The 288358-nt window shown below is 41.5% G+C and overlaps 5 protein-coding genes, 3 non-coding genes and 1 pseudogene across 25 annotated transcripts in view; 4 read left to right on the forward strand and 5 right to left on the reverse strand.

Moving 5' to 3' along the window:
- Positions 1 to 2853: 2853 nt before the first annotated feature.
- Positions 2854 to 68939, reverse strand: TRIP11 (thyroid hormone receptor interactor 11). Of its 6 annotated transcripts, none has more exons than XM_029237691.1 (22): positions 68210 to 68348; positions 64079 to 64140; positions 59083 to 59193; positions 55828 to 56106; positions 53850 to 53918; positions 51819 to 51984; positions 49826 to 50191; positions 47035 to 47075; positions 46370 to 46456; positions 46085 to 46114; positions 42820 to 43032; positions 38838 to 41861; positions 35633 to 35773; positions 34856 to 35049; positions 31229 to 31392; positions 29048 to 29151; positions 23451 to 23550; positions 11181 to 11262; positions 10260 to 10374; positions 9717 to 9833; positions 8404 to 8548; positions 2854 to 6300 (listed from the first exon to the last, which is right to left on the reverse strand). In XM_029237691.1, the coding sequence occupies exons 1-22, from the start codon at positions 68346 to 68348 to the stop codon at positions 6080 to 6082; spliced, it is 5970 nt and encodes a 1989-aa protein (XP_029093524.1). In that variant the 3' UTR covers positions 2854 to 6079. The 6 variants fall into 6 exon arrangements, with proteins under 6 accessions (XP_029093524.1, XP_029093528.1, XP_029093525.1 ...); XM_029237695.1 differs by lacking the exon at positions 68210 to 68348 and adding an exon at positions 68733 to 68939 and having other exon boundaries at positions 5919 to 6300; XM_029237692.1 differs by having other exon boundaries at positions 5919 to 6300; positions 64079 to 64137; positions 68210 to 68804.
- LOC114905413 lies at positions 15518 to 15633 on the reverse strand. Its single transcript, XR_003796239.1, has one exon. It is a non-coding gene; the product is annotated as a U5 spliceosomal RNA (small nuclear RNA).
- TRNAR-CCU lies at positions 50795 to 50867 on the forward strand. Its single transcript has one exon. It is a non-coding gene; the product is annotated as a tRNA-Arg (tRNA).
- Positions 68920 to 150272, forward strand: CPSF2 (cleavage and polyadenylation specific factor 2). 4 transcript variants are annotated; one of them, XM_029237698.1, is made up of 16 exons: positions 68920 to 68980; positions 124347 to 124407; positions 128677 to 128858; positions 129933 to 130092; positions 130172 to 130277; positions 131289 to 131418; positions 133356 to 133471; positions 134602 to 134789; positions 135471 to 135761; positions 142410 to 142510; positions 142842 to 143042; positions 144903 to 145055; positions 145821 to 146046; positions 147169 to 147468; positions 148683 to 148817; positions 149219 to 150272. In XM_029237698.1, the coding sequence occupies exons 3-16, from the start codon at positions 128710 to 128712 to the stop codon at positions 149309 to 149311; spliced, it is 2349 nt and encodes a 782-aa protein (XP_029093531.1). In that variant the 5' UTR covers positions 68920 to 68980; positions 124347 to 124407; positions 128677 to 128709; the 3' UTR covers positions 149312 to 150272. The 4 variants fall into 4 exon arrangements, with proteins under 4 accessions (XP_029093531.1, XP_029093530.1, XP_029093532.1 ...); XM_029237697.1 differs by lacking the exon at positions 68920 to 68980 and adding an exon at positions 118987 to 120761; XM_029237699.1 differs by lacking the exon at positions 68920 to 68980 and adding an exon at positions 120294 to 120363.
- ATXN3 (ataxin 3) lies at positions 80451 to 109847 on the reverse strand. Of its 7 annotated transcripts, XR_003795871.1 has the most exons (12): positions 109792 to 109843; positions 102699 to 102863; positions 102427 to 102471; positions 100816 to 100901; positions 100325 to 100391; positions 97392 to 97479; positions 91863 to 91995; positions 91361 to 91527; positions 89970 to 90066; positions 88682 to 88735; positions 85741 to 85826; positions 81233 to 81312 (listed from the first exon to the last, which is right to left on the reverse strand). XR_003795871.1 is itself a non-coding variant. In XM_029237702.1 (11 exons), the coding sequence occupies exons 1-11, from the start codon at positions 109813 to 109815 to the stop codon at positions 81218 to 81220; spliced, it is 1053 nt and encodes a 350-aa protein (XP_029093535.1). In that variant the 5' UTR covers positions 109816 to 109847; the 3' UTR covers positions 80451 to 81217. The 7 variants fall into 7 exon arrangements, 4 of the variants coding, with proteins under 4 accessions (XP_029093535.1, XP_029093537.1, XP_029093536.1 ...); XM_029237702.1 differs by lacking the exon at positions 88682 to 88735 and having other exon boundaries at positions 80451 to 81312; positions 109792 to 109847; XR_003795872.1 differs by lacking the exon at positions 88682 to 88735 and having other exon boundaries at positions 81231 to 81312; positions 89958 to 90066.
- Positions 92862 to 92933, reverse strand: TRNAG-UCC. The gene has a single exon. It is a non-coding gene; the product is annotated as a tRNA-Gly (tRNA).
- NDUFB1 (NADH:ubiquinone oxidoreductase subunit B1) lies at positions 115149 to 120391 on the reverse strand. Of its 2 annotated transcripts, none has more exons than XM_029237706.1 (3): positions 120280 to 120391; positions 116204 to 116348; positions 115149 to 115264 (listed from the first exon to the last, which is right to left on the reverse strand). In XM_029237706.1, exons 2-3 carry the CDS (start codon positions 116341 to 116343, stop codon positions 115228 to 115230), a joined length of 177 nt encoding a protein of 58 aa, XP_029093539.1. In that variant the 5' UTR covers positions 116344 to 116348; positions 120280 to 120391; the 3' UTR covers positions 115149 to 115227. The 2 variants fall into 2 exon arrangements, with proteins under 2 accessions (XP_029093539.1, XP_029093540.1); XM_029237707.1 differs by lacking the exon at positions 120280 to 120391 and adding an exon at positions 117717 to 117867 and having other exon boundaries at positions 115150 to 115264.
- A 129539-nt stretch (positions 150273 to 279811) lies between the features above and the next one.
- Positions 279812 to 280275, forward strand: LOC114905112 (annotated as a pseudogene). Its single transcript, XR_003796093.1, has one exon. The product of XR_003796093.1 is annotated as an NADH dehydrogenase [ubiquinone] 1 beta subcomplex subunit 4 pseudogene (transcript).
- Positions 280276 to 285540: 5265 nt separating this feature from the next.
- The window catches only part of SLC24A4 (solute carrier family 24 member 4), a 173427-nt gene continuing 170609 nt past the window's right edge, over positions 285541 to 288358 (forward strand). For both annotated transcript variants that reach the window (XM_029237446.1, XM_029237447.1), the window contains exons 1-2: positions 285541 to 285896; positions 287937 to 288047. In XM_029237446.1, coding sequence (XP_029093279.1) covers positions 285767 to 285896; positions 287937 to 288047 — 241 coding nt within the window. In that variant the 5' untranslated portion in view covers positions 285541 to 285766. The remainder of the gene's footprint in view (positions 285897 to 287936; positions 288048 to 288358) is intronic.

A 288358-nucleotide genomic window follows, 5' to 3' on the forward strand; every position in this document is an offset into this window, starting at 1 on the left:
GGACTCTCAACCACTGCGCCACCAGGGAAGCCCTGACCATTTTAGTTTTATACTTGTGTTTTGTAGGGAGGATTGACTGACCTCTTCACACTGCCCTGGCCGGAGGTCCCTCATAATATCCTTATTGTCTATTCTTAAATGTTTAGAACATTTCACATATACACACACACAAATTAAAGGATGGTGGCAGGGGTAAATACTTTTCACCCGCTAAAACTAATGTCTGAAGGGAAAAAAATAAAAGTGAAAAGACTTATAAAAATGGAAGTATTAATATCTCAAGTAGCAATTTTGTGGAGAATTGACGTTTACCATCATCAATATGTTTCAACACAGGAGCTACAGTTGGCAAGTGCAGTCGTAAAGGAAGCAACACAGTTTGAACGCCTATATTCAGGCTACTCTAGTAGTAAATCTGCATGAGGCCCTGCAAATGCCTTAGAGAGATGACTTTGAAATGATTCCAAAATTTTCCAAAGACTGTGCATTCCATATAAGTTTTCAAAAATAAAAAATTACCTCATTAGTCTACAACTTGTAACTTTATTACCATCATTCCCTTTTTATTTGAGGAGAGTGCCTGAAAATCCCTTTTATAAAGGGACTAATGTGTTAGCTCCCATATAACACCGTGGTTCTTTAAATACAGCTAAACGGAAGGAGCTGCTAGGAAACCTGAGCAAACTTATGTTGCTTTCTTTCCAACTCTTTTTTTTAAATGAAATCATGATTCCCTTCACCACCTGGGATTGCCCTTGCCCTCTGGGAAATCTATGCACTTTAAATACACACCCATTTACCCATGGGTCCATAAGGGCTTGAGACTGATTCACCATTGTTGGAGGAAACCTCCTCACAATATAATGTCTTTCAACATCTAAAATGTATTATATTTTACAAAGTAGAATAATGTATCTTACATTCTTAACAGTCCAAGTATATCTAGAAAACTTTACCCAGCTCCTAAGTTACATTAAGTTCACAAATATTTTCAATCACTGAGATTTAATTTTTGAGGGTCAGAAATAGTTCACTGAAGCCTAAGAATATTTGAGGTGAAAAGGAGAGTACGCTTGTAAAATAAAGTCACAGCTGAAAATGATCACGGTTATAACATCATTATAGGGCAAATTATTAATTTCTTAACCCGAGAAGGGCTAAAAGACGGATACACAGTAATAGCCAAGGCAGAAAACCAACTAAGGGTTCAAATATTTGCCTTAAGTGATCCATTTATTAACATTCTTAAATTTTTCTCTATCTCCAAAACAAATATTGTTATAATTATAATGGATTAATAATTTACTGGATGTATTAAATTATGATAATAACATGCTGTAAAACTTTCAGATATATCATATATTCACATGACCTAAATTCCAAGGACAGGAAAACAAGGTTCAGGTTACTAATAATTTGTATTCCACTAGAACTGGTTAGAGCAAGAACTGTTTTTTACCTGACATTTACTTTGCTAGCTTGCTCCCTTCTAGGGTGCGCCAGTGGTACTTCCTTTGAGATGTGCTTAACCACCACGCCCCCCATCTGTCTGTCAGGCCTAAGTCAGGGCCCTCAGGCACTTGGCACGTGCCCACGAGCACTGCTCTAGTACCTGGACAAGCATCTGTCTCTCCCATTTGACTGAATCCCTCAAGCCTCAGACCCTCCTCTCCCTCATCTGTAGGAGATAAAGCTCCTTGCCAACCTCACAGAAGAAAATTTGCAGTTTTCTTGCTACCCGCATGTCCCCTTTCTTCCATCACTCCCGTCCTGGTAGGAGTCCTCCCTGAGGCCAATCCCCCCATCTGTGTTCAGACTCTATCAGCTCCCCCCTCAGGAACTCTTCTCTCCACTCTTCAGCCTCCATCTAAATGTGTCCTTCGCACAAGCATTCACACCTGCTCAAGTCTCCCAGCGTGCAAGTGCCTCCACCCCACTCTCCTCTCCTACTATCCCCTTTCCCCTTCACAACCTGATTTCTCAGAAGAGATGCCTATAAACACCATCACCACTTGCTCAGCACCTACTCGACCTACTTAACATGTTTTTTACTCCCACCATTCCACTGACACTTCTCTAGGTCACAGCCAACAACTTCCTGAGCCAGTTCCTAAATCCAACTGATTCTTCTTAAAACTCAGCCCACCAGAGCGGCAAGAACTTCAGGCGTTTGACCTCTCCTTACCTTTTTGAAATAACACTTGGATTCAGTAACACCCCCATCCCTGACATTCTTATCTACTTTTTGGCAGTAATTACCACAACTTCTAGTATCTGTGTAGAACTATAGACTTTATAAAGCATTTCCACAAGTGGTACATTTATTCATTTAATAAATATTATGAATGAATGGGTCATTTCATCCCTATAACCCATAAGTTTAATAGATGTGTGTTATTTCAGAGACAAGAAAAATCAGTCCCATAGTCAAAGTAATTTTGTTAAAGGTCACACAGAAAGGTTCAAAATCTGTACTCCAATCCATCTCTCAAATTTAAAACCCATGTTCCTTCCAATCCTACCACATGAACAGTTAAAAATATACAAGTTCCACATCTAAGAAAAAATGAATACATAACTGATTATTTTGCAGAAAAACCAAGAGCCCAATGATGCATAGTATCACCTCTGGAGAAAAAAAAGAGCTGGCTAAAACCTCTCAGATCCTCTTTTCACACATAATCTTGAGCATCTATTAAATCGCTCATACTTAACATTTCCAAGGCTCAAACAGTATCCTAACAGACATCCGGTGAACACTTGAAGATATCAGCTTCAGTAGTTCATCAACTTCTGCTATAAACAACATGTGTAAGTCATTTCTCCCCCTTCTAAAGAAAAAGTCAGCAGCTGTTTGCTAAAAAGTTTTTTTTTTTATTGTGGATGAAGACATTGCCAACTTACATATATCATTTTTATTTGGAGTAGTTTTTTTGCCTTGCAGTGCTCCTGAGAAATTCAGAAATGCATTGACTTTAGCTCTATAAAACACAACCCAATATTAAGGCTGGGCTGTAAATATCCCACTAGATATTTCCCTAAAAGTCAAAAGACAAATTATAAGTTTTAAGTAGAGAAACCTTAATAAGTTAAAAAGTAAAGACTGGCAAATAATCACAAATGTCAGATCATTAAAAGTACCATTATTTTTTCCATAGGAATATATAAATGTTATACTTAACTTGATATTTAAAAAACGAAAGATAAATTTTTGTTAATGGAAGATGTTTTAAATAGTTTGATATATGAAAAACTTCATTAGCCTTAAAAATCAAATTTAAATGCCTTAAGTTTGACACATAATAGCTCTTTATCAATAATTCTTATTATCTCTTGTCCCTGAAGCATAGTTTTTCTTTTCCACCTACTGACTGGAAAAGTATTTTGACTTTTTCCCCCTTTCAATTACCCATTAAAAGGTTACAATAAACTAGAGGCTTTACTTGAGGGGGATATTTAGTATTTAGTTGGATGGTTTTAAGAAAGTCATTCCTTTTTCCCCCATGTTTTTGTCACTTAGTTTTGGTTTTGTTTTTTTCTTTCAACTCAATAATGGCAGGAACTAAAAACTCAACCATGAGATACAGTATTATACTAAAATCAAATCCAATGACTGGATGAATTTTCTACTACAATATAGCAGCTGAAAACCATTAGGAATGCTGTGAAAAACTGTGGCAGCTACGGAAAAATTCAACCACAAATTTTAGTAAGTTTATAGAGAAGTAAACAGCAAAATTACTGTAGTTAAAATACTGCAGTAAAATTAGTGTTAGCAATGTCCAACTGCTAACATTAGAAATACAAGCTTCTTCACTGTATGGTTCCTAAGAAGATTCTTTGAGCAGGTGTTTCATCTCTGACTCATCTTAGTGTCAGAAAAGCAGATGAGTTATGCCTGGTTTAGATCAACAAACACTTAGTATGCACATCAGTGACCTATAGTTTCGATGAAGATACAACTGAAACATTAGGTACTACAGCTTTAGGATGAGGTCACGTACTTTTTAAAATAGCAGCCATGTAAGGTCATGTTGGGATGTTTAGATATGCAATCCACCCATAACAGCTTTCCAACTTATGTTAAACCATGGGGTAATGGGGGGGATAGGCTGTTTGGAGCAGGGAAGGAAATACTGAAAATGTCATAAAAGGCATTTAAAATATGATGACATGCTACTTATACCCACCATGCATCTCCTTTTCAAATTAAAAGAGGGAATTTTTTTCTATATTTCTTCAAAATGAAGGATCATGTTGTCTTTTTTTTTTTTTTTAACTTAGAAACTTTTATTTCGGATGCTCCACACTGAAAGAAAAATTCAGTGGCAAGCAGCAAATAATTTAGGATGGTCAGTGAAAGTATCTTTGAAAGGACCTTATAAAACCTAAGAGTAATAATTTCGTAGAGAAACAATAATGGGCAAACCGGACAGGAGACAGTTGGATAGTTCTAATAAAGCACTTGTATGACAACTTCCTTTAAAGTATGCTAAATAAAGAATGGCAATATAAATAAATTAGCAAAGGAGACAGGGGATGTTCTGAAGCAGCGATGTCTAAGTTACTAGATTTTTCAGAAAAACAAGTTTTATCCATCAACACATAAAGACTTCCAATCCTCTAAATACAGTACAAAGTATACAGTTAATCACAGCAAAATTTACAAACAACCAAATTTAGCCCTGGTCAGAGCCAGGCCTATTTACATATTTGGATTAGTATCGTTTTCACCTTTCCTTATTATACAGATGTTTCTATTTTAAAGGCATATCGAAATTTACAAAATTTGCAAAGAAATGTCTTTAAATGTACAACTTCAACAACTAATACAAACGTGAATGTCCCGACGTAATTAAATTCCAAGTCAGGAATTTTATGAGGGGTTTATAAAAAAATTAAAGGAATACTCCCTTACCGCTAAGTTCCAAACACCTGGTGCTGGTGTCGTTGAAGTGATTTCACTACCCTCAGTGACTGTGAGGATGAGAATGGATGACTCCAAGGTGGCCGTACCTCTCATGTCAATACCTCAGATAGAGGCAGGAGGTGTCACGTCTAGTGATATTGCTAATTATAGTTATGTAAATGCAGCTGTAGAATTTAACACTTAGATGAAAGCTGTGAGTAGGTGTGTAGAAACAGTTTTAAGATGCTATCTTTAAAGAGACACCTTAGCTCTTAAAACTAAACCATATGTTCACAGTATGTACTCAACAGTAGAGAGGAACAAGTTTCCAATATATTCAGCGACTTAGAAGGATCTCAAGGGAATTATGCTGAGTGAAAAAAGCCAGTCTCAAAAGGTTACATACTGTAGGATTCCACCGAATGGCACTCTTGAAATGACAAAATTATAGAGAAGGAGCGTAGTGAGGGGTTTCCAGAGGTTAAGGAGACGGTAGGGAAGGAGGTGGCTATGATTGTGAAAGGGGAGCACAAGGGGTCCTTGACGAAACTGTTCTCTGTCTCTGCACTGTCATCACATGAATCTACACACGAGATGAAACTGCATAGTACCAAATACACACACCTTCCACCTGAGGACACCTGTGACCTCCCAGGGACAGCCTTGTTCTTAACCTGTCTACTCCACGTCCTCTTAAAGATGATTAATATATACTTTAGATCAATTTTTGCACTACGCAGATAAGCCACCACTATTTTCTTCTTCCCTCTTTTTGGTAAATCTGTTGATTATCTTTAAAAGATTAAACTACATGTCTCTAGCTTCAATGAGCTTGAAAAGGAAATAAAGAGCTGATATATAGCTACTAGTGTTTTTGTCTTTTAATTTTTCTTATTTTTGTAAATTAAAATTAAAAGAGTGAATGTTTCTAGCTTAAGTTAGGTCAAATCAGACAGGGAAAAAAAGTAGATAATATAGCAAACACTTCCTCCTTTAACACCTGCAATTTCTAGAAGCATTGAGAATACTGCTATTAAATTTAGATAAAGTATAACTGTGAACAAATACATGACTTCTTCCAAAAGGCCACTTTGTGATAAACTACATACACATAGTGTTCATGGGTTTTTTTTAAAGTGCTATATATGTCATCTCTGGCTTGAGAATCACCTACTGCTTTAAAAGGTCTTTCAACACAACTCCGGCGCTGTTGTCAGGTAACACTGGCAAAGGCGTAAATGTGGGCAGTACGTCTGAGATGGGTTTCAAAAGGAGATGCCCAGGCCCTCCAGGTCCAAGTCCAGCTGGGTTAATGAGAGGCACAGCCGCAGAGCGGGGAGCTAGGAACGGATTCACATCTGTTCTTCTACCAGACCTGGGTTCGGTTGTATCTAAATGACAAAATATGAATGATTTAATCTCCCATATGCTATTTGGTCACTGTTATACATGTGTTTTAGGTTCCTAGATTTGGCCCCCAAATAAATTTAGTTCATATGCTGCCGGGTTCTGGATCGGATAAACAGGTCTATGAAACACAGAAGGTGAAAGAGGATAAGGCAATAAATAGAGAAAGAAATGGAAGTGAGAAATATTTGTATGTAGAGCTAATACTTTATTAAACACATGAGTATTGTTGTCTTATACTTGATACCAGTTATATAACTGATTAACGTCATTTACTATAACAACAGTTTTTTAAAAGATGTTTTCTATGTAACCAGGCAAACTCTTATCTAACCACCTGAAAGATGGGAGGACTTGAGAACTTGTTTTGCCCAAATTATTATAATGGTCATGAAAAAAACTAGCATCCATATTGCAATGATAACAATCAGATTGAATATTAATTTACCAAAAGAAAAAACGACTTATGCATTACATTAAATGATCACCTTTTAGACGTTCAAAAGTCTGAAAATAATTCTCATTAGATTATTTCTCTGTAAAGTCAGGCTGAACAATTAAGTTTTTACTGGAACAGGCATTTGGTTTACGTACTAATTTCTTAGTGGGCAGAATTCTGCTTTATTACCCAAGATCATTAACAACTTCATGGTTGAGAGACAAGCAACCTGTTGAAGGCACCCGCTTCAGCAGTGGGAAACTCAAATAAAAGAGGCCTCCAAAACAAAGGGAGCATTGAGACAAATTCATCAAATCTTCTTATCATTGAGCACCCCTGGGTCCCCAAGTTGTACTTTCCTGTGAATGACAATTTTCCAAACTCTGAAAAAGCTTCTGGTGCTATGTGGTTAAGCTCTGGCTTTTGTCTCTGATCAATACAAATGAAGCTACGCATGTGACTTGATAACTGAAGGTGGGGAGGTGTATGAAAGAGGAGGAGTGGGAAGAAGGGGAAGGAGTGGAGACAGGGGAAAGGAGGGAGAGGGAGGGGAGACCCTGCCAAAAGAAATTTTGGAATCAAAATTTAAATAATGTATATTTAAATAAAATTTAAATAAAATAAATTTAAATAAAATAGAATAAATTTTAGCTTCAAGATGCTAAAATCTAGTATAACAAGTGTTTTAGTATAGTCTACACATGTTAAAGTTGAGACTTTTCTAAAGACTAAATTTAGTAGACAAATCTTTTATCTAAAATAATTTTACCACTTTCTCTTTCTATAAAAGTTCAGGAAAATAGAAATATTCATCTAAATAAGAACTAAGGAAGTTATTTAAATTTCAGAATATAAATTCAGTATTTTATCCAAATTTAAGTATCTGGCATGTGACAAACTTGACAGTATACAATATGTTCCTTTACAGTCCAACTAGCAAACATGTTAGTCTGTATTAAAATATGAAGATTTCAGATAAAAGACAGCCCTTCCTATAAAGAATTCATATATAGTCTAATGGATTATACTTTAATTTGAACTCAAGAAACTTTAGTACATGCCAATATGAGGGATATAAATAGCGTAAGATCCTTACAACCTAGTGGGGTAGAAAACTACGTCCACATATTGTTGAACCACCATACCATTTGCTTCCAGGCAGGCCTTTTAACATACAAGAACTCTTCATAATGTTCTTGGATGTGTAGGCCAGTTTACTAAACAGCTCTTGTACATATTATTAACACACCAACTTTGGTTTTTGAGTGTAACACTTAGATTATTATCACAGGGGAAAAATCTTTAACTATAAACTACAATTCAAAAGGAAAATGTGTGAACAAGCAAAGGTTTACCAGTTCAACCACCACTTCCACGAATAATTCAAGGTGTCTTATGCAGAGAGAGAAGAATTATTCCAATATATAAAGGGAAAATATTTCATACTGCTTAAATTAATCTAAGCTAATTAAATATCAGGCTGCTACAAGAATGTATGAAGCCAAAATCTAACGCCTTACTGAAATTTTGGAAGAAGTCATTATTGCACATTTTCAAAAACACTAAAAATTTAGTTAATATCACAGTAAAACATAATCAAAAATTATCAATTTTTTAAATTGTAGAAAAAATAAGTATCTGATTTTACCTTTAAAACTTCCGGGTACACTTGTATCTAGTTTTCTCCTTCCTGGTGAATCTAGAGGTTTCATATCATGAACAGAAAGCTTGGGTGGTGGAATAGATGGATGAGATTCTGTTTCTAGAAATTTAACAAAAAGTTCTGAAAAAGACTAAGAAAAAATATTTGGGATATATTAGGCAGATAATAAAATTATATTCACTACAGCTAAGAAACTGTACCAGCTATTCTAATTAAATATTAAAAACTAGTCATGCTACCTGAATCATTTCTTTATGAACAAGCCTTATGAACAATTAAAAGTGCTAGCACTCTGATACACAGGTATCAATCAAAAACTTTAACAATTTAATCAATAATCTTTGATGACAACACTTGTTACAAACCTCATAATGAGAATTAGCCACCAGATAACAGATTTCTCACCATCAATGGCACTTAAGACATCAAGTCTTCAATCATTTTAGTAACCGTTTACATAGACATAAAAAAATTATATCAACAGAAAACAAGCATTAAAGTCCTATTTTTCTAGAGTAACACCCAATGAATGAGTACAGCAAAAGCTCACCAGTAATATTATCAGATTAAAATAATGTCATGTAGAACTTTCCTTTAAATTAAATTTTATGCCATCCAATTTGAGTTCTATCTTTCACCAGCTTTGGGTAAGTCACCTATCCTCAGTTTCCTCTTTAGTAAAAAATATAAAATAAAGAAGTAAACTCCACATTCTAACTCACAGTGCTACTCAGTTCAATTAATACTCATCTTAAGCCTACTATACACCAGGCATCGTATTTTCGTGTTTATTAACTGCCTCCTCCTACCAGAATGTAAGTTTGTTGAGGGAAAGCACTTTACCTATTTGGTTTGCACCTGCATCCTCAATGCTCAGAACAGTCTGGTACACAGCAGGTGCTCAATAAATATTCACTGGCTCAATGACTAGGTAGATACATACAGGCATAAAACAGAGCCTCTGTCTTCAAGAATCTCATAACTTAGTAGTAAGAGATAAATGACTGTGGGCTGATAGCAGCACGATCAAATACAAAAGAAGGAACAGTTAATGCTTTGAAAAATCAAAGTACCATGTAAACAAAATGTTAAAATAAAACCTACTGATATGTGCAATAAAATTATTAAAACTGGCTTATTATCCTGAAGCGAATCACCTCTCTGGATCTCAGTTTCCACAACCCCAAAAGAAAAGGGCTGTATAAAATAACCTGAAAAAGAAGTCTAATTCTTTGCAAATGAATACGATGCACAATCATTTCACTGCTCACATCCAGCAGGAATAAATCAACTCTTACACTATTAAGCAGAGATTGCTGACTTGGTCTCAAAGGTGTGCTGGGAACACTTTTTGATCCTCCTCCAAGCCACCCAGTCATCCACTTGGTAACACCACCCTGATCTTCATTCAACAACTGAAAGATTATTTTAAAACAGAAAAATATTATCAACACAAGAAAAGAAAACAGAAGCACTTTTACATGATTTCAGATGGCAGTAAACCATGTTTCCAAGTCCAATTCCTAGTTTCCTACTGACAGAAGCTACATATAACACTGTCATCCTAAGCACTATCTCAAATGAGATGTGAGGACTGCCATGTCTCAAACTTGAAGCATTCTGATACGGACGGTTGCATGTAAGTTACAAAACATTTAAACTAATATTACACAAGCTGCGCAAATCTGCTTCTTCTCTGTAGTATAACATGATTCCATTTCCACATTATTGAGAAAATTGCATTCAGCAAGTTATATAATACACAGTAAAAAAAAAAATTTATATGATACCAAGCACTTTAGTTATAAATGTATTCAAAATGGCATTCAATATTCAGTTACCTGTTCCATTTCCTCCTTTTTGATACCTAGGATGCTTCCCATTAATCGTAACACTTCATGACGCTGATTTTTTGGTGTGTGGAAGTGTCCAGTGAAGAGGTTTCTCATTAGAACTCTATGAAAACGGAGGCAGAAACAGCTCAGGCTAACTCACCAGTTGTCTCAATATCTAGTGTATCCAAACAATCAACACTAAACATACAAATATTTAATCATATTTAAATAACAGTTATAAAAAACACTAAAATATTTTAACGTAGCTTTAAAAATTTTTTGACAAGTCTAATTAAGAATATTGCAAACAACCCAAAATGTGTACCTTTAAAAACATCACTTACTAGTCACCAACTTTCTTCAACCAAATAATCAACTGAGATGGTACCTCATTAGTAATTCTCAGTGCCTGTCTGGGTCGATGTCTTAAGGAGACACTTCAGATTTTTCCCTCCGTATCCTAAATGGTGATGATAGTTCTTGTGCTTAACGGTTATGCTTATATTTCCTCATTCATTAAAAATTTGCTCATAATATCTAAATCTTTAAAATGTTAAAGATATACTACATGTATACCTAGGTTTCACACCTAATGCATTTGGGCAAGATATATCCACTTAAGGGCAGTAAAGAGAACAAAAAAGAATGGTAAGAATAAACTTTATATTTTCTAAGTACTTTATATTGTGGTGATGTTTTAACTCTTGCCTATGGTTTTAAGAAAAAGAATTTGAGCTGGGAAAGTCTATTTAAAAACCAAGAGAAAACAAGTTACTGACCCCTCATTAAAACTAACTGCAGCTCATCATTATATAAGAAAAAGAAAAGGATTTTTAAAACCTTAATCACATATATTTACATGTAGAAATTGTTTTTACCATAAAAGTGAACCCCATAAAGTACATAAAAGTAAAAGGCAGAGCATACTTGTCCACTTTTCCTTCTGTGCTATTTACTAAATTCATCAATTTCTTTTGTACATCATCCAGCATTTCTTGTCGGAGCTCATCTGTTTTAAAATATGTGAATAAAGAGAGTCATTAACTGATTAAAATAGTCTGTATGAATATATAATGAGATTTATGACATCTTTAGTGAGAATTTTGAATATATGTACTTATTCTAATTAGGAATACTCAATTGCGTCCACCTCTTCTTTGGTTCAGGGAATTAGGTTCTCTGGTATAGAAATTACCTAGGAGCCAGAGTATGCATTAATTCACATTGTTTACCCCCAATAAAATAATCAATTCTTTAACAGAACATTTAAAAACCAAAGGTTTTCTCATTCTCTTCAGAAACTTAACATCAAAGAAGAGATTTTTCACCACTGCTCCTTTGCATGAAACATCTCCAGAGCCACTCTTTAATGGGAAAATACCGGAAAGGACAATTTTAGATTTTCCTTTTTCCATTTTCCCGGCTGGAATCTTTTTTGGTGAGCTAAGAAGAGGAAGAGCAGCTAACGCAACCAAGACCATGGCTCAGAAGGCAGCTGATAGGGCAAAGTATCCTGGGGTAAATAAGCTGCAAGAAACAATTCAGATCCCTGGTTCTCACACTAGGCAAGATACTATAGCTTATGACTGATTTAGAAAGATGTTTAGATTATTTTATTTTTAAATTCTTATTTATTTTAAAAGGAAGCAAAATCTGTAAAGTCTTGGCAGAATACTAGGAATGTGAACAGTACTAAAATCAAAGTCTAGAATTACAACAGGAGAGACCCTGTTCATAATCAACCATGCCATGGGACCATGGATTCCTAGACTAAGGAACTCTCAGCAAACCCATGGAGTTTACACCCGTTTCCTCAGAAATGGATAGTCTGAGCCGAAGGAGATGCTTATTAACATCAAGCTAGATTACAAATTTCATTCTGAAAGAAATTAGGAGAATGCTTTGCAGTACAGCTCAACTTTTCAAATCAAGAAACACTCACATCCCAACATGAGACAACTCTGACCTCTTTCCACAAACCTACTCTTTGAGTTATGCAGCATTTTCCTAGTGGTAGTGGGATACAAGTTTCCTTATCCAGTATACGACTTGCAAATATTTTCTCCCACTCTGTGAGTTGTCATTTCACTTTCTTGATGGTATCCTTTGAAGCACAGAAGTTTTTAATTTTAATGAAGTCCAATTTAGTTTTTCTTTTGTTGCTTGCCCCTTTAGTGTCATATCTAAGAAGCCACTGCTTAACTCAACATCACAAAGATTTACTCCTATGTTTTCTTCTAAGAGTTTCACAGTTTTAACTCTAAAATGTAGGTCTATGACCCACTTTGAGTTACTTTTTGTGCATGGTATGAGGTAAGGGTCCAACTTCGTTCGTGTACATGTGGATATCCAGTTGCTCTGGTACCATGTGTTGAAAAAACTACTCCTTTGGAATCCTTGTTGAAAATCAATTGACCAGAAATGTATGATTTATTTCTGAACTCTCAATTCCCACTGCAAGACCTCTGCAAACGTTTTTCCTTTTGCCTGGAAAGCTCTTTTCCTTCGGCACTGCCTATTAACTCCTCTTTACCATTCACATGTCAGTTCCCAAGTCCCTTCCTCAAAGAAGTTTTCTCTGAACCTTACAGATTAGGCCAGGTTCATCTGCTTTATGTTTTCATTCTGTCTGTACAGTACTAAAATTCTGATTTACAGTACTAAATGTATATACAAAAATGTTCAGTTTAACTGTTTGCAATGGTTTGTGGTTTTTCCACATTGCAAAAATCTAAACTGCAAAATGTAATAGGCTAACTTTTACCAAAACAGAGGTGGTTGTCATAACCGTATTATAAAAGCAAGGTTTGTGTTTGGAAAATCTACTACAAACATTTCCTTTCCTGTCTTTCCAGGGAGGAATTTAAGCTTGAACATTAAGAGAGAGACAGACAGACACAGAAAGACAGACAGAGACAGAGAGAACAAGACTATTACTAAAGTCTGAGTCAGTAAAAGACATTTTAGATTCTTAATGGGCACATATATACTACGAACCATGGTGCCACGTGGGCCTTTTCTAGTACTACCTTCTAAATTAAGTAGAACTCTTAATTATTCAGAGGAAGAACAGCAAGTAAGTTAATCTCTTGTTGATGTTCTGAATTAACCACCCCACTCATGAACTAAAGTAAGAGCTAGAGTAAAGATGGGCACAGTCTTCTCTTTCATCCTCCTCCACTTCTCTTCAAGGCTATACAAAGGTAGCAGAAGAAGAGGTCAAACTTAATCTATCCCCAACCTTCCGTTTCTCTGAGACTTCCCTTCTCCTAACTACTTTCTTCTAAAGTTAATGATTTTTATATTGATTACATGTCAAAATGATAATATTCTAGATACGCTGAGTTATATAAAATATATTATTAAAATTAATCTCCCTGTATCTTTTTACTTTTTAAACATGGCTACTAAATTTATTTTTAATTATAAATGTGGCTTCCATTGCATTTTTATAGGATAGCACTGCTTTGGAGTATAACCAGGATATAACCATTACACTGTACTGTCTCTTATTAAAAAAAGAAAAGGAAGATAAAACTGAATGATAGATATCTTCAGAGTAAAATTCACAGAGCTGATTCTGATAAAAATGATTTTAATAAAATTAATTGGAAAAATTTAACTTTGCTCCATGAAAAACTGATCAGGAAACCCATCTTAATAAAGTTCAAGTAGAAAATATTTTGATGAAAATTCTTTAATATGGGTATAACTTTTATTAAAATCTCTGTGTTCTGAAAGGTCTGATCAAAACATCCTTAAGGCCAAAATAATAGGGTAAAATTTCTTAAACTCATTATCAGAATACAAGTTAGTCCTGAGCTAATGAGAAAGAGAACTGACAATGTGCATATCCTTGCAGACATGTAGAGGGCTATTTCAAATATGAGTAATTTAAATGGGTTCTGATATTTGAGTCTAGAAAACAACCTCAGAATTTGGGGGAAGGGACTGGAAGGATGGGTTAACTAGGAAAGATTTAGAAAAGAAAAGAAAGGCAAATACTGACTTCAAAGGTCCCTACAGATTTCTCTTTTTCCCCAGGCACACCTATACTCCTCCCACAAAAGATTCTCAATATTTCTCCATAAAAACTGCACACTAATTCAAACCACAATTTGAAATCAGAATTATATTTACATGGGCAGGCAAAACATAGTTATTCAGAAATGGGGTTTTAGCCAAATACAATATCCCTGTGAAATAACCTAAAAACATGCCAAAATAATTGTCTGGAAGTTAGGCGGGAAAGAAAGGGCAGTGGGGGTACACTTTAAAGTTGAGCAATAAAGCAACTGAGGTTGGTCTAGTTTAGGGGAAGAGTTACTCTGAATATCTGACATCCTAAAACCATATCAGAGCCTCGTCTCTGTAATACCTAGAGATGGTACCATGATCTTCATCACTTGATTTAAAATCAAAATTTAACATAAAATGTAAGTGACTACAACAAATTAGTACATCATAATTTTACATTTTATTTGTAATTAGTAACACTGCACTATTAATACTGTCTTCAGAGAGCATCGTACAGTTAGGTCACACTCCTTACAAAGTCCTTGGCTATTTTATGACTAAGCTCCCTTGGACAAGATTCAAGTTTATTTAACAGTCACCTGACTGAGAAAAGAGAGATGGCTGGAGCAGGACTTGAGAGTCCGGAGATCTGCGTGTGAATTATGGTCTTGTCACAAGACCTGGATGTGAATCATGGTCTTGTCACCAGGGCTGGATTCTGATGCCTATTTTGTAAAATGAGCATGCTTATCTCAAAGGATTTTGAGAGAAATCTACTGAGTGATTAAATGTGACATTTTTAACCAGTAAAGTTCTATATTAGTATTCATTAGTATTCATTCATCTGATTTTTTAAAATATCAGCATTCAACCTAGCCCTAACCATTATCGATAATATGTATCACTTTGGTTAGCATTAACACTGATAACTTTTCCTCCATTTACCTTATTTGTCATCTTTACAAACTATGGCAAAGAAGTCAACACAAGGAAAAAAGAATGTTAGAAATATGATTTTATTATAGATATGTCAGTAAATAAACTGGGTCTTGTGTCTTACTTGGACTGGCTACCTAAAAAATAAATTTAAATCTGATATATTAAATCTAATATAAGGAAATTTAGCCTCTTCAGTCAATTAAATGTAATTAAAGCAAAGGCTAGAAATTTGACGGTCTTTTTATTACAGAATTTCAACTTATACAAGATCACTTTCATTATATAACACCAAACGATTTCTTTTTTCTAGCTCTGCCAAAGCAAGGCCTCAAAAAATTTACTGAACACTCAGATTTGTTTCTCTCCACGGAAATCTTTAGTAAAAGGCAAAAGATTTATTTGATCTTGAGAGAAACCAGAGCATCCAAATGATATTTTTTAAAGGCACCTTTTATTTTTTAAAGGCACCTTAAATTTATTTACATTGGAAGTTAAGACATATTAGTGGGCTTCCCTGGTGGCACAGTGGTTAAGAATCTTCCTGCCAATGCAGGGGACATGGGTTCGAGCCCTGGTCTGGGAAGATCCCACATGCCGCGGAGCAACTAAGACTGTGCATGATAACTACTGAGTCTGCGCTCTAGAGCCCCACAAGCCGCAACCACTGAGTCCATGCACCATAACTACTGAAGCCCACATGCCTAGAGCCTGTGCTTGCAACAAGAGAAGCCACTGCAATGAGAAGCCTGCGCACTGCAATAAAGAGTAGCCCCACCTCGCCGCAACTAGAGAAAGCCCGCACGCAGCAACGAAGACCCAACGCAGCCAAAATAAACAAAAATAAATTAAAAAAAAAAAGACATATTAGCAACTGCTTTGTCTTTTAACTCAATTCCTTTCAACCATTTCAACGGAATTTTAAGGTCTAGAGTATATGGTGAATGCTTTCTTGTTCCATAATTATAATTATTAATTGCAGAGTAAAAAGTAATTTTTGAAACTCCACTTCCTAGCAATGAACTCACAGAAAAGAATTTTATTAATACAGTATAACCTAATTAACTTGAATTTCAATAGATTAGAATCTGTGATTAAACTGAAATATCAATGTTGAAGTCTACTGGATTATTTGTACAGTTAAATTAGAGTTACTATGTGCATTTGAAAGAGATTTGTAAATATGTAAATATTTTTAATGTAACCAGATCAAATTTATTTTTCCTCTCCACCCTCCTCCCTCAATCCTTTAATACATTAGAATTCAGATAATTTGTACTGCATTTTTCCATATCAAAACAAATTTTCTTAAAGACTGAATATTATGAATCAAGTTTTTTTTTTTATTTTTAATTTTTTAACATCTTTATTGGAGTATAATTGCTTTACAATGGTGCGTTAGTTTCTGGTTTATAACAAAGTGAATCAGTTTTACATATATACATGTCCCCATATCTCCTCCCTCCTGTGTCTCCCTCCCTCCCACCCTCCCTATCCCACCCCTCTAGGTGGTCACAAAGCACCAAGCTGATCTCCTTGTGCTATGCAGCTGCTTCCCACTAGCTATCTATTTTACATTTGGTAGTGTATATATGTCCATGCCACTCTCTCACTCTGTCCAGCTTACCCTTCCCCCTCCCCGTATCCTCAAGTCCATTCTCTAGTAGGTCTGTGTCTTTATTCCTGTCTTATCCCTAGGTTCTTCATGACCTTTTTTTTTTTTTTTAGATTCCATATATATGTGCTAGCATACGGTATTTATTTTACTCTTTCTGACTGACTTCACTCTGTATGACAGACTCTAGGTCCATCCACCTCACTACAAATAACTCAATTTCGTTTCTTTTTATGGCTGAGTAATATTCCGTTGTATATATGTGCCACATCTTCTTTATCCATTCATCTGCGGATGGACATTTAGGTTGCTTCCATGTCCTGGCTGTTGTAAATAGAGCTGCAATGAACATTTTGGTACATGGCTCTTTTTGAATTATGGTTTTCTCAGGGTATATGCCCAGTAGTGGGATTGCTGGGTCGTATGGTAGTTCTATGTTTAGTTTTTTAAGGAACCTCCATACTGTTCTCCATAGTGGCTGTATCAATTTACATTCCCACCAACAGTGCAAGAGGGTTCCCTTTTCTCCACACCCTCTCCAGCATTTATTGTTTGTAGACTTTTTGATGATGGCCATTCTGACCGGTGTGAGGTGATACCTCATTGTAGTTCTGATTTGCATTTCTCTAATGATCAGTGATGTTGAGCATCCTTTCATGTGTTTGTTGGCAATCTGTATATCTTCTTTGGAGAAATGTCTATTTAGGTCTTCTGCCCATTTTTGGATTGGGTTGTTTGTTTTTTTGATATTGAGCTACATGAGCTGCTTGTAAATTTTGGAGATTAATCCTTTGTCAGTTGCTTATGAGTCAAGTTATATATTTAATTTTTAAAGGTTCACACAGACCTGCCATATCTCAAAAGAAAGGGCCACAATTGGGTCAATGAGCAGTAAAGTCATTATAATAATTTTGCCACTTACTGAATATCATCGTCACTATATACTTATACTGATATTTATTAATGACAAAGACTTCCTAGGCTACAGACTAAACCTCAACCCATTTCTGAAAGCTCACTGTTGCAAATTAGCACAAACTAAATCTGATACAAAGAAATGTTTTGTTCAGACCACACAGGGTTTTTTGAAAAACTTAAATTACACGTCACATTAAAAAACTGGAACATTTCACATAAGTCTACATTTTTGGTGTCTCTTGAAAGACCTGAAGATCTGGCAACCCTGGACCCACATTCCTACACAACAGTTCCGTGAAGCTGAGAATTTGTTGCCCCCTATAAGAAGCTCTCCAATTCACCACAGTCTCTACTTAGTCCTAATTGCTCCTTTATAATTTGGGCCCCAGTTTACAACTTCTGTTTGTGATCCATACTTATAGTTTCATTTCTTCACACAGCAGCTCACTCTCACCTCTGCCTTCTCGGCACTCCACACCAATACAGCACACACACACACATACATGTTATTAGTCCACCAGATCTTCAGCCAGTTTCCAAATTATGACACACAATTTCATACGAATTCCTCCCTCTATCCAGAATGTTCTTCCCGAACTCTTTGCCTACTTCACTGTACATATTCACCATTCAAGTGGGGGCAAGTATACCCTTCACTAGCCTTTCCTACCCTTCTACACCACCATCAAGAAGTAGAATGGATTGCTTCTTCCTTTTGAAATAGCTTGCTGCATGTATGTGACTACATGTAGTCTTCCCCTATTTCTGCTTGACTATAAACCTCCTGAAGGTAGAACTCTTGTCCCGTATCTTTAGTACTTATTTTACTGCTAGGTACACAGCACAGCACAAAACAATGAATCTGTGATAAATGAAAGAATGCCTGACTTTTCTCTGGGAAGGGAGACTGAGAATAGAACACAGGTCAAAAAAGAATAAATGATTTATGTTATGAATTACTCATATTATTCATATGAGGAAAAATACACAAAACATACAAAGTCAAAAAATTCTCATATCTACATAATTTGCTTTTCCCTTTATATCTAGAAGAATTAATAAAATATACATTTAAAAGTACAACCATTAAGTTGAAAAGGGCCTAATTATTTACCTAACTGACATAGCTTTTTTCTTAACTAAAATGTTGACATTTTCTAGTATACCCAGATGTTTATATCATCACAAATAATTTTTTAACTATTTATGGCAATTCAGAAAACTGCATCTGGTATTTCTTATATGTTTCCTCTAAAATCACCACTTCTGCCAAAAACATCTATAAAGAAATCCCTCAAAAGTTTTGGGTAACAAAGCGTCTGGGAATGTATCTGGCCTACGTTCAACAGGACATTATATGTTTTCTTGTATAAATCGTGTCCTGGAAAACGGAATGTCTTTATTTAAAATAAAAACTCTACCATCCAACACCATAAAGGCGGTTCCATGAAAAACATTTTAAACTTCTTTTATATGTGTAGTTTTAAAATACATTTTTATGCTTCATATTACAGTTGGTTTACTGGGGCTTATTTTATACATTCTTCTAGATTTTCTTTAAAAAAACACTGTAAAGAAATTTTCCATTCTGAACTCATAGAAGACTTTTTTTTTAAAAGCAGTCACCAAACCTTCTTAAAATAAGAAAAAATCAGTGATGGGGCCCTTTCAGATATGGCTATAAACTGGCACACAGACCAAAAGACTTCCCCAGTGCTAGAATCTAAACTTGTATTGCTTATGAAAATTTATTTTTCTTGGTGTACCATAAAATTTACCACCCTTTTGAATAATCATTATCAAAACAGTAACTCTTTTGTGCTTGCTATTCCAATTTTATCCAATCGTTTCCACTTAAGCAGGAATTTATCTCAAGGATGATGGTAGAGAATAATAAGCGAAAGAAGGAAAATGTTAAATTTGGCCATGAATATAGGAAGATAACATGTCTTTTCATGGTTCAGGTTTCCACAGGTAGTATATTTTCCCATGAACGACAATTCCATAGAAATTCTGAACTCTGATCAACTCAGAATAGTTAATGAAAGACACTGTCCTATCTGCTTCATAGAGGACTAATGTCTTAAGTTTGAACAAAATCAATAAAATATAGGATGGCATGTGAAATAAGTCTTTGGAACTACACTGAAAAAGAAGACTTTCAGGTAAAATGTTGAAAGAATAACTTCTAAAAGGAAGGGAAGGAGTAATTCTTCTACCAGCCAACATTATCTATTAAAATATAGCACCTATAGGATCTTTTTTTTTTTTAATTTTTGTTTTTGTTGGGTCTTTGTGGCTGCTCGCCGGCTTTCTCTAGTTGGCAGTGCGCAGGCTTATCACTGTAGTGGCTTCTCTTGTTGCAGAGCATGGGCTCTAGGCGTGTGGGCTTCACTAGTTGTGGCATGCAGGCTCAGCAGTTGTGGCACACGGGCTTAGTTGCTCCGCGGCATGTGGGATCTTCCTGGACCAGGGCTCGAACCCATGTCCCCTGTATTGGCAGGCAGATTCTTATCCACCACGCCACCAGGGAAGCTCGTAGCACCTATAGGATCTTAGGGTTTCTTTTCATTGTTACTTTCCCTTGGTGTGTGGGTCGGCGGGGTGAGGGGGAGAAGACAAAGAACTACTTACATTTGGGGAGTAAAATCCTATTACTAGTTTAGAGCTCTGTCTGCTCAAGTTTCTTTCCTCCATGGAATGTCCCTAACCCTTCATGGGATTCTTGGAGAACTAAATATGCACTGTCTGACCAGAGTTGAGCACCACTGTCTTAAACTATGAACCTATGGTGTATCTATGCCATGTGTTACTTCGTTAACTAAGCTCCTTGAAAAAAAAGGGATCCTATCTAGTATCTCACACAGCATCTAACATGAAGCCAAGTAGTTGGTTCTCATTAAGTATTTAATGCCTGATTAAGGCATCTTCATACTTTTCATACGAAGTCTGTAAATACTTGGAACTCAAAACCACAATTGCCCATACACGGCACTGACAGTTATGGACTCTAAGAATGATTGAAATCACTGACAATTTACTATTTTAATACTGGTGTTATAAGCAATAGCTCCCTTTTCCTATGTTTGACCAGACTGAATCATCTCATCTCTGGTGGCAATTACATAATCAAGCATTTCAAATAAAATACCACTTTTTAAAATGAGTTTCCTAATATTGTTTAAATGTTGAAACTGCATATCAACTAATCATCGACAGTCTACAGATGCTTAGAAATAAAACAATACTTTGCCTCTACGATTCAAGTCTCTATGTACTTTCTAGCAACAAAAGCCAATCTGTCTTTTTCAAAATTGTTTCTCCTGGCAAATATTTTTGCTGTCTGGCCAAGTTTTGCATTTAAAATAAAGTACAGTATTACAACATCAATCAACATTTAAAGTACTTAATGATCTATGAAAGAAAATATACAGTGATTCTTTTGAAACAACCAAGCCAATCAAAGTTTTATTTATATTATCAAATCAAGAGTGCAGCTTTGATAAAATAAAATCACATTTGTATTTAGAGATCTAAAAGCAATATTAAGCACTTAGGTAATAAAAGAAAACAGACTGTTAAGAAGAGCTTAAATGGCAAGAATGACTTAAAGACATAACAGAACTGTCTGTCCTTTTACCCCCACTTCCTGTCTGTGCAACACTGGCCTCTCGCCTGCCCTTTCAAATACCAGTTGTATAAGCATAATTAGAGCTTTTTCTGTGGCTAATATTAACTTTACAAAATGAGTCCAAAGTTCCTATGTATTTACAATGAATTATTACTGGTAACTTTTTACATGAATAGGGGCCTAGGCCACCTAAGCCTTGCTATTTACAATCAAAATCTAAAAATATTCTACTACTGAGGATTTAAATGGGTGCCTAAACAACTTACTAAGTAGTGCAGGGACTCTGATAACATTTAGCAACTACAGTAAGTCAAAGAATTTTTTATCTTACCATCATCTACTGGGAATGACACAGGTTGTTGTCTAAAAAGGTATGTGAACTTAAATATTACAGTAGCATGACATATATAGCAACCTTGTCACAGACCAAGGAGTTGCTTCAGAATACTGCCTTTTTACCTTCATTAGTCTAGCCCTTCCCTAGGATATCAATTCCTTGGCTAAAACCTTGGGTGCTCAGTACTTCTCCTCCAGGTTGCCCGTATGTCTTCCAGACAATGTTGTAGTTACATTGGCTTTCAACCTAACTAGACTGTTTTCCCAGCAAATACTGCCTGCAGGTAAGGGCAACCGTTTCAATATTTAGGGCACAGCACAGTGGATACTATCCTATCTTCAAAGGAGATATACAGAACAGAATACAAGTCAGATTATAAACAACTGTTTTCCTGACAAGAAGAAATACAGTAACATGGAAAGATTATGAACTTTGGTCAAGGATAAAAGATCAGTTTAAATCTCAGTTTCTTTAACTTATAAAATGGAACTAATACTACCTACTTTAGAGTTTCCTGTGAAGAGTAAATAAAATATGAGAAGACTAAATAATACAGTATATGTTATATAAAATGCCCATGATACTCAATATATAATTGTTTCCTTATTGTCCATTTCCAGCCCCTCTACTACATTTAGAGTTCTAAGGCTGGCCGAATCTTACAAAGCAAACAGAGGACTTTTAGTTGGGCACTAATTTGCCGCAGAATCAAGTTTTCTTGAGGACAATACCTCACATGATCTTATTATTATTATTTTTTTTATTATTATTTTTTATTCCTAACAATCTCTCATCTCCTGTCTCCTGCTGGTTTTAGGCCAACTTCCTCAGCTTGTCCTTTGGTATCCACACTTCAGTGATTTGTCTACTTGCCTCCGTAATGTCCAAGTCACTGTTTTATTGTCTGACGGTATTTGTGCTGTACCATCTCCTACTTTTTCCTATTCCTAACTCTATTTCATGTTAGGGGGTACTTCTTAATTACTTTATTACATGCCTTGGTACTATTGTGCCTAACCCAGACACCTAAAGTTGACACATTTCTAGGTTCCCATCACCTTTCCAATAACCTTTAATCATTATCTACTAAATGTAGCCCTAGAATAGCTTCAACTTCCTGGAGACTGTTACATCAGAGATTAAATGAGAGCATGCCATCTTTGTCAGCAGTTAAGACTTAACAGAGCACTATGAACCACCTGATATCTGAGGCCCAACTGATAATCCTAAACACAGGACTCACTCTCGGGAATTGACAGGGCCTATGAGATAATTTACAAGCATCAAAAAATACATGCCTGCATGTAAAACACCATCTATAATCATAAACAGCTAGTTATAGCCAGACATTCATTCCACAAAAAGTTACTCTTTTACTTGAGAACACTGCCTTCTCTAGCATATCAGACAGCTTTAGGCAGGATGACTACGGACTGAACAGGGAAAAGTTATACCATGACAAGTCGAGTCAGTCGAATCAATCCCTTTGATGGTCAACAGGGTGACAGCACAACTGGACTGCCTCAATATTCCGGAAAACTAACTGGACAGCCAGGGCCAACTTATGACTTTGGTTTCACTAGGACCAGATTGAAATCAAAGTAAACTGGTCATGGGAGATGGAAATGGAAGTCACAAACTAATGGCAGTTGGTCTCACTCGACTGTACCAATGCATGGGGGGAAACTACATCTGATTCAATACTAGAGTTGTAGGGGAAAAAGGAAAAGGAAAAGAACCTACTTTGTTTTTTAAGTTCTTCAATTTGTTCTTCCTTTAAATCTAACTGTTCTGTAAGTCTTGATGCTGAATCCAATGCAACATTTGCTTCATCCAAACGCTCCTGAGGAAGAAAAGTTCATTAAAAAGCAGCATGCAAAAACTATTTCACAAACTATAGGGCTGGAAGACATCTTAAAGTCAATCAACCCCTTTCAGCTCAAGAAGCTGTATTTCTGTGACCTTGGGCAAGTTCATTTGATACTAATAAGTATCAAAGATAGAACCCACACTTCACAACACAATAATGTCTCTTTCAGAGAAACTAAATAAAAAAGAGAATGCTATTTAAAGACAACATGGTGACAAAAGTTTAAAAAATGACAATAATAAGAATAAAATCTACAAAAAAAATACAAAAAGTCAAGAAATATAGCAACAAATTTTTTTGTTTTTTGCTGTGTTGGGTCTTCGTTGCTTCGCATGGGCTTTCTCAAGTTGAGGCAAGTGGGGACTACTCTTCGTTGAGGTGCGTGGGCTTCTCATGCGGTGGCTTCTCTTGTTGTGGAGCTTGGGCTCTAGGCGCACAGGCTTAAGTAGTTGTGGCACGCGGGCTCTGTAGTTTGCGGCTTGTGGGCTCTAGAGCACAGGTTCAGTAGTTGTGGTGCATGGGCTTAGTTGCTCCGTGGCATGTGGGATCTTCCCGGACCAGGACTCGAACCCATGTCCCCTGCACTGGCAGGCGGATTCTTAACCACTGCACCACCAGGGAAGTCCCAACAAATGTTCTTTTTTAATTTTGGCAAGTCTGATGGGTATAAAGTGATGTTTCATTATTATTTTATTACTTTAATTTTTATTTCTCTAACTATAATACATACTAGTGAATTTGAGTAATTTTTCATGTTAATAGGACAGCTGGATCTGCTCTTGTGCAAAAATCTTTGCATATCTTGCCCATTTTTCCATTGAGCTGTTTTTCTCCCATCAGTTTGTAAGAGCACCTTATATAGTAGATATGAACCCTTTGTCATCAGCGCTACAAATACAGTCAAACATGTCCTACTTTGATTCTTGAGTTTTAGTCTAGGTGAGGCTCCTCCCTGCCCTGAACTGCACACTTGGTTTTCTAGATTTTCTTGGAAGGTATTTTTCTTTTTTAACATTTATATCTATAAAGTAGTATTTCTCAGTAGGAGTTGTTTCAACATTCCTGGCCTCTGGCCACTAAATGCCAGAAGACCCACCCACAGTCACTGTAACAGCCAAAAATACCCCCCAGATTTCCAGCACCACTCCCAGTTGAGAATTCTTGCTTTAATACAGTTGGAATTTACTTTTGTATATAGTGTAAGATAGGGGTCCAATTTCATTTTCTTCCATATAGACAGCCGGTTGTATCTACTGTTTATTAGATAACCTACCCTTTTCCCCACTGAACTAGAAGTAGTTTAGGGTTTAGTTTTAAATATAATTCTCAAATATAACCTGGGCTCCATTTCTGGATTCTCCTTCTGTTCCACTAATCTAGTCAATATGGTATTGATTTATGGCTCTATTTTGACATTTAGTAGGCAAGTCCCTCCTCATCATTATTCTTTCACACAATTTTCTTGGCTATTCTAGAGGATTCACCCACGTAAATGTCAGGTCACGTTTCATCATCTTGAATCAGAGTATGACAGCTTTTTTGATGTATCATCTTGGATAGGCTAGTTCCCAGTTATCCAGTCAAAACTTAAGGTAGGTATTGCTGTGAAGGTATTTTGCAAATGTAATCAAAGCTCAAATCAGCTGAATTTAAGGAAGGCACATTATCCTGGATAATCAGGGCGGACCTAATTGAACCAGCTGAAATGCCTTGAAATCAGGACTGAGGTTTCTCCATAAAGAAGAAATTCCATCTGTGGACAGCAACTTCAGCCCATGCCCACAGAGTCCATCCTGCTTGTGATTTTTTTTCCTAACCACCTGTGGACAACAGCTTTGGCCCATGCCTATGAGTTCCAGCCTGTCTATGATGTGATCCTCCCATTTTGACTGCCAAACCTACCCAACTTGCTTACCCAGGCCCCACAGTGTTGCCAATTTCTTGTAACAAACCTCACAGGTATCCATGTATGGTATATACATCAATGTATATGTGTATGTATATGTATGTGTGTATGTGTTCATATGTGTACACACATACACATCCTACTGGTTCTGCTTCTCAGGTTGAACCTTAACTGATACAAAGAGAGACTGAAACAAAAAATTTTAAACAAAATCAACAAGATTAAATTTAGTGTAAAGGAAATTTAAATAAACTTTCAAATGACTTTGTTAACCTCATAGCATTTATATTTAAGAAATAATTAAAGCTTAAAAAAACTACACTAAGACGTTTTTGAAAATTAACATTTAGATTTCATTATTCTTTCTACCATTTTTTTGCTTTTTATTTCATTAATTTCAACTTTTACCTTTACTAATTCCCTCTTAGTTTCTTCTGATTTATTTTGTTGTTTTTCTAAATATATATTACATTAAAAATTATTTTAAATAGAGCTACTTTAAAAAGAAGATCTGGACTTCTAACAGTATGACCGGCTAGATATTTTGGCCCACTGAAAACAAAAGCGTCAAATAAAATATCTTTTTAATGTGTTAATGAGCTAATGAGAAAGTAACCATAAATGGTGAAAAAATATATTAAAAGATGCTTGACCTCATTACTAGAAATGCAAATTAAAACCATAAGATAGCCCTTCCCACCTACCACATTGGCAAACACTTTAAAAAATTCTGATAATGCTAGCATTGCCGAGGATGTAGAACAAGAACTCTTAGTACCACTGGTAGGAGAAAATTAGCACAAGTGCTTTAGAAAACAATTTGCCCCCAAATCTAATAAAATTGAAATTGCCCATATATATCCCATGACTCAGCAATTCCAATCGAGATACACACCTGAAACTCTTATACATGTGCACCAGGAGATATAAACAAGGAAATTCATAACCACATTGTTTGTATGGCAGATAAGGGAAATGTCCTTTACCAGGAAAATGGGTAAATAAATTACATATTCACGCAAGGAATACAGCAGTGAAAATAATGAACCTTCTAACACAGTAACTACACAGTTACGGCTGAAACTCATGAACATAATGCTAAGCAAAAAAAGCAAGCCTCAGAAGAATTCCATTTACATACAGTTCAGAATTCCATTCATACAGAGTTTAAAAATATGCAAAACCAAAAAATGTACTGTAAAAAGATGCAAATCTATGTGATAAAACCATAAAGAAAAACAAGGGGGTAAAACACATAAAAGGTGGTAAGGAGAGGAGATGTGGAGGGGTGCTTATGGAACTTCAAAGGGTAACAATCTTTTACTGGGTGGTGAGTACGTGGGTATTTGCTGTATTGCTATTCTTATATTTTATACGTATTATCTAAATATTGTTTTCCAGTCACTCAACATTTAGTAAAAATTTTAAAACATTATGGAAGTATGTCTTCAATTATTTAGAATATTAATATGCCTAAACAGCATATTCACCTCTAACGACAGATACATAAATTTTATTACTTTCCACCAGCTATCACCAGAGTCTACTTATGACTCAATAACGTTTATCCTACATCAAATAGCAAGTCACTGTGGTGTCTCTTCATGGGGTTCATTTTATTTATTTCTTATATATAATATTTATAGGCATGAAATACAGCATAATAACAAAGAGAAAAATATTTTAAAGAATTAAGGTGCAATATGGTCACCTTGTCTTTGATAAAGGAGGCAAGAGTATACAATTGAGAAAAGACAGCCTCTTCAGTAAGTGGTGCTGGGAAAACTGGACAGCTACATGTAAAAGAATGAAATTAGAACACTTCCTAACACCATACATAAAAATAAACTCAAAATGGATTAAGGACCTAAGTGTAAGGCCAGACACTATAAAACTCTTAGAGGAAAACACAGGAAGAACACTCTGTGACATAAATCACAGCAAGATCCTTTTTGACCCACCTCCTAGAGAAATGGAAATAAAAACAAAAATAAACAAATGGGACCTAATGAAACTTCAAAGCTTTTGCACAGCAAAGGAAACCATAAACAAGGCGAAAAGACAACCCCGAGAATCCGAGAAAATATTTGCAAATGAAGCAACTGACAAAGGATTAAGCTCCAAAATACACAAGCAGCTCATGCAGCTCAATATCAAACAAACAAAACAATCCAATCAAAAAATGGGCAGAAGACCTAAATCGACATTTCTCCAAAGAAGGTATACAAATTGCCAACAAACACATGAAAGGATGCTCAACATCACTAATCATTAGAGATATGCAAATCAAAACTACAATGAGGTATCACCTCACACGGTCAGAATGGCCATCATCAAAAAATCTACAAACAATAAATGCTGGAGAGGGTGTGGAGAAAAGGGAACCCTCTTGCACTGTTGGTGGGAATATAAATTGATACAGCCACTATAGAGAACAGTATGGAGGTTCTTTAAAAAACTAAACATAGAACTACCATATGACCCAGCAATCCCACTACTGGGCATATACCCTGAGAATACCGTAATTCAAAAAGAGTCACATGCCACAATGTTCACTGCAGCTCTATTCACAATAGCCAGGACATGGAAGCAACCTAAATGTCCATCGACAGATGAATGGATAAGGAAGATGTGACACATATATACAATGGAGTATCACTCAGCCATATAAAGAAACAAAACTGAGTTATTTGTAGTGAGGTGGATGGACCTAGAGTCTGTCATACGGAGTGAAGTAAGTCAGAAAGAGAAAAACAAATACCGTATGCTAACACATATATATAGAATCTAAAAAAAAGAAATGGTTTTGATGAACCTAGGGGCAGGACAGGAATAAAGACAGAGATGTAGAGAATGGGCTTGAGGACACGGGGAGGGGGAAGGGTAAGCTGGGACCAAGTGAGAGAGTAGCACTGACATATATATACTACCAAATGTAAAACAGATAGCTAGTGGGAAGCAGCCGCATAGCACAGGGAGATCAGCTAGGTGTTTTGTGACCACCTAGAGGGGTGGGATAAGGAGGGTGGGAGGGAGACACAAGAGGGAGGGGATATGGGGATATACATATGCATATAGCTGATTCACTTTGTTATACAGCAGAAACTAACAACACTGTAAAGCAATTATACTCTGATAAAGATGTTAAAAAAAAAAAAGATACAGCAAAAAAAAAAAAGAATTAAGGTGCAAAAGAAAAAGATCTAATGGGATAATACACATTATTTTAATCTGTGTGAAATAAAGTACCCAATATATTTTGTTGAAAACAGAAAATTATACAGTTAAAATTTTACACTAATTTTTTTTAGTGATCTCTAAAATGCCCACCTGTGCTAAAAATTTAAATCTCATATTTGCTGTGTCTATTCTAAACTATAAGTAACATGAGGGAAATCCTGAATATCTTATTCACTGTTATGCCTCAGTGACAACATTTACTAAATTAACTGTTTAGAAAAAAAAAAAAATTAACTGTTTAGGAGATTATTTCCAAGACAAAAATTCTACAAGTAATTGTTTTGTGCATAATAAAATTTACAAGAGTAAATTATTTCAACCAACCTGTAACGATACAAGTTTTCCTTCCAGATTTTCTGCCTTTTTCTTCCATTCAGCAACAAGTTGCTTGTGTTTTTCTAGTTCAGCAGAATACATAGCTTTTTCTTCTAAAGAGGAAAAAAAAGTTACATTAGTATTTTGTAATTGTGTGATAAAATTAGAATTTTAAACCACTTGAAATTTTAATAATTCAACAAAAATAGTTCAAATGTCTTAACAAGAAAATTATACATGCCTTAGTGATGACGTTAACTGGAATTAAAGTAATGAGATCACTTTCCTCTGCTTAACTCCTTCTCCACCTTGTCCATCTTGCAAACTTTCCCTCCCTTCAGAACTCTACTCAAATATTTCCTCTTTAGCAAAGCTTTCTCTATGGCCTCAGTACCATACTATTTTTTACACGTCTACTCTAGTATTATACAGAGCAGACCTAGAGAATTCTTACGTGTAAAATTCAAAATTTCAACCATAGGAGTAACCCTGACATGTACGTATGTACAAATGTAGAGTTTTGCTCAGGCACAAAACTATAACTTCTTTAACTTCATTAGCCTTACATCCTCTAACCGCCTGCCCCCTCACTAGCAGTTCATGCATTGCCAGTAATTACAGAATGTACGAGTTGACAAATGGATGGGTGAATGATCTAAAGGGGGTAAATCTGATGATGGGAGGTAGATGTGAAAAAGCATATTTGGTTATCGGGGTACGTGTGCTCTGGTCACTATTACTATGTGCCTAGAAAAGTACTTTCCACCTGAACTAGAAAAATGCAGTTACCTTAAAGTATAGATGAACAGCTAAGAACAGATTAATCAATACTTCAAAAGAGAGTAATTACTGATGATTAACTCTCTGAAGTGGATTCAACCTCCAACCAACATCTCAACACCTATCTTTTTTTCCCTACGTGGGCCTCTCTCTTCCTTTGTATTCCCCTTTATCATGTGATCCTTACTATGTTACCCTCATACTTCCCTCACCTCTCGTCTTAACTAAAGTATCATAATATGACACTAAAATAATTTTTTAAATAATTAGTATATACAGTTTATGTTCTCTACTCTTAACTGTAAAAAAAAGTCTAATTTGTTGATGGCTACTTATCTTCTCCCCCTACAAGTGGGTAACCTTTCAAAGATTTCCCTATGCCTAATCTAAAATAGCACTGAAGCCAAAATTCCCAAAACTACAGCTGATCTGTGAACAACACAGGTTTGAACTGCATGGGTCCACCATATGTAGATTCTTTTCAGTAAATATACTGGAAACATTTTTTGGAGATTTGAGACAATTTGAAAAAGCAGATGAACCACATAGACTAGAAATATCAAAAACATTAAGAAAAAGGTTATGTCACGAATGCTTGAAATACATATAGATACTAGTCTATCCTAACATAGGCAGAAGGTGAGTGATAATATAAATTTAACAATATGTTAGTTTTCTTACTGTTTTATAACTTTGCTTCCAAAGAATCACATTACCATAAGGTATGCCTCTCTCTCTTGTAATTGGAGAAACTGCATATCAGCCTATCATCACAAGTAAGTGGTTTTTAAAAAAAATGTAACAATGTTTCCAGTACTATATTATGAATATGACTATATTACTGTATACCATAAAAATTTTATGACCATTCATTAGTGTAAAGGTTAGGCTATCATAAAGCAATAATATTGCTACTTCTTCATTATCAATCACGAATCATTATACCTAAATATGAATTTCTTTTTCACACATTTCATTTTTGATGTCTAGTGTTAGTAATATGTATAATATCTACAGGGTTTTCTATCATATAAGAGAATACTGACGTAAGTACTAATAGACAAACAATTCATCTTGTAAACAGATGACATAAACTTATAGTATCAATAAATACTGTACAGTGAATGTATTTCTCTTCCTTATGATTTTCTTAATAACATTTTCTTTTCTCTAGCTTCCTTTATTGTAAGAATACAGTATATAGTACATATAACATACAAAAAAATGTGTCAATTGACTATGTTATTAGCAAGGCTCCTGGTCAACAGTGGGCTATTAGGAGTTAAGTTCAGGGGAACTCAAGTTATGGGTTTTCAACTGCATGGGGGGTAGGCATCCTAACCCATGCATTGTTCAAGGGTCAACCGTACAATAACTCTTCTTCAATGAAAGACTGGCCATACAACTGACCGTGCTGGAAATGCTCCAGGACCATCTGCAGGTTGGAGAGTGACAGAGCATACTGCTTTACTTGTTCCTGAGACATGGAAAGCTGTAGTGCAGTTTCATCCCTTTGCTTCGATGCCACATTCAACTGTTCCTGCAATGACTCTACCTGTAAATTGGCCTGATGGCTTTAAACAAAAAGAATAAAAGTCAAACTGTTTCTATCTATTTAGACACTTTGACAAGATGAAATACCTTCCCTACATTTTACTGCACTAAATGCAAGTTATATTCAAAGTATTTACATACTTTAACAAGATGAAATCTCTTCCCTGTTTTTTTTATTGTGGTAAAATACACATAACATTTACCATTTTAACCATTTTTATGTGTACAGTTCAGTGGTAGTAAGTACACTTGCATGGCTGTACAACCATCATGACCATCCATCTCTAGAACTTTTTCATCTTCCCAAGCCGAAACTCCACATCCATTAAACAATAACCACCTCTCCGCCCAGTAACCACCATTCTACTTTCTGTCTCTATGAATCTGACCTTCCCTACATTTTATTGCATTAAATTCAAGTTAGATTTCAAAGAAACTTGAAGAGTTCCTCTGATCTTCGTCCTCCCTGCGTTTGTTAATTCAATCATGCTTCCTGTGAAGGTGACTTTGAACAAATGGCAGTCATTTTAAACACAGAACTGGGCTAAACAAGGTATGTCAGCTTAAGAAAAATTTAAAAATAGCCTGCAACTTTGTGTTCCGAGGCTAAAACTCTAAGATGTAATTTATCATAAACTTGTAAGTTGTAAGGGATCTTGGAAGTCATTTTGTCCAGCTCCAACCCAACAAGCAATGGATTCTGATACCCCCCTTGCTTGTGGCACTCACAATCCTAGTGAACTCACAACTTTCCAAAGGTTATCCCATCTTTTACTGTCATCTTTCTTTCTGCTTACATTAAATATAATAACCCCTACACCTGTCCCAAATCAGAGATCCCTAAGAAAATTACAGAACATCTATCCAGGCTTATGTCACTGAGGTACTTCCTTAATGTACAATTATTACATACAAAATACTGCAATAGCCTTTCCTGGGTTTTTAATATCCAGTTAAGTTTTTATTCAGAGCAGGCCAATAAAACCCATTAAGAGCAGCTCACTTTGAAGAAACTTTACCCAATAGCACCCTCTTTTGGAAAAGGCAGTAAACTGACAACCAGAGGACTTAACTCTCCCCTCTTATGTCCCTGGACTTTATTCAACTTTGCTGGTTAGCAAATCACTCAAAGGGTGATTGTAAGGATGAAATGAACTGTGATGTCATTCAAAAAGTTAATAAATACAACAAGATGTTACTATTGTTAAGGGCTCAAAACACCATAATCTGATTCTGTAGATTTGAGTTACTTATACACCAAACATTTACTGAACATCTATGAAACTATGTGTAAGAATGTATACTGTGGGAAGAGTGTGACATAAATGGCATCTTTCCTACCCACTGGTGGCCTTACACTTCGTTGGGTGGGAGAAAGTGTAAAACAGCTCAACAATTAGAAATACCCCTAAGAAAAATACAAGTGCCCTATGAAAGACTCAAAATATTATGCAGGTTCAAAGGAAAAACATCACACTAGGGATTGATTTTGGATTTGAGGAGTGGGGTGCTAAACAAATAATTCATCATGAAGTGCTATTTGAAGAATAGGTGGGATTAACAGAAAAACAGTGGGCCCAAATCATGACAGTCTAACCTGGTTTTGAAAAAAGGAGAAACAAGACCACAGCCCTACCTACCGAAGGTTATTCTGCAGTTATTATGAATAGTAAACAAAAATAGGCAGAGATTAGAAACTATTTCAATTAGAGAAAATAAGGGCTTGAAAATTGAAAGGAAAGATGATCAATTTTATAGACTAAGGATGTTTTGCTATTTCTGCCAATGTGAAACACATACACAAATGTTCACTCACTGTTTTAATTCTCATTTTAAACAAGTTCTTCTTCTGAGTCTGAAGGTACAATAATACATCCTACAAAGGGGGTAAGGAGTTCACCCTCAGAAATACTATCTCTACTGGTCTATAATCTCTTTGCAGAGATAATATCTACTATATCCTTATATTTCCCTCAGCACCATACACAGTAAAAAGTAAAAAGATAAAAAGATGCACATACAACTAATGGGAAGATAAATGGACATGATTGTTTGGGAAGATTATTTGGCAGTACGTTTCAAACATTTTAAAAACAGTCTTTCAATCAGAATTTCCATTTCTCAAAATTTACACTAAGGAAATAATCTGTCGTCAACACAAAAATACCTATTTTGGGTTATCAAAACAGCACTCTTGGGCTTCCCTGGTGGCGCAGTGCTTAAGAATCCGCCTGACAATGCAGGGGACACAGGTTTGAGCCCTGGTCCAGGAGGATCCCACATGCCGCGGAGCAACTAAGCCCGTGCGCTACAACTACTGAGCCTGCACTGTAGAGCCCACGAGCCACAGCTACTGAGCCCGCGTGCCACAACTACTGAAGCCCGCGTGCCTAGAGCCCGTGCTCTACAACAAGAGAAGCCACCGCAGTGAGAAGCCTGTGCACCACAACGAAGAGTAGCCCCCGCTTGCCACAACTAGAGAAAGCCCACTCTCAGCAACGAAGACCCAATGCAGCCAAAAATAAAATAAATTTATATAAAAAACAAAACAGCACTCTTAGTAATTCTGAAATGTTCAAACACTCTAAATGTCCAATAATAAATGAGTGGGTTAAAGAAATTATGGCAAATCCAAATAATGGTATACTATGCAGCCACAAATGATATTGCAGGAACATATGGCTTAATGTGTACTCATATTCATATTATTAACTGATAGAAGCAGGTTACAAAACAGTATGAATAGTATGATCTCAATTTTGCTTTAAGAAAATAATATGTAATATATACACACATATACAGAAGCATACAAAGGCACAAGAAAAGATTATCTCTGGATGAGAGAGTCTGTGGCTTTATGTTCTTTTGGTTTATGTGAGTTTCCTGAAGTGGAAAATATGTTTTTGTAATAAGAAAAAAAACAACAACACATTTTATTGAGAGAAATAAAATTTAAAAATATATAAGCAGGGACCTGGTCACTCAAAAGTTCTAACAAGCCAGGAGTTAATTCACATTGACCTAGGCCTTTCCCTTGCTACTTCCTTTACTCTCTCCTTTATAATATCCAAACTTTGTTCAACCTTAGATCACTTGATTAAAAATTAAATCACATAAATTAAATTAGTTCTTGGGGAACCTGGCAACGCTAATTAAATCAGTAAGAATTTAAGTCTAGCCTCCTAAAATGATGAGAAGCAATTATCTAGGATAACAATTAAGATTTGGAGAAACCTCAGTTTGAATGCCAGATCTGGATAAGGGTTACAAACCCAAGTGTGAAACCTACATGTGCACTTTGTGTGCGTGACCTTGGGAAGGTTATTAAACCTCTTTACCCTTAGCTTCTTAGTCTATAAAATGGAGATAATGAATTTTGTGAGAATAAAATAAGGTAGCATATGAAAAATTCTGAGCCTGACACTCAGGAAGTATTTAATTGACGTTAATACTAAAAAAAAAAAAAAGAAAAGAAAAAGTTACCTTGCATTTTCCATTGCATTAGAGGATGAAACTAGCTTTTCCTCCAGTACTGTTACTTTCTTTCTTAGCTTAGCCTCTCTATCTTCTGCAGCCAAAACTTCACGGGTGTAAGAATCTTCTGATTCTAAAAGATGGTTACGCAATCTCTCTAGCTCCTGGTTTAAGCGTAATTCTTTGTCACGTAAATGTTGAACCTAGGTAGAGGATATTTCTTTTATTTTTCTTCCATAAAATGCTCCCCCTTTCCCCTCCTACAAGCCACTCTGTTATCAAGTCTTTCCCCATTATTGAAGTGTATTAATTGTATATTAATTTCTCATACTGCAAGATATATTTATGTTAAGAAAAAGGCTCCTGAAATCATCTTGAATGTTCATTTGGAAGGTTTACTTTGTAAGATCTCATTCCCTGTGGCTATAATAATTGTACAAAGTACTAGGCTTTTTGTGACAGGCCACTTTTTCAGTAAATCTCATTTTTTTCATACTTTGTGGGTAGGAAATTTTTCTTATATCCAAGATATGCCATCTTTTTCTTTTCTTGAGGTATAATTTAATTTCAGGTATAAAACATAATGATTAGATCATGGTTTTTGCTTGAAAACTGAAACAGAACGCACTTTGGGAGATCAAAATCCTACTAAAGCGCATCAGAGTAAGACTAAGAAAAAATCACCTAAGAGAAATTCATTTTAATTGATAATCTTTATTGTTTTCTTATTTAAGAGTTATTAGACTTAAGTGTTTGAATCACTATTTCTTTAAAGTGAAATTATACCTCATTCTGTACAGCAGTGTTTTCCATTTGTTTCTGTTTCAGGGCCAACATGACTTGATCTCTCTCCTGCTGAAAGATAATTGTCTTCTCCTGCATTGACTTAACTGCATTTAAAAGTTGATTTAACTCCCCAGTTTTGCCCTTTTGGAAAGAAATAACTTTAGCTTTAAAGAAAGACACATTTTAAAAAAGACATTTCTTCATTAAATAATTTAAAAACTCAGTTAACTATGTCAAGGTCATCCAAAACAAGGAAAGTCTGAGAAACCATCACAGTCTAAAGGAGCCTAAAGAGACAATGACAACTAACTATAATGTATCCTGGATGGGACCGTGGAACAAGAAAAGGACATCTGCTAAAAAATTAAGATAATTCAAAGAAACTATTAATGTATCTATAAAGGTTCATTAGTTGTTGCCAATGTACCATAGTAACATGAGATGTTAAAAGGGAAACAGGGTGTGAGGTATATGGGAATGCTGTACTATCTTTCCAGCTTTTCTAATAATCTGAAACTATTCTTAAAGGAAAAGTTTATTTAAAATGCTTTAAAAAGAACTCAAAAGACACAATCTCTTCAAACTTACCCTACACAACAAAGCATACAGAAACCCCCAAATCACCCAAAAGTAAGAGGGGGGGGGAGGGAGGGAGGGAGGGAGGGAGGGAGAGGGGGAGAGAGAGAGAGAGAGAGAGAGAGAGAGAGAGAGAGAGAGAGAGAGTGTGTGTGTGTGTGTGTGTGTGTGTGTGTGTGTGTGTGTGTGTGTGTCTATTCATCAGGCATATGCTACTGTTGTTAGGGGAAGTAACAGTGTGGAGTTGCTGGCACAGGAGAAAAAGGAAAGTCATTTCACATGCACAACCTATTTTAAAAGAACATGTTGGCAACAATTTAACGAAAGCAACTCTGGAATGTTATCTTTCTAAGACTGTTAGGAAAATTTATTCCTGAATGCCTTCCATACAAGAACAATATATTAAAGCCGGCAGGAAAAAAAAGATAACCTTTCGTTGCAGAAGTAGGGCCATGAATTTAAGATGATAGCTAGAATTCTAAAAAGCACAAAAAAGTGTCAGACTGTTTACAGCCAATTCTTTTCTCTGTTTGAGAAGTGCATATCGTCTGAATCTATTTATAGACTGGTATCATTTTTACATTTTCATGTAAACTTTCCATTTCTTTAAGAATATATAACACGTCCCCCAGGACAAATCATTGAAACCAAAACATAAAACCATCTGTTCCTTTTATCTCAACACCCGCTCCTGGAAAAGAAGGCCAATATTATCCAAACAGTTTTTCAGTTAAACATTTTTTTCATATCAGAGAAATGCTTGACAATTAAAGAGTTGAAGATTTCCTGTTGAGAACACTCCTGTCTCCCTAAAGAAAAATGTTGTTATATTCAAAATAAAGGTATTCTTCAATTATATAGAGTATAATAAGAAATCAATTAGTTTATGCCAATTACCCTCAAGTAATACAATACTTAAGTACAACTTAACTAACTTAGGAAAGCTTCCTGAAAGGTAGGTGAGCCTTAATTAAATCTGCACACTTTGGATCTATAAATGTCAATGAAATAGAATTAGACTGTACAAGATGCTAAAACTACAATAGGAAAAAACATATAAAAAGAATACTTTATTGTCCTCCTCTCCTCCATTATACTCTTAGAAGCCCTAAGATGCTACACCCAATTTTGGCTAGTGAGCAATAAAAAGCTTCTACCCTCTACCAGTCTTTTTCATATTGAATATAGATCAGTACCATAAGAAGCTAAGAAGCTATTCCTGAAAGGAGGAACACAACTCAATACATCAGTGTACCTATTTAATCAGATGACAAAGGGGAAAATGAGGCAAGACTTTTCTTATCAAGCGAAAACTACATCAAGCATTCACAAACTTTAATCCGAGACTCTTAAAATAGAATTTAATTGGCAAAAGAAGTTAAATCATTTTGTATCTCGTGCCCCGCAGCATGTAAACACTCAAGAAGCAGTTGTTGGGGCTTCCCTGGTGGCGCAGTGGTTGAGAGTCCGCCTGCCGATGCAGGGGACACAGGTTTGTGCCCTGGTCTGGGAAGATCCCACATGCCACGGAGCGGCTGGGCCCGTGAGCCATGGCCGCTGAGCCTGCGCGTCCGGAGCCTGTGCTCCGCAGCGGGAGAGGCCACAACAGTGAGAGGCCCGCGTACCACAAAAAAAAAAGAAAAAAAAGAAAAAAGCAGTTGTTGAATATTCCATTGTTCTGCCTCATTTCTTTGCTAAATTTCCACCACTAAAAGTATAGAAATAAGAGTAAAAAGGCACTACATCAAAAGAGCCCACAGCTTCGATCACAGCATGATGTACTGGGTCTTCAATACATTCTAATCAAAATCAAATATCAACTGAATGTAAACATTTAAATATATCAAAACTACTGACACTTTTAACCAATACAACCTTCCTTTTTATGGGTGAATAAACAAACCAATAAAGTCAAAACACACCCAAAGTCACAAAATGACACAACTGGGATTAGAATATTTATTGAGTCTACTTATGTGAAAAGTACTATTCATAGCTAACGCTTTTCAAATACCAGGCTGTGAATGATTCATAAAAATCAATTTAATGGGTCACCCAGCACTTCCTTTTTTTAAGAGAGCATCTGTAGTAAGGGTAATTTCTGATTCCTGAAACTTTTGTTTCAGTTTTACACACACACACACACACACACACACACACACACACACAAGTGCTTATTGTGTCACAATGTAAAATGTATTTCATACTTCAGATCATTGTCAAAGATGTAGCATGTATTTCACAGAGCTCCCCTTTATATATAAGAACCTCTAAAACCAGCAGTTACTGAAATATGCCTAAAATGTGATTAAACTGCAGTAACCTCAGAGTTCTTATATCACATTTCTATTTTCTAAAGAAAAACATTAACTGCTTCTAACTTAGACTTACTTAGACTGTAAAAAAATTAATCTAGAACTAAAAATATTTGGAAATATCTAGTAATTTGTGGGAGAAACTTGCAGATGCCTCCGAGGAAAATTTATTTTGAATGAATCACAATACCTTGAAATAAGTATTTCTAAATGAACAAATGCATCTTCCCCTTCAAAGAACATCAATAAAGTAGCACACTAAAAAATCTCCTCCACCCCAAACTTCCCTCCACAACACGCCACCCAGAACATACCTGCTCTTTTTCTTTCAGTAGATGCTCAAAAGCCAGAGCCTTCTCCTTCAATGAATGGCATTCAAACTCTTTTTCTCGAAGCATCATAGAAAACTTCATATTAGTCTCCTGTAATGCTTGATATTCTGTTTCCTTTTCCCTGGATGTTTCTATTATTTTTTCATTTTCCCCCTTTAGTTTACAAATGTCCATTTCTAAGATTAATGTTCTCTCCTTCAGGTTTGTTACTGCCTGCCTCAAAAGTTCATTTTCATTCACCTTGTTAGTGAAATTTTCATTCAAAGCAAGTAACTGATCACTTTTGGCTTTGATTAAGAGGTCTTTTTCCTTAAGCGACTTTTGTAAGATATCTTGCTTCTCCTTGAGCTGCTTAATTTCTGAATCAGTTTGTTCGTGTTCTTTTCTTTCTAGCTCTGAGGAAGCAGCAATCGAATCAGACAATCTGTGATTATTTTCCTGGAGAGTTCTAATTGTTGCATCTTTTTCCTGCAGTGATTTTCTCAGCTCTTCTATTTCTTGTTTAGAAGACTCACTCAATACATCAGACTTAATTGTTCTAAGAGACTCTGCTGACTGGGAAGTAAGCAACGATCCAGAAGAGAGCTGAGGTGAAATAATATCAAGTTTTCCTAAAAGAAGATCCTTGGTATTGCAAAGCTGCCCTATGCTGTGCTGAACTTGTGCTAATTCCTGCCCAAAATTTTTTAGTTTGGTTTCATTCTGCTCATAACTTTGGATCAGGCCAGTATAGTTCACTTGCAATTTAGAGTTGTTATCACTGTCAACCAGAACTTGTGCCTGAAGCTGATGAAGCTCCTCCTGGAGCTGGGCTGACTCGTGTTGCATATTTTGTACTGTAGTCATTACCTGCTGTTTCCACTCTTCCATTTTCTTTACTTGTTGTTTTAACTTATCGCGTTCCTGTAGAAGCTCCTCGAACTGATTACTATTAACACCTCCAACCTCATTTTCAGTGTTGGAAGTTTGTAAAACTGTCAATAAGGTCTGACATTTCTGACTTAATGCATCTATTTCAATGTCTTTTTCTCGAATGATACGTGATAAATTCTGAACAGTTTCTCTAAACATATCTTGGCCACTACTTTCAAACCTCGTGGACAATTTTTTATTTTCATCTTGCAGCTTATTGAGAGCTGTTTCTTTTGCAGCAACTATATCCATCATCTTGTGATATTCTGTCTTTAGATGGCTATTCTCCCTAGTCTTCTCACTCAAAACAGCTAGTACCTGTTCTCGTTCCATAGCATAGGCCTGCAGCTGCTGTTGAAGGTAAACAACATCCTGGGGGTAGGAAGCTGTAGTAATTCGAGCATGAAGAGCTTGTATCTCCAAATCTTTCTGCTGGATAATCTGAGTTAGTTTACCAACCTCATCTCTGGAAAGCTGATCAATCTGTTTAGTTAGAGATATATTCTTTTCATTTAGAAGTTTAATCTCCAATTCTCGTTCTTTTATTCCTTTTACTAATCTTTCGGTTTCAGCTTTAGATAAATCATGCTTTTCACTTCCATTTTCTATATTAAGGCCCTGAACTTTTGTTTCTTGAAAAATAACAGAGTTCTCTGTTTGAACGTCCTGTCTTTCTTCATGCAACTGGGTTTTGATTTGTTCAATTGTTTTTTGCAAATTCTTAATTTCCTCATCTTTCTCTAAAAAGAGCTGGGTGTGTGTAGCGTTCATTTGCTCATGCTGGTATCTAAACTCATCCATTTCCTTCTTCTGCTCCTGTAAAGACTGAAGCAGCTGTATTTTACTCTGGTTTTGATCTTCAATTACCTTTTGATGATGTTTTATTTCCTCTTTAAGATTATCCTTTAATATATTCAGCTGATTCACCTCAGATTCTAGTTCTGTAATACTATCAAGGGTTTTAGGCTCAGCCACAGGTGCAGCTCGACTCTGCTGTTCCCTGAGTCGTTCCAACTCTTCTTTCAGATGATTGTTTTCTTCTTTCATGGATCCAAGACTTCTGTCTTTTTCCTCTATGGTTTGCCTTAAAATTTCATTTTTTCTTAAGGCCTGAGTATATTTATCTAATTCCTCCTGAAGCTCTGAGCTTCTTTCTTTAAGTTTTTCAATAAAAATTTCATTCTCATTTACAAGTTGGGTCAATTGCTTCTGCTCTTCTAAGCTAGATGACAAAATTTTCTTCGTTTCCTTATGATCAGTATCCATCTGCTTGATATTCTTTCTGAGTTCTGCTATTTCAAAGTCTTTCTCTTGACTGAGTTTAATTAAACGCTCATGGTCCAGCTGTAAAGCAGAGATACTCAAATTACGAGCATTGGACAGTTCTTCCATGGTTTGCTCATTCTTGTTTGCTTCTTCCAACAGCCTCTTTTCAGCCCGACACAATTCTCCTTCTAACTGTTCCTTCTCGATTTTTAGAGCCTCCACAATAGCGTTTTTTTCCTGAGAAATCTGATTGTTACCAGCAATAGACTCTTCCAACTGATGTCTTACATTTTCACATGCTAAATTCAACTTTTCATTTTCCATTTTGAGATCAAAAGCAACTTTCTTTAAATTTTCATTGAGCTGTTCTATTTCTGAAAGATTTTGCCTTAAGTTTCTCACTTCGGCCTCCCTTTCGTTAAGTAAGTCATCCTTAAAATTACTGTTAGAGTCTCGATTAAGAGACTGAGTTATTAACTCATCCCTGACTCTAGAGAGCTCCTCCTCCTTTTGTTTAATATGTTCCTGAAGTTCAAAGTTCTCCTTCTGGATGTTTAAATTTTTTGTGTGCAATTTATTTAGCTGATCTACTAAATCTGCTACTTTATCCTCAAGCTTCTGCTTGGTTAAATGTAAATCACTTAGTACCAGTTCACTCTGAATTAACTTTTCTTTCTGCACGTCTAACTCTTTAGTAATGTTCATTTTATCATTTTCAAGTTGATGAACTCTCTTTTTTTCATCATTCAGATCTTTTTTCAGTTTACTGATGACATTATCTCCCTCGTTTTCTTGTTTTGATAGCTGATCTTTGATCAAAATCATGTGCTGAAAGAAAAATTAATTTGCATGGTAACTTTAAAACATTCTCTCATTGTAGCACCTAAAGGAAACTTTATAAAGTGTCACACATAATACAAGAATAATCCTCAGACATTTCTAATCCTTCTAATTTTGTTGGGAACTTTTAAAAAATTCCCAACAAAATTATTTACTAATTATCTTACAGCAAATCTATTTAATTGTTTTAGAGATTAGAACTTAAAAGCAAAGAAGATAAATGGCATATGTTATATCATATATATAAATGATAAGTGATATTTTCAACTCTTAAACACTGAAGCAGGGAGACAACAAGCTACAGCCCATGGGCCAAATAACACCTGCACCTGTTTTTGTAAGTAAATTCTTACTGGAACAGAGCCAGGCTCGTTCGTTTACACATGACAACAGCAGAGCTGAGTAGCTGCAACTGCAACTACATGGCCTGCAAAGCCAAAGATATTTACTACCTAACACTTTACAAAAAAAGTCTGCCAACCTCTACAACTTGAGCATCAATTAACTAAAATATTGATTAAATCACCGAAATTAAATCACACCAGTTTTGCTTATTAATCCAGCGTTCAGTCTACTGAGTAGAACATGCTGCTGCACTGTCTTTAATATATCATAAAACAGGGCTTCCCTGGTGGCGCAGTGGTTGAGAATCCGCCTTCCAATGCAGGGGACACAGGTTTGAGCCCTGGTCCGGGAAGATCCCACATGCCGTAGAGCAACTAAGCCTGTGCACCACAACTACTGAGCCCGCGCACCACAACTACTGAAGCCTGTGCACCTAGAGCCCGTGCTCCGCAACAAGAGAAGCCACCACAATGAGAAGCCTGCTCGCTGCAACTAGAGAAAGCCTGTGGGCAGCAATGAAGACACAACGCAGCCAAAAATAAAATAAATAAATTAAAAAGTATATATATATCATAAAATATAATTTAATATATATTGTTACCTTTGTAGCCTCTTGGTTCTGTTTATCCAATTCTTCTAACTCGGCTATTAGTATTTCCTTTTCAGTAATGCTCTGATTGAGTTCTTGTTCCTTTGCCTCCAAATTACGTCTTAAATCACATAATTCTGAATCCAAATCCATGTCCCTTGCAGCTGTACTTTTAATTACTTCATATTCATTGTTCAATTTCGAAAGTGATATTTGCAGTTCTTCCTTAAATGAAAAAAGGGGAAAAAAACAACACATACTATCAATTGGAAGAAGAGACACCAAAAGATTAAAAATATACATATATAAGCAAAACTTGGGAATGTATTTTTAGATGCTCTGTGTTGGAAACATTATTGAATAATACCTCAGCAATAATACATAAAATTCAACAAGCCACAGCCTTCATTCATGTACAATTTTATTTGCAGCTTCAAGCAAAACATTTCTATAGTCCTAGACAAGATGCAACAACTGTAAGTCTGTCCTCTAGCTCCAACTTCTTTACACAAAAACTTTCCCATTTGAGAGCCTTCCCACTCCCACTCCCACTGCTGCTTCCCTTCCATCTCCTCCTTCCCCCACACAACACACATAATTTTCAAAACATCCCGAGCCTTCCAGCTCCCTCCACTTCCATCCCTAACGTCACCACCAACAGCCCCAGGCAAAAATGTAAGCTATCCATATTCATTTGCTCTGAAGTTTGTCCTCTCTAATTAGAAAATAAAAGGTTTCTTCTCCCTCATAAAAGTAATTTCCCTTATAACTGGCTTCTGTCAGAACATGAAACCTTGTCTTGACCCAAGAAAGAACCCTCCTTTCCTTCCTTTACCTTCTAACCTAAGCACAGACTAGGTTCCCCTCTCTCAGACCTAACATTCCTAAAGATACACCTGTATGTGATTTTTTAAAGCACATTCTATGTTCTGTTCTACTTGTATTTAATGCTTTTCCTCCAAAATCCCAGACATGGGACAGTTCTCTATGCTTCAACATTATTTCAACCTCTATCACTATGATGGTTGTGATAAACCCTCTATCACTGTAAAGACACCTTTCATTGACAGAGATTTTTTGGACGCGCAGGCTCAGCAGCCATGGCCCACAGGCCCAGCCGCTCTGCGGCATGTGGGATCTTCCCGGACCAGGGCACAAACCCGTGTCCCCTGCATCGGCAGGCGGACTCCCAACCACTGCGCCACCAGGGAAGCCCGACAGAGATTTTTCAAAGCAAACTTCTATGGAATCTACTTTAAAGTAAATAAGACTCTCAAATTTTCATAAGTAGTCTAATATATACCTTACAAAAGAGACCAACGAAAACTATATTAGAACATCTGCCTTACAATTCTCATTCTCTTCCAATTCAAAAGTTTATTCTGAACCGCAAATGAAAGATGGAAACATCATTCTCTTATGCCTTTCTAGAGTTATCTGTTCAATTAAGAGAACCACAGGGACTTCCCTGGTGACGCAGTGGTTAAGACTCCACGCTCCCAATGCCAGGGGCCCGGGTTCGATCCCTGGTCAGGAAACTAGATCCCACATGCATGCCGCAACTAAGAGTTCACATGCCACAACTAAGGAGCCTGCCTGCCACAACTAAGACCTGGCACAACCAAATAAATAAATATTTTTTAAAAATTAAAAAAAAAAAAGAGAACCACAAAAGGGACTTCCCTGGTGGTCCAGTGGTTAAGACTCTGCGCTCCCTCTGCAGGGGGTGCAAGTTCGATCCCTGCTCAGGGAACTAAGATCCCACATGCCGTGGAGCGTGGCCAAAAATAAACAAATAAATAAATAAAATAAAATTCTAAGAAGAGAACCACAAAATTTTTTGTCATGTGGACCTTAAGAATACACATGACCAGGACTTCCCTGGTGGTGCAGTGGTTAAGAATCTGCCAATACAGGGGACACGGGTTCAATCCCTGATCCGGGAAGATCCCACATGCCATGGAGCAACTAAGTCTGTGCACCACAACTACTGAGCCTGTGCCCTTGAGCCCACAAGCCGCAACTACTGAGTGCAAGAGTCACAACTACTGAAGCCTGAGCACCTACAGCCCGTGCTCCGCAACAAGAGAAGCCACCGCAATGAGAAGCCCGTGCACGGCAACCAAGAGTAGCCCCCGCTCGCCACAACTAGAGAAAGCCCGTGCACAGCAACAAAGACCCAACGCAGGCAAATAAATAAATAAATAAATAAAATAAAATATTTAAAAAAAAAAAAAGAATGCACATGACCTTGCAGGTGTTTTTGGCATTCTTAACCAGTGAGCAGACCCATAGCAGACACAATTCAAGCAAGAGTTGCAATGGATTACCTAACATCAAAAGAAAGGAGAAACAGCTAATTGGGAATAGCTACAGAATCCAAAATTATCATGAGGAGGTTACAGGCCCTATCAGAATACATGCAGAGATTTGCAAACTACAAAATACACTTAGACCAGTTAGAGAAAGGAATAACTGAATGAGCAGAATGCAGTCGAAGCAGAAAAGAACAGAGGAAACATATAATATAGCAGTTTTAAAAAGACTGGGAGACACTACTGGCATTTAGTGGGTAGAAAAAGTGGGGCAAGGAACCTACAATGCAGAGGACACAACTAAGAATTCTCCCACCTGAGTGCCAATAGTGCCCCTTTGAGAAACACTGCCTCTATACTAATGTGTAAGGATACTGAAAGTATAATATTAAGGTATGTATGAACAGTATATATAGTATGCTAATATTTGTATTTTTTAAAGATATTTATATATATAAAATCATATATGCATAGATATAGTCTGGAAAGATACACAAGAAACTGGTAAGCAAGAACACGTCTGAGGAAGAGACCAACCAACAGAAGTGTGAAGGATACCATATTTGTACTGTCTGAAGTTTTTCAGGATGTATTACTAAATATATACATCAGGAAATATGTGTCACTTTTTTAAAAATTAAGATTTTAAATTGAGTTGAGACACTGGCCTGTAATAATAAAAAATAACACCAGCTTACAACTGTTCTATATTTAAGAAGCTGCCTTAACCAAGGACTTACCCCCTAAATGGTACAAACATAAAAATACCTTTCCCCATTTCCAACATTGCATTACAGAATCTTATTCCATCCTTGCTACTAGTATACATATTTCTACCACTGAGAATGTCCCTCTTTACCTCTCACCATTAAGAAATTGCTGTCCGTCACACCAGACATATTCTGGGGCATATTAAGTAGTGCATAGTTACTACAGTATGCCACTCCAGACTCCCGACCCACCTGTGTACGTTGCTGCTGATAGGACCTCATCTGAAACCAAAACAGAGCCATTACCTATCTTTTCTGCTCATATCTGTATGCCTACTGGCTTATCTTTAAACGTAAACTCTGCCCAGCCTCTCATACTCTGAACCTTGCCCAAGTACTTCAACCTGGCCTGACCAGCATCAATGAGATCAGCTTTATCCTCAGGACTCTCAAGAACTAAATACTCCATTTTGATATAAACTGGCCCTTAGCTATGACCTACAATTTTAATTCTGCCCCCATATTTATTGCACCCACCTTTTCTTGATTCAGTAATGAATTCTCTTTTTCTAAAACTTGGACATGCGTTTTAAGTTTCAGATTGTCTTCAGCAAGATTGTTATCCTATAAAAATGTTAAAACACTGTGTTTTCAAATAACAAGAAATTTAAAGTTTACAAAAAAGCAGGCAAGCTATACAATTGTGCATTTCTACTCTTCAGTGATATATAAAAATTATAAGCATAAAACACTGGACCATCTAAAAACAGTCATTTTATAGACATTCTTAAAGAGGATTTCTTTATTATATTTGAAAAAATAGGTAAATATATTTACAAAATAACTTCTAATCATTTAAAAAATAAAAAAAGAAACTCCTTGAATTCTTTAAGGGAAATCAAAATGCATTCCTCACTTTGGTAGAGGATCTGCTTCCACTGTCTACACATACGTATCATTTGTCAAATTAATCTTCAAAGAAATATACTTGCACTTTTCAATTATGTACTTTTAAAATTATGTCAATTTATGTCAATTAAGATTCTGTTACTAATCAGCAGACATGAAATTACTAAGGTGGAAGCTCCTTGGATAAGTTCGCATGAATTGTAAAAAACACAACATAAGCAATTATAAATAACCAAAATCCTTTTTCTTGGTAAACCGAAGACAAAAGCTTTCTCTCTTAAAAATTAGTTTACCTGGTTTAAATTACTCAGTCTCTTTATTTCATTTTCAGCATCTGTAAATACAACAATGGATCTGACATTAAAATTCTTTAAAATAGCTTAGTAATTATCTCCTATACTAAATTCACAAATGAAATCCAATTAAAATGTTATTTATAAGCATAATTAGCATGCCCTAACAGTGAAATGTATTTTTGCTATTTTGTACTTCTATTTTGACTATACCGAAGAAGTCATAATATAAATGTCAGTCAGAAACTATGTTAAAATCCAATTCTATGGACTAGTATAAGAAAGAATTTATAACTGTATTCTGGATGAGTCATAAGTTCTTGCCTGGATAAAAACATTAACAACAACTGCATTTCAAAGTGAGCTGATTAGTCTGTGCATCAGGAAATAGTATAAGGACTAAGATTAGAAAAAAGAAAAAACAATGTATATTATACCACAATATGTTATACCACATATTGGTATGTTACACCACAATATGCTATATGTATGTTATACCACAATAATAAAATAATCTCTCAATTTTCTAAAGTGACTTAGACATGACTACTAATAAAAAGACCATTCAATCTGGTATTAGAGATAGATCCACAAATAGAAGTAGTTCTAGAAGAAGAACACAAAGACAAAATACCATGAGTTCAGCTGAAGTAATTCATTCAATGTTCACTCAAGAAATATTGAGCATTTACTATGATGTGAGTTGCTAAACAAGATGGAAAAATTTAGTCCATGCTTGCTCTCAAGAAGCTTACAATTTAGAGGGGAAGATAAAAAAGGAAACACATGAGAACAGTACAGGGGGATACAGGGAGCACAGGTGCTACCAGAGCAAAAGGGCCAAACAGCTCATCCAGACTAGGAGGGCCGGGGGAGTGGGGTGAATGGGGTCAGGGAAGCAGCAGTGCTAGGTACCTCCCGGTGGATGCAACACCTCTATTGAATCTTAATATACTAAGAGTTAGTGGGGGGAAAAAACAGAGACACTCCACACAGAAAAAGCAACAAATGCAAAGGCAACAGAGCTTAGAGACAACATTGCTGGCTTTAAGGAGCTATAGAGAAAGTTCAACACGGCTAAAGCTTAGAATGTTAGGAAAATGGGAAGAGTTGAAACTGCAGAGGTAGACAGAGACCAGATCATGAAAGACACCGTATGTCCAACTAAGATGTTTAGACTGTATCCTGAAGTTCACAGGGAGCCACAAAGTACTAAAATCAGGGAAGTGACCTGCTTTACATTTCTGAAAAATCATTCTGGCTGCAGAAAGAAAACATATTGATTGAAGAAGGAATCATGGACACCAGAGAATAATAGGTAACACTTTTATAATGCTTATTATGGGCTAGACACTGTTCTAGAGAGAACTTTGCAGCTAGCAACTCATAAAATCCTACTACTACAACCACGAATGAGATAGTATTATTATCCCAACCATAGAGATGAAAAACCCAAAGTACAGGGATGTTAATTAACTGTCCAAGGTCAGTTAGTTAGTGCTGGAGCTGGATTCCAACCTAGTCATGTTCCTAACCACTATGCTATTCTGCTCTACTAAGAGACTGCTATAGTTAAACAGGCAAAGAGAAATTATAATTGGCTGAAGTTATTCAGTGGCAGTGGAAATGGAGAAAAGGGGAAGGACTAGGGCACCAGGTTTGTTTTTAAAGCAAATAAACTCATATGGATCACCCAATATATTAAGAAAATAAATTTATTTTGAGAAGAACAGAGCTACTCTGAAGTCAAATGACAAAGTCGTCCAGAACCCCACCACACAGCCTTCCCTTTGTCTTCATGGCAGTCCCAAGACTGAGGCACCTATGAGAAACCCTAGAGCTCCTCTGGGACAGACACAATCCTGAAATAGCACTGAGCCAGAGAGAAGTCAAGGAAATAGAACCTATAGGACTTGCAAGGTGATAACTTCAAGTTTTCAGTTTTGGGAGAGTGGTAAATGCTACCAATCACCAAGGTAGGGAAAGGAAGAGGGGAGGAAGAGGGTCACTCTACTTTGAGCCTAACTCTAAATTTACTCCAGGTCAGGAGCTCACAATAAACAACTAAGTAAGGAACACAGAAGGGGCAGGCAGGGGGTATCACAAGCACATAAGGGCTAGAAACCTCTAGAGCAGGAATGAGTTCATAAAGTGAAAGTTCATATTGTGAGAAGAGGACAGAGTGAAAAATAAAATGCATCTTTTCAGTGGAAGAGTTCCCACTATGTCTTCCTGGTATAAATAAATACTGGTGTTAGGTCTATTTCATTCAATATTTATTTTTTGTAAGCTAGAACACTGGTACGGTAACTAAATATCATCTTGAGCATAGTAAGTGGTGGAAGACCTACGGCTCTTATTATTCTTAGGTCTGCTTAGGTACAGATCATTTTGAAAGGTAATATAGACTTTTGAAGAAGACAGACTGCATTCTCTAACTGGAGGGTCTGGGCCCTAATGAGTTACAGGAAGTACTTGGTAACCTCCTCCCAACAAATGTTTACATAAACATTTCTCAGAAATCTACATAGCCTCCTAAGTCAATGAGTTCCATGTAAATACTTAAAGGATGAAGAAGGGAGGCTGAAAGAAACCTAGCCAATTCTTAACCCTTTTAGTAGAAATATCCTATTTATGATCTATTAATTATGGCACTGAATCCAAAGCAAGCAATTCTATTCAAATTCCACATAGTCATTTCCATAGTGTTCAATTATTCAACTGTTTGTCTCTGAAAACAACTAGTATGAAATGAAACACCAATCAGAAATAAGTTCCAAACATTTTATACCAGACAGTGCTTGTTGCAATCTGAACACTTCTTCTTCTACTGAAGAACTGTGTGGAAGAATTATTTCCTTTTCTGTCACAGTATCACTTTGCTTCGCAGCATAAGGCTGCAATTTACTACATTCCAGTTTCAAGCTTTCACATTCTTCAAGTAATTGTCTGTTTTCCACACTTAGTCGTTCTTGTTCCTTCTTCAAAACACCTCTGTCATTTTCTGCAGAAGATAATTTTTTATTTATGCCTTTTATTTTATTCTCAAGTTCTTCAATTTTTTTTGTAGACTCTACTTTTTCAGCTTGTAGAACTTGAATAGTTTTTTGCATCTCATGGATTTTAGAGTGATCAGTTACTGCAATTCCTGAGCCACCTAGAACATAAACATAAAATCAGGGACACATCAAATGTCAAGTACCAAGAGACAAATAGCCTGCTGTATACAACTGAAGATTTAACAGACTTCAGGACTTGGAAGGCTTAAAAAGAAAAGCTAAAATAACAGTGAGATAAAACTACTCATTAGAATGTCCAAAATCCGGACACTAACACCACCAAATGCTGGTAAGGAGGTGGAGCAACAGGAACTTTCATTCACTGCTGGTGGGAATGCAAAATGATACAGCCAGTTTGGAAGAGTTTAATGATTTCTTTCAAAATTAACAAATATGATACTCTTATCATATGATCCAGCAATCATACTGCTTAGTATTTACCCAAAGGAGCAGGAAACAAATCCACACAAAAACCTGAACAAGAATGTTTATAGCAGCTTTATTCATAATTGCCAAAACTTGGAAACAACTGAGATGTCCTTCAGTAGGTGAATGGATAAAAAAACTGTGGCACATCCAAACAATGGAATATTATTCAGTGCTTAAAAAGAAATGAGCTATCAAGCCATGAAAAAACATGGAGAAAGTGTACACCTGAAACTTATATAATATTGTACATCAACTACACCTCAATAGGGACTTCCCTGGTGGTCCAGTGGGTAAGACTCTGTGCTCCTAATGCAGGGAGCCCAGGTTCGATCCCTGGTTGGGGAACTAGATCCCACATGCATGCTGCAACTAAGAAGCCCACATGCCGCAACTAAGGAGTCCACATGCTGCAACAAAGATCCCGTGTGTGCAACTAAGCTAAAATAAATAAATATTAAAAAAAAAACTACACCTCAATAAAAAATAAATTTAAAAAAAAACATGGAGGAAACTTGAATGCATATTACTAAGTGAAAGAAGTCCATCTGAAAAGGCTACATACTATATGGTTCCAACTATATGACAATTTTGGAAAAGGCAAAACAATGAAGATAATAAAAAGATCAGTCGTTTTAAGGGTGGGATGGGGGGAATGAATAGGCAGAGCACAGAGGGTTTTTTCGGGCAGTGAAAATATTCTGTATGATATTATGATGATATACATTTGTCCAAATCCATAGAATGTACAACACTAAACGTAAACTCTGAGATAAATACGGACTTTGGGTGACTATGATGTGCCTTGGTAAAAAAAAATGTACTATTCTGATGAGTGACGTAGATAGTGGGGGAGGCTATGCATGTGGGGGAATGGGGTATAAGGGAGATCTCTGTACCTCCTCAATTTTGTTATAAATTTAAAACTGCTCTAAAAAAATAAAGTCTTTTTTTAAAAAAAGTTAAATTACCGTAATACACAAAGCATTTTTAAATAAATAGTTAAGGAAAGATATTACTTGAATCAAATACTAAGAAGCCTTTGTATCTGAGTTTGAAATAAAGTAAAAACACACCAAACAATGCAAAGAGATCTCTGTATTATAACTATTTACCACAAAGGTAAAAGGACTTTTCCATTTTTGCAGAATCTTGACAATAGTGGTGCTGCTGTAAATTTCTGGCAGATGAGCAGAACCAGTCATTTACTCATTCCTTAGAACTTTGACCAAGTTTACATCAGCTAAGTCTATCATTTAATTATGTCATTTAATACACTAAACTAACAAAATTAATAACCTTCTTGTAACAGATTTTCCAGTTCTTCAATCCGCTCTTCATAGTCATTTAATTCTTCTCGATGCCGACGAGTTATTTCTGTCAATTTCTGTTGATGTGCATTCTGCAATACTGACATTTCATGTTGATGGTTGTCAATTTCCTGACTTCGGTTCTGTTTAAGTTCCTTAAAAAATAAAAACGAAGTTAACCATATTTAAAATAAATGAATTTAACTAAACTATTTCATTGTTGTCCAAAAGTCCATATTATTAAAAATAATTCTCTGAACATGCTCAGGCTGAAAAAATTTAAATACAGGCCCCAAATCTGGACAATTCTAAAAGACCCCACCCTTTCCTTTCTTGGGCCTTAAAAGCAATTTTTCTACTTTTAATGAGGGAACACCAGCAATAAACAACTGAAACAAAATGCAAGCAAAAATATCTTTTTCTCTTTAGTATCTGTGACCATGAACTTCTGCTAATGACATATTCCACCAATATCAGTGTCCACCTGCTGGCCAATCTGTTCCTGTTGTCCTATTATACCTATCTTTTTGCTCAGTCTTTCCTTCTCTCAGTTTTGATAGGACCCCTAAACTGTCAACCAAGGTGTCTCGCTACCCAAGTTGAGACCACTATCTCTCTCCTAGGAACCTGGATATTCAGCTGCGTCTTTCAAAGAGGGAAATTGGTTAGACCAGAAGCATTATAATAGCTGCACCCTGGAGAGCCTATCCACTGTGTCCCGCTACCTAGATCTCTGATGCTGGTCTAGTTTCTACCCTTCCTGAGGCCAAAATGCTCAATTTTTCCTTCAATCCTGTGGACAGAGTACCTGGCTCCTTCTAATAAACCCTCTTATGCTTTACTTAGCCAGAGACTGTTTTTGTTGCTTGTAGCCAAGAATCCTAATCAATAAATTAGCTTCTATTTCCTGAGAAGAGAAGTAAAGTTATTCTTTAGTCCTACACACTCACTTATGTGCCAGTACTTGACAAGGAAGTTTACATTTAAACCTCAAAAACAATCCTACAAGAGAGGTATTATGGTATCTACTTCACTGATGATAAACAGAAGCTTGAAAGGTTAAGTAACTCGCCCAAAGCAGCACAGCTGGTAACTAGTACAGCCAGGATTCAAAGCCAGGTCTGAATGAGGAACCCATCCACACTGGTATTGTAATAAAAATAAAACCAAAAACCAAAAAATTCTATACATAACAATAATTTACATACTAAAAACAATTCACTGCCGTGCTAAGTATATGTAACTGAGACTTCTCTGGAAGGAAATAACTGACACAAACTAGCAAAATTCCACCATGAAGGGAAAATAATTGTTTACAATAAATAATATTAACGTTGTATTTTGTCAGTATCCTTTAACCCTAACCCTTGAAATTTCAGTGACCCTAGAATTGTTTTAATAAAGACTGTTTTACGAGATACAATAGAAGATAGAAACTCATGAAATATAAACTACCTAATAAATATTCAAAACCAAATGATTTTGGAAAGAGAGATATTATTATATACTTAAGGTGTCATAAAAAATGGAGAAGATATAAAAACAGCAAAAAAAGTGAATATCATAATCTATAAAATACTTTTATAACTGAGCCTTTTATTAATTTAGGCTTATACTTTTTTTTAAATTTATTTATTTAATTTATTTATTTTTGGCTGTGTTGGGTCTTTGTTGCTGCACGTGGGCTTTCTCTAGTTGCGGCGAGCGGGGGCTACTCTTTGTTGAGGTGCGCAGGCTTCTCACTGCAGTGGCTTCTCTTGTTGCGGAGCACGGGCTCTAGGCGCATGGGCTTCAGTAGTTGTGGCTCGACGGCTCTAGAGCCCAGGCTCAGCAGTTGTGGCACACGGGCTTAGTTGCTCTGTGGCATGTGGGATCTTCCCGGACCAGGGCCCGAACCTGTGTCCCCTGCACTGGCAGGCGGATTCCTAACCACTGCACCACCAGGGAAGCCCCTAGGCTTATACTTTTAATAAGCAAATTTTAGATGTATAACAGCCACTGTTCCAACAATCCACCTTACCTTAATGATATTTTGTAGTTTGCAGATTTCACTTTGAACAAAGCTATCTGATCCTTGTGCTTTAGAAGTCTGGATCAGAAAAACACAATTAGAAAATAGTTGTACTGATTTTCTTATAAAAGAGAAAGTCAGTGAGCTATTTGTAATGAGGTGGATAGACCTAGAATCTGTCATACAGAGTGAAGTAAGTCAGAAAGAGAAAGACAAATACCGTATGCTAACACATATATCTGGAATTTAAGAAAATAAAAATGTCATGAAGAACCTAGGGGTAAGACAGGAATAAAGACACAGACCTACTAGAGAATGGACTTGAGGATATGGGGAGGGGTAAGGGTAAGCTGTGACAAAGCGAGAGAGTGGCATGGACATATATACACTACCAAACGTAAAATAGCTAGTGGGAAGCAGCCGCATAGCACAGGGCATAGCACAGGGAGATCAGCTCGGTGCTTTGTGACCACCTAGAGGGGTGGGATAGGGAGGGTGGGAGGGAGGGAGACGCAAGAGGGAAGAGATATGGGAACATATGTAAAGTATAACTGATTCACTTTGTTATAAAGCAGAAACTAACACATCATTGTAAAGCAATTATACTCCAATAAAGATGTAAAAAAAAAAAAAGAGAAAGTCAGAAACTAACTTTATTAGAAGATACTTTTTTTAAAAAGGGGCATTTGCACAGGGAATACAGCCAATATTTTATAATAACTTTAAACAGAGTGTAATCTATAAAAATACTGAATCACTGTGTTGTACACCTGAAACTATTATAAATCAACTATACTTCAATTAACAAAAATTTAAAAAACAAGAAAAAATGGGGGGCATTTATTTCCCAGACAAATTCTTATTAAAGAATGCCAAGCACCTTTTAAAGAACCTAGTCCAATAGTGACTAATACACAATAAATACAAGATACCATTCAAGAGTTTGTTAACTAATTAGGGAAGACAATACTTTTACAAAATAAGAAGGAAAACACCACAGAATATTTTTCTTGGCTCAACAAGAAGGGAGATCTTTTTTCTTTTTTTTGTGGTATGCAGGCCTCTCACTGTTGTGGCCTTTCCCGTTGCAGAGCACAGGTTCCGGACGCGCAGGCTCAGCGGCCATGACTCACGGGCCCAGCCGCTCTGCGGAATGTGGGATCTTCCCGGACCGGGGCACGAACCCGCGTCCCCTGCATCAGCAGGCGGACTCTCAACCACTGCGCCACCAGGGAAGCCCAGGAGGTCATTTTAATTGGGAGGATTTCTCCTTTACACAACAAGATTACACTCACAAAAAGATAGAAAATAATCTCTTTACTTATGTTATTTTTCTCCACACTGATGGAATAAAGTCTATATGAACAATGTTCCAGTTTATTTCAGGTCTTGTGTGTATTGGCAACCTCAGTAATAAATAAAATCTGATAAAGAAGACAAAAAAGGGATACTTGGAAGAAAGTTTACAGCCCAAAATAGGAAGGACTTAATTTCTATTCTAATGTGTGAGAAACAACACATAATAGTTTATGTGTTTTATAATACCAGTTATCAGATTTTTCATTTTACATATAATTAATGCAAAGAAGAAACTCAGACAACATCTAAGCAAGTAGTTTCAAATCTGGTGTCTTGGTTCCACCAGAGAAGTCTCAGGGACTCCAGGGGAAGAGGTGCTGGTTCAACCACAGCAACTCCATTTTTGTCTCCTTTAAGTGCTGGACTTGTAGCTTTTAATTTTATTTTAAAGCATGGTTCTCTTGCTTTAAATTTTTTGGAAATTTCTTCCAAGTATTGTACAGAAGGGGAAACTGAGGCTGAGAGAGAAAGATGACCTGACTAAAACCATTTAAAAAGTCACTGGCTGAATCAGAATACAGGTTTCTGACTTCCTAGTCCAGGGTTCTTTCTGGTACCAAAACTTCTACACACAGCATCGTTACTTTTACTCACTCAGTTTTCAAAAACTCATGAAAATTCTACCTACCTGAGCAATATGCCTCCAATGGCCAACTTCGGACTCAAGTCTTGAAACTTCATTTGACAATCTGTTTATTTCTCGTTGTGATGAAATGATGTCACCAAAATCCATGTCATCATCGTGGAACGCTGAAGCATGATGACTTAAACCATAACCGAGTGAAGGAGATGCAGCGGTTGCTGGTACACCACCAGCTCCTGAAATCACTGACTGAGCAGCTGACTGTAGCTTCAGCAACTGATCCTGCAGCGCAATCTGTCTTGCTTTAAGATGGCTGATTTCTACCTATATTTATAATCCATATTTTAGAGAAGGTACTTCAGAATAACCATATTGACCCTTTTATACATTCATAATGTTAAAAGTCATAATAGTTTAAGATTACCCAACGACAGTACTCTATCAACTGAATCCAAGTTGCCTATAACACCCCAACATAACATTTTTATTTCAAAACCATGATTACCATAGAGCATAGATAATGTTCTGATTAATATGAGCAACAGAATTCCACTCATACATTAACTAAAGCAATAAAATGCTCAGTTAAACATCAGTTTACCACCTTCTACATATCAGGTAGTATAGTATATGCAATTTCTTAGGGTTCTGTTTGTGATTATCAAGCCTCAAGAGATGAGAAAATAAAAGCTGCAACAGTCTATGCACTGTAAGCTTCCCTAGAACACCTGTTGGAAGAGTCTTTGGTAACTGATTATGTATGGCTGGATTTAGGCTTAAAATGCACCATGAATCAGGTAACTCTGTACTGGTCTACACAACACAGCTAGAAGGAAGCTCTGATTTATTAATCCGATCTTCACAGTAAGCCTATGATTAATAGCCCATTAATCTTAGAAGGAAATCATGCACTGAAAGAGGCCTTGGCTTTAGCCTTGGCAAAGAAAGGCCAGTGAAAATCTGACTCTATTCAGGGAGACAACAGTTTAAAAACCGTGAAACCCCGAGTAGAGTTTTGACTGAAGGCTTGCAATACCAAGTCAATGTCCAAAAGAAGTTATAAAAATAGGACTTACCATAATGCCACATCCATTCCAAGTAAAAGATTACTCAAAACATAAAAGCAAGCTAGAGAAAACTGAAATAAGCTTTCTGTAAAATACTCAAGCTAGTCCAAAAGACAACCTGCCACAACGGAGGAAAATTTGATACTGAGGAGACAGTCAGCAAGTAACAGTATTTCTAATGTCAAGCAATTAAACAAACAAAAACCAAATACAATTATGTTAAATGTCATAGTAAACAGACATTTTTTCGTATCAGAGCCCCTTCTCTAATGGAGATGTATAATAATGTACAAATTTTATTTTCCCATAAATGACATGAGGCAAATTGCATCTTTGGGCAATATGAACATCACAACGAGGGCAACAAATAGATTCAGAAAATAGCAGATCTAAAGTATATATTATCTTTCATTCTAGTAAAAAGTACTGAAATCAACAATTCTTTTCAAATGTAGCTATAATGCAAAGAAAGTTCTCATTATACAACAGACATTTATATCAAGTTGTAGAGTTAAAAAGTACAAACTCTACTAACAAAGACGTATTCCTAAACTTGAATTCTTAATTTGCCCTCTAATATCCATAGTGAAGTAGAAAATAAAATGCCAGATTATTCCACAGCAGTTTTTTCAACTAGGATGTAAGCATCAGAATCAGCTATGGGGTTTTCGAAAAATACCAATACCAGAGCCCCTTCCCAGTACGCTAAATCAGAATCTCCTAGAGGACCTAACAATGTGTATTTTTTATGATTCAGCTGTAAACCCCTGGGTGATTCAGCTACTGCTCTATTGGAGTATCTGTAAATCAGTGCTGCTCAAAGTGTGGTCTGTGGACCAATGCCATGAATGTTTGCTACCAGTCCATAACAAGATAAGTAAAGAAACTGAAAGAGTAAGGCTTAAAGACTTTTAAAGCAAGTTGACAGGGGCTTCCCAGGTGACGCAGTGGTTAAGAATCCACCTGCCAAGGCAGGAGACACGGGCTCGAGCCCTGTGAGCCACAACTACTGAAGCCCGTGCACCTAGAACCCATACTCCCAACAAAACAAGCCACCGCAATGAGAAGCTCGCGCACCTCAACAAAGAGTAGCCCCCGCTCGCCGCAACCAGAGAAAAGCCCGCGCGCAGCAACGAAGACCCAACGCAGCCAAAAATAAACAAATAAATGAAGTTTAAAAAAAATAAAGCAAGTTGACAGAGTAATTTTACATCTTTTGAATCTTTACCAAAAAAAAAAGTGGGCTTTTAACTTTAATTTGAACTTGTAACTGTGCTTTTTTACATTCATTTTATTTTTGTAGTAATTCATTTTTATTGTATTTTATGAAATCAATTCCAAACAGATTGGAAATTTAAGTTCTTCTTTAAATGTTTATATTTATCTTCAATGTGGTTTATTTTTCATCTTAGTATGTCACTAAAAGAACTTGAAATCAATGCATCTAAATTTTAAAAACCCAAATATAAAGTGATGGTAGAAATGAACATTTAATCAACAAACTGAAGAACACCCCGGTGATCTGGATAATTAAACAAGAAATTCTGTGGCTCAATTCCACAGAATCATTTACTGAATTCCACTTACATACTAAACACTAAAGAGAATTCAACGACAGAATGAAACATTAGGGACATAGTCTATTATTTTAAGGATTTGTAGTAACACTGGTTAAATTATATAATATTATCAAAACTGCAAAGGAAAGACAAGCTACCTCCAAAATAACCATTTCTATCAAACTAAAGGGGGAAAAATTATAGAACAGTATAAGTCAACTATAAAATACCTAATATTCTGTTTTTCCATGGAAAATCAAGTAAACACTAATAAGCATATGTTAACACTTGTAGTTAAAATCATTTTTTTTAAAGAAATGTTATTAACAATCACAATGATTTAAAACAAATTTAGGTAAATAGATGAGAAATAAGTTTCATAAAATCAGAAATTATAAGTAACAAATGCCTGACGATATTGTACACAAAGACTTTGCTTCTTTTGGAAAGTAGAAATTAAACTCCACAAAGGTTAGTTTATGTAATATAAACGTAAAAACTTTCAGAGTTCTTGTTAAATTAGTGATATCATACTGAGTTGGAAATTACTAATTTCAACACCCTTTTGATATTTTCATGGATCTAAACAGAGCTTGATTTATATTATAACTCTTAAAAACCATCCTAAATACATTACAGTGAAGTAACCATGAAGTAACTGTAATAACCTTTACCTCTTTCTGTTGCAGTTGATTTCGATAACTCATAGACTGCTGCTTTATTTGAAGCTCTGATGCTTCATGCTTCTCTTCCAGATCAGTACAAAGTTTTTTGAGCCTCTCATTCTAGAAGCATCGAAAAAAGTGTTTTCAACAAAAAGACTAAAAGTAAAACATGTTAGTAACAGTTATGTGCAGGGCATTATGAAAAACATATTGCTTCATGCACAAAAAAGATGTACTATAGTAGGTCTCAGAATTCTGACCTTTAAACCACAATTTCCATTAAAGTTACAAGTGCAATAAGCATGTTTATAGAGATTATGCATAATTCTGAACCAAAGTTTTTTAAAAATCTTGATCAGTTTGATTTTTTGCTAAGAAGAACTCACTGATCAGTGTTTCCCCCATCTTTGTACACCCAGTGTCTAGCATACAGTAGGCAATAAATGTCTGGTAAATGAATGACCTAGAGTACATGCTTAAACTTTTGTTTTCTCCCTGAACAGTAGAAGTGTTTTAAAGGAACCTTTTTTTAAAAAGACTTATGGCTGAAGCATAGGGAGGAGGCCAAAAACTGACATTACTTGTCTGACTGAACCCTAGGCTCCTGAGTGAGGCACCTCTGAAAAATCCATTTTAAAAACCACTAATAGAACTCAGTTTGGAAAACTACAGTTAGAAGTACAAAAAATACTCTAAATATAATTCAATGAATCTAGACATCACAGTCTTTTAAGATGCTGGAAAAAATTACTTAAATTTTATGTACCTAAGTATTAAATAATGTTAACCTAATATCATCCTTTGACATTTGAATGAATAAGGGTATAATGGAGCAAGAGAAACGGACACTAAAACTTTCTGCAAAAAGGAATTTACAAATTATTACAGATAATAATGTACTAAGAATTCTACTAATGTATCTGCAAGCAGAGTTTAACAATGATAACTGAGAATAAGGAGATTCATGGTGGGAAAGAAAGCTCCCGCTAGATGGTGAAGACTTTTTCACTTTGAGGATGTCATCTGTTTTCTTCTTAGATTCTAGGAATTTCTTACATCAACATATGGGAAAATTATGATCCAGGGAGATTAAATGAATTCCCAGAGAAAATCAATGGTGTAAAATAAAGGAAAAATTATCACACACACAAACCCTAGTTTTGGGAGTCTATCTCCAGAAATCTAACAGACCTTGGTTATCTTGCAGAAATATGAATAAGAAACAGGATCAATGGTCACACAACTAATTACCTTCTAATGCACTGGCTGCATTTGCACGATTTTCTGTGAGCTGTTCACATGAAAATACCATACATAACTGAAGCAAGAGAATATACTAAAGTCAAAACCTAGTCATAAAGTCCACTCTAGGCTTTTTCACAGAAAAATACCTAAGGCTATTTGTTTAACTCTGATGAATAACTAGAACTGGAAAACTTTCAATTTGGCCAATAACTAACTGGTTGTCTTTCCTCATCTCCCTAGTCATGTAAGAGTCAGGTTGATAAAGCATATGAAGGACAGATTCTCTTCATGTGGCTGACCGAAAACATGCCAGGAGTTGTCCGTGGTCATATTTTCTATTATATGAAATATGAAGCAGAGGGGGCTGGTCTGAAAGGAAAAAAGAATAAACACACACAAAGAACAGAGAGGAATAAAAATGAGACAGATGGATTCCTGATGGCATCCAGTTCCAGTTGAAGCCCTTTCCTAAAGACTGGCTAAAATTTATGCCTTGGAATCCATGAGATACTCATATCCTTAAATTATTCCATTGTGCTTAACCCTTGTTATATCATCAAGGTCTACTGGAACCAATTTTAGTTTGTGAGTTTCTTTTTTGAGTAGTATTAAGGACTGATATTTAAAACATTTATTCTTTCTTAGTAGTCTTCCAACAAACAAAGAGAAAATACACTTTAAAAAAAAAAAGATTAAAACTCATTCTATCTTGCAATTACCATAAGGGTACATTGGGCCCTTTTACAATATAAATCTAAGAATAATCATGAGGTCACAATGATCTTGTTTTTTCTGTATCTTGAAACGTTTTGCTATTTTATCATCCTAAGAATTAATCATTAATCATCAATTATTTACAACTATGTTAAAAAAAAAGACTTAAGAAAACAGAAGAACTGATGGAATCACCTAGAAGAATGATGCAACAGTGAAATAAACCAGTTTTCTGACTGCATTACCCGAAGTACTGCATCATCTTTTAAAAAGGAAAAAGCCAATCTGGAGACACCATCTTTGCAGTGGTTTTTTTTGTTTGTTTGTTTTGGGGGGAGTTTTTTTTTTTTTCACTTTCATTGAACACAATTGAAAATTCAGAATTTTCACTTTTCAACAGAGAAGAAAACTGACAGAGGAAAATATTCCACAATTAGACAACTGAGAAGATAAATGCAAAGAGACAGAAAACAGCATTAGACTCTAGAGTCTAATGGTTACGGTGAAAATGAATGTAGGAGCAAAATCTCAGACAAGTCTTCGAATAACAATATCCTAGATGAATTTCTCAAACTCAAGAACCTGAGGAGTGAACAACATATTTCTAAGAGCAAAAAGGAAATATGGTGTTCTCATGAAGTTAGTCATTCTATAAGAAAACATTTTATCTCACAATATTTTGTGACAAAAACCTGAACCATTCATGCCCCTTTACTAAATGGATATGTAACAGTATTCTTTCATTATACATATTTGTACACCAGCATTTACTTGATACAGTCCCTACATGGACAAATGCTGAAGGCAGGTGTATACACAGGTGACTAGGAGGAAACAGATGACATAAAAATGAAAAAAACCCAGTGGACTGCTCACTCTAATTGGTATTTATAAATCTAAGAATAAAAATGCTTTGTAATTATGGAGCAAACAGCCATGCATTTAACAAAATCATAAGCCGTCAAAGTTTTCATAAGTATTGGTTTTAATGACACAAGTCAGGAAGAAGAACCAGAAGTAATAATAGGTTAAAATCTATTAGAGATGTAATTGAAATCTGGAATCAGTATTCACAAGATACATTCCAGTTCACAAAAAGAGTTAATAAGCAGTTAACTGCATTCAAAGAACATTGCCTATTCTGAGCATATATGCTTTCAAAAGCAGAAACACATGGAATAAAAGTCTGAATTTGCTATATATAAGTTCTTATTAAAATTTGTAATAAAGTTTTTCACTATCACTTTATTCTTCTGTAAATTTTTTATAAAATAACTTAAAACAAAAAAATTAAAAGTACATTGGATCGAGATGGTAAATGTGAAGACTTTTTCTTGGCACAGATGGTTAAATTAGCTTAGATTGGTTGCCATTAGTTGCAACTGAGGAAACTTAACTAGTTAAGTCAATTTCAAATATTAACATCTGTAAGCAAATCTAATTTCCTCTAGAAAACATACTGCCCTCTGTCTATACTAAAACTTTCTAAATAAATAGAATTTTCTATTGTAATCTCCTAGTGGTTTCAATCATATGTTCACTTTCTCCTATTGCAGTCACATAAGGCATTACCTTTATGAAGTGCTTATGTGCTCATAGAAGGCAAGAATCATGTATAGTCAAAATCACCTTAGAAAATAAAGTCCTTGGAAAGTCCAATAGTCTGTTTTCCTCTAGTGTTGGGTTTGTTCGGGAACCCAAACAAACTTTTTGGCCAACCCAGTATTTGAATAGCTCTCCGTACTCTGAATAAGCACCAAGCAAGGAAGTTGGCTTTCATGTGGGGATGTGTTATACCAAAAATAAATATTTTTGAACACCAGAACCATACTTGCCACAGTCCAAAGATAAAATTAGGAGACAGACTAGAGTTGAAATCAACAGAGGGACAGAAGATTTCTATCTCTCTTCTCAACCTCAGTACAGAGCAGTCATTCATTAAGCAGGTTAACCCCATTTGCTCCCCCCGCCCCAAATGTATACTGGCAAATTTAGCTTAATTAATACCATTACACACATCTCTGCCATCTAATTTTCCTGGGTGGGCCCATCCTGAGTGCTTTCTCAAGGATTTCTCTAGGGACTATAGGGACTATTTCCTATCTCAGCCTTACAAAGAAAGAAGCTATTACATTCATCTGTCACTGAAGTATCTACTAATTAGGTAATTACAGCTAAGGTCTCTTAAGTGCCACCAAATTGCCATCTTCTATTGAGGCAGAATACTTCAACAGTCCCTCTTGAGAGATCCCTCTACTTTCAAATTCCACAATCTGACCTTGATAATCTAGACCAGAGCTCAGTCAGAAAGTATTTTCTTATATTTAAATTCCATTTTCTCTTTTATGGGCTTAGCAAGGGAAAACATGCTTACCACAGTCCTCTAAGAATACTGTTTGCTGAAATACTATTAAGTGTTCCCTCGCTGTTCTTATCCAAAGGCTAAACAGTTGGGTGTCTTTAGTACTTTACAACAGATCCCACTTTAAAACCTTTCATTTTCTTTACGGCTTTCCTTTGAACCCTTTCCAACATTTCCTCATCCCTATTAAGTACAATGTCCAGAGCTAGTTACCATGAGGCACTGACTAATAATGAAAAAAATGGTAAAATTAATTTGCTATTCCTATATTCTACATTCTCTGTATACAAATATCACATTTTTTTAATGTTAGGGGATTAAAAAGCTCTAGATTAAACAGAATTGCATTCTTCACATTATACTTAAATAAATGTACTACTGCAGTTTAGCATACTAATAAAACATAGTAAATCCTTGATAATGATAAACTTGCCAATGTTATTTTCTAAATTTGGCAGATTTCCTTCTTCCAGCATTCAGAAGCAGCGGTGGGAATATTTAATAGCAAAGTGCAGTAACATGTAAATATATTCTTCATCAAATGAAGATGACAGGGCTTAAAAAAAAGAAACTAAGATAAAGGGAAAGAGAAAAAGTGCATTAAAAAGAGAGGACTGAAATAAAGTATGAATAACTTTCATGGCTTCAAAGAAGAAAAAAATCTAAATCTTTACGTTTCCTTACCTCTGATCTTAAGATTGTATGAATGGCTTCAACTTCCTTTCTCCTAGCATTAGGTAATTCTGCTACAAAAGAAACAGCATATACTGAATATATACTCAGTCAACACCATGTGAAGTAAACAGGCATTTTAAGGAAAGTATATTTCACCGAGCTTTAAACAGAATGGTATGCTGATCTAAGAACAAATTCAGAAGACAAACATCACTTGATTGTTATCACAACTTTCTATTGTCACAAATGTTCTTTATCGTCATGTAAGTCATTCTTTGCCTATCTTCTATACCCTAGAGCATCTACCTTTACCCCATGGAAGTGTCCATTAAAATTTTGTTATGGGGCTTCCCTGGTGGCGCAGTGGTTAAGAATCAGCCTGCCAATGCAGGGGACACGGGTTCGAGCCCCGGTCTGGGAAGATCCCTCATGCTGCAGAGCAACTAAGCCCGTGTGCCACAGCTACTGAGCCTGCGCTCTAGAGCCCGCGAGCCCCAACTATTGAAAAAGTGAGCCTAGAGCCCGTTCTCTACAACAAGAGAAGCCACCGCAATGAGAAACCCGCGCTCACCGCAACTAGAGAAAGCCAGCGCACAGCAACGAAAACCCAAAGCAGCCAAAAATAAAATAAATTAAAAATTTTGTTATGGAAAATTAATCTCTCTCTGTTGGCTTAGTATAAATTTTGAAGAAACTTACGCAGCTGGGGTTTTAAGGGCATATTTCTTTTCTTTTTTTTTTCTTGGTTTGGCCGTGCCGTGAGGCTTGTGGGATCTTAGTTCCCCGACCAGGGATTGAACCCAGGCCCTCGGCAATGAAAGCGCCAAGTCCTAACCACTGGACCACCACGGAATTCCCAAGGATGTATTTCTCTTATGAAACTGGGGTTTAGAAGGCCTTTTTCTGCTCCCAATACTACCAGAAAATTAATGACCTACAAACAAAGAATAAAAATGCAGCAAAAGAACACTTATTTCAAGTAACGTGGACACAAGTTATTTAAAACGTGAATGAGCTCAGTCTTGTTTTGTACATTTTCATTTAAAAGGAAAGTCAAAGGCCCACAGTACCAAAATGGCACAGCTGATGCTGCCAGATAATCGTCATCCACAGAGTTAGATTTCTTTTCTAAGTACTAGTATTTTTCATTACTCACAGCCCTTTAATACTATAAAAATAATTTCTCTGAATTAGTTTAAATCAAAAGAAAATACAAGTGGCATCCAATAAATAACAGTGACAAACCCACTCTTCTTGTTTAGAAAATCATCAGGTGGGGATGCTTGGGTGGTTGTTTATACATCTTGCTTGAAACTCTGACAGGATTGTCTAATTGCTATTCAGAAGGGAACAAATTATAATCTAATCTGTTTAGGAAGGTCATTGTTAGAAGCAGCAGTTGTTTCAAAGACGGATTAAAAAAAAAAGTCATGAAGACTTTTCCCCCCAGAGCCTCCCCCACAAAATCCTGGTCTTTTTAAGAATAAATGGGAGATGTTATGCAGACCAAAAAAGTTTTCCTCAATGAGGGAAAACAAAAATAACAACTATCATTTATTGATGCTTACTACTTGTTAGGCACAGTGCCATGCATTTTACACTCATGATTTCATTTAATCCTCCCAACTTCATGATAGGTATAATTATCCCTATTCAACAGATAAGAACACTCTGCTTTTTAAAGGTTAAGTATTTAATAATTTTCCAAAGATCCCACAATTTGTAACACATGGAAGTGGAATTTCAATCCATGTCTGATTTAAAAGCCCAAGCTCCTAAATCAATATATGTTTGGTAAAATAGCAACTTTCTAATATTGTAAAGATGGATAATTTTCAAGTTATATCAACAGTGCTATTTTGGAACGGTTCTTGCTCACTGCTGGCACAGGGTAAACACTCAATAAATACTTGTTGAATGAATAAATGAACTGTACTCTGACCCTATTTTTAAATGAGTCACAATCAATAAATTGGATGTTAAGCAAGTCCTATTTTAATGCAAAGGGAAAACAATAAAAGCAGATTTTTAATCACTCAGCAAATTTTTTATTGAGCATCTACTATGTACCAAGGAAGGGACCACATACTGGTAATATAAGGATAAATAAAATAGAGCTGTCAGAGAGAGATCCACAAAGTTCTATTAGACACAACTCAGCCTGCCATGGAGTGAGAATGGTTTCACCAGGTACCTGACATGTGAGTAGGGTCATACAGGAAAAACTGTTTTCCAGGCAAAGGAGGGTAGTGGAGGAAGTAGAAAGGAAGGGCTTTCCATGCAAAGGCCTGGAGCTGTGTAGGTACCTCACAACGTTGCCTGTGCAGAAGCTCTGGGTGTAAGCATGCTTGTGTATATGAATGTGCATATATGTGGCTATTGGGAGAAAAGGGGAGAGAACAAGAGGTAAGACTGGAAGAGGTAGGTTGAACCCAGATAGGATAGGTTTCTGGTCTCCCAAAATTGAGAGGCTTGGATTTTATCCTGTAAGTAACAGAGTCAAGAGATTTTAAAGCACATTTGTTTTTAGAAAAGTAATTGGCAACACAACAGGAAATGGAGTAACTAACATAAGGAGAAACAAGTGACAGGACATGAAAGAGAAATAGTGTGTGGGAGAGATAATGGGGATCTGAAGTAAAGAAGTAGGAATAATAAGGCAAGGACAAATACAAACAACTCAGGCACAGGATGAACAAGATTTGGTGACTAATTGGAAGTAGGAGAATAAAAAGAAAGAGGCAAAAAAAGTGACAAAGATTTCCAAGTTTAGAATGGGTAGATGGTGAAACCATTAAAATTGAGAATACAGGAGCACATTTGGTGGGAAGAACAAACTGAATTCTACCTTAAGCCTGTAGGACATCCAAGTTGGAGGCGGGGTGCCTATTTTCTAGCTTAGGGTCAAAGGAATAGTCAACTGTTTTCCCCTATCTAGGAAACAAGGACAGACTAGGCATTTCCCATGTTATCTAGCCCTTCTCTGCTTCTGACTGCCCTCAGGGTCACATGAGCCTTTCCTGAACACAGGAAGAATCCCTTTAACTCCCATCCCCAACCTGTCCCACCTGATGTACCCCCAAGCAGTTAAATGGATTTCGGCAGCTCCCCAATCTTCCTCCCTTCTAAGTAGACCCCACAGAAATTCTAAATATAGATACTATTTTTCTAAATCAAACCACCGTTCTCTATTTCAACCAAATAAACACGAAAACTCAGTTAAATCAGTATTAAAAAATTAAACCAGAATTCTAATTTATTTACAACAAACAAACTGCCAAAGAAACTGCTCTCATCCAAAAGACCACCCATTATCTCTCTGGAGGCAGACCCACAATGAAATTTAAAAAGTCTTTTGATCTAAATACTACTTGCTGAAAGAAACATCAAGAAATCAAAGGGGTAATTAACTTAATCAACGATTACCATGTAACTCTGGGTCACTATTCATTAGTAAAACAAAATGAGGACTTCAAAAATGAGTGAAGGTTGCTAAGGGTACCCAAAGAACAGGGTTATCTTACTTGTTCTACTGTAGAAATATGGTGGTGGGGGGGGGGAGGCGGTGGGCAATTAGGCACAAAAGTACACTTTCAGCTGGAACGCGGTAATGTGTCACCAGAATAAGCAAAACTATAAAATAATAGGAAAACCATACCCATGTTTCACTAATAATATATTCAAGTGAGAAAGAGTAAGAGTCACTAAATATCTTAATTATGAGTTACTTCAATTGTTAACGAAAATCGAAGAAAGAAAACCCCAAAAAAGTGACGTGTCATACACAAATAATTTTTTAAACTGTGTCAGTATAAAGGAAGAGGATCAAAATCAGTTCCGCCCCCAAGTTAAGGGCAAAGGAAGAGGTGGGCGTGGATGAACCAAACAAAAATAAACTCTACGCGACGTAGGGGCAGTTTCTACAGCTCTGAACTATCCTGGGTACTCAAAGGAGAAGAACCAGAACTCTTCCCCCACCCCCCGACCCCAATGGTCTCTCATTAGAGAAAATCGGTTAAGAGGCAAAAGGAGTGACACTCCTCTGGACCTGTCTGCGTCTCGTGACAGATGGACTTGGGGACCAAACGGACGCTCCCAGGGTCCCAGTAAATCCCTCCCTCCCATCGCCCCAGCGGTTACCTTCCACATCCTCCGTGCCCTCCATCAGCATATCCTTCGTAAAGTTTGAAATCTGGCCAGTGAGGGAAGCCAGGCTGCCCCCGACTTGACCCAGGGACTGGCCCAAGCCGGAGCCGAGGCCCCCAAGCCAGGACGACATCGCTGCGGGTTAGAGAACAACCTGCTCCGCTCCGAGAAAGGCGGCCAGCGTCGTCGGACGACCCCGCCAAATGTCTTTGAACCGCTGTCTCCGGGGGACTGGTCCAAATCACAACACTCAGGATTTGATAAGACAGGGGTTCCTAGACAACGCCGGCTTCGGAGACCCCCACCAACCGCCGGGCTCTGACTAGAAACGCAGAGGCCTGGCCTGGGACTTTACCAGGGGCCCAATTCCAGTGACATGGGCACCCCCGCGGGGCCTCCGCTCATTCTCACGACTTCCCACAGTCCGGGTTAGGCCACTTCTTCCTCTGCTTTAGTGACTTTCCCCAGTTCCGTTGGCAACTCCTGCCAACTCAACGCCGGCAGCCATGACACCCACCTTGAACGCGGCAATGGACCATAGAGAAGCGCCGCGATGGCGTAGAAAGGCCCTGCGGAGCCGCCGGACGTCTCCTTGGCGCAAGGGAGAATGGGATCTCGGAGGACTAAGTGCGGCCGCGGCGGCCGCTGCCTCCAGCCCAGGACAAGGTTGTCTTCCACGTAGCCTGCCCGCTTTGGCAGCAGATGGAAGAGCGACCGGAACCTGCTGCGACGCTGCGCTTTCGGCCGACCGCGGCTGGATTTCAGGTAGAGCCGACCCTCGGTGGGTGCTCCCCAAAGCCAGCGTGGCCTGGGAAGGGAACCCCGTGGACTCTTACTCTGTTGGTGAAACCTGAGTGCTTTAATTCTGACTACACTCGCGAAGGCAGCGGTGCGAGGAGACTGGGCGGAGACCCTCCACCGGACAGGAAGTGGACTTTACATAACTTATCACACGTATACAGTAACGATTATTCTACACCCTGTCCAGGGCGGCTCTGTGCCCGGCACTATGGTATTAACTAAGGATACACAGAAGGGATGGGTTGCAAATTCAAGTGTCCAGGCAGCAAACATACTTACATAGATTATCTTCATAATGGAAATGTTCTCTGCTGGCTTTCCAGCTCACAGTTGATACCCTTCCTTCTTTAATATACGAAGAGCTTTATTCATGAAGCCGACCTAACCCATGAAGTTGAAAAAACAGACAATCTCTTTTCAAAATAACTTTTTAGAGGACAGTATGCCAACTTAACACAGAAGGAAAGCTCTTCTAATGTGAACTCTCCTAAGGTATTGGTGGCACTAGCCCTGCAAGGCCCCACCCCTCCCACGGCCCTCAGTTACACAAGTTGGTGCACACACCTGTGTCCTGAATTGCTTGGTTTCCTCCCTAAAGGAAAATAAGTCACGTGACTTACAGGCATTTGCCGCAGTGGTATGTGGACACACACTACCTGGCCAGAGAGACTGCCACAATTTTTACTTTGAAAAGAGCAGGATAGGTCTGCAGGTCTTTTAAGCATAGCACCAAATATACCAGCATCTTTCTCTTCGATTTTATTCACAGCAGGGGCCGCCACAGATTTCATTTCATTTCATTTGTGAATGGAACATTGGGAATGCCTCCAGTATTTGAACTCTGATGGCACCTAGGAATAGTAGCCCTCCCAGAAATCTGAATGCTTTTCAAATAAAATTTGCATCTCGTTCTGGAAGTTTTTATTAAATGTTTTCCATGTAGTTTTTTGAAAGGCATCATTGCCCAGGGGTTAGATGTGCAGACTCTGGGGCCTGACTGCCTGGATCTTTCATTTATTAGTTGTATGACCTTGGGTAGGTTACTTAACCTCTCTGTACCAGTTTCTCATTTGTAAAATGGGGAATGATAATAATAGTATCTACTGGGCAGGGTTGTTTGGAGGATTAAGTAAGGTAATTTTTAAGTGCTTGGAACAGTGCCTGGTACGTGGTGAGTTCTATTAAGTGTAAAGTTTTAAAATTGTGACATAAAGGTGACCTGCAAGTTATTAATGTGTCTCCCATTATTCTGAGCACCAGGGATACAGCAGGAGAAAAAACACACACAAAGTCCCTGATCTCATGGAGCTTGCGTTCTAGTGGGAAGGAACAGATGAGAAATTAAATGTAATAAATATAAGACAGGTGGTGATGGCTGCTATGGGGAAAATATAAAACAGGGTAAGAATGATATGGAAGGGATGTGGGGAGAAATGGCACTTGTAATATTGTAGATGGTGGTCAGGCAAGGCCTCACTGGTAAGGTGATATCCGAACAGAGACTTGAAGGAAATAAGATAGTGAGACATGTGGGTATCTGGAAAAGAGCAGTCCAGGCAAAAGAAACAGCTGATGCAAAGGTCCTGAGGTAGGAGAATCCTTGCCAGGTTAGAGGATTAGACAAAAGCAAGGATGGCTGGAGGAGAGTGGGCTGGGGAATGGTGGTAAGCAGTGAGGACCAAGGAGTAACAATAGGAGAGGGCAGATCACATAGGACCTGGTAAGCCAGTATAGGAACTTAGAGTAGGTTGAGGGATTGCTTTGAGAAAAGGAGCCACGTGAACTTAGGACCTAATTGGGTTCCTGGATGACAGTGAAAAGTTTAGTGTAAATCAAGCTCTTATTTCCTACAGGTGTAAGTTCTCTGGAGTGCCATTTCCATAAACTCATGTTATGCCATAAAGATACTGCAGTTAATGAAGAAAACAAACAAAATATATGTCCTCACATCATGTATTAAGTTATTAACATAAAAGCTACATCCTGAAGTCCTCCTTATGGGGAATTGTTTATAGTGCAATGGACTATGGTCTGAGAGACTTAAAGTTTGGTTCTGATAAATAGCATGGTATGATGTTTGGGATGTGCTTCAGAAAAATGGGGACAGGGTAGGTGAAACAAGAATTGTCAGGACTTGATCACTGTCGATGCTGGGCGATGGGTACATAGGGGTTCATTATAGTGGTCTTTTACTTTTGCATAGATTTGAAAGTTTTTATAATCAAAAGTTGAAAGACATACAAGTTTGATGAAGTTTGGGCTGAAGACACCTCTTCTTTTTCCTACCCAAAACCCCTGTAGCTAATAAGGGTGTTCATCATCACTTAATGAGTAGCAAAATCAGCCCAGCAATATCAAACGTACCACATCAGACAGAGCCCATGAACCTGCATGGCTCCACGTGGTGGGATCCAGGCTGCCCAGCTGAAATTCTGAACTTAGGATTTTTGTAACCTCAACAGGTAGAAGATTTTTTTAAAAAGCTAACAGCAACAACAACAAAAAGTACTATCAACTGCAAACTGGTTTCCATTTCTCGAGGCAGCATCACCAATACTTCTCTAGGGAGAACAGTTCCTTTGTTCTGATGAAACCATCCAAATGTTTTATTTATGCAAATGTGAAGGGAAAAAAACACATTTTTTAAAGTAGAATTTAAAATATTAGTCTGATCTTTCCCTCTGAATTTCTAAATATTATGCTTATAATTGCCATTTTCTCATTAATTTTAGACATTACCTTCTCTCTATTACAGAAAATAAAAGATTTAGCAGTCTTGTATTACCACATGCCTCTATTTCCCTTCCTTCTGAGCTCCCAATAGAGTGATATCATAATTATTGGTAACATCACTAATTAAAGTTTACTTTATATGACTACATAAGTGTTCATTGCTGAGCCACATGGTATGCTAAGATAACATTTCCTTTATTTTTCAAACTTCTGTTCTTCCTGAAGTTAACAAATTCCATCTTTTAGATTTGCACAATTTTCTGTTATTACAGAATCACTAATCCTTTTAAAACTTAGCAACAGAATTGTAAAACATGCTCCTAATTCTTCAAGAAAGTATCAAGAATTCTATTATTTGCTTAGACTCAGTCCTTTCTACCGGAGTCCTCTGTTTCCCTGCTCCACTCTCCCCTGACCTATTCTCTGGGCCTTGTTTTTCTTTCTGGAACCTCGTAGACGCTTCCCTTTATCTGTGATGCTCTGAAATTAACAATAATGTGCCTTGGGGTGGGTTTGTTGTTTCATTAATTATGTTGGGGACTCAGCAAACCCTTTCAAAAACCATGTCTTTTAGTTCTGCAAATTATTTTAAATACTTTTTATTGATGAATGGCCCCTCTCTAGGGAAGCAGCTGTTTTTCGGATATTTTTAATCAATCCACCTGGTTTCCGTCCACATCTCACCCCCACCTTCCATGATAGTTGTTGCTTCATGTCCTGGGTACTGCTGGATGTCCTTCTCTTTAATACTTAGTATGCACCTTCCTCAGTTCTGCTCATTCCTGTATCAGCTTTCGCCGTCTTCCAGAGAAAAGTTCGCATCTCTCTTCTGCTGTTGCCTCAACTGGCAGTGACTGCTAATTGTTCCCCAAAGTCTGTTCTCCCCTTTGGGCATAGTAATTGAACCGTCACTTTTTTTTTTTTTGCGGTACGCGGGCCTCTCACTATTGTGGCCTCTCCCGTTGCGGAGCACAGGCTCCGGACGCGCAGGCTCAGCGGCCATGGCTCACGGGCCCAGCCGCTCCGCGGCATGTGGGATCTTCCCGGACCGGGGCACGAACCCGTGTCCCCTGCATCGGCAGGCGGACTCTCAACCACTGCGCCACCAGGGAAGACCGAACTGTCACTTTTTACCTGGACAATGGTACAGTAAAAGATGCCAGTGCCCCTTCTGAGCCCGTCACCCCTTTACCGTTTTCGTGCACACCTATCCTTGGGGGTCATATAAGTGGAAGTGGTGTGTGCAACTTTAAGGAGGTGACCTTAAAGAAAGGGCACGTGGCCTTTTCCCACCCTCCTTTTGCTTTCTGATTGCTGGAATGCAGATGTAAGCATGGGCACCATAGCAGCTGTCTTAGATCCATGAATTGACATTAGCAATGGAAGCCATGTATGTAAAGCAAGAATACAGAAAGCAGATTCCTGACACTGTGTGATGCCCTATCAGCCCTGGATTGGCAATCTCTACATTTCCTGAAGGTGAGAGAGAAAAAAATTTGTAGCGTGTAAAGTCACTGTTATATTAGGTTTTTCTATGACAGTCAAATCTAATCTAATGAATTCATCTCTTCTGCTGGTCTCTCTGTGCTTATGAGTTTATATTTTTTTCTTTACTTTCATTTATGTAGTTCCTTTTTTTAAAATTTTATTTATTTTTGGCTGTGTTGGGTCTTCATTGCTGTGCGCGGGCTTTCTCTAGTTGTGGCGAGCAGGGGCTCCTCTTCATTGTGGTGTGCAGGCTTCTCATTGCGGTGGCTTCTCTTGTTGCGGAGTACAGGCTCTAGGCACGTGGGCTTCAGTAGTTGCAGCACATGGCCTCAGTAGTTGTGGTGCACGGGCTTAGTTGCTCCGCAGCACGTGGGATCTTCTTGGAGCAAGGATCGAACCCGTTTCCCTTGCACTGGCAGGCGGATTCTTAACCACTGGACCACCAAGGAAGTCCCTTTACTTTCATTTAGGTGGGATTTTGGAAGGGAGTAAATACAGTGATCAATCCTATGTATTTTTTATTGTGAAAAAATATACATAAAATTTACTGTTTTTAATTAGACAGTTCAGTGGCATTAAGTCCATGCACATTGTTGTGCAATCATCACCATCCATCTCCAGAATTCCCTTCATGTTGTAAAAATCTACATCTGTACCCATTAAATAACAACCTCTTAGTTCCTACTCTACCCAGCCCCTGGCAACCACCATTCTATTTCCTGTCTCTCTGGATTTGACCACTCTAAGGACCTCGTAAGTAGAATCACACAGTAACCCTCTGCACTTAACGAAAAGTCCCTGGGAGACGGTTCAGATGATTGTTCCAAAAAGCTAAGTCTGCTTTGGGCCTGAGAATGTTTTCAGTGTTGGAGACAGGGCTACCCTTGTGCAGAAGAGAAACACAGCTTTTGGAGGAAACATATCTTATTTGGAGAAGGCATGAAAGGTGTGGGATCAGCTCCTTCCTGGCCTCTGGCACTGGGTTTGAGCCACTTTAGAGGGGTGAATACCAGAACCCACTGAACGATTTTCTGAGAGACTCAGCAGGACTCTGGGTACCAGCAGAGCTTCTCAGGGCCTGTGTGACAATGTGTGGTTTGGGGCTGAGACAAGGCCATTCCACTCGCCTTTGCTTGGAACTTAGGACCCGTCTGGTGCTCCAAGGATTAGACATTGTTGAGCGTGGTACTTTTGCGTCTTATTTTCTACCAGGTTATTGCTGGTATACAAACAAGCTATTGGTTTTTGTTGACTTATTGACCTCCCTCATTAGTTCCAGTAGCTTTTCAGTTAATTTCCTTGTGTTCTCTAGGTGTACAATCATATCAGCAAATAATTAGGCATCATCCTTCCCAATATTTACACATCATCATTTCATATGATAACATGTTGACAGTAATGAAGGTTCACTTAAAGGTAATTGGAGTGACAGGCCTAAAGAGCTTTGGGAAAGCTGGTTTCAAAAACAGAGAGGCCAAAGGCCAAGTGAACGGGTAAGATGTTATGGCACATGCTTATATGTGACATGATGATGTCCTGGACTAGAAGTGGCTGAGAAGGACCAAAGGGAGCTACTCAGATATTAATCACTACAATTGATGATGTGGATTGACAAGCAAAATATCAATACAATGCTAAGTTTTCAAAACGGTAGTTTCTGACAGTGATGAAAAATACTGCATAAATATAACGGGAAGGAAAACAAAATGCACAAGTGGGAAGTGGGAGCCTTGCCTAAAATTCTGATCTGAGAGAGGTTAAGCAATATACCTTTAGTGTTAAAAATTCAGTTTTTCGGGTTCCTTAAGGTGGACACTGGCATGGAAGGCTCTTTGGTAGAAGATGTAGTTAATGGGCGTTTTAAAAGATTTTTTTAAAAAAAGGCTTAGGATTAGAGAATATTCTAGAATCAGATTGTTTGGTGTAATAAAATATAAATACAGTTCAAACTTATCTTTATAAAACTGTACATAAGATTTTGCCTACATCCCAGTTCCAGCTTTTGTTCATTACCTGCTAGCCTCTCCAGCTCTGTTCTTCAGAGACAAGCAACCACCTCTGTCTGCCCCAGAGTCATTGTGCTTTTTGCTGTTTCCCCAGGCAGTATAGCGCCTCCTCATTTTTCAGGTGTCTGAAAGGCACCTCTGCAGAGGCCTTCCTTGAAAACAGTCTGAAACAGCACTCCCTCCCAGTTACATGCTATCACATCATCATTTTGTCTTCCTATCTCACAGAACAAGCATAGCTCTTAACATGTTATGAAGCCATGCTCAGTAATTCAGATGTTTCCTCTGCCTAATGGCCAATCAGAATGCAAGCACCAGCAGAGCAGAGTATCTTAATCATGGCTCTGTTCCAAGAACCCAGAACCATGCCAGGCACATGGTGAACGCACACAGGTCTTGCTGAGTGAGTGAATGAATAAGGAATTGGTTTTCTCTTGTAGCCCATGAGACAAAGGGTGGTTGGGGATCCTGACCCAGGGAGAACTGGAACAATCTTGAGAGAAAAAGGTCCAGAGAAGAGTGGCAGTCCAGTTGAAAGAGAAAGTCCTCATAGCAGGCCAATGACCTTTAGGGACAGGGATACCCAAGGGGTAAACGAGAGTGTTAGGGTGTCTGGGGGTGAGAAAGAACTCGGCTTCTTTGAAGACCTATAAGGAGGCCTGCTAGGACCATAGTGTGAAAAGGGGAAATGTCAAGAGTAGAGGCGTAAGAGGTCAGCTGGACCCGAATTACCTATAAAATTAAACGATAAGCATTGGCGATGCAGACACAAAATGGATGAAAGGATCCTGAAACACGCAAATCTTCAGGATAAGGACAACCCAAAGTTTGCCTATCCTTTATAAAAGTTCTTAGCTAACCATAAAATGGGCATTCAAATCAACTTGTACGTTTCATAGGGCCCACAGGTGATGTTGATGAGATCAGAGTCATTTGGTGGCATCCAAATTCAATGGATTGGTCCATCTGAGGACTAAGCTATGAAGTTATGCTAAAAAGATGCATGTGATCAATTTGAAATTTTTGTTTCAAAATTCGTGCCCAACCCTAAGTAAAGCTAAAATGGATATACAATGCTCATTATAAAACCTGAGGATTCTATAACCCTCAATCAGTCCAGGTGGATTCCAATTGTTAGTCTGGTGTCCGGAGTTGGATAAAATGAGGAAAAATGGCACGCTTAAAACTGTCACTAATGTGCTCTGCTTGGCTCTCAGGGTTAAAAAAGCAACTGAGCCAACATTTTAAAATCAGATTTCAAATAAAAATATGGAATTCTTAGCCTCTCTTAGAAAAGATCAGAGGATCCAGTAACAATGGGCCTTCTGGCAGCAGTAGTTGGAATGGAGAATCAGTGGCTTCCCCTGACCTGCTTCATTCATCACCACAGCCATAAAAAAATGCTTCTCAAATTCACTCTGCATGTGAATCCCCTGGGGATCTTGTTAAAAATGCAGGTTCTGATCCAGTAGGTGGGAGTGTGGCCTGAAACTCTGCATTTCTCAGAAGCTCTGAGGGTGTAGATGATCCAACCATACTTTGAATGCAAAGCTATAAATTAACAATAAACACAAATAAAAACAGAAGTAAAAAAGCAAACATTATCTTTATTTAATAATCTTTGATATTTAAAATACAACTCATCGAACATCCACATTAACAACAGTATCCTCAGTGTTCAACAGTGCTTTGGAAGCCCGGCTTTTCTAAGGACCAGACAGGAAGGCCTGTGTGTGTATTAACGGCAGAACAACTCAGAGGAGCACACACAGAAGGGCTGCAGAGTTGGGTCCTGAGAAATGGCACTGCCACAGTGCACTTGTGTCATGGCCAAAAGAATGCTTTTTACTTCAGATGTTTTTTGGTAGTTGAATTTCAAAGTTTATTTGTACAGAACAGTAATTTTTAAAAAGTTATTCCTAGTAGTCCAATGTTGTAGAAATTAGATAATCACATTCAAATGTATGTTTTCCTCTTTAAAAAAAATTCCTGAAAACATTCACCTTTGAAATATGAAGGAGCCAAGTGAAGTGCTTCCTAAATGAATCAGGCATTTCCACATATATTTCACTAATGGTCCCCATTCCTAGTCTATGAATCCATAGTCTTAAAATATTTATTGATACACTATTATAATTAAACATGCCAATTGCTATAAATTTAGAAGTGGTTACTAGCATTAATTCTTAAAATGCCAGACCATTTTGCAAAAAAATTAAAATAGCAGAGGTTTTCTTCAAATTAAAAAAGATAAAAATTCAAGAATTAACCAACCATGTCAATAATCTTCTCATTCATGAGAGCAAAATGGAACAAAAATATTTTATGTATAAGACTTTAAAAAACAAGTTGGTTCATCTCTTTAGCAAAAGATGACGGTTATAAATGGACCAGAAATGAAGCAAAGTTTTTATTTTGAAAATATGAAAAATTACTTATATTGCTGAAATGATTAGTTAATCCAATCTGATTTTTCTTAATTAAGGTCACATCTGTAACATCTCCATGCTTGTTAGGGCCCAGCTACAACAAACAATTTACTTTGAAAGTAGTGGCCATAGACCTCTCCAATTGCAGATAAAGTTTTTAATAGAAAGTCATCAATATTAATAATTGAATCCTCTTAAGAATTTAAAACATCATGATTTAGTTTTCATTCTAGGCTATTTCAATTATTATCATTATATTTTGCTTATGCACTGAGAATCAACCTTTTTTGAATTTGCACAGGTCCAATGGGCCAATTTTAAGACATTTAGTAAATCTTGGCACTAACTTGATACTGTTTAAAAATAGTATCAAACATGCAGACATTAAAAATGTGACTTAAGCTCTTACTGGCATAAAATTACTTTATTTGACTTAATATTAAATGAAACAATGTAGACTATGGGTAGTTTTGCCTATAATGATCCTCAACTAGTTGAGTTTTTCCTCGTTAACTTTGGCATGAATAAAGTCTTAATTAAGAAAAATTAAGTTTTAAAGAGAAAAAGCACCTCCTTAAATATTCTGCAAATTGTAAACTATTTGGCCAAGATCTTAGAGCTGATATACAGTTTACCTGCAGCAACCTTTTCAAACTTTTTTTTTTTTTTTTTTGCGGTACGTGGGCCTCTCACTGTTGCGGCCTCTCCCGTTGCGGAGCACAGGCTCTGGACGCGCAGGCTCAGGGGCCTAGCCGCTCCGCGGCATGTGGGATCTTCCCAGACCGGGGCACGAACCCGTGTCCCCAGCATCGGCAGGCGGACTCTCAACCACTGTGCCACCAGGGAAGCCCCCTCAAACAATTTACATTACTGAAATATTCGTATGTTAATTACTATAAAAATGTACATTGATGGTTTAGATCAGATGTTAACTTCTCTGAATTTTTAAAACATAAATAACTACTTATTAAATCCATGACATCTGTAAGTATGAAAGTGTTATTTCCAAAGATTGTTTAAACTTTACTTATAATACTAGCATTCTCATGGTACGTATTTTATCCCGGTAATACAAATTATACATTAGAAAAATGATACCAATAGTTTAAATATTAAACATTAAGGTGTTCCCAATTGGTAAAACAGAATGGAAATCTTTATATAAATAAAGTTCTTAGGACAGTGAATTGCATTGTTCCTGACTTGCAGGTGGTTTAAAGTAAACAGCACTTCCTGATGTGTGAACTATAGCTTTGTGTAACTTTAAAATTTTCTTACTGTGGTTATGAGCACTGGCATCTTTTCATACTGGCCAACTGATTAAGAAATGGAATCTAAATGTTCAGTTAAATATATGCCAATCCATACAAGATGGCAGTTCACTAGTGATTCTGAATCTGCCTGCCAAATATAACAATTTCACAACTAAATAAACACATTCAAATATATCCAGTGTGTGCTCGGCCCTGCTTTAAAAAAATCCCTAACAAACGAAGGTCAACATGCCACATTTCTTTACGTGCTTTAACAAGGGTGTGTAATATAAGAACTAACCCTAACTCTTAAGGTTAAAACTTAAATGTATATTCATTTTCTCATTTTTATATTAGGTAGCTCATCAATTCAAATATATGAAAAGTTTAACGTAATTTTTCAATGGGAAAAGATACAGGCCGAATATCCATGGAAAATATGACTAGCATACTTGGGATAACTACAGAAATGTCCAGTCTTAAAATATTTTGGTTTGTAAATCATAGGTAGTAGTATCAAACTCCAACATCCCTTGTAGTTCTAAAGTTTTGTGATTCTTCTAAAACATTTTCAATTGTCAAAAGAAAACTTTAGATTTTAAAAGAAAACCATCTAATTTTATGTAAGGGAAACTTCAGAAAACTTACTTGGCACAAAATAATGACTAAAAAAAAATCTGTCTCTATCCAAGAAAAAGCTATTTCATAATCATAAATAAAAGGCAGTTTTTCATCTCTTTTCAGTTAGCAATAAATCCTACATCAAAAATTTTTCCCTGATAAAATGTGTGTAGCCATACACCAGGATATGGCAACATATCATACTTTAATTTTCTAAGTTGTCCGCTGAAATTTCTTCTTAAATTTTAGCTTCTGAACAATTCATCATTCAAAGGGGCTTCAAAAGGGGATGGAGAATGAAGGGGAGTAGATGACAGAATTTAAAAGGTCCATTTCAGAGAGACATGGTTAATTTTCACTGAAATCATCCCACTGCATTGACCCAGCAAGAAACTCTGCATCCCAATTAAAGAATGTTTATCAAAACTAAAGACTTTCTTATTTACAAACCCAGTAAGTACTGTGACTTCTGTAATTCTAAGCTATTTAAACATGATGCACGTGTTAAATCACAGTATAAATTTAAATGTAGTTTTGTTGGTAAGTTATTTTCATGTTCTAGATCATTATCTCTGGCAGACTATACCTACTAAAAGATGTACAGCAGAAGCAGACATCTGCACTTCATGAATCAATTGTAAACAGAACAGACAGCTCCAGTCACAAGAGGAAAAATAAAATGAAACTCCTACTAAAATTGAAGGCCAAATTTTATCTATCATACATTCATGGTGGGCACTGGATGTTGTTTTATAACAGTAGGAAACTTGCACACTATGCTTCTCCTATTTTTCTCAATTGGAAAAGAAAAGGAAATAACAAGGTGCAGGAAAGAGGGTTACAGCAAACCTATACAGTTCTGACATAACTGAGAAGATATTCACAAAGCATTTGGGAAAGGATGTGCTCACACATTAACAAAATTCTCATTTATTCTCAAATACTTGTGCAGAGCTGATTTCAGAGTTTAGGAATGCACCAGAATCATGAAATAATGACCCCATCTTAGAGGGCTTAAAAAGCAAAACCTCAAGAAACATTACCATCTTTCAAAAGAGTTGTAGAAAGTAATGAAAACCACGTAGCAGAGAAACTGTGATCAGAGAAAATAACATGAGAAAACACCCAAGTGCACAATACAGTCAGAGGGTAAACAGCTTATCCTTCTGGAACTGTTACTATTATCAACACAGAGGAGACACTGTCCTAAAAGGTTAATTTGGTTAAAGAGAAATAAGAGCAACTTTTAGATGATGAAAGTCAGCCAAATTCCCTATGCAGAAGGGAGGAAAAGAAGATAAAATGTGGGGGAAAAGTTCTGTGGCAATAGCTGGTTATAATTAGTTGGTCTGCAAAAAGAGCCAAGAAAAATGCCCTAATTTTAAACATGTTAGATATTGCACACTCAAAAAAGAAAAAAGAACAGTTAGAAAACTATTTTAAATTTCTTTAATTGCTGAATGCCTCTTTGGCTAGTGTTTGGAGGATCGTTATTTAGTCCTACAACGGATGTATTTTTCACCCTCTCAACTTTTTGTTTGCAAACCACCTAAGTCTTATTTCCTCTGTTGAAAATTGTTCTCTTTGACACATTACCAAAATGGACCCTATGCTGTAAACACACAGGACAATATTGGAAAGACTGAATATCTAAATGATTTGTGAAAGATATTATTTTTTTCCTTCCGTTTTGAAATTACTTCTAACAGTTTCTAAAGACATGGTCACAGCTGCCTGAAGCATGTCTTCTTCACTCATAGCATCACCTGTTGGGGATAAAACACATATTTCTTAGAAATTTCTAGAAAATTTCCAAAGTCGTCAAAAGGTAAGCTCTTAGAAACTGTTTGACTACTATAGTTTCCTTTGTTGATTTTAAAAGTTTACATACAATAAAATCCACTTTTATAATTCTGTAAGTTTTGACAAATACATAGAGTGGTATACCATTATCATCACCCAGCTACAGAACCATCCCACTGACCAAAAATATTCCCTCGCCCTGCCCCTTTGTAGTCAATCCCCAAGCCCTAAGTCTAGGCAACCACTGATCAGTTCTCTGCCCTACAGTTCTGCCTTTTCCTGCATGTCAACACAAATGGAATCATCATTATGTATGTAGCCTTTCAGTATGGCATCTTTCACTTAAAAGCATTCAGCTAAGGGGAAGAAATTTTAACTTTGTGTCTATCGATGATGAATTAGTTTAAAAAAGTTTGTTCTGAGAAATAATTATTTACTCACAGGAAGGTGCAAAGATAGTTCAGAGAGGTCCTGTGTACACTCTGGCTAAATTTCACCTAATAATTAAATCTTACATAACTACAGCTCAAACCTAAATCTGAATATTGGGACTTCGTCATACATGTAGATTCGTGTAACCACCGCCACCGCAATCAAGACAGAGAACTGTATGGCACCATCAAGATCTCCCTCCTGCCATCCCTTTTTAGTCACACCCACTTCTCTTCCCCCCCACCTTCCCTAACTGCAGGCAGCCACTAATTTGCTTTCCATCTCTATAAATGTCGTTTTTAGAATGTCATACACATAGAATCATACAGTATAGGATCTTTTGAGATTTTTTTTTTGCACTCATCATAATGCCCTTGAGATGCATCCAAGCTGTTGCATGTGTCCATGGTTTCTTTTTAATCCCGAGTGGTATCCATGGTATGGAGGTACCGCAGCGTGTTTAACCATTCACCTACTGTAGGACATTTGTTTTTTTCCAGTTTTTGATCATGACAAATAAAGCTGCTATGAACATTCATGTACAGGTTTTTGCATGGATGGAAGTTTTCATTTATCTGGTATTAAATGGAAATATAACTGCTGGTTGCATGGTCAATGTATGTTCAGTTTTTATAGAAATTACCAAATTATTTTCCAGAGTGGCTATATCAGTTCAAATGAAAGAAGTCTTATCTCCCTTTACGTTCCCCTGTTTATATCTGCCTTTAGTACTTCCTATATTTTACGCTAAAAACCAAATCAATGTTACAATTCTTCCTTCAGTTATCAAATGTAATTTAGAAAACTGAAAAGGAAATTCTGTTGTGCTTACCCATATTTTTATTCTTTCTACTGTTCTTTTTTCCTTCTTGATGTTTCAAAATTACTTTTTAACAGTTCTGTTTAGAGAACTTCCTTTAGCCATTATTTTCCCCTTCATTCCTGAAGAAAATTTCATGAATTCTGGGTTGAGACTTCTCTTCTTTCAGCACTTGAAAAATGTCTGTCACTTCCTTCTGACCTCCACGATTTCAGATGAGAAATCTGATGTCACGCAAATTGCTGTAGGCAAGCTGTTTCTAGCTGATTTTAAGATTTTTTTTTTTTTGTCTTCAGTTTTCAGAAGTTAGACTACGGTGTGTTTTGGCATGGATTTCTTTGGGTTTATTCTGTTTGAGGTTCACTCAGCTTTTAGAATCCGTAGGTTGGTACCTTTTGCCAAATTTGGGGAATTTTCAGCTATTATTTCTTTAAATACTCTTTCAGCTATACCCTCTTTCTCATCTCCTTCTGGAACTCTCATGGCACAAATGTTAGATCTTCCCCACAGGTCTCAGGCTCTGTTAATTTTTTCCAGTCTAATTCTCTTTGTTGCTCAGAATGGGTAATATCTACTCTACTGTTCTGTCGAGTTCACACTGATTCTTTTCTCTGTCCTTCCATCCACCTGTTGCGTCTGCCCACTGAGTTTCAAAATTTCAGTTATTGTTATTTTTCAGTTCTAAAATTTCTATTTGGTTCTTCTTTATATCTTCTATCTCTTTCCTAAGGCTATTTTTTTCATTTGTTTCAAGCATGTTCATTACTGCTCACTGGAGCATTTTATGATGGCTGCTAATTTAAAATCCTTGCCAGATAATTCTAACATCAGTGTCATTTTGGTGATGGTGTCTACTGATTGTCTTTTCTCATTCAAGTTGAAATTTTCTAGGCTCTTGATATGACAAGTGATTTTTAAGTGAATCCTGGATATTTGGGGTATTATCTTATAAGAATGTGAATCTTATTTTTTTTAATAAATAATTTTATTTATTTATTTTTGGCTGCATTGGGTCTTCGTTGCTGCATGCAGGCTTTCTCTAGTTGTGGTGAGCGAGGGCTACTCTTTGTTGTGGTGCATATGGGCTTCTCATCGTGGTGGCTTCTCTTATGGCGGAGCATGGGCTCTAGGCACGTGGGCTTCCGTAGTTGTGGCACACAGACTCGGTAGTTGTGGCTCGACGGCTCTAGAGCCCAGGCTCAGCAGTTGTGGCACACGGGCTTAGTTGCTCTGTGGCATGTGGGATCTTCCCGGACCAGGGCTTGAACCCGTGTCCCCTGCATTGGCAGGCGGATTCTTAACCACTGCGCCTCCAGGCAAGTCCCGTGAATCTTATTTAAATCTCCTCTTTCAGCAGGCCTCCTCTGACATGAGCACCAGTGGCAGAAGAGGGGTGGTGCCCCGCTGCTTCCAGATGGGGAGAGGGTGTGTGTGACCACTACTGTTGAACATCCATGGGAGTTCCGGCTTCCCACTGATACCTGCCTGATTGGGAGGGGTTGGAATGCCTCGTTACTGCTTCTCACTGGCACTGTGGGGGTGGTCTCCTCATTACTGCCTCAAATCAGTGATGGCCTGATTCTCCACTATACCTCTTCTGACATCACCCAGGCGACAAGCCAGAAGGATGCCTCTTTATTGCTAGGTGGAAGTCCAGGCTCCCTAAGACCACTGACACCATGGGAAAGGGGGCATCATTGTCTCCTGGAGGAAAAGAAAATCCCAGCTCTCCACTTGGCTTTTTCTGACACCACTCTGGCCCAGAGAGGCGGGAGATGTGCCTCATTACGTTACTTGGCCTTTGTCAATGGGGTAGGGTGGCAATAGGACCAGTTTATTTACCTAGTCCAGGCTGGCTGGACTAGAGTGTTTATTATCTAAAAGTTTTTGTCTTGCCAAGTAGTCCCTTTTGGCTCCATAGAGCAGGCTTTTCTTGGGGCAAAAAGAAAATCCAGAATACTGACCACTGTGTCTTCCTCTAGTCCTGAGCTTCTCAGCCAGTCTGTCTTCTACCTTTCAGATTCTTCTTATATTTGTTTTATACAAATGTCTGGGGTTGTTAGCTATACTTAGCAGAATGATTAGGAAAAAGTACCCATTCATTCCTTTTTATTGCTAATAGTAGTCCACTGTTTGGATGTAGCACAGTTTCTGTGGCATGTACCAGCTGAAGGACAACATGTAAGCAGTTTCCGGTTTGGGGCTATTACGAACAAAGCTGCTGTAAGGATTCATATACAAGATTTTGTGTGAACCTAAATTTTCTTTTCTCTCGGTTATATACCTAGGAGTGCGACTACTGGATCACATGGTTAAGTGTACGTTTAAGTTTTTAAGAAAATACTAAACCATTTTCCAAAATGGCTGTACCATTTTACGTTCCTACTAACAATGTATGAGTCCCAGTTGCTCTGATTCTTGCCGCATTTGGTATTGTTAATTTAATTTTTTATTAAGCCATTCTTGTAGGTGTGTAATGGTGTCTCATTGTGGGTTTAATTTGCATTTCCCTAATGACTAGTGATGTTGAGCATGTTTTCATGTGCTATTTGTCATCCATATATTTGGTGAAGTGTCTGTTCAAATCCTTCACTCATCTTTTTGAATTGTTTTCTTATTTTAGTTTTGAGAGTTCTTTACATATTCTACTTAAAAGTTCTTTGTAATGTACAGTTTCCTTCTCACTCAATTTCTACTACCAATAATTGGCCAAAGTTTAAGACCTATTATTAAACCAAGGCCTGAGGAGTAACTCTAGATTTCTTTGTTGTAATCTGGACTACACTCAGGTGTTTTCAGTTTTCCCAGTGGTAAAATGAACTTATTTTCCACCTACTAATATTCATTATCTCTGAGAAACTTTTGGAGAATGTACGAATTACTGTGAAGTTGCAAGTGATGTTTACAATTTTAAAGCAAAACATTGCTTAAGTGCTTCAAGGGCACTTAAGGATACACACTAAGGAGTTAGCCTACTCCTTAAGCCAAGAAAGTTTGGTACATTACCAATTCCTTCAAGAGTTTCAATATAGTGAAAGCGAGGAGAAAAAAAAGCCTATAAAGCCAAAAATCACATGGAGTCTGGGTGTCAAACAGAGCATGCAGATAACAAATGGGATATAGGATCAGAGAGGCATACCGAGATCACTGTCAAGTGCTCCTGAACTTGTGTTCGGCTTTCCACATGGATGTCCTGGTGGATCTTGCTGCTGCTGCTGCTGCTGCCTGAAACATTCAAGAGTGAATGTGTATTTAAAAAACAAAACCTAAGAATAAATATGCCACGAGAAAAAATATTCACGTGGAAAATAAACGGTTCCACACAACAGAAGAGTCACTGGCATGAACACCACAAAAGAAGGCAAGAGCAAGCAGTCTGATAGAAAACAAACTTGTGGTTACCAAAGGGGAATGGGGGGGAATAAATTAGGAGTTTGGGATTCATAGATACACACTACTATATATAAAATACATAAACAAGATCCTACTGGATAGCACAGGGAGCTATATTCAATATTTTGTAATAACCTCTAATGGAAAAGAATCGGAAAAAGAATATATATATCTAAAACTCAATCACTTTGCTCTATATTTGAAATTAATACAACATTATAAATCAACTATACTTCAATTTAAAAAAAAAGAGCAATCAGTCTCATATAAATTACTGAAAAGCATCACAGTTCTGATCCTAGAAAACTTAGAAAATTCGAATTTATCAGGCAAATTAATGGGTAGGTATTTTCACCACAAAAATAACACATTGTACAAAAGGAGTCACTGGTAGCTATTTCGGGTTTTTTTTGTTTTTTTTTCCGGTACGCGGGCCTCTCACCGCAGCGGCCTCTCCCGTTGCGGAGCACAGGCTCCGGACGCGCAGGCTCAGCAGCCATGGCTCACGGGCCCAGCCGCTCCGCGGCATGTGGGATCTTCCCAGACCGGGGCACGAACCCGTGTCCCCTGCATTGGCAGGCAGACTCTCAACCACCGCGCCACCAGGGAAGCCCTGTTGCTTATATTTAAAACACAGGATTAGGAGGGACCCCGGTCTGGGTCTGTGGTATTCAGAGCTGGAGAAGGCATTAATAACACTGACATATACCTGTAGGCTACTTCACAGTTTACAGAACAGTTTTACACACTGCCTCATCTGATGCACATAACATGTGAGTTAAGGTTTTACAATGACATAGCTGACACAGCAGAGTTTTGCTCAGGGTTTTATGATAGGTACCATGGACTTGGAGATTACCACTGGAAAAAATATCATGGCTACGAAAATATCAGTTAACAACTCTTACTCATAAACTATGAATTTGCAACAGGTAGACTTTCAACAGCATTTTCATGCTTAATGCATGAACACTGTGGCTACTATATTAAGTGTGAAGCTTCAAACACCCTACAGGAAAAAAAAAAAAAAAACCTATACATTTCAATGAAAAACAAATTAGCACCAGGGTCAGTTTGGAAAGAATCAGAGGGAAGAAACGGCTCCATAACCTTAGAGCCAAGTTCTCCAAAATAGAAGGTATTGAGACAAGGACCCATATAGGTGTAGTAATCAGGAATTCTACTGAAAGGCAAAAATTAGTTTCTCAGCTCCTTCACTAATGAGTCCTACAAGATTCTGAATGCTAGCCAAAGTTAAAAAGAAACCCCAAGAAGTTAGCTCTTAACTCTAGTCAGCAACAAGTAACTGTAAAATACTCTCTAGTTCTACTCAAGTTCTCACCAGTATTTTCAAGGCCAAATCAGGAGGCAGAGGATAGTAAGCCGAAGCTGGAAACCATCACAGTACTTTCTTACCCAGTCAACTGCCCCCAGTCAGAAAGGAGACTCAAACATTTAAAAAAGGGTGCAACGTTGAATAAAACACCTGCATTAGTTATAGCTGGCATTGTGCTTGTTATAACTTACTTAGTCATTATGGAATGTTACTGCATTATCCTTTGTATTCTAAAAAGTTTAACTCATTGGAGATTCTACATTTTTAATCCAAAAAAATCTAAAAACCTTTTTTTTTTTAAAAAAGAGGGATTTGTTTTTATATTTTAAAGACATTTTCTTTTTCTTACACGTACTTGTGAATTTTATAGTTTCTCTATAAAGTATGTCTGTTTGGACCATTTTATTCTGGAAAAAATTGAAGTCTGAAAAAAAGCATGGCAGAAGTATCACTTGGAAACTGTTCTGGAGAGCAGTTTAGAAATCTGTACCAAGGCCTTAAAAATGTTCATGTCCTTTAACTTAGTAATCTGAAATTCTCAGAATAATATAGCAGAAATGATGAGAGATTTGAGGCATAAAGTCAATACAAGGATTGTTCATTGCATTATTATAATAGCAAAAATCAAAAGGTTCATAAACTGTGATACATAAATTCATTTTATGAAATATAACATAGCCTATTACAAAGAATATTTAGTATCATGGGAAAATGGGTATAACTGATATACAATATATGGGCGTTTGTGTGACTAGAAGCGTATGACTGCCAAAACACATCAGTTATTAAAGGTAGGATTATGTTTTTTTAATTTAGATATCTCTAAAAATAAAAATTCCAAAATATTATTTTTTATCGAATTAAACATTTAAAGCTATTTTTAGCAATAACTAGATAGTTGATGATATTATAGAACTACCATTAATAATCATCGTGTGATAATTATTCCATTATTGTATGACAAGAGCATTTGGCTATATTAAGAAAGAAACATATATTTTAGAGACACACACAGAAATTAATACAGATGCAGTATGATGATTTAGATTTGTTACAAAATAATCCCACCCTGGGGCTGGGAGAGTAGAAAGCATGGGAGATGGGGGCATAAAAAAAAACAAGATGGCCCATGTGCTGGTATCTGTTAAATCTGGGCAACAGATAAATAGGGGTTCCTTATGCTGGTTTCTCTACTTTTATATAAATTTGAAGTTTATCATAATTAAAAAATTAAAAAAGTTAATTTTAAAATTTAAAAGGGAGTGACAAGCACTAATAAGCACTGTTTTGAAATTTTATACATAATTAAATCCATTAATCTATCACTGAATAAAGACTAGAAATATCTCACATTAAGAGGATGTCAGTTGATCAGAACTTTCCTTCATATACTTCTGAGCTGTGACTTAAAAAAAAAAAACAGAAAACAAAGTAAATATTATCTTCATTATACCATCAAATGTAAAATGCTCTAACATTCTATATACTACTAAAGTACTACCAACTCTGATGTGTACGAGTCTTCTGAATTGCAGAGATGTTGACATGTGAAAAAATGTGCACCTTAGAATTGTTGAAATATAGTAATATATAGTAATATACTGGTTACTCATCAACCAGTAATATAAAATATAGTAAATAATAGGCCAGACTCAGCCACTGGCCTTTGTTTTCTGACCTGGGATCAGAGGATCTGAGTATCATTATAGATCTTGTGATCTTAAGATGAAGTTATATCATTAAAAAAAGAAAAAGGGATGAAGACGTGAGTGACAGTTACTGGAAAGGATAATTTTATAGGTGAAATTTCTATTTTGAAAGCACTTATAAACCTGGGCACAAAGTTAGGTTTTAGGAGCTGAGGATTCAGATTTATGGTTACCCTCATGTCCCTGATGCTGATGGGCCTGCAGTACCCCGCTACTGTGGCAATGAGTGGAGCAATTAACCATCACTTCTATTTGGGGGCGTGTTCCCCTACCGCAAATGCTGTTTTTCCTATTAATTCACAGGAGAACTTCGCAGGGTTGGTCCAAGTAACCAAGAAGTACATTCAAAGGATCATTAGGCTTTGCTCTTGCCTTGACCCAATTCCATTTTCCTTTTGATGACGAATTTTACAGGGTTTCCTTCACCCTATTTCATGTAAATTTAATTAGTACTGGGGCAAAGTTTTCCCCTAAAACTATATTTGATTTCACAGTTTATTAGCTACAAATTTTTATTTTTATTTAGTTATTTATTTATTTATTTATTTATTTTGCGGTACACGGGCCTCTCACTGTTGTGGCCTCTCCCGTTGTGGAGCACAGGCTCCGGACGCGCAGGCTCAGCGGCCATGGCTCACGGGCCCAGCCGCTCCACGGCATGTGGGATCTTCCCGGACCGGGGCACGAACCCGTGTCCCCCGCATCGGCAGGCAGACTCTCAATCACTGCGCCACCAGGGAAGCCCTAGCTACAAATTTTTAAAAAATACATTCAAATGCTCATAGGGTCAGGCAGTAACCAGTATTTTAAAAAAGGAGAGAACCCTCAATAAAATAAATGGTTTAAATCAAAGCTGTATGTTTACAAATAGACAAAACAGCCAAGGTAAATATTAAATATGCAATTTTAATATTGTACCAACTACTTTACTTTTCAAAGTAGGCTTCTCTTCTCTTCCGTAGCTCTTCTGAAGTAAGATGTGTACCTGACGTCTGTGGAGTATCTTGACATATATTTCTGGAAGTACCTGAAAACAAAATAAAACAGAACAAAAAACTATTTTATTTACCAATTCAAGCAATAATATGTTTATACTTATGTGAAGGAACTTTTGAAAAGTTTTGTTCTCAAAAATATTCTGTACCATTCTGTAAATGTAAGAAAGGCTCTGAAAGTCTCAGGGAGAATCTGAATAAGGCAGTTCAAATCTAACCTGTGTCCACTGCAGCCAAAGCTGTTACCCATCTGTGATGTAGTGGATGTGAGGAGGTAAGCCCAACGACCAACTTGGTAGGAGAAATAATTAACGCCACACTTGTGTGCTCTCTTATTAGAAATGAATCTGCACTTTCAAAGGCATAGAATTCCTAGAAGCAACTCAAAGTGGATGATCACAAAACAAACCCATTCTCTGTATCCCTCTATCCTGAAACATTTGGGTACTACAACAACTTAAGTATGTTTCCATGTTCTTACTTCATTATTGCACCAATCAGAGATTCTGCACAAACTGTGAAATAAAGTGGAAAGGAAGGGAAAGTACACAGAAATATCTAAAACTATTAAAGCTGGTGTCTGTCCATTACTGGGCTAATCTAGCAAGGCTCTACTAATCCAAAATGGGCCTGCACACCATATGGACTACTCATGAGCCTCCTGGCACACCTGTGAATTCCTTATTTAGATATTTAAGGAATTCAATTGACAAGTAATTTCATCAGAAAGTAGAAGGCAAATTCACATTAGACAAAAACAAAACTATCAAAAAAAAAAAGAAAACCCCTCACACCTGTAAGTAAGTCCCTTTGAACAACATCCCAGACAACTCCCTCAGCTTGGATTCCCTGAGGGATGCATCTTTACTCTCAGCTGATGGGCTTATATCACTAAAAAAGTGGGCTCACCAAAGTGGGCTTAAGCTGTAAGCTGCACAGCCACCAATTGTTAGAGTTTTGTAAAATCAATTTACTTTCTCTGTCCAGGCCTTCCTTCATGTGCACTAGCATACATTTTTAGAACAGTTGGTCTGGGTAAGGGCCCACTGACCTCACAATGATTGACCTCAGTTTGCTATTGCGTTAGCACAGTATTATAACCAAGTGGAATAACCAGAAATAAAAATAAAACTAGTCCTAATATAACACAAGCCGTAAAAAGTTGTTTTAAAAGAAATCTAAAAAATAACTGATTGTACATAGCTATTGCTTCTGCAGTGATTGTCCAAGAACTTCTACCAATAGTACATTAACTTCCAGAAGAACTAAGAATGATCTGAATCAATTCTTCAACAATGAATAAAGTATGTGTCGGAATGTCCATACCTTGCATGCTGAGCTGAATGGCCCTGCGGAGATCTGCTTCTTCATCTTCCAAGTCAATTTCTTGGCGACTTAGTGCCAGAGCCCTCTGCAAATCCTCCTCATCTTCGTCTAACATTCCTGATCCATCGTTTGCTTCTAAGACGCGTTCTAGATCTGTTTTCTGGACTCTAAAGAATAAAAGCACTAAAAATAACTGCAGACCACTCTTCTATTTTAGATATAACAGAGACATTTATAAACCAAAGATTTTTATGTAAGTCAAAACTTACACATTTTCTGGCAGACAAGGTCTAATAATATAAAGGTTTTATTGTGATGTGAATCTAAGTATATTTAAATAATTCAGAGTTGGTCCATGGTTAAACCAATAAACTTCACTAAAACATAAAGGTCTAAAAAGAATCACCAATAATAAAAGGACCTCATCTTCAGTGTAAGCATGAAAATTTAATTTTTGTAATGAAATACTATCATATATTCCATACTGCAAGCTCAATTTTACCTCTGTTCTTTGAGTTGTGCTAATTCTTCTCCAATAAGTTTTGGTCGATGCATCTGTTGGACCCTGATCATCTGTAGGAGTTGGTCAGCTTCACAGTCTGGCAGATCACCCTTAACAACAAATATAGAATAACCTAAAAAAAAAAAAGGCAAAAATAAACTAAAACAGTTAGCAAGTGATTCAAAATTGATTAAAAATGACAGCAGATAGAGAGGCGGTACAGGACAGTGGAGTGAGGACACAGACTGAGGAGCCAGGAGCACCTGGGTTCAAATAATGATTCTTACGCTTACTAGTGGGGTGATCTAGAACAAATTACATAGTCTCTGAACCTTGCTTTCTTCACTTGTAAAATGGGAAGAGCCATCTCACAGAGTGACTATGAGAAGTAATCGAATCTGTAAAGGGATCTACTAAAACAGTGCCTGACCAAGTAGGTTACACTAAATGATACCAGAGAGGCAAGGAAAGGAATAAGGAAGAGCAAGGAATCTGGAATCAGATGACCTGGGTTTTAATCCCCTCTCTCTTCTATTTCCTAGCTGCCTGGCCTCTGGTAAACCCCTTTACCCATCTAGGTCTTGGTTTCTTCAACTGCTACATAGATTATACTGTACCTTCCTCGGAGGGCTATCTGAGGACACAATCAGAGGATGTGTGTAATAATGTGTAATATGGGTAAAATGAGTCATCTGTGGAAATAGCTGCCCCTGCCCCTGCCCCTGACACATACACATCCCTCCAAACTGAAAACAGGAGCTGGAAAGCCAATATCCCAAATCTAGTCAAGGTGTTGAAGATGCAGTTCATGTTTTGAAAAAATTACACCGGCCCAGTGTAATTTTTTATAAATACGATTCTAGAAAGCCAGGGTTTTCCCAGCTGGATACGCCACACAATAGCTAAATAAGGGTGCACTACACCTAAGTCACTCTAATCAATTTACGTTTTTCTTCATTTCTTATTTTTGGCTGCACCACGTGGCATGTGGGATCTTAGTTCCCCAAACAGGGATCGAACCCGTGCCCCTGCATTGGAAGTGCAGAGTCCTAACCACTGGACCTCCAGGGAAGTCCCTCAATTTACATTTTTCTACCATAAATTTTCTTCAACTTTGGTGCTTGTTATGGATATTCTTTGTGAACATTAACAGATAATGAAACAAATGAACAAAGATGAAAAGGACTGTTAATGGAAAAACTCAAAAGAGTAAATCATAATACACTTAACATTTGTTTCTCACAAGGATAAGTGTGCTCAGTGTTCAGATGGTTTAACATGTTTTACACCAATAAAATTGTTTCTAGAGTCTAGAATAAACTATGTCAGCTCGCGATGCTATTCCATGAAGAGTATCAGGAAGGGCAGAAACTGCCTTATGGAGGTGGCACTGTAAGGATCTTGGCTTTCATTCAAGATTAGATCTCATTCTAAGTGTGCTAGGAAGCCACTGAAGGGCTGACGAATGAAGGTGTGCCACAATGTGCATTACATTTTAAAAAGAGCACTCTAGGCTGCTTTATCAACAAAATATATAGGAACCAGCGTGCAAGCAGAGTGGGTCTTACTAAAATGGAAAACCTGAGGGACAGCATATATGGGGAGAAAAAAAAAATGCGTCTTTTGTAGACGTGTTCAGTTTAAAATGCTTTCTGGACTTCTGAGTGGAGATGTTAAAGTTAGGAGTTTGGAGTTCAGTGTAGATGTCTAGGCAGGAGATAAAAGTCTAAGGAATTATTGGCAGATAGACTTTATTTAGAGATGATATTTAAAATAATGGGAGAGCAGTCAAGAAGTTGTCCAAAGACTGAACTCTGGGTCACTTCATTAGTTAGAGATTGAAAAGAGTAAGATCCATAAAAGGAATCTGAAAGAAGCAGCCAAGCAGCAGGTAAACCTCCATAGAGGTCTGGAAGCCTTGTGTAGACAGTATTTCAAGAAGGGAGGATATAGCTAGGAACAAAGGTTTTAGGCATAAAAGAAAAGGGATACAAGTATATAAAGTCAAAGAAGTTACAACACTATGATCCTACATGTAAACTGGAGAGAGGTACATGACAACCAACCTGGTAGCAATAAGCATGCCAGTGCCCAGACTGTGATCTCTAACCACCATTACTAAAAGGGCAGGAAATATACAAGATAAGACTGAAAATTCTTATTGTATGAGAAAGAAGGGCTTCAAAAGGCTAGAGTGGTCATTTCAGAAGCTTGGGAGTCAAGTTCAAAAGGTTCCCACTCATCCAAGATGGGACAATTTTGTGTATCAACATGAATAATAATTACAATGGACTAAACCAAATGAACTATGGTTTTAATGGATTTGTTTACACTGACACTTCAGAAACAAACCAATTACCTTTGGAGGAAGGATACTATGAAACTGACTCATTTAAAAAACTGATAAAAGAAATATTTATCCTGCTTTTTCTATATGAACTATACTTCAGGATAACCAAACAGTTGATGAGGGAAAGTTTATTTGTATAGAAGTCCTCCAACTAATAAATGAAGGAATGACAGGAATCTGATATCACCATTTTGCAGTCTTCAGTGAAATAACGGACTAGGCATTGATCATCAATAGGTACCCAGATCACAGAAAGAGAGCTGACTAGACACCACCATCTGTAAAGAGAATTCTGTCCTCCCCAAATCAACTGGAATCTGATCCAGCCTCTAGATATAAGGACCAGTCTACTGGGCATCCAGGGCTCAGACGAAAAAAAGGTTGCAACCAGCAAAATCTAGAATGTGGGAAAGAGAACAAAAGATCCATTTTCTTCAAAAGAATAAATCAAGGAAAAAAATTAAGAGGAGAAGAAACCTATAGATATATTTTAGAGACACAGCAATCCAATGGAATCAATTAACTTTATTTCAACCTGCTTCAACTGTAAAAAAAAAAAAAACAAAAAAAAAACCCCAGAAGAATTAACCAAGGAGATTGGAGATTTGAACACTGGCTGGCTAGTTGATGTTATTACAGAATTGTAATTAAATTTTTATGTGTCATTATAGTATTGTGACTATATATATATTTTTAAGGAGTCCTTGTTTTTTAAAGATTTTAATGAAAAAGACACCTACAAAGAACATAATAAGACAATTAGTATTTTCTCAAAATAAACTGGAAAAGGAAGTGGCTAGGGTAAAGGTAAAACAAGACTGGCCATGAGATATTTGTTGAGGCGGGGAGAAGGGTACGTGAGGATCCATCACATTATTTTCCATACTTTATACTTGTTTGACATTCTTGGTAAGAAAGTTTTGTTTTGTTCTGTTTAAAGGATATAATCAACTATACCCTCAAAAAAGATGAGGTCAAAGGAAGACTGAGAATTGAATACTGGCAGTGGCAAATGTGGAGGTCATTGGTGACACTGAGAAGAGGGTTTTCAGTGACACATTGGTTATGACAGTGTAACTGGAATGAGTTCATGAATAGAAGACAACACCCTAGAGATGATTCTAAGGAGAAAATAAAAATGGGAGACAGCTGGAGTTTCCTGGTGTTAAAGATGCTTTTTCTTTTTACTCATTGGAGAGAAAAAGTGTATTTCTCTGCTGATAGAAATAATACAGAAAAGAGGGGGAAACTAATCACACAGGAGAGTGGAGTGACAAGCAGAAGCAAAGATCCTGAGTAGGTGGGAGGAGCTGGGATCTAGCCCCAAAGTGGAGAGGTTGGTCTTGGTTAGGAACAGGGGACAATTCATCTATTTTAATAGGCTCAAAGCACAGGTAGAGATAGAAACAAGGTGATAGATTGCCGGTAGAAAAATGAGGACGTTCTCTTTTAGTTGCTCCTGTTTTCGTAGTAGAATATAAAGGAAGGCCATAAGCTAGGAGTCAGGAAGGGGTAGGGGAGTGGTTAGATGTTTGAAGGCAGAAGTTGTGAAATCATCACCTTGGACAGTGGTAAGTGAACTAACCGAGAGAACACAGTAGGGATGTCAAGCAGCACTAAAGGCTCATTTGAAATTTGTGATCATATAAAAATTAAAAAAAAAAATTTGTGATTATAAATTTAAAGCAAAATAAATCATATTTTATCTTTAGCCATGTTCAGCTGTTCTGATGGAAGACTGCACAAGCCCAAGATTGGGTTTTAACCAGGGTTGGGATTTTGTCTTAGAAGTATGATGGAGGGGGCTTCCCTGGTGGTGCAGTGGTCGAGAGTCCGCCTGCCAATGCAGGGGACGCAGGTTCGTGCCCCGGTCCGGGAGGATCCCACATGCCGCGGAGCGGCTCGGCCCGTGAGCCATGGCCACTGGGCCTGCGCGTACGGAGCCTGTACTCCGCAACCGGAGAGGGCACAACAGTGAGAGGCCCGCGTACCGCAAAAAAAAAAAAAAAAAAGTATGATGGAGGGAGAGAAGGACAAAGGAGTTGAGAAATGCAACAGAATTATTATAATGATGGATTACTGGAAATAAGCAGGGTAATACAGGATTTTAGGATGTAAGGGGAATGTTTAGGTTTGCAGTAGGGTTTAAAGAATTGTTGGAAATTAAAAAAACCCAAAAATATGGTATAAACATAGGAGGCAATAGTCAAAAAGTAGGATGCTTATAACTGGGATTTGAAGGTGGTAGTTAGTAATGGCAAGGCAAGAGTGAAGAAAATGATCTTTGAAAGTAAGAAGAGGTTGAATTGGATTGATTTTTGATGTAGAAATCACCAAGAAAGATGAAAGGAGTTGAAGTAGAGAGATGACAGTGAGTCGGATCCTAAAATCTTCAGTGGAAAAGGAGGAAGATCAGAGTGCAAAAGACTACAAAGGAGCATGGGGTAGAGTTTAATCTCGTGACATGTATTTCAAAGCACCTGGAGTTTTTAGGGAAGAAGAGTGGCCAAGAAGGGGCAAAGAGGAGCAAGAAGAATACCTACACCTCCCCTTGGCTCTGTGGTATGTGGGGTACAGAAGACAAAAGAACCATTACTGTAGAAGGGCTGCAAAGGAATCAGCATCCCCAGGGGAGGGCCAAGTGTCAGCAAGAATGCTAAATGAGCAGTTATCATCCAAATCACAGCCTAAAGCTCACCACGTAAAACATAAAAATTATAACCCTGCCGCTGCCACGAAAACAATATTGTTACACTCACTCCTTTTTTTAACTTTTTTAAAAAATTAATTTATTTATTTTTGGCTGTGTTGGGTCTTCGTTGCTGTGTGTGGGCTTTCTCTAGTTGCGGTGAGCGGGGGCTACTCTTCATTGCGGTGCGCAGACTTCTCACTGCGGTGGCTTCTCTTGTTGCGGAGCACGGGCTCTAGGCACACGGGCTTCAGTAGTTGTGGCTCGCAGGCTCTAGAGCGCAGGCTCAGTAGTTGTGGCGCACAGGCTTAGCTGCTCCACGGCGTGTGGGATCTTCCCGCACCAGGTCTCGAACCCGTGTCCCCTGCATTGGCAGGCAGATTCTTAACCACTGCACCACCAGGGAAGCCCCTTGTTACACTCACTTCTAAGGAAATAGTTTTATTTGGCTACTTCAAAAGGTAACATAAAATGTTCAGTCTTTACTTACCTTCCTGTTGTAACTGAGCCAAGAAAAGTGCAAGGTATGTGTCTGATATTAATTCTGGACCCGTCAAGAGAGAATTCAAGTTGAACCACTGGAAAAAAAGTTGTCAGTGTTTAAGTTAGTGCACATGTAAGTAATAAGGAAGTTTCACATGTTAAGAATAGATATAACCCATCTAAACTTAGTAAGACTGTCTAAAGACTGAAAACATGTCAAATCAAGATTTTTTTAAGTAATTAAATAATGTGATTCTAAAAAATTGAAATAGAATGTTGCAAATTTATCACTATTAAATGTTTTAAAAGTTTGCTTTAAGCCATAAGCTTTAAATCCCTCCTCCAAAAAAGAAAAGAAACTGATAGCCAGTATTTTAAAGTATCTTTATTGATAGCGACAATTAAATCTTTTTTCAAAGGAACAGCCCAACAAAATCCTCATCTAATCATATTATATTGAGGGTGGAAGAAAAAGGAAAACTACCCAGTTTTCCCACTGCTGATAATCTTGGTCAAAATAGTTCAACTGAGAGAAAGCCAGACATTCCAGGAAGAGAATTTATAATTGCCAACTCATTTTAAAAAGTAAGCCATTACTGCATGTAAGTAACATCATTTGGTCACTACTTCATGGGCCTCCTAGTTTAACCCACAAGATACAAAAGTTTCAGAAGTTACTGTCAGCAACATGACCAACTACTTTTCCTGGATTTTCACAGAGATAATATTTTTCTCATCTCATCTTTTTCTTTATACAGGGACCTCAGACAAGAGTCTATAGGGAAAAATACAATTTTAAACAAAAATACAAATTAGAACCAAAGATGATAAGCCATACTTTGACATTTCCTGTATTTGTCAAAGATAATTTGAAATGTGTAAATTCAATTTTGAAGAACTAAAATTTTAAAAATTTCTCAAAATAGGGGACTTCCCTGGTGGTCCAGTGGGTAAGACTCTGCGCTCCCAATGCAGGGGGCCCGGGTTCGATCCCTGGTTGGGGAACTAGATCCCACATGCATGCCGCAACTAGTAAGTCCACATGCCACAACTAAGAAGCCCACATGCCGCAACTAAAGATCCCACATGCTGCAACAAAGATCCCGAGTGCCACAAAGAAGACCCAGCGCAGCCAAAGTAAATAAAGAAATACAAAAAAAAATTTTTTTTCTCAAAATAATAACGTAAGTTTACATGCAAATCAATACAAAGGAATTTCTAGAATTTAAGTCTTCAGATCTTGAAAGTGAAGAATACTTGATCATATTTTTAAAGATCTAAATAAAACCCAGAGGTTAAATAACCTTGGCAGTTGTCCTGCCCTGGTTTTTCCCAGAGTTGATTCCCACCTGGGTCAGTCTTTCCTGCATCACACCACACCTCCTTACTTGCTCTTTGCCCCCCCCCAGGAAGGACCTTAAGAAATAATCAGTTATGATGAAGCTGCTTCTAGGCAGCAGACTTAAAAGATAATAGCAGGGCTTTTGTTTTTGAATTATCTTGTATTGATTTAATTCAACTTTCTTGATTTCATTTCCTTTTTTGTTTTGTATTAGTTTATTTTTTAAAACAGCTTTATTAAGGTATGACTGACATCCAGTGAACTGGCCATATTTAAAGTATACAATTTGAAAAGTTTTAACATATGTATATACCCATGAAGCCATCACCACAATCAAGAGTGAACATATTCGTCACTGCCAACTTTCCCGCGCCCCTTGTAATCCTCCTCTTTCACTGCTCCTTGCCCTCCTCATCCCCAGGCAACCACTAGTCAATCTGCTTTCTGTCACTATAGATTAGTTTGCATTTTCTACACTTTTATATAAATGGAACAATATGGTATGTAGTATTTTGTGTCTAGGTTCTTTCACTCAGCATAATTATTTTGAGATTCATCCATGTTGTTACATGTATCAATAATTCATTCCTTTTTACTACATTAGCCTGTTTTCAATAATCCTCTTTCCGGACTTCCCTGGTGGCACAGTGGTTAAGAATCCCCCTGCCAATGCAGGGGACACGGGTTCGAGCCCTGGTCCGGGAAGATCCCACATGCCGCGGAGCAACTAAGCCCATGCGCCACAACTACTGAGCCCACGCTCTAGAGCCCACAAGCCACAACTACTGAGCCCACGTGCCACAACTATGGAGCCTGCGTGTCTAGAACCCAAGCTCTGCAACAAAGAGAAGCCACTGCAATGAGAAGCCCGTGCACCGCAATGAAAAGTAGCCCCCACTTGCCGCAACTAGAGAAAGCCCACGCACAGCAACGAAGACCCAATGCAGCCATAAATAAATAAATAAATAAATAATGCCAAAAAATAATAATAATCCTCTTTCAAAGTGTCAAAATTCTAAGAAAAAGGACTTTAACTCTGTTTCAAAAATGGTATCGTGTATACAAAGATCACTGGCAATTATTTTAAAAAAATAACCCTTTAGGTACTTTTCTTGATCTTAGAAAAAGCCTTGCTCAAGACACATTCCATGTCCTTTTTTTAGAAAAAATAGAAATGATTTATGCAGATACATATATTACATGGCATTTTGGAATGCGAATAACCTTGTTAAGCAAAAGCAAACACGACTGGAAATTTTTATTCATGCTAGACACTATTTCAGGCTTTGTGACCTTGCTATGCTTAATACAAACCCATGAAAATAGTAGTTAACTGACAGAGCATCTTTACAACATAAAAACTCATAAACATATTAAAAGTAACCACGGCTGTATTGTCTTATTAAATAGAGAATTTTACTTATGTCCTCTCTCTCTCTATTGAAACCAGGCCACATACACACATTACTGGTGAGTTTCATTTGCAACTGAAGTGAAAGGGACAGGCGCCTTAAAGACGAAGGCACAAATCCCTTACACTTCAGTTGCAAATGAGCTACAGAATGAGGAAAAAGACAGGGGAAGAGGGGAAGCATTACCTGTTTTCCTAATTTTCTAACTGTAAACCAGTGCTCTTTATAATTGCATATAAATGATCTTTCATTTCTAGAAACAGGAAAGAAAACATACATAATATTAAGTTGAAATACTAGAGTTCATATTCATTTAGTTTGTCTATTGGAAAGTATTACACAAAACCTATGATGATTTAGGATTATATTCACAGTTTTAAGTATCATTGATTTTTAAAAAATTACAAAACAGTATGAATCTCTGTGCAGATAAGTGATGCCGTGCAAAAACGATGGCACCACACCCCATTCAAGGATCAGCTCTGCACTGCCAGACACTGAGGGGTCAGGAAGGCTCAGTGGGCAGATGTTCACAGACAGCCACAAAAGGTGAACTAGGAAAACCTGAGGGATCGAAACGGGGAATATCAAAACAAAAGCATGCAAGATGTATTTTTCTCCTTTAAGAAAGTATAAATTTAAAAATCAAATGTAGGAAAAGCAAAATAAAATCTTACATGGGATCGATCCTGAGCCTCTGATACTCTGGACTGTTAAACAGGATTAGTTCTAAACCCCAAACTTTCAAGGCATTGCTTATAACCTGTTATAAAAAAATAACAACTTTTAAAAATTCCAAATTTAAGTAGTGTAGCCATGTTAGTTGTATACACAATTGTAGTTCATATATAAATTTCCCCAGAAGGTTATGGTTTTTAAAGTGTGTGTATGTGTGTCTAGATATATCACTAAGTCCATAAATAATATACAAATGTAACATTAAAAGAGTACTTTTTACACTAAGTTTCTGGAATGTTCCAGAGAACCACACAATTCCTAGATAAAACTGCCTCAAAACTCCAGATGTATTTTCTATCCAGTAAGTGCTACTCTTAAAACTAGTCCACTGCAAACATGTGATAATTTGGCTGCTATGGGTCCTGCTTTAGAAAACTGATAGTCAACTCACTACCTGATATGTAATAATGATAATTTTATGTCTATTAAAATGAGTTATTTCTGGGGATTTAAACTGAAGCTTTCATAAATTTTAAACTTCTATTATCATGGGTTTGTGATTTGTAGGAAAAAAACAAAAGATAAACCTGATTATTTCAAACTGAGGAAAAAAAGGGAAATTTCTGAAAATTCACTACCTACCCTCCAAGGTAGCCAACAAAGCAGGAAGTGAACCAGGCACGAATACAGACAAAAAGTTTATGCTATGAGGTGGGCAAATGTGAACTGGCACCAAAAGCAGCGCTGCAGGGACTTCCCTGGTGGTCCAGTGGTTAAGAATCCACACTTCCACTGCAGGGGATGCAGGTTCCATCCCTGGTTGGGGAAGTATAATAAGATCCCGCATGTCACGGCCACGTGGTACAACCAAAAAAAAAAAAAGAGCAGCGTTGCACAAACAGGAAATGGCAAGCACTGGGCCTGCTCAGGCCTCTGCTCCAGGCCGTGCAGTAGCTGTCACCTGTAACGGTCCACAGTAAAGCACTGGCTGGAAACGCTTGTGCCTGAGGAGTCCAGGAGGACAGTACAGCGGAACACAAGCAGAGATATCTGCAGAAAAAGTTCCCCCAAGAGAAGTTCTAAAGAACTCTGGATATGCCTCACAGGTGTTAGAGATGGAATGAAAGATCCACAGATGAAAGAATCAATCTCACAAGTACATATATATTCACCCACAGAATTCAAGGGGAGTGATAAGATTTAAAAAAGGAAAAAGGCAAAAGCCACAGACCATAATGAAGGAATCCAATCCTAGTGGGCTGATTTAAATGGAAGGTAGGAAAGTGTTGTATGTTCTCAAATTTACACAGAAGATGGTAAGTTTGGAATACTGCGACTTACTGGAATTACGGTTATTAGCATCCGGATGCAAATTAACAACCTCCTTTGAAGAAGCCCTCCTCTAAGATGAAGATCCTGTCATCCTAATTGTCATGTTTATCTGCATAAAAATCTAGTACTCTGGTATAGAATCTTAGACACAATCTACTGGAGGAACTTCTGAAGGTCACATCATTACAGTGACTATGAAAGACTGTGAAAAGCATACCCTGAGCTTAAACAGTGCCTGGGACATAAACAACACTTAGTAGATGCCTGTGACTACTTACCTGAATAGAGAAAAAGCCACTGTCATCCATATTTCCAGAAGGCTGCTGTTTAATTTGGATAGGTAGTTGGGACAGGGGTTGAGAGTGGGAAGAGAAGGACAGTGTCATTAGTGTGCATATTTAAAGTAACATCTTGTGCATTCCCATCTACAAAGTCGAGAGCTGATTTATAATTAACAAGTCAGATCCCCATAGGAAGAGTGGTTCATCCTTTTCTAAACAGCACCCACATTTCTTTAAGAAGTGTGATTTAGTGAGTTTAAAATCAGTACCTGCAAAAATGTGCGATAGTCTTCACTAGTAACTCCTCCTTCTGCCATTCTCATCCTCTCTTCCTCATCTAGCTGGTGTGCAATTGAAGATAATTCCACAGGGCTGAAGTATTCTCCTTGTAACAGGTTATTCAAGCAATGCTGAGCACAAAGTGAACCTTCTTGCTAATATTTCCAAAAGAAAAAATTCAAATGGGATTTGTAAAACAGATTTGTACAGTATCTTCCCCGAAACAGAAATTTAATCATTCACTTAACACAGCCAAACCGAACATTTTTAGCTTTAGACAAGCATGATTAACACAGGTACATGCATTTTCATTTGTTAACATTTATTTTATAATTCTACCATTAATGAAACTACAATTATTTAGCTATATGATCAAAAATTTAAGAATGATTTATACTAAGCAAACATCATCTGTCAAATACACCAAATCCCATTTTTATTAAAAACTACTCTATTATAATAAACGTTTAGCCTCCTTTGTTTTCAGTGGCTAAAATAAATACATTTTTGGAGATTCCATGGTAAATTACTAATGCTGAAAGGGAATTTTACTCCCTAGAACATTTGTTCTTTTAACAAGATAATCTCTAATCCATCTAAATGTTCGTTCATGGAATTTCAAATCCGTGAACAGATGAAGAATCTCAAGAATTGATATAGTAAGAAAAATTCTGTTCCATGTTTATGAAGACTTATAGCTACAGAGCCAAGGTTCTCTTCAAGAACTCTGCAGATAATGTACACAGTTTTGGTGCATGAGCAAAACTGTCCAAAAACCACCCCTGGAGTTCACTTCTGGACAAACAGCAAGGGGGCTGCATCCAAGCTCAGTTCTCCAATTGGGAACTGGGATCACTGGCTTCCTGTTATGGGGGTGGGGAGAAAACAACTTCCCACAGGCCCTTCACGGGCTGGGCAGCTGGCTTTCTCACACAACTGGCACCCCAAACCTAAATCCAGGCTTCCTCCAACTAAGCAGACTGTGTATCACCCCTCTCCCCTCAACACTACTGCTTTCCTGTTTCCCTATAAGAAGGGAGACTAATGGGTGGATGAGGTCCCTCCCAATGAACCCAACCCCGGGTTGGTCTCTCTGTTGTATGATGGCAGATGGGAGAACACCTTCTTCTCCTGCTAACTCTGGCCCTCTAAGGTCTCCATTTACCCAGTCAAGTCTGTTCATTAACCCAACCTGTCTGACATCCTGCAGTTTGTTTCGAGCTATGTCACACAATAGGTCAGACCCCAAAGACCAACACCTTGCAAGATACATCTTTTTCCTGAGTTAATTTTCTAGGAACAAAATTCCGCTTCTGAAAAAGATACAGGATATATGTATATAATGGAATAGGAATGCAGCACTGAGACAGTCGGAGTGTGAGAAAGGGGGCTGAGACAAGTTTATCTTCATATTTTCGTATAGAATAAGTAACTTGAAGAAAGAAGACACTATCCATCCCTCAAGTCATAACTACGATGGTGAGAGAGTACTTGTCTCCACTTCTTTTTTCTTTTACTGTATTCCTCCTGCCAGAGAGCCAGTCTCACTGAACAATATAATGTGAATTGGAGGGACACACAGATGTCTACTTATATTCTATTGAAAAGTGGGCAAGACAAACAAGAACTCACAAGAGGATAGCCAAATGGATAAAAAACACAGAGGGGGGCTCAACTTCATTAACCATCAGAGAAACCTATATTAAAACTACCAGTGTGTTACTACTACACACTCCAGAATGGCTAAAATGTTGGAGACAATTAGAGACATCAAAACTATTATATACTACTGATGGAAGTGTAAATTAGTTTAACCACTTCGGAAAACTATTTGAAATATCTACTACAGCTTAACATCTACCTACCCTATGATCTAGCAATGCCACCACTAGGTACATAACATAAGCAACAGAAATGTAAACCTGTGTTCATCAAAAGACATGTATAAGAACGTTCATAGAAGCACTATTTGTATTGGCCCCCAAACTGGAAATTACCCAAATGCTCATCACAGTAGAATGGCTAAATTGTGTTCCATTCACAAAGGACTACTATGTAACAATGACAGTGAGTTAACTACAACTACCTGCAACAATATGGATGACTCGATCAATGTTAAACAAAAGAAGACAGACTCAAAAGAGTACACTCTATATGACTGCATTTGCAAAACTTCAAAAACAGACAAAACCAATTAATCGATGACGTTACAAATCAGGGTAGTGGTTACCCTTGCAGGGGTGGAGGGAGAGTTAGTATCCTGGAAGACGAACGATGTAAGGGGGCTTATAAGATGCAGGTAAATGTTCTGTCACTTGATCTAAGTATTATTTACACACTTGTGTTCACTTCATGAGAATTCATTGAGCTATACTCTTATGATCTGTGTGCGCCTACACGTGTTATCCTTAATAAAAAATTCAAACAACGATAAAAAAAGTCTCTACTAAGGTACAGCTACTTCACATTAAGAGCTACCTAATACAGTGACCAGACACTGGATTATCTTGGAATTTTCTGTTTGCTGTCAGGCTACATGCTTCAGTTTGGGGCTCTCAGACTATGGTCACCATATGTAATAACATACATAGAAACAGTGAATCCAAATATTTGATTTTAAAATTCTCTCTATAAAAAATTAGCTTTAAAATACAAAAAATAAGCACTTGAAATTAAACCTAATGGAAGTAATACTGTATTGCTTTAGGAAATTATATCAAGTTCTGTACTTCTAAGATGATTTAATAGAAGGAAAGAACAAATTGTACAAATTTAAATAAAATTATTTTTTAAAGTCACAAGATGAGTCAAATTCTACATGGACCAAAAAAATTGTAAAATGGTCCCATCTAAGATTATGCATTTCCCTGCCTGCCCATCCCACCCCCTAAACTATCCCCAACCACTTCATTCATTCATTCATTCAGCTATGCCAGGTCTTAGTTGCGGCACTCAGGATCTTTGCTGCGGCGTGCGGGCTCTTTAGTTGCAGCATGCAGAATCTTTTTAGTTGAGGCATGTGGAATCTTTAGTTGCAACACGTGGGATCTTTTGGTTGTGGCATGCAGGCTCTTAGTTGCGGGATCTAGTTCCCTGACCAGGGATCAAACCTCGGCCCCCTGCATTGGGAGCATGGAGTCTTAACCACTGGCCCACGAGGGAAGTCCCCGCAACCATTTCTTTTCTTTTTTTTTTAATTTAGTAATTTATTTATTTATTTTTGGCTGCACTGGGTCTTCGTTACTGTGTGCGGGCTTTCTCTAGTTGCAGTGAGCGGGGGCTACTCTTCGTTGCCGTGCGCGGGCTTCTCATTGTGGTGGCTTGTCTTTGTTGCGGAGCATGGGTTCTAGGTGCACAGGCTTCAGTAGTTGTGGCGTGTGGGCTCCACAGTTGTGGCTTGCGGACTTCTAGAGCGCAGGCTCAGTAGTTGTGGCTCACGGGCTTAGTTGCTCCGCGGCATGTGGGATCTTCCAGGACCAGGGCTCGAACCAGCGTCCCTTGTATTGGCAGGTGGATTCTTCACCGTGCAACCAGGGAAGTCCCCCAACCACTTCTTTCTCATCAAACTTTAACCAAAGTTGGACAGAAGTTCACTTTGCTATAGTCAAAGTTCAGTGGTATTGAAATTTCATGATTTCAAGCCCAGACTTTATTGTGTTGGGATCCAAGGATGAACAAAATGCATCTTCAGTTTTACCAAGATATCTCACAAAACCACCAAGGGTAACTTCAACCAAATCGTTCCCTCACTGTCCCCAGAGTCTTCAGGACCTCCCTGAAACTAGTTCAAATTCCCAGAGACACTACTGCCTCCAACTGAAACTAGGCATAAACCCAAAGGTGTGCTCAGAAATGGCCTAACTGGGGCCACACAATCAACCTAGCAGCACTTGTTCATCTCATCTTAGTTAAGAATAAGGTCCCACCCCTTATTATGAAGTTCGGCAAGCACAAGCACCTGAATAACAACAGTGGCCAGCACTTGTCCAGCACTACATGCCAAGTAGCATTCTAAGCACTCATAACGCTGAGACAGACACTTCAAAACCCTCAAATACAGCGGAGGAAGCTGGAGAACAGAGATGACAAGTAACTTGCCCAGGATCATACAGGTAGTAAACGGAGAGCTGAGATTCAAACCCGGGCAGAGGTTTCAAGTCTGTACTATTACCACTTCCTTAAGCCACTTATTTGGAACTTGGTGATTCTTAAAACTTCAAATATCCTGAAGATGGTTAAGAACCACCAATCACAAAAAAAAACATAACGAATGTCATAAAGTCAAATCTCAGCATCTTTCCAGTATTTTCACTAATTTTAAATATAATCCCAACAAGTTTGGCTATCATTCACAGCTGTAGACACATGAAAGTACCAATTCAGATGGCACAGTAACCTCACCAAGAGCAGTCAGCAACAGAAGAGATAACAAAAACGACAGAAATCAGGCACCAGAACTAAAAAAAAAAAAAAAACCCAAACAACAAAAAACTCCAGCAGTTGGTGGCCATATAGCACTAGGGTTTAAGTTAGGGATTGGCAAACTCTAGCCCTTGGGCCAAATTCAATCTGCCCCAGGAGCTAAGAATGGTTTTTACATTTTTAGATGGTTGGGAAAACACACACACACACACACACACACACACAAGAATATGTGAGAACATAAAAGACCTGCAAAGTCTAAAATATTTACAGAAGGACTTCCCTGGTGGCGCAGTGGTTAAGAATCTGCCTGCCAACGCAGGGGACATGGGTTTGATCCCTGGTCTGGGACGATCCCACATGCCACGGAGCATCTAAGCCCATGCACCACAACTACTGAGCCTGCGCTCTAGAGCCTGCGAGCCACAACTACCGAGCCTTCGAGCCACAACTACCAAGCCCGCACGCCACAACTACTGAAGCCTGTGAGCCTAGAGCCCGTGCTCCACAACAAGAGAAGCCACTGCAATGAGAAGCCAACACACCGCAACGAAGAGTGGCCCCCACTCACTGCAACTAGAGAAAGCCCGCACCACAATGAAGACCCAATGTAGCCCAAAAAAATCCTATTTTAAAAAACAAAATATTTACAGAAAAACTTGTTTACTTTAGATAAATAGCACCATATACATCTTAGATGCTCAAGGAACACTCTTGATTCATTCAAATATTTATTGAGCACCTGCTATGTGCCAGGCACTGGGGATATATCAATAAACAACTGTTGAGTTTACATTTTAATTTAACAAAGGGCACTCCAAGAGACAATTCTGAAAATGGAGAAACCAAAATTCCAAGAGGAAGTGGTTGCAAAGTCCTTTGTAGTCAGATAACCCTACATGCACAGCTTCCCTAGGGCCAAAGTTGGTTCTCCGGCTCTCCAAACCCAGGACCTAGAGTTAAATGTATGTGGAGGAGGGGAAGGGAGTGCTCTGGAAAATGTCATGTTGAGCTCAGACATTCCCAGAATGGACAGTGTATGAGATGGACAATGGGCCCTATGGTTACAGGTGCTTTCCATACTATTGAAATATGCCTGAAGAACTTTAAGTCTTCATTTGCTAAGTACCTATAAGTTGATAAGGGTAAATGGGTTCTTGAAGTAGGTTTAAGTCTACATTCATGCTGCTAATTCAGAGTGACTGCTTTCAGGTAAGTAGATTTTCATTAGGCTAGCATCCAGCTTCTTTTGATCCCATGGTTAAGCAGCTACCTTCACTGAACTCTATCCAAACTAGGTACCAATCATTATTGTTAAAAAAATATATTGTATAATTCTCAGGAAGTGATGTGCACAAATTTAAAGTCTTCAGTGTTGAACCATCTGGTCCTACAGCAAAGCTTTTGAAAATCAGTCATAAAAATATGCCCACTCGAGGTTCTCTTCATCCAGTCTCCTTAGCCAAGCAGCTAAATTTCTCTTGTCCAGGATTCATATAACATGTCAGTTAAGTCAAAAGATTGGTGATAACCATACCACTGAGTCCTTCCTCACCCACACATAAAAACTGGTCTATTCTAGTACCAAACTTTCTGAAATGTTTTCTATAAAGAAGAGCATTCCGTAATAATTTGGTTAGATTTATACTGCACTTCCTTTGTCTTTGATTGCTTTATCTGATTGCTGTGTGTGTATTTTTAAATGGACAAGTATTTAACAAAACAAAACCCCTTCGCTCCTACTAAATAACAGCCTCACCAGCAACCCTTTCTAAATACGAAACTATTATGAAACAAGATAGGTGACAAAGTTGTCCTGAGGAAGGTTTCACTCACACCCAAATGGTTTGATAACTGCGAGGAAAGACGAGTTTCTCCACATGCCACAAACATTATCTTCAAGCGCATGGTCATGGAAGAATCAAAGCAAAACAGGCTAGGCAGACAAAAACAAAATTATTCCTGCCCACTCTTAATACCTAATAAGAAAGCTGACCTCCTGATCCGGAAAGATGCCACTACCAAAAGAAACGAAACCCAAACATCTCATAACAAAAACTCTTGTGACGACTTCCCAGTTCAGGGGCGCACTGGGTTTCCTACTTCACTTCCCTAAGGGTCACGCCCTCCGTGGGACGAGCCAAGGTCCCTGCCCCCGGGACGCTCACGGACCCAGTGCAGAAGGATCTGAGTGTATGAGAAATTCCAATTTAGAATTGAGGAGCCCAGAGAAGGAAAAGTTAATTCTTCCAACGGGTAGGACTGGGAGAGTGGGGTGGAGTTGGGAAGGGTAGAGGGACGTGTCCAAGAGGTGACTAGCTAGAACCTAGGGAGAGTGGGGGAGAGGAACTGGAGGACTCCCACGGAAAGTGGTGAGAAAGCGCGGAAGCCACCTCCTCTCTCGTGCCGCCGGCCCTGCCCTTATTCCCTGCGGGCTTCCCAGACATCCCCGGCCCGGGTCTCCTCCGGCTCCTTCGGGCACGGGCCTTAGGGTGCAATGGGAGCATCGGTGAAACTCCCCTCCAGGTGAAGCTCCTCCCGCCCGGCGAGATCGGGATGGGGGCATCTCGGGCCCCACCCAGCTCCCCGGGAGGCAGCGATGCCGCGCCCCACGCCCGCCACCGCGCTGCAGACAGCTCCCCACCGAACGCGGACACTCACTTTTTCATGGAAGATGGACTCCATGTTTATTTGTCTGGAGCCAACGGCCCCCGCGCCGAACCAACCCCCTCCAGCTCCGCCCCCAGCCCGACCCCTCCACCCACCATGCCCCGCCCTGCCTCGTGCCACCCCCGCCCACGTGTCTCGTGTAGACCAATCACCCCCGAGAATGCGAGTCACGTGGATCGAAGAGGCGTGAACGCCAGGGCGGTAAACTCCGGGGCACGTGACCTTTGTAGCGCGTCCTCGCATCTCCTGTTGTCCCCCCGGCTGGAGGATGATGCAGCGCCCCCTGCCGTGTGGAGGATCATCTCCGCTTCCCACTCATTGCGGTGGATTCTTAGACTTCAGGGGGATTGGATAAGGACCACGCGAATTCTATGTTCTTTTTGTTTTCTATTTTACCTTGTACTTTCTTTTTATAACATTTGCATACAATTATTTAATATCTTTCTCCTCCTCCTGCGCAGAAATTCTCATTACATCCCTGAATACTGAGCACTTGTGTAAAAATAAGAGTTAATATTTACGTAGGGCTTACTGTCGGTGGGCACTCTTGTAAGTGCTTTGCATATATTAACGAATTTAATACAGCAAACTTTGATGTAGGCGTTATTCTTATTTTATACATGAGGAAGCTGAGGCATGAAGAGATTAAGAACAGCACAACTAGATAGGTAGACAGATAGTTTGGCTGTAGAACGGAGAGCTGTTGGCGTAAAAAAGGGAAATGAAACCACAGGAATGGATATAATCATCTTGGGGAAAAGGAAGAGACTGAGAAGAGGATCTCACAGAGCCCTGAGGGTAGAGAAGGCATAGCCTAGGAGAAGGGAGGAAAAGCAGGAAGGTGTAACGTATGGAAGCCCCAGGAAGGAAATGTTTCAAGGAGCAGTCAGTGTCAGTTGCTGCCCAGAGGTCCAGCAACATAAGGACTTACAAGAGCCAACTGAACTGTGTTGCTATGGAGACCACTGGTGACCTTGGTGAGTGCAGGTCCAGAGGGACAGAAGGGGCAGTGGGAGGGAAGGAAAGGAGACTGCCAGCGAGGTTCTCAAGGGGAGGATTCAGTAACCATTTATCCAATGTCTCTGCATATACAGTCCTGTATTGGAAATACATTCCTGTATTGGACATAGTCTGTGTTCTTAAGAAATTGTGGCCTAACTGGGGAAAGAAACCATGGTCTCATGAAGCAAAAAATATGCAAACCAGTTTTTCTGATTTTTTTTTTTTAAAGAAAATGTGTCTGTATAGAGAAACATGTATTTCTTTTTTCATGCATATGCATTACAAATCTCTGGAAGAATATACAGAAAACCCAGAGGTTACATGTTTGAGTGGTAAGGGAACTAAGGCAAATGGGGAAAGAGTGGGAGGGAGACTTTTCACTGTATACAATTTTGGTCTTTTTTTTTTTTTTAATAAATTTATTTATTTATTTATTTGGCTGTGTTGGGTCTTCGTTGCTGTGCGCAGGCTTTCTCTCGTTGCGGCGAGCGGGGGCTACTCTTTGTTGCTGTGTGCGGGCTTCCGGGCTTCTCATTGTGGTGGCTTCTCTTTGTTGTGGAGCACAGGTAGGCATGCGGGCTACAGTAGTTGTGGCATGTGGGCTCAGTAGTTGTGGCTCACAGGCTCTAGAGTGCGGGCTCAGTAGTTGTGGTGCATGGGCTTAGTTGCTCCGCAGCATGTGGAATCTTCCTGGACCAGGCCTCGAACCCGTGTCCCCTGCATTGGCATGTGGATTCTTAACCACTGCGCCACCAGGGAAGTCCCTAGTCTTGTTTTTTTGAGCTAATTAATGTATTACTAATTCAGAAAAAAATGTGAGTTTATTCATTTCCTGAGGCTGCTGTAGCAAATTACCACAAACTTGGTGACTTAAAACAACAAAATTTATTTTCTTATTCTTCTTGCAGCCAGAAGTCTGAAACCAAGGTGTCAGCAGGGCCATGCTCTTTCCAAAGCCTCTAGTGGAGAATCCTTTCTTGCTTCTTTCAGCTTCTGGTGGCTCCTGGTGTTCTTAGCTTGTGGCACCCTAACTCCAATTTCTGCCTCTTTCTTTTCATGGCCTTCTTCCTTCTGTGTCTGTTTGTGTCCTCTCCCCTTATAAAACACCAGTCATTGGATTTAGATTCCATCCTAATCCAGAGTAATTTCATGTTGAGATACTTAACTAAATACATAAGCAAAGACTGTTTCCAAATAAGGTCTTTGGTTCTGGGTGGACTTGAATTTTGGAGAGTAATGATCCAACTCTCTACAGTGACTAATTGCTTATTAGGATGTAAATGACCCCAAAGGACCTTATAGTTTTGTTCATTTAGCATGTAGAACAGTGCTTGGCAATATTTAGTAATGTTGAATTACTACTAATCGTTTCGTTAGGCCTTCCGACCTATTGAGTATGTGATTAATAGCAAGCATCATAAAATGAAAAGATCAGTGCCTGGAAGTCAGAATGCAAATTCTGGATGTGGCTTTGCCCCTGAAGCCATGTGTGAGTTGGGTATTAGATTTGTTGCATTTCCTATTCTGGTAACTCCACTTGATATTCGGCACATCCCAAACTTGAACTTCATAAGTTAACTTGTATTGTTCATCAAAACTCAATGACCGGGTTTCCCTGGTGGCACAGTGGTTGAGAGTCTGCCTGCCAATGCGGGGGACGCGGGTTCTTGCCCCAGTCCGGGAAGATCCCACATGCCGCGGAGCAGCTGGGCCCGTGAGCCATGGCCGCTGGGCCTGCGCGTCCTGAGCCTGTGCTCCACAGCGGGAGAGGCCGCAGCGGTGAGAGGCCCGCGTACGGCAAAAAAAAAAAAAAAAAAACAACTCAATGACCACACTCTCCAGGAAGCATCCCCGGCTCTTCAACTAACTTAAAAGTTCCTGTCCCTCCTCTGAGCTCCAGTATGTGCTTGTATCTTACTTGGTACGTTTTACATAGTATCATAACAGTTGGTTTGACCATACATCTTTGCCAATACCCTATAAATGTCTTGACGGCAGGGCCCATGTCTTATTTGACTTTGTATATCTTGTAGTCAATGCCTTTCAAATGAATTAGTGAAGCTAGCATCTGAGAATCATTCTTGATTCTTTTCCCCCCATTCTTCCACTTCACATTTTGTTCCAATCAGTCCTCAAATGTGCATGTTCATGGCTCTTTCTTCTCTGTTTGCTTTGCTACTGCTTAGCCTTCTTGGTCTCTTGTGTATTCCAGGTCCAGGATCTCTGAATTGGTCTTCTGATTCCAGCTTCAGTATGTTTAATTCATAGTGCTGTCAGTGATCTTTCAAAAATGCAAACCTCACCAGTTTATCTTTGTCTTAACAAATGGAATGTTACTACGTATCAGGCACTGGGACTATAACCATGAGAGAGACAAACAGTCCAACTTTCACAGAGCTTATATTGGGGGGATCCTTAAATAATTACACGATATTACTCTATTTGAAACGTTTCAGTGGCTTCCTATTGCTGGATTAAAAGGTTCTTTGTGCTCTGGACCTGTCTGGCTTTATCTCCTGGGATTCCCTCTGCTCCAGTCACACCAGCTTCCCTTGACTTCCGGAAAGTCCTCTGAAGAAAAGTCGTTTGTGCCACCGCTATACCTTGCACCTGCCTACATTAAAACCCTCATTACAACACACTGGACTTACTACTTTATATGCCAGTGGACTACCAGCTTTTGAGGGTCAAAGGAGTCTTACTCTTTATAACAAGGGTTGGTGCATAGAAGTGAATAAATGTACAAATTTTGGGGGCACAGACAAGTATTACAATAGTTCAGTAGGAGACAGTGATTACTGAGCCAATCAAGGAGTTCCTGGAGACAGAGGACATAAAATAGATGCACTTCCAGGAGACTTCTATTTCACCTTGGACAGTTCAACTTATCTCTAAATCTACCTCATTGAAATTTTATGTTAACAAGCAAGATGACACAAAGTTATATCTATCTTCTTGAACATGGTCTCTTTTAAACTGGCCTAAATTTTGTTACCCCAAATAGTTTAACAGAATTTCAAACAACTGAGATTTTAAAATTTATGTGTGTCATCTTAAATGTCCTGAGTTCTGAAAAGAATCAGTGATAAGGGAGTATCATTTCATTGTAATTTCACTTCTCCTAAATTCAAGCTTACCTGAAACAGAATTTGCTTTCCAAGAAGAGGTAGTTGAATATAACAGATGACTTATGTACATACCCAAGAAACCATCACCATAATCAAGAAAATGATTACTCCAGCCCCTTCCTGGACCACTCCCTGGCAACCACTGATCTGCTTTGTTACTATAGTTTGCAGTTTCTAACATTTTATATAAGTGGAATCACATAGTGTGTGCTTTTTGTCTGGCTTCTTTCATTCAGGATAATTAATTTGGAATTCATCTATGTTGTATCAATAGATCATTTCTTTTTATTGCCGAGTAGTAATATTCCATTATATGGATTTAATACAATTTATCTATCCCTGTGTTGATGGACATTTGGGTTGTCTCTAATTTTTGGCTATTACAAGTAGAGCTGCTATGAACTTTCATGTAGATATCTTTGTGTGGACATATGCTTTCTTTTGGCATATATGCATTTCTTTGAGGTAAATACCTCAGAATGGAATGGCTGGGTCGTATGGTAGGTGCATGTTTAGCTTGAAACTGCTAAACTGATTTCCAAAGCGGTGCAACTTCTGGCAGCTACATTTTCCATTCCTGCCAGCAGGGTGTAAGTTCCAGTTGCTCCACACCCTTGCCAACACTTGGTAAGATCAGTCTCCTTAATTTTAACCATTCTGATAGGTGTGTAGTGGTTTCTCATTGTGGTTTTAATTTGCATTTCTCTAGTGACTTCTGATTTGAGCATCTTTTCACGTGCTTATATGCCATTCTCACATGCCTTTTTTGGCGAAGTGTCTGTTAAAATCTTTTGCTTTTTAAAAATCGGGTTGTCTTATTAGTAAGTTATGAGTTTACATATTCTAAATATAAGTTCTTTGTTGTGTGTATGTTTTGCAAATATTTTCTCCTAGTCTATGGCTGCATTTTCATTCCCTTGTGTTTTTTGAAGAAGTTTTTAATTTTGATAAAGTACAATGTCTTGGTTTTTAAAACTGGTTCATGCTTTATGTATTGTATTTAAGAAATCTTTGCTAAATTCAAGGTCACTAAAATTTTCAGCTATTGATTTCTGCCAAATAAAATCCTAGCATCATCCTTTTAGAGTGCCTTTGAAGAACATGTTTGAAAAAATTTTTCTGAAAAATTGAGCCATATGATTCAGTGATTATTTTTTAATTACTAAGTGTCTGTTATTTGAAATGGGAAAGATTATTTCAGCACAAAAAGAATCACACTTCAAATTAAGTAATGAATGTGTTTTTATTTCTCTTATAATTTAAAAACTGTGAACATTCTGTAATTCAGCAGCAACCTTTACTTCCAGGTGACTTCTTCACTGGGTCTTAATTCCCTGCATGGAAAGAAAAAAAAGGAAGAAAAAGCAAAAGTGTAAATAAAACTTCTATGAGAGGATAAAAGGGAAAGTCAGAAGAATATGGATCCAGTATTTTATATTGTATTAAACTGACCCATTTAAAAGTTTTTATTAGATTCAACATATTCATTCTATTCTCTCATGATTTTAAACTTTTACCATCTCTTCATTTTTCCAGATTAAAGAACTGTAATTTCTTAGTCTATCTTTATATGAAAGCAGTTATCCTCTCAGTGAGTTCATTTAATGTTTTTTATATTCTTTCTAGCTCATTTTATCTTTCTTGAAATCCCTGGCTGGAACCTCCTCTACACAACGCCTTTGGCTGCTACTTGGTTCTCTTGTCCCTTGAGCTTCCTCCTGCCTGGCTGCACAGTCAGTGGCAGACACCCTGTCTTGCTAACTCTAACTCTGATGCCATCTCCAGAGACACAGTGGGACCAGGCAGCTGCCAGTTGCTATTTGATCACCCAACCACCATGTCTAAAGGTCTCAACCAGTGTTGCTGAGAACACAGCACCAAGCAACAATTAGTGCCATTGTTTTCAGCTACATCATGGCCTAAGTAAGACAGTGTATGATCATATATGTTAAAGTACATAGAGGAGGCTTTGGCAAGCTGGTTTAAGACTGTTTCTAGGTTAAAATGTACTCTGACTTAAAAAAAAAAAAAAAAAAGACTTTCAAAGATGTGAAATAGCCTGTTCAGAAACTAAAGACTTATTTACATTCCAAAAGTAATCATAGAGTTTTGTCTAAGGATTAAGCAACAAACAAGACCTCAAAATAATATCACTTAAAACTAAATCCTCAGGGGGGAACATTACCCCTTCTGTTTATTTTGGCACAAATGACATTAAGAAGAATACTTCTAAAACCTGACTGTTGGTTTAATAAAAAAATACAAAAACTAACCTTTTATATAACAGACTCTTGTTCCGGAAGGCAATTAGCTTTTCATCATTCTTTCTGTCTAGGTAACATCCAACGACAAATCCCACAGGGACAAGTATATGTACCCAGTGGTCACGCACAATCTGAAGTAAGTTCATCATGAATGCTATAAAAAAAAATGACCAGAAATATAACTGCCTTTGAAGTATCTTTTAAATCACATCTGAAACAGGAAGGATACAGATGTTAAAAGCATAATAAGCCTCTTTACATTTGTTTGGCATCAGAATGTAGTATACTACTTAAAATCTACTTGATGAAGATTATATAAGTACAATGATTAGTATAAAAATTATACTGCACTGAAGTCAATTTACTACCTTTTATTTCTAGCTCCACCAGTGATCTAACACAGGAATGGAGAGAGTATTAAAAAAATTCTACCTGCAAAAGCTGAATATTTGCACCCTCCTAGTATTGACTTAGAACCTTTACATTTGTAAAATATTTTTAGAACCTCTTACAATGTTAAACCAAATATAATAGTATTTTGTCAGAAGCAGAATTCTTTCAAGCTGTAATTATTGAAAACTATTATTTTAAAACTAATTTTTGAAAGGAAATGAAAACATATGAGAAATTAAAAAAAATCATATTGAATAATGTCACAACAGATCTGAATATCAATTAAATGACTCTACAAAACATATGGGGACAGAGGAACTTACTTTTGTAGAATGACTACTAGGTACCAGAGCCATCATATAGTCTAATATATAACACGAAATACTGTTATCCTTATTTTACAGGTAAGAATACAGTTTAACCCAAATAGGTATTACGTGTAGATCTGGAATTCAAACTCAGGTTCATTCCAAAGCTCTAGCTCCTTCTATCATATCCAAATGCCTCTTGTAGAGAACCTTCCCCTAATTGATATTTATGGTACTTAAGACTTTTTAAGTGTTAAGAAGAGCTTCTAAAAGGCAGAAGAGGAGGACTTCTTCATAGAAGATCTAGAAGTCATCATATGGAAAATGAATTTGCAGTAATTCAATAAAAACACAGTTGAATCATCAATTTTCTGTAAAAATTTGTATCTAAAGTTGAAATAAAAATACATATGTATGCACATGAATCTATAATAAATAAATCCTATATTATGGCTGAGAAGACAGGACAGATAATACATTACTGCTAACAAAAGGGCTTAGCACTGAACTCTGCTAGGATTATGTAGACTGGATTCCTGCTGCTCCTTCTAGGATACTGGTTCTCACACACATTCTAATTCTTTATTTCTCAAGCTTTACTATCTAAAGGCACTGGGTTAGGAAACAGACATGAAGTTAAGTCACACAATGACTACATACTGTCTTTCACAGAGTGTAATATTACACACAGCAGATTCCAGTCTGAATATCACTGATCTAGAAAATTATGATGTAAGTAAATGAGATGTTTGAAATAACTCCCCAGCTGATTTGCTGCAAATAGTTCTTGGACATATACATGTAAATGTAACCAATCTTACCTTATTCCTAGAAGATGGTGGTTCTCTTAGCATTGTACGTTCCCTAAGTAGCATTATTTGCATTGAGATCCTTAAATACTGTTTGATAAACATTTAGGTACTTTTTGTGATTCCGATCAAGTTAGCCACTTGTTTTATAAACTTGAGCCAGTCAAGTATGGGAATAACAATGCACGCCTTCATCAAATGATGTAACCCGGAAAGCACTAAACTACAAAATACTAGACAATATAGGTTTCTAGAGAAGTCTGGGGGTCATCTATTCTCCCACCTGTCCTTATTAGGTTCCTCAAGTTTCTTAAGAGGTGTCAATTCTAACACTCAGCACAGCTGACTGTGAGATAACTGTATTTAACCAACAAAAAAAGTAATTGCTGACTCTCAGCCAGAGACTTTTTAAATAAGCCCATGGCCACCTGTGGGCTATAAGCCATTACTGTTGGCACTCCTCTAACAGGGCCAGAAGGCAATTCTGTCTGGCTTTACTCTAAGCAGAAGAGATGAGCCAAGACCTTGAGACTCCTGCTGTACACAGGCTCTCACAGAGACTCTACAGGATTCAACTACCATGATGGAAGCCTGATTCCATCCCAAAGACATAAATGGCAAATCTTAGCCCCACAGGCATTTCATATTACAACTGTACAATCTACTACTAAATGGACTTTGGGACCCAGTGGCACTCAGCATAATTTGTCCTGCGTATGTCACTGCGAAGACAAAGGGATGACCAGGGAAGACAAAGACTGATGGACATAAAAAGTGAGCAAGAATGATTCCCTAGAGAAAGGATAGGAGGGGGAACGTAGACAGGATCCTGATCACCGGCTCAAGACAGTAAAATGGCTTCATCTGACGGGCAAAGGGCAGCAAGCACCTGGGACAATCTCTAATGAGACAGGTCTAGGCTTGGATAAAGAGTGACATCCACATGGGTGCCCTCAACGTCACTGTACATATTATTAGTGTCTTCTTTATATGAAGACCTCTCAAGAAAAATTTTCTTTTTACTTCGGAACTGGGGAGTAGCTATGCTATTCCTGAAACAAAACAAAACAAACTCGTTTTTATCTTATGGACTTAGGGAATTGAGTAACGGATGATGTATCCTTTGATACCAAAATGATCCAAAACTTTTCCCCTACCTTTAGAAAGAGCTGACTCTTAGAGTACTCTCTGTAAGGCATGGTTCTTAATGCTTTTCACAATCACCAATTCATGTAATCCTCACATTACTATACATGTATTAACTAATACAATGTCCCCAATGCAGTAGGAATATTTTTTTCAGATGAGGAAATCCAGGGACAATCAACTTGCCTAAGGTCACAGATGCAGTAAGTGGCAGACGGGTATTAAAACCCAGGCAGTCTGGATCCTTGGTCCAAGCTCATTGGTGCTTTACTGTCTCTTACAGTAAGTATAAAGGTCAACATTTATATTAACCTTACTTTCGGCTTTATCTCGTTTTTCCTAATAAGGACATAACTTGGAGATATCATGAGTTTGGTTCCAGACCACCGCGATAAAGCGAATATAACATAGAGATAAAGCGAGTCACAAGAATTTTTTGGTTTCCCAGTGCACATAAAAATTAGGTTTACACTAGAGTCTACTTAAAGTGTGCAATAGCATTATGTCTAAAAATACAATGTACATACCTTAACTAAAAAACACATTATTGTTAAAAAATGCTAACCAACATTTGACAATGCAGGGTTGCCACACACCTTCAGTTTGTTAAAAAAGCATTATCTGTGAAGCGCGATAAAATTTGATATGCCTGTATTACCTTTTCTTCAACCCAATTTTCTTCCGCTTAACTTCTAAAAAGAAAATTGTATATAGTGTGCATTTTTGTAAGCCCCTCTGAATTCACGCTGGAATAATATAGACGACTAGACATTAAAAAAATTAATTCTACTCTAATTAGTCCCTACAGCACTTTATATGTAGTGATCAAAAAATGTCGACTTAACCTATAAAAAGCAGTTCTGGATGCATGGAGAAACGGAACTCCTTGAGGTCTGGAACCTCGTCTTAATGACGTATACGCCCGAGAAATCAAGCATAAGCATTACTTTTTTAAAAATTAAGTTTTGAAAAAGTGTGTATTTTGTGGAATGGTCGGCTCAAGACGGTTGGAGACTTAGAAGAGAGCAAGGTTAGCTTCCAATCCTGAATAACGAGGAAGGCAGAACTCTGAAACTTGGACCAATCAGGAGATGCTCGCGAAGAAGCAGTCCCTTCCCCGCTGCAGCCTAGGAGCCGTGAACCTAAAGATATTTTTCAGTTAGGGCAGCCTCAGAGTACCCGTTCCCAAAGGCGCCAGGCGGGAACCGTGAGCGCAGCCGCCCACATCAAAGCAATCCCTATTTCCTCGCCTTTCCCTTTCTCCTTCGCTGGAAGCCTCGGGAAGGTGGGCCGCCGCTTTCACGGGGAGGCCCAGACCACCCCCACCCGCAGGTACACACTGCCGCTGACGGCTTTCCTAGAGATGCACCCTCCCCGCCTGAACAAAAGGGGCTCTTGCTGCCTCGACCTCCCGAGATCCCGGACCCACCTGAAGCCTCGAGAACAACAACGAGACCACGACCTAGGGCGGCGGTGAGCCCAGCCACCAGCGCCGGCGGAAGCTGCGGCCTCGGTACCCACCATTCGCCGCGCCCGCTCGAAGGGAGGGGTGGCTCCGATAAATTATTCCTCTTCTTCCTTCACTGCTTGACTCTTCTCATATTTCTTTTAGCTTCAACACATTGTAAATTCTTTAAAAATAAAACTTCGGCCCCAGGTGACGAGACTCGGTGTAAATGCCACCTCCTTCCTCCAGCTTAGTCCCTCCCACCCCCGAAGATGGTATCACCCTGGGTTTCCCCGCCTCCGCGGATCGCGTCCAGTTTCAAAATGGCGGCCGCCATTGAGGGGCTTCTGCTGCCTGATCGTCACCGGCGCTGCTGAGCCAACCTCATCTTTTCTCGCTCTTGAACCTGGATGCGACTAAGGGTTGGGAAGGGCAGTGGACGGCGTTGGGGGAGGACTGACGAGGCAAGTGGGGGCGGAAGAAAGCAGTGCGCCTTTGGATGGGGGAGGGAACGTCTCGGCCCTCGGGGAGAGCCTGGCTCCGACTCCGACCCGGTCTCCGCCGCGGACGTTCCCCCAGGGTTGCGGGTGCGACTGTCCTGGTAGTTTCTGGCAGAAGTGTTCAGCGAGGGAAAGAGAGTGACTTCTCCAAGTGTCTAAAGCTCTCGGTCTTTTGTGGCAGTTCCTACGATTCACTCCCAGACTCTCCTTTCCTCCTTTTTGCTGTTTCCCTCCGGCCTTTCAGTCTCTCGTCGCTGGAGGAGTTAATCCGACGCCAGCTTTGGCTTCTTAGCATTGTGGCTACCTTGTTCTCAGCTTCCTCGCTCGGGGTCTTCCCGTCATTTCGGGTTGAGAGATCACGAGACTACTGGGCACAAAGTAGGCGTTCTTTTTAGTTAATCGACTCCAGAGACCTTTAAGACATTACAGTGCTTTGTTAAAACAGCCTCGGCCCTCCGCACCCCCCCGCCCCAGCATCTCCTTTGAGCGCTTCCAGCATCATTACTGTATTTACATGCTCTTCAGTAAACAGGAGATCAGAATAATTTTAACTCCGGCAAGGCTGGCTTCCTGTGACCAGGCGAGCCAGCATTATCATTGCCCATGCCCTAAGTTTTAATTTTAGAACCCCTTTGACCGTGTTGTGAAACCCGTGCTCTCCCGGAATTGACCAGGAGGAGACTTTTCTCACTTGAGCTCCAGTGCTAACCCAGACTCTCGTTTTCCCGTAGATTTTGCATGGTTCCCCTCAGTTGTCATCAACATGCACGATCGTTATTGAGAGAGCAATCAACAGATAGATAATTAAGGTGAAATGGTATCCGTCAGAAATCACTGCCCGGAAGGAATTTATAATATGGTGAAGGTTCATTCCTTTCAGTACACATTTATGTTGCTTTGAGCGCTGTGCTTGGTATTGGAGTTAAAAAGATTCACTTTTACTCTTCCCCCATACATTTAACGTCCATTCAACATATATTCTTTGTGCCCACTTGTGCTAGCTAAAAATAAATAACATTGCCTGGAGACACCAAAATAGCTTTATAAAGGAGTAGATATTTGAGCTGGGTCACGAAGGGTCAAAAGGAATGTACTAAGCTCAGGAGAAGGTCATCCCTGGCTGCAGTACAGAGATGCAGAGACTTGAGAAGTTTTGGCATGCTTAGGGAGAGCGGGAGAATGAATGCGCTTGAGCATGCAGTGTAAGGGCGGTTGGTGAAGCAACAGGGAGATTGAGGTAAACTTGTGAAGGACCTTGCTTTCCAAGGAAAGTGTTTAGATTTTATTCAGTATTTAGCCGGAAGTCAAGGACTGCTTTGCACAAGGAAGGGGCATGAGGAAATTTGTTTTTTAGGGTGGTCTCTCTGATAGCTGTGTGGAAGATCAACTTGGAACAGGAAAACTAGATGAGAGGAAATTGCAATCATTCAGGTAAGGTAATGAATGCCTCCTTTGAGGCAGGATAGTAAAGGATGTCAGACATTTCTGAAATATCAAATAGGATTCAACTGGTGGCAGCCAAAATGGTGATAAGAGGGTGACTTCAGAATTTTTAGTCTAGGAGACTAAGTGGTTGGTGATACCATTAAATAAAGCCTAAGACATGTACATAAAAATAGTATGGTGCCAACTTGCACTTTAGGAGTGGCAAAGCACAATGCTCTACAGTCCAAAACATTGATTTTAGATTTTAGAAATCTCTGCTATTACAGTAGCCTCTAGCTACATGTCGCTATTGCACACTTGAAATTGTGGTTAGTTCGAATTGTGGTGTGCTGTAATTATAAAATACACACTAGATTTTGAAGGCTCAGTACCAAAAAAAATCTCAATAATTTCTTTAATTATTACATGTTGAGATGATAATATTTTGGATATATTGGGTTAAATAAAAGTAATTTCACCTGTGAAACTTCAATGTGGTTGTGAAAAAATTTTTTAATTATATACCTGGCTTGCATTATACTTTTGTTGGACAGAGCTGTTCTAGTCTAGACTAATGATAGAGGGATTAGTGAGGAGGTGGGATTTGAGCTGGGCCTTAAAATGATAGTCAATGGTGATGTCAGAGCAGCTTGCCGGCTCCCTCCATTGCCAGTTAAGGCATTCAGGTTCTGCTTTTTCAAGCAGTAGGAAGCCTTCAGAGATTTCTGAGCAAGGGATCCTAAGTGCAGGGGTGTTTTGGAAGATTAATCTGGTAGTAAGGTATACGTTGAGATGAAGGAAGGAAAGGCTGGAGGCAAAGAAACAGAAACCCAAATGTAAGGTAATGAGGCCCTGTATTAAGGTACTTCCAGTAGGAATGGAAAGGGAATGATAAATGTACAAGGCATTCTCAGGGGGAAATAATCAGGAGTTGGTAATAGTCTGTTCAAGAAGTAAAGGAAGGAATAAAACAAGGAGTGTTTCAAGCCTTGGTTATTTAGATAACAATTAAGAAGTCATGTCATAGAGTTATAAGGTACATTTGAGTCTAAAGAAATTTAGTCTCAAAATAGAACCAGCAAAGTTGAAAGGAGGAAGTGTGCTGCTAAATACCTAAATACTCTCCGTTTTTATCTCTTTGCTTTCTCTATCTTCTATATCTAATCATGTACCCCAGCTAGTTTTTCTAAAATACAGAACTACCTGTATCACGTCATCTTACTTGATAAGTGATCTTAAAATGTCTCTCTGTTGCCTGTTCTCTGTTCAACAATTAGAACTGGGTCCAAAGTTTCTAAGGTCTTTCATTAGCTGGCCCTTTTCTATTCATTAGGACTTTTCTTTCATTTTTTGCTTATATGAAAGTGCCAGGCTACTTTTGTCACTGGTACTCTTAAGTTTTTGTTTTATGCCTTTGATCATGTTATTCCCCTGTTTGAATAGCGTTTTCTCTTTGTCTCTTTCTGCCCACGGCCTACCAGTCCTTACCTATCGAATAATTTATGATCCCACCTCTTTTCTGATTCTCAATAACATAAGCTAATGTCAGTTTTTAAAATCTTATTTCCTAAGCAGCATATTTCAGCCCCTGATTAGAGCCAATTTCATGTTATTTATTTTTTATTTATTTATTTATTTTTTGCGGTACGCGGGCCTCTCACTGTTGTGGCCTCTCCCGTTGCGGAGCACAGGCTCTGGACGCGCAAGCTCAGCGGCCATGGCTCACAGGCCTAGCCAATCTGTGGCATGTGGGATCTTCCTGGACTGGGGCACGAACCCGTGTCCCCTGCATTGGCAGGCGGACTCTCAACCACTGCGCCACCCGGGAAGCCCGACAAATTTATTTATTTTTAACAAAGAATCATATAGGGACTTCCCTGGTGGGCCAGTGGTTAAGACTCTGCCCTTCCACTGCAGGGGGCACTGGTTCCATCCCTGGTCAGGGAACTAAGATCCTGCATGCCTCGCCACACGGCCAAAAAAAAAAAAAAGAAGGAGCATATGTTATTCTATTTGCTCAAGGTCTTCACCTTAGGGCAAGACATAGACGTTAAATACTGTAATTAAAAACAGAAGTAAATCATTATACCGCATTCATGAGACTCTTATTTCTTTATTTTTTAGATTTTAAAGAACTCTTTCTTTGAATTCATGGTGTTTCATCCTATATACGACTGAGATACCAGTAAGTAAAGACTGTCTAATAAAGATACAGCTTTATTATATTACAAGCAATTGTAATAAAAATCTTTTCATCTATTGAAATCTGGGTCTGTCTGCAAAAACGTTTTAACATGAGCTCATTCAGTTCTACCTGCAAGAAGCTTTGTATTTTCACTTCATACTGTAAATAAGGAAAGTGGGGGGTAAGGTAGATTTGAGTAGGAAAAGTTTCTCTTAGGCCATTAATATAATTGTGGTACAGGGAGATTCAAGTCCTATCTAAAACTGTACTTATAAGTATTTTTAATTTTTCATCAGATAGAGAATTAGTATCTTTGTATATCTCATACCTTACAAATAGGAACACACCAAGTCAATATATTTTTTAAAATTAATTAATTAATTAATTAGACTGCGTCAGGTCTTAGTTGCAGCACGCAGGATCTTTGTTGTGGTGCGTGGGCGGGCGCAGGCTTCTCTAGTTGCGCTGCGCGGGCTCCAGAGCACACAGGCTTCTCTCTAGTTGTGGCACGTGGGCTCATTAGTTAGCAGCACGCAGGCTTAGTTGCCCCGTGGCATGTGGGATGTTAGTTCCCCGACCAGGGATCGAACCTGCGTTCCTTGCATTGGAAGGCGGATTCTTAACCACTGGACCACCAGGGAAGTCCCTAAGTCAATATATTTTTAATTTTAACTTCTTTGTTTCAGTAACTATTTGTTAAACAACCACTACGTGTAAGACGTGCTAAAATAGTAAGGATACAAAAATAGATCAAACCTAGTCCTGCATTCAGAGAGCTCTCCCAAGCCAGAGGAGATACATGTAAATAGGTAGCTGTTAATGGTGTGGTAACAGCATTAAGCTCATTTAATACCAGCCATCTTCATTTATTCATTTAAGAAGCATTTACTGACCACCACTATGTGTTAGGCACCGTGGGGTGTTGGAATATAACTATGATCAAAATAGACCAAGTCTCTACTTTCATGGAGTCATTATTCTGGTGTGGAGGTTAAGAGGAGAGAAGGGGATGGACCAAGTGAGTAAGTAAATAAGCAGCAAGTGCAGGTGGGCACTAAGTATTTTGAGGAAAATAGAAGGAAGATACACATTATAGGATGTAACTGAGGTGGGGATGGACTTTAGGGTGGTCAGAAAATGTTTCTGAGAGAATAAATTTGAGGCAGGGAAAATAATAGCTCAAACTAGTTAGAGATCTTGGTGACAGTAGAGATAGAAAGAAATACTTGAGAAATTATTATACTTGAGAAATACAATAGAAGTAAAAATGCAGGACTTATTGATGGATTTGATGTGAGCAACAAGTTAAGGAAGGAATCAAGGATGATGCCATCAGAGGCCAGATGGTCTTAATGCTGTGGGATTGGGTAAGATTGCCTAGAGAGAAAAGAGAAAAGAAAGTCCTGCTGAAAAGCACTGCCTCATTTAGAGGTTGAGGGGAGAAAGAGGTATTAACTAAGGTGAGTGAGGAATGTCCAGTTAGATATAAAGAAAACCAGGAGAGGGTTGACAGAGGAGAAGAGGAAGGTGTTTCTGGGAGGATGGAGCTGTTACTTTTGTTGATTGCTGCTACGATTTCCAGTAATTTGGGACCACAGAAATGTCTGTTGGCTTCAGTTGTATAGAGGTTTGTCAGTGACCTTGATGAAAGCTCTTGTAGTGATAGGGTAGAGAAAGAAGTCAGATTTAGTAGTGTGAATGGGAGGTGGGAAAGTGGAGACACATCTGTGGACAAATATTCTGAGAAATTTTGCTGTGAAAGGGGAGTGTAGAAATGATGAAGCAGTTGCAGGGGATTGGAGAATTAAGAGAGGGTTCTTTTAAGTTGGGAAATTCTAGAGTATCTTTGTATGCTAATAGGAATGGTACATCAGTGATACGTTGATGATACAGGAGAAGGAGGAGATGACTGAAGAAGTTATCTTTAAAAGAGAAACGAGAGTGGGATTCAGAGCACATACAGGGGATTGGCCTTGGATGAGAGCTGAGCTATTTGTTCCTTATGATAGGAGACACAACAGTATACATGCAGATAGGTTAACAGGGTATTTGGAAAATGAGGGGTTACTGTCTGATTACTTTTATTTTATAATTGAGGAATGAGGTGAGATTATCAACAGAGAGTAGGGTGGAGAGAAGGGTGCGTGATACTTGAGCAGAGAAGAGGAGATGTGAAATGATGGTCTCAGAGATGGAAAGTCAACCTACTAAGAAAAATCAGATTGATAGGTAGGACACAGTGCCTGTTTGAGATCTTTGGCCATGAATTTGAAGAGCAAATAGCATAGTTTTGTGATTGTTTTTTTTTTCCCCTTCTGGCAACATTGAGCTGCTGGAATAGACAAAGTGAGTGATTGGAATCAATGAGGGTTGGGATTTTGCCAGCCTCGTACAAAGAAGGATTAGAGCAGCAAGATACTTGAGAGTATTTTGCAAAATAATCATGATGGATCGCTGATCAATGGTAAGACATGAGTGGAGACAGGAGGGGGTCATGGACAGTGAAAAAGTAGTCAGTGATAGAGATACCAGTGAGGCTAAAGGATTTTTGCAGTGGGAATTCTAGAGTAAGGAAGAATTCTAGAGTAAGGAAGGTGGGAGTGAGAGAGGGAGATAGTTGAAGGTGATATTTTGAAAGTGCTGCAGCTTATTGGCCATGATAAGGTCATGGTTGTGACTGTGGTGGTGGGTAGCTGAAGTGAAATGAAGATTATTGGAGTTGAGAAAGTCAAGGAACTAAGAGGTCAGTATTGAAGCTACTCAGAGGAAGACTGAGTCAGGAACTGAAGTCCTCAGTGAGTGAGGTCAGATTAATAGACGCCAGCAGTGAGGAAGAATAGGAAAGGCTCACAGTGAGCTGGCTGGGCAGCATGACCTTCAATGGGACTGGAGCATTGTGAGGAGGAAGGAGAAGACAGGTTGGAAGCTGCAGTGAGGAGGAAGGAGCACATCCTTCCTGCTTCGGAGGTCAGGGAGTACAAGAGGAAAAAAGGCCTGTTGAGAAGCCTGCAGGAGAAACTAGGTTTCTGTGAAGATTTGCAGGTGAGGAGAATGTTCAGAGAAGAGGTTGAAGTTCCAGGTTAGTGCAGTAGTTCCAGAGGGCATACTGAAAGGATTTCGGAGGGAGAAGAGGTAGTGGATTGGGTCCAATTAGATGTACACATCAGTGATTATGGATAACCTAGGAGTCTTGGATGTTTGGCTGTGACCAAGGTAAACAAGGATGGGAGATATGATATGGCAGGATTAGCCCCCTGACAGCCTGTTAAGAACGGTGGGCAGTTTACCTTAGTTTGTTGAGATGACCTTGGGCAGATGGCGAGGGATCGTGAGATATGCAGTGACCTCTCTTACTTGCGTAGTTAGCCAGGAAAGGCTAAAGCTAAGATCTGAAATGTAGCTGTGGAGTTGTACTTTGCTAATCAGTGTTTTTAATAACCTCTGTTTAATAGCACACAAATTCTAGGTCCTAAATTCCAGTACATGTGTTCATGTTGTATCTTCTTGAAATATGTAGTAGGCATCCTGACTATATTCTATCAAGTATGTGTTGAGCACCTACTATGTGTCAGGTTCTCTTTTAGAAATTACAAACATAAGGTGCTACCTCTGTTTTTCAGTTGCTCACATTCCAGTGCAAGAGTTCTTAACGTTAAACTCCCTGAAAAATACATGAATTTTTACATGTATATGGGCCTTTTCGTCGTTTTTTAAGGACTGGGGGGAGAAGGAAAGGTCCATAGCCCTTTATCAGATTCTCGGGGGTGGGGGGTCCCTTTATTTAAGAACCACTGGTCTACTAGTAGAGAAAGACCCATAAACTAATAACTGTAATGTGGTGTAATTACTGCCATCGCAGAGCAAAATAAAGGAGGAAGAAATTTACCGTGAAGAATAAGTTCACTAATTTAGTATACATTTATTTATTGAGGAACTTTGTAGCCTCCATTCTAGGTAATTTACACATTATTTGAAATCTTCCAACATCCTTTTTATGTATATATTAATACTCATGATTTATAGACTAGGATACATAAGTGAGGAAAAGTTAATTAACTTGCCCAGAACCACATAGGAGTAGATTCAAATACGGGTCTGTCTGATTCCAAAATCTACTACTTTTCATTAAACCACACTGGGGAGCCACAGAAGGACTCTTTGTAAACAGGAGTGTGTAAGATTATGTTTGTACCTTTACGCTTAGCAATGATGGAAATAGGTCTTTAAAATGACTTTTATGTTTAACTATGTTTTTATTTCTATTGAAAGAACCTTTTGGATTGTTGTTATTGGACCGAAAAAATGACATCTATTATCAAATTAACTACCCTTTCTGGGGTCCAGGAAGAGTCTGCTCTTTGCTATCTTCTCCAAGTCGATGAGTTTAGATTTTTATTGGACTGTGGCTGGGATGAGCACTTTTCTATGGATATTATAGATTCCCTGAGGAAGTAAGTTGCTGTTAATATTTCCACACTTTTAGTAAATCAACTTCTCTTTTTTACACTGTTATACCATTTTGATGTTACACAGTATTTGCTTTTTTGCTCTAATTTAGTTGATAGTAAAATATTTAGTTTTACTTATGCTGAAGAGCCAAATACTGACTGTTTTTATTTGTGTAGTTTTGATTGACTCAAGCTGTGTTTATTGAAATTCAGCAAAATATTAAGTTAATTGTTACTTGCTCGATGGAACTCAGTAGAAATTTTTGCACCCTAATTTTAGAAAAAGAGTAAGATTAAGTTTATAAGAATTTGAAGAGAGGAAAAACCTTCCTTGTAAAAGTTCTTCAGTCAGATCACATTAGCTTATTTTCTATTATCTTTTGATGCAATTCCTGTTATCTTTTGATTCAATTTGAGAACTGATACTTAGAATAAAGACCGTGAGATACAAAAGGATACTAATCCATCACAGAAAAATTTAGTTACATTAGCAGTATTGTACTAATTATGGAAGGAACCAGGACTTAAACATTTAAAACACTTAGAACTTGTAGCAAAAAATTTTTTTCTTATTTTTTTGTTGATGAGAACATATTATTCATTGACTAATTGAAGTTTTACTATCATGAATATACTGTCAGTCACCATGCTAAAAAGCTGAGACAAAAATCCATAATAAATATGTGGCCTCTTAACTATCCTTTCCTTAACAATTTCTTAAATTCTAAGCTGAGTTCTTGAACTTAAATTAATAGTATACAGGATAGCCACTTGAAATCAGCTTATGTGTGGTGTCTACTGTTTCCCTTTCTTTTTCCTTTTTTTAAAAAAATGTGTCTAGACACTATATATTTATGTGCAACTTATACCATAGTTTTGATCTCTATGTAGGACAGGGGTAGTAATAATTGAAATTCATAGGTAACATAATTTTAGCTCTTAGTTTTTTTCTTTTACCCCAGCATAGTCTTCGATTCAGAGTACTGAGAGGAATCAGAACTGGCAAATTAATTTTGAGTATCCTGCCTTTACCCTTGGGAACAAGACTGAGAAATAGTCATTTTGATTGTGTTCTAGGCATGTTCACCAGATTGATGCAGTACTGTTGTCTCACCCCGATCCTCTCCATCTTGGCGCCCTACCGTATGCTGTCGGAAAGTTGGGTCTGAACTGTGCTATCTATGCAACCATTCCTGTTTATAAAATGGGGCAGATGTTCATGTATGATCTTTATCAGGTAATTTAAGCAATTAAAAAAAAATTTTAACACTCCTGCAGTGAGCATTTTTAACCTTTTATTTGTGTTGTTCTTTTAGTCCCGACACAATACAGAAGATTTTACACTCTTTACACTAGATGATGTGGATGCAGCCTTTGATAAAATACAGCAGTTAAAATTCTCTCAGATTGTGAATTTGAAAGGTAAAACCTGTTTCCAGTAGCAAATAATTGGACTAATGGTGTTTAAACTACTGAAAAGTACAAGGGGAATTTGTCATAAAAATTATAGGCACTATTGTCTGAAGAATAAAAAATTAGCATTTTTTCATAGGGAACTATGAAATTCCCCAAAGTCATTTGAATTTTAAAATATTCCAGACTATATTCTAACAAAATGTAACAGCTCAAGCCTTTTCACATTTAATTTGGGAAACACTTATTTAGTGTTTACTGTATATAGTGCACAAAGGTAAATGTGGCCAGATTCTCTTCCTAAGAGCTCACAGTTAGGTTGAGGACAGTAGATCAGATGTAGGTTGAGTAGCTCAGATGACTAAATGTAGTGACTGAAGTAAATGAAGTGCTGTGGCAGCACAGAGTAGAACATGCCTGAATTCTAGAATTGAACATTAAAAGAAAATTGTCATTTAATTAGGTCAGGAAGTCATATATTCAGTATACATTTTTCATCTATAGAGAGAATTATATTAAAACATTCTCATAAATTTGAACCCATAAATATGAAAAAATGGCACAAAATGGACTCTGAAGATTAGCCAGGAAGTAACAATGGTCTTAACAGTTTTCCTTGTACTTGTTTTCTATACGATAATTCTTTACCATAATGAGATAAGAATTGTCAATTTAGAGGTTAGCGAAGATGGAAACACTTGATAATTATGTGCACAATAGAAATATTAAAATTTATTAGTTCATGCTAAGTTACTAAATAGTAATGGCAGTCTCTAGCCTTCTATTTATCAGCACAAATATATCTGCAAGAATATATAATAAAATGACAAGAGTGCCTGCATGAAGGTATGGGGTAGCTGGGGGACAGGCGGGTGAGACTTGCATTTCACTGTATGCCTTTTTACTTTTGAATTTTGTATCATTGCATATGTTACCTATTTAAAAATAGCTAAAAATAAGTAACCTTTCTTTAGGGTTGTGAAAAGAAATCTGAGTACTGTCGTTATCTTGTTGACATAGGTAAAGGACATGGCTTGTCTATCACACCTCTACCAGCTGGTCATATGATAGGTGGAACAATATGGAAGATAGTCAAAGATGGAGAAGAAGAAATTGTTTATGCAGTTGACTTCAACCACAAGAGGGAGATGTAGGTATATCAAGACAAAAGCTAATGGAAATGCAATTCGTATTATTTCATTCTTTGGAGGGAAAATTAGAAACAAAGTTATTTTTTTAACTAGAAATCTAGAGCAGTTTAAAAACATCAAACAGTGAATGTTTTCAGAGTTATTTGCCTTGTAAGGGAAAAAGTTTGATATGAGATAAAAGACATTGTTTTGAAATTTACATGCGAATATCCACTTATAAAACAGATTTCTCTCTGGAGATGTTGCAAAGGAGATTAATTTTTGTACAACAAATTATATTTTATATGTTCTTGACCTGCTATTTAGAGGAACTTTGCAGGTGGGGTTTTTTTGTTTTTTCTGTTTTTGATAAAGTCATTAATACCATCTAATATAACTATATTTAAAGTCAGACTCCCTTTAAAAGGGGACACAGTAGTTTAATTTTAAAACTTCATTTTGTACTTATAGCATTTCTATAAAATTGTTTTGGCTTCTTTTGTAATTTCTGTACATCAAGTACATAGCTATTCTATATTAGATTACAGTATCCTCAAGATCTTTTGTATCTTATTAAGAAATATTTAAGACTAATAAGTTGAATTTTAGGCTCTTGTAATCACAGGTTAATGAGGAAAGATGGGTATTTGAGTAAATGGTATTCAAACATTTTGGGAAAAAACTTGGTTTGTGGTTTTTTTTTACCGCATAATGAAATAAATTTCAGTTGGATTAGAATTAAATAGAAAATGAAACAGTATTGGTGAGTCTGATCTCTTGATTTGGAAAAGACTTTGTAAGCAGAGAGGCAGTGGACCAAGTTGCAAAGGAAGACTGCTAGATTTGATTACATACAGGTTTAAAATGTCTGAAACAAACTAAATTAAAGACCTATAAACGAGGGAAAATATTTACATCAAGTTGAGCAAAGACTTATTTATAAGACCAGGTATTAATCAATCAAAAAGATACCAGTTGCAAAATGGACAAAAGTTATAAAGTCAAAAAAGAGACAATTTAAATGATAATGATTTTTTAAATTAAATACTGTTAAAATTGTTTTTAAATGGTAGTATTCTTCTGGGAAATATTTAGTGAGTTGGTCATTCTTTCTGGTTGAACCTTTCTGGAAAAGGGAGAGCTTTCTGAAAAAGGTTAAACCTTTCTGGAAAGCCATTTAGCAATATCATATATTCTAGTAAATACATTTCTAGGAATGTGTCCTAAAGAAACAACTAGAAATGCAATTGAAGCTTTTTGCAAAAGTTTTCTTTGATAGATTATTTATAATGGCAAAAAAAAAAGTAACCTAAATATCAATAAAGGGAAATGACCAAATAAATATTGTGCAAACACAACAGAAAGCTTTTATAATTGTTAAAAATCAGATTTAGAAAATGATTTTAATGTCATGGGAGAAAAGTAGGATATAGAACTGAGTATATAATCATATACATGGGATATCACCTTTGTAAAACACATATACCTATATACGCATAGAAAAATTTATTTGTGTACCTAGAAGATATACCCCAAAATATTATATCGATTATCTTTTTTTTTTTTTGCGGTACACGGGCCTCACACTGTTGTGGCCTCTCCCGTTGCGGAGCACAGGCTCCGGATGCACAGGCTCAGTGGCCATGGCTCACGGGCCTAGCCGCTTCGCGGCATGTGGGATCTTCCTGGACCGGGGCATGAACCCGTGTCCCCTGCATCGGCAGGCGGACTCTCAACCACTGTGCCACCAGGGAAGCCCTCCATTATCTTTTGAGTGATGGTACTCTGGAAGAGCTTAATTTTCCTTTTTTGAATTTACCAGATTTTCTTATCAAGGTGTATACTTTTATAGTTAGAAAAGGAAAAAACCTTATAAAAGAAGTTATTTTTTAGGTAAGAAAAGCTGTTGTTTATTTGAAATGATATAAAGTATTCCTCTTCTTCAACTTCGTTATAGCCACTTAAATGGATGTTCCCTGGAAATGCTAAGCAGACCCTCTCTACTTATCACAGATTCATTTAATGCTACGTATGTGCAGCCGAGGAGAAAACAAAGAGACGAGCAACTTCTGAGTATGTATTGCATACTGTCCTTTGTACAGAGCTATGGAAGTGCATGGTAGTATGAATTACTGTTTATTCTGTTCTGTTTGACATTTTTCTTGTCATATGAGATTGGCTAACTCTAGTATTTTTGAAAAAATATTATGTGACCATATCAATATTTTTACAAAAAGATGCTTTAATTGGTTTGAATTTAACTTCTGTGGGATAGGTATAAAGATTGGTTTCTTCCTGCCATTCAGCACATAGCTAGCTCTCACTGGTATATGTCTAGGGAACATCAAAATATATAAAGATCTCGTATAAATCTACTAGAAAAACATTTACACTCTAAAAGAAAAATGAACAAAGGAGGTAAGTGAGGGTGCAAATAGTCTGCTGATTTTGGTGTTTGGGTGTTTTATGCTCTAATCTAGTAGTCTTGATTCTAAAGAGATGTATCTCGGCCATCCCTGGTTGCTTCTGCTTCGGCTTGAGCCCTATTACCTTACATTCTTTTTTTGTAAGCTGAATGGGAATTCAACAGGGAAAATTGGATTCCACTTTCAACATGTTTGATACCACTGCCTTCATTTTTCTACTTAAAAAGTATGACTTATATACTGTGTTACTCTTAACTTTTAAGACGTTTTCAATTCTTGGTATTTTTTTGTTGTTTGTTTGTTTTTGCTAGAGTTTGATTTGACTATTTCCAAGCAGACTTTCATCTAGAAAGTCTTTTATTGGAAGAGGGAATATTATTTATCTTTTATTCTACAGGCATACATACATACAAAACATGTATATATTAATCTAAACTATAAATGTGTGTGTATAAATTTGGGAATTATGTTTTATAATGAAGTTCATTGAGGTAGGCAGGTAAGACCAGAGTGACCTGGAAACCCAAGGCTGATTGCATTTGCCCTAGTCACCCAATTTTCCCAGTATACTATACAAATGTCATTTTCTATGTATACTGTGGGGGAAAGGGTTGGAAACCACCGATTTATAGTTTTTCAATGGAAAAAAAAATTGAGAGTTAATGGCATTCTTATAAATTATAGTCTTCATAGTAAAAACATGGAGATAAAGTTATCTTTAATTTTATAGCAAAGTATTGTTATGTTCTGTAAGGATTTTACATTCTTGTTTTCTAGCAAATGTCCTGGAAACACTTCGAGGTGATGGAAATGTGTTAATAGCAGTGGACACTGCTGGCAGGGTTTTGGAACTTGCTCAACTCCTTGATCAAATTTGGAGAACTAAAGATGCAGGATTGGGTGTTTACTCATTGGCACTCCTAAATAATGTCAGTTATAATGTGGTGGAGTTTTCTAAGTCCCAGGTTTGTTTTCATGTTATCATTTGTAATAAAGATGTTTGCTACAGAGATTGGGCTTAGGGAAAACAATGTGTTAATTGCCCTTTGGATTTTCTTTTTCTCTTCGTGTTGATGATAATAATGTTGATGATGATGATGATAAAAACTAAAAATCAACCACTTACTGTTCTGTACATTTTGTGTATTATTTTCATTTAATCCTTATATATCCTATGAAGTAGGTTCTGTTTTTGTCCCCATTTTACAGACTGGGCAACTTGGTTCTCTAATGCTTAGTATCACAATCTGTAAAATGACGGCAAAAGTAGAACCTACTTCATAGAATATAATTGTTAGAATCTGTTTTTCTCTTCCTTTTGGATAAGCTCTTTCTCTTGAAGTAGCAATGTCTGGGGTAAGATATTCATTTAGAACTTATATACCGCCTTTTGAATAAGATTTAAGGTGACTTATAACTGAAACATAATGCAAAATTAGATTTCTAGGGATGAATTTCTGGGAAGATCTGATGGGGAATAGAAACAGACAATAAGCTGCTTATTAACATGGTACAAATATAAGCAGCCATTGGTGGAAAAAAGACTTTAAACAAGATGGAATTTGAACTCCTTGACTATTGTAGGATACATTGAGGCTATAATACAGTATTTTCTAATTATTGTCACCTTTCCCCCCCCATATTAGGTAGAATGGATGAGTGATAAATTGATGAGATGTTTTGAAGACAAAAGAAATAATCCATTTCAGTTTCGTCATCTCTCTCTATGTCATGGTCTTTCTGACTTGGCTCGAGTACCTAGCCCTAAAGTGGTACTTGCCAGCCAGCCCGACCTGGAATGTGGATTTTCAAGGGATCTCTTTATTCAGTGGTGCCAGGACCCTAAAAACTCGATCATTCTAACTTACAGAACTACTCCTGGGACTTTAGCACGTTTCCTAATTGATAATCCTTCTGAAAAAATTACAGAAATAGAGGTAAGTGCTTGTATCTGAACTTTATCTTTTTTCTTTTTTGGCCGCACTGTGTGGCGTGTGAAATCTTAGTTCCCTGACCAGGGATTGAACCCATGCCCCTTGCAGTGGAAGCACGGAGCCTTAACCACTGGACTGCCATGGAAGCCCATGAACCTTATCTTAAAATTGTTTGGGGGGTACATTATACAAGATGTTTATAACATTGACCCAAAATAAAACTTGAAGTTGTTTCAGGATTTTTATCTAACAGTAGAGAAGCTTTAATAGCACATATTTCAGAGCTCCTTAATTGGAAACTCTCAGTATTGAACCCTTCCATGGTACCCTCTGGAACCATACCCAGAGAGTATGCATATATGCTGTATTCTTATTTGCTCTTTGAAAAATTCCTTTCACATCCTTCCTGTAATTGAAATCTGGCTATTTCCTAATGATTTCTTTTTCCTGTAGCCTTCTCTTTCATGCTTCGTGTACTTTGGGCGGGGTAGGTATCCTTGTTCTGTGTTGCAGCTTGCAAGCCATTTCTCTTCCCTCTGTAGTTCATGCCGTCAGACTTGAAAATACACTGACCCCTCCTTGTTTCAGACACTGATCTCTTGGTCATTCTCTGTTGTTCATCGGTGACTTTAGACCCTGGTTCACAGTCTTCCAGTCCACTCATACTCAGGACTCTATTCTTGATGACTTTAGCATCCATATGTATGATTTATCCAGTTTTTGGCCCTCTCAGTTCCTTGACACCTTATTTCTTAATGATCTTTTCCTCCACTCCACCTCAGCCATCCCTTCCCATGATCATGCTGTCCACTCCCATGGTCATACCTTTAACCTTGTTATGATCTCCAGATCTCTCCCTCAAGCATCCCACTCTGGTCTCATAGCTGACTTTCTCTAGTACTCTCATGCCAACAATTCTTTGGTCCCATTGGGACTTTCAATTCATGAACCTCACCACTTCTGCTAATCATCATTGTTCCATCTTCTGGCTGTGTTGGGTCTTCATTGCTGCGCACAGGTTTTCTCTAGTTGCGGTGAGCGGGGGCTGCTCTTCGTTGTGGTGCGTGGGCTTCTCATTGTGGTGGCTTCTCTCTTGTGGGGCACAGGCTCTAGGCGCGCGAACTTCAGCAGCTGTGGCGCATGGGCTCAGTAGTTGTGGCTCACGGGCTCTAGAGCGCAGGCTTGGTAGTTGTGGCGCATGGGCATAGTTGCTCTGCGGCATGTGGGATCCTCCCAGACCAGGGCTCAAACCCGTGTCCCCTGCATTGGCAGGCGGACTCCCAGCCACTGCGCCACCAGGGAAGCCCCATATGTCTAGGGTTCTTTGCCCTCTCACCTTGTTAGGGGTATTTCTTCTGTAGTTATTCTTTTTCTCTCCATTATCTATCACCTTTTCCCTCTACTTGGTGACATCCAAAGTAATTTTTACTATTCCTCCTCTACTCCCAAACTTGTTCTTCTCTGAGTCTTCCTCATGTCATGGACTAGCAGTGCTTTCCACATATTTATTCAAGCCCCAAATACAGAAATTTTAAAAATGTTCATTGAAGTGTAATATATACTGAAAAGTTTGCATATTGTAAGTGTACAGCGTGATGAATTTTCACAAATTGAACACACCTGTCTAGCTTATACCCAGATCAAGAAACAGACTATTACCAGTACCCCAGATACCCCCTTTCTGATCCTCCCTATCCTTCCAAGGGTAACCACTATCCAGGCTTCTAATGCACAGATTATTAAAATTTATTTTCAGTTCCTTACTTTTCTCTCACTACCCATATCTAATCCAGGAGCAAGTCCTATTGACTCAACCTCCAGATATATCCTAAATCTGTCTACTTTTCTCCATCTCCACTCCCAATCATCCTAGCCCATGGTAGTGGTGTTGCCTGGACTGTGCAGTGGTTTTCTAATTGGTTTCACTGTTTTTACTTTTATACTCCCTTAATCCTTTCTTCTCATAGCGGCCAAAGACATATCTTTCCCTTTCACTCTGTCTCAGTCTCTCATTTTATTGTGGTAAAGCCACATAACATTAAATTTACCATCTGAACCATTTTTAAGGGTCCAGCACAGCAGTGTTAACTATATGAACATTGGTGTACAATAGATCTCTAGAACTTTTCATCTTGCAAAAAGTTCTGTGCCCATTGAACAACTCCCAAAGGCATCTTTTAAAAATTCATCATTTCATGTCATTCCCTTGCTTAAACCCTCAGGTGGCTTCCTTCTACTCTTTGAATAAAATTCACACTCCTTACCTGGGCTTTCAAGATCCCACTGATCTGATCTCCACCCACTTTTCTGACCATATGTCATTCCATTGTCTTTATGCTCAACACTGCTTCACTGCATCAGGGTCTCCTGCCTCTGATGTTCTTCCCAGCTTTGCACTTGGTCACTCCTTGTCATTCAAGTCTCAGTTTAAAGGTCACCTCCTCAGGTAGGGCTTCTCTGACCACCAGCCTACTACTCAGTTAGTTGCCAACCCATCACATTACTTTATTTTTCCTAGCTCCCATTACTATCTGATATTTTCCTTTGTTTGTTGTCTTCCTTTTCCTACTACCAACTAGAATACAAGTTCCATGAGAAAGGGATCTTGTTTTTTTGTATCCCTAGCACCCAGAACAGTGCTTGGTACATTGAAGGTCCTCAATAAATGTGTTGGTTGAATTCATGAATGACCAAATAGGTGAATAGGCAATAAACCAGATTTCTTATCATGTTAGATAAGAGTTTACTATGTATGGTATTTTTTCATCTACATTTATCATTCTCTAGAGTCAAATCTTACTGATTTAAGAAGAGCAAAAACAGTAAATGAATAAGGATTAATGAATTGGAGTACATTTGATTAGGAAAAAGGAATAACTTGGAGGTAATACAGTGAAGGACTAGGGAGAAAAACATCTTAGGGTTGACTATTCTAGAAATGTGTTTTTGAATATAGTCATTAACTTTAGATACCTTAAGTGAAAAATAAGATGGAGAGTGAAATTTATTATAGCAACAGGCATAAAGTAAATCATGAGGTCAGTGTTCTGTCAGAGTTTATTTGTGGTTAAGATAGAGATCTATGTAGATGGCTGAGAGTGTGTACTACAGGAAAATAATGACTCTTCTAAACTGAACTTATTTCCAAGTAAGCAAATGTGGGTGCCAGGTGTAACGTGTAAATCACTCTTTCATCCTATATAGTAGAAACACTTGATTTTGGTTTAATTTTTTTTGTTGCTTTTTATTTTAACATAATTTCAATGTTAACAGAAAAGTTATAAAAAATAGTATACCCAGATTTCCCAGTTGTCAACATTTTACTGGATTTGCCTTATGACTTCTTTTTATACATATAGACACAATATTAGATATTTTTTTGAAAGTAAGCTGGAGGTATTCCATCATTACCTCTAAACACAGCAGTGTGTATTACCTAGAAACAAGGACTCTCCTGCAAAACTGTTGTATAATACATCCATTGAAATAAGGAAATAAGCACCGATATGATACTACCATTTCATCCACTGACTCCACTTGACTTTTGGTGAATGCTCCAACAATGTCCTTTATAATTATCCTTTCCTTTTTTTTTTTTTTTTTTTTTTTTGCAGTACGCGGGCCTCTCACTGTTGTGGCCTCTCCCGTTGCGGAGCACAGGCTCCGGACGCGCAGGCTCAGCGGCCATGGCTCACGGGCCCAGCCGCTCCGCGGCATGTGGCGGATCTTCCCAGACCGGGCCACGAACCCGTGTCCCCTGCATCGGCAGGCGGACTCTCAAGCACTGCGCCACCAGGGGAAGCCCAACCCTTTCCTTTTTTGTTCGGAATCCCATCCAGGATTACACATTGCATTTAGTTGTCATGACTTGACATTTTTGAAGCATATATGTTCTAGATTTCTTTTTCTTTTTACATACAAATATCTATATGATTTTTTTTTAAAAGAAATGGGGCCAAATTATCCACATATTTTTGAACAGTGAAAGTAGATACAGATTTACTGTATTTAATACTTGGTATTAATAAATTTTCAAATGGTTTTGAATAAGTGAATGAATTCTTTTTAATAATTCTTTAATAATACATTATGTATACGTACTTTGATTATTTAATCCAGTGGTTCCCAAAAGTATGGTGTAAGGACCCCTGGGGACTACCTGAGATGCTTTCATGGAGTCCACAGACTGTTTTTCATGATAATATTAAGATGTTATTTGCCTTTAACTGTGTCTACATTTATATTGACGAGTGAAAGCAATGGTGGGTAAAGTGCTGGTGCCTTAGCATAAATCAGGGCAGTGGCACCTGTATTAATCTGTACAAACTGTATTAATCACTGCATTTTTCATTACCACACACTTGTAGTTCAAAAAAGTCAGTTTCACTTAAGAATGTCCTTGATGAAGCAGTAAAAGTTACTAACTTAATTAAATCCTTCTAGTAAAAAGGTTTTTTTTAATAATCTGAGTGCCAAGATGTGAAATATACAAAAGCACTTGTGTTGCATACTGAAATATGATGTTTGTCCTGAAGAAAACCACTTGTGTAATTGTTTGAGTTGTTGAGTTAAACTAGCCACTTTTTTTTCCCTGAAACACTGGTTTTACTTGAAGTAATGACATAGTTATTCAGACTTGGCTATTTGGCAAATATTTTCCCAAAAATAAATAATTGAGCTTGTGGATCTAAGGAAAACAATTGACAGCATTTCTTGCCTCAATCTGATAAAATTGAAACTTTCAAGTGAAAATTAGAATTTTGGAAAACTTACGCCCGTCACTGTGAGACTGACAACTTAAAAGAATTTTCTGATGAGATTGGTGGTGATATTTGCAAGTGTGATTTTTAAAAATATTGTCAATATTTGTAAGATCTGTGTAACTTAGTGAACTAGTATTTTCCAAATAACTACTGCATGAAGTTGCAAAATAATGTACAAATAAAAGATCCAGTCAAAGTGTAAGATAAATCAGTAAATTTTAGTAACAGAGTATAAAAGTTATCGGCATGGTTACAGATTCCACATTACAACTAACCTTTAAGAAACTACCACTTTCTGAGTTTTAATGTAATATCAAAGAAGAATATTCATGAAAAGGCTATTTAAAAATTTTTTCCAACTATTCATCTGTGTAAGGCTGGATTTTCTTCATATACTTTAACCAAAACAATATATTGCAAGAGATTGAATGCAGAAGCAGATGTGAGAATCCAGCTGTCTTCTATTGAGCTAGATATTAAAGAGACTTGGCAGAAATGTAAAATAATGCCATACATCTTACTAATTTTTTTGCTTTGGAAACTATAATTATCTTTTGTAAAAAATGATGTTAATGTTAACATGTAATGAATGGTTTTATTACTTTTTAATGGACAGATAAATATTTTTTAAATCTCTCAGTTTTAATTTCTGATATGGTAAGTATTAATAAATATAACCCACAAAACCCAAAAATTATTTGAGGTTCTCAGAATTTTTTTTTTTTTGGCTGTGTTGGGTCTTCATTTCTGTGCAAGGGCTTTCTGTAGTTGCGGCAAGCGGGGGCCACTCTTCATGGGGGTGCATGCCTCTCACTATCGCGGCCTCTCTTGTTGCGGAGCACAGACTCCAGACGCGCAGGCTCGGTAGTTGTGGCTCACGGGCCTAGTTGCTCCGCGGCATGTGGGATCTTCCCAGACCAGGGCTCGAACCCGTGTTCCCTGCATTGGCAGGCAGATTCTCAACCACTGCACCACCAGGGAAGCCCTCAGTAATTTTTAAGAGTCTAAAAGAGATCAAAAAGTTTGGGAACTACTGATTTAATCATTCCATGTTGATGGATTTTAAAGTTATGTCCAGTTTTTTACTATTACAAGCATTGCTGCCATGTACTTTTTTTCTTCATGTTTGTGTGATCATTTCAGTAGGATAAATTCCTAGAAGTAGAAATGCTGTGTTAAACGACAAGCACATTTTTTGTTTTAGATGTTGACAAACTGCCTTCTAACATAGTTGCACTAATTTTCCCAGAGCAGATGAAAGTACCCTTTCCCCATTAGTAATTAGCATTGCCAATTTCATAAATTAAAAGATGGTATTACATTTAAATTTTTTTCAAAAATCATTAGTAAAGTTATATACCTTTTTTTGGCTATTATTTTTCTTATTTTATAAATTGCTTGTATATCACTTTGTCCTTTTTTGATCTTTTTCTTAACCGATTTGGAAGCGCTCTTAGGACAGAGTAGCTTCTGATAGTCAAATAGTGCTGCAAATAATTTTCTCAGTTTCTTTAAATTTCATGAGATTTAAAATGTCAGAATATTTTTTTCCCTGTCACCATATTTATTCACGTTTTCTTTTGGGCTTTATGTCATGTGTAGGTCTCACCTACACCAAATTATAAAAATACTTCTCTGTATTTTCTTTGCCTGATTGGTGATTTTTAGCCAGTTTGATTTAAATTAAACCCATCCTGGAAATGTGACAGCTCAATTTTAGTCCTAATCTAAATAGGATCTGTAATTGCACATAATGGAAACTTAAATAATTTCAGAGGAAAATTTAGTTTAAAGATGATGAATCAATTTAGAGATGTGATGTATCTCACACCCCACTGCCTTAACCCCCTAATATTGATATTTCCTTTCATCTGCTATTTTTCTGTAGTTGAGGAAACGTGTGAAACTTGAAGGGAAAGAACTTGAAGAATACTTGGAAAAAGAGAAACTAAAGAAAGAAGCTGCTAAAAAACTTGAACAGTCAAAAGAGTAAGTTGTTTCCAGACAGATTAGAAGTTTATATAAGTAATTTGATAACTTATTTCTGGACAAAAACGTTTAATTGAAAATATTTAAATTTTCTTTTGACTTTATTACTTTTATTACATCTTTCCAGTGGTGCTAGAATACTAAATCCTTTCAGTGCTAATGTTAATTTACTAACTGGCTGTTAATGCTCTATGTCACAAAATATCAATCCAGTAATATTATCATTATCATTGAATTAATAGTGAATGTTAATTCATTAATAATTTTATAAATATTAATTAAAAGTCTTTTGGGGACTTTATGACCTTTACCTTTTCCCAAACTCCCTTAGGGCAGACATAGATTCCAGTGATGAGAGTGACGTTGAGGAAGATGTTGACCAGCCATCAGCTCATAAGACTAAGCATGACCTGATGATGAAAGGTGAAGGTAGTCGTAAAGGAAGTTTCTTCAAACAGGCTAAAAAGTCTTATCCTATGTTTCCTGCCCCAGAAGAAAGAATTAAATGGGATGAATATGGAGAAATTATCAAGTATGTGAGCAAAACAAGTTTTTCTTTCTTACAGATTGGAGGTAGTAACTGTATTGTCATTTTAGCTCAAAGAATTTGGTCTTTCTGGTCATCATGTACTTAGTTTCTGAGTATCTCAGCTTGTAGTTTGAAATATAAAAATAGAAAGGTCGAGGAACATATAAGAGAGTTAATAATAAAGGAAAACTGGTAGTTTTATTACTTAGGTATGTGAAATGTTTAAAATGATGATCAGGACTCTTTCATGCCCTCCCCACTTAAAAAGAGGTAAGGGATGTGCATTGGAGAAAAACATATGATAGGAAGAACTTTTGATGGCTAAGGTTATGTTAAGTTTGGGAAATGGTTTATGTCTCAAGTAGTGCTGCACACATGTGTTAGTTACAAGAGGAATAGGAGATAGTGTGAGTGGAACCATAGAAAATCTACCAAATCTATACCCACTATTAGAAAAACAACTGAAATCACACATTCTAATCACAGATTTGAAAACACTACTATCCTGAATAAAGATCAGTAAATGTCAACTGCCTTTTAGCATAATGCACGCTGTCTTTCACAATTTGGTTTCTCCCTACTTTTCTATTATATTTCTCTATATTTCTCTTACAGCAGTGTGTGTTCTCCACTCTGGTGGTTCCAGTCTTCTCTCAGTTTCCCCCTGCTCAGCTTTTTCATGTCATGCCTTTACCCATGTTCTTCCTTCAGCCTGGTTCCACCTTCCCATCCCAAGCTTTCAGGCTGCTGAATCTGGCCTCACAAACCACTGGAAAACTTTCCTGTCTCTCCCTTGCCACCGCAACACAGTTAGTTCCCTCTCTTTTACTTTCTTTGTAAATATCTTGAGCCTATGGTCTTAGGTCATCCTTGAATTTAATTAGGAAAATTCTACTGTTTACTTGGCCCTCTAAAATAGTAGGGAGAAAAACTAACAATCTAAACAGTATTGGTGAGTTTGCTTACCATTTCACTTAATTAATGGCCAATCTGTTTATCATATGGACAGTGCTCTTTAGCTTCAATTTTCTTATCTGAAAAATGGGGGTAAGAATACAACAAGGTTATGCTTTTGAAGGCGCTTAGCACAGAACCTGACTCATAGTAAATGCACTTTAAGTGGTTGCTACTACGGTTGTTATGTGGATTACAGTTCGAGATGTTGGGCTCCTGCAGCAATCTAGATGTTGGGCGACAGAGGCCTGGATTCTCAGGAGTGTGAGGGGATTTGGGGGTAGGGCATGATAAATATAGAGATTAGAGAGAACATTAAAAAAAGTTTGCTTTTTAATTTTAATGTACAACTCTCTCTGGTATTGGAAAATAGTTGTGCTAGTAGTTTGTTGAAATAAAGATGAAGGCTTTTGAGGGAGCTAATGGTTTTGTATCTCAGGTTTCTCTGTAATGTGCAAAAATGGAGAGTCATCTGCTTTCATCGGGCAGGGAAGGAATAATGTGGGTGTCTTAAGGAAACCAAAGGAGATCTGAGATTTATAAGGACTGGAAATTGACAAGAGAAACCACAGAAATTGAGAAAAAGAATTACTGAAACAAATGCAGGGCCAGGTTGCAAGAATACTTATGATAGCCACTAAGGTCTTCTAATGACGTGTGTAGGTAGGGCCTTTTCACTCACCCACATGGTGTGTTTTAAAGTGTACTCCTTGATGGTCATGAAGAACGTAATATATGCAATCATCTGATAATTGATATTGTGAAGTTGCGCTGACTTCGGATCAAATGTGTATTTGAATCTTGATATATGTGAGGAATCTAAAAATTATGCCATCTACTAATTAGTTGTATGTATTAAATAATATTGGCTTGCTTGTTACTGCTTCTAATTAGAGACTTTTTATTTAGACCAGAGGATTTCTTAGTGCCAGAACTTCAAGCTACTGAAGAAGAAAAAAGCAAATTAGAGTCTGGCCTGACAAATGGAGATGAACCCATGGATCAGGATTTATCTGATGTTCCTACTAAGTGTATTTCTACAACAGAATCTATAGAAATAAAGTAAGTGCTCTTGTTGCATTTGGAGCATAGATTAGGAGGTAAAATTTCAAGCGCTTGAGTCACATAATTTACATTGTTTCAAAAGTGAGATTTCTGAATATCCTCTAGTAAGTTTGTGCTTTTAAAATGTAATTTTTTTCTTCTTGTGAAGTATGGTGTTCTTTTTTCCCTTCATTAATGATATTTGAATGCCAAAATGAATTGGTGGTGAGGAGGGGGTTAAACTTTAAATTGTACATGTATGTGAAAAAACATTCTTTCTGGTCTTTCTAGTAAGTCTAGTAGCAGGTGAGCTTGTATAATTCCAAGTTTAATTTTTCTAAACGCTTGTTTAATAAAATAAACTCCTTGACGCAAACATCTCTGCGAGTGCATTAACATCTTAAAAATACCACTATGTCTTAAAAATACCACTATGTCTTAAAAATAACCACTGTGCCTTAAAAATAACCACTGTGCCTTAAAAAATTGTGAACCTTTTTTTCTCTATTTAGTGCAGTTAACACCAGTAAATGATCATTTTGGAATATATTTTTTAAAGTTATCAGAGAGCAAAGTGGCTTTTTGTCTAGTGGTATCATCTAGTATACATTCTTGGGTATGGCTAAGAGCTCAATAATACATATTAACAATATAACACATGTATTCCTCAAATCCTCATTCTACATATTGATACATTTCTTTCCTGATGATAAAAGCCATTAAAAACCTAATTTTAGAATTAACTTACCAGAAAAGTAAGCTTGAATAATCATGTAATTACAGAGCCAGGGTTACTTACATAGACTATGAAGGACGCTCTGATGGGGATTCCATTAAAAAAATCATCAATCAAATGAAACCACGACAGTTGATCATTGTCCATGGACCACCAGAGGCCAGTCAGGATCTTGCAGAGTGCTGCCGTGGGTTTGGTGGGAAAGATATTAAAGTGTACATGCCAAAGCTACATGAAACAGTCGATGCCACTAGTGAAACTCATATCTACCAGGTGAGTGTGCTGGCATTTGAGCCACATAGAAGTAAGTACTTTTCGTTGCAGATTAGGACAGATAGATTAGGAATACAGTGGTGAGCGAAACAAATGTGGTCCTTTGTCCTAGCAGATTTTATAGTCTGTGGGGCTTGTACCAAGGAAATAGCATTTATCATACTGTTATACCTCTGATGGAGGAAGTACAGGATGCTATGAGAACATAAAGAGGGAGATTCCAACCCAAATTTGGGAGGTTTAGAAACAGTTTCCCAGAGGAAGGGATAACTAGGCTGAATCCCGACGGCTATTTAGATTGGTTATCAGGGTGGTATATAGAGTGGTAAAGAGAGGGAGAAAAAGTGTTCCAGGCAGAGGGAACAACATTTGTGAAAGTATAGAGGTGAGGGGAATGGGGAGTGTTTAGGAATTCAAAAGTTTTCTAAAAATTCACAGATGTTAAGGTTCTATTCCTAATTGAAAAAAATGGAGACAGGTATAGAAAGCAGGAATGGCACAGAGGAAGGCTTGATTAACTCATATCTGGTAGTGGGAGATGGTATCAGGTAAGGCAAGAGTGGTGTCTATATTTGTTTGGAAAAAATGGATTGGAATTCACCAGGCAGCAGCGTCATTCTGGGCAGAACAAGAGGAAGCAGCGTTCCAGCAATATGGAGGTGTGAAACTGTGTGGTATATTGAGGAAACCCTAGGCCATTCAGTACTTCTGAAGTAGCATCAGGTCCTAGGGGATGAGACTGATCAGTGGTTCTCCACCCAGGCTACACATCTGGAGAGCTTTGGGGGAGTCAAGGGGCTCAATGTTCTGGCCTTAGTCTCACCAGTTATATTAGAATCACTGGAGGTGGGACCCTGGCATTAATGTTAAAAAAAAAAAAAAAAAATTCCCGTGTGGTCCCAATGTACAGCCAAGGTTAAGAACCTTAAGAAAGTAGACAGGGGCCCTATGATTTTACAGGCCATTAGGTCATTACCAGTTACAGTGAAGATCAGATGAATGAAAGATTTTCAAATTTTAATACACAGTACTAGAGTTCGAAAATAATAATAGATCATATTTAATTGTTAAGTTATACTCTTTGGGCATTCTTTCTCTCCCTCCCCTTTGCATCATATCTAGGTGAGATTAAAAGATTCGCTTGTCAGCTCCCTTCAGTTTTGTAAGGCAAAAGATGCTGAATTAGCTTGGATAGATGGTGTCTTAGACATGAGAGTTTCCAAAGTGGACACAGGAGTTATTTTAGAAGAAGGAGAACTAAAGGATGACGGAGAAGACTCAGAAATGCAAGTGGACGCTCCTTCAGATTCTAGCGTTATAGCACAGCAGAAGGCCATGAAAAGTCTGTTTGGAGACGATGAGAAAGAAACAGGTGAAGAAAGTGAGATCATTCCTACTTTGGAACCCTTACCACCTCATGAGGTAAAAAGCTTGTGCTGCTTCTCTCTCTCCTTTAATTTGTCATCCTTTGAATGTTTTTTTAAATGTTTTTAACCATTTAAAATATGTCATATATAGGCTCATTTTGGAGTTTAAAAAAATTAAGATGTGTCTCAGTGTGCGTGCATGTGTCCTCTATGGCTAGAGAATGATAACGATAGTAAGGAAACCTTTAGCAGATCTTCTTATAAGATACATAATTGTTTCATGATTTGTTTTTCAGTATGGATTTTTAAATATTAAGTTTGATGATTGTGAGGGTCATCTACCTGCTTCCAGTCAGGAGATTTATAATTTTCTAAGAATGTTATACTCTTGTACTCCATTTTTGTGTGTTATTGATTCAACTTAACCACTTTTGGTTTTGATACAGTTAGAAATCATTTATTTCCTATAGGTATAGTTTTAGTCTAGTATTTTATTTACGTGTTCTCAAGAGATAGCTAGTTAACTGGCAGAGCTTCCAGGTAATTAACTTACAGCAATATTAAAACTATATTATGAGAGTCTGACACGACTGTCAAGTGATGTCTTTGGCCCTTCTATGCAATAAAGAATGGAGAGACGGCCTCTGTCATTGGATTCCCTTCAAGTACAACAAAATTGTGGGGAGGAATTAGGAACTTTCTTCTCTCTGTGCTAAAGCCGGCACTCGTCAAAGCAACTTCAGAGCACATGTCCTCTATGGCTAGAGAATATATTCAAAGCAGCGGCATTAGGTTGAACCGCTTGCCTTTCTGATTCTAAAACCCACGCATTCACTGTGAGGGAGGAAGGAAAGTGGAAGTGGGATCAGGGGAGAATTATCCTCTGAACTGTATACAAAGGACTGGGATCTGGAAAATGAATTTTTTTGTTCAGTTCTGCCTACTCGCACTCTAGTTGACCCCCTTAGGCAAGTGGGGGAGTGAAGAGCATAACATTATCAAACGGCGTTCTGTTATTGTGAGGCACGACTAATAAAATTGATTGTGAAACATTCAGAAAATGTGAAGGGCTTTGTAATGTAAAATAATGAGGTAAAATTCAGACTAACAACTTGGAATGTGATTTATAGTCTTGAAATGATCTGTCAAAGGAATTCAGGGGATAATAGGAAATATCTTAGAGATCATGTGTTATTTCACTTTATTCGGTACAACTGTGTGTCTGGTGTTTTATTTGAAGTTCTTCTTTCCCCTTTAACCTTATCTAAGGTTCCTGGACATCAGTCAGTTTTTATGAATGAACCAAGACTGTCGGACTTCAAACAAGTTCTTTTAAGGGAGGGGATCCAAGCTGAGTTCGTAGGAGGTGTACTCGTTTGCAACAATCAAGTAGCAGTCCGTAGAGTAAGTGTGTTTTTAAGAAGGGCTGAATTGAACAGATGCTCCTGATGTTTAGTTATTTTGAATTCTGTAATTCTTGATTGAATTAATTTTACAAACTGGAGATCAGTAATTTATAGTGAAGACATCACATTTATAGTGATGACCTTGACGGCTTTTAAAAGTGACTCTCAAAGACGTGATATATAATTTTATTGTAAATTTTTATTATTTGAATCCTGTGACATTTATGTGTCTATGTAAAATTCATGACTTGAATATTATATCCATATTCTGTGAATCAGAGCAGTCCATTTCCTAGTCAGTCATAGAGCAATCTAGTTAATATATTTTGGTTATTATGTCTGCATGTTAATGGATAGAAAGTCTGCTAAATAACTTATTTTTTTTTACTTGGTTTCTAGACGGAAACTGGACGCATTGGATTAGAAGGCTGCCTTTGTCAAGATTTTTATAGGATAAGAGACCTTTTATATGAACAGTATGCCATTGTGTAAAGGACATGATGTCAAGAAGTATCTGTTTGACCTTTCTAAGAAAAAAGGATTCTTACTCTAAGCTTTTGCATTTTCGTTTTGTAACATACAAAAAGAATCTGCCAGAAAAACTTAACATGCATTAGATTTTTAAAAATGTAAATAGAAACCATATTGCTAATGCTGAAATGAGCATGCTACCTTTTGGCTTTCAGAGTGAGAGATCCTTACAAGTGTGCAGGCCCTGGAGTTGAAGGTGATTGGCTTCCTTTAGAGACCCCTTATTCTAGAAGGGCTTGTTACTTGAATAAAACAATGCAACTTAGCAAACCAGTTCATGGCCTTAGAGAAACATGTTTGCATGAATTCTTGCAAACTGTTTCTTACATTTTCTGGAATGAAAAATGAGAATTTATCTTAAATAGTTGCACTATAAGAAAACCCTGATGAAACAGTTTTTTGAGCCTATGTATTTAAAAAACGAAAAAAACAGAGTGTGTGCTGTAATTCTTTTGCATTCCTGTATGCAGTTTTCTTCACAGGGAGCTTATCTGCTCCATGCCTACGTTTCCCAGTACTTCACTCTACTGTGAGATGGTACACATTTGACTCAGAAACCAGTTTTTATTTCTCCCATTTCCTTTTTTGTCAAGACTTTGTTGTTGTTGTTGTTCAGCTTGAATTATAACACCATCATTTGAATATGCATAATTCAGAAAAACTCCCTGACGTGCTCTAGTCTTAAAGGTCCTGCATGCATTTTAAACACATCTTAAGTATCAGCTAGGTTACTGTACTGGAGACTGTTTTGTTTTTTGCTTTTAGGGAAACAAATGTTGAACCTCATATTTTTATAAGGTAACAGTATAATTAAAAGGTGTAAAGGTCTTCATCTCTTAGGCTTGCTTTCTCCTAAGGTTGCCCAAGCAGTGGTTGGATTTTATACACATTACTACAGAAATAATACTGAAGTTGAATAAGGCCATCCATTCTATGTTCATCTCTTTCTTGGGGCTAGCAGCCCTGATACAGTATAAACCACTTGTGTTTAAGAGTAAAAACAGTATATGCAGTTCTCATTGACTTAAAAATGAAAGTCATGTCACCCTATTGTAATCTGTGGGTGCTTTTTTAGAATGTAGCTTAATCATGACAGACCTTGATGTTTATTTCTTATTTAAACCCTACTCTTTACACTTAAGCATTTTTAGAAGGGTCAGATTTCTTGTTTAACTTATATGGAACTATGTATAATACAACCCAGTGATATCAGACAAGAATTAATATTTCACTCTATTTCAAATGCTTAGAAAGCTCTTATTGTGAGTTAAATTGCTAATGCAAAGTTTCCAGCCTTCTGGTACTGAAAACCAGACACACAAAACAAGTTACAGACGATGAAGATAAAGAGTATGTTTTCTTTGCAGAGCTTTGAAAAAAAAATCACTTAAACTCTTACTACTGAATAGAGTAAGCCTAGAATCCTATTTATATTCCAGGGGAAAGAAAGTCTGCATTTGTTTCATGGCTTAAAGCATCTGGTTATACATATTACATTGCAATAGTGATATTGAAAAATTGTCTCTTGCCTAGCGTTTTTATTGTCCTATGAACAGGAATTAAATTTTAAAGTACTGCTTGAAATGGCTGTGCTAACTAATGTCAATGCAGGAGCAATATTTTTACCTGTTTCTAGGTGACAGTATTACTAAAATTTCTAAAATGAAGTCATTTGTTTAGTCTCAGTTACTTAAGAAAAATATAAATTTTAAAAAGGACTCTGAGGTAAATCATGAACTCAGAGGCACTTTCAGATCGTCATTGTGCAGAGGCAGAATAAACACAACGGACCATCAGCTGATATCTATAATTTGGTTAAAAAGAAATTTTGTTGTAATATTTGTAGCAGTGGGATTATAAATGTCAAGCATCATTGCAAACTTTCTATATTTTCATGAACCAGTAGGTGGCCTGAAACAGAAGTGAGAAAATCAATTTTCTAAGGAGGGCCTTTGCCTTTTTAAAAAAATTTGAGATACGATTCACATACTTTTAAAGTTCACTCTTTTACATTTATTTATTTTTTTTTAGTATATTTACAGAGTTGTGCAACCATTACCACCATCTAATTCCAGAATACTTCATCGCCCCGAAAAGAAACTCCGTACCCGTTAGCAGTCACTCCCCATTCTTGCTTCTCCTCAGCCCCAGGCAAGCATTAATCTATCTTCTGTCTCTGTGAATTTACCTATTCTGGACAGTTCATAAAAATGGAATCATACAGTATGTGGCCTTTTGTGTCTGACTTCTTTCACTTAGCATAACTTTTAAGATTCATCGATGCTGTAGCATGTATCAGTATTCTTTTTATGGCTGAATAATATTCCATATGGATATACTGCATTTTGTTTATCCACTCATCAGTTGAGAGACATTTGGTTTGTTTCCACTTTTTGGCTATTATGAATAATGCTGTTATGAACATTTGTGTACAGGTTTTTTGTATGGGCATATGTTTTCGATTTGGGGAGGCATATACGTTAAGCGTAGAATTGCTGGGTCATACGGTAACTCTGTGTAACCTTTTGGGAAATTGCCAGACTGTTTTCCAAAGTGACTGCACCATGTTACATTCCTATGTCCTCGGCAACACTGGTTACTCACCATCTTTTTTATTTTAGCTGTTTTAGTGTGTGTGAAGAGGTATCTCATTGTGGTTTCGATTTGCATTTCTCTCATGACTGATGATTTTGAGCTTCTTTTCTGTACTCATTGGCTGTTTGTATATCTTCTTCGGACAAATGTCTGTTCAGATCCTTTGCCTATTTTTAAATTGGGTCATTTATCTTTTTATTGTTGACTTAAAGAGTTTTTTATACACTCTGGATACTAAATCCTTATATGTATGATTTGCAAATATTTTTTCCCATTCTGTTTGTTTTTTCACTACCTTGATAGTGTCCTTTGAAACACAAAAGTTTTTAATTTTGATGAAGCCTTAATTTATCTGTTTTATTCTCTGGTCCCTTGTGCTATTGGTGTCATATCTTAGAAACCCATTGCTTTTTTTTTCCTGAGAGCTTTATGGTTTAATATATTTCTTACATTTAAGTCTTTGATCCATTTTGAGTTAACTTTTATGTATGATGTGAGGTAGGGGTCTCATTTCATTCTTTTGCATTTAGATATCCAGTAGCCCAGCATCATTTGTTGAAAAGACTATTTCCTCATCAAATTTTCTTGCCACCTTTGTTGAAAATCAGTTGCCCATGAGTGTATGACTTTGTTCTTGGATTCTCAGTTCTATCTCACGGATGTATACATCCATCCTTATGCTAGTATTGTTTTGAATACTGTAACTATGTATTAAATTTTGAAATTGGCAAGTGTACATCCTCCACCTTTTTTCTCTTTCAAGATTGTTTAGGCTGTTCTGGTTCCCTAACATTTTCATATGAATTTTAGAATCAGTTTATCAATTTCTGTAAAAAAGCCACTCACTTTTAATAGGAAAAAAAAAAGTACTTGAAATTTAGAGCTTAAAATCTTAGAATGTTATGGCTGAGAGGGACTATAGAATTCATCTAGTTCAACACGCTTATTTTAGTATTGAATGAATGGGCCTATGGGAGGTAAGGGGTTTGCTTGAGTCAGATAGCTGGTCAGAGACAGAGTTGGAATTGGAACCTAGCCTTCATAGAGTCCGTTCATTTTATATTAAATGAATGAATCTAGAATCCTTATAGAATCCATTGATTCAATACTAAAATAAGTATGTTGAACTACATGAGTTCTGCGGTTCCTCTCAGGCATAACATTCTGAGATTTTAAGCTGTAAATTTCAACTCCTTTTTTCCTTGCACTGCTGTGCTGCTTCGCTTCCTTAGTTATATTCACTTTGCTTAGGGGGAATATGTTCAGTTTATCTGCTCTAAGAACAGCATCTGGCAGCTGTTACTTAGGACAACAGCCTGCTGAGAGAGAGACTGCTTCCATTCTGTGTGATGGCCAGTGAAGGGGGGAGGGCGGGGAGAGAAAGGGTAAATGTCACCTTCTGTACTTTTCTTTGGTTTTAAGGTTCTAGAGTTTTATCACACGGTTATTGTCCTTTAAATATTGATGAACTCGTTACCACTTAAGTCAAAGGGTGTAAATAGTGGTTAGTAACTCAGTGATTGAGAGGTTGATTGTTTGCTTGTTTGTTTGCGTGGTGGTGGTTCTCTGCCACCCCTAACCCCTTCTTTATTCAGCCATTTGATAACTACAAAGTGGATGGCTAAGTGACGATGCAGTGCGAACTAGAGAAGGAATCTTCAGATCTGCCTACCTGGGCGGGGATCAAAGAAAGGTTTTTTTCCTTCTTCTTTTGCTTTTCTTTCACTCTAACCACGTGAATTGTGTTTGTGAGAAAATACCGCAAACTGTCACAGTAAAAACCCAGGACTTTGCTGGAAGTGAGGGTATCTTGGCGTCTCTCTCCTGTTGGTCCCCCCTCCTCCCCGCCCCCGCCCCATTCCCACACAGCTCTATTTTTTTGGTGCTTTTTCCTTCACTACTCAAGCCCATTTCATTTTAGTTCTTGAAGTCAAAATGTGATTTCGAGGAGCAAAATAGGAGTTTGGAGAGTTTTAAATCTCTCCTCATTGTAGTTGAAGAGAACCGAAAGTGTATGTGCTTCTTTTGTGAAATTGTTAATGGAATTCTATGGATCCTACTCAAACATTTGATACTGAGTGATAGTTTCAAGCAGAGAGTACACAAAGGATTCATAAGGACGTACTACATCGCTTTCTGAGGTTATTTTAATGTTCAATATCCAATTTATTGTGTGCATTTCCTTTTTGACACAATTTTTTTTTTTTTAAGGCACCACTAATTGTACATTCAAAACTAGTGAAGTCCTTCAAACAAATCTCTATGGGAAGCTGTTTTTATTCTAAGGGTGCTGCCTGCTGTCCTTGTTTTAAACATTTTTGGAGCTCTCATTTCTCTTCAGATTCATTTACCGAGCTTATGAGAAATGTAATTTATCTTAGAAACACATGTGGTCTTGGCCCAACATATGCCATTACCATTGGACTCTAAATGACCCCCCCCCAATATTTAAAAGCTCTTCTTTTATGGACAGACATTTGGTATCATAGGAGATTTTTTATATTAAAAAGTTATCTATTAAATACCAAACTATAATGAAAATAAAAGCAGTGGAATATACCAGAAATCATAAAGATGCTGTCATTCCCAACATCAGTAGGTCATTGTTCAGGTTAAATTTCCTACTCAAGTATCAAAGGATGTATGTCTCTAATGAGATTATGGAAATCCTCTATCAGTTATAAGGAAAACAAATTACCTAAATGTATAGGATTCAGATTCTCAAGGTTTTTCAATATCTCCCATATGTAATTTTTTTCAAGGAGACAGACTATTGTAGGAAGAAAGAAGTTATGTTTAATGAGAAAGATTCAGAACATTGTGCATTTTTAACTATTAAGCAGAATCTTATATCTACATTATTGCCCATTAAAAAAAACTTCTTTCACATTTATTTCAAATATTCTTTTGAATAGTTTTACCTGAGATAAAGAAACCATTAAGCAGAGATTTTTCTAGTATAAAAACCAGTGTAATAAATTCGTAATAGCTAAAAGACCACTGTGTGTGTCTTATTTTCTAACTTATTATTTTGAAATAATTTTAAACTGACAGAAAAGTTACAATAGTTTAAAAGATCCTATATATCGTTCCCCTAGGTTCCCCTGTTGTTAACATTTTGCCGTATTTATTTATCATTCTATCTATATATACATATTATTTTTTGAATGGTTTGATACTAAGTAGCAGTTATGACGTCCCATTAGCCATAAGCACTACAGTGTGTATTTTTTAAAAACAAGGTCTCTCCTGCATAACTACACTACTTCCATCAAAGTCAGGAAACCAATGTTGATGAAATTCTACCATTTAATCCACAAACCCTGTTCATATGTTACCAGTTAGTCCAAAATGTCCCTAAAATAACCCTTTCCTTTTTGGTCTAGGATCCAGTCCAGGATGATGTATGTGTTTAGTTATGTTTTCCCTTCAGTCTTCCTCAATCTGGAAGACTTCCTCAGTTTTTCCTTTTTTAAAATTTATTTTGTTATGACCTTGACATTTTTGAAGAGTGCCGATCAGTTACTTTGTAAATGGCCCTTCCTTTGAGTTTGTCTGATGTTTCCTCGTGATTAGATTCAGGTTATGGGTTTTTGACAGGAATACTAGAGAAGTAAATGATGCTTTGTTCCTCTCTGCATTATATCAGGAAGCACATAGTGTCAGTTTTCCCCATTGCTGGTGATGTTAATTTTTCATGGTTATGTTTCCAAGGTTTCTCCACTGTCAAGTTAATAAATATTTTGTGGGGAGCTGCTTTGAGACTGTGTCAATATCCTGTTCTTTATAAATATTTATCCTCTAGTTTTAGCATCTGTTGATGATTCTTACCTGAGGAAATCGCACAAGATGCCAAAAGGCGATTTTTTGATTACACTGTGGCTTCTACATTTATTTGACATTCTAGAGTAAGCACATTCTCTTCTCCCCCATTTGTTTGTTCATTATTTATATCGGTGTGGAACATGGATTCTGTTTTATAATCTACAAACTATCGTGATTCATTTTGATGCTACAGTTTTCCTAGATTTGGCTAAGTGGGAGCACTTTTAAGCTGGCTTCTGTGCTCTTTTGACATGGTCTCAGGTTCTTTTTTGTTTGTTTTAATTGTGGTAAAAAACATAACATTAAATTTACCATCTTAACCTTTCTTAAGTGTACAGGTTCAGTAGTGTTACGTATATTCACGTTGTTGTGCAACAGATCTAGAACCTTTTTATTTTGCAACACTGAAACTCTATACCCGCTGAGCACTAATGTTCTCGCTTGCCTTCCCCCAGCCCTTGGTAATCACCTTCCTACTTTCTGTTTCTATGGTTCTGATTGCTTTAGATACTTAATGAGTGGAACAGTACAGTAGGTGTCCTTTTGTGAGTGGCTTATTTGACTCAGCATACTGTCCTCAAGGTTCATCCATGTTGTAGCATGTGACAGGATTTCCTTCCTTTTAAAGGCCTCATAATATTCCACCGTCTGGTTGTACCACATGTTCTTTATCCATTCATTTGTCGATGGACATTTGGGTTGTTTCCACCACTTGGCTCTTGTGAATCATGCTGCAGTGAACATGGGTGTGCAAATATCTCCTTGAGATCCTGCTTTCACGTCTTTTGGATACATATCCAATGAGGCTGCTGGGTCATATGGTAATTCCATTTTTAATTTTTCGAGGATTTCCATACTGATTTCCATAATGGCTGCACATCCCCATGGTTCTATGAGCACTTCCTAACTTTCAGTCACCACAAGATGTTCCAGGCTCCATCTTGCATTTTCACTACCCCAGTCCTGGGATCAGCCATTTCTCCAGAGTCCTGGTTCACTTTAGTGGAGATTGTCACTTAGAACCAAGATTTGGGTGCTCACTTGTGCTCATTGCCACGGTGCTATCTTTGCTACCAGGTCCTCAGTATACAATTAGGAAATATCTACATCTATGCTTGTTTCCTCATCATCCATCCCTCTATGTTAAAAACCACAAGTTCACACTGATCTCCAGTTCCACCTCTACTCCACAAGGTTTATTCTAGCCTTCCCTCTCTTCATATTTGTACCTCCTTTACCCTATAGTAAAAACAGGGGCTCCCATAATCTTCAATATAGTCACTTATTTGTTCACTCCCCTGTAATTAATCAATTTTTGACCATGGGGCTGGCTGATTTGCTTGAAGCCCCCTGCACACAGCTGCCACAAGAACAGAGTTTCCTTCTATTCCTCGCGCCATGGCAGCACCTGCCAATTGAACCCCATAGCAGGTATTTTAAAGAAGGCACCTTTGGCCTCAACAGATGTTCTGTTCCAATTTACATGATGGTCCAGCAATGGTGAAATAAGCACAGATTCTGAGGGTTTCTACTTTGAATGGGACTTTACTTTGGGTATTTGTCTTGGTTATTTTGCTACAATATTTTCCTCATTATTTCCTACTCTAGAGTTAAGCCAAAGTAATGATCACTGTGGAGTGGGGTTAGTGGAGGAGAGGATGAAAAGGAAGGAGGTGGAAACCCCATCTCAGGGGAGTAGCGGGTCTGGCAAGAGGATACCACACGTGGCGATCACAATCCAAAATGCTGTCTAAGCAAAACACATTAGCAGTTAAAGCTCTTAAGATGTGTGTTAATATTATTTTATAACTGTCCTTGCAAAAAATACTTTGCCTGTCATTTCATCGTTTGGATCATCCACGCCCTTAACTCTTAAGCTTTAGGAGTGTCATGACCAAGTTCACTATACTGAGTGCTGAGGTGTTCTTTTATTAAACAGTCAGTTATTCTTCAATCTTAACAACTTGGAGTGGGAGGAATAATATGCCCCTGGACAAACGATTCCTCAGTAAGCTTAAGATGGAGTCCAGTTATGTAACAAATGTGGAACCTGTATAATAATTACTAGAACTTAGTCCTACCAATGGGAAAATGGAGTCTATGGCCATAATTATTTCCATTTTAGAGATGTGGTTCACCTAATGGGAATAATTGCACAAGTGCTTTTTTACTAAAAAATAACTGAGCCCCTATCGTAGTAGCTGACACTGAGTATTTTCTATGTACCAAATACTGTGCCAGGTACTTTATATGCATTGTCTCATTTAACCATAATGATCATGGTCAGGATGGACACTGTCATTACCCCATTTTACAGATGTGGAAACTTAAGTTTATGGTCTGTTATTAGTCTCCCAATTCTGACACATAATAGGCATTACAGGTATATCATTAGAGTTCTTTAGTTTTTTGTTGTTGTTGTTGTTTTTTGTTTTTTGTTTTTTGCGGTACGCGGGCCTCTCACTGTTGTGGCCTCTCCCGTTGCGGAGCACAGGCTCTGGATGCGCAGGCTCAGCGGCCATGGCTCACGGGCCCAGCCGCTCCGCGGCATGTGGGATCCTCCCAGACCGGGGCACGAACCCACGTCCCCCGCATCAGCAGGCGGACTCCCAACCACTGCGCCACCAGGGAAGCCCCAGAGTTCTTTAATTTTGAGTACCACTTTGTGTGGATTGGGCCAGTTACTTTAAATCTTAGCGCTTCAAATACATGGGGATGGTAATGGTACCATTGCCTAGGGTTGCATGAGGATTAAATAATATGAACCATGCAAAGCATGTGGCCTGTCTGGCACATGGTAAGCACCTCAATACATGTTAATAATTATTTAGTGCCACTTTCACATCCATCACCTCATTCAATCTTTATTACAACCCTAAAGGCTACCTATCACCTCATTTTTACAGAAAAAGAAACTGGCTCTGGGGTGTCTAAGTGGCTTATTTAAAGTCACATAGCTGATCAATAGTGAATCGGGTGCTTTTACCACTTGATCTACAAAAAGTGCTCTAATATTTATCCCTTTAGCTTCTAGAGAAGGATCCTTCAAAGTAACTTCTAATGTATTACTCACAGGTTACTCTAAATAACAGTGGAATTTATACCACATGACCTAATGTAGATCAAAGACGTTTTTATCTTTAGACATTTTATAAGACAATTTAAATGCAGCAGACTTTCTGATTTGGTCAAGGTGATAATGCATTAATCTAAAGATACTGAATCTTTTCTTATCTTTACTGGTGATGTTACTCCCTGTAGAATTATAGAAAACAGACTTCCCTTGGTCAAAATGAGAAAACCCACAAGCTGCATGAGAATCTTGGGATATATTTATCCAGGAATGCTTATATATTGATTCCAAAAAGCCACTTAACACTTTACTTTAAAATCTTTATGGATAAGTGGGAGAGATGGGGGTTGGGTGAGATTTAGTCAAGTGGGTTTCTAACCCTTCTGTAGCCATTTCTAAAAGCTGCTCATTGATGGACATGTGCTAGTCTGAATTAGCAGGCTCTGTCCTCATCTTACATGCCATTTTTATAAATTTTCTAGGTCAGGATATTGGTGGTAGGTTAAGACAATTTGCAAATGACCTGCCACTAGAAGAAATAGCTCTTGTATGATAAGATAACATTGGTACCTAAAGGGATCCTGACAAGTTTGGACAATGGGTGAAATCTGAGAAAATGAAATTTCACCTGTCTTTCTAAACCAATGGCACAAATATATAATGGAGAGAAAACCCTAGCCTAGGATTCTAAGTTTATAAAGAAGCTTTTCAGGGATTTCCCTGGCAGTCCAGTTGTTAAGACTCTGCGCTCCCAATGCAGGAGGCACGGGTTCGATCCCTGGTTGGGGAACTAAAATCCTGCATGCTGCACAGCGCAGCCAAAAAAAAAAAAATGGCATTTCAGTGGACTATAAGCTGAGTATAAAGATAACTGTCAAAAAAGGTAATGACTTAGGGCCGTATTACTAATAGACACATGGACTTTGTAATTACTCAGACAGTGTTTAAAATAAAGATGGTGATGGACCTGCTACTTCATTCTACTGGTAAGACTCCACTTAGTTCAGAATACATTTTTCTCCCTCCCCCCCTTTTTTTTTACTTTCCCTTCTACTATTTAATAAATGCACATGATAGGAAATTTGGAGGGTGCAGAAAAGCATAAAGAAACAGGAAAAAGCCCTATACTAAATGTAGTACTTTTATCATTTTGGCCTATTTCCGTCTCTTTCAATAAAATGTTTATGTAATACATATACAATTTTGCCCTTGTCTTTAGAGAAGAATTTCCCAGGTTTATAAACATCTTTTCTTTCCCCCTTTTTTTTTTTTTTTTTTTTGCGGTACGCGGGCCTCTCACTGTTGTGGCCTCTCCCGTTGCGGAGCACAGGCTCCGGATGCACAGGCTCAGCGGCCATGGCTCACGGGCCCAGCCACTCCACGGCATGTGGGATTCTCTGGGACCGAGGCACGAACCCGTGTCCCCTGCATCGGCAGGTGGACCCTCAACCACTGCGCCACCGGGGAAGTCCCTATAAACATCTTTTAATGGCTGCAAATATTCCATCATATGGCTGTATCATTATTTACTTAGCTCTTCCCAGTTTTTGGATGGTTTCCAATTTTTCTCTATAATCTGAAATGTATACAGATTTATTCATAAAGTCATGCATCATGGTGATGATATTAGTACTAGCTCATAATTGCAAACAGCCTAAGTACCACTCTTTACAGACATTAATATCTGAATTAGGTCCAGAGGAGAGTAATCAGCTTGTTGAATGGCCTGGAAACCACTGCAAATAGAAACTGAGAATATGGGTTGGAGTATGCAATAGGGCTCATTTTTTGGAAAAGAGGGTACCTTACAAAGAAATGAGCTAAGGATCTTACTAAAAGCATCCAAGTCAACTGACTATCAGGTAAGTTGCTGTGTTCTTCAGTTTCCCAGTAGTGACCTGGCTTTATGTACTCAATGTGCAGTCAACGCCTTTTCTTTGGAGAAGAAAAGTAACGTCTTCAACATTCAACAACTAAATGAGAGCGTCAGTGGTATACCCACCACCAACCCCCAAACATAACTGTTCCAAGAATTTGCTTCCAGTGCCAGCATCTTCTATGTGAATTATCTGTCTTTCCTTCTCTTGCTGCCTTTCCCCCTCCCAAGTTTCTCTCTCAAAACTTATGACATTACATTTGACCGTGACCGTCCTGGGGGAACCAGAAAAAATTTTTTTAAAGATTTGTTAGAACTGTCACTCTCTACATTATTGCTAGTAATTATTAAAAATATGTTTCACGGGCTTCCCTGGTGGCACAGTGGTTAAGAATCCGCCTGTCAGTGCATGGGAGACAGGTTCGAGCCCTGGTCTGGGAAGACCCACATGCCACGGAGCAGCTAAGCCCATGGCCACAACTACTGAGCCTGCGCTCTAGAGCCCACGAGCCACAACCACTGAGCCTGGGTGCCACAACTACTGAAGTGTGCCTAGAGCCCATGCTCCACAACAAAAGAAACCACCGCAATGAGAAGCCCGCACCACAACCAAGAGGAGCCCCTGCTTGCCGCAACTAGAGAAAGCCTGCGCACAGCAACAAAGACCCAATGCAGCCAAAAATAAAATAACAAAACCATGTTTCACAGTGGGAAAAGGCAGAGCACACGAGCAACTGTACCAAACTTACCCACAAACATCAGCCTCCTGCAGCCACTCCTAGAAGCAGCAGTGCTTTAGTCCTGGGTGAATTCTTCATTCCATGACTTTGGTTTCCTGAAAAATGAGGTCAGTATAAGCATATTTTTCTTCCAATTGCTCAGAAAGGATTAATATCTTTTGGCAATCCTATGGAAATTGATGAAGGACAACAGGAATATAAGCTGTAACAACAGTATGCTATACACTAATACACCAGGGAGAGAAAGGATCTGTGTTTCCATTGATCCAGAATGAAGAGGACTATTATTGAACACTTACTATGTGTCACACACTTGCTCTGTATTACTTTTATTTAACCCTCGCAGCAGCCAGATTTAACAAGTACCCCCCGGTACAGATGAGGAAGTGAAGACTCAACGCTAAGAATTTCCCAGGTGTCAATCACTAGTAAATAACAACTGTAGCCAGGATATGAATCCAGATTTTCTGAGTATTCCAAAGTCTACACTCTTATGATAGATTAAAGACTTCAAAAGATTGACTACAATTGTAGGCCTATCCCAACATGGCAACAAATAGATATTGAGGAAAGAGGAAGGAAACAGTTGTATGGATTGAAAGAATGCAAAGATATAAAACAAGTGTATTTCCTATCTTTCAGAGAAGGAAGCCTCCATGTTTCTCTGTCCATTGGGTTGAAACTTCAGGATCTGTTTATTCCCATGTCTTCAACTTGCTTTCCTCACCACTATTTCAAAATAGAAATAGTGGTCAGCTTAAAGCTGATGTTTAATCCAGAATCATGTGATGTTTCCCTTGTTTTAAATGTTTCCATTTTTTTAGTTTTTTAAGGAACCTCCATACTAATAAAAATGTTTTGAAAAAAAAAGTTTCCACAGTATGCTGCTGCTTCCCCTGTCCCATCTTTGGAGCATTTTTCTGTGGCTGATAGAGCTGCTCCAGACAGATTTAACATTTTGAGATGTCCTCCTTTGAAATAAAGTAGGAAAAGGACTGGTGTCAAGTGCAAATTCAGAAAGTAAGAAAAACTTACGAACTCAGGAAGCAGAGATGTACAAGATGATTAGTGAGCCTTTGGAGTTGTTACCTTTGACTCCTGTTTTAATTCCATTTCTGGTTGTGAAGGCACCAATAGCTAAGGAAGACAGGGAGCCTGACGTTTGGTGTGCCTTTACCGCAGGCACTGGCCTAAGCACTTTATTACTGCATTTTTTTGAAAAGCAAACCTGATTAACGCTGGACATCCATGTAAAGGGAGCGGTTGAGTTGATTATGGTGTTGAATTGATTATTCCACAGTGTGGAATATTTAGCACCCATTAAAAAAATAATTTTGATTGACATTTATGTTACATACTGACCTGGAAAGATGTTCACATTAATTAAAATGAGAAAAAATAAGTTGCAGAGTAATATATAAGGTATGACTGCATTTTTGTAAAACCATATATGCAAATGGCTGAGGGAGGATTTTAACCTAGGTCTGAATTGAAGATGAAAAATTTCCCAGTTTTTGATTCATGAGTTTTACTAATTCTTTTGCCTCAGTGAGTACTCCGTCTAAAAGGACACTGTATGGGTGTCACATGAAAATTCCCACCTCCCCATTCTTCAGCAATCCTCAGTGCCAGTGTACAGAGGAGCTGCAGAGAGGCAGTAGGGGAGGTACTGGGGAAAGAGGGGAGGAGGAAAGAGCATGAAGGTAGAGAGGCTGCATGGAAGCATTTCTCCTGGAGCATCACTGCCCTTGGCTTCATTGCCCTCCCATTTCTACTCTTGCAGCTAATGGACCCCTGTCCATCTCATTTCCAATATACGCTAAAGTCTGGACAAGTTCTGATATTAAATGTGGTTTCAGGTGACATGTTCAAAAAATCTGGGTCTTGTCCTCAGCTTGCCCACCCAAAATGGATGACAAGCATGATGAGTGAGAACAAATGAGTCTCAGTGTAGGAAGAATGCTGATTGGAGACTTGGAAAGCTGGGTACTGCCACTTTCTAGGAGACCCTGGCCAAGTCTCTGGTCCTCTGTGATCCTCACTTTATTTATCCATAAAATGGACCTGGGGTGGGATTAGTCTGCATAATTTACAAGACCCTGCCTGCATTATGACTCTTATCACCCAAGTCAAACATATTGTGCTGCCTAGGGCACGACGTTCTATCTTTTAGACCCAGGGCACTGTGGGGAATAGGTAATAAAAGTAAGACCTGGCAAATGAAGACTTTCCGGGGTCCCCACAGCTCTCATCCTCCACAAGGCCCTCCCCATACTCATTACCATTACAACCCAGTAGGTAGAAAAAAATATCACATTAATTCAGCCCACTGCTCTCAGCAAAGGGGAAAACTGCTCACGTAATTTTAGTACTTCCAACCAACATTCCTTTGTTGGAAGGATTTACTATAGATCTCCTCAGATCTGAATTGCAGAAAATCTTTCTTGTACAAATGGCTGTCCCCTGGAGGCATCTTCATATTGAAACCACATTTTGTTCATTATAAATTGGTCTTATTAGTAGTTTTCAATGGTGGGAAACCTAAAGGCTTCTACTTAACATCTAATCTTAAAAAGGGTAATTAGTTGGAGTTATTAAAAACTCACCATCCAACAGATTTTTGAAAACTCATACAGAGCTTCAGAAAATATTAATTCCCCTTTCTTCTACAAAATCACCTAAGCAAATGAGATATTCCTTAGAAATAAGAGATGTCCTATAAATTACGATGGAAGTGATAAATCTTTAATGCTCTGGATATTCTAACTCCCTATTCTCAGCCTGAACTAGGGGATAGAATCTAAAGAAGACACATTAAAATTTGAGGAAAATGAAATATATTTAATTCATTTATATCTATCTATAGAAAAAAATGAGTATCTCAAAGAATGGAAAGAGAAATGTAAAAGAGGGGCTTTTTTACTGTGAGGAACTAGGCTAAGAAAAGACATGATTTGGAGAAATTGTTTGCTAAAAAATACACTGTAAAGCAACTGAAAGATGCTTTGATTAGAAAAATAACCCTAAGACCAATTCATACCCAATGTAATGCTTATGGAATTGTTCCCATCCACTCTGGAGCAATCTGTGGCTTCTGGAAAAATCTGTGATCAGAAAATTTAGAAAGAGAAATGAGTAATACCTATCATTATGCCATCTCTTAATCTACTGAATGTTAACCCTCAAGATACCACCAAAGTGGGGTTAGTGCAAGTCAGAATCATTTATGGAAAGCTGACTACCTTCAGGCTGCGGGACTAGTCATTCTGGGGAGAAAAGAAATAAGGTCCCATCCCTGGCATTAAATAGTTATATGTTCAAGAGCACAGGTATGGCAGTCTCTTAGATAGATCAGAACTGTATTGATTGGATAGACACCCAAGAGCAGAGTGGTGGAGAGAAAGAAGGAAGTGGGGGAACACTACTGAGCTCCTCCTACTGGCTGGGGAGCAAAGGTGGAGCAGGGCCAACCTCAGGAAGAAATGGAGGCTGGGGCCTGGCTGGCTTTCCCGTTGCCTCCCAGCAGGTCTAAAGGAAGAGCATGCAGAGGCTTGATGGTTGACTTACTCTGGACCTGAGAATATGTTCTCTTTAAACGATAGGTTGCTTTATTGGGATGGTGGTGGGAGGTGAGCTAACAATGTGAGTCATAGTAGGACGATATAAGCTCGTATTTCTGGCAATGAGCATGAGTTTAGAGCCGAACAGCAGATGGCCCAAGTTCAGGTATCAGTTCAACCACTTTAAGGCATGTCAATGGATTTGTCTCCACCAATGTGCAAAGAGGCCATGGGCTCTGTGGTCTGAGATCTGGCTATAAGACCCAGGACAATGCCTCTGTACTTCACTTTTCTCAACTGAATAATGAAAATGATGAATGGAATAGACTTCTGTAGTTTTTGTCTACCCAGCAACCATTCCCCCTTCTGCTGATAACAACGCCAGGTTGCCTTTGAGAGACTCATCCTCTCCTGGGTCTCCTGTCATTTGACTGGAAGGGGAATGACCACGCCCCCGGGAGCAATTGACACAAGGCAGAGCCACAGAAATTGGTTCAGGGTTGGGAATGTGACTCAGGTCAGGCTGAAGAGGCCCAGCATCCGACTTTTATTGAAACAGTGGTGAGAAAGGACTTTGCTTTCCACTGGACTGCTCAACTGGTAGCATCTAATCCTGGGGTGGTCATCTCTGCTTCTTGGGGGACAGCCTGCCTGAGAATGAAGGCAACACAGAAGAAAGCTAAAGTTGGAAACAGAAGGGGTGAGGGCAACAGAGAGAGAGAGAGAGAGAGAGTGTGTGCGTAACCAAAAGTGGGGTCCGGCTGCTTGCTGCTCTAAAGCCAAGCTTGGTGGAAAGGAAAGTCTGCTTTATTTCACAGGCTGGCAACCTGTTGTGGGAGCTGGGGAGGGGGTGGACGCCTGTCCCAAGGCTGACTCCCCGCCGCTGACAATGGGGGGGGGTTTATAGACGGAGGGAGGGGGCTGCATGCAGAAAGAGCACAGTCAGCTCTGACCGTCATCTTGAAATTGGTCATCTGTGATCTGAGCAGCATCATCTTGACTGTTTTAAGTACTTAGTCCTCAGCGCCAGGGTCGGTTTGTTCCCATTTCTTTGAGGCCAGTTCTCAGAATTGTGGCAGCTGGTGTCATGGCAGCAGCCTGCTCATCATGGAGGTAACTTCTTCCACCTGGTGGGGATCTCAGTATCTATAAGACAGCTCACAGGATATGGCTCAGAATATGATCTAGAGCCCTCGAGGAGGAATTAAGGTCCTTGACTTTGCTTTAATGACTAAACTATTATTATTTGGTCTTGTTTGACTGTTTTCCTTTGTTTCTGCATTTTCTCACTTCTCTGATTAAACTTATTGTTTGGCTAAAGTTTTTCCACAGACAAAAGGCAGGCTGAGGACATGGGGGGCGAGGACCACAGGGTCCTGCTCCGTTTCAAGAGGAGGGAGAGAGCTGAATTCCTCTGAATTCACCCCTTGCACTTCTTATATGAACCAATGAATTCCTTTTTTTGGTTTGTTCATTTGGTTAAGCTGGTTTGAGCTGGTTTTTCTGAAACTTGCACTGGAAGAGTTCTAACTAAAGAGGGCCCACTCCATAGGACCAAACAATTGTAAGAGCCAAACAAATATTTGTTAGTTCTCATTTTTCTCTAAACCTAAATCTTCTCTGATCTCCAAACTGGAGGTAATACTTGCCCTGCTTACCTCGAGGGGTCGTTGAGGGGATCAAACAGGATAGATCGACAAGCCCTTTGAAAATCAAAACACTACACAACTGTACCACTGAATAATTTTTAGTCAACTCTTCTCTCAAATGAAGATTCTTTGGGGAATTCTGAGTAGAAATGTTGCAAAATCAGAGATTTTCCTAAATTTTTTTTAGTATTTCAAATTATGGTACCAAATTCCTTACTTTTTTTTTTTTTCCTTTTGTTTCTTGTCATCAAGAGAAGCACTAACCAGGCCCTGTAGAGGGGAAAGCAAGTTCGGTTTGGATTTCTAAAAGTTCCTTAATGATAGGGGAGATGATGAACTATTGGAAAGAGGTAGGGTGTAGCTTGGATTAGAATTTGCTAATGCTTGATCTGGAAAATTCTTTAGACATTGAATCCCTGGAGATAGGTTGTCATGGTTACATCTTTTTTTTTTTTTTTTTTTTTTTTTTGCTGTAGGGGGGCGTCTCACTGCTGTGGCCTCTCCCGTTGCGGAGCACAGGCTCCGGACACGCAGGCTCAGCGGCCATGGCTCACGGGCCCAGCCGCTCCGCGGCATGTGGGATCTTCCCAGACCGGGGCATGAGCCCGTGTCCCCTGCATCGGCAGGCGGACTCTCAACTACTGCGCCACCAGGGAAGCCCCATTGGTTACTTCTTTGAAGGCAGGGAATAGGCAGAGCATGGGGAACTCAGGCCTCCACTGCGTTGGGGGGGGGGCGTCATTACTCTCCCCCAACTTCCTGCCCTACACCACTCTGCTCTTCTCTGAAGGACCCTGGGAAAGCCAGGGCTTTGATGTCACAGGTAAGACATTTTCTCTTTAGAATTAATCTCTGATGAGGGAATCCTACACTGCTGGTGTGAATGTGAACTGGTACAGCCACTATGGAGAACAGTATGGAGGTTCTTTAAAAAACTAAAAATAGAGATACCCTATGATCTAGCAATCCATCTCCTGGGATTATCCAGAGAAAACCATAATTCAAAAAGATATATGCACCCCAATGTTCATTACAGCTCTATTGACAATAGCCAGGACATGGAAGCAACCTAAATGTCCATCAACAGAAGAATGGATAAAGAAGATGTGGTACATATATACAATGGAATATTACTCGGCCATAAAAAAAGAATGAAATAATGCCATTTGCAGTGACATGGATGGACCTAGAGATTGTCATACTGAGTGAAGCTGTCAGACAGAGAAAGACAAATATGATATCGTTTATATGTGGAATCTAAAAAATGGGTACAAATGAACTTATCTATGAAACAGAGAGTTACAGATGTAGAAAACAAACTTATGGTTCCCAGGGGGTAAGGGGTGGGGAGGGATAAATTGGAAGTTTGGGATTGACACACTACTACTATATATAAAATAGATAACTAATAAGAACCTGCTGTATAGCACAGGGCACTCTACTCAATACTCTGTAATGGCCTATATGGGAAAAGAATCTAAAAAACAGGTGGATACATGTATATGTATAACTGATTCACTTTGCTGTACAACTGAAACTAACACAACATTGTAAATCAACTATACTCCAATAAAAATTTTAAAAAAAGAAAGTACCTTGGTTACTGATATCTGCAAATACTTAGAACTCTTCCAAGTATTAAACAATAACAATATTCTTATCTTAAAAAAAAATCTCTGATGGAAAAGGACAACGCTAGTTGAATTTGCCTTTCCCTCCCCCTCCAATAAGGTCTTCTGTAGATCTTACAGAGAGAAGGAATTCCCAGCCTAATGCTTCCAGTGACAATGGTAAGGGACTCACCTGGCCGTTGCGTGTCTTAAATGTTTCAACGACTGTTCTTCAAGTCACAGCCCAGGAAACAAATATGCATCCCTCCAAATATGGAGCCATCAACCTAAAGTTGCAGGTAAGTGCAGGTTTTAGTTCCCTCAGACTTTTAAAAACATAAACTCTAGGCCCATTAATTCTGTTCCTATTATGCCCATATATGCCCAATTCATAGAACTCTAAGCATAAAGCAATTTCCCATTATCCCAATGAAAACATTTAAAACATGCTCAAACAAAACCAGCCAACCAAACAACCAAGGAAACAAAGACCAATGTTTTTGGCTAACTTGAATATATAAACTTCTGGATAAATAAATAAAATAGTTATGTATTTATGATTCAATTTTTTAAACATCTTTATTGGGGTATAATTGCTTTACAATGGTGTGTTAGTTTCTGTTTATAACAAAGTGAATCAGTTATACATATTATGATTCAATTTTTATTGTACCCTCCATATCTAAAAGTCACACATTATATAAAAAGGATATATTAATTTAGAAATTGGCTTTTTTGCCCTGTCTGGTTTCATGGAGCAATTTCATCCAAGCTCTGCTGGAGGTTCATTGACATCTGAATCTCTGTCCTTACTCGTTCGAGTCCTCTGACAGTTTACCACCTCAGCCCATGTTGGTAGAGATGCAAAGTCCTTTGAAACTGTGTGTGACGCTGTCATTGGAAACACAGGGAACAATTCCTCCTGTGGACACATATTCATAACCTCTGCATTATAAGTACTAAATGCCTTGCCTTTTTTCGCCCTTAAACTAACAAATTTATTATCTTAGTGTTCTGGAGGTCAGAAATCTGACAGAGTCTCACTGTCAAGGTGTTGGCAGAGCTGCGTTCCTTCTAGAGGCTTGAGGGGGAAAATCTATTTCCTTGCCTTTTCCAGCCTCTAGAGGCTGCTGCATTGCTGGGCCCATGGTCTGCATCTGCGTTGCATCACACCAACCTCTGCTTTTGCTGTCACATCTTCTCTGACCTCCTGCCTCTCTCTTAAAAGGTCCCTTGTGATGACTTTGGGCCCACCTGGATAATCTCCCATCTCAGGATCCTTCATCACACCTGCAATGTCCCTTTTGCCACGTAAGGTGCCATATTCATAGATTCTGGGGATTAGGACGCAGACACCTCGGGGCCATTGTTCTGCCGCCCACAGAGAGGGAGTGTAGAGGCTGCAAGACCTCAGCCTCCTCTGGGTGAGCTCATCCCCCAGCGCAATGCAGAGTTGCGTGTGAAAGCCCAAGACAGGGGGAGAGGCATCCAGGATGCCAGAGATTGGTGGGGACCCAGCAGGTGCCCAGCCTTGGTAAATGCATTGCTTTTTAGTGGTCTGTAAAAGAGCTTTTTTTGGGGGACTTCCCTGGTGGCTCAGTGGTTAAGAATCTGCCTGCCAGTGCAGGGGACACAGGTTCGAGCCCTGGTCCAGAAAGATCCCACATGCCATGGAGCAACTAAGCCCGTGTGCCACAACTACAGAGCCTGCGCTCTAGAGCCTGTGTGCCACAACTACTGAGCCCACGTGCCACAACTACTGAAGCCCACGCACCTAGAGCCCATGCTCCGCAACAAGAGAAGCCACTGCAATGAGAAGCCCATGCACCGCAATGAAGAGTAGCCCCCGCTTGCCACAACTGGAGAAAGCCCGTGCGCAGCAATGAAGACCTAACACAGCCATAAATAAATAAATAAATAAATAAATATTTTTTTTTAAAAAAAAGCTTTTTTTAAAAAACGACATTTCACATAATTGCAAGGCCCTTCCCCTTACGGACTAAATAAATCTGTGTTAAGTGTCTGTCTCCTTTGTTATTGTTTCTGTCAGGTGATTATCAGGAGCTTTAGAAGCATCCCTAATTAGCACCAACTTTTTTTCAGACTGATGTGTCTTCTCTAAACAGTATTTTAATATTTTAAATAAGAGAGCTTCCTGTAACATGGGAAGGAGAGCTTCCTGTAACATGGGAAGGAGAGCTTCCTGTAACATGGGAAGGAGAGCTTCCTGTAACATTTGTAAGGATCTAAGGCAGCTCCCTTTTCTGAGGGATAATTTTGGGGGGAATCTTGACGAATATTTGTATGTATATAATAAGAGCTTAGTCACCAGGAGAACTTATACTTTGCATTATATTTACCTGCCAATCATGAATCCAACAGCTGCTATGTGATAGGTGAAGAGGTAGGTCATTGATTTTTATTTATATGCCAGAAAAAAAGTATTAACATCCTCCCCATACTCCACCCACAAGAGAACTAATCCTTTGCTATGTGGGCAGCTCCTGGGCCTGGGCGGGTGGTGGTGTGCTAATGATGATGGGGGATAGAACTGCAGAATTTTTAAGGGCAAAGAAAATGTAGGTTGAGTTATTTCCAAAGGGGCAGAGATCTGCATACAAGAGAAAAGGGGTAAATATCAAAATGGGAGGAACTGAGAGAAAAGAGAAAGGCCATTGTGGACTAGGCTTTCTTGTTTTCTCTCTCTCCCCCTTCCCCTCTGTCCTTTGTTTTGGGAATTCTTGGGGAGAGAGAAAGGGGAGGGAGGAAGAGAGATTGAACTGCCTGAATGCAGTTTCAAGGCAGCTACTGGGTGATGCTGTAAGAGATACACCTTGTATCACATAGGACAAGTACAAGAGACATTGAATCCCATTTTGGAATTTTTGAAGAGACTAGCATAAATAAAGAGTTAAATTGCTTTCCAGTCATTTTGGGGTTTCTTCTGAAGGTGATAGCATGCTGAGATGGAACTGCACAGCAGCCCGGGTTTGTGTATTTTCACTTGTAATAGTAGGAAATTAAATTTCACTTGTGATATTAGGAAATTAAATATTAGTGCTTCACAGTTTTCAAAGTGCATTGTTATTCAACATCCATCTCGCTGACGATCTGCCTCAGAAATGGTTTCCTCTTCTGTTAATGGGGTCAGGGCAGGGACCACCCAGGTGATGAGTAGGAGGGTTGAGATTTGGGGGTCTCCACCCTCCTTCTTTGCTCCCCTCACTGGGGCTTGCCTGCCCTTCCAGTGTCCCTTCCCCGCCCTGCCTCCTGAACAGGGACAGGTCTTCCTGTGACCCTCTGCACTCCCTGCAATTAGAGGATCCCGAAGGGGCATGAGGCAAAGTTTGATCCCATAAACAATCCTTTGCTGATCAATGTGCGTCTCTGCAAGGCTGGCCCTCCCACTTCCTTTCCTTCCATGACCTCAGAGAAGTGGGACACATAGCAGAAACAAGTAGGATTTGTTGTCAGAACAGGTCTTGAAAACCACACGTCCTCATTTACCATGTGACCTTGAATACGTTCACCGACACCAAGGCCCTGGTTTTCTGACCTCTCAAATGAGGATTATAGCATATTTCATTGATTCCGAAAAGCACATTTTCCCACATTTTAACGCCTCTGAAATTGGGATGAGTCTTAAAATTGTTTGCAAGTCAAAATTTCACTAGTAGCATTTCCCCCTTCTTAGTGGCTTATAAAATAATGGCATGTCTTAGAACTGATGAAAAATGGTGTATTTACCTCTGTGGGCTACTGTGTGGGCTGGAAGTCATGTGCCTGTGACAGAAAAAAAATTCATCTGATATTCCAGCCCTCTGCTGCCAACCAGGAGCGTGCGTCCTGGACGTGTAGCCAAGGCTTGCTCTGACTTAAGAGTCTTTCTGGCTACTATGAGGCTATGAGGAATGAGTAAAGGCCGTGATCTGTTTGAGGTCATTTTTAAGTAGTGGAACCAGCCTGAGGACCTGAGCTCCCCACAAACTCGTTCCCAAACTTCTAGGCCCCTGCGTCGTGCAGGATTTGGGGTCTGTCAAAGGGATCATCCTGTAGGAAGCCTGGCACCTGCCCCTGAGTTTTCATCCTGAGGAAATGTTCTGCTGGCGGTGAGGTAAGGGCTCTGGAGTGATTCCAGGCCTGCGTGTGGCACAGGAAGGGTCAGGGAAGGGTCGGGGGACACCCTCCTGCCCCACAGCCCTGCTGGTGACTGGAAGGGAGCACTGTGGCCCAGGTTCCAGGCAGCAAGCAGCTGGGTTGTGAACCTGGTGCCTGGCAGAGCTGGCGCAGGACACTGGGGAACCCGAAGGTTTCTAACTGGACAAGCTGGGGAGTCCGAAGCTCAGACGTCCTGCCCCGCTCAGTGTGGAGGACTCTTAATCTGGAAGGGGTGATGGAGGCGGGTCTCAGGTAAACGGTACACACCTCAGGGACATGTGTCCAAGGCTTGCTCTGACCTAAGAGCCTTTCTAGCTACTATGAGGCTAACCTGGGGAATGTTCACCTAAGGGCTCTGAAGCAAGACTACAGGGTTAGCCTCGGACATTTCTGTGCCTCAGTTTCCGCATCTTTAAATTGGGGGTTATAATATTAACTACTTTATATTACTGTGAGGACTAAATGAGGTTATAGTTGTAACACACAAAAACGATGTCTGGTAAGTGCTCGATAAGGGCTACTATCCATATTATTTAAGTATATGAATAATTCTGATTTTATCCATTTTATGGGGATTATATAATTCGCCCTCAGAAGCAAATTTAGTTATATTATTTTCACAGCCTTGGGAGGAAACTGTTGCTCTTTAAATGTCCTATATATCAATCACATTTACCATTTCTTTCATTCATTCATTCATTCATTCATTCCTTATTCATTCACTCAACATTGAATTCTCACTGTCTCCCTGTCAGTGTCCATTCGGCTGGTGTCACCTTCACACCCACTAGGAATCCCCAGCTGACCTTTCCTCCTCAACCTCCTGCCTTCTGATTTGAATGGTCTCTCAAACATTAGAGCCAGGTAGTTCTGACGGGTCATAGGCCCAGACAGGTGAGGAGACAGAGGCCCAGAAAGGCAAGGTGGCTCACTGGGGTCGCACAGTGAGTGACAGGACAAGCACCCACTCAGGTGTCCTCCTTCCCAGCTCCCCTCCCCCCACCCCGCCCATCCTCTGCGGAACTGGTGCAGCTGGTCAGAGGGCCTGGGAGGGGGAGCGGGAAGCAGGGCAGCACCTCCCAAGTCCCAAGGGCCCTGCTCAAGCGGCTTCTCTAGCCCATAAGAGACCCTTCCCCCCACCGTCAGTGCTCGCTGTCAGCTAAATGTAGCACCAGCCCTTTGCAGATGGCAGCTATGGATGAGCCACCTGAGCCAGCAGTCAGAAGTGTGTCCTAATCCTGCTCTAATTCCCTGCAAATAATCTTCCCAGGCTGGCCTTAACCTACTTGCTGGGGCTGGAAGGCACACGAGGTAAGCCACTCGGCTTAACCACAGAGTGGCCAGGCTCAGGAGCCACAGCGCGCCACCAGCCCGCCCCACCCGGAACGTGGTGGGGGCGGCGCTGGCATCCCGTTTCACAGGCCGGGAAGCTGCAGCCTGTGAGGCTAAGGGCTCGTGTGGCCGTGAGCTCAGACTCTGCACCCTGAAGCTCGGCCATGGGAGGACTAAGCCAGCACCCAGAGGCCTTCCCCGGGGCTGAGCTAATTAGTGAGCGAACAGCCCCTGAGGGGAACATCTGCTTAGTTGTCCTGAAGTGACAGGTGCAGTGGGCCTGCTCATCACCACCACTTAAAGCCTGTGTGTGAACAAGCACCATGGAGCCCCGTCAGCTGTGGGTGGGTGGGCGGCTGGAGCACCTACAGCGGAAGAGCTGAGTCAGAGGCCTGAGGAGATGTCCGCTCATTCAACACACACTGATAAAGCACCTACTATGTGCCACCTTTACGAGAGGCGCTCAAGCAACTTCTCACAGCAACTCTAGGAAGTAGGTTCATTTATTGGCCCTAGTTCTTCAGCTTACAGATGGGGGAAATGGGGCACAGGGAAATTCAGTTATTTGCTGAGGCCATACAATGAGAAGGTTGGCAGAGGTGAGATTTGAACCTGCGACATCCGTCTCCAAAGCCCCCATGTTCTTAACCACCTTGCTGTACAGTCGCTGTTGAATGTCACTCTACATGGAACCCTCAGAGATGGCTAAGATGGAGATGGCCTATCCCCCCAAAGATACGAGCTGTAACAGTAACACCTGAAGCCCAAGGCACAAAGGCAAGGGTGCCCACAGCCAAGGACCGATGAAGCTCCCAGGATTTTGGGACTTCCCTAGTGGCGCAGTGCTTAAGAATCCGCCTACCAGTGCAGGGGAGACAGGTTCGAGCCCTGGTCTGGGAAGACCCCACATGCCACAGAGCAACTAAGCCCGTGCGCCACAACTGCTGAGCCTGTGCTCTAGGGCCCGCGAGCCACAATTACTGCCCATGCTCCACAACAAGAGAAGGCACTGCAATGAGAAGCCCACGCACCACAACGAAGAGTAGCCCCCGCTCGCTGCAACTAGAGAAAGCCCGTGTGCAACAATGAAGACCCAACGCAGCCAAAAACAGATAAATAAATTTTTAAAAAGCTCCCAGGACTTTAGAGAAACTGGGATATCACCTAATCTATTAATTAATTTAAATATTTTTGTTTAGCTTTACTTATTTCCTGGCTTGTTTGTTGGCTGTGTCCCTACACTAGAAAGTAAGTTCCAGAAGAGCAGGAACTTTGTCTTGTTGCGTCTGCATCCCCAGCACGTACAGTAGCACCTGGCATGTAGTAGGTGCTCAATATATATTTTATTGTTTAATAAATGTGGTAAATTAAAATGGTCATAAATTCTTTGCTAATCTTCCCACTGAAATGGGGCGGAAGGGTCTACTCCTCCCCACTTTGAACCTGGGCTGCACTTAATGACTTGCTCGACCAATGGAATATGGTAGAGTGATGCCCTGGGACTTCTGTAGCTCAGCCATAAGAAGCTTTACGGGTTCTACCTGGGGTTTTGGAACTCCTGCTCCTGAAATGCTCCTTTTCACAGCCTGTTCTTCTTGCTTCGAGAGGCACTGCGTGTAGGTGCCCTCAGTCAACGGCCCCAGCTGAGCTCCCAGCTGACAGGTAGCATCAACCACAGGTCACAGTAGTGAGCCAGTTTGGACATCCAGCCCAGATGCGCATTCGGATGACCACAGCTCCAGCAGAGGAATGTATGATTGCAACTAGATGAGAGGCCCTGTGTGAGAACCGCCCATCAGAGACCAGTCAATCCAATAACCCTGAGAGATGGGGAGAGGGGTGTGGTTCTGATGTGGGATGAGAGGGGAAGTGGCAGCACGCCCATGCCCATGATAAAACAGCATGTATGTTCTGGTCTCATTTATGTAACATCACATATGTATCTATAAGCCTAAAGAGGGGCTTGAAAGATAATTACTAGATTGTTAATGGTGGTTAGCTCAGAACGGAGACATCCACGTGACCTTGACTCTATATTTTAATGAGTTGTTCAGGTGCTTTACAATGAGTATATGTTATATCATTTCATATAATAAGCAAGGTTACTGAGGGTGGAGTGGGAGAAAGATAATAAATTAACCTCAAGGTTTTTCTGCAACACAGCCTTGAAGATTATCATGGCTATTTTCTTTAGGTGGTAAAATTAAAGGGATTTAAGTTTTCATCATCAGGATTTTATTCAGATCCTGGGTCAGGTGAGTTTAAGGAACTTGCCCAATGTTGCAAGGCTGGTATATCAGTCAGGGCTCTTCTTTGCCACAGAAACCAACAATAGCTGATTTAAGTAGATAAGAAATTTCTTAAAAGATCATTGTGGGGGCTTCCCTGGTGGCGCAGTGGTTGAGAGTCCGCCTGCCGATGCAGGGTACGCGGGTTTGTGCCCCGGTCCGGGAAGATCCCACATGCCGCGGAGCGGCTGGGCCCGTGAGCCATGGCCGCTGAGCCTGCGCGTCCAGAGCCTGTGCTCCGCAACGGGAGAGGCCACAACAGTGAGAGGCCCGCGTGCCGCAAAAAAAAAAAAAAAAGGTCATTGGGCACCTATTCATGATAAAAATTCTCAGCGAATTAGGAATAAATTGGACCTTTAGCACCTTAACAAAGGGCATCAAAAAAACCCTGCAGCTAACATTATATTTAATGGTGAGTGACTGGACACTTTCCCCCAAAGTCTGGGGAAAAGTCAAGGATGTCTGCTGTCATCACTCCTAGTCAACATCCTAGTCAGCACAAGGCCAAGAAAAGAAATAAAAGACATAAGGATAAGGAAGAACTAAAACTGTAGGCAGTGTGGTCCACATAGAAAAGACCAAAGAATTTTCAAAGACACTATTAGATCTAGCAAGTGAGTTTAGCAAGAAAGAAGGCTACAGGGTCAATATATTGTACAACGAGTTATTTATTTAATTGAATCTTTGTGGGCTAGCAATGCACAGATGGGAGAGAAAATTAATTTTTTAAAAAGGTACCATTTACAGTAGCACCAAAACTATGAAATACTTAGGGATAAGTAATGTGTAAGATTTCTAAGCTGAAAACTATAAAATATATTGAAGAGAGAAATCAAAGAAAACTTAGATAAATGAGATATACTGTGTTCCTGGATTGAAAGACTCAATACTGTCAAGATGCCAGTTCTCCCTAAATAGATCTCCAGATTCAGTGCAATCCCAATCAAAGTCCCAGCAGGCTTCTTTGAGAAACTGACAACCTGATTCTAATATTTATATGGAAAAGCAAAGGACTTAAATTGGCCAAAACAATTTTAATAAAGAACAATATTGTTCTTGAAATCGTAGTACCTGATTTCAAGACGTACTACAGTAATCGATACAGTGTGCTATTGGTGAAAGGATGATAGATAGATCAAGAGAACAGAAAACAGAACCCGGATATAGGCCCATACATATGTCAATTGATTTTTGATATAGGTGCCATAGTAATTCATTGAAGAAAGTATAGTCTTTTCAACAAATGGGGCTATTGGACATCTATATACAAAAACAAAACAACCCCCCCAAACCCTCAATCCATACCACACACAAATAGCAATTTGAAATGGGTTATAGATCTAAATGTAAAAGCTAATATAAAACTTCTAGAAGAAAACAGAAGAAAGTCTTTGATACTTTGGGTTAGGGAAATATTTCGTAGGACACAAAAGTGCGAATCATAAAAGAAAAAAATAATAAAATGAACTTCATCCAAGTTCAAAACTTCTGCTCTTTGATAGACACTTATGAAAATAAAAAGACAAGCCACAGACTGGGAGAAAATATTCTCAGAACACAAATCTGATAAAAGACTAGTAACCAGACTATATTTTTAAAACTCTCAAAACACGATAATAAGAAAATAACCCAATTAAAAAATTAGCAAAATATTTGAACAGAACACTTCACCAAAGAATATATGTGAATGACAAATAATCACATGAAAAGATGCTCAACAGTACTTATAATTAGGCAAATGGAAATTCAAACCATAACCGGATACCACTGTACACCTATTGAAATGGCTCGAATTTTTAAAACCTGACAATTTCACGATGCTGGCGAGGATGTGGAACAACTGGAACTCTTACACATTGCTGGTGGAAACGGGTGGAAATGCCACCTGGTACTGAAACGGAGCAGGACCCTATGGTCCTCGCCCCCCATGTCCTCTGCCTGCCTTTTGTCCGTGGAAAAACTTTAGCCAAACAGTAAGTTTAATCAGAGAGGTGAGAAAATGCAGAAGCAAAGGAAAACAGCCAAACAAGACCAAATGATAATTGCTTAGTCATTAAGCATAGTCAGGGACCTTTGGCTCCTCCTCAAGGACTATAGATAATATCCTGAGCCGTATCCCATGAGCTGTCTTGTAGATACTGAAGCCCCCACCAGGTGGAGAAGTTAACTGCACGATGACCAGACTGTAGCCATGACATCAGCTGGCACAATTCTGAGAACTGACCTCAAAGAATGGGAATCATTCTGCCATTTGCGACAACATGGATGGAACCTGACAGCATTTTGTTAACTGAAACAAGTCAGAGAAAGACAAATACTGTATGACCTCAATTATATGTGGAATTTGAAAACATCACCCCATACAAGCAGACAGTAGAATGGTGGTTACCAGGGGCTGAGGGGTGGAGAAAGCAAGAAGATGTTGATCAAAGGGTACAAACTTCCCTTCCCTTATTCATAAGATGAATAAGTTCTGGGGCTCTAAAGTACAGCGTGATGATTATGTTACCAATACTGTACTGTGTACTTCAAAGCTGCTGAGGTGAAACTGTAATGTTCTCACCGTAATAACAGCAACAACAAAATGGTCATTATATGAGGTGAAGGATTAACTAATGTGGTAAACATTTTGTAATATATACATGTATCAAATCATCACATTGTACACTTGAAACTTACACAATGATAGACGTCAATTATACCTCAATAAAGCTGTGAAAAACATACCCCAATAAATCTGCAAAAAACGGGGGCCACTGAGAGGGCCAGAGAAGCTGGTTTTGAGAGTATATGCCGTGAAAAAGGCTCAGAGTCATACTGGACTCTGGACTTAGCCTCAGTGAGTGTCCAGTCAGGAAAACAGAAAGCACCTCGGGTTTTCAAGCAGAACAAGACTTACTCCATAGGCTGAACTGATGGAATACACGGGGCCCAGGTCACGTGCCTGTACCTTAGCAGCAAGGGAGGTGAGGATTGGGAATATGTGGCATTTTCAACTTTTCAGGTGGAGGATTCACCATAAAATAAGGGAGTCCAGATGCTACAGGCCAAAAGGAATGACGAATGTCCACTCTAGCTAGTAAATATGAAAGTTGGGTTTCGAGCCCTTATCAACCAGGACCAAGGTCCTCATCATGACATGGCAGGTCTTGAGGTGGTGCCTGAATGCTGCTCCCAGGATCCAGTCAGTCTGGAATGGGTTAATAACTGTGGCCCCACTACCATGCTCTCTCCACCGTGAGAGTGGTGAGCTCGGGGTTTCCCCTTGGCTTCAGCTGCTTCTCTCAGCCCTACCCACACTGAGATCCCACCTGGGCCCTTCGGCACCATGTGTGGCTTCAGCTGGGAATGTCTTTTTTGGCTTAGGAGCAGCCAGGTCCTCAGAGAACAGAGGCAGGAGGGACACACCCTTCATGGTCGCACAAGATGGGGAAGCTGGAGCTTGGAGCAGCATCCGTGTCTTGATAGAACAGGAGGGAGGAGTGGAAGGTCAGGGTGGGTTAAGGAAGAAGAGGAGAGGTCAAGTTGAGGTTCTGAGATAAAAGCCCTTTCCTCCCCTCTGTCTACTTGCCCTGTTCTCTGAGAAAGTCTGGCTCCAGGCAACCCAGGCTCTCACTTACCTCTGCTCTCATCCTCTGTTGACCCTCCCAGGCTGCTCAGCACCGTCTTCTTCCCCCTTCCACCGATCTCTGGGTCTTTCTACCCACTTCTTACTAACCCACAGCACTTCCTGAATCTCAGCCTTGAAACACTCACGCACCTAAAAACACTACCTGCAGGGAATAACACAGCTGAGAGAAAGGTATGGACTCCCTGATTCAAAATCGACCAAGCCTGGGAGGGCATCTTGGGAAAAGGAAACACCTGCAGAGCAGAGAGGAAAGAGAAGGAAGCTGCAGGGAACACCTGCAGGGTTCTGCTGCTTGAACCCTCTAAACCTCAGTGCTGCCTCCTGGCCTGACAGATCCATTCAGGATGACCTCTCTCCTGAGAGACTGACACCAGTCGGAATCAAGCAGAGCGTCATTTCCCCCTTTAAGAGCTGTGTATTGGGCTGTGTCTATCCCTAGGCGTCAGTCATGCAGCCCAAGTTCTTTCCCACCCATGCTTCTGCCTGGACCAGGCTGCTTTCCATTCCTAGGACCACAGGTAACTAGGTGGCCACCACTGAATACTGTCTTGATGAGATTGGTGATGACTGTATGATTCCTCAGTGAAATGGGAAAACTCAGGCACGGGGAGCTGCCTTTTGGTGATTCTTCTTTTAACCACACAAGGCTGGCAAAGGACTCAGGAACTCTTGTAAGTTGCTGATGAGGGAGAACTCTTTGATCATTGTCACAGTGACTCATGCACAGAATGAGAGGGTCCACTGGGTAGGCTAGGTTAGGTTATGCTACAGTAACAACCCCCAAATCTGAGTGGTTTAACACAGCTAGAGTTTATTTCTGGGCCATGCTACGTGTCCAAGGGTGTGTCCCCAGTGGGTTCTGCTCATGTGTCCACTCAGGGACTCAGGCTGGTGGAGACTCCATCTTGACATGTGCTGGTGGGACCACTGCAGCAGTGAAGGGAGGGGAGTGGAGTGAACAGCTCACCGGTTCTTAAAGCTTCCTCCTGGAAGGACACATGCCCTGTGAGTTTCATTGGCCTGAGCAACTCAACACTCTCCTGACTTCCGAGCAGATGGGGACGTGAAATCCTACCAAGTGCGTGGAAAGCAGAGTCAGCACTAATGGGGAACAGCATTAATGATAACCACAGATGGGCCCTCTGCTGTTGGCGTGATCCTATCTCTCCGTGTCCTCTTACATTTATGTTAGTAGCCTGTTTCAAAAGGCATTTAACGCAAGAGGGAGGGGATATGGGGATATATGTATACGTATAACTGATTCACTTTGTTACACAGCAGAAACTAACACACCATTGTAAAGCAATTATACTCCAATAAAGATGTTAAAAAAAAGAAAGGCATTTAAGTTTGCTGAACTTTGAGCAGGAGAACTTGAAGCATTCCGTGCCCGACTCAATGAAACTCACCATATGATAACTCAATCTCAACCCTTAGGTATGATCACCAGACTTTTGTTCCTTGTAACTTGCCCACTACACCGCCTGCCCGCCTGTTGGGTTGTTAGCTATTCCCTGCACCTGGATTCCCCATTAACACCACATCGATCCCTATGCCCTCTCTTCACCTGGAGTACTATTATTGCTAATCACCATTCCCATCAAGTACCATCGTCTTTGCTGAGTACAGGAGAGCTTTTTCTCTGGCACCCAGTACTGATTCGTTCCCCTGGCCTAGCCCCAGCCTCTGTGCCTCACCAGCCCAGCCACCATGGGCAGGTCTAGAATCAGCCCCATCCCCTCCCAGTCCATTCATCTAATTGAACTGGACCATGAACAGCTCTCCTGAGACGTTTGCATTCTAGATTTGCGTCCAGATAAACCAAGCAGCCACCTTTTTTTTTTTTTTCCCCTCATGCCCTTCAATCCCAGGAGGTGTAGCTAAGATTTATGTAACACCTGCCCCAGTCTCCCCCTTCTGCTCAAGCCCAGGTTGCTAAGTTTAAGAACATTTTGTGTTCCTACTCGTGGTGCCCAGCCAGAGTGCCACCCACAGCAGGTGAAGGGTGGAGGTGGAAGACACTTCTGGAATAAGAGGGTGTCAGGACCAGGTTGAGCTGGGAGGAGTATCTCTACGTGGGGTGTAAGCCAGAAAACCGTCAAGGGGAAGCCAAGGTCAAAGCCGGAAAGGCAGTGCCAAGTACAAGAGGCAGAAAGGAGGGGAACGCAGGTATCACAGGGCCTTAGCCAGGAGGATCAAGAGTGGGACACAGCGGGGGTGCCGGGTGGGCAGGACACAGCCCAAGGCCATAAACGGCCCGAGGGCTCTGGGCCACCTGCCTTGCCTCTCTGTTCCCCACACCTTGCAAGCACTTCTAACCCAGCGTCAGAAACACTGGCTTACGAGACCAGGAGACAAACAGAAGCTGACAAATCCGTGCGTCTGTGGCTGTGATTTAGCTACCTCTCAGCTAGTGCAGTGAACCAGCGGGCAGAACCAGGAATGACTAATACGAAGCTTTGGGGCTGGAGGAGTTCTGCACGGTCTCCCGAGAGGAAAAGGACACAGGGTTGGAGCCTCTCAGGTACTCCTTGGCCTGGCCCGGCGTGGCTGAGAACCGGAGGCACAGGCACAGCGGAAGGGCATCAGCGGTGCTACTCTGAGGCCTGCCGTGTGCTTAGGTGCGGGGCAGCCCCCTGCCCCCTGCTGGTGGATCCCGGCGGGGCTTTGCTCCGCGAGAACGCTCCGCACTCCCCGCCACCGGCAGTCAGGGAGCACCGTGGGGCCGCACCCCGGGCACACCCATGCGCACCCTCCCCCAGGGTACCAAGAACGGTTTCACAGGCAGCAGGCCCCAGGGGGACCCGGGCGTGGAAGAACGCAAGACGACCGCGCACGAGAGGGCAGGAGCTACTGCTTGGCGGGATGGTGTAAGGCCGGGGTGGGAGGGAGAAGGTGGGGTAGGGGGGCGGGCCCTCTCATGGGCTGTGTTCTGATTGGCTGAGGAAATCTCAGATACCATTGGTCTAAACCTGAAGTCGGCAGCCGACCGTAGCTTCTCAAGGGTCCTTCTGCGGCATTTTTGGGGTCTTTGGGGTCGAGGGGTGCAGGGGGCTGTTGGAGAGATTTCTGTCACAAGCGATCAGAACAGTTGCATTGCACCCAACATTGGGGGCTGCACTCCCAGCTCCCAGGCATGCTAGCAATTTTCCTGGGCTCTGTCTCGTGCTCTCTGAGGTCCTACGGGGGGCTATATCATCAACGTAGGGGGTGCCTCAGGCTGTCTGTACTCAGGGCAGTAGGCAGCACACCACACCACTCTGGCTTTAGAGGAGGGGTGCGTGAAGATGTTCCCTCAGTTCTCTCCAGCCACATCTTTCCTTTCCTTTTGTCTTCGTACCTGGACCAAGGAGAATACAAAAACTCCATGTGCTAATTGAAGCAATATCTTTCATCAGTAGACCCAGTGGAGCCTCCCAGAATACTCTGTACCATTCTTCTTCCCTCTGTGTCTTGCAACCAGAGAAGAGTGAGGATACCATATCTTGGGTGTCTTGTCCCACCGTGGAAGGCACCAGAAACGCCCACCACCCACCATATTTTTAATACCTGTGCTGTACTGACCCACTGAGTTTCCAGCTCACTTCAATAAAGCTTGAGATGAGACAAGTCCCAAAATCCATTATCTCAGTCCCCTTTGGGAGCATTTGCTGCCTTCAGGGCTTTAACGAACACAACCTCCCACTTCCATCAGCAGCCCCTCTGCTTTTACAAAATGACAGATGCTACACACCTGCTAAAATCAGGTTGTTTTGCGTGCAGAGATTTTCTTTTTGGCTTATGTCTAGCTACATTTCCAGAGCCCTGAGGGAAAGTTGCAAGGGAATCTCTGGTCAACTCCATAATCATTATGCCTGAGAGATAATGCAGAGAGACTCTCTCACACCTCTACAGACATGTTCTGGTGAAGCGCGTTTCCAAGGTGAGATTCGGTTAAGTTCGTGCTGAACTGAAAGAGGTTGACTCAGAAGTTGATTTATCAGAGAGCTGGAAAGAAGCCGGCCCGAGCGGTTGCCAAGGGCCCCATGCAGAAGTGCTGAATGTGTAAACCGTATCACTGTTTAAAAATGAGCCAACCCAGAAACTCTGGCTTCAAAGAGCTCAGCCTCAAACAGCAGTGGGAAGCAGTCAGGAGAGGCTCCCCTGTGATCATGCCACACAAGGGGTTCTCCTGCCCTCACTGTCATTCCAGCCACGGCAAAGAGAAGAGCTCCTGCCGGGGCTGGAAGCCTGGCGCTCTGGGATGGCCATGCAGGATGTACAGAGGCCAGAGGGTTTGGGCAGCCGTGAGCCAGAGGCCAGGTAAGGGAGAGAAAATAAAGGCAAAGAATGTGGATGAAGAGTGTGTTTGTGTGCCTAGACAGTGCCTGATGACATTGTAGACACACAGTATTTGTGAATGAATGAATGAATGACTAACAGGCCAGGAGCTGTTCTAGGTACTGGGATATATCCATGAACAAAAAGAAACAGCCAGACATTCCTTGTGGAACTTTCATTTTAGAGGCAGGGGAAACAGACAATAAACATTCCAAATACAGACATCATAGAGCATCCTAGAGAAGGCTAAGGGGCTTGGGAGTGCTGGGGGTGGGTGGGCGTTGGAATTGTAAGTAGGATGGTCAGGGCGGGCCTTCCTTACCATGTCATCGCTGAGCAAAGACTTGAAAAAAGACAAGAGAACTGGTCAAGTAGGTATCTGGGAAAGAGAGCTCCAGGTCAAAGAGAAAAAAGCCCATGCACTGAAAATTTATGTCCACACAAAAACGTGCACATGGAGCTTTATTTATGACTGCAGAAACTTAGAAGCAACCAATATGTCCTTCAGTAGGTGATGGGTAAATAAATTGGGGAACATCTAGACAATGGAAGATTATTTAGTGCTAAAAAGAAATGAGCTATCAAGCCATGAAAAAACCTGGAGTATCCTTACATGCATATTACCAAGTGAAAGAAGCCAATCTGCAAAGGCTATAAACTGTATGATTCCTGCTGTATGACAGTCTGGAAAGGACAAAATTACGGAGATAGTAAAAAGATCAATGGTTGCCAGAGATGGGGGAGGGAAGGGTGAACAGGCGGAGCACAGAGAGTTTTTAGGGCAGTGAAACTACTCTGTATGATACGGTAATGAAGGACAGATGTCCTTACACATTTGTCCAAACCCACAGAATGTGCAATACCAAGAGTGAACCCCAATGTAAACCGTGGACTTCGGGTGATGAGGACGTATCTGTGTAGGTTCATCAGCTGTAACACATATGCCGCTCTGGGGAAGGTGTGTTTAGTGGGGAGGTTGTTCCTGTTGTGGGGAGGAGATACATGGGAAACGTCTGTACCTTCCTCTCAATATCGCTGTGAACCTAAAACTGCTCTAAAGAAATAAAGTATTAATTTTAAAAAAAGCAAAATAAAAATAAAAAACCCTGTGCAAAAGTGAGAGTGAACCTGGAGAGGCACAGTGAGGTAGGCAGTGTGGCTACGTGGACAGAGTGAGGGGAGAAGGACAGAGAGATAAGAAGGGGAGTGCCGGTCAAGGTCGCGGCAGGAAACAGATGGTCTGCTCACACTGGATGATTGGAAGAGAGTTTAATTAAAGGACAACTTGCAGAGTAGACAAGATTCCGGGGCACCAGGATTCAGTATCTCCGGATGCCATTACCCGCCCTGAAACTGAAGGGGCAGGAAAAGAGAAGTTACTAGAACCCAGGGAGAGAGGAGCTGGCTGCTTGCTGGCTGAGTGACACTAGCAGCCATGCAGAGGCCTGCAGGGGGGAAGCTGAGGGAATAAGCACCCCAGCTCTCCTCTCCTCTCTCCCTCGGTCACCCGCCCAGGGTCCCCTATTGTCTGAACCCAACCGGAAGCCAGAGAACCCTCTGCAGGTCAGCCTCTGGGGGCTGGGAGCAGGGTGAAGGGTGGAGAGTGGAAATACAGGGACCAACCAATGATGCCCAGCACAGAGCAGATTGTGCAGGGCCCTGGGGCCACCTAAGGACTTCGGCTTTTCCTCTGAGTAATACAGGAGCCCTTGGGGCTGTTGGACAGAGGAGTGATGTGATCTGACTTCAGTCATGAATGAATGGATGAATGTCATAAATAAACATCATGTACGATCCTTAGTGCTGACATTAGTGGCCAGGAGCTGAAGGAAGAGCACGAGCTCTAAGGGTCAGTGGAGAGGGAGATGCAGGAAATCGGTAACGATGGTTTGTACATCAGAGGGAAGCAGGATAGGAGGGGAGGGGAGGGCGCAAGCACCCAGCACCTCCAGACTCAGGCAGCTGGGGTCTGCCGGCCTGCTTTATCCTCCTGGCCTCTGAGAGAAGTGCTCCAGATCAGTGGTTCCCTCTAAGATTCTACTCTCAGCCTGGTGAGGTGGGCCTGGACCCCTGTAGGACTGCCATGGAGACACCAGGCTCGTGGATGTGGTCCTGAGTCATCCCGGGGTGGGGGTGGGGGGGCTTTATCAAATCCCAAGTGCCAGCCCACATTTGAGTGCGCATTGCCCTTTGCTTACTGCTAATGGGCTGAATTGTGTCCCCTCCAAATATATGTCAACGTCCTAACCCCTAGGACCTCAGAACGTGACCTTATTTGGAAATACGGTCGTTGCAGGTGTAACTAAGTTGAGGTGGAGTAGGGTAGATCCTTTGTCCAGTATGACTGGTGTCCTTATAAGAAGAGAGAGATGACGTGAAGACAGACACACAGGGAGAAGGCCATGTGACCACAGAGGCAGAGACCGGAGTGATGCTGCTGGGACCCCAAGGAACACCAAGGATCAGCAGTCACCACCAGAAACTAGGAAGAGGCAGGAAGACCTACCTGACCCAATGCCAACCAGCCTATTGGCCGGACAGTGACCAATCAGTGCTCTCCCTCGAGAATTTGCACTGAGACATAGATTCCTCTGCTGAGGTGGGTGCTTGCAGGAGATGCTGCCAGGGCCCTACACACATCCCCTCCACCCTCATCTCTACACACCGAAGGCAGCCGTGGGGCACGCCTGTGCTCTCCACCTGAGGACTTTGTCTGGCAGTGGGAGCATGTGTAGCACCAGGTGAGCCAGAAGTGCCGGAGAGTTAATGCTCCGAGAAGCAGCCCTCGGCCTGATGAGCAGAGCCAGTGGATAGATACCTGGCTTCCTCAGCCCTCAGTTGGCATAACTCTTGTTTTTCCAGAGTTTCCCAGCAGGATTGAGGTTGAGTTGCACGTGGTGGTAATTTGCTTGGTGAAACCCTTTTTATTGATTTCCTTCTTTGTCTCACTCCTCAGCCTCCCAGTGTTTGTGGGGTACCCCCCAAAATAAACTACTTCCCTAGATTCCTTTTGTCAGGGTCTGCTCCTGGAACAACCCAAACTAAGACAGGGTTGGGTCTACCTGTCTTGTAGACTCGAATCGGAAGGCCGTGTGAGGACGGACATTAGCATGAAGGCGACAGAAAGATGAGTCCGAGAGAAGCAGACTGGGCGGGTCCACGAGGCCTCTGAGAGACAAGAAGATAGAAGTCACCAACACCTGAGAAATAGAGGGAACACCTGTGTCTCCACACACCCACGGTCCCCTTTCCCTATGCTGTAAGCTTTTCTGTTCCCTTTGGCCCCGAAGCTTTAACAACAGCAAAAACAACAGCCAACTCTATGTAACTTACTATAGGCCAGGCACTTTCCTAATGGCTACACCCATAGGGTTGTCAGATTTCAGCAATGAAAAAATCCAGGCTGCCCTATTACATTTGGGGCATACTTTTCTTAAACATTTATTTGTTACCTGAAATTCAGATTTAGTTGGGTGTTGCCTTGAATCTGGCAACCTGATATACCATGAGGCAAGCACTCATGATCATTTTACAGATGAGGACCCAGAGCAATTAAGCAATTAATCCAGGTTCACAGAGCTGCCAAGTCGTAGGGCCGGGCTGTGCACCCAGGTTGTCTAACTCCAGAACTGTCTTCTCAGCTGTCTTGGGGAAGGCACTCAACAGTAAGGTGTGCTGTGTCTCAAAGCAGTGCATTCCCTGTTGCTTATTCTTTGTGGTCAAGCAGTTGGGGCCATAATGGATTGGTGTTTGAGTCCTGCCTGGGAAATCTTTTTATTTTAATTTTTTATAAATTTATTTATTTTTGGCTGCCTTGGGTCTTTGTTGCTATGAGTGGGCTTTCTCTAGTTGCGGTGAGGAGGGGCTATTGTTGGTTGCAGTGCACGGGCTTCTCATTGCAGTGGTTTCTCTTGTTGTGGAGCACAGGCTCTAGGTGCGTGGGCTTCAGTAGTTGTGGCATGTGGGCTCAGTAGTTGTGGCACATGGGCTCAGTAGTTGTGGCTCGTGGGCTCTAGAGCACAGGCTCAGTAGTTGTGGCACACGGGCTTAGTTACTCCGTGGCATGTGGGATCTTCCTGGACCAGGGACCGAACCCGTGTCGCCTGCATTGGCAGGTGGATTCTTAACCACTGCGTCACCGGGAAGTCCCTGCCTGGGAAATCTTTAAGGCAGGAAGGATGAGCTTGTGAGCTGCCTTGGTGGAGGAGCAAAGGAGGGGTTTGCTGCTGTGTGGGGACCAGATCTTGTCTGGGAAAGGATATGCGGGTTTCCCATGGACCTGTTGGGGGCCATCGATAAACCACCACCTGCCCTGGTTTGCCAGGGACAGTTCCAGTTTAGATCTGCTGTCTTGGGGTCTCATCCTGTTCAGCATGTCATTTGTAAACAAAGTATATTGTATTAATAGTTCCATTCAAACAGACTGCATGGGTTTGGTGGGCCTCCACTTGGCGCTTGCAGCTGCCACCATGGCCTCATCTAGTAGTGTGTGACACCTGTGGTTCAATCCAGAAGTTTCTGGATTGAAGTGCACAACTTAACCAACACCTTTCTTTCAAGGACAGCATGCAGGGCGCTCACAAAGAGTACTGTGACATGGGGGATTAGGGAAAGCCAGCTGCTGCCAGCCTCGTCTGATGGTAGGAGAAAGTATTTGATGCTGCTGATCTGGTGGCCATTTGGTGTGCCAACTAGTTGTGCCAATGGCCTGTACCAAGAGCCTGTGCTGCGGGCTGCAAAATGCTCAAAGCCACCAGGCTGCCAGTTGATGGTGTCAGTGGGAAACATAGGAAACTGCAGATTAGGTGGACGGCAAATATGTGGGATGCAAGCTGAGCCGTCCTCTCCTGCAGCACCGAGAGAAGTCCGAGTACTCTTGGTACAGTGGTGTTGTCACTTATCACATGGTGTAACTCTGCTTATGCACTGCATTGCTTGGTAATGCTTTTTACATTTTCAGTAAACCCTTCCAGCCGTAATGGAGCTCAAGAACATTTGTGTGCATATTTAATGAAAACTTAAGCACAATTATTCTGTTTCCCAAGAAAATTGATGATGAGCATGTACCTAGCACAAAATGTTGATGTTTATCCAGACACCACGGGGACCATGGTCACCGACCGCATGGAAACCTGAAGACAGGAATCTGCTGAAGAAGCATCAACATCCCCTACAAAAGGTAGTGATAATTTTCAGGAAGTGATGCCCTAAGTGGGTGACTTAACATATGCAGCTCCAGAGAAGTCCATTTACACATCCCTCTGTGGACCATGACTTTGTTGAACAGGGACAGAGTTTCAGTTTGGGATGATAAAAAAAAGTTCTGGGGATGGTTGCCCAGCATGTGAATGTATTTAATGCCATTGAATTACACCCTTAAAAATGATTAAAATGGTAAATTTTATGTTATGTATATTTTACCACAATAAAAATGAATCTTGTTCATTTTTTCCCAAGTTTCCTTGTACATATACAAAGAGAAGTGATAACTGTTATCGTGTGGGCTCCACGGGCAAAAGAACAACCTTGCAAACAGTTAAATGATGCCAGTTTGATACCAATGTCATCCAATGTTTAAAGTATATCAGTTAACTCCAATGAGGATTTGATTTTTTTCAACCAATTCACGGAATCAAAATAAAGTTTTAAAAAGTTCATTCTGCCAAGGGTAAAACATCCAAAATTAACGTAAACACATTGTAAACTTAGTTAAAATATCCAGCATTGAAGATAAAATTGTTTCTGTGGTCTCAATACAAATATATTTGGTGAATCACAGCCTTATGGTAAAAATGATGTTTGTACTAAATGAGCAATGACCTTGGAATTGGCTGTGATGCACATGTAATTTGTAATTCATTCAAAGTAGCTGTGATGTCCACCAACTGAAATAAAAGCTGCAGTTGTTAAACATTACAAATATTTTTATGCATACTCAGAGTAACTGTGATAATGCTGAAGCAGCATTAAAACAATTTTTTTTGGCTGACGAGTCATTAATCAGATGTTAGAAATGCTTGAGCTTTGGCAGAACCACTCTGTGGATCAACCCAAGAGTTTTACCAAGCTTTTTCTTTTTTTTAAAGGGAGTCTCAACATTTTTGTCAAAAATCAGTTGGAAATATTTAATCAAAGTACTCAATGAATGGAGCACTAAAATAGAACTTCAGCTTTTGAAGCTTTTTAGCAAATTGCAATGATTGAAGACAAAGCTTGCAAACAGGAAGGCATGAAAATGAAAAAAAGGGACTGAAAAAATTCTAGGATGTGCTTTGGGAAATCTTAACTTGAGGGGAGAATCTTTGGATGGAGCTTATTTTTTTAAGTGTATAAATTTATATTCTGTACCAGATGGAATAAAATTAAGAAAGGCCTACAATCTAGGTTTGACAAAACACTGAAAAGAGTCATACTGCTCCAAAATTGTTCTCCTGATGAATATTCCACGCTGTACTAGGGACTTAATATGTCAGAGAAGAACATATTTGGTGTATCATTTTAAGTTCCTTTCTAGTTGGATCTAAGTTAAGTGTGAGTGTTTGTTTCCTCTGGGGAAAATTTTTTTTCCAGTTTAGAATTTGTGTTAAAAATGTCACTAATAAACCCTTGAACCTCAAAAAAAAAAACAGTCATAAATATAGATCTATTATTCGGTGCCTTTTTATCTTATAAAGATACTTACTAAAGAAAAGTAATCTGAAAGGAGGCAAAAAGACAATGTGTGAAAATATCTTGGCTGAAATATTATACATTTTGATTTGAAATAAATTAGAAATGAGAATCTCCTTCATCTAGCAAAATTTCCTTTGAGCTCACCAGGCACCTCAGCACCAGGAAAGAATATTTTCTCAATTAAAAATATCATGGTCTGCTTGGGGTTGCTATGGGGGAGGGGGGTGGGGGAAGAATGGATTGGGAGTTTGGGACTAGCAGATGCAAAATGTTATATATAGGATGGATAAACAACAGGGTCCTACTGTGTAGCACAGGGAATTATATTTAATATCCTGTGATAAACCATGATAGAAAAGAATATGAAAAAGAATGTGTGTGTGTGTGTATTTAACTGAATTACTTTGCTGTACAGTGGAAATTAATACAACATTGTAAATAACTGTACTTCAACAAAATAAATTAAAAAATAAAAATAAGAAAATATCATGGTCTGTAGAGGAGTCTTTTGAAGATCTCAACAATTTCAAATGTATTAACAATTAAATGCAATTTTGAAGACAATTTCAGGCTATTTTATAAAAATCTAAAAATAATGAGCCCAAATTAAAAAAACAAAACGCACCATATTCTTCAGAAGAGGATTTATGACACGGTATTAGAATCAGATATAGCTACAAAAGAGAGTAAAAGTACTTGATTGTGCACCCAAAGTAATTATTCTTCTAAGTTTTTTCAATGTTCACACAATTAGTATAAATACTTTAAAGAGTTTGTTCAGACATATATGGATACAGATATATGTTATTTTTATTTTGAGAACGAATATTATTTTAAAATAGAGTTTTTGAATGAAACTATTTTATAGGTTCACCAATGTAAAACCAATTTGTTGATCAATATATAAACATAATTAATACAATTTTAATTGCTTTTAGTACCCCCTAACCTCACAGGAGACAGACCAGCCGGAGACTTTAAAATCCTGCTCAGAAGACTATTTGAAAAGGCAGGGATGCCATAGTGACCGAGCAGAGTGAGTGGGCCACAGGAAAAGAACAGAATGCATTGCCCACGTCAAGGTGTTTGCAACTGCAGTGCCCCAGCAGGAGCCACTGAAAGACCCAAAGAAACGCCCATGCAAGCAAGGTGCGTAATACAATCAGACTCGGGGCGTGGAGCCGAGTTTTTACTGTAGAACCAGTCAAGTAGCAAATCTTCTGCCCCCTTTCCCTGCCTTCCCTCCCCCTCACACTCCAACCCACAGGAGCCAGAAACCAGAAACTGGAGTTAGCCAACTAGGGAGGGGAGAGGGAGAGAAGAAGGACCACAGCCTGGTGCTGGAGCACGAGGGCAGGAGGTGGGGCAGAAGTCTCACCTCTGAGTCAAGATTTGGCTGTTGATTGGAGAGGAGAGTTGAATTTCTGAATTGAGACAATGGATTGCAAAGAATAATTACCCAGGGACTTTTTAAAACCAAAGAGCAAACAAAAATTGAGGGGCTAATAAGGAATGAAACGTTGATGTCACAATGTGGATAGACCTCAAGAACATTACCTGCAGCAAAAGAAGCCAAACATGAAGGTCACATATTGTACGTTTCCATTTATATGAAACCCCCAGAATAGGTAAACCCATGGAGACAGAAAGAGGACTGGCTAGAGGTTGCCGGGGTTGAGGCTTAGGGAGTGGGGGATGGAATGGAGAATGGCTGCTAATGGGTACGGGGTTTCCTTCTTGGGGTGATGAAAACGTCTTGGGACTTGATAGAGGTAGTGGTTGCACAACACTGTGAACGTACTAAATGCCACTGAGTTGTACACTTTATTTTATTATTATTTTTTTTTTGTGGTACGCGGGTCTCTCACTGTTGTGGCCTGTCCCGTTGCGGAGCACAGGCTCCGGACGTGCAGGCTCAGCAGCCATGGCTCACGGGCCCAGCCGCTCCGCGGCATGTGGGATCTTCCCGGACCGGGGCACGAACCCGTGTCCCCTGCATCGGCAGGCGGACTCTCAACCACTGCGCCACCAGGGAAGCCCAAGTTGTACACTTTAAATGGTTAATTTTATGTTATGTAAATTGTATCTCAATTAAAAAAATATCAAGGGGCTACCCCAAATGTTCATCCAGGGACAAGAGAAGGATGCCTCCTACTGGGATGGTTTAAAGGCCAGTGCCTAGCAAAGAAAAAAGTTTTTTGTAAGGACTGTTGTCTCTCACATTCTGCGTGTAATACATATTACTAAATAGGGCTGGATGCATCAAACCATGTCAACTGTACTCTCTGGGGGATTTAAAGAATTTTCGAGGGCAAATTTGGACTCTGCTGAAATTTCACCTACTGTGCTGACTTCAGACCATTAGCTCCACATACTCTGAGCAACAGTAAAGCATTAGGCAAGTGAAGACACGACAGAGAAACAGCTTGAATTGTCTCCCTGGGAGCTGAGTCTCATTAGTAGGAGAGTTCCAGGCTGGGGTGAAGTTCTACAAGCTTCTGCTGCCACAGACACTGGACCACTTTGGACCAGAACCAGCCATCACCTCCTGTCATTCTGAGGTTCAGCTCTTTGGCGTGTCCTCGTTTCCCCTACCTCTGGATTCTGACCATAAATCCCCTAATTCCTGAGACAGGTTCTGTGCCAAGCAACCAAGGAACCCAGACAGCTTGGAGTCCGAGAAGCCTGCTAATTCGGAAAAAGCCTCTTGCCCCAGAAGAGTAGGGACTGGCAGCTGGCAGGCATCCTGGGTGTCAGCACTGGCTGTTGTGTGCCCAGGGGAAGGTGGGCAGGTTATTTTAAAAAACTGGCATGGCGCTACTGAGCTTTGAACTTATAAATGTGCATTAAAATTGGAAATTATTAACCAGAGAAGTAGGGAAGTAATTAGGATCCAAAGTACATTATTAACTCAAGCGAGCAGATCAACTTGACCTCTCCATGCCTCAGTCTTCTCCTCTGCAAAATGTGAATCCTTTTGATTTAACCAGATGGTGTGAGAATGGGATGGTATAGATATATATCGAAATGCTTTGAAAAGTACAAAGTGTAACACAAAATGCAAGGGTTTTACCCAAGTTGTTTACATAGGAACTTAGTCCAAAACACACCTAGTGGCAAAACCGAGGGCTTTCAATATTTAGGGAGAAGTTGGGCCAGTGGATGGATCTACAGCCAGACCATACTCTCTCATGCAGGGTTGGAAGATCTGTTTGGGCTGTGTACCAACACCCTGTCCTCAAATTTGTCATTTATTAGAAAGAGAAAACTGGCCAGAAGGGGTAAACCCAAATGAGAAAAATTGATCATCAACCTCTCATTGTAATTGCCTTTGTTTTTCAGGATTAATCAATCCTAGGTCATAAAAATAACACAAAGATTTGAGTTTAAAATTAGGGGCATTAAGTAGCGCAAAGAACAAATTTCGAGTGTTTCTCATTTGTTTACCTAGCTGGGAACATGAAGGACATGTGTTTAAGTTGGCTTATTTGGAATTAGGAGACTCTGATCTAGATGTTCCATTCTCTACCAAACCATGATGACATTCAGTTCAACTCAGTAGATATTTGCTGAGTTTCCATTTTGCTTCCAAGCCGGGGATACTGCGGTGAATGAGATAGGTTTCCCTTCCCTTAGTTTGTACATAGGCTCTTGGAGATCAGCCCCAGCCCTTGTCTTGGGTTTGAAGGAAATGAGTAGACATACACAAAACCCGTAGACATACACTTTGAAGTGTGTCGGGTGTGTATTCTGGCCAGAGATTTCCATGGGGTTAGCACCAGCAGAGGGGGACACCCAGGTTAGAAACCCTTCTTTTGAAAAGCTACCAAACTCTCTGGTCCCTTAAGCATAACCTGAATCAAGACTCTGATATTTAAACTGACAGCCACTCATCACATTTGAAGGGCAGACGTCTGAAATTAGAATGCCCAAAGGTCAGGAAAGCAAAAGATGGTATTTGGTGTGTTGTCACAAGGCAGTGTGTTTTAAGAGACTACACTCATTTGCATGGTGGTTGAAGGTTTTTTTTTTTTTAAGACAACCACTAAAACTCCAGACCAATTTTCAGCCTGAGTACTCCCCATGATTTTGCTCCAAATACTGAACAGATGGGCCGTGAGTTGAGTTTTCCTGAATCTAAGCACCAGCAGTGTTGCCCGGCTCAGACATACAATAAGCAAGACTCAACCCAAAGTACAAGAACATTGATTTTTTAAACTAATTTAAATTTAATTTAATTAATTTATTTATTGGTCATGCTGCATGGCATGTGGGACCTTAGTTCCCCGACCAGGGATCGAACCCGTGCCACCTGTGGTGGAAGCGCAGAGTCCCAACCACTGGACTGCCAGGGAAGTCCCAAACATTGATTTTTTAAAGAATTTTATCCTTCCAAAGATCACAAAATACTTGCCCCGAGCTGCTACAAGAGAAGTTTCTCCAGGGGCTTCCATCCTCCACTCAGCTAGATGCAAGACCAGCCAAAACCACAGACTTTCATCCAGTGTCTTTCTCCCAAATGGGTCTGGGAAGTGCAGGCTGGAAAGAGGCTTACGATTCAGTTTTACCATTTGATGACAGAAAGGAGGAATCTCCTTTTATGCTCTGTTGGCACCAAGAGGGTTAGAATTTCAGAGCTGGATGACACTTTAGATTTGGTCCAATGACTGCTCTTCATTTTCCAACTCCAGGACTTTTTATCTTTCCCAAACTGAAACTCTGTACTCATTAAACAGTAACTTTCCAATCTCCCCTTCCCCCAGCACCCAGCAACCACCATTCTATATTGTCTCTATGATTTTGACTACTCTAGGAACCTCATATACGTACAGTATGAATCATACAGTATGACATTTTATGATCTTTTATGACTGCTTATTTCACTTAGCATAATGTCTTCAAAGTCATCTATGTTGTAGCATGTGACAGGATTTCCTTCCTTTTTAAGACTGTATAATATCCATTGTAGGAATATACCACAATTTACTTATCCATTCATCCATCAATGAACATTTGTGTTGTTTCCACTTTTTGGCAAACACTGCTACGAACATAAGTGTACAAATGTATGTGTGAGTCCCTGCTTTCAATTCTTTTGGGTATATACCCAGAGGTGAGATTGCTGGATCATATGATAATTCTATATTTACTTAAAAAAAATCTATTTATTTGGCTGTGCTGCCTCTTAGTTGAGGCACGTGGGATCTTCATTGCGGCGTGCGGGATCTTTGGTTGCGGCATGTGGGACCTAGTTCCCTGACCAGGGATCGAACCCAGGCCTCCTGCATTGGGAGCATGGAGTCTTAACCACTGGACCACCAGGGAAGTCCCTATGTTTACTTTTTTTGAGGGACTGCTATAATGTTTTCCAAACTGGCTGCACTATTTTACATTTTCACTAGCAATGCACAAGCCTTCCGAATTCTCTGCATATTCACCAGCACTTGTTATTTTAAAAATTTTTATTTATTTATTTTTGGCTGCATTGGGTCTTCGTTGCTGTGCATGGGCTTTCTCTAGTTGCGGTGAGAGGGGGCTACTCTTCGTTGCAGTGTGCGGGCTTCAGTAATTGTGAGATGTGGGCTCAGTAGTTGTGGCTTGCAAGCTCTAGAGCACAGGCTCAGTGCACGGGCTTAGTTGCTCTGTGGCATGTGGGATCTTCCCGGACCAGGGCTTGAACCTGTGTCCCCTGCATTGGCAGGTGGATTCTTAACCACTGTGCCACCAGGGAAGCCCTATTTTCTGTTTTTTGTTTTTGTTGTTTTTTTTTTGCGGTACGCGGGCCTCTCACTGCTGTGGTCTCTCCCGTTGCAGAGCACAGGCTCCGGACACGCAGGCTCAGTGGCCATGGCTCACAGGCCTAGCCGCTCCGCGGCATGTGGGATCTTCCCGGACTGGGGCACGAACCCAGGTCCCCTGCATCGGCAGACAGACTCTCAACCACTGTGCCACCAGGGAAGCCCTATTTTCTGTTTTTGATTATGGCCATCCTAATGGGTATGAGGTGGTATCTCACTGTGGTTTTGATTTGCATTTCCCTGATCATTAGTGATGCTGAGAATCTTTTCATATACTTATTGGCCATCTGCATATATTCTTTGGAGAAATGTCTATTCAAGTCCTTTGCCCACTTTAAAATTGGGTTGTTTGTTTTTTGTTGTTGAGTTGACACTTCTTTTTATATATATTACTAAATGGGTCACAGAAAGGCTGCGCTTACCCCAAGACACTCAGCTGGATGGTGGCAGAGCCAGAATAAGAATTTAGGGGTCCCAGTAACACAACAGGGCTTTGTCCCACTTCATTCCTTATAGAGGAGGAAACAGAGGTGCAGAGGTGAGGAGACTCACCTCTACTACTTAGGGCTGTGGCCTCTAGGGAGCCCAGATTCTGAACCCTGGTGCTATGGTCTCAATTGTTTCTCCTGTCCCCAAATCCACATGTTGAAGCCTTAACCCCCAATGTGACTGCATTTGGAGATAGGGCCTTTAAGGAGGGTAATTAAGGTAAAATGAGGCCATAAGCGTGGGGCTCTAATCCAATAGGACTGGTATATAAGAGGAAGAGACACCAGAGCTCTCTCTTCTTCTCTCTGTGTATGCACAGAGGAAAGACCATATGAGGACACAACAAGAAGGTGGCTGTCTGCAAGCCAGGCAGTGAGGCCTCAGTGGAAACCATCCCTGCCAGTACCTTGTTTTGGCCTTCTAGCCTTCAGAATTGTGAGAAAACGAATTTCTGTTGTTTAAGCCACCTAGTCTGTGGTATCCTGTTATGGTAGCCTGAGCCTACTAATACACCTGGATTCAGAAAGTTACCAGATGGAGAAGACCCCAGAGAGAAGTGCCAGCATGGGTATGGGCAGTTAAGTTGGCCAGCTGGGTCTCACAATGGGTGTGGCCATGTTAAGTTTTTCTGGAATCTTATAGTCTTCAATCTGATATCCGAGTAGTCTCCTCCTAGCAGGACAGAATTTCCTGATGTTGAAAATAAAGAGCTTAACAAAGCCTACTAAAATAGTTCTAAAGGCTTCCTGGATATCAAATAGCTCTTACTAAAAAGTATTCTGATGATTTAAAAGTCCCAGACACGTGCATATTAGGTTTCCCTCAAAGTGCACATGGTTTCATCACCAGTGTTGTACTTCTTTTATTCTGTTCTCTTCTCTGTGATCCCTGGTTTGGGTGGGTTTTCTCAGCTATTTCTGATGTATTTGTCAGCCTTTCCTTCCCCATCCACCAGATTAACTGCCAAATCCCTCCAAGGTTCCTTATTTCTGTAAGATCTATTGTAATTATACTTCAGATGGTCTTGACTCTAAGGCAAATAGGACCAAGCAAGCAAGGGCCAATGGGAAGAGGAGGAAGTGAAGAGCATCTGTGGGTGGGGCACTGGTGGGTTGGGGAGCAGGCTGGCTCTTAAGGATGGGCCTAGGGAAGGGGGCTAGAATGTCAAGTGGGAAACTGAGGCAGAACCCTAACCTAGTAATAGGAATGGGTTCAACACCATAGGAGTTGTCCAGCACGGTGCACTAGCTTGGTGTCAGCAGACAATCTTCTAAACCACTGAGCTTCTCCCTTCTGCCCCTCATCCTTTGTTCCATTTTCTCTGGCTCTAGCCCATCCTTCCTGTCCTCACCGCGCCTCTCCATCCAGTCTCTTTGTTTCATGCTACATAATATTTCATCACTCCTTCTTGGCTTTGTCTGCTCACTGGAGACTCTCAGGGTAATGTCACAGTCCTGGGACTTCTTTCAGGGTCAAGGGCAGGATCCCAACATGAGTAGGCGCTGGCTGAGACTCAGCTGTGTCAGCTTCCCAGCGTGAACTCTGGCACACATTCCAGAGGCTCTGAAGATTTTACCTGGGAGTTACCAGCTCCTAAAGGAACCGGGCAGGGTGGGAGTTCTAGATGGGAGGTCTAAGAGAGTGGTGAAATTGGAATTTACACTCAGGAATTAAGACTCCAAACCTAGTGCTTGGTCTGCTATAGTACTTCTCAAATTCTGATGTGCATCTGAATTTTCTCAACATGTAGATTCTGATGCAGTAAGTCTGGGGCGTGGCCCTGGATTCTGCATTTCTAACACACTCCCAGGTAATATGGACACTGTTGTTCCGCCCTTTGAATATCAAGGCCCCACTGCATCATATTAAGGGAACTCCAGCTGTGCTGGAATTTCAGCTACCATGGAAGGCTGGAATATTTTTGAGTACATTGGGCCTCTAGTCAGGCCTGGTGGGTACCACCTCCCCGATGCATCTCATCAGTCTTGAATCTGTAGCAAAGAGGTTCTCAAGCTTGAAGGTGTATTAGAATCACCTGGAGGGCTTAAGACACAGTCATCTGGATCCCATTCCCAGACTTTCTGATTCAACAGGTCTGGGGTGGGCCCCAGAATTTGCATTTCTATTGTTTCCAGGTGATGCTGCTGCTGCAGGTCTGGGGATCAGACTTCGGAATCACTGTTGCAGAGTAGCTAAAACCGAGGTGCCACTAGGGTCCCGCAATAGAGGGTCTGATGGTTTGGGTTTGAACCTGATTCTAATCCTTACAAATAGTGTGATATGAGGCAAGTCACTCCTTTTCTCTGAGATCCAGTTTTCCCATCTACAAAGCAATGATAATGCACCTCATTGCATAGGGTTGCTGAGCAGTTGAGAAAGAATGTTTACAAGTGCTTCACACGTTTGTCCCTAAGAACGGGTTCCCAGTCTGCATGGAAAATCTGTCTGCTGCCATCAAACAATTAAAATTATTCAACTGTTTAAAGACCTAAATATACGACATGACACCATAAAACTCCTAGAAGAGAATGTAGGCAAAAACATTCTCTAACATAAATTGTAGTAATATTTTCTTAGATCAGTCTCCCAAGGTAAAAGAAAGAAAAGCAAAAATAAACAAATGGGACCTAATCAAATTTAAAAGCTTTTGCACAGCAAAAGAAACCATTAACAAAACAAAAAGACAACCTATGGAATGGGAGAAAATACTTGCAAAAAGATGCGACTGACAAGTGGATGATGCAACTGACAAGCAGTAATATCCAAAATATACAAACAGCTCAGACAACTTAATATCCAAAAAACCCAAACAACCCAATCAGAAGACAGGCAGAAGACCTGAATAGACATTTCTCCAAAGAATACATACAGATGGCCAACAGGCACATGAAAAGACGCTCAGTATTGCTAATTATTAGAGACATGCAAATCAAAAACCACAATGAGGTATCACGTCACACCAGTCAGAATGGCCATCACCAAAAAGTCTACAAACAACAAATGCTAGAGAGGGTGTGGAGAAAAGGAAACCCTCCTGCACTGTTGGTGGGAATGTAAATTGGTGCAGCCACTATGGAAAATAGTATGGCGGTTCCTTAAAAAACTAAAAATAGAGCTACCATATGATCCAGCAATCCCACTTCTGGGCATATATCCCCCAAAGACGAAAACTCTAATTTGAAAAGATACATGCACTTCAATGTTCGTAGCAGCACTATTTACAAGAGCCAAGACATGGAAACAACCCAAGTGCCCATCAACAGACAATTGGTTTAAGAAGATGTGGATATATATACAATAAAATATTACTCAGCCATAAAAAAGAATGAAATGTTGCCATTTGCAGCAGCATGGATGGGCCTAGAGATGATCATGCTAAGTGAAGTGAGTCAGAAAGAGAACGACAAATATCATATGACATCACTTGTGTATAGAATCTAAAAAATAATACAAATGAATCTATATACAAAACAGAAACGGACTCACAGACATAAAAAGCAAACTTATGGTTACCAAAGGGGAAAGACAGAGGGGAGGGATAAATTAGGAGTTTGAGAGTAACGAACTACTCTACATAAAACAGAGACACAACAAGGATTTACTGTATAGCACAGGGAAGTGGAAAATAATCTGAAAAATATATGTGTATATATAACAGAATCATTTTGCTGTACACCTGAAGCTAACACAATATTACAAATCAACTACATTTCAATTTTTTAAACAGTTGTTTCAGTCCATTGGTCTGTTATTTTAGTTGCTTGACTTACCCTTTTCATGGAATTGGGTCAATTAACCAAATGGATCAGTATATTTTTTTCCAGGACGCTCTTTGGGAAAGCGAGGTCTAGAAAACCTGCATCTGAAACCCACAAGGCATGGCTTGTTAAACTTTAATGTGCATACAAATCACCTGGGGAGCTTGTTTGAATGCAGACTTTTATACAGTGGGTCTGGGATGGGGCTTGAGAATTTGCATCTCTAACATGCTCCCAGGTGATGCTGGGGTTGCTGGTCCAGGACCACACTTCTTGTAGCAAGAATTCTGGAACAGTATGAATATGCAGATTCCTTGGCCCTGCCCAGACCTTTTCTATAATTTCCTCAGGTGATCCTTTGGCAAACTAAAGTTTGAAGGCTATTGTCTCAGTGATCAGCCTTAATCTTTTGCCTTATAAATGTCGGCTGTAACCCAAACAGTGGGAGATGTCAACATCACATGGCCTGCCCAGCACATTTCATGGGGATGGAGAGAGAAGCAGAGGTGCCTTCAAGTCCCACTTCTACCACTTCTTGGCCATGCTGGGAAAATCATTTCACTTTCAGTTCGTTCTTTTGAAATAATCGGCTCATTTGTAAAATGGGAAAAATAATATCTGTCCTTATAATGGGTCGTTGTGAGTCTGGAAGGCTTGCTGGGTCCAGAAGCACTTTGGAAATTGTAAATTTGCAAATGCAAAGGATTATCTTAAAAACAGAAAAGGTTAGGGTAGAACTTTCTGTGTCAACTTATGAAAAACTAATTTTACCTGGGCCTTGGCCATAGGCACGTGGCTGAATGCAGAGCACCATGAAGGCAGTAAAATATTTTGGGGTTGGTCCAAACCTAACCCAAGCATAGGTCTTCCAAACCTTTGAATTTTGACCAACTCCAAAGAAAGCCAGTTGGGTATGACTATGTCTCCCTTAAAAATTATTTAAATTGTTAAATGTACATTAACACAAGCAACATCTGAAGAGTAACACGTAACAGCACTGACCTTCTCCATATAGGAGTCAGTAGGGTTTGAAAAGCAAGGGAATTGTTTGGAACTGAGCTCATTTCACAACACAACCAATGTTGTGAATATTGTTTCTGAGTGAGCCCACAAACCCGCTTACCTCTTAATATAGCTAAAACTCAACACTTAAAAAAAACTAACAGCAATGATGTGTAAAGAGCATTATGCTTTATGAAGCATTTCTATATTCACTGATTTTTACTTCCTTCCCATTTTAAAGATGAGGAAACTGAGGCTTAGAGAGGTTAAGAGAGTAAAGATTATAGAATCAGTCACAGGCCATGAGCTTGAATCTTGTCTGCTGATTTCAAGACTGGTGCATATTTGTGGTCTTCTAGAACCAGTCCCAATGAGCAGGGTTTGAAGGATTCCATCTTGGATCATCGTGTACATACCTATTCCTATAACCACAAGACCTGGGAATTCTCCTTCACCTGCTTAGTCTCCCACCTGGTAGTGGAGGATTCAGCAGGACAGTGCCAAGGGCAGAAGTATTAGTCAGGAGAGACAAATTACCTTAGCAGTTTTTGAGGGATATGTTTTGCCCCCTGGGCTCCTAGTTACACTTTCGTTAATTCAAAGGGGTCTGTCTCATCTCTAATTGGAAGCAAAGTTACTACCTCTAACTTAAGCAAGAAAATGGGTGTGTTGCTTAGGATTTATCTTGGTTGCTAATGACTGAGACTTGAAATAATATCAGCCTATATGAGTTGGAGGATTGTTTTTTCTCTCACTTCAAGCCTGAAGGTAGGTAATATAGGGCTGGTATGGTAGTTTCACGAGCTCCTCAGGAGCTCAGGTTCCTCTGCCTTTCTCTTCACCATCCTTAGGGCTGATTTCTACCCTCCAGTTCACTTTATGGCTGTGATATGGTCATCGTAGCTCCAGCCATCACATCAGCACTCCAGGTAGAAAAAAGGAGGAAGAAGGGATAAAAAAGTGCATCTCCCAAATGAGTTAATGTCTTTAAAGCTGGGTACAGGGACTTCCCTGGTGTCTCAGTGGTTAAGAATCTGCGTGCCAATGCAGGGGACATGGGTTCAAGCCCTGGTCCAAGAAGATTTCACATGCTGCGGAGCAGCTAAGCCTGTGTGCCACAACCACTGAGCCTGCATGCCACAACTACTGAAGCCCGCGTGCCTAGAGCCCATGCTCCACAACAAGAGAAGCCACTGTGATAAGTCCACGCACCGCTCCGAAGAGTAGCCCCCGCTTGCTGCAACTAGAGAAAAGTCCACGCACAGCAACAAAGACCCAACGCAGCCAAAAATAAATAAATAAAAAAATAAAGCTGGGTACATTTATTCACTCAGTAAACTGCAAGCTTTATTTCTAAGGAAGAAGGGAGAATAGCTATTGGCATCTATGCTCTGTTGGGATTTTGGGTAGTTCATGAGACTGAAGGTCAGCGACATCTCAGGGATTCACAGAAAGTCTCTGTAGGGAGCTGTTGTGGGATCATTTTGCCCCGCTTCCTTCAATCCCTGTGAGCCCACTCAAGATTCAAATTCCCAGGAGAAAGAGGCTAAGTTTAAGTTTGCCTTAGCTGCTCGCTGGGGGATCTGAGAAGTGGACCTCCGTTGTTGACTCTCCACCAATTATAAGGACTGGGCCAGGGTCCTTGCTCAAAAGAAGGGATTCTGGGCAGAAAAAAGTCACAAGTGTCTCCCAGTCTTCATTTGTTGTCCCATTTCGTTCTCTCTCTTCTAGCCCCAGACTCTTCTTAGCACAGAGAAGGGATGGTAGGGTGTGGAGTGGAAACAACAGGGCTTTTGCAATCAACACACCTGGGTTTACTCACACTTCTGCGTTTACCAGGTGTATGACGTTGGGCCCGTATTACTTCACGTGGCTGAGCCTCAGTTTCCTCAGCTATTGGAAAGGGGATAATCTTACGTGCCTTAAAGCTGGTTGTGAGGATTAACATAGTGGAATTGGCACAGTCTCACTAGTCTTGAGGATGAACAGGGTCACTTTGACAGTGGTAATCTAAGTTTCACTGATTCTCCATGACCTGTGAACCCCCGCTTCCCCTGCTTCAAGTATTTGTGAGGGCAGTTAGGGAACGCCCTACACACGTGCTTACCAAGAAGTCGGATACTCCCACGCATTGGTGTTGCCCTGCCAGGCACCTTAACCCTTGTCCTTCACTCAGCCCTGGGGGGCCTTTATCAAAGCTGAGCTATGGTTTGGGGAAACTGTCGGGAAAAAGCTCTTCTCCCCTCTTTGATGTTACTCTCAGTGGAAGGGACCCAATTTAGCCGTCCTTGGGTCTCAGAGTTTTCTTGAGGCCTCCTTCCTCTCTGAGGCCCTGGACATGCAGCCATAGGACTCCCTGGCGGTGTTCCGATGGCTGAAGTTGCTCATTGCATATACAGAAATCCATCTTCTCCTTTCTCCTTAGGAAGTAAACACTGACGTCCAGCTGGGCCCCTTGCCACCTGGAGTAAAAGACAAGATTTCTTGGCTTCCCTTGGAACTCAATATGTCCATGTGACTAAGTTCTGGCCATCAGGACATAAGCAGAAATGCTGTGTATAAAGAAGGCTGCTTAGGGAAATTTCTCAGCTATAAATGTGTCCCTTTTTGCCTTCTTCCTTCATTTTTTCAGCCAACAGCCTGAGTTGTGATGACTGGAGCTCCAACAGCCATTTTGGACCCTGAGGAGAGCTTGTAGACAGAAGCTATGTCCTTAAACAGTGAAGCAGAAAGGTTGAAGTCCGTGTCCCTAATGATACTGTGGAATCTCCATGCCAGTCCTGGACCATCAGTTCTGGACCTCGTTTGCATCAAAGAAAAATAAATTTCAATCTTATTTAAGCTACAGCTATTTTGAGGGTTTCCTTTTTTTGTGTGTTATAGTCAGCTGAAACTGATCCTAATAGATGTTACCACACTCACATCAGGTAATTTCCCTTTTCCCCTCAGGGTGAATTCTTGCCAGGTGATCTCTCAGTCCTCATGAAAACAGATTTCTGAAGGGATCTTCCCCACTGGTATTCCAGATGTGTCCAGGCATACCCAAATCCTACCTAGAATCAAACTGGGTCCCTCCTAACTCACATTGTAGCTATTCTTATAATACATGGTCTGACACAGCTCTGAGCATACCAGGCTCAATAAAAATTAGTCAGCATTCTCTTCATCCTTTATATGTGTAGGTGGTCAACTCCTTCCACCTGTTAGGTCTGGGCTGTAATGCAGAGGGCTGAGCCAGGGTGGGGAAATCCTACATAAGCATCTATGAACCAATCTGCCCCCCTAGAGGTCCCTTTCCACTTTCCAGCCTTGCTTCGCTTTAGGACATTGCCGGGCAAGACCCTGAGTTCAGAGGGTAAGCCACCATCCATCAATAACACTTCCTGCTGAGCCACTGGCAGGGGTTGGGGGTGGGGTCCCAAAAGGAGAAGATGGAGCCCTTATCCTCAGAGGCTTCTCTACCCAACAGGGACTAATAACGCTGAATGATTAGAGTTGAGACTGGGACTCAGGAACACAAGGCCAGCTTGAACCATCTGGTCCAACAATCCATTATGTCCCTCTGAGGTCTGACTCATCCCAAATAGCCTCCGGGTTTCCTGGGTAACCTTCTCCCCTCCCCTAACTCATGCCAACCTGAATCCAGGCTACTGTGGATGCAGAGGTTCTCCTGATTATTAGGGTCATGGGTGGCTGAATGACTTTTGTTGTTTTGATGATTTGTCTTTAAGCAGGAAATCAGATCTAAGCCAGTTCTAGGCATTCAACTTATTAACTGAATTGAACTAAGGAAAAGGAGAGTAAAAAAACATGCCTGAACAAATGGAATGAACGGGCCAAGTCAAGAGATGGTTTCTTTCCACGTCCCTGCAAACAATGGAAGCATGCTTCTCAGGCCCAGGATTGTGGGGCTGGAGTCACCATCCCTCCCGCTCTCCTGCCTCCCTTTTTCTCCTCATCCCAGGCTGGGCCGAGGAGTCTGGGCTTTATTTTCCACCAAAGACACCTGAGGAATCCAGGGCTCAGGCTGAGTCAGGTGACCCAGCCTGTGTCACCATGTTCAGAGTGTGCAGTCCCCCTTCCTTCCTGGAGTCTTAAGTTAAGGCCTGAGAGGGTCTTTGCGCTGCAGAGGTCCTGAGACAGCAGAAAAGGGAGGCTGAGGTGTGGACAGCGAGGCCAAGAGGAGGCTCAGGAAAGCTCCCCAAGCCAGCATTCCTAGGAAAAATGCCCCTGGGGATGGTGGTTGTTCTTCCCTTCGCAAGGTCCTCGCTCAACCGTGGAGTTGCCTTCTGCAGTTCAACAGAAGTAGACTCGGTCCCCCATGTCCTATAAGCCCAAGCTCCTTCCTCTGAGTGTGTGGGAAGGAGGTCGAGGCACTGAGGGAGCAAGTTTTCCTGCCAGTAATCCAAACGGAAAGCTGGCCCAGGAAAAGTCTTTGGAGTAAATCCACCCCACCTTGGAAAATTCTATCAAATTATCATATTCTGCACTATATACACACTTTTTATAAAAGCAAAAACTAAATGGTACTTCGGGAGACAGGGCCTTGGGGTGTCTTGCACAGTAGCCTAGGGGAGCTTAGAGGTTTCCTTCATTACACCTAGCTCTCATCAGGCAAGATGTATTTTTACTGTACCTAGCTCTCCATTCAAATGATCAGAGCAAATCCAGTTACAAATGACAATATCTCTTTGAAACGGTGATGGTGACAGAATCTTGAGTGTTTCCAGTATGCAAGGCGTGGTAAGTGGAATGCAGTGTAAGGCAGTCTTTATTACCAACTTATAATGTGTAAACTGTCACTGACAGTCTATCTAATCTGCGTGTTAGTTATCTATTGCTACATAACACATTACCTCCAAACAGCAGCTAAAAACAACAGTTATTATCTCCTAGTTCCTGTGGGTCAGAAATTAGGAGTGGCGTGGCTCAGGGCTTTTGGCTAAGATCTCCCAGGAGGTTGCAGTCAGGCTGTCGGCCAGGACTGCGGCCTCATCCGAAGCTTCAGTGGAGGTGGAGGATCAGCTTCCAAGCTCACGTCCATGGTCGTTGGCAGTCCTTGGTCCCCCACCATGTGGGCCTCACCACAGTGCTGCCTGGTGACATGACAACTGGCTTCCCCGCAGTCAGTAATGTGAGAGAGGCTGAGGCCCAAGACAGACTTTTTGTTTTTGTTTTTTTAATATTTATTTATTTATTTGGCTGTGCAGGGTCTTAGTTGCGGCATGCGGGATCTTTAGCTGCAGCATGTGGGATCTAGTTCCCTGACCAGGGATCAAACCTGGGCCCTCTGCATTGGGAGCATGGAGTCTTAACCACTGGACCACCAGGGAAGTCCCCCAAGACAGTCATTTTATAGCCTAATCTTGAAAGTGGTGTCCCATTAGTTCCGCCACGTTCTGTTTGTTAGAAGCAAGTCATTCACTCCACTCACACTCAAGGGAAGGGGATGAAACAAGGATGTGAAAACCAGGAGGCAGTGATCATTGGGGTGGGGAAAGGGCATCTCAAAGGCTGATTTCCACAGTTTCTGCCTTTTCTTTCTTTTTTTTTTTTAACATCACAAATACTTTAGGGATTTCTGTGGCTTAATCGTTACCCTGGTGTCCCTACTATTTTTTTCTTTAAAGTCAGAAAACTCCTGCAAGGGAGTTTTCGGGCACTGGGGAGGGAATTCTATCCTGTGGTTTATCTTCTGTGGTTTGGGGAGAAATGTTCCACAAATTGGATATTCTAGACAACTGAGGGCTTTTCCCTTTAAGCACCCAAGTTCATTCCATACTGTACAGGAGACCCATGTAATTCTGGAGTATAATTCCTGAGACCATTGAGAATACCTAGGTTACAAAAGGAAAGGTGTGTACGTATGACTAGGTTTCTCAGGAATCGCAATTCTATGATGTCTCATTTCTCGTAAGCATTCCCACACATTAAGTTAAATAAATATCTTTGTAAGTTTTGCTAAAACTCTCTCATGTAGTTAATAACTTTTGTGCAGGTTGGAGCAGTTGCTAATATAGCTTTGAGAATCAATTTTTCTTGTTTCTGGAGGACTTGATTATGTCCTAGCTATGAGCCACTATTGAATGAAACACTTCATTCCTTTTAAAAAAAACAAAAAAAGTATTATCTTTATTCCAAGCCAAACTGTCATCCAAGTACAAAGGCAACTGAGAATTCCTAGTGTTTGAATGGCAGAATCTGTTAGAGGATAAACTTAGACTCCCCCAAGAGATGATGGGAAAATCTTCAACAAAAGAATGGGCAGGGGCTTCCCTGGTGGCGCAGTGGTTGAGAGTCCGCCTGCCGATGCAGGGGACGCGGGTTCGTGCCCCGGTCCGGGAAGATCCCACATGCCGCGGAGCGGCTGGGCCCGTGAGCCATGGTCGCTGAGCCTGCGCGTCCGGAGCCTGTGCTCCGTAACAGGAGAGGCCACAACAGTGAGAGGCCCGCGTACCGCAAAAAACAAACAAACAAACAAACAAACAAAAAACGGGCAGAGGACATTGATTCATATCACTGTAGACCAAGACAAAACACATGCAGTGACTATGATGGAAGAATAGATTCTAAATGATCTAGAAGTGATATAACTGACAAAAATTCAGATGCAAAGGGGGAACAAAGTTATATACAGTATAAACACATTGTGGTATAAACGAGACACTTCATTCTGTAGGTTACTCTAAACATCTATCCCTTGCAAAAGAACCACCAATTTCTTAGTCATCCTTACTTTTTCTTCCCTTCTAATACAGCTCTAATGGTCCATTTTCCTTGTGCTCTTTTCCATGCCTTGGCTTCCTCTTTGAGGCAGTATGGCTTAGTGGTTGTGAGGGGAGGCTCTGGAGTTATACAGTCTTGGTTCCACCACTTCCTGAATGTATGACTTTAAGCAAGTCACTTGACCTCTTTGGCTTCAGTTTCCTCATCTGTAAAATGGGACTTTTTATGTTTCCTACTCATAGGGCTGTCGTGAGGATTAAATGGAACAATCCACGTAAATCTCTTAAGAAAGTGCCAGGAACATAGTAGGTGCTCAATAAATGTTCGAGGTGATGGCCACTGGTCATGGGAATAAGAGACAACAGCAAGGTCATACTGAGGGCAGGTGCTGGCCATTGACAGGTATACTCAATGGCATCCTGGTATCCAAATTCTTGTTCCATCTAAAGGTAAATCACGTCTAACCTTCAGGGTTGCTGGTGAGTGGACTAGACACCTACTCTACTGAGTCCTTCCTGCTTCTGCAAAGAGAGAGCCAGGAGCCTGAAGTGACCTTTCTCTCGGGATTCAGGTTCCTCATCAGGAACCAGGACCAATATGCAGGTGGACTCATTCAGCCATGTCTCAGACATGAGACTCCCATGTCTCAGAGGTGTGTGCTTGGGGTTGTTAGCCCTTGAACAAAATAGCCCAGACACTAGTGTGTTCCAAATGCAAATGTTTGCATTTCATACTTTTCTGCCTCTGAAAGATCACTGCCAGCTGCTGCTGTCGGCATTGCCAGCATGCCTGCTTCCAGCAGCTCTCTTCCTTCTCCTTCGAATTTCTTACTTTCACGGGCTGGGAAATGTGAGAGTGAACCTTAGTAGAATTTTCTGTAAAAGACAAGGCTTTTTTTTTTTTTTTTTGCGGTACGCGGGCCTCTCACTGTTGTGGCCTCTCCCGTTGCGGAGCACAGGCTCCGGACGCGCAGGCTCAGCGGCCATGGCTCACGGGCCCAGCCGCTCCTCAGCATGCGGGATCCTCCCGGACCGGGGCACGAACCCGTGTCCCCTGCATCGGCAGGCGGAGTCTCAACCACTGCACCACCAGGGAAGCCCAAGACAAGGCTTTAAGGGAAGGTCCGAGGGCTGTGCCGCGAGCAAAGCTTGGAGCTGACGAAGGCTGTGTACTGTGGCAGAGACAGCAGTGGGCAAGGACTTGACCTTGTCTCAAATCACCACATTTTTGGAAGTTTTATTTAAACTTTATCATAGAGTACAACTTGGCTCTTTTTCCTTTTCTCTAAACTTAAGACTTATAAATGTATGTGACCACCACCCAAACCGGGACACAGAATAGTTCCATGACCCCAAAAGACTCCCTTTATGGCCATGCTCTCCCCCACCCAGAAGCTCTGGCAATCCCGATGTTCCCTGCATCACGACAGTTTTGTCCCTTCCAGAACATCATGTAGATGAAATCATAGTATATGTAATTCTGAGACTGGCTTCTCTCACTCAGCATAATGTCTTTGAGATGCATCCAGGTCATCGTCTATCAACAGTTTGTTTCTTTTCATTGTTGAGGAGTGTTCCACTGTATTGTTTATTCACCTGGTGAGGGATATCTGGGTTTTCCCAGCTTTTGGCTATCACAAACTCCTATTAACATGTGTGTACAGGTTTTTGTGTGAATATAAGTATTCATTTCTCTAAGGTAAATATCCAGGAGTGAGAGTTCTGGGTTATATGGAAAGTATATGTTTAACTTTATGAGAGATCATTAAACCATCTTCCAGAGTGGCTGTACCATTTTGCATCCCCACCAGAAATGCTCCAGTTGCTCTGTGTCCTTGCCAGCACTCGGTATTGTCTGTCTTTTTATTAGTCATTCTAGTAGGTGTGAATTGGTATTTCATTACGGTTTTGATTTGCATTTTCCTAATGGCTAAGGATGTTGAACATCATTTCATGTGCTTATTTGCCATTCTTACATCCTTTTTGGTGAAGGTCTATTCAAGTCCTTTGTCATTTTTGAAAGTGGGTTGTTGGTTTCCTTACTGTTGAGTTTTAAGAGTTCTTTATGTATTTTGGATACAAGTCCTGTGTCAGATCTGAGACAAGGCTTAAGCAAATACTTAAGCACCTGAGACATCTCCCTTATTAAATGGGGATAATGTAGTTTTCTTCGCCTATTTCCCAATGTTGCTCTGAGGATCAAATGATAAAGGTAAGTGAAACATCGGAAGTCGGGAAGGAATCACCGTTGCTGCTTGGGTTATCCAGGTTCTTGTGTGAATGGTCTGTGCCCTGTGGGTGTTTCTTTATTTGCATAATATTATGCTCCTTCCAAGCAGGTACTTGACAGATTAAAAGGTTTAAGGTGAAGGGGAATTTTGTGGAGAAATGGTCTCTGCTGACAGCTACTCCTTTTTTTGTCACCGCTGGAGCACATTTCCTCCCCCCAGATCCCAGGAGACTTGACCAGGAAGGTGCTAGAGGTCGATGGTGGCTGAGCAGCCAGTGTCAGGAGCTCCTCTGCAGACCATCTGCCCCAGCTTTAGGAAGCAGCTCCTGCTGGCCCAGGCAGAGCCCAGCACTCCCGTTGAGTGAGGATCATATGCCACAACTGAGGGTTGAAGAGAGATGTGCAGGAGAGGATGTGACTCGTTCCCAAGTGAAGGACGGACGACTGGACTCCATCTTCCAGATCCCATTGCTTTGCCGGCTCCCTTGTGAGCGAGCCAAGCTTGAGCCTGGCTCAGAGGAGTCAGCAGTGGCAGAATATATAGGACCCGTGTCCTGGTAGTGTTTACCCCCAACCTAGCAGTGCTCACAGGTGCCCCAGGAGTGCTCACCCATAACCTAGTAGTGCTCACCTATATTCTAGCAGTGCCCACCCGTACTATAATAGTGGGTATAATGGTGGCCTCCACACTGTCTATCCCACCCCTCTCACCTAGCACAGGAGAGCTCCAGTTTGAAGAATTAACTTCAGCTCACGGGGTGACCCTGAGGTATTTGAGAATAATCCCATTCACCCTGCTACTGACTGGTTCTGGAACGCACATGACCTGATTCGGCCGATGAGACACAAGGAGTGGTTTGCTGAAGGCCTCTGGGAAATTGTTCTACCTTCTGTGGGTGGGGGCGGGGTGGGGTGAGAAGCCAGATCCATTCACCCTGCTTCACCCTGTCTGTCTGTTTGTGTGTCTCTCCGTCTCTGTCTCTCCCCCTCTGCTGGGGTGCTAGCAGCCAAGACCACAGGGACCCAGGCTTGGAATGAGCCCAACGCTGAGGCTGGACGAGCAGAGACGTGGAAGGAACCCGAGTCTTTGTTTCCGCCCTGAGCCTGAAGCGCACCTGGTCTGGAAGTCTTTGCTGAAGCTGACAATATTCTCTCCAGTATAATTCAGTTTGAGTTCAGTCCCTTATTATTTGCAGCCCAAGCACAGTAGCTGTTATAAGCTGTCCCCTCACCAAGCTCAGGAGGCCTCCTTAGTTCACAAGTCAGACTTCAGAGGTACCGAGTGGCTCTGGGGGTGAAGACAAGGAAGAGGCAGAAAGGCAATGACCTCTCCTCACTTCAGTGCTACAACATCAGCACCGTTTCATGGACCACGTCTCATTCTTTTTCTGTTTTAACATGGAAGCGTTAAAAATCACCTAACCCTTATTAACTTGGATTAAGGTGAGGGGAGAGTCTGAATTATAGCATCTGTTCAAAGGAAGGCAGTTTGTTTTATTCTATTTGAAGTGCACAGTAACTAGACCAACACTGGGTAGAGGTCCCGTTGGCCTGCTTCAGGGAAGACACAGTTAACATATTGTTGCTATGCCAACACTAATCGTTTCTTTGGGGATCTTTTCCTTCACAAATACAGGCAATAGTGGCTGAGTCAATAGTGTAAACGAGGTAACAGAGGCAGCAGAGGAGGGTTTAACCTATTTCAGGGAACAGACTGTTTTCAAGGAGCAGCAGCCCCTGGTAGAACAACGTGGTGCTAATTGTGCATTCATTACTGCAGGCTTGGGACAGCCCTGGCACTGCCCAAAGGCTCACGAGTTTTAAATCTGAGGAATCCTGAAGGATGATGCTCCAGGGCACACGCACCGGAGACCCTGCCACGTTCACGGGCAGTGACAAAGCAACACACACAAGACACAGTGGAAGAAACTCGCTTGGGCCCTGTGTACTATCGGAGGATTTCTCTGTGGGAATGTGGCTGCACGTGCGCCTTTTTAGTAACCACTGGTTACCAAGGCAGTGAGTGTATGCGTGTGCGTGTGCGTGCGTGTGTGTGTGTGTGTGTGTGTGTGTGTGTGACACAGAGAGAGAGAGAGAGAGAGAGAGGCTGAGTGCCAGCTGGCAAGAGCATCACTCGATTTGTGGAGATTTCTCACAAGCCCTCAGACCCTGGAGAGAGCTGCAAGTCCTTGGTCCTGGCCCTAGTTTAGTTTTCCTCGTTGACTTCCCAGATTGTTACCGAAATCTTGAAGACTAGAGCAAATCAGACTATTGTTTTCCTTAGCGGATAAAGACGTGTTCATTTTAGGAAAAGCAGCCATCTAATACTGGTGTGTATTTGGGATGCGGGTGGGGGGAAGGCCCCTTTCCTTAAATAGGAGATGACCACGGAGGAGGGGGGAATCCTTCAGCGTGTGCCAGGTGTTGAGATACCTGACAGCCAGGTCGCCCTCCTTCTTTCTCTGTCACATGTGACTCGAGTACCTGCCAGGTGCCAGGCGCTGTGCGGTGTGGATATGGAGATGAATGAAACACAGAACCTGCTTGTGAGGGGCTCACAGTGTAAGGGTGTAAGGGGAGACATGAACACACGCACACATGCGCACAAGCACACAGGTGGCTCTAATGTGTGTTGAGATGTACAGGGAGTGAGAAGCACGGAGGAGCGTTCAAGCTGGCATTCGAAGCTAAAGGAGGCGTCCCGAGCACAGGAGGGAGAGCAGACAGCATGTGCAGAGGCAGGGCAGTGCGAGCGGAGAGCTGGTTTGTTTGGGGACCAGGGAGGCCTCCAGCCTGGCCGTGTGGTGCAGGGATGAAGAGCAGGGGCTCTGTGGGCGGGTTAGCCGGGATGCTAACGCAGGACCACAGGCACTTTACCCACTCTCTCTAAGTCTGTTCTCTTGTCTGTAAAAGGGCGAAAATAATCATACTTGTATTGGGCGGCAGCAATGAAATGAGATGATACAGGTTAAAGTGCTTAGAGCCATCCGGGCACGTGGTAAGCATGTCACCCGTTCGCAGTGTTTCAGAAGCATCGCTGTCAGAGGAGTTTGTGTGTTAGTCTTTCTGAAGCCAACACTCCCCTGGTTCTTCCTCAAGGCACTCTGGTCCTGCCAGGTGTGTGAAAGTCTTGGTCATGGAAACGATATACTATTTTTAAAAAGTGAGGTTCCACAAGACATTATGCTGAATTGGAACTGCCAATATAAATTCATAATCTCACAAAAAAACGTCTGCAGCTTTGTCACTACAGAGGGTAAACTCCTTGCAGCCAGATTTTGGTTTTCAACATTTGTTCTCCACTAATGGAATCAGGTCTCCTTGGAAGGTAGATGATTCTGTATCTTGGGGCGTGGGGGGAGATAATCCAGATGGAAAGTTCTGGATCATCTCATGATCCAGAAAGGAAGAATGCTATCAAGGACGCCAAGGGCATCCTGAAGGTGCTCACGCGGACAAGTTAGACAATTTGACCTTTGATGTGGTTTATTGGAGAAAACTCGTGAAAGGCCATGAGTTCATAATGATATGCAAATAAGAACTGTTAGTCTAACATTGAACAAAAGGGGAATTGAATGACTTGAAGTGGATGACTAGTGGGGTATAGCATTTGCTTTTTATTCTAAAATTAAGGGATTGTTAATATGTGTGAGTATTTCATTTCTTCTATAAGGCATGTGACTGTTGTAATGACCCGTCCCAAGCAAGCAGGGACAGGTGTGTGAGCCTCCGGGTCACTCCTGGCCCCTCTCCTCTGCTCATCACACAGGGACTGGCTCTGATGGGCTGCGTTTCCCAGGTTTCTGGTTGGGTGTGACCAGCTGGGAGGGAGGCTGGAGAGTGGGAGGGAAGGAGAAGCCAGGCTGTTTCTCCCCATGCTTCTCTGTCTCCGGCCGTCTCCAGCATCGGCTGCATCACCTTTATAGCTCCAGCCGCTGTCCTGTTGGAGCCACCATGGTGCCAGTTTCTTTGGGGGGCCCCCAGCCGCAGGGCTCCACTACCACCTTCTCCTTTGTCTCACCAGCCCAAAGGTGTTAGTGGTTTCCTCAAGTTGCTAATCTCCCTGTCTCCTGTTTGGCTTCTCAGCTGTATACTCAATTCCCTTCGATGTATCCCCTTCATGTAAATTATTAAAATGACCTCTGTTTCCCAGTTTGTATCTGATAGGATATGTCATTGTTTCTATCTGCACAGGCAGGGATGAATAAACACCAGGAACTCGAGTCAACCAAATAATCCCAGAATAAACAGACACAGTGGCAAGGGCAGGAAGGGTCAATGAGCACTGCGGTGACATAAAATCCAGGCAGGGGGAGCTCAAAGCCGAGAGGCGGCACACAGAAGAAGCAAGCAGGGAGAGGGTTCCGCAGGATGCTCCTGGTGACACATTCGTCACGTGTCCTGAGGAGAGGAGCTCACTTTGCACATTCGATCCCTCATCTGGTAGGAGATGAAATGTTTCGATGGTCTTATATGAATAATAATAAAATGCAAGTAAAAGAATACATAAGTTTCAAATAATATTGTGGGACCAGGTCAGTACATCCTAATAGGACAAATGGGTTAGATGGTATCAGCTAAGAGACATTTAAAGGTAGAATCAATTCTGGGAAAGATGCCGAGAGTGGCAGGTGCCGTCCGTGTCCTGTCCGGCTCCCCTCGGTACCCATAATCCCCTCATCTGTCACTGGGCAGCTTCAGACCACAAGCCCTGCCACTCTTTGCCTGAGGGCTGTCTCTGGCCACTGGAACCAGCTTGGCCCAGGTGGGCCACCTGGAAGTGTACATCTCCAGGGCAGCCCTCAACCAATATCTGATGAGAAGGGTGGATAAATATTCCAGCACCCCTGCCTCCCACTTGGGGTAACTGAGGTGTGATCTACACTATCTCCCATGTTTCTGGGCAGGACTGTGCCTGGTCACCCACAGCGGTCACCTGCTTGCCGACACGGCCTCTCTAGATTCCTCCCTTCCTGGTCTCACGTCCCCACGTCCTGACGGGTGATTCCTAGAATCTCCTCTCAGAGAAACTACTTCCACTCATATTCTTGTCTCAGTGTCTGCTTCTGGGGGAGCCCAGACTAAGGCACCATTAAAAAAAATAAACTCATTTGGAATAATTTTAGATTTAGAGAAAAGTTGCAAAATTAATACAGAGACTTCTCATTCAGTTCCTTCCAATGTTGATTTCTTTTTTTAAAAAATGGCTTTATTGAAGTATAAATGATATACAAAGGACAGCACGTATCTAATGTGTTTGGAAATATGCAAACCCCAGGATACCATCACCACAATCACAGTAGTAGACATACCAAACACCTCCCAAAGTGTCTTTGTATCCTGCCCCCTTTTTTATTGTTGGTTTTGTTTTATAGCACTTACCATGAGATCTACCCTCTTAAATTTTTAAGTGCACAATATATATTGGTAACTATAGACACTGTCATACAGCAGATCTCTAGAACTTATCCATCTTGCATAACTGAAACTTTATACCCACACATCATCTGGTCATTTGTTGCCTGTTAAACCTAAGAGGTTAACATTGCACATTACTATTAACTAAATCCAGGCTTTCTTCAGATTTTATCAGTTTTTCTGCTAATGTCTGCTTCCTGGTTCAGGATCCCACAGGATCCCACCGTGACTCCGTGGTGTCCTCTGGTCTATGACAGTTTCTTAGTCTTTCCTTATTTTGCATGACCTTGACAGTTTTTTGTTTGTTTTTTTTTTGCGGTACGCGGGCCTCTCCCTGCTGTGGCCTCTCCCGTTGCGGAGCACAGGCTCTGGACGTGCAGGCTCAGCGGCCATGGCTCACGGGCCCAGCCGCTCCGCAGCACGTGGGATCCTCCCGGACCGGGGCACGAACCCGTGTCCCCTGCATCGGCAGGCGGACTCTCAATCACTGCGCCACCAGGGAAGCCCTGACCTTGACAGTTTTGAGGAGTACTGCTCAGGTAGTTTGTAGAATATCCCTTGGTTTGGGTTTGTCTGATATTTTTCTCACGGTTAGACAAGAGTGACGGGTTTAAGGGAAGAGGATCTCACAAACGAAGTGCCCTTCTCACTACATCATCTCAAGGAAGACACCAAATTCAATTAAAAAACGTAAAAAAAAAAATCCATTAAAAAGACAGATGCTTAAAATCCCCAAGTCATCACAAGTAAAAAATTTTTTATAAAAAGGGACCCAGCCTGGAGTCCAGTGGCTCATGTTTGAGTCACCTGACATTGGACAATCCAGGTCCTATGTCCCAGACAAGAACCAATTAGCCAATTGCCTGATTCTATGTCCTCAGCTTGTCTGAGAAAGTGTCCTCTGAATTTTGGCTCTGGTAAGACTAATGACTCCTCAGGAAGGAGTAAATATTATTGAAACCCTAGGACGATATAAGAAATGCAATAAAGGATTAATAAATGTAGCAATAACCCTGGGAAGGAAATATATCAGGTGCAGAATAATGAATTAAAGCCATGGTGTGTGTGTTTAGGGTGGGTATAAGTAGGTGCAGTAATAAGTTGTGTAACTTGTGTTTCTGAATATTTTCTCTGCTATTTGAGGTCTTTGAACTATTCAAAAGAATCAAATGGATTGTTTGTAGTGGAATTTCAAATTGTTTAAGAACATATCATTCATCATATTTATAACTGAGAAAAATTGGTTTTCTGAGTTCTCTTAATTAGATGTAATTGTAACAAATTAAGGATTCAGGAAAGTCTACACAATTGTGGGAGCTTCTTTTCCCCCATAGAAAAGCCCCTTAGGCGTTAAATCGTCTATCAGTGGGTTACAACAGGACTAATAGTCCCTCCCGGCTCCCATCTGTAAAGCTGTTAGCTTTCAGGAGCGAAATACTAAGCCTCTCATAGATGCTTTAGGCATTTTCACATCTTTCATCTCATTTTATCCTCATAAGAGCCTGGTGGTATTATCTTCATCTGACAAATGAGAGAACTAAATGTGTAATTTAGGATGTATCTGAATGTGAGAAAGAGAATACTGGACCAAAAATGACTTAGACAGCAATAGATTTATTATCTCCTTGAGAAGTGGTACTGCTAGCTGCAGGGCTGGTTAATTCAGGGGCTCCATAACACCAGGTCCCAGCTTCTCTGTGCTTCTCTTGACTACTTCTCATGGGCATAAGGTGGCTGCAGCAGTTCTAAGCATCCACAGTGTCCTCGTGTAAAGCAGGCTCTCCTATGGTGTTAGGGAGGAAATCCTCTCCCAGCAGTGCTTTGGTGACTGCTCCTCACTGGCTAGGATTGAGTCCTGTATTCAGGTCTAAGCCAATCACCTACAGAGGGGCGGAGTTACATGATTGGCTTGGACCAGTCAACCTTCACCTCCTGGGACTGGGAGGGTGGATAGGCAGCCAAACCAGCAGAGAAGATGGGCACAGGCAGCCCTGGCTGTGAGGAGGCGTGGCGAGGGCGTGGCTTGTCTAAGCTCAACCTGTCAAGCCAGGACTGGAGTCTTAGGTTCCAACTTACACTTTGGCGTTTCCCACTAGACCTCTCTGAGCCCTTGGAATAAGGTCACACCTTTAAGTGGTCTTCAACTTGGAAGGAGCCTCCAGGGCCTTCTGGGCCAGTCTCTCTCTGACCAGCTGGCGAAGGTGGGTTTAAACTTCACAGAGCAGACTTGTCTTGCTTCTTCCCAAAGACTGTCGCAGCTCCTGAGGCTCCGAGGGCCACGTAGTCCATGCTTTTTATTGCACAGATGGGAACAGTGGAGCGGGGTGGGAGAAGGAGCTCATGGTCACAACAGGAGGGGACTGGATTCAGGGCCTTCAACTCCTGATTCTTAACACGTTGCCCTTTCTACTCCACCTGGCTGTTTTGCAGGTGAATACTAATAAAAGTGAGCATGTATGGGAGGCACTTTAGAGCAGCACTTGAAAGCACAGCCTGTGGAGCCTGACTGCTGTGTTTGTATCTTTGGGCAAGTTATATTATCTTTCTGTTCCTCAGTTTCCTCATCTGTAAAATGGGTATAATAACTGGACCGCTTCCTCGGGTTGTTGTGAGGAGTAAAGAGTACATGTAAAGGCTTTGGCACACCTAGTAAGCTTTTTAATTTTTATCGTGCTGCTGCCACGTGCCCAGCACCATGCTCTATGTTTTGCATTTATCTAGTCTTTATGACACCTCTATTATTAGCAGAATTGTTTTACAGATGAGGAAATTAATGCACAGAAATGTCAGATAACTTACACAGGGTCCCATAGCTGAGGCCACACTGAGTGTCAGACCATGTCTGTCTCTAGAAGCCTGAGCTCTTAATCGCTTTGCTATCCTGTCTCCCTCCCCTTGGTGTTCGGCCTCTTGGGTTCTCTACTGCAGATAAAAAAAAACCAAGGCCGGCCAGGTCAAGCCCCCTAGTTCATGGTCACCAAGCTAGTCAATGAAACAGGAGCTAGGAGAGAGGGACATTTCACCAGCCCACTCTTCCCCTGCAGAGACAGAGCCTCCTCAGGTTCCGACAGCAAGATTTGTCTCAGCTACTCTGTCAGGCAGTTCTTCCTCATGTCAGACCCAAATCTTTCCTGCTTTAATTTGGGCTCATCTTCTTTTTGCTGAATCTCTGAGGCCTTTTTCTAGTTTATTTGAATTGTTAGCTTATGAGTCAATGAGCCTTCACACCTGCCACTCAGCCCTGCCCTGTTTGTCCCCCGACGTCCACTTCAGAGCCTCTCCCTGAGGATGTAGCTAAGGGCTTTCTGTGCCACCTTCAGGGACAAGAGGACCAGGGGGTCTCTAGAGTGTCTACCCTTGCCACAGTCTCAGCTCAGCCTCAGCAGGATCCCATTCCCCCCCAGGCCTGGATGAAGCGTCTCCCTCCTGACATCTTACTTCCTTGTACTTCTCCAGACTTTCCACCTCCCATCTGGCTGGGGAGTGACTATTTCTAATATGTGAACTAGGGGAGGGAGAGACTGTCCTCTAGACTGGCACTGTCTACCACTAGTCACATGTGGCTATTTAAATTGATTAAAAGTCAGTAAATTTTAAAAATCCAGTTCCTCTGCTGCACTAGCCATGTTTCAAGTGCCTGATAGCCATGTGTGCACAGTGCCTTTGTATTGGACAGCGCGAGCACAGAACATTTCCACCACTGCAGAAAGTTCTATTGGACAGCAACAGAATAGTGGTTCTCTAGCTCAGAATCATATGGAGGACTTGTTAAAATACCTAATGCCGGGCCTCCCCAACCCAACCAGAGCTTCTGTCTCAGTATGTCTGGGGTGGGTTGGAGGATTTTCATCTCTGACAATTTCGTAGGTGATGCTACAGAGGCTCGCCCAGGGCCCCCACTTTGAGAACCGCTGCTCCTCACCCACCACTGGGAGAGCCTGCTTGGAAGACCCGTACGCTGACCCTGAGCTGACAGTGGGAAAGAAGGACTGGTGGACACAGCTCCCTCAGCTGAGCTTCAAGCGGGAGCATGAGACCAGCCTTCTCTTTTTAATGTTTATTGGAGTGTAGTTGATTTACAATGTTGTGTTACTTTCTGCTGTCCAGCAAAGTAAGTCAGTTACACATATGTACATATCCACTCTTTTTTTAGATTCTTTTCCCATATAGGTCATTACAGAGTATTGAGTAGAGTTCCCTGTGCTATACAGTAGGTTCTTATTAGTTATCTATTTTATATATAGTAGTATGTATGTGTTGATCCCAATCTCCCATTTATCCCTGCCCGCCTCCCCCGCCAGTAACCATAAGATTGGTTTCTACATCTGTAACTCTATTTCTATTGTGTAAATAAGTTCATTTGTACCATTTTTTAAAGATTCCACAGATAAGTGATATCATATGGTATTTGTCCTTCTCTGTCGGACTTACATCACTCAGTATGACAATCTCTATGTCCATCCATGTTGCTGCAAATGGCATTATTTTGTTCTTTTTTATGGCTGAGTAATATTCCATTGTATATATGTACCACATCTTCTTTATCCATTCCCCTGTTGATGGACATTTAGGTTGCGAGACCAGCTTTCTAAAAGCAAACATTGGCGGGACAGTGGGGTGTGTTCCTGAATTTGCCAAAAAAAAAAAAACCCATCCTCAACCCAACAGAATAATCCTGCACCCCCGTGGGCTGCCTGGGCTTCATTTCCACTTGTTTGTAAGTTCTGAGAAGGAGCCACTTCAGTTCCAACCCTCATCACTGTCCTTCTCCAATGACAAATACAAAACGAGGAGCCACTCCAATGTCACCTAAGACACTGGTCCTTGGTTGCAGTTTTCTTTCCACCTTGCACTTTCCAAGACCCATATGTACTTGGTACCTTCTCTTTCGAAGAGGCTGTGTCGGGGACAGGAAAGCACTGGATTTGGAGTTGAAAGATTTGGATTCAAGTTCCTTTGTGACCTTGGGCATTGCCCCTCTGAGTTCAGTAATGGCGTGATATGATCATATTACTTTACAAAGCAGTTTTATGCTCAAGTAATACAGGATGTGATTTTGTTTGTAAGTCACAGAGTACTAACCAGACCTCAGGTCCCGTAGCTTGGTGTGTAACTATTAGAGCACAGGCTCTACCCAATTATTTGTTTGTCCACACATCTCTCGACAGCCTGAGAACTCCTCAAGGCAAGGCTCTGTCTTATTCACCTATTAATCTTTGAGCCCCCTAGTGCTTGACCTGAGGTCCAGCAAATAGTTATAACAATAATGATTATTATACTAAAGCATACAGCATGTATCATGTGTCAGGCACTGAACTAATATATTAATTCATTTAATTCTTACTGCTTCCGCACAAGGTATGTATTACAGTTATGAGATTATACATAACAGGTGCCAAGTAAATATCTATTTCAGCGTCTAGGGCAGCCCTTCTTCAACTTTAACAGGAATAGGAATCACTCGGGGATCTTGATCTTGTTAAAGTACACATCCTGATTCAGCAGGGCTGCGGTGGGCCCTGGGATTCTGCATTTCCAGTAGGCTCCCAGCTGCCAGGTGATGCTGCCGGTCCGCAGACCACACTGCGGGTTCAGAGATCTAGATCATTTAACAAGTCATCAGATAGAAAACATCCAGTCCCTTGTGGGGTGAATGCAGGGGTGGGAAACACTCAGAAAAAAATAACTCATGCCTTACTTTGGTGGTGAGAGGATTACAGATCTTCAGGATAGACATTCTCTGAGGGGATGATGAAGTGAGTCAATCAAAGACAGCTTTCAAATTCTCATTGGAACAGTCTATTCTCACAGTTTCCAGGAAAGGCGCAGGGTAAATACTTTCCAACATTAGGAACAAAGCTTACGGTGTGGGGCTACACATCTGATCTTAACAGGGAGCCCAGCACTTGCTGTCAAATCGCCTGGACTCTGTCCTCCAGCGAGGGCTGTAAGACCTTCCCATGGCAGCCACGGCACAGGTGGACCTGAGGCCAGTCCCCCTAGCAGGTGGATGGATGCTCGAGGGCAGTGGGAGGAAGTATGTGGATGAAATGTGGCCTCAGAGTCACACAGAGCTGGGTTCGAATCCGTTGCCACTTGCTAGCTGTTCAGTCCGTGTACCTTACCGCCGTGTTTCTGTTTTCTCAGTGTAGCAGACAGATGATACCAGGTTTGAAGAAGAAACCAAAACTCCCGGAGGCTTTCAAACAGAGTGACTGTGATGCAAGGAATTGGTTACAGAGGAGATGGCAGAGCTGGAAGCCAAACGGGGCAAGGGGTGGCAGTCCAGAGGCTAGCAGGAAGATAGCTGTGGGCTGAAGGCCCGGGAGGGAAGCCATGTTTCCACAGCCCAGGGGTCAGGTCACCAGGGTGAGGCTGGAACCACAGAGGACACGGCCCTTGCCAGGATGCCACCTGAACAAGGACGAAGGAGGAGAAATACCCCTAGGGCTTGGCTGTTTACCCCACCCTCCAGTCTCTGCCATTGCCTCCCTGGGCTGAACCTAGCTGGACGCTAGGAAACACGGCCTGCTGCGGGCAGCCGTGCTGTAACCCGGAGCAGGAAAGGGGAGGAATGGCTCCGAGGGCCAACAGGCTCAGGACCTGCATCACAGGTTCAAGGACTGGGCGGGGATGCCTGTGTAAACACCCCGGCACAGCGCCGGCCACATCAATAAAGCTCGTGTCCTTCCCGCTCTTGGAAACAGCCGGCCTCCGGGGGTTAACCGTGTCTTCTGGGATGCCGTCTTGGCTATCAGCAGTTTCCCTCATCACCCCTGTCTGTGTGGAACTCCAGGCTCTGCAACTCAAGAGAATCCTTCTCTACTGGCCTCTAGGGATCCTGGAACAGGAAAGGGTCCTTCAGACCAAAGGACCATCAGGGCCCTGGGAAATGGCCAAGGCTGGATGCAGGGACACCGGCAAGGGGTGAGGGCCTGGACAGGCCTGTCACTGTGTTGTCCATTCGTTCATTCATTCATCCATTCATTCATCCATCCATTCTTCTCTTAACAAGCAGTCACTGAGCCAGAACCACAGTAGGTATCAGGAATGCAGGCTGTGTCCCAGCCTGGTGGGTGATACAGGCCTGCAAATTAACATTTCAGTCAGGGCTGTCTTGGTTCTAAGAAACAGAAAACCATTCAAAAAACTCAAGTGAAAAGGAGGCTTATTGAAAGGGGTAAGGGAATCTGATGGAATCAAAGTTCAGGAGGTACAGCTAGACCTCAGGGACCCGGCGCCGTCTTGCTCTCTGCCTCTCTGAGCACCTGCAAACCAGATCGCACGTGGTTCCTGCTCCCCCAGAACTTCTGCCTGTGGTGACGCTGGCTTCCCTGCAATCAGCTGACTCAGGCCTTGACTCCCTGAGACTGTAAAAGTCCAGCGCATCCTCACCAACCAACCAAGATCACTGGTCTCTCCGTTTACATTATAGCGAGAGATCCTGCCCCTGACTGGCTCTCTTGGGTCAGACCCCAGGCCCCATCAGGGTGGCCTGGACAGGACAGGCAGTGGGGAGGTGGGGGGAAGGGCGGTGCGAGCTGCCCTTGGGAGGGGCAGGTCCTGACAAGGGAGCCGAGGGCAGGCAATGAAACATGCTTCCTGCAAGAAATTATTACAGATCTGGCCTAAGGAGTATATTGAATATGGAAAAGCATGTAAAGTGATAATAGTGACCATTTATCAATTTATCGAGTTTTTATGTGTCAGACATTATATAAGTGCTTTTTATACGTTTACCTCTTTTAATCTTCACTGTAGGCCTCAGAAGTCTGCTTTACTATTTTCCCCATTTGACAGATGAGGAAAACAGGCTGTAGGAGGTTAAATACTTGGCCTGAGGTCAGATGGGTGGAGGTGGTAACAGCAGACTTGAGCCACATTGCTGAGCCACATGTCTTAGTCCTGTGTTTCTCTGCTTCCGTCGAGAGCAGACGCCCATCGGTAAGGCCATTTCCTGTGCACAACCTACAAGAATGCTGTCTCCAAACCAAACCTTTCTTTTGTTAAGGAATTTCAGATGCACAGACTTGGGGCATTAATGTCCCATTTTAAGGCTCACCATAGCCATCCACCTGTGCTCAGATCCTCCTTTATCTTGATCATGTCTTATCCTTCATCCAGGTCCCTATCCTAGGCCCCTCCCCTAGAGCTGTCCACTCTGCAGTAGATAACATACGAGCTTCCAATTTACCTCGCGTAGGTTTAATTAATATATGCTATCCTTTGAAAGTGTATATGTGTTTGGGGTTTATTTTTCAGGGACTGTTTATTTTTTATTTCTTTTAAAATCTTATTTATTTTTTTTTTAATTTATTTATTTTATTTTATTTATTTTTGGCTGCATTGGGTCTTTGTTGCTGTGCGTGGATTTTCTCTAGTTGCGGTGAGCGGGGGCCTACTCTTCATTGCAGCGCGCAGGCTTCTCATTGCAGTGGCTTCTCTTGTTGCAGAGCACAGGCTCTAGGCGCATGGGCTTCAGTCGTTGTGGCTCGCGGGCTTAGTTGCTCTGTGGCGTGTGGGATCTTCTGGGACCAGGGCTCGATCCCGTGTCCCCTGCGTTGGGCGGATTTTTAACCACTGCGCCACCAGGGAAGTTCTATACCTTTTTTTAGATCATAAATCACATAAATTCCCCTCTAAGCCCTGTTTTTGCTACATCCCACAAATTTCCTGTGTTTTCATTTTCATGCAGTTCAAAATATTTTAAAATTTCCCATGAGATGTCTTCTTGGACCCATGTGTTATTCAGAAGTATGTTGTTTAATCTCCAGGTATTTGGGGATGCAGTAGTCCATAGATGTCCATTATGCACAGTTGATTGATGGTGGTGTTGAATTCAATTATGTGCTTTCTGATTTTCTGCCTGCTGGATCTGTCCATTTCTGGTAGAGGGGTATTGAAGTTTCTAACTCTGTGAGTGGATTCATCTGTTTCTCCTCGCAATTCTATCCGTTTTGTCCTATGTATGTGGATGCTCTGTTGTTAGGCACATACGCGTTTAGAATCATTAGGTCTTCTTGGAAATTGACCCCTTTATCATTATGTAATAATGCCCCTCTTCATCCTTGATAACTTCCCTTGCTCTGAAGCCTGCTCTAACATTAATATAGCTACTCCTGCTTTCTTTTGATTAGTGTTAGCAACGTATATCTTTCTCTACCCATTTACTTTTAATCTATATGTGTCTTTATATTTAAACTAAGTTTCTTGTAGACAACATATGATTGGGTTTTTTTTTTATCCACTCTGATAATCTCCGTCTTTTAATTAGGGTATTTAGACCACTGATATTCATTCAAAGTGATTACTGATATAGTTTGATTAGTATCTACCACATTTATTACTTTTTTCTATTTGTTGTCCTTGTTCTTTGTTCATATTTTTGTCTTTCACTCTTTTTCTGCTTTTTGTGTTTTTTGTTGTTGTTGTTTGTTTTTCTTTTTTTCTTGCGGGACGCAGGCCTCTCACTGTTGTGGCCTCTCCCGTTGCGGAGCACAGGCTCTGGACGCGCAGGCTCAGTGGCCATGGCTCACGGGCCCAGCCGCTCCGCGGCATGTGGGATCTTCCCGGACTGGGGCACGAACCCGTTTTCCCCTGCATCGGCAGGCGGACTGTCAACCACTGCGCCATCAGGGAAGCCCTGCTTTCTGTGTTTTTAACTGAGCATTTTTAAAAACTTTTTTTAGTGAGTTGCCCTAGAATTTGCAGTATACATTTATAGCTAATCGAAGTCCACTTTCAAATAACACTATACTGCTTTATGGGTAGTGCAAGTACATTATAATAACAAAATAATACTAATTCTGCCCTCTTGTCCCTTGTATCATTGCTGTCATTTATTTCACTTATACATAAGCCATATAGGTATGTAACAAATACATTGTTCCTATTATTATTTTGAACAAACCATTGTCTGTTAGATCAATTGAGATTTTTAAAAAATTTATTTACTATTTATTTTTGGCTGCGTTGGGTCTTTGTTGCTGTGCACCGGCCTTCTCTAGTTGTGGTGAGTGGGGGCTACTCTCCATTGCGGTGCACAGGCTTCTCATTGCGGTGGCTTCTCTTGTCGTGGAGCACAGGCTCTAGGTGCGCAGGCTTCAGTAGTTGTGGCACATGGGCTCAGTAGTTGTGGCTCACGGCCTCTAGAGCGCAGGCTCAGTAGTTGTGGCACATGGGCTTAGTTGCTCCACGGCATGTGGAATCTTCCCAGACCAGAGCTTGAACCCGTGTCCCCTGCATTGGCAGGTGGATTCTTAACCACTGTGCCACCAGGGAAGTCCTGAGATTTTTTTTTTTAAGTTTTTATTTTATCTTCAATTATTCCTTCTCCAGTGCTCTTTATTTCTTCATGTAGATCTGAGTTTCTGACCTACATAATTTTCCTTCTCTTTAAAGAACTTTTAACATTTCTTGCAAAGAAGTCTACTGGCAACAAATTTCCTCAATTTTTGTTTGTCTGAGAAAGTCTTTATTTCTTCTTCATTTCTGATGGATCATTTAGCAGGGTACAGATTCTAGGTTGGTGGGTTTTTCTTTCACTCAGCACTTTAAATATTTCACTCTACTCTCTTCTTACTTGCATTTTTTCTGAAGAGAAGTTGGTTGTAATTCTTATCTTTGTTCCTCTGCAGGTAATATGTTTTTCCCTCTGTTTTTTTTTTTTTCAGGATTTTTTCTTTACCTTTATATGCCTAAGTGTAGTTATTAGTTTTTTGTTTGTTTGCATTTATCCTGCTTGGGTTCTCTGAGCTTCCTGGTTCTGTGGTTTGGTGTCTGACATTAATTTGGGGAAATTCTCAGTCATTTTTGTTTCAAATTTTTATTCTGTTCCTTTCCCTCTTACTTCTTCTTCTGATATTCCCATGATGTGTATCTTACACCTTTTATAGTTGTCACATAATCTTTGGATATTCTGTTCTGCGTTTCTCAGTCTTTGTTCTCTTTGCTTTTCAGTTTTGGAGGTTTCTACTGCTATATCCTCAAGCTCAGAGGTTCTTTCTTCAGCTGTGTCTGGTCTACTAATAGGCTCATTGAAGTCATCTTTCATTTCTGTTATAGTGTTTTTATTTCTGGCATTTCTTTTTGATTCTTTCTTAGAAGTTCCATTTCTCATCTGTTACATTGCCCATCTGTTGCACGCTGTCTGCCTTATCAATTAGAGCCCTTAGCATATTAATGCTAGTTTTAAATTCCTGGTCTGACAATTCCAACGTCCCTGCCATATCTGAATCTGGTTTTGACATTTGCTCTGTCTCTTCAAACTGTGTTTCTTTTGCCTTTTAACATGTCTTATAATGTTTTCTTGATAGCTGGACATGATATACTGGGTGAAAGGAACTGCTGTAGACAGGCCTTTAGTGATGTAATGGTGAGGTGCCAGTGTGTGGTAGGGGAAACATTCTGTAGTCCTGTGATTAGGTATCAGTCTTTCAGAGATCCTATACCTCTGGGTTGTGAATGTCACCCATGCTTTTCAGGGTTTTTTTCCTCCCCTTAAGGGGAGACAGGATGGCTCTAGGGGGCTGGAGTTGGGTATTTCCCTTTTCCCATGTGGAAGGTTAAAGCTACACCATAGTCTAGGGGCTTCCCGGTGACTGGATCACCCTGGAGCGTTTTACTCCCAGACTTGTTCATACTGAGCCTCCAGCAATTTGTTAATTACAGTTCCAGTTTCAGAGGTTGCAGCTTGTGGGTTTCTGCTCCAATAAATTGTTATTCTCTATATTTATCTGTTGGCTTCTCCAATTTGGGGGTGGGTAGTTTGCCCCGCGACCTCACTTCTTTTACAGATCTAAGGAGAGGTGTTGATTTTTCCCTTTGTTCAACTTTTTGCTTGTTGTTAGGATAACATGGTGACTTCCAAGAGCTTCTTACATGGTGGACCAGAAACCAGAAGTCTTCCTTATCTAGTTTTAATTGAGCATTTTATATTATTCCATTTTATCTCTCCTCTTAGCCTATCAATTATAACTCTTTTAATTTGTTTTGGTGGTTGCCTACAAAATACATTTTTTAATTGATATGTCTACTTTTAAATAACAATATACCTCTTCACATGTAGTGCAGGTACCTTTTCCCCAATTTCTCCCTTCTATCCCTTGTGACATTGCTGTTATACATTTCACTTACCATATGCTGTAATTATACATTTTTATTCTTGTTGCTTTAAACCAAGTTATCTTTTAGATCAATTGAGAATAAGAAAAGTAAAATATTTTCTTCTCTGATGCTCTTCCTTTCATTACATAAATTTAAGTTTCTGACATATAATTTTCTTTCTGCCTGTAGAAATTCTTGTATCTTTTTTTTTTTTTTTTTTTTTTTGCAGGGCAGGTATGCTGGTGATATATGCCCTCAGTTCTTGTTTGTTTGAGAAAGTCTCTTTATCTCCTTTACTTTGGAAGAATAATTTCTCCAGGTATAGAATTCTGGGTTGGTGGGTTTTTTCTTTCAACATTTTAAATATTTCCGTGCCATTCTCTCCTTGTTGAGAAGTCTGCTGTACCTCTTCCCTTTTTTCCTCTATTGGTATGTTCCCCCCTGGCTTCTTTGAAGATTTTCTCTTTGACTTGGATTTTCTGTAGTTTGAATGTGACGTGCCTAGGTGTGGAGTTATCTTGCTTGTTTGCTTGCTTGTTCATTTGTTTTGGTGTTTATTCTGCTTGGTGTTCTCTGATCTTCCTAGATCTGTGATTTGGAAAGTTTTTGGCCATTATTACTTCAAATGTTTCTTCTGCTCAGTTTTCTCTTCCTTGTCCTTCTGGTATTCCAACTGTGCATATGCTACACCTTTTGATGGTGTCCCACAATTCTTGGATGTTCTGTTCAATTCATGCTTTTTCCTCTTTGCATTTCAGTTTGGGAAATTTCTATTGACCTGTCTCCAAGTTTACTGATTCTTTCCTTGGCCGTGTTTAGTCTCCCGATGAGCTCATCCAAGGTGTTCTTCATCCTGTGATGGTGTTTTTGACTTCTAGCATTTCCCTTTTGATTCTTTCTTAGAGTTTCCATCTCTCTGTTTACATTATTCGCATGTTCTTGTATGTTGTCTACTCTTTCCACTAGAGCTCTCAACACATTAACCGCAATTATTTCAGGACTCTCTCTGATATCCAACATATGTATCATATCTGAGTCTGGTTCTTTTGATTGCTTTGTTTCCTTAGACTGTTCTCTCTTGCCTTTTATCAGACTTTGTTATTTCTTGTTGAAAGCCAGGCATGTATTGGGCAGTAAGGCCTGGGGTAAATCGGCCTTTAGTGTGAGAGTTTACATTAATCTGTCTAGGTGTTGGGCTGTGTTTTTTGTTTTTTTTAATTAATTAATTAATTTATTTATTTATTTATTTTTGGCTGCATTAGGTCTTCTTTGCTGTGTACGGGCTTTCTCTAGTTACAGTGAGTGGGAGCTACTCTTTGTGCTATGCACAGGCTTCTCATTGGGGTGGCTTCTCTTGTTGCAGGGCATGGGCTCTAGGCATTCAGGCTTTAGTAGTTGTGGCACATGGGCTCATTGGTTGTGGCTTGCCGGCTCTAGAGCTCAGGCTCAGTAGTTGTGGGGCATAGGCTTATTTGCTCCGTGGTATGTGGGATCTTCCCGGACCAGGGATCGAACCCATGTCCCCTGCAGTGCCAGGCGGATTCTTAACCACTGCGCCACCAGGGCAGTCCTTGGGCTGTGTTCAATGTTTGCTGCAGCCCTGTGTTCCAGAGGCTTCAGCTTCTTCTAGAGTCCTTGTTTTTGTCCCCTCTTGAATCTGGGCATCCCTAACCACTCCTCTTTGGAAAGAGTCTGTGTCTGACAGCCCTTTCAACTGTAACCCACTGTTATTGTATTGGAACACTCTTGGTGTGGTGGCTTTGTGATTCATTAGCTTTGTTTGGGCATGTTTCTTCACTGAGCCTACTTCCTAACCTATAAAATAAGAATAGTAATAAGCCAAGATGTGGAAGCAACCTAAGTGTCCATCAACAGATGAATAAAGAAGATGTGGTATATATACAATGGAATACTACTCAACCATAAAAAAGAACAAAATTTTGCCATTTGCAGCAACATGGATTGAACTTGGAGGGCATTATGCTAAGCGAAATAAGTCAGACAGAGAAAGACAAATACTGTATGATATCACTTATGTGTGGAATCTAAAAAATACAACAACCTAGTGAATATAACAAAAAAGAAGCAGACTCAGAGATATGGAGAACAAACTAGTGGTTACCAGTGGGGGGGCCCGTATAGAGTGGGGGAGTGTAAGGTACAAACTATTGAGTATAAGATAGGTTCAAGGATGTATTGTACAACATGGGGAATATAGCTAATATTTTGTAGTAACTGCAAAGGGAAAGTAACCTTTAAAAATTATATTAAATTTTTTAAGTGAAAAAAAAATCAATGTGGAGCATTCTTCCCATAAAGAAGAAGAAAAAGAGAAAGAGGAAGAGGAAGAAGAAGGAGAAGAAGAAGGAGAGGAAGGAGAAGGAGGAGAAGAAGAAGAGAAGAAGGAGAAGGAGAAGGAGGAGAAGAAGAAGAAGAAGGAGAAGAAGGAGAAGGAGAAGAAGGAGAAGGAGAAGAAGGAGAAGAAGGAGAAGAGAAGAATAGTGCCTTTTAAGGCTGTGTTAAGGCTCACATGAAATCCTAAGTGAAACACTAAGCACATGCCCAGTATCAACTTGATTCTTGGTTGAATCAATGGGCCTGTTTAGCTCTACATCATTCATTGCTGCTGGTTTAGTTGGATGGTGACCCAGAGTATGGCTTTGCCTCCCTCAACCACACAGTTAGAATCAGAACCCTTCTCTCCCCATCCCAGTGGCTCAGCGGTATGAATTTTGCAATAGGCAAGTTTCTTAAAAATAAATAAAGTGCTTTCTAGGTACCCCAGATGCTTTAAGCATCTAATGACATCTTTAAGTACAGAAACTGCCGGAACCACCTCTCTCTCCTGAGAAAATAATAACCTCCCTAATTGCACACTGACCGAAGACACATTCCCCCAAGTAAATAGTATTCTGTTCAGAAGCATCCTAATTAGGTATTTACCTGAGAGATTGCAGTGGCTTTACCCGGCTCCCCAGGGAAGTATTAAGCATCATATCAGGGCCGACAGGACTGAAAAACAAGCCAGTACCAATAAAATAAACCCTGTCATTGGTTTTCCACGAGAAGGCAGAGGGCTGGGGCTCTGGGGAGAGGAGCTGTTAGCCAGCCGTGGGTGGGGCAGCATGAATGCCTGCATGAATGGAGGCAGCTCCCCTCAACGATGGTCACAGATCAGGCTGAGAGGCAGTGCCTTTTTGTCCCACCTCCCCAGAATTAGGCATTGGGGCTCTGCAGAATGCCTTTTGTGCGGCCACTGAGTGCTGAAACAACAGATGTAGGAGCTGCTGAGGCTCCATGTTTTGTGGGAGGTGGAGGGGTCCTCTCTGTGTCCTCCCAATTCTCATTGGCTTTGGGTCATGGAAGTCCCTGGAGAGGCCAGGGAGCCTTATACAAACTTCCCTGGAGGTGGAGTTACCTGCTCCCACCCACTCCCCTTCTCTTTCTTCTCTTTCTTCCTCCATTTCTCTCCTGTATTCCACTTCTAACTATCTCATTCTCCCTCCATCTCCTCTTTTTTTCTTTTACCTTCTTCCTTTCTGCTCAACAATCCCCTTCTCTGTCTTCCCTTTCTCTCCTCCCTCAGCTCCCTCACCCTCCTTCCCCACTGCCCACTCTCTTCCACTTCCTGGCTCCTCACCTGGAACTCCAGGGAGTCCAGACCTGTCCTCATCACCCACACGGCACATGGCCCCTGGCTGGGTGGTGGTACCCCTGCTGCAGGCCCTTGGGTGCTGGGAAAGTGATGAGAGTTTGGGAAAATCAACCTCAGCTTCTTAGCAGGAACTGATAGGAGATACTCCTCAAACCTGGCTCTTTTGCTTGCAGGCACCATCAGCTGTGCCTTGGGATCAACGTCATAAAGCTGTCTGGGTGGAAGGTTTCTACGGATACACTGCGAGGTGCACAGGGGCTGTCCTCGAGAGCTTGCAGATTGTACATACACTCAGAGGTGGGGGGTGGTGAGATCCTCAGCACGTGGGGACCACCAGCCATCACAGTCAGTGAAGGGGGCATGGAACACGTGGGTCTCCTTCTCATTCTGGCTTACGGCCCAAAGAACATGCCCTTTTGTTTTCATTCTCAGAGCCCTTCTTTTCCAGCACAGAGGGCTTCGTCAGCATGCGTAGAGTCAAAGGAACCCTAGCGATTGTCCTGATCTGGAACTCTTAACCTGGGTCTATAGCCTGGAGGTTTATATTAGTCCGCTTCTACTGCCATAACAAAGCACCGCAGACCAGGCAGCTTAAACAATAGATGTTTATTTTCCCACAGTTCTAGAGGCTGGAAGTCCAAGATCAAGGTGTCAGCAGGGTTGATTTCTTCTGAGGCCCCTCTCCTTGGCTTGCAGACGACCGCCTCCTCCTGTGTCTTCACACGTTCTTCCCTCTGTGTGTGCCTGTGTCCTAACATCCTCTTTTCATAAGGACACCAGTTCTATTGGATTAAGGCCCACCCTAGTGACCTCATATTAACTTAACTACCTGTTTAAAGACCCTATTTCCAAATATAGCCACATTCTGAGGTCCTGGGAATTAAGACTTGAACATAAAAATTTAAGGGTGGGGGACCATTCAGCCCATAATAGGGTTTGTGGATAAAACTGGGGGAAAATAGGGAAAAAATGACATTTTTATTTTCACAAACCTCTAACTGAAATGTAACATTTCCTTCCTGCATTACAAATGTGGGCAATAAACCATAGTTACATTAGCAGCACCTGTGACATTGTTACAAATAAAAGTCACAGATATTTTCAGATGAAATTACAGTTGTCACAAACATCCTAAAATATTGTTTATACTCATAACTGCTTTGAAATTACTGTTGTTATACCCACTGCTGGGTCTTCTTTATTGCATTTATTAAGAAACATATATGTTACTATATAACAGTTTTTTCAGTGTGTTGATAATTTTATGATAATTGGTTTCCCTTGCAAATTCAATTTTATTTTATGCACTTTAAAACATTATACTGATAACGGGTCCAGAAGCCTCACCAAACTGCCAAAGGGATTCATAGTACATAAAAGAACCCTGGACCTGGTTGAAAACTTCAGTTTTACAAGGGAGAAAAAGGGCACCCAGAGAGGGAAGTTCACTTGTCTGTGGTCACACAGCTGGTTAGTGGAAGGGCTGGGCTAGAGCTGAGGTCTTGCGATTCCTAGTCCACTGCTTGGTCCACTCCATCATGTTTGCTAGCTGTTATTCCCCTGGTGAGGACTGGTATAAAATCATTAGCTTTGATATGAATTTTCAAAATACCTTTAGATTAGTAGTATATCCTATATGTCCTTCAGATGTGCAGCCTTCAGGGTCACCCTTCCCTTTAATAGCCAACTAGCCTAGTCCCCTTTCTGAGAGATAGAAAGTAGGCCAGCTTTTAACTGCTTCCCCACCTGACATGTTAGGGAGATCTTGGAGGAATGTTTACAGGTTTCATGGGCACCGGTTTTCTCTGATGACTCCATCTAGTAGGGCAACCAACTCATCCTGGTTTGTCTGGAACTTTCCCAGTGTTTGCACTGAAAGTCCCATGACCTGGGAAGCCCCTCCTTCCTGGGCAAGCAGGGGTGGTTGGCCACCCTCCCAGTCAGCCTGTTGCGTGGACAGCTGCTCCAGCCCCTCGGGTCATCCCTTACCCACCCATCATTGGCCTGCCCAAGCTGTTCCCTCTTTGCCTACTCTGCGTGGCTCTCCAAAGCCCAGCTGAAACCAGGCTGTCTCTTGCTCTGCAATTTCTCTGAAGACTTGGGAATTATACTGTGGGTAAGAGAACAACCTAATATCTTACCGTGGATCTCAAGGCTCCTGGCTGCCCGGGACCCTTGCCCATGGGCTGGTTCTCTCTCCTTGGCCCCCAGCCTGCTACTACTTGGCGTGGGTCAGTGTGGCCTCTTCCAAGGTTGCTCAGCTCCCTCTTTCCCCACCAGAAGACCCTGACCTCGGCCCTCAGCCCTCTTCCCTCTTGGGGCTCAGATCACTAACATCCCCCCACTTCCCAGTCAATATCCTGATCTTTCTAACAAATACCATATGATATCACTTATATGTGGAATCTAAAATATGACACAGATGAACCTATCTATGAAGCAGAAACAGACTCACAAAGAACAGACTTGTGGTTGCCAAGGGAGAGGGGGGTGAGGGACGGGTGGATTGGGAGTTTGGGATTAGCAGATGTAAACTATTATATATAGAATGGATAAACAACAGGGTCCTACTGTATAGCACAGGAAACTATATTCAATATCCTGTGATAAACCATAGTGGAAAAGAATATGAAAAAGAATGTAGATATATGTATAACTTAGTCACTTTGCTGTACAGCAGAAATTAATGCAACATTATAAATCAACTATATTTCGATAAAATAAATTTTAAAAAATCCTGGTCTTTCTCAAAGGTGCTTCTCTACAATGAACACTGGCTCTGACATCATCACCACAGCACAGCTCAACCTCTGATTCTCACACGCCCCAGCTTGGCTTCACCTCTGCCAGTGAGAAGGTTCATAGATGTGGTTTTCTAAAAACAATCAGATGTCCATTCTCCATGTCTATGTCTCTATTCCTGCCCTACAAATAGGTTCATCTGTACCATTTTTCTAGATTCCACCTATGTGCGTTAATATACGGTATTTGTTTTTCTCTTTCTGGCTTACTTCACTCTGTATGACAGTCTCTATGTCCATCCACATCTCTACGAATGACCCAATTTCATTCCTTTTTATGGCTGAGTAATATTCCATTGTATATATGCACCATATCTTCTTTATCCATTTATCTATTGTTGAACATTTAAGTGGTTTCCACGTCCTGGCTATTGTAAATAGTGCTGTAATGAACCTTGTGGTACATGTGTCCTTTTGAATTATGGTTTTTCAGGGTATATGCCCAGTAGTGGGATTGCTGGGTCATATGGTAGTTCTATTTTTAGTTTTTTTAAGGAATGGACATGTGGACACAGTGGGGTAAGTGGAAGGTGGGACGAATTGGGAGATTAGGTTTGACATAAATACACTACCATGTGAGAAATAGATAGCTAGTGGGAACCTGCTATATAGCACAGGGAGCTCAGCTCGGTGCTCTGTGATGACCTAGATGGGTGGGAAGGGGGTGGTGGGAGGGAGGTCCAAGAGGGAGGGGATGTAGGTATGCATATAGCTGATTCACTTCATTATACAGCAGAAACAAACGCAACATTGTGAAGCAATTATACTCCAACTGAAAAAAAAAGGATAAAAACATTCAGAGTTTCCTTCCCTCCAACACGACTTGCTGCAGTCATTCCTGGAGCAAGGCAGCAGCATCTTGGAGAATAAATAAATAAAATAAATACTTTGTGCCAACACTTGTAAGAAAAAAAAAAAAAGCAGTCCGCTCCTGACCCCTAGGGCAGTAAAAAATACATTTGCATCATTGTTGCAGGCATTCATGTATTCATTCAAGACACATTTACTGAGACCTACCATGCACCGGGCACTGAGGTGGGATGTGTAGATGCAAAGATGAACAGGATCAACCCCTTGCTTTCTAGTAATTCCCTGCTAGTAAGGGCGATAGACCATCATATGATGCAACCAGGGTTGTATGGTGCAATCTACCAGGTGCTGGGTGAACCAAGTGACGATGTGGTCGTTTCCACCCTGGTGACAGGGTGGAGGGTGGAGAAGGGAAGGGAAGGTGTAGTGCCGTGATTCTCAAAGAACGATGTCTAGACCAGCACCGTCAGCATCACCCGGGAACTTGCTGGAAATGCAAACTGTCATGCCAACCCAGACCTCCTGAATCAGAATCCCTGGGGCTGGGGCCCAGCAGTCTGTGTGCTAAGAAGCCCTGCAGAGAATTCTAGAGCCAGTCAAGTCTGAGACCCGTGGGCACAGTGGATGTTGTTGGTGCCCCTCCCCCAGTGCCCACTGCAGGTTAGTGCAAGCGTCCCCCCAGCTGCTTCAAGTGTTGGCTGCTAACGCCTCACAGCTGTCCGCTCCCCTGCAGCATTGCCCTCTGCCAGGTAGCTGCCTCACCTGGGAGGTTACCTCCATCCCCACCCCGAGAGAGCACAGCCAGTGACGGACATGGGCTACACTGAGCTGCTATCTTGGCCACAGCTCTGCGTGGGGGGTAACTCTGGGGTGCAGGTAGGATGCAGAGTTCTCGAACGCTCCGACTGAAGCTCATCCCCAGCTGAGTGCACATTCCTGCTCGGTTTGATCCCCGCCCTCATCCTGCTCCCCTCATACCCTTCTCCCAAGACCACCCCCAGTAAATCAACCTCACGCACCCCAGCTTTAACCTCCTGAGCTACCTGTCAGCGCAGAGGGTAACAGCGTAGGGAAGCTTGTACACGGATACACATATGTAGCACATTCCAAAATCTCAGCTTCACGCTTTGGCCAGGTATCAGCAGATGGATTTGTAGGTACCTGGACAGAAGGGTGATCGTTTAATACAGCTGACGTTATTCGAACGTGCATTTTTCATCGGTGGAGATGCAAGTGTGCTCTCCAAGGCAGTTTTTGGCAATGCTTTAATGAGAGGGACTAATCAATCACTTCTGATTCTGGCTGTTTACTGGCGCTCTCCATCATGCTGAACCCTCTTGGCGTTAATGGGAACGTCATCAGTGCTTCTACAGGATTCTCCCTGCACCTCAGCTTTAAATAACAAGATTATTATTTTTCTCATGTTATTCAATCTGGGACTTCCCCCACCATTGGTTTGAGTCTGGGAGACCCTCACCCTGAAAGTGCTTCTCCTTCTGGCCCACTGGAGGAAAGTCACTTTGCCTCAGATTTGGGGAAGGAACTAAGCCAAGATGCCTTCACACAGGCTAATTAGGGGTTGCGCTTAATTACAGGTGTTCTGACATTTTTGCAAAGGCTGCCACGTGTCTCTCCTGATGTTGGATATTTATCTTGTCGAAGCTAGGAGAGGCTGCGTCCTCCAGCTCCCCAGGGGCCTGACAAGTTGCTGGGGCTCCCAGTGAACTTTATGTGGTTATAGTGACACAGGCCGGGACCTGGGACCCTTTACTGCAGTGCTTGCACTTGGACAAACGACTCCTCCAGCAACAGAATACAAAGGAGCTCTAAGGGACTGAACATAACTGCACGCATGCGTGATTGGGGCAATTATGCACAACACGGTACAAAAAAGCCAAAACCCAACTGCCACTTCTGAGGTACCGGGAGCAAAAGCAGGGAGCTGCGCGCGATCCCTGCGCACAGCGCCGCCAGGCGGGTGGGCAGGCCACCGTACCCACCGATCCGCCCCTACCCTTACCCTATGTGAGGGACCAGCTCGCCCCTCACCCCTCAGGGACCAAGCAAGGGCACGTGTTACTTGTTTTCGCGCACGAGTCCCCATAAAGCCTTGCCTGAATTTCTTGTCTGACCTCTCCTCAATTTCTGCTGATTAAAGGGTCCAGGAACTCAGGTCGGTAACAGCGGTGCAGGTAATCTGTGTGACCTGTGAAGTGGGCTTTCTTAAATCACAAAGAGGATAGAAAAATAGTGCCCAGCTATTACCTCCCTGTGATTATTCTCTGACCGAGAAAATCTGTGAACCAGAAGAACAAATGCATGTGTCCCCAAGCCAGTCCCCTAAAATGAGCATTTCCTGGGGACTCTTGAGATTAAAGGACCCAACAGCCAGGTGAGGAATGAGTGAGTGAATGGAGGAAGGTTAGGGGTGAGCTGGGGTGGGGCAGGGGAGAGCAGGGGAGCTTGTGAGGCCAAGGGTTGGGGTACAGAGCAGAGACCCGCAGAGCAGTGCAGAGCGGAGTCTGGTTTCAGTCTCCAGTGCCATAGTTTTGTCTAGTCGTGGGACTTACATTCTAGCAGAGGAGAGAGCCACTGACCAAGTGAAAATAAACCAGGATGTTCCAGACTATAGCCCTTTGGAGCACATAGTCTTGGACTGGCAGATGGAAGGCCCATATTTAGTGCTTCTTTGTAAACCACACTCTCATCCCATTCACCTCTGCTGCCTCTGTTTCTTCCTCTGAATCTCTTTCCTTCTCTTTGACATACACAGCTCCAGTTTTCTCGAAGGTCACAAGAAGCCAGAAGAAGCAACTCTGTCGGCAGCTTCCGCCAACATGAAATGGAACTCCCAAGGGGCCTGCAGGAGATACCGGTTTAGGGGTGAGAAAAGGCCTTGATCAAGTGACCTCAGGAAGGGACTATTTGTCTCCGGAGCCACCTCCCCTGCCCCCCAGCCTCTGTCTTCCTTTCCATTCCTTTCAGACCAGGATCTGTGCAAGGATTGCAGTGGGTGAGCCATGGCGAAAATTCTTTTTTGGCCCTAGGAGAGCTGGGTTCCGGTCCTGCCCCTGCCCAGGTGACCTCAGGGAAACCTCCTGTTTTCATCCCTGAGGTGACAAGATTGTGTTAGATGACATCTGTGGCCCCTTCCAGCTCTGGGTTTGACTAACATCTTGCCTTCCTTGAAGCTTGGCAAGTCCTGGTGCTTCAGCAGCTCCCTTGGGGGCAGCTGTGCTCTGAATGTTAGTTTTGTGATGTGAAAAACATGGCAGGGAGCGGGGCATTGATTCAGTGAAGACTTTCTGGCGATCTGTCATATCTTGCAGCACCTGCCCGCTTCATCCACTTTACGCTACTGGAAATCAAGAGGAAAGTGGAATTCCAAAATAAGAAGAGCACAGGCAGAACAAAGGGACGGGCCTCCGCTGAGGTGGTCAAGGGCTAATGCCAGGTATTTCCCACTTTCTGACTGGGTAAGCGGTAGTGTTGCGCTTCCTGACCCTGTGTGTTTGGATGGGGCCACGTGATTAATTCTGGACAATAAGTTGTGAGGGGAAGTTTGCGTATCACTTCCAGGCCAGAGCATGGAGGTGACAGGGGAAACCTTTCAGCACTCTTGACAATGTTTGAGAAGGAGTCTGCTCAGTCATTCTGGGTCTCTGAATGACCACATTAAACAGTGTCCAGCTGGCCCTAGATAGACGTGTAACAAAGGAGAGAAATACCCTTTGTTGTCTTAGGTCCCTGAGACCTGGGGGTTGTTTGTTACTGCAGCATAATCCAGTATGTCCTGACTATTACACAAACCTACATTCTGTCAAGAGCAGTGGAGAACATGGTTAATTTCCTCTGAGCAACTTTCATTAATCCTTCATTGGTAAGAGCAAAAAAACCCCACAAGATGCCCATGTGGAAGCTTAACTGGGTCTTTCCTTCCCATCTTACAGTGTGCAATGCTCAAGGATAAAGAGGCCTTGGAAATCCACCACTAAGGTGAAGGTCTATGTAGATTCCTGCCACACCAGTTCACCTTAGGTTGCGGGGCCTGTTTTTCCTCTGCCTCATCTCCCCAGCCTGACTCTGTACCCCAGCACGAGGAGCTTACTTTCCCTAGCAAACCCTTTCTGAGTCAGATGGATGAGAAATCAGTTGAGAAAGGGAAAACAAGACAGCTTGATCTTTCAGGGATGAGTTTGAAGACATTTCCCAACTTAATATTTTACCTGCCAGGAAAAAAAAAGAAAATATTCATAGGAAATTATCTTGAAGAGCCCATGTGATGGGTGAGAAGAACTTTCCTCATTGTTTTCAGTAATGTTGTTAGATGACGTGATTGACTATGAATAATATCGAGAGGGATTATCACTGCTGTCCAACCCACTGTTTGCCTCAGACATTTATTATCAGGGAAAGCTGATAACATGCATAAGAATTTTCATGTCTAGCCAAGACCCATAGTAGATGATTTCAGTAAAGCAAATGTATGGACTTAGAAAGAAATTTTAGCAGAAAATTTCCTGTTAAGAAAACTCTTCAAATATAAAATTTTCAAGTCTCATCATATTGGCTCATCATCCCTAAAGTAGAATTTAGTGTGTGTCTACTATGGGACCAACTAATAGTTTACTTGGCAAAAGATGTCTGTGCCATCATAGTTATCTATGATAGAATTTATATAAACCCCCTAGACATTCCCCATTGGTACCCGTGTCCCTGGCTGGTTTCCAGGTTTGGCGTTAAAAAGCTTAGATTCAGGACCCACCTCAGCTACTGACTAGCTCAGAAACGTTAAACAAATCAGTTTATTTCTCCGAGACTTGATTTCTTCACCAGCAAAAGGGAGTCAGCTGCCAATTCCTAAGGTAGTTATGAGGCTCCACTGCTTCTATGGCTCAGTTCTGGTCATGTTCTCCCACTGAAAAGTTTCCATTCCCATCGCCTTGCTGTGTTGTCCAGTATGGTAGCCACTAGCCACGTGTGGCTATTTCAATTTCAATTTATATTAATTAAGATGAAATATAATTGGGACTTCCCTGGTGGTGCAGTGGTTAAGAATCCACCTGCCAATGCAGCGGACACGGGTTTGAGCCCTGGTCTGGGAAGATCCCATATGCCGCACAGCAACTAAACCCGTGCACCACAACTACTGAGCCTGTGCTCTAGAGCCCACAAGCCACAACTACTGAGCCTGTGCACCACAACTACTGAAGCCTGTGCGCCTAGAGCCCGTGCCCTGCAGCAAGTGAAGCCACCATGATGAGAAGCCCGCGCACCGCAACGAAGAGTAGCCCCCGCTCGCCACAGCTAGAGAAAGCCCACGCACAGTAATGAAGAACCAATGCAGCCAAAAATAAAATAAATACATTTTTTAAAAAAAAGATGAAATATAATTAGACATCTCGTTCCTCAGTGGCGCACACCACATTTCACATGTTCAACAGACACTGAGGCTAGTGGCTACTGTATTGAAAAGTGAAGATACAGAACATTTCCCTAATTGCAGAAAGTTCTATCCGATGGCACTGGATAGCACTACCAAATTCTTTGTTAACATGAAATCTTGTGAGAAGTTCCCCTATGTAAAACAGTTGAAAAGAGATATTCTGATTGAAGACAGGTGGGGAGATCAGAGTCCCTCCCGTCCTCCACCTCTCCTGGCTGCCTCTCGCCTCGCCTCTCGGGAGGCCGTAAGGAACCCCGCAGAGGCCCTCGGAGCAGAGTCTGAAAGCCACTGGTTCATAGGCTAAAGCTCAGACTGCTTCGTAGGTGGCCCATTATGACCCGGCCTCAAACTATCCTGTTCTCCTCTCCCACCTCCGCGTCACCGTCCCCTCCCCAGGACAATGAGTTTCCTCTCCCTAATATGCCCTTCCCCCTCCCCTGCTTGCTACTCATGTTAATCACCTTCCAGGACCCAGTTTGAAGTAGATCCCACTCAACAAGTGGGGTTAGTCACTCCCTGTATCCATTACTGGTGCTTTAACTGCTTTGGACTGAGCCTGTCTCTGCAGCCAGCCTGTGAACTCCTGGAGGGCCGGGGCCACGCCCTGTATCTCTGTATGCTTGGTACACGGGCGGCACTTAGGAAATGTTAGTGGGGTGGATGGACAGAAATTGGGTGAGGCCTTACAATGGGCCTGTCTCCCCAGCTACACTGTGGGCCAGGGTACTGTCCTGTTTTCTCATGACAACAAACTCACACTAACCCACTGCATACTCACAATCTAGGCCTGTTTTTGGACTACACAGCTGCCTTCAGTCCTCAGGTCTGTCCCCAGTGCTGGTGGGAAAGGACACTGTGGCCCGGCCGGGCCTGGAGTAGCTGGGGGACAGGGGAATGGAGCCCTGGCAAAGCAACACTATCCCTCGCTCTCATGAAGTTCGCATTCTAAGTAAAATAAACAATAAATAAGTAAAACATATTTTGTCAGATGGTATGATGGAGAAAATTAAGCCTGGAAGGGGGGAAGGGAGGGTGGGGCTGGGGCAGGAGAGCAGTGCTGAGGGGGTCACAGGGTGAAGGAGGGTTAGCAGGTGGGTCTCAGGGGAGGTGAGAGACATAAAGGCCCTGAGGAGGGAACCATGTGGATGTCTGGGTGAGGGGTGGTTTGCACAGAGGGGACTGCAAGGACAAAGACCCTGTGGTGGAAGGGTGCTGGGGGTGTTTGAGGCCCGATTGGGCAAAGCCTCGTAGGTGTCTTGCTGTGGACTGAACTGTGTCCCCTCCAAATTCTTATGTTGAAGCCTTAACTCTCAAGGCGACTGTATTTGGAAGTAGGGTTTTTAGGAGGTAATTACGGTGAAATGAGGGTGGGGTCCTCATCTGAAAGGATTGGTGGCCTTATAGAAGAGAGAGAGAGATATCACACCAGTGAGCACACAGTGAAGCCAAGCAGAGTGGTCTCACCCCAACCCGGCCACACTGGCCTCCTGATCTTGGACCTCTGGCTCCAGAGCTATGAGAAATAAGTGTCTGTTGTTTAAGCCCCAAGTCTGTGGAATCTGTTACAGCCACCGGAGCAGACTAAGCCACCTCTGTAGGGACTTTGGCTTTTACTCGGAGTTGGGAGCCCCGGGAGGGTTTGAATGAGGAGTGACACGTACTGACCTATGGTTAAAAGCATTTGTCTGGCTTCTGTGCTCAGAACAGAGGGGACAAGGGGACAGGGAGACCCAAGAGAAGTCTATTGAAAACATCAGGCAAAGTCCGCACAATGGAATACTTCTCGGCAATAAAAAGGAACAAAGTGATGCCTGCTACAGCATGGAAGAACCTCAGAAACATCCTGCTACGCGAAAGAAGCCAGATGCTAAGGCCACAGACTGTGTGATTCCACTTACGTGAAATGTCCAGAAAAGACATGATGGAACGTTCTAAAATGAGACTGTGGGGATGGCTGTGTAGCTATAAATTTACTCCAAATCATTGGTTTGAACCAGGGTGATGAGAGTGGAAGTGGTGAGAAATAGTCAGACGCTATTTTGTGGGGTCAGCAGGTAGGATTTGCTGACGGATTAGACCTGGGATGTGAGAGAAAGAAAAGACAAGGATGGATCTACGTGCTAACACTTACTGCACTTACTATGCTGCAGACCCTGGTTTCGGCCCATTACAAGTATTAACCCATTTAATCCTTATGAAAATTCTATGAGATAAAGGCTATGAAGCCCATTTTACAAATGAGAACACTGAGGCACCACAAGGTGAAGCAGCTTGCCCATGGTCACATATTTAGGATGAGACCAAAGAACTAGACCAGGGGAACTGACATGTATTAAGATGAGGCACGCCATGGGACTTCCCTGGTGGCGCAGTGGTTAAGAATCCACCTGCCAATGCAGGGGACATGGGTTCGAGCCCTGGTCCGGGAAGATCCCACATGCCGTGGAGCAACTGAGCCCGTGCACCACAACTACTGAGCCTGCGCTCTAGAACCCGTGTGCCTCCACTACTGAAGCCCGTGAGTCACAGCTATTGAAGCTTGCGTGCCTAGAGCCTGTGCTACCCAACAAGGGAAGCCACCACAATGAGAAGCCCGCGCACCGCAACGAAGAGTAGCCCCCGCTCGCCGCAACTAGAGGAAGTCCGAGCGCAGGAACAAAGACCCAAGACAGCCAAAAATAAATAAATAAGTAAATAAATTTATTAATAAAAAAGGAAAGATGAGGCACGCCTGTGACAGGAGCTGGTTTGTAGGGACAGAAGGTCAGAAGTGCCGTGTGGACACGTCACGTCTGAAAGGCCCCCTGGACACAGAGTGAGCCACAGGATAATCAATCAAGTCAGTGGTTTAAAGGAAGTCGCTTTGCTCTGGGACCCTCTTGCCCAAGCTTAAACTGAAGGTGTTTTTATTTGGAAAGGCACCTCGGAGCTGTCCCAGCACAGTGGGATTGAGATGGGGGGGCCGGAGCCCTATGCAGCTGGGAATGGGACGTCAGAGACGGTAGTGGATTGCATATGGGGAGTCTGGCCATCACGGGGCAACTGATTTTCTGCCCCACCCTCAGGACAAGCAAGATGCGAGGACAAAAATTCTGGTTTCCAGACACGAGTCAGCACACCTGGTGATTCTAAGAACCCCAGGCAATGACTGTTTCCCTTCAGCCAAGCAGACAGAGCCTCAGCACAGGGATTTGGGTAATTAATGTAATTTGAGTCATTAATTGACCTGATTTGGTCTCATCTGGACTATACAGTTCTCGCCAACATTTGAGATACAATTAGAGGTTGTTATGTGTTTCCCTGTTGACCCACTTGTGGGAGACTCTTTCTGAGTTTACCCGGCAGGATGTAAATGACTTCATCTGGCTTATAGAGTAAAATACAGTGTCTCTACTTTCAGACCTGTGGTATGTAGAGAACAGTAGGTGGGAAGGCACAAGACTGGCTTCTGATAATCCTCAGGCCACTTATACAGAGGGCAGGCAGTCAGGCTAGATGATCTTCAAAATCCCACCTGTATTAGTCAGGTAGGGCCACCGTAACAAAGAACCACAGACTGGGTGGCTTAAACAACAGAAATGTGTTGTCTCACAGTCCTGGAGGCTACAAGTCCAAGATCAAGTTATTGGCAGGATTTGTTGCTTCTGAGGCCTCTCCTCTTGGCTTATAGATGGCCACCTTCTCCCTGTGCCCTCACTTGGTCTTCCCTCTGGGCCTTTGTCCTGATCTCCTCTTCTTGTAAGAACACCAGCCATATTGGATTAGGGCCCATGCTAATGACCTCATTTTAACTTAATTACCTCTGTAAAGACCCTATCTCCAAATACAGCCACATTCTGAGCTATTAGGAGTTAAGACTTCAACATATGGATTTATGGGGACTCAATTCAGCCCCCAACTCCATCCAACCCCAAGTTTCAGCGATTCAGGGTCCCCTCTCTGTTGCTAACTCCCCATGAACTAGGCGTGACATTCTCCCTCTGTACCTCAGTTTTCCCATCTGCTCTGCCACCCTCAACTGGGAGGCAAAAACCAGTTAATGTACAAGAAAGTGCTTTGTCACCCCCAAAGCAGTGGTCCTTGGACGGACAGCACCACCCCTCGGGGGTATTTGGGAAATCTCTGGGTGCAGGCTTTGGGTTGTCACCATAGTTGGGAGACCTCAGGGCATCTAGGGGGCAGGAGCCAGGGACAAGTCCTGCTTCATGGGGGACGTGCCCACACCACGAACTGTCTTCTGCCACTCGTGACTTTCTAATATCCTCTGTGCATTCATGTAGGTGAAAAACAACCCATAATCACCTGAACTTAGCACCTAATTCTATTTTACATATAAACACAAAGCATTTCTTTTTGCAAAGTTAAATGTATACTTTTTACAGGAAGGCACTGTCAGGCAAATCGAGAAAAGATTGTACCTTGTTTGGTTTGGAACTGTATCAAAAATTATTCACCACTTTAGAAAACACATTTTCTACGACACACATTCAGAAAACGGGCTTCTAAGGCAATGTCACTCATGGTACTTGAGTCACCGGTAAGACATGCCTGTACCAGTTTGCATGTGTAGCTGCCTTGTCCCTTCCAACTAGAGATACAGATGTCTCCTCAGGCTGTTCCCCAGCATAGCTGTGAAATATATTGTCCTAATTTACTTTCTTTCCATTCCTTTTATCACAGCCAGGGCATCATATATTTTCTTGAAATTATGAGATAGGTAGTTATATTGTCAATGAATTTCCCTTAAAGAGTGTAAAGGGAATGCTAAATATTTCTAAATGGTGGCTATAACATAAGAGTTGAGAAATTCTCTAAGACAACATGCGGGTACAAATTTGTACCCGGCTGGTCAACGTTGCCATCTGGGGGTTTTGCATTTCTTCAGCCCCCGGGCACAGGTGCACCTGACCCCCCCAGGTGATCTGGTTGCAATGGAGCACCCTCAGAAGGAAGGGAATATTTTTGCTTTTGTCATTTCTTTTAACTCTCACCCAGCAAGGCGCTGGCATCTGCATTGTCTACTACTCATTACTTTAGACAATAGAGTCGGTCACTGCTGAGGCCTCTGGACTTCTGTGAGTGAGAGGGCACAGCTGAAAGCCCAACTCCCCCAAACCCGGCTACCTGTGCCAAGCAGCTGGCAACACCCCCGAGAAGCCGGGTCACTTGGAGGCCCGGCTGGGGCAGAACTGTGGGGACCAGCTTGTCACCGGTGACATCACTGGTCAGGGAAGTTTGAGTTTGGGAATTCTCAGCTGGAGGCTGAGAAAACGACCTGTGCATGGGCACAGCCTGTACCCTGGGGCAGCCCACCCTGCCACCCTGCCACTTGTCTGTGCTCCAGCTTCACTTCCAGCCTGGATGCCAGCCCCTTCCCAGCCTTGGGGCCTCCGGCTTCATTAGTGGCACAGCACATAAATGAGGCATGGCTCCCCTGGGATGGCCACCCTCCCCGGGGTGCTGCAGACCCTACCCCAACCTCTCTCCCTGGTGCGCATTGGTCTTACTGCTGCGGGTGACGTGGAAAGTCCACCAAGAGAAGCCTCCTCGGCAGCAAGCCAGAAGTGGTCCTGCAGTTTCCCTTAGTGCACCTGCTCTGTGTTTCCTGTCCCTCCAGGTCGTTTACTCTGAGCCTCCAGCTGAGAATTCCCAAATTCAATGCCCTGCTCCTTCCTTGAAACCTCCCAGCAGTTCCTCAGCTCCTACAAAGAGACTCCCCAACGTGTGGACCACCTGCATAACTGCTTGTCAAAATGCAGGTTTCCAGGTTGCATCCTGGACCCACAGAATCACAGTTTCTGGGGATATGACTCTGGAATCCATCTTTTAATATGAGGTCCCTGGGTGATTCTGTTTTCTCTAATTTGGGGCATCCTGACCTACAGAAAAAAGTCCAGTTGTCTTTATGGCACTGGCATCTTTCACAGCTAGGCTCTGGTCTACCTATCGAGGCTCATTTGTCACAACTGGGCTCACAGTGAACTTGTCATTGCTCCCCAGCATCGTGTGACCTACCGTTTCCACATTCCTCTACACATACTCTTCCTTCTGTCTGGAAGCACAGTCCCTCCTTTCCCCCTTGAAAACTCCTACACATCTTTTAAGACAAGATCAAACAGCACCTCCTCTGGAAGCCTTCCATGACTCCCTCCAGGTAAGCAGTTGTTGTTGCAGCGCAAGGTCATACCGTGATTATAGCATTTCCCATCCTGTTCTGTCCTCATCCCTTTAACCCCACGTGGCAACGCCCTCCTCATTGTCAGCCCCTGGCGACAGGAGGACTATCTTATTTATCTTTGAAACCCCAGCAACTAACACCCTTCCTGGTACATCCTGGGTGCTCGGTAAATATTTATGTAACTTTAAGTGGTCTCTTGGACACTAATTTCCCATCTCTTCTTAATTGAGGTTCTGCCTTAGGCTGCTGGGCTTCATTTAAACCTTGGTCATTAAAAAGCATTTCCTTTGTTTCTTCTGCGTGGTTCATATTTAGCCAAAGAGATTTATTTCTCCAATAAACCCTGCTCTCCAGACAGCCACATTCATCTGTTCCTCCTACTGAGAAATGCAGGGACAGTATGCACCAAGAACTCCTGTGCTAGTGAATGCAGAAGAAGGGGACCAGGGGGCTTCCCTGGTGGCGCAGTGGTTGAGAGTCCGCCTGCCGATGCAGGGGACACGGGTTCGTGCCCCGGTCTGGGAAGATCCCACATGCCGCGGAGTGGCTGGGCCCGTGAGCCATGGCCGCTGAGCCTGCGCGTCCGGAGGCTGTGCTCCGCAACGGGGGAAAAAAAAAAAAGAAGAAGGGGAGCAGGGAAACTCGGTTCTGTCTCACCGCCAGCCAGCAGTTGATCAAGGCTGCTTCCCTGGCACTTGTCTCCTGTGTTTGCAGGGTTAAATGAGGTTCTTTAGGGGGAAAAAAACTCAGAACTCTTTTCTTTGTTCTACTGACTCCTCTAATATATTTTTTTAAGGTTTTATTTATTTATTTAGGCTGTGTTGGGCCTTCATTGCTGTGCGCGGGCTTTCTCTAGTTGTGCGAGTGGGGGCCACTCTTCGCTGGGGTGCGTGGGCTTCTCATTGCGGTGGCTTGTCTTGTTGTGGAGCATGGGCTCTAGGCACGCAGGCTTCAGTAGATGCAGTGCGAGCTCAGTAGTTGTGGCTCACGGGCTCTAGAGAGCAGGCTCAGTAGTTGTGGCTCACGGGCTTATTTGCTCCGCAGCATGTGGGATCTTCCCGGACCAGGGCTCAAAGCCGTGTCCCTTGCATTGGCAGGTGGATTCTTAACCACTGTGCCACCAGGGAAGTCCTGCTCTAATTTTTAATATGAAAAAAAGAGAATCTCGGGTTCATGTTCTAAGAGGGTGGCTAACCTATCAGGGAATGTAGAGCTGACAGGTGTGTTGTTAGCAAACCCAACGGACTCCAAGCTCCAAGCAACAAAAATGCAGGCTGGGGATATTTCCTACTTCCTGGCGACCCAAGACTGCTGGAGAATTTTTGCCTGATGTGAATTCAGGTACATATTCGGTCTTAACAGTTGGGGTTAACACCCATCCGATTTCTTCTGTGTGGATCTCTTCCTTTCTGTTTTTCTTGGTTGAGAATTTTATATCTTTAAGGATTCCTGCTGCTAAACTGTTTTCATAGATGCAAACCTACTGTTCTGGTGGTGAGGCTATTATATTCCCTGCCAACTTATCTCCAGGAGAATTAAGGGGTTTGGGGAAGGGGAGGACGGCAAGCACTAAATGGACTGGCTGAGTGCTGAGTTGGACACAAACAATACGGTCTTGCTCCTAGAATTCTGAAAGTTCAGGGTGAGAAGGAACTTTGAAGTTCACCTTGTCTAACCCCTCCTTTCCATGCTTGAACTCCCTCTGTGACATTCCCAGCAAATGTTGATTATCTGACCCTTGTACATCACTTCCTGTGCCAGAGAACTCATTACTCTCTCAGGCAGCCCATTCCATTTTCTTTTCTTTCTTTTTTTTTTGCGGTACGCGGGCCTCTCACTATTGTGGCCTCTCCCGTTGCGGAGCACAGGCTCCAGACGCGCAGGCTCAGCGGCCACGGCTCACAGGCGCAGCCGCTCCGCGGCATGTGGGATCTTCCCGGACCGGGACACGAACCCGTGTCCCCTGCATCGGCAGGCGGACTCTCAACCACTGTGCCACCAGGGAAGCCGCCGTTCCATTTTCTGATTGCTCTGCTCGCCAGCTTTCTCATAGGGTAAGCTGACATCGTGACTCTGTAACTTCTAGGGAATGGCCTTGCTTGTGCCTGCTTGTGTCACGTAGAGAGAGGCTTAAGGACTGGAGGTTTTCTCTTGTTCAGGTTAATCATCCCTGGTTTTGTACACTACTTCTGTGGGTGATGGGAACCTACACTGTTTTTACACTTTTCACATAATGGAGGTACTGTGACATGAGCCCTCTGTGGAGAGCTCCCCAGTGGCATGGTTCACTTACTTCTCCCCAGGATGGGCATGTGAATTCCATCCGCAGCCATTCACATCAGAGTGGTGGCTGTCACTACCTCAGTACTTAGTAGCTTAATGCTGGGCACGTAGGGGTACTCAATGAATATTTACCCGAGAAATACAAGGATAGATGGATGAATGGGTGGGTGGTTGAATAAAGAAATAGATAAATGGATGAATAAATGAAATTATGACTCAGTAAGTGAAGGAGGCCAACTGGAAATGTTTGGATCAATCAATCAATATCTGTGGAACCTCTTCTATACCAATATCGTGCTGGGTAGAGGGAAGGAGTGCCGGGGAGAAAATGAGCCTTTTACAAAGAAGTGTAGATATAATGATTTATATCCTAATGAGAGAAACAAGCTGGATGCAGACCTGTGAAAACAGCCTCCTCCCTCTCTAGATCTGATGGTTATTGACATCTGTCTATAGCAAGTTACCCGCAGCATAAATCTGGCTCCTTGGAATTCCCTCCTGTGATTTGGGATTGAAAGAAGTTAGAGCTGGAAGGGCTACTGGTGATTAATTAGTCAAATCCTCTCTTTTACAGTGAGGACCTGGAAATGGAAGTGACTTACCCAAAGCCACACAGGGAATTAGTGCCAGAGCCAGTTCTGGAATCCCTGTCTCTCAACTCCCAATCTAGCACCTCTTTTCCACTATGCTTTCTTTGCTCAGAGATTATTTGTCTTAATCCACATTCATTGTGTACTTGCTCCAAAATGTCTGCTTTGCATTGACTTTGCAGACCTGGCTGGCTTTGAATCCCATATATATCATTCATTCATTCATTCATTCATTCACCCATTCTCTATCCAGCCACACTTGGGGGAATATTTATTATTTCACATTGACCATTAGTATTTAGGATAAACAATGTTCCGTGTATTTATTAAAAATAACTTTGAAAATAGTCTCCTTGGTTTTCACATAAGGTTCACAACAAACTCCCTTGGAAGCCAGTATGGAGTTGAGGAAGGCTATGTGTGATTTAAATTTAAAGATGGGCCAGATATGACCTGTGATGAATTTTCAGTGGCTGTTGTGCACTTGGGTTGCAGAGACATTAAGGAAGGCTTGTAAACTACCTAACAGAGCACTTAAAAATCTAATAAATAAGAAATACAATGCCACTGTCAGAAGCCTCGATGGAGGTCGGAAGAAGCCAGAGAAGTAATTTGTGCAGTAAATCCTGTGTTTTTCCATTACTCTTTTTTTCCCCTTCAGACAGGCTAAAAATAGAAGTCTCAAATAAATACATATCAGAGGTAGAAAAGAGAAAATGGTGATTTGGAATGAATTGCTTGATGGTCTAAGCTGACAATATAGAAATTGGAATCAAGATTATAAGCGCAGGGTATGATACCGCCAGGTTTTCTAGGGAGCCATATTTGATTTGGCAAAACGTCTAAAGGGCTAGGTGGGGGGGAAATGTTGCCAAGTCCCATAAAAACAGATCAAGGTGAACAAGGTGAAGACCCAGGGAAGTATGACTTTAGTCCTTACCTGGCTGATGTCTCCTGGACATTCCATGGTCTGACTTCTTTATGGTCATTAATGACCATGACTGAAGGTGTTTCAGCTCCGATGTCTCAAACCATCTGGCTTCTCCTCCCATCACGCAACTACTCTTCTGATGACCACCAATGACCTCCTTGTCATTGAGGCCAGTGGACACTTGTTTTATCCCTTGTTTCATGTGGCGCTGGTATTGACCCCTGCTTCCTTTTCCTTTCCCTGCTTTTCTTCCTCCTTCTCATCCCCATGTTCTCAGTATCCTTTGCTGGCCCCTTTTCGTTGCTTGTATTTGAATGTTGATGTCCCCCAAGGGCTGTCCTTCACTCTCTTTTTACTCCACACTTTCTGAGCAACTTCGAGACTCTCAGCTTTCCGTCTTCGCCCATTCTATGTCTTAGCTCCATATTTTCAAATTTTTTCTAGATCCGTGCTGTTTAATATAGCTGCTGCTAGCCGCCTGTGGCCTTTTAAATTCAAAATCTCCAATTAAAATAAAATTTAACATTTGGTTTTTCATTCACATAAGCCACATTTTAAAAAATCGAAGTATAGTTGATTTACAATGTTGTGTTAGTTTCAAGCGTACAGCAAAGAGATTCAGTTATACATATATATATTTTTTTCCAGATTCTTTTCCATTATAGGTTGTTACAAGATATTGAATATAGTTCCCTGTGATATACAGCAGGTCCTTGTTGTTTACCTATTTTATATATAGTATTATGTATATGTTAATCCCAAACCCCTAATTTATCCCTCCCTGCCCCCCCTTTCCCCTTTGGTAACCATAGGTTTGTTTTCTATGTCTTGTGAGTCTGTTTCTTTCTTTCTTTTTGGCTGCGTTGGGTCTTCTTTGCTGTGCGCGGGCTTTCTCTAGTTGCGGCGGGTGGGGGCTACTTTCTGTTGTGGTGCACAGGCTTCTCATTGCAGTGGCTTCTCTTGTTGCGGTGCACAGGCTCTAGGTGTGAGGGCTTCAGTAGTTGTGGTTCACAGGCTCTAGAGTGCAGGCTCAGTAGTTGTGGCGCACGGGCTTAGTTGCTCCATGGCACGTGGCATCTTCCCGGATGCCAGGACTCGAACCCATGTCTCCTGCATTGGCAGGCAGATTCTTAACCACTGCACCACCAGGGAAGTCCCTGTGAGTCTATTTCTGCTTTGTAAATAAGTTCATTTGTACCCTTTTTTTTAGATTCCACACATAAATGATACCATCTATTTGTCTTTCTTTGTCTGGCTTACTTCACTTAATATGATAATCTTTAGGTCCCTCCATGTTGCTGCAAATGGCATTATTTCATTCTTTTTATGGCTAATATTCCACTGTATATACATATACCACATTTTCTTTATCCATTCATCTGTAGATGGACATTTAGGTTGCCCCCATGTCTTGGCTATTGTAAATAGTCACACAAGCCACATTTTAAGGGCTTTATAGCTGTTTGTGGCTCTCTTGTTGGACAGTGCAGCTACAGAACACTACCACCATTGCAGAAGGTTCTACTGAGCAGTGCTGTTCTAGCTATTGCCACCTGAATATCCCACAAGCACCTCAAACTCATCATGCCTCAAATATATTATCAGACTAGCTTTGGTGTACGTGGAAAAGGGTGACAAAAAGAAATAAGGGAGGGGAAAAAAAGAAACTTTCAGTTGTACGTAATATAAAACCCATCTCAACAGGCTTAAATAATAAAGGGAATTTTTTGATGCACAATACTAAATGGTCCCAAAGAAGGGTGAGTTTCACATGAGGCTTGACCTAGCAACTCAGCAACATCATCAAGGACCGTCTCTCTACTACATCCATAGTGTTGACACCATCCAAAGGCTGGCACCACTTATGGACACAAGGTGGCTGCCAGAAGCACCCAAAGCAACAATCTTTCTCACTCTTGTCCAAGGAAGATAGGGGCAGTTTCAGGTGCAAAGCATAGCGATTTTTTTTTTGCAGATTATATGCTATTATACGTTATTACAAGATATTGGGTATAATTCCCTGTGCTATACAATAGATCTTTGTTGCGTATCTATTTTATGTATAGTAGTTTATATCTATTAACCCCATACTCCTAATTTGACCCTTCCCCCTTCCCTTTTCCTTTGGTAACCGTAAGTTTGTTTCATATGTCCATGAGTCTGGTTCTGTTTTGTATATAGATTCGTTTGTATTGTTTTTTAGATTCCACATATAAGCGATATCCTATAGTATTGGGGGGGCCAAAAAGTGCCTTCAGTTCTTTAAGTAAAAGACACATTTTTCATTTTCACCAAGAACTTTATTGAACAAAGTATTCACCCTTTTGTTCTACCACCTTCTGCCATTTTTCAGGCAACTTCATAATTCCATCTTCCCAAAACTTTTTATCTGTTTGAGCAAAGAACTGTTCCAGGTGCCTTCTACAGTCTTCCAGGGAATTGAAATTTTTTCCATTAAGAGGATTTTGTAAAGACTGAAATAAATGGAAATCCGAAGGTGCAATGTCTGGTGAATACGTCAGATGAATCAGAACTTCCCAGCCAAGCTGTAACAGTTTTTGCCTGGTCATCAAAGAAACATGCGGTCTTGCTTTATCCTCATAGAAGATTACGTGTTTTCTGTTGACTAATTCTGTACGCTTTTCATCGAGTGCCGCTTTCAGTTGGTCTAATTGGGAACAGTACTTGTTGGAATTAATCATTTGGTTTTCCGGAAGGAGCTCATAATAGAGGACTCCCAATCCCACCATAAACACAACATCACCTTCTTTGGATGAAGACCAGCCTTTGGTGTGGTTGGTTCACTTCACTTGCTCCATGATCTCTTCCATTCTAAATTGTCATACAGTATCGACTTTTCATCACCCATCACAACTGGTTTTAAAAACTGAAAGTTTTCATTACATTTCAGTAGAGAATCGCATGCGGAAATATGGTCAAGAAGGTTTTTTTCGATTAACTTACATGGAACCCAAGCATCAAAGCGATTCACATAACCAAGCTGGTGCAAATGATTTTCAACACTTGATTTGGATATTTTGAGTGTGTCAGTTATCTCCTGTGTGGTATAACATTGATTGTTCTCAATTATTGTTTCGATTTGATCGCTATCAACTTCAACTGATCTACCCGACGGTGGAGCATTGTCCAGTGAGAAATCTCCAGCATGAAACTTCACAAACCACTTTTGACATGTTCAGTCAGTCACAGCACCTTCTCCATACACGGCACAAATCTTTTTTGTGCATCTCAGTTGCGTTTTTACCTTTCTTGAAATAATAAAGCATAATATGCCAAAAATGTTGCTCTTTTCTTCCCTTTTCAATATTAAAATGGCTACACAAAAATTCACCAATTTTTTTTTCACCAATTTTTTTAACATCTTTATTGGAGTATAACCGCTTTGCAATGTTGTGTTAGTTTCTGTTGTATAACAAAGTGAATCAGCTATACGTATACATATATCCCCATATCCCCTCCCTCTTGCATCTCCCTCCCACCCTCCCTATCCCACCCCTCTAGGTGGTCACAGAGCGCCGAGATGATCTCCCTGTGCTATGCAGCTGCTTCCCACTAGCTATCTATTTCACATTTGGTAGTGTATATATGTCCATGCCACTCTCTCACTTCGTCCCAGCTTACCCTTCCCTCTCCCCGTGTCATCAAGTCCATTCTCTACATCTGCGTCATTATTCCTGTCCTGCCCCTAGGTTCTTCATAACCTTTTTTTTTTTTTACATTCCATATATATGTGTTAGCATACGGTATTTGTTTTTCTCTTTCTGACTTACTTCACTCTGTATGATAGATTCTAGGTCCATCCATCTCACTGCAAATAACTCAATTTCATTCCTTTTTATGGCTGAGTAATATTCCATTGTATATATGTGCCACATCTTTATCTATTCATCTGTCGATGGACACTTAGGTTGCTTCCATGTCCTGGCTATTGTAAATAGTGCTGCAATGGACACTGTGGTACATGACTCTTTTTTTTTTTTTTTTCTTCGGTACGCGGGCCTCTCACTGCTGTGGCCTCTCCTGTTGCGGAGCACAGGCTCTGGACGCGCAGGCTCAGCGGCCATGGCTCATGGGTCCAGCAGCTCCGTGGCATGTGGGATCCTCCTGGACCGGGGCACGAACCCATGTCCCCTGCATCGGCAGGCGGGCTCTCAACCACTGCGCCACCAGGGAAGCCCCCATGACTCTTTTTGAATTATGGTTTTCTCAGGGTATATTCCCAGTAGTGGGATTGCTGGGTCATATGGTAGTTCTATTTGTAGTTTTTTAAGGAACCTCCATACTGTTCTCCATAGTGGCTATATCAATTTACATTCCCACCAGCAGTGCAAGAAAGTTCTCTTCTCTCCACACCCTCTCCAGCATTTATTGTTTGTAGATGTTTTTAACGATGACCATTCTGACGGTGTGAGTTGGTACCTCATTGTGGTTTTGATTTGCATTTCTCTAATGATTAGTGATGTTGAGCATCCTTTCATGTGTTTGTTGGCCATCTGTATGTCTTCTTTGGAGAAATGTCTATTTAGGTCTTCTGCCCATTTTTGGATTGGGTTGTTTGTTTTTTTCTTATTGAGCTGCTTGTAAATTTTGGAGATTAATCCTTTGTCAGTTGCTTCATTTGCAAATATTTTCTCCCATTCTGAGGGCTGTCTTTTCGTCTTGTTTATGGTTTCCTTTGCTGTGCAAAAGCTTTTAAGTTTCATTAGGTCCCATTTGTTTATTTTTATTTCCATTTCTCCAGGAGGTGGGTCGTAAAGGATCTTGCTGTGATTTATGTCATAGAGTGTTTTGCCTCGAAGAGTTTTCCCCTAAGAGTTTTACAGTGTCTGGCCTTACATTTAGGCCTTTAACCCCCAAAATTCACCAATTTTGATAAGTCTTTTTATAAATGCACGCTGATTTGACAGCTGTCACATATAACCTAACAAAATTGTTTTGAATGAAGTTAAAGACAAGTAAGTGCTGCTAGAACCATCTTATGGAAAAAAGCAAACGAAACTTTTGGCCACTTAATATTTGTCTTTCTCTGTCTGACTTATTTCACTAAGAATAATAGTCTCCAGATCCATCCAGGTTGCCACAAATGGCAATATTTCATTCTTTTTTATGGCTGAGTAATATTCCATTGTATGTGTATATATATATATATATATATATATATATATATATATATATATATACCACATCTTTTTTTTTTTTTTTTTGCGGTACTCGGGCCTCTCACTGTTGTGGCCTCTCCCATTGCGGAGCACAGGCTCCGGACGCGCAGGCTCAGCAGCCATGGCTCACGGGACCAGCTGCTCCGCGGCATGTAGGCTCTTCCTGGACTGGGGCACGAACCTGTGTCCCGTGCATCGGCAGGCGGACTCTCAACCACTGCGCCACCAGGGAAGCCCCTCTACCACATCTTCTTAAGCCAGGCATCTGTTGACGGGCGCTTGGGTTGCTGCCATGTCTTAGCTATTGTAAATAGTGCTTTTCTCTTCACATTTTTCAATCAAAGCCTTGAGATCCACTTTGGTTGGACCAGTCCAGGCTGCCTGCCTGTGCCTGAACCATTCACTGTGGCCAGGGGCATGGTAAGGATTGGCTGGCTTAGTCCCATGGTGCATCTCTGGTTACAGAATCACTTGTAATAAGCTTTTCCTGATGCACAAGTGTTCTCAGACAGAAATTGGGAGCTGCAGGGGAGACAGAAGGGAAACATGGGTGCTGAGGTGGTACCCACGGATGTCTGATAGGAGGGGATGGCATGATTTTACAATGAGATTGACAAGTGGAGTTTACATTCCATTCCCTTTATTTCTGAGTTTTACAATCAGAACCTGGGTACTTTGGGTTGAACTTGAAGAAAGCCAAGCAGCTACTGCAGCAGGATCGTGCTTCTTCCATGTAACCCGCTAGCAGCCCCGAGCAGGACAGGGCTCCTGCCATCCCACGTATTTCCTAAGGAAAGCTTTGGCTTCTCAGCCCCAGAAATGATGGAGTTTTCTGGGGGGGTCCAGAAAATGGGGTTTTTTTTTAAAGCCCAAAGTAGAGTGGGGAAAATGTGCATTTTCCATTTACTGTGATATATTCTTCCTCAAATTGGGGAAAGAAATGCAAAGAATCGGGGGAGGGGAAGAAAGCAGGAAGAAATAATGTAAGTGAATACAGTACCATACTTCCTGGTTCAGACTGGCAAAAAGGAAAAGTGCTTCTACGATGGCACAGGAAATTGTGATAGACGCCGAAACTAGAACAGAAAGCTTTTCTATAATCTTTATGCTGCTTTATTTTATTTGTTTGCCAGTAATCCATATCACCTGTAAGAAAAGCACCATCTTCTTAAAAGTTCTGGCAAAAATTCACTGCATATCACGGGATAGAAGTTAGTAAAGCCACGTCTTTTCAGCAAGTATGAATTAGGACAAGTATTCAAATGGATCAGACCAAAGCTGCTTTCTCTCTACGTATAATGAGCATCTTAAGGGAGGAGTGAGAGCGGCCTCACAAACTCCATTCACAAATACTTACTTTATTCAGAGAGCCTTATAAACCCCACTTAGCTTTAAGTATTTGTCACATCTAGAGGGTCTCCAAGGGAGGGGCTTCAATTTTCTTTAAGTTATACAGTGCTGGGGAAAATTGGCTAGAGCATGTTGAAATTCCCTTCTCGCACAGCTGCAGAAAAATACTTTTCTTGAAGTTGATTAAGATGATTGTTTTCAAAAAGCCAAAGCGTTTGAAATGTGTCTTTTGTGGCAGAGCCCCCCTGACAGTTATTTATGAAGAGCTGAGAAGTGGTGGAATAGAAGGCAGCCAGTGTTCTGGGTTACATTGTAGTCCCCCGAAATATACGTTGAAGTCCAAACCTCTAGTACTCCTAAATGAGATTTTATTTGCAAATAAGGTCTCTGCAGATGTAATCAAGTTAAGATGAGGTCATACCAAATTGGGGTGGGCCTCAATCCAAAGACTGGTGTCATTTGGACCCAGAAACAGAGGCAGAGAGAAGAACTACACGTGAGGACAAAGGCTGAGATGGGATTGGTTCAGTTGCCAGCAAAGAACACCAAGGATCGTTTGCAGTCGCCTAGAAGCTAGGAAGAGGCAACGTAGAAGTCTTCCCCAGACCCTTCAGATGACACATGGCCCTGCCAGCGCATTCATCTTGGACTTCTGGCTTCCAGGAGCATAAGAGAAGAAATTTCTGTTGTTTTAAGTTCTCCAATGTGTGGTATGCCGTTGAGGCAGCCTGAGTAAACTCACAGAGCCACTGTGGGTCTTCTCCCAGATAGAACAAGATTCACTCTCTTCCGTCCTTGGATCTTCAGAGAAACACAGGTCCTAAATTGTCAGACGGACTCAAAGTGACCTTGCAAATATCCCACTCTGTTGCTACGGCCACCTACCAGTCTCTGTGTCACTTCCCAACCTTGAAGAACCTCAACCCCCCCCCAGCCTTCTGAGTTAAGTCTCAACAACCAGACAACACAATTTAGTTAGAACAGGGGAGACCTGGAGAGAGCAACAATACAGGATCTGGTTTCCTGGGTATGAATTGACTCTGAGCCCAAGAAAATTTTGCATGTTCTGGTAGAAGGGCATTGATTACAAGATCTACTTCTGAAATTTAATGACTGGATCCTTGGATAAGACACTTAAGTTCTGCGAACCTCAGGCTCCTCATATGTAAAATGGGTCCATAATTCCTGCCCTGCCAATTTCTCAGGGTTGTTTGCGGATCAACTGAGAACGAATATGAGTGAACCAGTTTGAAATGGAAGTTACATACAAATCTAAGCCATCGATTTTATCAGGGTGGCCACAAAACCCAGTTTCTTAGGGAGGGACGGAGAAAGTGTGAGAGTAGGAGACTGTAGCAATACCAGGGTGTTTCTAAAGCAGAGCTCAGAATGAAGAGATCTGCCCAAGGTCAACCAAAAGGACCAGAGATCTACAACTAGAATTTGGCTCTCTAAAATTCACCGCTCTACCCCATTCCTGTCTCTCTCTCCAACAGACTCTACATATTTGGTTTTGGTTTGGGTTTGGGTTTGGGTTTTGTTTTATTTTTTAAATTTATTTATAATTTAATTTTTATTTTATATTGGGGGTATAGCTGATATACAATGTTGTGTTACTTTCAGGTGTGGTCACTTTCAGCAAAGTGATTCAGTTATACATATACATATATCCATTCTTTTTCAGATTCTTTACCCATATACGTTATTACAGAATACTGAGTAGAGTTCCCTGTGCTATACAGTAGGTCCTTGTTGTTCATCTATTTCATATATAGTAGTATGTATATGTTAATCCCAAACTCCTAATTTATCCCTTCTACCCACCTTTCCCCTTTGGTAACCATAAATTTATTTTCAAAGTCTGTAGTCTGTTTCCGTTTTGTAAATAAGTTTATTTGTATCATCATTTTAGATTCCACATATTAGTGATATCCTATGATATTTGTCTTTCTCTGTCTGACTTACTTCACTTAGTATGATAAAGACTATACTTTCAGGGATCATTTCCATTAGTTTGTTACATATTTTCTTCTTTAAATTATATTTTATAATTTAGGAAATTTCTGCCTCTGCTTCTCCCCGTCTCAATTCCTATCCTCTCTCTGTCCTTCTCTATTCCTCATCCTCTTTCTCTCCTTCTCAAACCCCATTTTTCTTTGGAAAAGTTTCAAGTAGAGTGAATTCAGTGTCCTCAGCCAAGTCTCTGTATAAAGAGTTCACTATGTACTTTAACAGAAATTATCTCCTCTGAAGAATCCCTACTTTAATCTCCCCCAAGGCAGGTTTTTGTAGTGTTAGAACAAAATGACATGATTCTCTTCAAACTAAAAGCCTTATTAATTAGCATTCAGAAAACCTTGCCACTTCCTCTTCTTACCTTTCTTGTAATTGGAGGCTTAATTGATTGGATGAGTTTCAATGATTTTTTAATAGCATGTGGTTATTAGGACCAATCAAATACTCCAGAATAATTGTCTTAACTTTTGAGGGGGGGTTGGGGGCGGCAATAATCATCTCTAACATTGCTGGGATTTAAAGAATACATCTTGGCTGAGTTAAAACTTTTTTCTGTGTAACGTATGTCTCAGTGGGGCTGGAACCAACATACACCTGAGCCAATAGCCTTTCATGACAGATGTGACCCCAACCCGGGAGAGCATCTCTTTCATGTGAGATCTCTTGTGGCTCAATGAAAAGCTTGATTGTTTCAGGGAGACCTGACTTAAGACCTCATTACAGGTATGGGGGAGAGACAATTGGCTTATATCATGTTGAGTCATCTCAGCAGGGAGATAATAGCCACTCTCCCAGGCTGGAAACCCCTCCATCGCTTACTAACTGTGGGACTTCAGAAAAGTGTAGGGGTCATGGGGTTCTCAGCAGAGGAAAGGAGCTTAATGAGTCCAGCCCTTACCTGCCTCGTCCACAGAAGAGAATGAATGTCAACAGCCCTGAAATCAAATTGCAAAACTATACAAGTGGGAAGTACTATTCTCCATGCAGTAAATGAGCTGAATGCTCATAGAGAGACCTGAATGGGGTTGGAGGACATCCCCTGACCTATTACTTTCTTTGACTTAAACTTCAAATGAGCTTCCAGCCCAGTCTCTTCTTGGGAGCTGGCCTTGACATTCCAATTCAAAGGGGACCCTTCAGTCCTCCTGACATGCCCTTCCCAATTGATTTTGCACCACCCGCAAAGAAAGTGCTGTACCCAGCAATCTCCCTCGGCAAACCTAGTCCTTCAATCCCCTGTGGTCCTGCTGCTTCTGTGGCGGCTCTTGCTCGATGAAGGCAAAGCCTTAGAGCACCAGTGAGGGGAAGACTGCCCTCACCTTGGCACCTCAGGCACCCTACTGCCACTCCAGCCATGAGTGGCGGCATACTTGCAGCCCAGACACTGCCACCTGCCACTTTGATTTTTTTTTTTTGTAACATCTTTATTGGAGTCTAATTGCTTTACAATGGTGTGTTACTTTCTGCTTTATAACAAAGTGAATCACTTATACATATACATGTGCTCCCATATCTCTTCCCTCTTGCGTCTCCCTCCCTCCCACCCTCCCTATCCCACCCCTCTAGGTGGTCACAAAGCACCGAGCTGATCTCCCTGTGCTATGCGGCTGCTTCCCACTAGCTATCTAGTTTACGTTTGGTAGTGTATATATGTCCATGCCACTCTCTCACTTTGTCACAGCTTACCCTTCCCCCTACCCATATCCTCAAGTCCATTCTCTAGTAGGTCTGTGTCTTTATTCCCGTCTTGCCCCTAGGTTCTTCATGACCATTTTTTGTTTGTTTGTTTGTTTGTTTCTTAGATTCCATATATATGTGTTAGCATACGGTATTTGATGTTCTCTTTCTGACTTACTTCACTCTGTATGACAGACTCTAGGTCCATCCACCTCACTACAAAGAACTCAATTTCGTTTCTTTTTATGGCTGAGTAATATTCCATTGTATGGGACTGTGGACACCATGCCTCCATTTCCACCTGTGATCAGAAAGCTCAGAACAAAACAAAGCCCAGCCCCAGGACACATACCTTACTCCTGTCAAATTGCCCCTCTTTTCTAAAGAGCCCAGGGAACAAGCGGGGGCTGTGCCTATCTCTTGGAGGAAGGATGCTCTGAGAGGTCTCAGAGCATTTGTCCCCAGCAACGGTGAGGTCTCTGCTCTGGGGCTTTGATGCAAACTTCCCTGCCGGGGAGGGGGATGGCGAGGCCATTCCTCAAAGGTGCTCGACCACAGGCTGGAGCCCTGATCCCTGGAGTGGGTGGGGGAAAAGCGGCAGGGACACAGCGGCCCTAGGAAGATTGGGGGTGACCATTCTGCCTTGAGAAGGAGAGTGAGGCATCTTCTCTCCTGCCAATGCCTGCCTTACCTGTACCCCTCAGTGCAATCTTCCAGCAAAAAGGAGAACCACCTTCCCCTCCGTGGGCAGCTCTGGCCCTGCTTCCAAGGGCACATGAAGGTCATCTGTGGCCATCCCCTTCTTCCCTGCAGTTCTAGATTGTGGATTCCGTTACTAAATTCGTAAAATCAAGACAAGACTTAGTGGTCACATTGGAACCTGTTCAAGGTGACAAGCATTGAACCTAGGCTTAAAGATCCAGGGAATACAATGTTTCCTGTGAACTCCTCAGTCCAAGCATATATCTGGTTCTTCCAGATTCCCAGGACAGAAGCCTGGGAGTCATCCTGACTCCTCCACCTGCCCCCGCCCCCACCCCCTGCCCAATGTCCTAGGCCTCTTCAGTCAGCCAGTAACTGCAGTCCATTTATCTCCTAACTTTCTTCCAGGTCCATGCCCTGGAGTCTGGTCCCCCTGTCAGGTTTAGTCCACACCTGGCTTCCTCCATTGGATTTCCTTTCTGTAATCTGCCCCGCTTCATCCCATATTTTCACACAGGCTGCACAGTGGTCTCTTTGAAAGCCGAATCTGACCAAGTCACTCACTCACTCGTGCAGAATCCCTGAGGAGTCCGTTATTGTCTCCAGGACAATAGCCGAACCCCGGCGCCTGACACCCAAGGTCCTTGAGGACGTGGCTGGCTTCCCCGGGAGCACTTCAGCCATTGCCCGGCACATTCTCTTTCTCCCTGTTACTGTCATTCCTCGACTCAGGGGTGCACCTGATTTTTCCTATGTGTTACATTTCTGAAATTCAGACGTGTCTGAAATTGACATACACACTTCAGTCCCCCACCCTCACCCCCGCCCCGAGAAACTGTTAATAGATCAATGGTGCATCATATAATCACTAGCGTTTTGGATCAGAGGAGCCAGCATGGCAAGTGGCAGAAGTGACAATCAGTTCGGCAAGTGAGGCAGGAAATGGAGAGAGATGTTGTACTCTGGACTTTTTCTGGTGGAGCCGCCTGAAAGGGGATGGAAAGGGTCAAACCGATCTTTTGGCAAGATCTGTCTAGAAGTCGTGTGAAAAATGGATTGGAAAATGATGACAATGGAAGGGGGATGGGAGAGAGAACCAGACCTTAGAAGCGGAAATGTCTAGAGGACACTTTGCAGACAGACCTTAAAGTATGGCCCATTAATGTACAGTTAGTGCAGATCAAGTGCGGGCAAACTTTTTCTGCAAAGGGTCAGTTGGTATCTCAGACTAATGAGGGTCTTTAAGATATTCCGAAAAGCCTGTTCCATAATCCTGCTTTAGTAATCGAGTGCACTGCCCAGTCCTTTCTAGCCAGCAAGCATCTCCCTTAACCTGAACCTCACGTTTAATTGGTATTTGTATCCTCTTTGCTTTAACATTCATGGATGCCAGGCGCAGCTTTAAGTACCGTAGATAATTCAAAAGTAATTAAGACTCCAGGAACTTGAAATCTAGTAGAAGAGAGAGACCTGCTAAACAACCGGAAGAGGGATTCAAACACGCTGTACAAGAGGTATGAACCAAGGGCCGTGGGAATACAGAGGAAGGAGGGGGCTTCGTTCTTCCTGGTCCAAGGGAAGGCTTTGCCGAGGGATAACATTGGAATTGGTCCTTGAAAGATGGAGTAAGGTTTGTCCAGGAAGAGGAGACAGCTTGAGCAGAGACACAAAGGTGAAAGTGGTGTGTTCTGAAACAGCAAGGGGGCTGGGGGGAGAGAGCTGGGGCCGAATGAGTGAGTGCAGAGCCTGGAGGAGAGATTAGAGAGGCAGGTGGGGGGGCTAGACCGTGAAGGGCTTTGCACACCCTGCAAAAGCTATGGAGTCTGATCCTGAAAGCACAGCAGGCTGAACAGAGACAAATAACGATTTCTCCCCAAACCTTGAATACTAAACTTTCACACTGAAATTTAAAAAAATAATTCTCTCTAAAACTCGGTTCTCTTGCCTTCTCTGCTCTGACATCTACTTCAGCGCAGCTCCAGCTGCGTCTCAGAAACACCCACACCACCACCAAGCCCCTGTTCTGTTCAACTGCTCTTTGCAATGAAAACGCCTCTTCCAAACAGTTAAATGTGAATTTGGGATCTCATTGATCTATTTCCACTTATTACCAACAGCGGTTGGAAGATTTGCATGATGAAAAGTGGGAAGATGAAATTGTCTTCTCCTCGGAGAAATCATCTGTGCACCTGCCATTTAGAAATTATTCCAAGTTCACGCTTCGTGAGAAAAGTTACAAATTGTTCCCTGGCATGGAGCTAATGCACCCATCCACAAGCGACCTCGCTCGTGTCTAGGTGTGTTATTAGCTGCAACACCCTCTTGGTGTGGCCTTGGGGAAGCAAATGAAGAGTCATGGATCAAGGTCACTGCCAGGCATTCATTCATTCACTTATCAAATATTTATTAACACCTGCTTAGGTGTCCAGCACCAGGCAAATTGCACTGGGAGGTACACACACGTGAATCGAAAAGCACAAGTCTTCCCCCCCTGGAATATAAGGTCCGTGGAGCAGGGACTTGGCTTGTCTGATTCACTGCTTTATTGCCAGTCCCTATAATGATACCCAGCACGTAGTAGGGGGTGTCAGTCAGTATTTGCCAAATGAATGAATAAAGGAATGAAAGCGTTTACATTGTAGTGGAAAGAATACTGGAAACCTGGGTTTGAATCCTAGAATCTGTGCATGAGCAAGCCATACTCATACATATTTTTAATCTATAAAAATGACTTCCTTCACCAATTAAAAGTTGAAGCTTTGATCCTAATAATATTGAATACCCGTAGTTCCATATCACGTCCCCATATATCTTTATCTTCCTGAATGGGAGAAACCAATCTAACAGAATACCATAAACGTCCTGGGTCCTGAAACGTCATCATCCACTACTCTCCAGGTCCCAGATAATACCAGCTGATACTAGGAACAGGGAAAATTGAGACTCCAACAGAACAGAGAATGAGTAACTGCTTTTTTCTTTGTTGGCGTGGTGTTCAAGAGCCAGAGGAAGGACAGAAGTCCGACAAACTCCTGCTCTGCCACAGCTGTGCGGTGCCAGTTGATGGAATTTTGTCTAGCCCCCTCATTACACAGTCAGCAAAGAGATATGATCAGCAGAGAGCTGGGCGCGCCACCCCCGCTCCCCTTTGCTTTTTGGTCAAGTGAGTCGTGGTAGTCAGCAAGCCTGCCCTTCCTGGGCAGTTGTAACAGTTCAGATAATAGGCCCACAGACGTCAGCCCTGCATTTATCCGCTCACAATGGCTCAGTTCTGCACTGCAGCATTATTGCAAGCCCACTTTGAAACAAACACGCCTTGAAACACACACAAATGTGTCCCCGTGCCCCCGCCTCTGCTGGAAGCTTTAAAAGACACCTCAGCGAAACCAAGCTGGGCTGTAATGAGAAGGGGCCGTTCCTGAACACGAGGCAGAGGCCGGCAGATACTTAATCAATAAACTGAAATGCCAGGTGAGTTTGAGATGCAGGGGCAGACCGTGGATGCCTGGTCCTGCCAGGCTTGCAGAGTGCCAGCTGATCGGGTTTCGCCCAGACTTGGTCACAAACGTAGGCAGAGGGCGTGTGCGACCTGAGATGTTTCACGATGTCCTGTTTAGATGAAAATGTCATATCCTCCTCCCTGACAATTGCCTTTCATGCCTGAAGAGTCCAATTTCAGGCCAGTCTGTCTTTTAGATTATTAGAGGCACTGGGTCCCTAAAGCTTCTCTCTAAATAATGGAAGGAGGGATGTGCTTATTGTCATTAGCAGCAGCAGCAGCTGTGCTCTGACACGTAGTCACAGTTACCAGGGGCCTTTGCGAGTTTGTCATTTAACCCTCGCAATACCCCGATTGAGGTATGTGAGGCAGAGACTCCCACATTTATAGATAAGGAAATGAGACTCATACGGGTTCAATGACTTGCTCAGGGTCACCAGCAAATACACATTAGAACCAAGAACTCTCATGGTTGGGATTGACTCAAAGCTCATCTAGTCCCGGGTATGTCTTCTCAGATGCCTCTTAATATCCTAGACAGGCAGTCACCTCACTTCTACGTGGATCCTTCAAGGACTGAGTTTACTTCCTCACAAGACAAGTGCTCCGTTCCACTGTTGGTTAAGCCTCATTGTCATTCTGTTCTCCTTTATATCATGGAGCCCACATCTGTCTGCCTTTATCTTACAACCCTCTTTGGCCACATGGAATAGGTTGAGTTCTTCTCCCTGACAATCTTTTCTGTTTGAGGATCATTCCTATGTCTTCCACTCCGAGGTCTTCTTTAAGCCAAAAAATTTCCCAGAGTTCTGAGATACTCTCACTATCATTGTCACCCTCCTTTGATTGTTTGTTTTTTTTTTTTGGCGGTACGCAGGCATCTCACTGTTGTGGCCTCTCCCGTTGCGGAGCACAGGCTCTGGATGCGCAGGCTCAGCGGCCATGGCTCACGGGCCCAGCCGCTCCGCGGCATGTGGGATCTTCCCGGACCGGGGCACGAACCCGTGTCCCCTGCATCGGCAGGCGGACTCTCAACCACTGCACCACCAGGGAAGCCCTCCTTTGATTGTCTTAAACTGTTAATATTCCTTTAAAAAAGGGACCCATCAGAACTTGACATGATAGTCTACCTGTGGCCTGAGAAACAGGGTAGAACTGTTACTATCGCCTCCTCAGATTAGGACCCTGTGCTTGTTTTAACGCTACCAGAGCCTGCATAAAATCTGCCCTTCACCTAGAATAGTGAGATGTAGGGAAGGTAAGATTTGATAAAAGAATCATAGAATAATGGGACACAGGGAGGGTAAAATTTGCCGAGAAGATCCTGGAACAGTGAGACATGGGAAAGTTGAGATTTGATAGGAGGAAATCAGGAAAGCATGGAATGCTGCGGTGGAGAGGTTACACTTGGGGACAGGATGGTGGGGACCTTGTGGGTGCTGGAGCTGCTAGAAGGGGCAGTCAGAGAGGCTAAGAAAAGAGGCCCTGGGGTCAGCCATACACCCACCTTCTCTGCCCTCCCCTGCAAGGCCCCCAAATTCAAGAACTGCAATTCCTGACTAAGCTGCTTCAATCCCCCATCTTGTGGTTGCCAGGGTGACCGAGGACACATACAGCAGAAACGACTAGCGGTCCACAAAGTCTGTCCTCTCCTGCCATTAGCTAGAGATTAATAGAGTTATAGGTGAACACGTGGCCGCATAACTAGAGATATTTCCCAGCCCTCCTTGTGGGTAGGTATGGCCACGTGACATTCCCACCAGTGGATCGTGAGCCACTTGCTGGTCTAGGCCTTAGAAAACTGGGTGGGGTTCCTCCATGACCTTCTCTCCCTCCCTCCAACCCCACCAGCTGGAATACAGGATGTGGCAGGGACCCAACTTCAACCGTGCCCAAGAGGATAAAACCTGCGGCAGTGGTTCTCAAACCTGATCTCATTGGAATCACCAGGGGGGCTTGTTAAAATACAGGTTGCTGGGCCCACCCCCAGGGTTTCTGGGGGGGGGGGTCTAATAATTGCATTTCTAACAAGTGATTTCTAACAGGAGATACTGTTGCTGCCCATGGGGAGTCTGCAAATGACACCTTAACTTCTGTCTCGAGGGATTGCCTGAGTTTATAGACACAGTGAAGACATCCAGGACTGGACATCAGACCTGGGTACAAAGAGGCACCTCTGAAGGGTTCCTGAACCATACAGGGCAGAGGATCCAGGAGAAAAGCCTGGGCATTTTGTCAAGCTGGCGTGGAGAAGGATGAGCTGTGCTTTGGCCCCTGCTGGCCGGTGATACAGTTTGCATCTCTGAGTGCATGAAGCAGGATGTACCAATGACTCAAGATTTTGCTCCTTTCAATTCTTTGAGGCTGTGCTCTGCTCATCTGATGGGATCTTGGGGAGTGTCACCTTGGACTTGGGGTGCTGGCCACCCCTGACCTGGGAGGGGCAGCTGCATTTCCTCTGTCCCAGCAGAACCCCAGCTGTCAGCTCTGATTCTGCTCTCCTGGGGTGTCTGCTGCTCGTCTGGCTGCAAGTCCCCCAGGCTGGCTCACTGGGGGGGCCCTGTCAGAAGCAGCCAGGAGCAGCCCATTGAATGCCCCCTCTGCCCCCAGGCACTGTGCCAGCTGTTCTCTGTGCTTTCTCCCATTTTGATCTAGTCAGTTGTTTTATTCATATACTCATATCTGGATTCGTCTCAAAAGGATTTTAAGGTAAATTTGTTTTCCAACCCTCACAAAAGCCTGTGAAGTAAGGATTATTATTTCCATTTTAAAGTCCATGAACTGCTGCTTGGAGAGGGGATATAACACAGCTAGTGGGCACAGTTAATGGCAGAACTGGGATGGAACATTGGTCTTTTTGACTCCAAATTGTATTCTCTTTTTTTTCCCCCAATAGGCCTTTTTTAAAAGCTATGAAAAATTGATACATATAAAAGAACATATGTAAAGTATATGTAGGTTATAACCCATAACAAAAAAATGCCCCCTGTGAATCGGTCCCTTGGGTTCTCCATGGGCCATGCTGCTTCCAAACGAATATTGCCAGGGACCCTCCAGGAACCAAGGTGAGCTGAGGGCGTTGTAGTGTTTTGTCCTGTAACTCTCACCTCCCCCGGGGAGGCAGGCATGCCATGCTCAGAATGCAGGCGGAGAAACCAAGGTGCTGGGGTTCTCCCAACCAGGCCAAGGTCCCAGGTGGGGTCCCAAGGTGACCTGAGGTTCACAGAGCCCAGGGCTTCCCCATCTGGCTGCTTGTCACACCCTCTGGGCCCATTTTGGAACATGTAGATCCCTGATCTCCAACCCTGACCTTGTAGATCAGAATCTCCAGAGCTGTGGCCCAGGAAGGTATTTTTTTTCAAAACTCTGGTGCAGCTGGCCCACAGACTGGGATGGGGGACTAAGTTCTCTAGCCCCAGGCTACACGGAGTGATGGGAGAGCTGGGGATGGAGCCTCAGAGCTGCAGGCAAACCGACCTTCTTGACTTTGCCACCTCACGATTCTCAGTGACTTGCAGCCATGGGAGGGCCTCCAGGGTAGGATACGGGCCCTCCTGATACAAACTTGTAAACCCTTTCCCACGCAAAGGGCACTCCACCCCAAAGGCTGTCATTGCCGCATAAGGCCAAAGTTAACGAATGAGTAGTGAGGGTTTCTAATATTTGTTGTTTATAAAGTAAAATGAGCCTATTGCTAGAGCTGACTGAGGACTCTTAATTCGGCATTCTACTAAGAAGTCTGGCTGTCATCCAGCTCTTGGCATCAGAGATGGCTGGGAATCCTGCAACCCTGGGAAGAATACACGCTGCCAGGGTCCCATTGGTGCCGCCTTGTGCTTTTCAGCTTCACCAGCGTCCGTGGCCTTGGTGGCGAGCTGTCTGGTTAACACTGTGGTGTGCAGTAATGCCTATTTGCATCAGCTGTTTGAGGAGTTTATAAGTTTCCAATAACTCCATGCTAATGTTATATTCACATGCAAACTATCCACACCCCTGTTGCAAAGGCAGCTGTGAACGTGCACCTCGGCTCCCTTGAATTTGCTTGGATGGTAGCATCGCATGTTACCGTGCAGTTCCTTTTTCCATTAAAACTCGGGACGGGTGGGGGCAAGTGGTCCATGGGGCATCTTTTATCCAAGTAGGTCACCAGTCGACAAAGTTTGAGAGCCATCGGCCTAGAGGCGTCAACTCTTAGAGCTGGGAGGGACCTCGGGCCCAAAGTCGTGGAATCTCACAACCCACTATGGTTTCTTTAACAAAGTAGACTCAAGAGGTAGTTTCTCTTCTAAGACTAAGGCCAGGCACACGTACAGTGGCCGCCTGCCCAATAACATGCTATTTCATTTACAGCAGCCCAAGAGCGTAGCTTGTGTGTGTTAATATTAGATTATTTCTCTTCATAGTTAGCTGCCTCCTCACTTCCCGGTTTCCATGGCAACACTTCTCAAACACCACTTGCACTCTGAATACACAATGTAAACACTCTTCATTTGAACATTTCCCAATTTAGGGGTTTGGAGCCACAGCCAGCAGGCCTGCCATTAGGAACAAAGTTGAGACCCCAATCCTGGGAAGCTGTTCAGAAGCGGCGTGCTGGGGGGCGCTGGGGGGACACGGAGCAAAGGATTCCTGAGCCAGGTCTTTGATGGACAAGGGGCCCAAAGGTCACTCACTAATACTCTGTTCTTTCTTAGTATATGAGGGGCTCAGGGTGACTTACTGAACTGGCAGGGACTCCTCTGTCACTTAGAGATGAGGAAACTGAGGCTTGGAGAAGGGAAGTGATTTTCTTATTGTCACACACTTTGTGATGGAGGTGAGACCAGAACTAGGGTGTGACCAGGAACTGCACATGTTCACCCAGCATTCGTTTCCCCAGCACCCTTGTGCTCATGGCAGACATTGTTGGACTTCTTTCCCACTGAGCCTAGACTCATACTTCTCAATTTCAGCACAGTGCTCTGGGAAGCCATTGCCAGTTGATTGGAAATGGCACGTGAGATGATGTTCAGTTGCCATTCCAGCATGACCAGTACTAGATCCAGTACTGCAAAGAGAATGGCATTAGTGTAGGTCACTCATAGGTTTCAGAAGCCTGGAGATCCAAGAAATAGGAAGATAAAGCAGGAAGGAAGTGACTCAGTTGAGCATCTTCTGTGAGCCAGACGCTGACAGAGGTTGGTGCTTCCATATGCATGCTCTTGTCTCACCTCTGAAACTCACCAGATCCCCATTCAAGGGGAGTCAAGGGTTGGTCAGTCCAGACAACAGTCAACAAGGGGAGCAGAGAAAAACTAATTGTGGACCTAGCCAGAAACATAAGACAAAGCAAGTCCATGGTGGGCTCCAAGGACTGGATGGGGGAAACGAAGATCAAAGGACAAACCCAACGGGCAACAGGAGGGCCAAAAATGGGAGACGAAGCCCAGTGCTGGTGGGTGTGGAGTCTGCACAGCCGACGGGCAGAAGTGGGGAGGGGTGGGGTGGAGTGGAGGGACCTTAGAGAGGCAGGTGCCTAGTGAGGGTGCTCCCTTTTTCCAGGGATCTGGTACAGGGGTACTGCTGGCTATCCAGAGCTACCTGACATGGGGCTTCCTCGGCAGATGGTGGTGACATTGTCTGTGCCTCTTGTCTTGAGAATTGCCTCCTCTGGGCTGGCTGGCTGCAGGAATGTTCCCCGAGGCAGCCCAAACTTGCACCCCACCTCTTCCTGAGGGAAAGGCACTGATCCATCCAGACAGGGGTGTCCGGAGGAAAGCCACGTGTCCTTTTCCCCAGTGCATCCTGTGAGCCCAGAGGTGCTGTGAGGGCCTCAGCAGGCTCCGGGCTCAGGTGGCTCCACTATAGGAACTCCCTTCACTAAAGAAAATAGGGACTCAGCCCGCTATCCGGGGAATGGCTCAGGACCCCACTAAAGGCATTGCTTTTTTCCTTTCATCAAAGGAGATATTTTTCTTTCCAGTTTCTACCCACACATAGTAATGCACACATTTTCCGCATAGTTATAAGCATGATAAGGAGAACTGTTGTTGTTTTTTTTTAAATAGAAAAACCTCAGACCTTTTCCATTCAACGTCTTAGCAACCCTTAGCATCCTTCGATTTCTGAGCAAATGATCACATGATTGCTGTGTCTTTAGCAAAGAACCAAAGGACACTCCTGGCCTTAGGAAGTTGAGGAGAGGCTCAGATAGCGGGGCCAGGAAAGTGCCATCAGCGGTGTCCTATGGGAGTAGGTTGCCCTTCCTAAGAGTCAAGATTTTGGGAAGTGGGCAGGGAGCGGGGTTTCCCCCATTTAGTCACAAACCAGGCTTTGGAGCAGTGGGAGGATGGAGTCCATCATTTGCAGGCTTTAAACAAGCAAACGGAAGGGGAGGTTCAGCCCTAATATAGTAGGTGCGCGGTTTCCCGGGGGCCCTGAGCCTGCTCCTCTCAACCATCAGAGTGGATTTGTTTTTGCTGATTACAAACGTGTGCACTGCGGATGGGGTTTTGCCAGTTGTCTGTACTCCCAGGGATGGCACATTGGGTTTCCCCAGTGATGCTGTAAATGTCCCTGAGAGCCAGGCCTAGGCTTCAGGTCCCCATTCCATAACCTGTGCTGGGCTGGTCTTACCTGGGGCCCTCGAAATGAGCACGCCACGCCCTCAGGGTATCACCCTGGAAGGAAATCCACACGCCCGTTGGGGCTCTGGGCTGTGATGACCCGGTGAGCGCGTTTGAGCATTAAACCTGGGGCACTGACAATGCCCTCTGTCCTCAGTACCTCGGATATTGTTTTTGCTTTCTGTTCTCCTGCCTCCTTTGAGAGGAAAGACAAGGTTAAGAACAGTGTTGCCCCTCCTGTCCTCAGAGAAGACCTCTGTGCTGGGGCAGTTTGCCAAATGGAAAGAGCTACGAGCCAGGGAACCAAAGCCTGGCTTCACCACTGACTCACTGTCACCCTGGGAAAGGCATGCCCCTTTTCTGGGCCTCAGTTTCCCCGTCTGTAAAGTACAGGGATTGGGCTATAGCAGGATTCCTCAAAGTGCCAGTTCTACGGGGTTATTAACTGGTGATAGGAGCAGAAAGGAAAGCGGGGCCAAATCAGTTTGGGAAATGTAGAATTTAGCAAAATAAAAATGCTCCATTGCTGCGGACCTTCTCAGAGCCTTTAATACACTTTGTGGATTTCCAAAAGGGATTATAGCATAAGGTATTTCCAAAATTTATTTAAACATAGACCCTCTAAACTCTTTCAGTGTCAGTATTAGAATTCTCTTTCTCTCCTTAGAGGGCCAGCAAAGTCACTGATCTTCACTTCTTTGAGTGTCTAAAACTGTTTGGTTTTTCAGTGTGTTTCTAAAATATAAATAGTCCTTGGTGAGGTCTTGGGGGTGGGTGAGGATCCACCTTAAACTAGAGGTTCTTGGAAGTCTTTAGAAGGTGGCTTTGGGGGAAGGGTTCCACTCTTGCAGAAACTGTATGCAAAAGCTGATGTGTTTAGTTTGTACACTTTCCTGGGGTGGGGGGCTCAGAGTCTATAGCATTCATCACATTTTCTAAGGCATCTGTACCCCAAAGGTGGTGATGCATTGTGCTCTAATTCTTGGTAGAAGTCATCTGATTTTGTAGGAATTTGGACAAGACTTTGATATCTTGATTGGAATCAGGGCAGTTGGGAACAGGGAACAGAAGTGACAGGAAAGTGGACAGAAGATGGGGAAAACTAGAGGGACCAGCAGTGGCTCCATCCCGGGCAGGGCATGGCCTCCCCAATTTCTTCCCTGGTCCCACTATGAGTGCCTCTAAAAATCATCACGTGGTTCTTGGCTATGGAACTCAGCTACTGAATATTAATGCTCTGTGGCAGGGAGAAAATTACCGCTGTCTCAGAAAGGCTCCATCTCTTACAGGTCACCGGGGCTCCATTTATTAAATTGTTGCTCAAGGGCACAAATGTCCTGCAAGTATGTGTCTCCTCAAGGGCAGATACTTTCTCTTCCTCAAAGACACGGGGGGCCTCGAGCTCGGACTCCCTCCCTGCAAACCGGAGACGTTGCTGAAAAGGTGAGAAGTGGTGGCAGGAAACTTCCCTCTTTACAGAGAAGAGCCTGCCCACAAATGTGTCCGAAGGCGGTGGGGCATCCGTGGGGTGGCTGAGAGAAGGTTCTGTTGGAACCAAAACCGAAAGAGCAGACCCACAGAGGGAGACTCTGAAGTGTTAATTCAAAAGCAGAGATCTCAAGTTCGCCATTCTGACGGACTACCAGCCGTCCTTGGATCACCGGCATGAGTTTACACATTATTATTTACCAGCGGCCTGAGGGATTAGAATTCTTGGCTTGAACGGCCTCATGACCGTTCACACACATGACCCCACGGAGCACAGGGTTAGCAGTCGAAGGGGAGAAGGTTACTTGTGTAACCTTTGTGTTCTCGCAAAAGCTCTTTCTTTCTCTCCTTGGATATCTTCTGAAATATCTCCACACCGCAGGCAAGAATTTGCTTTCAGAACCTGGTTAAAAAGGGGGAAGAGAGAAAGGACAGGCCTCAAAGCTAACTGACAACATTCATCCGAAATCCTTTAAATTAACTGAAAACGCTGAGTCACACCCACCCATTGTATAACAGCCATTTACCCACATTGTGTAACAGCCATTAAAGTATTAGTGTTACTTTGGGGGGCACTTTATTATGCCACCCAGTGGTAAATCTCCTCTGGGACCCCCCCTTTTTTTTTATTCCCCCAAAGAGTCTCAGTTTGCTAATTTATTTTCAAATGGGCTGAGTCTGGGTTGATCCCAGCCTCCTATTCAGCTTTTTGCCTCAGCGTAAGGATGGTGGGCTATGTGAAAGTTGGTGTCCAGCCTGAAAGCCGTGCTTGATATTTTAAAAACACTTTGAATTATCTACAAAGGCAGAACCACCAATCCATCACCTAGCAGGCGTTAAAGGATGACTTACACGTGCAGGCGGGTGAGCTCTGAGCTTCCGTCTCTCTGTGTCTTTTCTGGGTCTCAGTTTCCCCCTCTGTCAAAGGAGAGCTTGGACAGGAAGGTGCATTCTTTTTTTTTTTTTTTTTTTGCAGTACGCGGGCCTCTCACTGTTTTGGCCTTTCCTGCCGCAGAGCACAGACTCCGGACACGCAGGCTCAGCGGCCGTGGCTCACGGGCCCAGCCGCTCCGCGGCATGTGGGATCTTCCAGGACCGGGACACGAACCCGTGTCCCCTGCATCGGCAGGCGGACTGTCAACCACTGAGCCACCAGGGAAGCTCAGGAAGGTGCATTCTTGAGGCAGGATGATGAAAAGCAGAGATCCTGAACCCAGACCGCCTGGCTCTGAATTGCCGCTTTGTCACTTACCAGCTGTGTGACTTTGAGCAAGTTACTTAACCACTCAGAGCCTTGGGCTCCTTCATCTGTAAACTGTTGATTACAGAATTGTTGGGAGGATTAAAAGGGTTGCTAGGTATAAAGTGCTTTGAGCACTGCTTGGCCCCGAGCAAGGATAGGTAAATGTGATACACTGTTGTGATTGTTCTTGTTGGGGCCCTGGGGAGACGACTCTTTGTGCATGGCACTCATCACCCACCACTCACCATTTCCTCGGCTCCCTGGGCACACTGCTGGACTGTATTTCCCACCTCCCTTGCGGCCCTGGCCACTTGGCAGAGTTCTAACCCCAGAATGTGGGTGGAAGTGAAATCTCCACGTCCAGGTCTGACTCATAAAAACCTTCCCTGGGGGACGGATTTTCCATGTCTCTCCTGCTCTGCCATTTCAGCACAGATGAGTTTGGCTCTCCTGGAGGCCCAGTGCTGAAGATGGTGTGGCCACGAGAGGGAAGGGACCAGGAACCCTGACTAACCGCTTGGAGAAGAGCTGCCTGCCTCTACGCCCAATTCGGACTTCGTTTCGGTGAAGAATAAACGTCAGCGGTGCCAAGCCAGTGAGGTCTGGGGGCAGCTAGAGTTACTGTAGCCAGGCGCTGGGCTAGTGTGGACATCTATGGAGACTCAGACATCCTTCCCGAGGGGTCGAAACTGCTTGCAGTTGTTCCATTTCCCGTCTCCAAGCTTCTGATGTTATCTGGGTAACTGAGCCAAAGGACACCCAGTTCTCTGGCTGGGGACAAGAGCTTGTATGTCCAGCAAGCCCTGGCCTGGGCTCTGGCCAGCTCCCCACAGACAGCTGCCTGAGCTGACTGCCCACACTTTCTGGACAATGGGGCCGAATTTCTGCCCAGATGCCATGGGGAGCTATTCAGGTTCCCCGGGCAGTAGCCCATGTTCAAAGTATTCCATTTCAGTTCTTAGACCTTGGTCCTCCCCCATCTTCCCCATGGCTCTCCCTTGAGTGGGAATTAGCAGGAGCGTTTGTACAGAAGCCTCTGAAGTGGGCAAAGTGAAACTTCCTCATTAAAACTCAAAATGTAACACCCTCTCCAACAAAGCCAGGCCTAGAAGGATGCTCGCTGTGTTAAATTGTCTACTGGTGGGGAGTGACTTGCTGACGGTGCCCCTGAGCTGGAGACACGTGTGTCCCAACAGTCCCGGAGGCATTTACTAATTCCCCTTGTGGCAGAATCCCTCTCCCTTTGATGAAAATCTCCTCCAATGCTTTCTCTGTCTCTCTGTCCCCGCCCTTGTCATTTTTCTCCTGGCACGACGGTCATTTCTACGCATGTATTCAGGCCCCTCCAGAGATGCAGAGAGGCCAGGGCTTTTTTTTTTAACATCTTCATTGGAGTATAATTGCTTTACAATGGTGTGTTAGTTTCTGCTTTATAACAAAGTGAATCAGTTATACATATACATATGTTCCCATATCTCTTCCCTCTTGCATCTCCCTCCCTCCCTCCCACCCTCCTTATCCCACCCCTCTAGGTGGTCACACAGCACCGAGCTGATCTCCCTGTGCTATGGGGCTGCTTCCCACTAGCTATCTATTTTACGTTTCGTAGTGTATATACGTCCATGCCACTCTCACTTTCTCACAGCTTACCCTTCCCCATCCCCACATCCTCAAGTCCATTCTCTAGTAGGTCTGTGTCTTTATTCCCGTCTTGCCCCTCGGTTCTTCATGACCTTTTTTCTTTTTTTTTTTAGATTCCATATATATGGGTTAGCATACGGTATTTGATGTTCTCTTCCTGACTTACTTCACTCTGTATGACAGACTCTAGGTCCATCCACCTCACTACCTGAGCCATTAGAAAGAAACAAAGAAATGTGAAAACAAAATAGAGTACTTTCACAGAAAAACAAAAACCCAAGCTGCTGTAGCCTTTGGCTGCTCAGCTTTTATAAAGCTGCTCACCAATTATAAAGGAAAATCCGGCTTTTGTGCAATGTCATGTTTCATAGTAAGCGTGGAGAGGCCAATCCAACAGCCGAACATTAGCAAGGGTCTAAGGTGGAGACACCTATGAGCCATGTCCCTTGCCAAAGAGCCCTTCCTACTGTCCCTTGTGGTAAGCCCTACCTGCCTTATTTCTACTCTCAGACTGACAAGCTCCACGCGATCAGAGGGGCAGTGGGTGCCCTCGGGGGTCTGCACCTTGGAGTGGAGGCTTGGACTGTGACTTACTACCCTGGGGATCTTGGCCAAGCCCCTTAGTCTCCTTAAGTCACAATTTCACGTCTGTGATGGAGGCTGATAGTTCCCTCCTCCTCTGCTTCCATGGTAACAGGATTCTCCAGGGCACGGGATGCTCAGGTAGGCATTTTCAACCTTTCTTGGGTAGGCGTGGTCATGTGACTAAGTTTCCACCAATGGACTGTGAGAAGTGACACAGGCTGGGGCTGGGACTTCTGACATTGGGTGATCCTGCCTTGTGCTCTCCTCCTCTGTCCTGTGGGCTGAAACCCAGGCATGCTGGTGAATCAGCTTTTTTCTTTTCTTTTTTTTTTTTTTTTGCGATACACAGGCCTTTCACTGCTGTGGCCTCTTCCGTTGCGGAGCACAGGCTCCGGACGCGCAGGCCCAGCGGCCATGGCTCACGGGCCCAGCGGCTCCGCGGCACGCGGGATCCTCCCGGACCGGGGCACGAACCCGCGTCCCCTGCATCGGCAGGCGGACTCCCAACCACTGCGCCACCAGGAAAGCCCAGGTGAATCAGCTTTGACCGTGAAGATGATGAGAATGCCCTAGATGATGGCAGAGCCACCACATGGCAGGAGCCTGGGTCTCTGAGTGATGAGTAGTAGTAGAGCTACCTTACAAACCTGGATGGCTCTATGGGGACTCTTGCATAAAAGAAACTGCTTGTTCTCTATGACATTCTAGTGCTGGATTTCTTTTCCACAGTAGGTTAGTCTTTAACTGATAACATTCTTCATAGGCTTATGGTGTGGTAAGTTATATAAGGGTAAAGTGCTCTACAGTTAGGTGTTCAATACATGGTGAGCAAAGGGATTGGTCATTCCCTTGTTTAAATCCAAGAAATCTGAGAATCAGATTTACAAAACATAGAGCAGCTGCATAACTTGATTTCAGGGAACCCCCAGGCTCAGCCTGTTTGAGCATCTTTCCTCTGCTAGTTGGCCTTGGCTGAGAGTTCCCACCATCAGTCAGTAACCAGGAGATGACCAGGAAGGAAACAGGGATATCATACACAGCCTTCTGTCTCTACCCAAAGAGCTACTTTGCACACCTGTCAGAACGAGTAGCTGTAGCATGGTGTGGTTGGTGAAGGGTATGGCTAATGGGCGGAAGACCAGGTTCAAATCCTAGCTGTACCTCTAACTCCTTTTGCAAACTTAAGTGGGCCACGTAACTGTCAGGAGCCTCAGCTTCCTGAAGCATCCATAAAATGCGGATGCTAATTCTGGCTCTGCCTGTTCCCCAGGGCTACTATGGGGATCAAAAGACACAAGATGGTGAACACACTGCATATGGCAGATGCCAGTGGGAGAAACATAGCAGATCAAGTCCTATTTGCTGAATGTGGAACAGGTGTGCTTGTCCCTTCCTTCCATGAGTATTTGCTGAGGACCCGCTAAGTCCAGTGAGGGGAGATGTGTGCAGGGGAGACGTGGTTCCTGTCCCCACAGAGCTTAGAGTCTGCTGGAAACTATACACAAGGAAACAGGCAATTGCAATACAGCATGATGAATTATTTGATAGAAGTACAAGCCACCATGAAAATATAGAAGAGGGGCCTCTTAATTCAGACTTCTGTGGTCCTGGAAGGCTTCCCAGAGGAAATGATATCTCCTTTAATATTGGAAGCAACAGAAAGAGTTAGCCAGGTGTCTTAGTTCAGGCTGCTATAACACAAATACCCAGACTGGGTGGCTTATAAACAACGGAAATTTATTTCTCAGAGTTCTGAAGGCTGGAAAGTCCAAGACCATGGTGCCACCAGATTCAGTGTCTGATGGGATCCACTTCCTTGTTCATAGATGGCTGTCTTCTTGCTGTGTCCTCACAAGGGGAGATGGAGCTCTCTGGGGGGGGTCCCTTTTATAAGGGTGCTAATCCTTATGACCTAATCACCTCCCAAAGGGTGCCCCACCCTCATGACCTAATCACCTCCCAAAGGCCCCACCTCCTAACACCATCACATTTGACAGTAGGTTTCAACATGTGAATTCTGTAGGGACACAAACATTCAGTCCATACCACCAGGCAAAGCGGGCTTTGGAGGTGGGAAGACTGTTCAAGGAAAATGAAGCAAGGGTCACCTCTGAAGAGCAAGAAAGAGCCTGAAAGAGATTCTGAGTGGCTGGAGCCTGGAGTGAAAGGAAGGGAATAATGAAAGATTGGGCTGGAGGAGCTGGGAGGGTCGGGAGCAGGGTAGAGAGAACACACTTGGCTGCAGCTTGGATAAAATACCAATGCCCAGTCCCTGCCCCCAGGTGGTTTAAAAGCTCCCCAGGTGACTTGAATGTGCAGCCAGTGTTGAAAGTACTGATTAGATCACGGAGGATCTTATATGTCAAGCTCGGGAGCTGGAAGTCTAGCTTGAGAGCAGCAGGGAGTCTCTGAAGCTTTTATGGGAGGAAGGGACATGACCGGATTTTCCCTTTTACCCTAGCTGCTGGTTGGAGGAAGGAATGTGATGGAAAGACTGGGATTAGAGACACTAGTTAAGAAGGCTGCCGAAGGGTGCAGGTGAGGCATGGAGCCAGAGGTGATAATGAGGATGGCAATAAGGGGACAAACCTGAGGCCTGAGTGACAATAGACTGGAAGGAAGTGGGGAAGAGGCAGAAAGACAAGGATCAGCCTTAGATTCCTGACGTGGGGGTCAGAATTCCTGAAAAGACTCCATTTCCAGATACACACTTACGAGTCAGCAGCGGAGAGCAAATAACTCCAGCCAGAGAATTGATGAGCTCTCCTGGGAAGAGGGGTGTAAAGAGAGAAGAAAAGAGGGCCTAGAATAGAGGCACAGAGGGCCGAGGGAAGAGCCGGTTGGAGAAGGAATAGAAAAACCATAAGCACACACTGTTAAAAAAGTTAAGGATGTGACTGTTTTAAGAAGGGTGTGTTTAGGCACAGTTGTGCGCCAGGTCGCCAAGATGTCGTTCCCCAAGTACAAGCCGTCGCACCTGGCGACCCTGCCCGCTACCCTCGACCCAGCTGAATACGACATATCTCTGGAAACTCGGAAGGCACAAGCCGAGCGTTTGGCCATAAGATCCCGGCTTAAACGGGAGTATCTGCTTCAGTACAACGACCCCAGCCGTCATGGGGTCATCGAAGATCCTGCATTGATTCGTTGGACCTATGCAAGACCAGCAAATATCTATCCCAATTTCAGACCCACTCCCAAGACCTCACATTTAGGAGCTCTGTTTGGAATTGGGCCCCTCCTCTTCTGGTATTATGTTTTCAAAACCGACAGAGATAGGAAAGAAAAACTTATCCGGGAAGGAAAATTGGATCAAACATTTAACATCTCATATTAAGTCTGGCAATGATGACTATATGTATTGTTGTTTAAATGAATCTATTAATCATTACAAAGCTTGTCTTTCTTAATATTAAAAAAAAAAAAGAAGGGTGTGTTCAAGAGTGTCCAGTTCTGCTGAGATGTCTCCACAGGTCACTGGTAACCTTGACAGTGAAGATGAATGGGACCTTGGGGTGGTGCTGAAGTGATGGTGAGAGGGGGCACCTCCTAACAGGGACAAGTATTTTTTACCTTCTTCACATTGTAACCAAAATGTGTTTATTCATTCATTCTATATATACGTCATTTATTAAGCACCTAATGTGCTGGGCACTGTGTTTCAGAGCTGCAGAAAAGACAGCAGGTCCTTGAGGTCCTCACTGGCCAGGAGGAGACAGATACTCTCTCCCATTTCACAAGACCACGTGATGTAATTGCTATAATGGAGATGCACGTCAGGGGCTTTGGAACAAGCTGGACCAACTCTACCAGGGAGGGGGAAGGGGTGGCCAAGAAAGGTCCCAGAAAGCAAGGAAGTGGGATGAGGTTTGCCCTGGTGTGGTTGTCATGGGGGTTGTCCACTGCAGAGTGCAGAGTTCAGCCTGCAGTGGAAGAAGCGCACTTCCAGACCTGCCCATGTTGCTGGGGCCACGTGCCTGGCTTTGGCCAATGAGTGGTGAGCAGCGGTGCGCAGAGCCCAGAGTCCTCAGCTGCCAGCTCAAGACCCTCCAGTGGGCTCTCCTCCCTCTTGCATGGCGAGCAGCAATATCTGAGACTGTGGCTGTTCCTAAGAACGTGAGTAACTGCCCTCAACACACACCTCTTGATAGACAAGAAATGTAGGGGAGGAAAACTATTTTCCCTCCATCTATCTTAGGTTCATTGGCTGGGGCCTTGTAAATTAGACCAACAAAGGACAGATTAACAAGAGAAAACCAAACAGAAGTTTATTCACCTGTGCATTGTGTATACACATGGGATTACCCAGTAATGAATAATTCAAAGAGGTGGTAAGAATTTGGGCTTATATAGCACTTTAACAAAGTAAAAGTACATCTTTAGAGACGTGAGAAGACGAAGGAAAAAGACTTTGTGCTTCCACGGGTGGCAAATTGTGAGAAGGCAAATATAAAGGGAGATCAATGGCGGATAAGGGCGAGTTTTAGCAAAGTTTGTAGATAGATTCCTCTGGTGCTGTCCCTGGGCTGATAAGGATCTAGAGTTGTCACCAGTGATTAACTTCTGTCCTTCCTGGCACAGAGCAGAGGGGAATAATCTCTACAGATTTATTTCCTGCATTTAGGCAAATAGGGGACGTTTTTCTTGTATTTGCTTCTTCTTATTTGCCTTCAGCTCAAAATAATCCTTATGCCAAAGTAGCACATTTTGGAGTCGAATATTCTGCTACCCTGAAGCAAACTTTTGTTGTTTTACTGTTTTTTTGTGGTTACCACAGCATAACCTAGCCCAGTGGTTCTCAAAATGTGGTTCCTGGACCAGTAGTATCAGCTTCACCTGGGAACTTGTTAGAAGTACAAATTCTCAGGCCCCACCCCGGACTTACTGAAGCTGAAACCCTGGGGTGGGGCTTAGCAATCTGAGTTTTAAGAAGCCCTCCAGGGGATTCTAAAGCATGGTCAAGTTTGAGAACTGCTGCCCTAGGTGGTGCCAACTGATACAGCTATCTGGAAGACACAGCAGGAGGAATTACAATTCATGGAGAAGGTCGTTTAAGTAAACTCGAAAAAAAACGAGTAAGAAGATGAATTAAATGGTGAGGCTCTTCATGTCATAGGAATGAATATTTAAGAAAAAATATAGTGTACCTATCTCCACAGACTGAGCCTTCCTATCAAAATATTGAAAACTGGTCATGTGGACAGTCTCCTACTATGTCACATCACAGAAAATACTGTTGCAGAGGGGATGCTCAGAATCCAATGTCACTGAAGCCACAATTAGGCTAACTAAGATAAACCCAGAAATACACTTTCCATTTGTCTCCATGGCCTTGCTTAGAAAATGCTCCTGGATGCTTTGAATCTGAAAGGTACATAAAATCCAATTCTCTCTTCTGCCGGGTGAGTCATTAGAGCGGCAGCAAAGGCTATTTGGTAATGGGCAGTATTTAAATGAAGCAAAAAGTACAATTTCAAATGAATTGCTCTTTAAACTGTCAGATAAAAGGAATCCATTTGTGCATGTGAAATTATTCCAAGGTTCTAACTATTAACTGAGAGCAGGTGAAAGATGTCAAAGAAACGTTCTATTAAAGAGCTGGCTAAATGTTTCAAGACAGACACTTGATGACTCCTTTGGCCAGTTTTGGATTCAGAAATGTCTATTTTTGCCAGCCCTACATGAGCTCCATGGACAAACGTTTTAGGAAAATACTAAATCCTAGTAATAAGATGCCATTTTTTAAGCTTTGATAAGTTTTTTAAATTAAAGTATAGTTGATTTATAATGTTGTATTAGTTTCAGGTGTACAGCAAAGTGATTCAGTTATACATATATGCATATATATACACACACATATATATGTATATATATTGATATCTATTCTTTTTCAGATTCTTTTCCCTTACAGGTTATTACAATATATTGAGTATAGTTCCCTGTGCTATACAGTAGATCCTTGTTGGTTATCTATTTTATATATAGTGGTGTGCATACGTTTATCCCAAACTCCTAATTTATCCTCCCCCCCACCCCACTTTCCCCTTTGGTAACCATAATTTTGTTTTCTATGTCTCTGGGTCTAATTCTGTCTTGTAGATAAGTTCATTTGTATTATTTTTTTAGATTCCACATATAAGTGATATCATAAAATATTTGTCTTTCTCTGCCTGGCTTTCTTCACTTAGTATGATAATCTCCAGGTCCATCTGTGTTGCTGCAAATGGCATTATTTCATTTTTTATGGCTGAGTAATATTCCATTGTATAAATATACTACATCTTTTTTATACATTCATTTATCAATGGGCATTTAGGTTGCTTCTATGTCTCGGCTATTGTAAATGTGCTGCAATGAACATTGGGGTGCATGTATAATAAGATGCCATTTTGTTCATTAGAGATGCTTTAACCAATGTGACCCAAATGCTGTCTCACGGCGGGACAATAGTATATTATCGCTTTAACTTTTTCCTTTGGTGAAAATACAATGCCAAGGGCTCTTGGCTAGCTTTCCAAATGCCCATTTAACACTGTTCTGTGGTCTTTTATTTGTTATTGATAAATAGCAATCCTTGTACAGCCTGGTCAATAAGAAGAAAATTCTTCAAACATATGAAAAGTGCCCTTTTTGTCACCGGCAGGTATGCTTGGTAGAGGTCACCCATACAGAGGGAGATCCTCAATGGTAAGGCTGCCCTACAGACAAAACAGAATCCTGAGCTGTTCTACACAAGGGCAACCCCGGCCTTTTCCATTTCATTTCCTCTAGGGGTTTCTACTGCAATTAGTCTTGTGTTCATGCCTTCAGTATCTGTGGGACTACTGAAACAGGACTACTGAAAATAATTAGTGAATCTTCTCCTTCCCCTGGTCCTCCAGGTACCTCTCACCTGTGTCACTATGCTGCCAGGCTAGCACAAGCAAAATTCTCCCTGCTTGGTCAGTCCAAGAGGAACTGTGAAGATGGTGCCCCACTAGAAGCATTGGGACAGATTTGAAAGGGCCAGTGCTTCTGACACTTGAACGTGCACACAAATCTCCAGGGGGTCTTGTTAAAAATGCACGTTCTGACTCAGTAGGTCTGAGCTGGAAACTTAGAGCCTGAATTACTTGCAAGCTCCCAGGCAATGCTTATGCTGCTGTGGACCACATTTTGAGTAGTGATGGAATAACACACATTCTGCAAAAACAGTGACTTTTAGAACTGACCCCATTAAACAGGCATTTATCTAAGGGTCTGGCTCCCCTTTGCTTTGGGGTTCCTTGAAGCCAGGAACTGGATCTTACACATTTTTTGGTTGTTTTGTTCTCTGGCTGGCACTTGGCATTAATCCCGCACACAGTGGGTGTGTATTTATTTAATTAAACAGAGCTGGCCTTGTTCCAAAAAGGATTTTAAGCGGACTAAACCCCTAGCAGGCCCTAACTAGGGGCTTGATGAGTTGGCCAGGGAAGGAAATCATTCCCAGGGTAGTCACAAACCCTCTGGGCTGAGGTCCTTCCGCTAAAGGTCCCCAACACCTGCTTGCACCTGGATTACAACTCAGCTGCTGCTCTTCTGAAATTCTCCCTCCTGCCCCATTTTTCAAGTGGTTTACACCAGACAGCCGATCAGAGAAAAGGAGGAAAAACAAAACAAAACAAAACCCAGAAAGCCCCGTGGGGCGCAGAACTCTCGGGTTTCTCTCTGCCGGGTCTCCAGCTTTGTGCAGGTCGGCGTAGCGCCCCGCCGCCGGCTCCCCAGCCCGCCCCGAGAGCCCCGGAGGAGCCGGCCCTGGGGGCGCGGGCGCTCGTCGGCTTGGTGCAAGCCTGTTTGTTAGCTCTGCTCGAGCAATTAATCTTCTCGTGCATCTCCCGCCCCGGAGGCGGGGGTCGTGGGGGCCTCGGGTCGCCTCGGGGGTCGTGCAGAGCCCGGACTAGAGCGATCGCTCTACAGAAACCCTTGTTCCCAGAGTCCCTGCGGTGCCATAACCCGTTCCTCTCTGCAGCAGCCTCGGAGGGTTAGAGAAGGGCTTGTTTCGGCTCCATAGGGGCGGTGGGGAGAGAAAAAGGGAGAAGGAGGGTGATTGTGTGGGTCAGTGGTTGAGCCTCACAGGGGAAGGGAGGAGCGCCCGGGCGAGTGCGCCCTAGGGGAGGAGTACACGTGCTGGGGAGGCGGGGGGTGGAGGGTGAGAGGCGGGCAGGAGGGGAGGAGAAGGGAGGCGAGAGCTGTGGGGGGGAGGCGCCACGGCCTCGCAGACGCAGGCGCCGGCAGCCGGAGAGAAAGTTCCCGGGGAGAGCTCGCCCCCGGAGGGCCGTCGTCGAGGCTGCTCAAGGCGAGGGTTGCTGGTCCCGCGCGTCCTGCCTGCCTCCCCATCTGACCGCACTGGGCCGCCGGGGCTCGGCTCGCCGGGAAGCAGGGAAAGAAACATCGCTGGCCGGCGGCCGCCGCCAAACTTGGAGGGGGAGGATGCTGCGAGTGCGAGCGGCGGCGCGGGGCGCGGGGGCACACTGAGTGCTACCGGGGCTGCGGCCGGGCGACGGCGCCGAGGCTGAGCGGGCAGGTAAGGGGCACCAGCGCCAGGACTGCGCCAGCCCTGCGAGCCAGCGCCGCCAGCGCCACCGTGCCGGCGTCGCCTCCTCGCCACGGAGCCACGGTGAGCGGAGAGCGCACGCCGCGCGCGGGACTCTGAGCTCCGGCCGCGCCGCACGCCTGTACCTCCTCTCTCCCCTCTGGGCTTCCCAGCCGAGCTCGCCCGCGGGCCATGAAGCTTTGGCCCGTAGCCCCTCGCCTCTGAGCCTCGCGTCGCCCGCTCCAGTCCACGCCGCTCCGCCACAGATAGCACTCCGGCCAGTGGGGCTCCCCATCCTCTGCCAGAGACTGCATCCAGGCGCTCCGGGATGGCGCTCCGCGGCCCCCCGCGGCCGCGCAAAGTTCGCAGGAGACGAGAGATGCTGTGGCAGCAAGTTGGCTTCGTGTGCGCGATTTTGGCGCTGGTGTGCTGTGCGTCTGGCCTCTTTGGCAGATGGGGTAGGTACTGGTGCGGGCCTGCCCCGGGAGTTGGGGGGCTTGGGCTGGAAAGCCGCGGGGCAGCTCCGAGAGGTCTTCCTTTCCTTCCCAGTCAGGTTGGCCCCAAGGGTTCATCCAGTCCCTTACCCACCAGGCAGGTAGAGCGCACCCAGGAGAGCTGATATCGACTCTCTGAGCTGTGGTGCCTGTTCCCCTGAGCTGCGCGCGGCCCCTGGGGCCTCAGAACGCGGCTGCAGGTCTGTGTTACTAAGGCGAAAGCCTGAACCACTGGCCCCCTCGGCGCCAGAGTTCTGTCCCTGGGGTGCCCAGGGAGTGTGGGCAGCGCAGCGGCGGGATCCAGGTGTGGATTCTCTTGGACTGGGGAGGACGAGACTAAGTGGACCAATTTCCATTTTGCAGAGCGGAGAAGGTTGTTCTCCGCGTCCCTCGAAAACCCAGATTCTGAGGCTGGGAACTGAGCCTCAGCGCTCCCCTCGCCCCTGCCAAAGGGGCGCCCTGGGTGTCCTGACGCGTGCTCCCCAAACCCTAAAAATGTGGGCAGTCTGTCCCCTCGGGAGGTTGCTGCTATGTTTCAGCATCGCTTCTCAACTCCTTAATCTCCGCGGGACCAGCTTGTGCCTGGAACCACTATCCACACTCCTTCATCCAAGGAGAGACTGAGGGATTTGGGAGTTGCTTAGGATATACAAATTTAAGATGGAGAGAAAAAGAAACTTACGAAAAATATGTTTAGGGAAGGGAGTGGCGGATGTGAGCCTAGGTGGAAGCTTCAGAAGACATTCAGGTGGCTAACATTCCCATTTTTAGTTGGATGCTGTGGACCTTCTAGTATTGTTTTTTCAGTATTCTATTTTAATTTTGAATGTCCTCTAGAAACTATTTAAAAAATTTTTAATTGAAGTATAGTTGATTTATAATGTGTTAGTTTCAGCTGTACAGCAAAGTGATTCGGTTATACATATATGTGTGTGTATATACATATGTATATATGCTTTTTTCCCAATTACTGTCTAACATTTAAAAAAATGAAAGAAATGGCATGATTTAGCAACCTGGACATGGGGAATAAAGCAGATGGTACCTTCTTGAGCAGTTAGGGACAATTTAGAGAGGTTCATATTGATAAAAATCAGGTGGAACTTGATTTAACTCTTTAATACTGGCTTTCAAAACCCAAACTATGTGATTTGAGGATAAAAGGTCAAAAACTGGCCCTTCCCAACAGAAATCCAGAAAGGTTATTTGAACACCTTAGTACCTGGTGCTTTGCAATTGGGCAAGTTAGTGTGTGTTCTCCCTCAATTACAAGAAATAACAAAATACCTAGAGGCTCCTGGATGTCCGCATTATAGAAGAGGTATTATTATCCAGCTGAAGTAGTATGCACATCAGGAGAGGTAAATGAATACTTTAAAGGTCTTAAAGTGAGAATCATTTTTATTTGCTGGATCAGGAAGGCCTTTAGGAGTTTAACCGCGCTTGGTCATCAGCATCCATACCAGTGATCTCCCTTGTTACTCAATATGGCCCTTGGACCAACAGAATCGGTGTCACCTGGGAGCTTGTTAGTGTAGAATCTTGGGTTGTGGGCCAGGCCTACTGAATCAGAATCTGCATTTTAACAAGGTTCCCAGGTGACTTGTGTGCACATTCAAGGGTGAGAAGCTGCGGGCCAGCCCCCATCAACTTTCTCCACCTGTTTTCTGACTTTATCCTGTTTACTGGCTAAGAACTTCATGGTCACCTATCTAAACCCTTTGTTGCACCTGTGAAGGGCTGAGACTGGAGCAATCTTGGCCAAGGTCAGATCGCATGCTGACCACTCTGGGACTAGAAACAATGAACTAGATCTAGGAAGCAGATTACTGTAGGTGAGCAGGTGATACTGTGCTTCCAGTCATTGTATCACTCCCTACAGATGGCTCTAAATAATCAAACAGGGCTGTTGCTGACATAGCTAGATACAGGCGTGTAAGGCCATTGGGAGAATGCAGGCGCCATGTTGATCTAATGGTGTTCGTGACTTATTTTCCAATCCAGGGCACCAAACAGCTTCTGCTAGCAAACATGTTTTACCAGACACATGGAGAAGTAGAAGGCTGATGGCACCAGTGAATGGGACTCAGACAGCTAAGAACTGCACAGATCCGGGTAAGAGATAGATTCTTCCCCTAAGGCATTTGGCAGGGTCTGGAGTTGGTGCCTATGTGGACAATTATAGCCAGAGCTGAGAAAAGGTGGTTTTGTGACCCTGAGTAGGAAAGGGTAGCTATAAGGTGTTGAAAGGTAATGTACAGACGTTAATCATTCGTGCTGCTAAGCAACTCCAGTACTTTCTTTATCCAACAGCTGAAAAGATCGCATTTCAGAGTTTGAAATTCTCATTTTTTGTTCTCACGATGCTCCCAGAGGCTCAGTGTTCCGCCCCAGCTCCCGCAATTTTGTTTGCCTGGGTGTCTTCG

The sequence above is a fragment of the Monodon monoceros genome, unplaced genomic scaffold (genome assembly GCF_005190385.1).
Source record: "Monodon monoceros isolate NGI ecotype Baffin Bay Population unplaced genomic scaffold, NGI_Narwhal_1 Super_Scaffold_21, whole genome shotgun sequence".
Classification (NCBI taxonomy): Eukaryota; Metazoa; Chordata; class Mammalia; order Artiodactyla; family Monodontidae; genus Monodon; species Monodon monoceros.

What these genes read in the sequence shown, in the direction of transcription:
- ATXN3 (XM_029237702.1), bottom strand. Translation starts at nt 109,815, where the DNA reads ATGGAGTCCATCTTCCATGAAAAA. An exon ending in AGTCCATCTTCCATGAAAAA is followed by an intron (nt 102,864 to 109,791) that starts GTGAGTGTCCGC and finishes TGGAAATATTAG; the next exon opens with CAAGAAGGTTCACTTTGTGC. An exon ending in AGCACTTGACAGTGATCTCG is followed by an intron (nt 81,313 to 85,740) that starts GTATGCCTCTCT and finishes TATCCCCAACAG; the next exon opens with GTGATGCTATGAGTGAAGAA.
- NDUFB1 (XM_029237706.1), bottom strand. Translation starts at nt 116,343, where the DNA reads ATGATGAACTTACTTCAGATTGTGCGTGACCACTGGGTACATATACTT. An exon ending in AAGAGTCTGTTATATAAAAG is followed by an intron (nt 115,265 to 116,203) that starts GTTAGTTTTTGT and finishes CTTTCCATGCAG; the next exon opens with GGAATTAAGACCCAGTGAAG.
- CPSF2 (XM_029237698.1), top strand. Translation starts at nt 128,710, where the DNA reads ATGACATCTATTATCAAATTAACTACCCTTTCTGGGGTCCAGGAAGAG. An exon ending in TTCAACCACAAGAGGGAGAT is followed by an intron (nt 131,419 to 133,355) that starts GTAGGTATATCA and finishes ACTTCGTTATAG; the next exon opens with CCACTTAAATGGATGTTCCC. An exon ending in GAATATGGAGAAATTATCAA is followed by an intron (nt 143,043 to 144,902) that starts GTATGTGAGCAA and finishes CTTTTTATTTAG; the next exon opens with ACCAGAGGATTTCTTAGTGC.
- TRIP11 (XM_029237691.1), bottom strand. Translation starts at nt 68,348, where the DNA reads ATGTCGTCCTGGCTTGGGGGCCTCGGCTCCGGCTTGGGCCAGTCCCTG. An exon ending in CCTGGAGCATTTCCAGCACG is followed by an intron (nt 29,152 to 31,228) that starts GTCAGTTGTATG and finishes TTTCCTCTTTAG; the next exon opens with AAGAAAAAGCTATGTATTCT. An exon ending in TGAAGAACTTAAAAAACAAA is followed by an intron (nt 11,263 to 23,450) that starts GTAGGTTCTTTT and finishes ATTTTAAAACAG; the next exon opens with ATGAGCTCCGACAAGAAATG.